Genomic DNA, 288,358 nt, shown 5'->3' with positions numbered 1-288,358 from the left:
GAGTGTTAGAACCGTTAAATTAATTTAGAGGACTACCCTAATAAAAATACACAACGTTGTATACAAAGTCAATATCAATTACTTTTAATTTTAGCAAATTATAATATTAATTTTCAATACTCGTAAATTATAAAATGAGATTTTATATATCGTTTGTTATTCTGTTTTTGTATTAAAAAGTGTAATGCTCACCTTGACTTTTCTGCATGTTATATAAAGTAAAGCAAAACTGTAAGAGACGACACAAACAGAAGAGAAAAGAGACAGATAAATAGTAGACAGAGAAGGAAAAATCGCTACAGAAAAATATATTGTTAAAAACGGCGTATGATAGAAAGATATTAAGGCTTTAATACATCAATTATATGAACTCTTTGGAGATGGAGATAATCCTTCTCAGAATCACAGAAGTCGTGAGATGTTCGCAAAAAATGCTATATAAGGCTATTACAGCAGTCAATTCTGATGCAGAGTTAAAAATAAAAAACAAAATCAGAAAGGCTCCTCCAATGCAAGGTTGAACCTTTTAAGTCCTCTCACGCTATTATGACCGAAGACGGCTCATTAACACTTATCTCTAAGAATGCTACAGCCGAAAAACCGCTTCTATCAAAAAAAAAAAAAAAAACAGTATAATATATCAAAGCGTGGATTACTTTCGCCAAAACACATGGAGGAAGTGATGAAAATTTTTGAAAAATAATATTAGGGAGCGCGGAAACAATGTACATCGTATTGGACCCTATGGTAAATTGTTTGTTTATCGAAAGGCTAATGCTTAAACCCAAGATACACAAAGAAAAAAAAAATGAATAAAACATGGTGGAGTAATGGCATGTTATGAGGTGCGTTTTTGTCTTATGGAGTAGAACCGTTGTTCAGAATTGATGGTCGAATTGATCAGTATTCCTATTTAAAGATGCTTAGACTCTCTCTTTGAATCAATGCCTATAAATTGCAAATTCATGCATGATAGTGTTCCGAATTATGCAGCGAGGGCAGTAAGGGATTGCTTATCAACCAGAAATACTGTTGTATTAGAATGGATAGCGCATGGACCCGATTTTAACCTGATAGAAAACCTCCGGAATGACTTAAAGTTAATATCAGGCAAAAAAAAATAAATGATTCCGATGATCCTTGGGCTGGTGGAGAGCTTACCTCGCACATGTCATGTGAGCTGCGGCCGAATATCGTGGAAAAGATGGGCCGAAGCCGAAAAAACCACGTCAAAGCGAGTCCAAAAATCAAGGTTATTTTGACAGTTTTCTAGGGTTATCGGTGTGGCGCACTACGAATCCCTTCGGACCGGCCAAACTCGCAACAGCAAATACTATTTGAGTGTCATGCGTCGTTTGCGCGAAACTAATCGTAAAAAGAGGCCGGAATTTTGAGCCATCGCATACTGCATTGATTCCTCTCGATTTTTCGCCAAATTTTCAACCCTACCGTGCCGCAAATACCGTTTTCGCCTGATTTAGCTCCATATGGCTTATGGTTATTCACCAAACGACCGTTCTGAGGACACCGGGTTGAAGACATTAATTTTGAAATTATGAACAAAGTCTTACTATTTTTTGCCCATTGTAGTATGTATTATGAAATTTACGAGTTACAATAATTAAAGACAACTAAATGGTGAATCACATATTTTTTTAATGAAGGTGAAATTAAAATTAACGACTGACGTGCTCTTGTAAACTCTGCTAAAATCGCGTGAGAGGTATCTACGCCAATAAAGAAGATGAAGAAATTAAAATTAAACATTTTCCAAATCATTTCTTTATGAAATGAGAAGTAATCGCTTAACATTTTTCATATTCGGCCCGTCTTATGTCTAGTGTCCGCGATGACCATGCAAACGGTTTCACCGAACTCAGCGAATGCCGTAGAAGGAAAAATAAAAAAAAAACAGAACAACACCAACAGACGGTACGAATTGATAAGCAGTTTCACCTTCCGTACCAACCATGAGAGTTCTGTTTTCGAATTCTACACATTTAAACTCGACCGGCCACTTCAAAATTTGCTGACTTCCGCTGAGTCGGCATAATGTTGAGCGACAGAACAATAAAAAGCTTGGCAAATAAAAAATGTTGATGAGAAAAAAACAAACAGTACCGTTATAACAGCAAAGCAAAATCAATGAAATAACTGGAAAAGAGCAAATATTTCAAATTGTTAAAGTTGGTGATCGGCAAATATAATCATTATTGCGTCGTATACATCTGTAAATATTGTTGTTTTAATGAACGGTAGATATTCCGAAACGTTATTCGAGTATTTCAGGTTTAACAGCGCAATGAAACATTTCGTCATAGAAGTGGTTCAGTTTATAGAACAAAGGTTATATTTTACGGCTAAGACGGTATAAGGCTCTGGGATCTGAAATATTTGCTATAAAGATTTGATTGATGAAAAATTTAGTTTTAGAAAATTTATTGAAAATAAAATGAAACAATTATGGCACTATCATCATGGGTTGCACGAAATTCACCACGAGTTTTGAGGTTAAACCCCTACTGCAGATCGTGCGAGGGTTCCAGCCGCTTTGGAGCTTTCAATGTATGCTATTTAGTACTTTCGTGGTTTAGAGTTCGAATGGTGGCCGAACTACTGTATACCGTTATTGAGAGGCTAGTTTTAGGGTAAAGATGAGCTTCAATTTTTAAAACAATGGCTAGTAGTTCCCAACCCATCATTGTTTGGTGATTCGAGAGCGAATCGAGACAAAACGAGAACACAAACAAAATGTCTTTGGATTCAAAATTGTGCACAGTCAATTTTCTGACAACATGACATGATTAGATAGTATCGATATATTTTCGAACCATTTGAAAAGTAATATCAGTATAGTACTTGCAATTTAAGGTCAAAATTTTCATGAACTACAAAGTTAGAGCAACGTTTCGTGTAGGAATACAAAGCGTTTTTAACGTTTTCGGAACGAAGCTAAGAATCTCGAGGTTTAATAGGTACCAAATTTACTAAACTTATTTTACGCTGATACTAACTGATCGCTGTATAGTGGCGACCCACGCACGCAGGATGGGGCTGACAGATCAAGAATACTGCAGGAAATGACTAGCGCAGGGCACCAGAGTAACCATCCCTTCAGGTGTCGAAAAACGTTGGCTTCTTAGTTTATTTTTTACGTATGGGAATAAAAAGAAATCCCTTGGTGCCAAGTCAGCACAATACGGTAGATGACTCTTCAAATCGATGTTTTCAGAGTTCAAAAATGCAGTTTTCTCAAAGAATATGTGAGAGTTCGCATGATCCGTCTTTGGTGGTAAGTTTTCCTGATTTCTTTAAAGACAACTGGCAAACAAATGATTGCAGAAGTGGTTTGTTGTATTGAATGTTTGCTAATCCTACTAATATATATAGATTTCTTAATCTCACGATAGGTAACATGACGATCTTGCGAACAGCATCACTAGTTTCCGGAACATCAATTGATTTTGAACGAACTTTAATTTAGGGGAGGATGGAGTCATGTGTAAAAATTCAATTAAGTGAGGAAAGTTCTCTGATCGTCACTCACTTGAGAGCGGCCTGAAATGATTCTTTTACATAGGACTTAAGCTGCTCACGACTTCCGGCTTAGACCAAGTATCCTCTGGGTAGCCAAAGAATATCCGTTTGAGGGCGAGCTAAGGTAAGAAAGCGAACCATGAATAAATATTTTAAGTTACTGTAAAAAAGACAAAAAGCGTTCATATATCAACACATACTGAGCTTCAAAAAAAGTTATGATCTGCCTGATTGAAATACTAGTGTTGCCAATTCTCGAAGCATAAGCAGTAACCTTCGTATGATATTCACATATCACATTTGGCCATTAACCAGTAAATAACTAGCAGAGACATTATCAATAACCAGCAGATACATTACACATTTCAACATCTGTCCTTAAAATTTAAATCTCTGTGATAGCTTGATATGGATTTCTAGCCAAGAATATAAACTGTACGGCCACATGAGTTCGTGATGATTTTTGAAGATTAAAACGTATCAGTCAGTGTGATGTACTCACTGACTGCTCTACTTGAAACTAGTCTCTCATACATATATATGTATGTATTTATGGGCGCCTAATATTTAGTTGCCTTGTGCAGAAAAAAATAATTGAAAGCAATACTCTTTAGACTAGAAATTCAAAGTCATCGTTTAAATACAAATTTATTTCAATTTTTCATTTAAAACTAATTTCCAGCGAAGCAAACTCTCCACTTATAAGCTGTCGCTAAGCAAAAGTTTTTGCTTTCGAATTCATTGGCCGAAGACCAAAGGCAAAGTCGGCGAAAATCAATTATTCATCAGCTCCAGCTGCTGACTCATAAACTGTGTCTAATGCGAACTTATTTCAAAAGAGACTTACATACAAACATACAAACATTTTAAGATTGCCCTGCTCATTGATTCGCATCTTTAACACGCAACTCACTTTGCATAATATTTGGCACAGATTTGGCAAATAAGGCAAAAAGGTCATTGAAATTTAATGAATTAATATTGCGGCGCCGCGGGAATATTACCGATGAACATATTTAAATTGGGTGTTTCTTTGAATGACTTATTGTTGTAGTAAAAAGAAGTTAGTAGATGACACAGGGCACACAATTAAGCGGGTTCGCCTTGATTGCCTTATGGATGTCTCTATATATTTCAGTACCTCTTGAACTGGCTTGGAACTCTCTGATGGGGAAGTGCAACTTTTTATTGAAATATCTAGTCTTGCTTTCCTCTGTACTTCAGTATTAAGCTCCTAGGCATATCGGAAAAAACTGAAGTCTGTACTTAAAAAAATGTTCTCTGAATCACTTCAGGTGTTTCTTAATAACAGAGTTCGTCAGACGACCATTTAGTGTTACTTAAAAGCATAAAATCTGATATCATGTTTTTTGTCGATAGTTTCAACTAGATATTTGGTGAAATATCTCTACGGATTTGTGGTAAACGCCATGAAAATAGTCAAAAGGCTAATTGATTTCATATCTTCTCTCGACGAACACAGTCCAAACTCCAAGGGTTAATCGTTATTCCCGTTTTGTTATATGGTACAGAAGCTTGGGTGATGACAACATCCGATGCGTCGACGTAACGAGATTCCGAAAGAAAGTTTCTGCGAATATCGCCTTCGATGGAACGATGAGCTGTACCAGATATACGACGACATTGACATAGTTCAGCGAATTAAAAGACAGCGACTACGCTGGCTAGGTCATGTCGTCCGAATGGATGAAAACACTCCAGCTCTGAAAGTATCCGACACAGTACACGCCGGGGAAAGCAGAGGAAAAGGAAGAGGAAGACATCCACTCCGTTGGAAAGACCAAATGCAGAAGTTACTGGACACGCTTGGAATCTCCAATTAGCGCCAAGCTACGAAAAAGTATAATGACCGGCACGCTGTTGTAAACTCGGCTATAATCGCGTAAGCAGTGCCTATGCCAATAAAGGGAAGAAAACATTTCATGAGATGTTTATTGGTGCCAGAAGCTAGCACGTAGAATTTCACATTGCCTGCGAAGGGTTGACAGAATTTAGACATAATTACTTGTTGTTGACAATGATCGCATCCGGAATATATGGGGATAGTGGTTATACGCAGCTCTAACCTACACCACATGAAGTCGGACATGTACATAACATAACCGAAAGAATTGAGGACAGAGAAGCTCAGAGTCAGAGTAAAGAATCAATGTTTTAATATAACAAAAACCAGCGTGACGAGCTGAATCGATTTAGTCGTTTCTTCTGTCATACTTAGTTTTTAAGGTATCGATCTGAAAATTTTCACACGTTCATTTCTCTACAATGAGCTGATCATTCTATACTGGCTCGTTATGAGATATACATAGCTATCACACAATTTGGTTGATCAAATTCAAGTCCTTGTGTGGAAAACTTTTTGATGTGATGAGATATCTTTACGAAATTTTGCGTGAATTATTGTCCAAGGCAACATTATAATATTGGAAGAAATTCTTCAGATAAGACCGCTAGAATATATAGCTGCCATGGAAACAGAAAATTTGTCATGGTAACGTGAAAACGGTGCAATCTCCGAGGGAATTGTTCAGATCTCAGATCGGATCACTACAGCATATTTCGATCATACTAATTGAACGATCAAAATCAAGTTGTTACAGGGAATATTTTGTATGCGTGTTGCAGAATACAGGATTTTTGTTAGCGGTGACTTGTAAGACTACTGACTTGGTGGAGGTGGCGTTCTATGGCATACAGACCTTGGAAAAATCATTTTTTTAGATGCAAACTCGGTAATTGTGTTATTATTTTTTACTACAAAAACAATTAGTTACGGTAATGGTAGGCTTACGTCAGTCATCTGTTATTTTTATATTTTTGCAACCTGTTATTTTAAGATGTTCTTCCTCATTGATGTTAAGCGAACAGTCTGTTAACATTTCGGGCACTTTAAGCAACCGCTGAGCGTGCTTTTTGTAGGATTGATATGAAAAAGACTTATAAAAGTGTCAACACTCATCCGGCTTTTAGCAAGAATAAGAAAAAATATAAAAAATATTTGCGAGAATAAACTTTTAATAGTCGACTTTACACGTGTATGTCCCACCCTTATTTGTTCAAATAATTTTAATGGTCTTAAATGTTTTTATTTACAAACAATTCATCATAAATTGCTCACTCGCGTTCAAGCGGCACTTTGACAATTGGCAAAAATTCCCATACAATTTTAGCAAATATTTAACTTAAAATACATCTATACGCTTACATACGCACATATGTGTGTACGTGCGTACATGAACAGCGACATTTTTATGTCGCAACATAAACGCTGATTCTCAGACCAAATCTAAGATGTACTTGTGGATTTGCGCACACTTTAGATAATTGCGCGCATAAAAAATCATACATTTATCTGGCTGGCTGGCTGTCTGCATGAGTCTTTGTGTGTGTGTCGCTGCCGTGAAAAATCGCCATTATGCGAAATTTGAATGTGCGAATGTGTCTTCAGGGCCTTTTCGCCAGAATATTTCAATGTTTCGGCGAGCCGTTGACTAGCAGCTAGCTGCCAGCTGCCTTTAGGCCATATTGTTGTTGCTTTTTTCGTGTTTCTGCACTCTTCGTCAGCGGCATTCAGCGTTATTGAGGTGTAATTTTTTTGTGGAGCCAGTGCGTGGCGCGCGCATGGAAATAGTTTTATGTGCAAATTCGCGAATTTCAAATAAAATATTCTATGCAAACATGCATATGTATACAGTTAGGCTTGTGTATGTGTATGTATGCTTATATTTACTCATATGTATATTTGTATTAAACTAAATGAAAGTGATTTTCGCTTGCAATTTTTTGCGTTTGCGCCACTTGAGTGCCTGCCCCAAGCGTATTATATTCGCTCGGCGTATAGCAAGCAAGTACATGTGTTATGCGCACTTTTGAAAGTAAATATTATTTATATATGCATTTATGAGCGTGTATGGCTACATATTAAACATGTGTATTTCGAAATTGTAGATTTTTAAATACTGAACAGGGCAGCGTAACGAGCTGAGTCGGTTAGCCAAGTCCGTTTTTTGACCATATATCTGTATGTAAGCGTGCTAGTCGCTCAGTTTTTGAGATATCGAGTTGAACTTTCGCAAACGTCCATTTCTTCCCAAGCAGTTGCTCATTTAGCGGAACCGCCGATATCGAATGACAATTGGGTATAGCTACCATAGAAACTGACCAATCAAAATCAAGTCTTCGTGTGGAAAACGCTTTGATTCGCTATTTTTCTTGCTCACCTTCTAACGGGGGATACTGAATTGAGTACTTTCAGAGCTGGAGTGCTCTCATCCAGCCAGACAACATGACCTTATCAGCTGTCTCTTAATACACCGGAACTATGTCAATATCACTGCTTGTCTTGTATTGCTCATAATTCTACCGAGTAGGGTATTCGCCATTGTCAAAGCACAATGCACGACAAATCTTCATCAAAACTTTTCTCTCAACACTTCTAACACCGTCTCATCAGTTGTTGTCATTGTCCATGCCTCCACACCATATAGCAGGGCGGGAATAATGAAGGACTTATAGAGTTTGTTCGTCGAGAGAGGTCTTTACTTTTCAATTGCCTACTCAGTCCGAAGTAGCACCTATTATCAGGAATTATTCTGCGTTGGATTTCCAGGCTGACATTGTTGGTGGTGTTAATACTGTTTCCAAAATAGACAAAATTAGCTACGACTTCAAAGTTATGACTGTCAACAGTGACGTGGGAGCCAAGTCGTGAGTACGACGATTGTTTGTTTGAAAACAGGAGATATTTCGTCTTGTTCTCGTTCACAACCAGACCCATTTGCTTCGCTTCTTTGTCCAAGCTGGAGCAATCTGAACCAACGGCGCGGTTTTTGAGGCCAATTATTTCAATATCATCGGCGTACGGCAGCAGCTGTACACTCTTATAAAAAATTGTGCTGTCTCGATTCAGCTCTGCTGCTCGAATTATTTTCTCCAGCAGCAAATTGAAGAAGTCGCACGATAGGGAGCCGCCTTGTCTAAAATCTCGTTTTTTATCGAATGGCCGGAGAGGACCTTCCCGATGCGGACGGAGCTTTTCGTATTGCTCAACGTCAGTTCACACAGTGGTATTAGTTTTGCGGGGATACAAAATTCACACATAGCGGCATAAAGGCAGCTCCTTTTCGTGCTGCCAATGGCAGTTTCTCATTTCACGGGCCTTTTCCAAGCTTTGGCGCATGGTAAATAACTGGTCAGTTGTTGATTTCCCATGTCTAAAGCCACAATCCACAGTCCGATCAGTTTTTTGTCGGTGGCCTTCTGTCTTTCACCCACCAATAGGACCTTACATGAGATATTAAGAAAGTTTGTGTGCAGTCCTTCTTTTTGTGGATTGAGTTTCATTCATCGAACCGACCATATACTCTAAAGAAGCGGATACATGCACCTTGTCACTTCTTTGTCGCCGTATTTGAAAAGCATGGGCCGTAATCCATCGGTTGTTACCGCTTTTTTGTTGTTTAGGCAGGTAATTTATGTACCAACGGCACCATAGTCGGGCAGTGGTACGTCTATTCTATCATCATCGATTTAAGAATCGGGTTCGTTAACTCCAGATGTTACACTTTCACTGCCATTCAGCAGGCTGGAGAAGTGTTCCCTCTATAACTTTAGTATGCACTGAACTTCAGTCACTGGATCACTACTTTAAGAGCTGCAAGATTATGCTCCCGTTTTGGAACCTCCGTTAATCTTCGAGCCTTTTCGCAAAATTTTCGAGCATTCCAGCTGTTGGCCAGTTCCTTAAGTTCTTCATACTCACGCATTTCGGCCTCTTTCTCTTTTTTTGTTGCATATGTGTCTCGCTTCCCGCTTTAACACTCGGTACCTATTCCACCACGCTCGTGTGTAATTGAATATCTATATATCTATATAATAAAAAACTCCCTCAAATGGTGTATTTCATATTTTCGCACCTCCGTGCAGCTTTAAGTTGCACAACTAATTAAAAAAATATCAATTTCTTAATTGCAGCGCGATGTAGCTGACCTAAGCTAACTTTAAAATGAAGCACACACACACATACATACGTGTAATTGAAGCATACGTGCATGCCTAATTGTGTGAGCGCTCTGCCTGCAAGCGCCGCTGATTGGGAAATATCCATGAATCAGTTCAATGGAAGCGTTAAAAATTATATAGTGCGCTCTATGCATGTGTATGTATGTATATATACATACATATGTGTTTATGTTGGTGCGTGTGCGCTTGCTTTATTATAGTTTAAGTTTTTTAAATATTTGCCTGCCATGTGTCAATACCATTCATGCACTCAACAAAAGGCAATGCTAAACATTTTGCACGCTCAGTGCACAAAGAGTATACGAGCACAAACAACAACAATCACTAAACTTGATGCAAATACCATAAAAAAGGCAAAAACATAAAAGTTGCGGAAAAAAATCCCAAAAGCTCCACATCTCGTCGCATGATGTTTCGTCTTGACCTTGAAATGCTTTCCATTCGCAGCGACAATGAGCTAAACGTTCGAATGCTCGCACATACATACATCCATACATACATAGGTGTGTATATGCGTTTGCTCGTGCGAATGTGGCGGCTTTTGTTGTGGGATTTAACGCCTTTATTAAGGCGGCGACGCGGACGCACGCAAGCACAAAGCACAAACGCACAAGCCGAGATGTAACTTCGAATATGTCCGTATATGCGTGTGTGTATGTTTGCATGCAAATATATGCACGTATGTGTTTATTATAAAGTTTATCTTCTCATTACTTGAAAAGCGCTTGAACTTACCTGTGGCTTTTCGGCATGGAAGAACAGCCAGTCACTCTTCTACGGTTTCAGTTTCGGATTACGAACAGTTAACTTTCAATTTTTACGCCACACTTCCTACCGTACACTTTGCAACACACAACAATTATTATCGTATATACGTATGTATGTGACCGCAGAATGCTGCTTTTGCAGAATTAAAAGGCAAAACGAGAATTGCGGAAAATATGAGCAATCGCCAAAGGCGTTGCGTTTCGGTGTGATGAATAAAAACGTAAACAACAAATAAAAGCTGTTTAATCACAATGTTTCTACTTTTGGCAATTCAATGTTTATTGTGGTTTACGATCTAAAAAAAAAATTGTTTTTTTTTATTAAACTTTATTAATTATTTAATTGAAATTATTATTATTAAAATAAATTGTTTTTAATTTAATTTTAAAATTTGAAAAGTTACGTAAGAATTACATTAAAAAGTTGTGATTTTAAAATTAAAAATATTTAAGTTTTTTAATTTTATTTCATTAATTATTTAATTACAATTTTTTAATTTAATTTTGAGACTTGAAATAGTTATTTTTCTAATTTAATTTACAAAGTTTATCTATAATCTATATGACAAAGTTTTAATTTTAAAATAAAAGAAAATTTATTTTAGATCTAATTTTATTAATTATTTGATTACAAATTTTTATTTAGTTTTAAAATTTGAAAAACTTATGTTACAATTATATTACAAAATTTAAATTTTAAAGTTAAAAATATTTAAAAAAAAATATTTAATAATACTAATAATACCAATTATTTCAATAAAACTTTTTGAATTTAATTTAAATCGTACAAAAGGCTTTTTTTAAAAACCAATATTTTTTTATTTAATTTTATTAATTATTTAATTAAACAATTTAATTTAATTTTAAAAATTAAAAAAGTTATACAACAATTAAATTGAAAAATTTGTTATTTAAAAATTAAAAACTAATAATTTTACTTTATTAATTTTATTTAATTAATTTAATTACTATTATTATTTTTGTTTAATTTTAAAATTTAAAAACTTATGTTACAATTATATTAAAAAATTGTGACTTTAAAGTTGAAAAAATTAATTTTTTTTTAATTATATTATTTGTTTATTTATAGTCATAGTTTTATTAATTATTCTTCTTAGTCTTATTAATTATTTAATTAGAAATGTTTAATTTAAGTATAAAATTTGAAAACAATACGTAACAATTATGAAAAGAAATATGATTTTAAAATTAAAAAATTAAAATTTCAATTCATAGCTTATTACAGTTCCCTTTTTTAATTAAATTATTGTTTTCAAAATAAATATCTTTATTTTAATAATTAGTAATTAGCTTAATTTCAATTGTTAACAATTTTAAAAGTACTTTTTTTTATTTTTTAAATAATGCAGACGACGTTTACTTTAATCGATTAATTAGTAACTGTTTTCAAAATAATTAAAAAATAAATATTTTTTATATAAAATTTAGATAATGTTTTCAGTTAATTTAATTTAATTTATTTTAATTAAATACAATTTTTATCTAATTAAAGTTTTTGGTTAAAAACACAAAGTTTTAAGTTATTTTTTATCTTAATTTTCAGCGCATTTATTTTGTTAATTTTTTCCGGAATTTTTTGGTTTAATCAATATTATAATTAACTTATTATTATATAATAATTTAATAACCTTTTTATTTTATTTTATTTTAGGTAATTTCTGATTTTTTCTGAATTAATCGGTTCAATTATTATTAATTATAATAATTTTATTAATTTAGTTAATTTTATTTAATTTAATTATTTTTTTTTAATATTTAGTTTTTAGTTTTTTTTAAATTTTTTAAAAATTTTCGTCTCAATATCTTCTCATATACACATAGCAACTATTAATTTTTTTTTTGAAAAATATTAATTTTTTAACTATATGCACATATATCTTAATTTTCATTGCATTTATTCTTTTAATTATTTTCCGAAATATGTCGCTTAAATTAATTTTAATTTCATTAAATTTAATTAATTAAATAATTTAGTAAATTTTACTTTATTCCATGTTTTCCTAATATTAATTATTTTTTCCGTAGTTAGTATTAACTCAAATAAATTTAATTAATTTAGTCATTTTTATAATTTAATTTTTTTGTTATTTTTATATTTTTTAATTTTTTTCTTTTTATTTTTTATTTTTTTTTTTAATTTCTTTCGACTCAATATATTGTATTTTGCTTTCATAATTTTTATTAGCAACTATAAGTTTTTGTTGAGAAATATACATATTTTTAAATCATTAATTATTAATTTTTTTCCGAATTATTGCTAATTTATGAAAAGTTACTAATTAATATTTCTAATTATTTTTTATTTTTTTTTTATTTTCATGAAACATTTTTATTAATTAAAAAAATTAACTAAAAATTTACTTCTTTTTATTAAATTTCCTCGGAATTTTTTCATTAACTAAAACTTTATAATTTTTTTTTGTTATTTTTTCTCGGAATTTTCGCTGATTTATTTCTATTTGATATTTAATACTTGTTTTTGTTTAAAATTTTTCCTTCAAATTTTGATTTTTTTTAGAATTTTACCTTTAAATGAACTCTCTATTTCACGAAATCACGCTGAGTTGCGCTTAAATCTTATGTATAAACAAGCACATACAAACATATGTACGTATGTACGTGTGCAGGTGCTTCCAAATATGTTTGTTAGCACATATGCGCACTGCTGGCTCAAAGAATCGTATCAACGAATAAACACGTCCGACTCGTTTTCAAACTGTTGCAATAATAGTGGCATCAACAAAGTGTGTACACACAGCTATATATAAACACAATCAATTTGTATATGCATGTATGTATGTGTGTATGGAAAACACCCAGAAGCATGAAATGAAAATGCGTCAGCTTGTTAGCAAAAGCGAAATATAAGCGCCGTTATGGCCAGCTATGAATTGTTGCAATAAATTGTATACACTTGCCACTTGCCACTTGTTTGCCGAAACAAAAACAAAAAGTATAAATTCTAATTCACAAACAAAAAATGTTCTCATACAATTTCGATTGCTTTGCACTTGCACCGTCGCTTTTTGTCGAGTTAAGTTGGAAAACGCGCGTGTTTCTGAACCGCTGTTCAATCGCAGACTGATCGCAACGCCTGAACGCTGAGCTCAGCACAGCAAAATTTACAAACTTGGCCAGTTCCAAAAGCAGAGACGCTGCTCGCATTGCTATTGTTGTTTTGTGTTTTTGTTTTTTTTTAGTTTGCTTTCCTCACTTTCAGCGCAAGTCGCGTCGCCCATGTAAGCCGCGATCTTTTGTATTTTCTTGGCTAATAGGCAGCTTGTCCATGCATGCGCTCGGTCTACACCAACACCAGCGAGCGTGTAGAAAACAAAAGATCGCCTTCAACTATTTTAAAGCGACAGCATCGTCACGCGTGCAAAGTGCTTTTCTCGACGCTGCTCTCAAAACCAGTTTGATTCTATAATACACTGTGAATGTAAATGAATACAGCTTTGGGTTGTTCTTGTAGGCAACTTGCGATCAGCACTTTTTCTTTTAAAGCTCTCATTGAGGTTTGAAACTTTAATATGAATATTACTTTGTGCGCTCTCATTGAGGTTTGAAACTTTGATATGAATATTACTTTGTGCGCGCGGTTGCTGTCTTCGCTTAAGCATGACTTCAATTCAACGAGTGCACCATAAGCTACGAATTTTCAAGCTTGATTGATGAAAGAGCTATCTTATATGAAGACCTCAGTAATATTGTTTGGTGTTAGGAAATTATTTTTTTTTGAAGCTGCGTCAAATTTTTATTTTATGTGAAAGATGGTACGTAAAGGAGGATGCTAATGGCAACCGGAATTAAGTAGATTAGATCTAAGTGCGGCCACGTGCGGTCTGGTGCAATCATCTAGAAACTGTAAGCTATGCCATCCATGCAAGCGGTTCTTCAGATATGGGCTTGAGAAAATAATTCCTCGTTTTAAGCAAAAGACGTAATAGATCGGATAAATATGAGACCCAGCGCCCATGCAGCCGATCGTTCAGATATGATACTTAGCTTTGCAGCTTCACCAGTTAAGCAGCTAGGAAGGCGAAATTTCGCTAACATTATACTTACCTCGAATAGAAAATTTATGGTGGTTATATGTATATATCCAGAGCTTGCCTGGCTTGAATTTCTTTTCTTTTAAAAATGCTCAAAATATTGCAGAATTATGAAGACCTCAACAAACTGGCGTGTTTTCCATTATTTTATATAAGTATATAATGCCACGAGCAACTCTGAGAGTAATCACCTTGGCCTCTATACACTTGTGTCAACATTTTTGGCAATCCTCGAAACAGTTGCTAAAGTCAATTTCCGGAATAGCCTTCAATGCGCAAAGAGATTAACGTTTAATGTCTTCAATTGACTGAAAACGGTTTAACCGGAGCGGTCGTTTGAATTTGGTGAATACGATGGTTGCGGCACGATATTTATTGGAAATTTGGCGAAAAACTCACGAGAAACCAACGCCGTATTCGACGATGTATTATCGTGGTGCAAAAACCAAGAGTTGTCGGCCTATAATTCCGGCCTCTTTATACAAATGGCTTGACGCAAACGACGCATAACACTCAAAAGGTATTCCCTGTTGACAGTTTGGCCGGTCGGAAAGAGTTCGGAATGCAACGTACCTCGATAATCGAAGAACTTTTGGACCAGCTTTGATGAGGTTTTTTGGGTTTCGGATCACCTTTGTCACGATATTCGGTCGATTGATCCGTGGGCTGATTCAGAAATAGTTTTTTGGGGGGAAATAAACATTTACTTGAAACATAAAGATTATTACATTAAATATCTTAGTCTTTGTACAGTTTAATATGATGGTGGAAAAATTTCAAATCGACCTTCTAATATCGCATTCTACTACATTGAAAAAACACATTATGAATAGTAGACGTGCCGGTGACATACTTTATTGCAATGTTTAATACTGTAGTCAGTTCGTGTATTGAATAGAAAAATCTCTCAAAGCAAAACTATGTGGGGCTAAGTTTTGAGAATCTTACGAGAACTTCTTCTGTAATGACTTCAATGTTATCTTGTGTGTGCTGCAACGCCAGATCGATCAATCTATCTTGAGCATGTTTGTCCTCAGCCACGTTTTCATGCGGCGAAGTGTCGAAAAAGAGCATTTAGAGCTCGCATTCGTCACAGGAAGTGTGCAGAATATAACAAGAATAACGGGGTATAGGTCTTCATCGCAGTTCTTCAACGTTTTCAATGCAATAGTCAGTAACTTGTTGCCTTTTGACTTTTGTTTCTGCCCCTAATGGCACTGCCAGTGATCAAGTTCACCTTAGAGCTTCAAACGTCGTACGAAGTTGTCATTATCCAAAAAGCCTCTGAATCTATCTATCAATAAGTCAATAAGATTTTCCATTTTTTTGGTTTTCAAAGCACATACCTTTTCTGGAAGCAGCCAACTGAGTTGAAATCCATCCAATACGTCCCTAGTAAAGTGCATCTTCAAATCTTCGCCGATTGTATCTAAAAGAGGAATGTACACTGAGACCCTGTAGTATTCTTTTTGGTTTTTGCGTTTTGTTTGTCGTTCCTTGTTTTCTTCGTCAACTTTCGGTTCTGCCGCTTTTTTTTTGTATCTGAATATCCCCCTCTAAAGTAAAGTCCTCTCTCGAAGAACAAAAGCCAAACTCTATAAGTCGTTCATAATTCCCGTCCTGCTATATGGTGCAGAGGCTTGGACGATGACAGCAACCGATGAGTCGACGTTACGAGTTTTCGAGAGAAAGGTTCTGCGAAAGATTTATGGTCACGGCGAATATCGCATTCGATGGAACGATGAGCTGTACGAGATATACGACGACATTGACATAGTTCAGCGAATTAAAAGACAGCGGCTACGCTGGCTAGGTCATGTTGTCCGGATGGATGAAAACACTGCAGCTCTGAAAGTATTCGACGCAGTACCCGCCGGGGGAAGCAGAGGAAGAGGAAGACCTCCACTCCGTTGGAAGGACCAAGTGGAGAAGGACCTGGCTTCGCTTGGAATATCCAATTGGCGCCACGTAGCGAAAAGAAGAAACGACTGGCGCGCTGTTGTTAACTCTGCTATAATCGCATAAGCGGTGTCTACGCCAATTAAGAAGAAGAAGAATATCCCCCTCTGAGTTCGCCGCTGATTCCCGCCTGTTCCGGGTCGTAAGCATAGATCCAAGACTCATAGCCAGTAATAATACGTTTCATGACATCCTGGTAGTCGGAAAGCATTGTTTCGCTGACGTTAGCGAGACGCAGTTTTCAAAAAAAAAAGTGATTTTGGAACTAATCGTGCCTTCACTTTGCTTAGGCCCAAATAATCTTTCGAAATGGTTTTCACCGATCCTCCCGATATTCCAACATTGGCAGTAAGATCTCTGACTGTTAATCGTCGATTCTCGAGCACCACTTTATTGACGTGCTGGTCATCAGTTGATATTGATGGCCGTCCTGGACATGGTTCGTCCTCAACACGTTCTCGACCCTCTTTGAGTAATTTGTACCAATCAAAAACCCTTGCTCGCGACAAAAAATTATCACCGAAAACCTTTTCCAACATTCTGAATGTTTATATTGGCGCAACCACCAAAGCGGCTTATTTTAATAATACCACAAACGCCTCAACTTAGTGAGAAGCCAATTGACTACCACCATTTCAATATATGTAGATATGTATATGCATACAAACAAACACATAAACACACCTGAGCCGTTAAACTCACCTTGACACTTGCCAATCCTGCGCGCCAACAGCATCAAAGAGCCTGAATGGAGGAGCAAGATGCTAGAAATTAGGTTAACGCAATCGCTCAGCGCATTACACATAAACACACATACATACACGCACACACATGGGGAGACATACAATAAATAACTGGCAAACAGTTTTATTAAAATCAGCTATAAATAACAAAAGAACTCGCTTATTGCAATTTTCTGCAAACGTGACGGTTTTGTTTTTGTTGTAGACTAAAAACAACATACAACAAGAACAACGAGAGAGCCAGCAGCAAATTCACACACTTTAGCAACAATAGAAATTTTCCAGCTGCACGCGTACGCCAGCGAAAAGCGCACGGGAGACGCGCCCCGAACGCCAAGTGGCCGCGCGCCGCAGAATCATTCGAACAAATGTTGCAGTTATAACGGAGAATCAGCCGTACGTATATGTGTGTGTGCGTGGATGCATGGTGGTCGGTGTGTTTGTCCCGCTTCTGCATTGAAAGTAGGTCATTTGTGCAAAAGCGAAAGAAAAACAACAAAAGCGGAATAAAGGAAGAACGAAAAAAGAACGAACGAACGAACGGGAGAATTAAAAAGAAACCACAAGTGAGAATTTATTTATTTAACTTAAACGAAAAAAATGTGCAACTTTTCTAATAATGAATTTCACTTTTCATGTTATAAGCCAGCACACACATACATACACACACACACACACATATGCATACATACAGTGGTAGTGTCATGCATGTGTGTAGTAGTATTTGTTTAAGTTTGCATGTGTGCGCAGAAGTTTTCGCTTGAATGCAGCCGCGTGCTTAACCCGCCGCCAACCTCATTTACTTTGCATGCTTCGAGATAAACTGTTGATGCCTTTATGATTCTTCTTCTGCTGCCATTCTTTTTGCTTTCAATAAGCAACCGTTGTACTTATACACATACATACAAACATAGTTACAAACTTATATACATATAATATATTTTATAATATAGATTCTTATACTTACATAAGTATATGCCTCTGCGTTGATATGCATGCGTTGCTGAGCGGAATTCCAAGGCTTGTTCGAGGCTTAGTGTGAGAAGCATATTTTGAAAGAAGATACGTTATAGAACTTACAAATATGCTTGCGAACCCACTGAGATGCTAAGCACTATGAAATATGCGGCTTTCTAAAGACCCAAAATTGACAAGTACAATATTTTGTGTGTTGATGGTGGTTTGATATTGATGTATGTATCTTCAGTTTACATCTACTCAGACTCTTCTCCTTGAGCAAGCTGATTTCGATGTATCGCTAGTTGATCAAAAGTATCGACAATATACTCTTCCCTTCATATTTATATATCATAAGAGAATCTGGTGCGTTAGACTTCCAGCTGAAGTACTAGACTTGAAAACTGAAACCTTTCATTCACAGAGTTTGCCTCTCTAAGGACAAGCTGGAAGCTTCAAATATATTGCGCCTTAAAGAAGCATCATATTCACATATAATATAAAGCTTTCTGAGGACAAAAATTAGACGGGTATAATTTTTTGTATTTTATGGTGGCCAAATCTTGGCACATGTTCAGCTTTCATCCTCCAAGACTTTTCTCAGTAGACAAAGTGATTTTAAAGTGGCACTTTAATAATCCCAAAGATATGAATAGTATAGTATTCTCTTCATATCCGTAGCCAAAAAAAAATGATGGGTTTATATGATTGTTTGAACCAACAGATTTCTAATTGATGTACTTGACTTTAGGTTTCAGTTAAAGCAAAAACTGAAACCTTACACATATAGAGTTTGCCGCACTAAGGATTATCTGGAACCTCTCAGTATATTTTGGCTTTAAGAAGCACCGCATTTAACTAATCGGGCGAACAAAGCGAATGTTCACATATCTTCTTCTTCTTTACTGACAAAGCATCGCTTAAGCGGTTATAGCCCAGTTTTCAACAACGCGCCAGTCGTTCTTCCTTTTCGCTATATGATGCCATTTTAAGATTCCAAGTGAAGCCAGGTTCTTCTCCACCTGGTCTTTCCAACGGAGTAGAGATCTTCCTCTTTCTCTGCTTCTCAACGGGTACTGCGTCGAATACTTTCAGAGCTGGAACGTTTTCATCCATTCGGACGACATGACTTAGCCAGCTCAGCCGCTGTCTATTAATTTGCTGAACTTGGCCTCGTTCACAACCAGACCCATTTGCTTCGCTTCTTTCTCCATTAAGCAAAAAGTGGAACTAACGGCGCGGTTATTGAGGCTAATGATTATAGAAGATAGTACCTGCTTTATTCAGCTCTGCAGCTCGATTTATTGTCTCCAGCAACAGATTGAAGAAGTCGCACGATATGGAGTCGTCTTGTCTAAAACGTCGTTTGGTATCGAACGGCTCGTAGAGGTCCTTCTCGATCCTGACGGAGCTTTGATGGAGGATGGAGTCATGTGTAGAAGTTCGCGCGAGACGGAAGACGGAATTGTAATCAGTTTCAAGCTATCTTCATAATATGGATTACTATAAAAGAAGTGCGCTCATTCTCCTATTTCAACCCTTGATCGGACGGTTAATATGTAGACTTTGCCATTGAAACTGTCGGCCACAGAACCATTGTTCCATTCTTCTCTACTAAAGAATGAAGACATTGTGTTTAACTTCTTATGGATCAAATTTTCTTGCTCGAATTGCCAGTGTAGTCCAAGTTCATTAACAAGGCCAAATATAATATCTTACCCGAAGTGACGTCGAGCCTGTCTCATTGCCTCATAATTGAAACGAATATATATAGACCGGCCATCGAGGATGACCAATACAGCCTCATAATTTTGTATTAAACTTCCAGATATATTTTCTGAAACTCCTTCAAAATACAAGCCGTGCTCAAAATAACCTCACCAATTAGCCAAGTAAAGTAATGTCCTCTTCCAACAATAGTTCTCACTTTAAGGACTTCTTCTAACACCCATTCAAGCCCAGAACTACAGCAGCCGTAACCAAACCATTGGGATATCTATCACATCAATAAAAATTTCCGGCCTCAAGCCCAGTTTCACCGTATGATTTTGGTTTGTCGAAGTGGTGCTGCTTCAATAGCCCGAAAATCCGCATTTGTTTACTCGTTATATTTGCAAGGCTTTGTCCTCTCGTCTTTATTATATAGAGACATTTCCGTTTGCCCTCAGAAAGCTCATTCTTAAACTTTTTGAATAAATAAAGAAGGCCCATACTATAATTAAGAGATATTCTGAGTTAAAACCTTCACAAACACCTTAGCATTATTTTACAGAATGTCACTTTGTTGTTCGTCACTGCTCAGTTTTGACTCTGCACTCTTATCCAAAAAATCTATTATAGAAAGCAACAATCTGGATAGCTTGAATTCATTACAAGAAAGTATGTGGTTAGCTCTTTAAAATTGTATGATCGCTTGCTAGTCTAAATTAAGTGGAGATTATGCTCGTCTTTGCGATTTACACCAGTTACCTTTTTCGAATCGCTAGTTACCAAGGTTTGACTATTCGACGACAACTGTGCCTTACCATAAAAACTCTCAATACCTTAAAAATGTGGTATGCTCACTTGGCATAAAAAGTAACAAATGCTAGAGGAAGAGCATAAAAATGGTCTTATATTAGGGTCTTTAAGATTATATATGGATTTCAAATCTCAAAAACTCGTTATTTCATACCCATTCACACATTTCCGAACAAATTCTCCGAAATTTATACTAACTCCACTGCTACACACAGGTTTAAAAATTTTATATATTTACTTCATATTATTATATATGTATTTATATGTGTCAAATGTGCATATGTTTGCTTGCATATTTATTAAGCCACTTGTGTGTGAATGTTTATAAACCGCTTTTTTTCAATTTGCCACATTTTTCATTTTCATATAAGCCGCGCCATCAAATCAGTGCCCATACTTGAATACCATTCGCTATACAATGTTCATATGCGTTTATGTAGATACTTGTACATATGTATGCATTTTGAAGTGTGTATATGTTGATGCTTTGAATGCAACGCTTGCATCTTCTTATCAAACCGCCGATGTTGCAAAGCTATCAAAACTAAAACCGGCGCACAATGATCAGCACAATATTCTATATGGAGCATAAATATGGAAGCGCTGGCCATTGAAATAAGAGCACTTATGGCGTTTTGTTTGTAGTTTAAGTTTGAAGTTATAAATTAAAGAAAAAATGTTTTGACAAGGATTTAAATTAAATAATCTATAACCAGATTTTGGTCAGAACAGCTTGTATGGCAGGTATAGGTCATGGTGATCCGATATGAACAATTTGATGATACCGTTACTTTTGGCAATAATCCATACCAAAATTCTTGAAGACACCTTTGTCAAACAAAAAAGTTCCGATACAAAAACAATTTTTTGAAAAGTCAGTTTCAAAGGCAGCAATCTGAATAGTTTGCTTCCACATTGCACCATTGCCTTGGACAATAGTTAATGCCAAGCTTCATGAATAAATCTTGTCAAATAAAAAACTTTCCTTACAAGAACTTAATTTCGATCGATCCGTTTGAATGACAGCTATATGTGGTTCCGACAGAAGCGTAGCTTCGTTAGGAGCAAAGAACGTGGTCAAAACTCAGATCGATGTCTTAAAAACTGAGGGACAAAGCCGCCTCTACTAATTATTTTATTATTGAAACTTTTCCGAAAAGTACGCTTCTCAGGAGAATTACAGAAACAGGTCTTTTCAAAAGCCTCCATCCTCACACATACATGGCGCTACTAGTATTAAATCTATCTAATACAATTGTCGGATTATTAGTTTACGCATTATACCATTTTGAATGCAGTAACATTTATTATAGTGAAAAAATTCATAAAATTTACTATCGCATGTTGATAAAATACTGCTTTTTGAAGAAACAATAAAACAGTTGAAGCAAAAACTCGGCTTCATCACGATTTTTACACTTGCCTCAGCTAAACCAACCCTCAAGAATTGATATGCTAAATTTAGACGTAGTGAAATGAGCGCCGAAGATGATGAATGATCAAAAAAATCCACAAATTAATTTTGGATAAGTTGAGTTAAGTTGTTCCAGATGGCAGACACTTCAAAGATATCAACTGAAACTTCTACATCATATTATTCACGATCATTTGGGTATAAGAGAGCTCTGTGAAAAGTGGGTGCTGCTCGAGATCACTTTTGACCAAAAACTACGACGAGCTGAAGATTCAAAGCAGTGTTTGGAGATATCCAAGCGTAATGAATCCAAGTTTTTGAGTCGATATGCGACAATGGCTGAATCATACTCCATCTTTTCACTCCACGGTCCAATCGACAATCATCCGATTGGACTACACACAATGAACTCGCTCAATATCTTGGGCTTGGAAAAATATTGTATAACAGAGGACTGACAAGGTTAATTGCTTCATATTTTGAGATGCGTATGGAAAGGTTTTTATTGTCTACGTTCAAAAAGGTAAGGACCATAAAGACCGCCTGTTACATGGCTTTAGTGAACCGTTTGAAGGGCGAAATAGCTTAAAATGACCGCATTTGAAGAAAAATTAAGATGCTGTTTGGCCAAGCCAGGGTACCGTGTCACAAGTTAGTAAAAACGATGGGAAAACGCCATGTCCTGGGCTTCGATTCGCTTTCACATCCATCGTATACTGCAGATCTCGTCCTCTGCGACTATTTTATATTCTCAGATCTGAAAAAAATGCTCCCTGGGACGAAATTTGCTACGAATGAAGATGTGAGCGCCGAAACTAAGCCCTATTTGAAGCAAAGGACAAATCTTACTTCAAAAATTTTATGGAAAATCACCCATGCAGGGAACTCAGTTAAAAACAAAAAAAAATGGTAGAAAAACGTATTTTACTATGGTCAGCCGGGACTTTTCAATTGACCTATTAACTATGCATGAAACACTTAGCAGAAGCTTTGATAAAGCGTTGCCTACCATTGGGCTCAAGATCTCAATTTATCGAAGTCACACACCATACACAGTGAGAAAAAGTAACAATAAATGTAGAAATATTAATGTATGAAATTCAAAACAAGATGTAAAATTTTGAAGAATTTAACATATGTATGTATTTTTTTCTGACAAATTAATTTAGTGCTCTATTTCTATGTTTTTTTTTTTTGTTTTGCAGATGAGAAGACGAAAAGTTCTTACCGCATCGTCATAGTGTCGTCACAGCAATGTCTCGAAGAAACTGTGAAGAAAAACATTCGTTGGATGCGTTTGACATTTATGTGGTTACTGATTGTAACTCAGGTACGATATTTTCTCAATTTAATATGTAGTTCATTGCAAATGGACATGCAAGGTGTATCTGTTGTTATAGATATACCGGGAACCCGACAAAGTTACTTTTTGTGTGCCCACTGAACACTGGCGATTGATACCGAAATGTCTTCCACTTCCCGCAGCTATCAATTCATTGGTCTCGGGGGCTATGGCTTTAAGTGACGTATTGCAAGGTTTTCTTCGACATATTACGGCGTTCAAAAGAGGTTTCTCATCCTAAGTCTGTCTAAAATGGATAAAGTTGGACGAAAACTTGACAGGGCCCTAATACAACTAATATTAGGATTTTACCTCAATGAAATCTATATAACTTAATATAAAGTTTTGCCAGCAGCTGAAGGAATTTCCCTGTCATTAAGTTTTGCAAGTTACAAAAATACCTTTAATGGCAAACCTTATTTGATTATCCGCGATTTAAGTCAACAAACCGACATGTGACGGCTTTTTTGGATACTTCAACCTTCACTTGCAATATGCGAAAGTTTACTTAACAGTAGAAATGAAACCCTTTTCAAACTCTGAATCAATATTTGACACCTTCCTTTCAATTTCCGATCAAATTTAACCTCACTTTACGCTATGTAACTTATAACACGAAGTTCCGCAAAGTCGTAAAGTTATTTTTATTACAAGAGATCGCAAACAAACGGATTGCATACGATACTATTTTATTGCCCAGCGCATGTACCGTTGTATGCGAAAGCACATTAGCTAAGGCATGCCACAAGCAAATCCGCAGCTAAAAGGGCGCTGCTTACCGCCCAACAGCTTTTAGTGTTCTTTCTGCACTGTGAGCGGTGCAAAGTGAATGAGTAAGTGCGCGGATTTAACGATTCGTTCGTTTAGAGAAATAAATCGCTGCCGTTGGCCCCAAAACAATGTATCGAACGCGAAGCGGCAACAGCGTTGCCATGACTTTGCTTTGGCTCGCTGCACTCAACGTTGCAGCCACACCAGCAGCAGCAGTGGCAATAACGACAAATGCCAGCGCGGCAATAACCAGTGCAACAACAACAATTGCTGTCACAACAACAACAATAACTGCCTCAAATCCGCAAATCCCATATACAGCAAATCGGAAAATAATTCCAAATACCCCACAATGGCTAAGAATGGCAACAGTTGCAGCGTCCGCGTCGCCATACGCGCCCGCGTCCGAACCAGCTGCTGGCTTACCGCGCACAACAGCATTGGCTCTAGCCTCAGCTTCAGCGCTAATATCCACGCTGCCGCCATTGAGTCAAAGCAATGCTGCAAATTACTTCACTTTAGTCGGCAAATTTAATCCGGTCGGTGAAGCGGCATGGTCGCGGGCAGCCGAGGCAGCAGCTGTAAATGCAGCTGTTGCTGCCACAACGTTTGACAGTAATCCTAATACCAACAGTGGAAATAACAAAAATAACACTACTTTCACCACACCGTTAAATGTTAGCCAACATCCTGGCGAGCTGTGCAATCGTCGTTGCATCGCGGGCGACAGTCGCATTTGCTATTTCAAATTTACGCTAGAACATTACCAGGTCATGGGGGTGTACGTAAGCCAAAACTCTTTCACAAACTCATACACTCACACATACATACAAACATAAATGTCATAAAAATAACCACAATGTTTGTGTGTTCATATTCATACTTGAATACTTGTATATTCTTCTGTGCGCTCGTATTTATAAATATGGTACGTGGACCCGTTGTAACCCCAGTTTTTAGCGCATACATTCGGCCAACACTCAGCGAAGCGGCGAGCGCACAATAAAATATTGATTGTCACAAAAATATTCTCGCGTAGAGCAGACCGACTGCTGGTTTCCGGCAGCCTGCAACTTGCAACCAACAACTTCCTGAGTCCTGTATCCTGTGCTCTGTGCGACCATCAGCCGTCAAAGCGCTTTGGCATGCTGGCATAAGCATATTAACGATTCGTTTTTTTTTCACCTCGTGTTTTCCACTTTTTCTTAATTCGCAATTTTTTCTTGTTTTGCTATTTTATTGCGTTTCCGCTTGCATATTTCGTTGCGTCTCTGTCGCCTTAGCACTTACGGTTGACGTTAGGCGCTAACTACTACTGCTCCAATGCTAGCACGCTGACTTAGACTCCGACAACTTCATCACAACTGTCCGCATGGTGGCGAGGTCTTTCGTAGCGCCCGTAGTGGAATGTAGCGGTTTCGTTCAATCGTCGTCGCACTGCTTTCCGCAATGTTGTACAACAAATTACAGAACTGAGGAAGTTACAAACGAGAACAGTTTGATACGTCAGTGATTCCCTGGAGGCAATTAGTGTCTTCGTAACTTGGTAAATTGACCATTTCACTAGTTTTCTTGTGCTTAGGTTGCTCAGGCGTCCTTAAAACGCCGTTCACTTTTTACCACACACTCGGGTTTGAGATCTCGTGTTAAGAAACAATATTTCATCCCTCTTGATTAGTTTAGATTAGGGTAGGTGAAGTCGTTGGATTGAACCTAAATGACATATCTCCATCTGGCAGATGTTCGTCCTTTACGTGACTCATAAACTATTCAAAAGGGACCACCAAATCCTGATAGATTGGCGAAGTGTTTTGGGTATATCACAAATTTATTAACTGCTTTATGAGGATCTAGTGATATCAATCCCAGCTACTTCGCAAGTTTGCTCAAGGTGTGTCTACCAACATATTTCCATCTCAGTGTGGCAAAAACCGGGTAATAGAGGAGAAAGTGACAAGATGACCCCATCTTGTCTTTATTTTTCTACAAATATTTTTCTTTCGCTTTGCGTATCGAAATAAGCCTGTACAATATAAATGAGACTGCTACGTCAGTCATCTGATGAAACAAAGAGGTCCAGATATCAGCTATTTATAAGTCACGAGTATATTAATACATTTTTGAAGGCATGTTTCAAGATCCAATACTTATTCGTTATATTGGAGAACCTTAAATCATTGCCTAGCCTTTTTTCTCGAGAGGGATATGCCAAGCATAAAGTAACTAAATTTTCACCTTCGAAACAGACGTTCCTCTTTCTATCTACATACTATCTTCTTTTTTTCTAACAAAAGCATAAAACCACCTTATCCAGTGTCAATACGTAATGAATTTAGATGGTCAACTTCATATTCGGGCTTTGAATGGAACACAGATTTCGTGCTAAGAATGATGTCTGAATGTTCGTCCAAGGAAAAGTACATAGATTTCCGCCTGGTGTGAGTTCGATCTACCTTTTTTCTAAGCCAATTACATATGTACCTACTTTAGGCGTTAGAAGGTACTTCTAGAGGTCACCTTCGGTTGTTTTTTGTTTTTCGAGGTCATCCAACGGTAGGCCCAGAAAACTTGCTATTTCAATGGGGTCCGACCACAGGGTGAAGGATGCCAGATGTGTAGGGTAGTTCCTGATGTAACAGTTATCTTGTCCCGGTTAGGATTGTAAGGTTCAGATAAGTTGTAATTAAGGTAATCCAATGGTAGGCCTAAGAAAGGGTCTGCTTCGACGGATTTGGACCATAAGGCGAAAGGAGTCAGGTGTGTAGGGTTAGCAGGACATACAAAGAGGTTGCTAGTGTCATGCGAGGACTCATTGCACGCTCGACATATATTTGATAAGTCAGAGTTGATTCTGGATAAGTAGGAGCTTAACCTGCTACGGTATCCAGAACGAAGTTGCGCAAGGGTTACTCTCGTTTCTCGCGACAACTCGAGCTCTTCGTCTGCAGTGGGTGGTGGTTTGACTCCAAATACGCCATTCACTGAGACGGAAGTCTGTGAAGGTGTTTATGGCAGCACTATAAATGGTGTTCAGTGAATGTCTGAAGTTTGTTGCGTCCAAAGTCTGGTCGGCTTATTGTTTAATGTCCTCGAAGTGGTTGAGGAAGGACCACTTGATGTTACAGGGAGGCGGTTCGACTACAAGCAGGTGAATGCAGGGATGATATCTACGAAAGCACTCCAGCAGAAAATGCTCGGAGAGAAGTTTATTATGCTCAGTAAGCTCACCTTCGGTGTAAAGGAACGCTTTATCTTCTTTTATGTAGAATTGATGTTGTTGGTATTTTTACTATTAATAAGCTCTTTGTATTCCGTCTGCACTTCTTCTTCATTTATGTAGAAGAATCGATGATTTTTTGTGTTGTTGTTTACTATTTAGAAACTGAAAAAGTAATTGACATTGCTTGCTAAAGAAACCTTAAACGGTAATTTATATAGCAAGATATTTACGAAGAGGTTGCATCGTTAAGTTTGAATCTCTTTACTGACTTGTTTAATTACCATAGCTTTGAGGGACTTCATACTTCGAAAGAGACTCCTGATAAATAACATTTTAGGGGGAACAATATTATATTCAGTTCACTGGCTTATCAACCGTGCCTGCATGCCTTCTGCCCTGCTGATCATAAACGCATTTTCGTTCCACTCATCAACAGCTTTCATTTCACCATTGCACCTCATAACATGCAATTCAACTGACGACATACCGACATTCTATTTAAGTCCGCTCCCCAGCACTTGTTTTACACCCTAAACATTCAACATTGGACTGTCCTACATTTAACATTTTCCATTTCAATCGCTTTTACTGCACCAACTGTCACCTCTATTCTCAGTCCAACAGTACACCCTACTTTACACTTTCATGACATAATAATTTTTTTGCATACACTCACTTGCTCCCTCCCACACTACTCCGCATCTTCTCTCGCACACACAGCGCTTGTGGCCGTTGCGCGCTCGGCATCATCGCCGATTGCTATACACCACAATGCATCTTGGCCGATGGTTATGAGAAGGGTGTAATGAGCATTAACCGGCAACTACCCGGTCCAGCCATTCAGGTGTGTCGCGGCGATTTGATTATAGTGGATGTGGCTAACCAAGCCCTTGGTACCGCAGCTGCTATACACTGGCATGGTCAGCATATGGTTGCGACCCCCTGGTCGGATGGTGTACCCTTTGTCACACAATGCCCCATACACTTTGCCAACTCGTTCCGTTACCATTTTTGGGCCACCGAAGCGGGTACGCATTTCTACCACTCGCACTCAGGTGAGTTTTTATTTCTTGTTTTCCCATTTTTTTTCTGCTTGAATGTAAAGTTTACTGTGCAGAAGCCAACGCTGCAGTTTTATCTTGCATCAACGCGGCAATTTTACACCATTACGTCCGGTTTTCATTTTGCAATTTTGATGCTTACAAACGGTAATACAAAAGGTGAATATGTCAGGCACATTTTGACATTTCGCAAGGGCGGAAAAATACTGGCAAATATTTGTTTTTTCCATCAACCTGTTATTATTTGTAGAAGGTATGAGAGGTTTAAAGAGTCAATGGAGATTTTTGATGGCGATCTTAAAGTAAGTCTCTATACTTTAAATTCTTATATGAAGAAGAGTAAAAAGTGCAGCCGTTTAGACCTTTGATACTGAAGCCTCAGAATAATGTGATGGTAAACACTAAAACCATTGTCAAAAGAACGTCGGATCGACTATAAAATCAACAAAATTTCTGAAAACTTTTATTGTACCTTTAACTGTTGACTTTTGTCTTACACGAAATCCCCAGAAAGTCGGTTTCTTCATATGACTTAAAACTTAGGCTTTCTTACATGTGAAGAAAAAAATTGTATGTTAAGAAGATGAAAGATCACGAATAACATTTCTGTCCGTTTTACGCTTGCGAAGACCCGGTCAATATATTTCTTTACTCGAACAAAAACTTGGATTCTCTCAGTTATTAAGAAGTATGTGCAGTTGTTCCATATCTCGAAGAGCTTATTTTCGAATTAAAAAAATATATTCAAACTACTCAAAATATACTCCTCAATTCCACATCAATTACTTAATGTTTTACTCTTTCTCCTTTTTCAGGTCACCACAAGGTCAATGGTCAGTATGGCGCCCTAATTGTGCGCGATGAGCCCGCTGCTATGCTCAGCAAAGACACCTATGACTTCGATTTACCTGAGCACTATATACTCATAGCCGACTGGATGCATACATATGGCGAACAATATTTTCCAGGAGAGCCTTCTTCAGCTGGCATATTTCCCGATTCTGTGCTGATCAATGGTCGTGGTATATATTATACCAAAGAGGGTGTACGTGTGCCAACTGTGGTGCCACCAATGATTTATTATGTTTTACCGGGAAAACGCTATCGTTTCAGACTTATAAATTCGATTAGTCACTCGTGTCCGTTTCAATTGCAGGTATTTAATAACTACTGTCGGTTTTGAGGCACTTGTTTAGAGGAAATTTCTTTTCTGCGGATTTTACAGAAGACGCTGGGCTGCCTGAAGCCCTTAAAAATAATCTCTTTAATACAGTGCTTTATAATATTTAATTGCATTCCATTACATTTCCAGATCGAACGTCACAACATGAGCATCATTGCTTCCGATTCTTACGATTTGAAGCCGTACCCATTCGATACAATCATCTCAAATGCCGGTGAGCGTTACGATTTCGTTGTATTCACTAATAATACTGAGGGTGATTACTGGATTCGTGTACGTGGTATGGGTGTTTGTGCCATTTTGCCAACCGAGTCCTTTGCTCTGCTACGCTATGTGAGTAATGAAGTTATTGTAGACTCTGTTGAGGAACGCCCATTACCACCGATGCCGCTATATAATGAAACCTACGTATCGGGGGTGGTGAGTAGACTTTTTTATATAGTCATATATAAGTAGAATTTTGAAAGATAGTCTTTTCACGGGTCTTTTCCAAGACTTGGCGCATGGTGAATATCTGGTCAATTGTGGATTTTCCAGGCTTAAGGCCACACCGTTAAGGTCCAATCATTTTGTTGACGATGGGATTTATTCTTTCATAAAATACGCTCAATAGAATCTTATATGCGATGTTGACGAGGCTTATCCCACAGTAGTTGGCGTTGATTGTGTGCTCTCCCTGTTTGTGGATTGGGCAGAGCACACATAAATTCCAATCGTTGGATATGCTTTCGTCCGACCATACTCTGCAAAGAAACTGATGCATGCTCCTTATCAGTTCTTCGCCGCCGTATTTGATTAGCTCGGCCGGCAAAGCGGCCTCCACCACCTTGTTGTCTTTAGGCAGGTAATTGCTATTCGAACTTCTTCGTGGTCGAGCAAGGAAACGTCTGCTCCATTGTCATCGATTGGGGAATCGGATTCACCTTCCCCTGGCGTTATACTTTCACTGAAATTGAGCAGGCTGGAGAAGTGTTATCTCCATTATTTTAGTATAGTCTGAGCATCAGTCAAGAGATCACCTCTACAAGAGTATGCTCCGGTCTTGAAACCTTCTATTAGTCGCAGCATCTTTTAATAGAATTTTCGAGGCCCTGTCGGCCAGCTGTTCAAGCTCTTCGTACTCACGCATTTCGGTCTCTCTCTTTTTTGTCTACAAATGCCTCTCGCTTCCCTCTCCAACTCTCGGTACCCATCCCATCTCGCACGAGTAGTGGTCAATTGCAACGTCGCGAGATATGCTGTCTATTTTTTCTCCACTGCGACACTGCACTCCTCGTCGTACCAGCTGTTCTTTTGCATTTTCCGAATTCCAATGATTTCGGTTGCAGCTGTACATATTGAAACACCGTCCCACAGTTCCCTTCCCTTTGTTAACGAGTCCTCTCATAGAGCAGGAGTGCAAGCCGAGTAGAAAATCGTTCAGTTGTTTGTTGTGATTGCAGCTTTCCGACGTCGAACCTTCCTTGTGTTTGTTGACGTGAGTTTTTTGCTGCACAGAGGCGGGTGCGTATCTTGGCTCCAACAAAATAGTAGTCCGAGACAATGTTAGAACCTCGGAGCGTACGCTCGTCTAAAACACTGGAGACGTGTCTTCCGGATATCACAACATGATCGATATGGTTGGAGGAGACAGCGAGGTAACTTAATGAATTTTTCTATGCTGTAATCTAGTACTACAGATAACCATATTTTGGGCCCCGAAGAAATTGATAAGTCTCAACCCATTTGGGTATTTATACCATGAAGGCTGAATTTACCGACTGTTGTGCCAAAAATGTTCTTTGCCCTTCGTACGTTAAAGTCGCCAAGCACGATTTTGGCATCAAAGCGGGAGCACCTCTCATTGGTGCGCTCCAAGCGCTCATAGAAAACATCTTTGGTGATGGGGAATGTGGCTAGACGTACATCCACCGGTGTGAATGTCAGTACATGGCGACGGAGACTCTCTCGAATCACATAGCAAGGGATGGTTCGCCTTGTCACTTTAGCTCGCCTTAAAGCGGATGTTCTTTGTACGTAGTCTAAGACCAGAAGTCGTGAGCTTCTTGAGCCAGATGTAAAAGAACCGTTTCTGGGCACTACCAAATGGATGGCGCTCAGAGCATTTTCCTTATTTGCGTGAACTTCCACACATGACACCGTGCTCCACTTCAATTTCAACTAATTGGATATTATATAACGCAATATATTAAAGGTTCTCAGAGGTTCAGCGAAATAATGACTAAAATCTTGCGCTCCCGAACTTCTTCTCCAGGAGTAAGGGAAAGATTATGAAACGAGGACAAGATACTTAGAATATGATATGCATGCGATGAGTATTCTTATTATTATCAGCGAAATTACTTGTATATTGAATGTGATCGAACCGAAGTCACGCGACCGCTTGAAGATTTACAAGTTTGATTTATAATCGATACATTCCCAAAAATACTGAATTAAACCCAATGAAACTCATGATCATGATATCTGCTATCAACAAAGTAGCTTATAAAGTTAAAAATCTTACCTAATCTTTGTGTTTCACTCCCCTTGTACTTATCTGCTGCTCACCAGTTCCTCAATCACCCCAATGGCAGCTGTGGCGCCAGTGACAATCACTGCATTAGCGAATTGGAGTCACTAGAACAGGACGAAATACTGCGCACTGCCACACCGGATCACCAACTTTTCCTTGCATTTCACAATTTTCCAGTGCCAAATAGTGAAATCTTCAAAAATGGCAACTACTATCATTTCGCGAGTATGTCCTTGCCCCAATCTCCCATTTCATATCGTTAATTCTAATCAACTTTTTTCAGATCTGCAGAACAATCTAACTATTGTGGGCGCTATCAACAATTTAAGTTTCGTCTTTCCAAGTTATCCACCGCTAACGCAACCCGAGGCTATGAACGATACACAATTTTGCACTGAACTTGAACGTCCGGCTCATTGTCGTGGTAATCGCCTGTGTCCGTGTGTGCATCGGCTACTCGTCCGGCACGGTAGTGTGGTCGAACTGATATTAGTCGATGAAACGGAATGTAAGTAACTGGGGACCAATACCTTCATATGTACTTACATGTAGTTATAACTGCAAAATAAGGTCAACGTATTTAATTTTCACTTTTAATTGCCCACTAAAGCTCAAAATGCAAAAGGGTAGGATGATAGTACATACATTTGTATGTGCTGTTGTAGTTGTTGTGTTACATTAACCATTTACTTTCCAAATATGTTCCTAATTTCTGTATTTTTGTTTTTGCACTATATTATTTTATATATATATATTTTTTTTTATTACATAGAAAGGGTGGTTCATATGGTGGAACACATTTTTTTTTAATTGAAATCTTTTGATACCTCATCGACTTCGTGTAGGATATGGTTCTCATTGAAGTATTCTATGCCCTCAGTCCAAGTTTCGAAATTTTTGTAGATATAAGTCCCAATATTTTTGTATCTCTCACTAGTACTCCAAGAAAGGATTAACCACATCAAATAAGAGCTTTAATGTAACTGACTGATATCACCAAGATAACGCGATTACCGAACATAGTGTTAAAATCTCGTTTTAAGTTCTAATACCACCACTTTTCATTCCGAGCACAAAACGTTGTTAATCACAGCTCTATAATTTTAACATCTGCCAAAGTGTTAAGAAATATTATAAATATTCAGATTTCCCCATTCCTTGTAATATTTCTATCATTATGAGGAAGATACTCGTTAGAAAAGCTTCTTTTTGTTCCAAAGTGAGAAGTGACACTGCAACGGACCATTCAAAACCATCAATCGGTGAGACTGTATAGGAGATTTTTGGTTCTCCTTTAGTCCATGGTTTGCCTGTGCTGGAACTCGGCCTTCGGCGGGGGTATGCTGCTTCAAAAGCTGAGTACGTTCTGAGTCTCTATCTGAAACTGTACTTATCGATTCGGACACTGAGAGTGTATCTCTGAAGCGGCCCAGTTGGTTCACATTTTTTTTCCAGTCTGTTTCGGAACTATTCTCATTTATCGGTAACTCTAGATCCCAAATATTAACTTTGAAGTCGATGTGCCTGTGGTCGGCGAAGGAGTGCTCTAAAGAGACCTGCCAATCCGATACTAGGCCTTCCGCACTTCTTTTGCATATGATTATTTCAAAGACTTTCCTTCTACTATTATATTATTAATAAACGGAGGAATTTTAGATAAGTTAAGATAAGTAGATAAGGATTGCACCGTGACCTAAGGTCTTTGGTGCCCCAGAATATTGATAAATTCCAATATACAGATAGTCAGTTGGCAGTTATTCTGGAGTTTCAGGCTCCTTGTCGCAGAACCTACAATTTTCACAAGAATATAAGCCCATATTATGTAAATGCTTCTTGAGCTTACAGAGGCCGGTGTAGAATGCGACAATTTGCCTGAGTTTTTCCCTGGGGAGGTTGTTAACATATTTAAACTTGCTGCAGTTGTAACCACACATCAGCATCTTGTGATGGCGCATTCTTTGAAGTTTTTGCCCATACCATGAAGGATTCATCATCAACCAGTTCATTCCCTGCGATACCTTTGAGACCGGACACCCAAATAAGGTGGACTTGATTACGTTCCGGTAGACTATTGAGCCATTCTCTACATTCATGCACCAGTAGCGCTTTGATCTCGTAGACTGAGATTGCTTAAGTGACACTTGACTATCGCTAAGTATAGTTATACGTTCTTTGTGTAAGTTACGTTGGAAGTTTACCTCTACGCACCAACAAGCAAAGATCTCTGCTTGAAACATACTTGAAAAATATTCCATATATATATAGAAACGTTGGTGCGTGGTCCTGCTACTTCAGCTCCGATTCCCTCTGACGTTTTCGAGCCGTCGGTGTACCACATAATTGTGGTTTCCCAAAGCAGTAGATAAAGAGTGGAATCATTTCATTCAGCCTTACGTGCTAAGTGGCGTTAACCATATATAGTGAGTAGGTTTTTGGATTTCGCGAACAGAGCCATGCCTTTAGTATTACTGTTCGATCTACTCTAGACTGTACGATGAGAATTAGCCTCTGCCCCAATAATGAGTGCTTTTCCCGATTTTTTCTGGGTACTCCGTGATCTTCCTAAATTTTTCATGGAAAAAGGAGGTGAGAAGTCAGAAAGCATTTCATGAGTCGGCCCTCCTGAGAAAGAGTCAGCCCTGCCCACCTGCCATTTCTCTCAATCAATCAATTATTTGACAATAATTATTTGTCCATCATTTCGTAATGTTGCTCTGCAACTCAGTCACTTGCATTCCGCTTATAATATTTGTCGCTGTTTCCTTTGGAGAAGCGCAATTTTCATACAAAAACATAAAAATAACAGACAAACCACAATATGGACCACCTTTAATAAACTAACACCGTTACCGTTGCTCAACTGTTTTGTAGTGGTCGGTCGCTTGCATCATCCATTTCATTTGCACGGCCATCGTTTTATCGTTACTGCCTTGGGACGTGATTCTACTGGAATGCCAATGTCTGTTTCAACTGCCAAACGATTGAAAGTCAACAACAATTTGTTGGCACACAACAGCAACAACACAAGGCCACCATTTAAGGATACCGTATCGATACCGAGTCGCGGATATGCAGTCGTACGCTTTCGAGCTGAAAATCCAGGTGAGCTTCAATATAACTGTACATAAGCTTGTTTGTTATGTTTGTTTGACTTTAAATCGAGAAATAACTTCATATCGGAGAGAGAGAGTGAGAAGTGTAAATAGTTGTTTCATATACATATATGTGGATCATGACAGTACCGGAAGCATCCATATATGTATGTATTTTAAAGAGTCTTATATAATATTTAGGAATATATTATGATTGATCTATGATATCGTCTTCTATAAACGAAGAGCTATTTAAGAGTTACACATTGTCTATGCGTTGCGCCGAGATGTTCTTTGAGCGGGGTGAAAAGTAGTATGTACTAACGGGTGATCCAAGAAGAGGTACCTTTTCAATAGCCTTTTTCCGACAGCTTATACGCAAGTTGTGTCCAGCTGTCATGTTATGTTTGTTCAGTGTTGTTTCTCATTTCGTCGTGGAAAAACTTACATCTGAACAACATTTACAAATCGCTCAACTTTATTACGAAAATTCGCGTTCTGTAAAGAATGTGTTACGCGCGCTTCTCTCAACTTTCAGTCAATATAAATGGCCTACTGAGCGTACTATTCGCAACACCATCACCGATCTTGAGACCTAGTATTCATTATTGGATAATATTCGGCTGAGTAGACCACGTCCAACACGTTGTGAAGAAAATATACACGAACCGTTCGATTCTGTACTGTGATACTGTCTCAAGTCTCTAACTTTGTGATTTTGAGTTAGAGAAAATTTTTGAGACTTGAGACGATTTTGCTATTCTGTAAGTGACAGTCACAAAATCTATTACATTTCATTATTCAGAGATGTTTTTAAACTTGAATGAAAATAAATATGTCGATAACAAATATTAATTTTTCTATAACATAGTCAAAAAACATAACTATCAATGAAAGTAAAAATATATGTTGACTTTGTTTCATAATACTTACGAAATTTATGTAAAATTGATTTATTTTTAACCTTTTCGCGTTCGAGTTGCTTACAAAATAGAAAATAACAACAATCGATTAATATCTGTCATGATCTCTGTTCAGTATATTCAAAATGGCAGACAAGAGTTCTTTTTGGTTTTGTGACCTGCTAATTACCAAGTCTCAAGTTTGAGTCAATATTTGAGACTAACACTAGAGACTATTTAGTGAATACTAACTAGTCACAAATTGAGATTTTACCCAAAAATGTCTCAAATAGAGACTAGGGACTGGTTACAGAATCCCTCTAGAAGACTGTTTAAAGTCGATACGGCACCGTTCGCAGAAACTCGGACTGACGTATGGATGGTGCATTTTACTTGTACGTCGACATCTTAAATTGTAAGCGTACAAAATACAGCTTGCGCAACAACTGAAGACTTTTTTCTGGGGGGATATGTAAAGTCTTCGATTAATGCCTTTGGAACAAAATATTACGGGTGTTATTCGCCAGTTACCAGTCAAAATGTTCGAATGAGTCATCCAAAATTGGACTCAACGGATGGACCATCTGGTCTACTATATGAGATAATCGCTCACCAAAAGTTATCTTCAAATAATTTCTTGTTTCGTTGGTTGTATAGAATTTAGCGTCGTTTTGTTGGAATCAAAGATCGTCGACAGCAACATCATGAATTATTGTTCTATATAGTCCATTAACTGTAAAATTATATCCGTCTCATATTTTAAAAATATGGACCAATGATTTCCCCTTTCCGTAGAGCTCACCAAGAAGGAAGTTTTCAATAATGTAACGGCCTCTCAATAATGTCTTGTGCCTTATCAGCATTCCAAATACGACTGCAAAATTTTCTTGTGAAAATCTGGATCTAAGATCTTTCGTTTTGGGTCCCTTTATCAAACGCGCGAACCGTTTGATGGTCGTTCGATTTCAATTCTTGCACGAGTTGGGTTTTGTAATTCCGCAAACCAACATATTTCTGCAAAATCTTCCATAAAATAGATGGGCATAGCTCCAATGGATGGACTCATCCTTTACAAGCATTCTCTTCGCGAGTTTATCTGGACGGAGAATGCTACTTAGTATAAGTTCCAGTTCACTTGCAGTCCACATCATTAGAAAGCACAGACATTATTCCGTTACTAGTAGCTTCCTATTTTGATCTGGAGTCCAGTTTTAATTGACGGATCTCTATGCCTTGCCTTCTAATCCTATCGACAGTATTTATACAGAACGAAATAATTCCTGTGTCAGAATTTCTACAGTTACCTGAAATATTCGCGTAAATACGGCTATGTGTGAAAGTGAAGCAAAAATCGTATATGTCTGAATCAACTTTGATCTTCGCCGTGTAAGTAAGGCTCAAGGGTTTAGGTTCGAGGTTGTATTCCAACCGACATTAAAAAGTTCTTTCTAATAGGGCAGTGCGTCTTCCTCGGCAGATAATTATAGAACTTACGCCACTTACTCTCCATTAATCGGTTGTTTGTAGGTGAGGAGATGAACTGGGCAAGAGGCTTTCTAACCTGAACCTACCTCCTTATATTCGGCTGAAATGTTTTCGAGACATGCCATGAACTCCGCTGAGCCACAAGATTTCGCAGCACAATCCATTACCCTAGTCGGCATAAAGTTTGTAGATCATTTCAAAATGCGCTCGGCTCGCCTTTGAGCTTCCACACTGCGGGTACTTTAAGTCAGCACTGTACCTCTGTCTAATTGGCTTGGGGTAATTTCCTGCTAATTTAGTAAAATGAATTAAATTACTTAGCTGGAACTCTAGAGTATTTTATTACTGTTACTGTCTGTTATTAATGTTTATTTAGCATATAAATACCAACACAAATGGACTCATCAATTGCGCCACTTTCGTAGCGTGGAAATAATGGACCTGTATCCATTAGTATTTTATTAGTCTCGGGAAAGTGCATTTCATTTTAATTGCCCAAACAATTTGATTTCGATATGCATACGCTTCTGTGTGTACATATGTATATGTATTGTTTTTGTACCCAAGCACACACATACATATACAACATTTTAGTCCACCTTGTGCTACATACATATATTGCACTATTGGGTATATGTGTGTGTATATATATGTATGTATGTGAAGCACAATGAAAATCAGCCAACGTCCGTAGGCTCCTTAGATTGAAGTGGAGTCAGAGTAGTTTGTTGGACGTGCTTAATATAATTTCAATTGAAACCAATTTTCCATGCCATTAACTCACAACGATAATAATCGTAAAACACTTGCGGCATACAACATAATCCTGCCACAATCGTTGAATAAAAAAGAAAGCATTTTTTTACGAAAAGCTTTATTGACAATATTTCTTACAAATATGTATTATACACAGATGCACAGACATAGCAGTTCACAGCGACAATAATTTTACCAGCGAAGGCATGACTATACAAGTGACCGCATGTGTAAAAGAAAACAAATGCAGTGGGAAAACAATTCGATGGACGGTGGGAGGAAGAAATAAACGGAGTGAAATTAAGTAAACCATATGGAATTTAAACTACTAAAAACTCAAAACAGATTAAAAAGGACGATAAGTCAATAACTAAATATGTCCAAAATGGCATGAGAGAGCTTAATACGAGCCGCTGTAAAAATTCAACGATGCCGTAGCACCGCCCACTTTTAGATGGAATCACATATCTCGGGACCACCGACCGATTTCGACTAAATTTAGTACCTGATAGTATTGTCACATTCCTAAGTCTCAGGGCGAAAATGGACGAAATCGAACTATAACCAATTCCACTTCCCAAATAGCAAAATTTTAAATTCCACTTGAAACGTTCAATGTTCAGCACACAAATTAAGAAGCAATTAACAGAACGAGATACAACTTTCCACTAATAACTCCTTTAAAGTATGCCACCTTATGACGCCAAATCCAACCAAAATTTTTCAAGCTTCAAGGTACCGAATATGTGGACCCCATTATCTTAAGTCGACTTTTGACCGAAATTATCATGTGTGGGATATACAATTTAAATACAGAGATGTTCCTTTCCTTTTAATAGTATCTCTGTGTATCAAAAATGAGTTTAATCGGGCCTGTTCATCCCTCAGGCTCCATATACCTAATATTAAGAATTTCAAAGCTTCGACCGACTTTATACCACTTATATCAGCCAATATGCGAATTGTCTCAATGAAATTGAAAGAGCGTATTATATTCATAACTTTGTATCAAAACTGGGTGAAAACTTGGCCTAGCCCCAATAAATAACTAATATCAGGATTTATCAGAAATATCCGGCCAACTTTGCTCCATATGATTGGTGATTGCATGTGAGGTACCTTAATGAAACCTAGTGAATATTTTTTTAGTATGTGGTGTAATAGTTCTTAGATAAAATCGGGTTAATACTAACCCAATCCCCATATACTACCTATAATGATTTTCGCTTTTGTAACAAATCTTGAGCGAATTCTAGTTACGCCTTCAAATTCTTTTTGCTGATGAAAGGCTTTCGATTTTGTGATGGTTGGAATAAGCATATTCTCCGATTTTCCGCTTAACTATTCGCTCAAAAACATTAATTTGAAGGCTCTGCTAAATAAATCGGACTGAAACAATCGCGTCTTTCTTATATTCTCTGATTATTTTAGTGTCTTCGCGAGCAGTGATTACATTTGGACGGCCTAATTTTGGCACATGCTCTTGTCCACCAATTTTCTAATAATTTGTTCATCAAATTTTAGATTGTGGCCTTGCTCCTGCATTATTTTTTGCGATTTTACCGCACCTCAGTCCATTTAAATAATTAATAAGATTTTCGCATTTCACTAATAAAATCGTATAAGTATTGAGTAAAATACCTTACTGAGATTAAAATGAAGAAACTGTACCTTTCTCAAGTTTATTTACAGATATTTATAAAAAGTTTTTACACACAGAAACACTAGCAACATATATTGCCTCGCAATAAATAGGTACTTTTGTGCAAAGCTCGAGTGATTATCAAAAAGTCTTTATGCTGCAAACGAAACAAAAGCTAACGGTAAGTATCATACCGTTATTCTTTGCTAACTTGCAGTATGTACTAATAGCATATGCACTTTTTGTTTAATTATTGAACACTTGAAAAAAAATATTCAATATGGTGGGGCACCCATAGTTTAGTCGGATGCTGGTTAAACTCGTATAGTATTACAAATTATATATTTCACCCCGACATATACTATAGACGACACAAATACCGAGCTCCATTATACTCGGTCGACATTGCTTTGCACGATGTTGTGCCATGGCTGGAGCGAACCCCACAATGAATTTGCTGTATGCACATTTTTGGACATCGAGAAGCCTTCGACATTGCGTCGCAGAGGACACTCGTGGTTGCTTTTTTTCTGCTCACATATCGACGAGCGGTATATGCATGGCGAGAAGTCGTGGGGAAGAGGCGCAATGAGATTTTTCACGAACGGGTCGAAGTTGGAACAATAGGTTGTAGGGGGAGTTTTCTGTAAAGAGCTCACAGTCAATCTTAGCTTCAGGCTACTAAATCACTGCAGTGTTTTTCAGGCAGAAGGTTGCGATAGACGTACTACTACGCCGTGCATCCTCTTTCAGAAAGATGATCATTTATCTCACGTTTGAGGAGAGGGACTAATGACTCCTGTGCGACTGCAATACCTTTTGGCCTAGAGTAGAATGCAGAAGATCATCCGAAGTACTTGTCCTTAGCAAGGTTCATCTTGCCACAATGAACTCTTATTTCTACTGGGCATTGTCGAATAGGCATGCTTGCTTTAAGGAGAAGAGGAGAAAAAAAAATTTTTGATTGAAGTGTTACACCCTAATGTTAAAATATACTCATATCATAAAGCCTAATTATTATGTATTGTTCATTTTAATAAAATTTTATAAATAGAAAATATTCATAATACAAATTCGTAACTCAGTTGATATGCCTCCATGTAAAATTCGTATTTAAATTGAAAATGCAAAATGTATTAGTTTAGCATTCGAGCTAATTACATTCTACTCAATATTTGGTGAACTCATTTTAATATTCACGTATGAGCCACTAATTAAAACAGTTATGTTTAACATTACGTTTGTTTCACTCCCCCTCACTCTATCTCTCCCTCAATGACTAACATTTGGTATTTTTCCACAGGATTCTGGCTAATGCACTGCCACTATGAATGGCATTTGTCCATCGGCATGGGCTTAATTCTGCAAGTGGGCAACACCAGCGAAATGGTGCCAACACCAAAAGCATTCCCCAGCTGTGGTAATTACCTACCCGAACTGAATGAGTTGCAAGCATTTCGCGCTAAAAAACTATATTTCATGTAAAATATGTAAAATGACTTATTATTATACATATGTAAAGTTTAGACATGTTATTCAAAATATTAAAAGCAAATACTATTTTCATACTATGGTTGGTAATTTTATTTGCACTCTAACCTATATTAGATAATAACAGTTTTGTTTGGCAAAAAAAATAAATTTGGAAAATATCAGCGTTGCAGAGTGTATGCTGTAGGCAATAAATAGTAAGACTTTTTAATTTCAATTTCGCACCAAATTCCATTCGTTGAAATATTTGTTTTCTATATTGTTATGGCTGTCAGTGACATCAGTGCCAAATGTCTTGTCTTTCTGAAGTGCATAAAGTGAATCCGGCGATGAGTAAAATTTGGCGAATCAAATTTCTTGTACCGAAACGTTTTAAGTCCTTCGATGATAATTTATTGTCTGGAGTAAGTGTTTTTGATTGGTAAAAATTATTCAAAGAGGGTCACGTTAACGACGGAACACGTACAGGACAGCCATCAACATCAACTGATGATCAACACGTCAAGAAAAAAAAGGATTTCGTACTTAAAAATCGATGAATGAAAATGTTACTGGCATCGTTGGAATATCTGAAAGATCAGAATACCATTTAGAAAGACAATTTGGGCCTAAAAAAGTGAGAGCACAATTGATTCCAAAATCACGCAATTTTTTCGAAAAACAGCGTAGCGATACGTCTGTGAAACAATGCTTTCCGACTACCAGGATGTCATGAAACGTACTACTACTAGTGATGAGCCTTGGATCTAAGCTTACGATCCAGAAACAGACCACCAATCGGCTGCATATCGTGACAAAGGTGAATAGAAGCCGAAGAAACCACTTAAAAAATTAAGGTTCTGTTAACAGTTTCGAGGTGTGGTAACCTCCGAATTCCTTCCAACATCCCGTTGGGAGTTAGAGGTGATGTGATGTTGACAACTCAACGGATTTGTGTAAAATTTTTTCAGTTTGTTGAGTAAGAATTAGATGAAATCGACACGGACGATCACTATTTTTAACAAGACAGTGCATTGCCTCATGACTTACGTCTATACCCCAGTCAAATAGCCGCCGATATCATGCAATTCAACGCGTCTGGATTATATGTATGCTCTGGAGTTATGTTCAATCAAACAGCAGTTCGAAGGCAACATTCAGCCTTCTTTAACCGGAATTGCAGCCGAAATGCTGGTCTGGGTCGTCGAAAATTGACATTATATGGTTGTTGTTGATAGACCTTTTAGGTGTGAAAAGATTAAGCGGAAGCAACTATGTATGCTTGTACACATTAGAAATAGGTGACAGTCATCGACATTGTGAAATTGACCAAAAAAAGGAAACAGTATTCAATTGTCCGGTTTTATAGACGGTACCGTGGCTTACCGTGATAGAGGAAAGTTTCAATGCTACTCTTTAGGGTACAAAAATTTCGTTAGTACTTGGTTCGAATAACGAAGGTGCTGTCAAACCAACTGACGTACGTGAGGTTATTGAGGAGTTTGCTTAAAATTGTTTGTTTTGAATACCCAGCGGTGGTTGAAAAATCGTTGAGAATGTTGCAGAAGTATTTTGCGGAGTCTACGTTATCACGAAACCAAGTGCCTATTTTCCAATAAGAGTGCTAGGATATCCTTAAAAAAACACCACTTGTTAAATAAATTCAAATGACTTTTATTTAATGTGAAGTACAATCATTATAATTAACTTCTCAATATAACATAATTCCAAGACTTATTTTGCAGAAACGAATTCGATGAACCCAATTTTCTAGTACCTTTTCCATTAAATCAAATCGTGTGTCATAATTAGCACGTTCAATATTAATTTCTAAATTTTGAAGAGAGTCTAGTTTATCGCTAAAGACCAATGACTTCAAATATCTCCAAAAGAAGTAGGCTCAATGTCACAATTTCTTGAAATAATCGAATCTCCGAACTTTTCTCGCAATAATTCGGTTTTCTCACGTGGTGTGTGCAACGTAGCCCCATCTTGTAGGAATCAGATGTTGTCAAGATCAACTTCTTCCTATTGTGGCCATAAAAAGTTTCGGAAAACATGGCGTAGCCAGCGTAACCGCTGTCCCTTAATTCGTTGAACTGTGTCAATGTTGTCGTATACCTCATACAACACATCGTTCCAACGAATGCGATATTCGCCGTGGTCAACGCGCAGAGAACCATAAATCTTTCGCAGAACCTTTCTTTTGAAAACTCGTAAGGTCGACTAATCAGATATTGTCATCGTCCTTGCCTCTGCACCATATAGCAGGACGGGAATAATGAGTGACTTGTAGAGTTTAGTTTTTGTTCATCGGGAGCGGACATTACTTAGCAATTGCCTGCTCACTCAAAAGTAGTCTCCGTTTACAAGAGCCTGCGTTGGATGTCATGCTGTCATCAACTTCATTTCCAAAGAAGTACGGACCGTTGATTCTAACAGATTAAAAATCACACCAAACTGTCAATTTAGGTTATTGTGATGGTTCTTCATAAATGATTTGTGCATTTTCTTCGCACCAAAAATATTGCTGGAAATACGTACCAAAAAAACAATGGAGCATCTCTTGTGCACTTTTCCTGCATTGCAAGACTACGATATAAGCATCTGGGGTCCACACATTATGATCCACTGGAGGAGGTATCGACGGTGAGGTTGCAGCTTCTGTTAACATTCGCGTCAAGCGCAAGCATGCTAAACGATGACTACTCCTCTTGGGCTCCATCTGGTATCGCAAAGGATCAAACTGGTCTATGCGTGGCTAACACAACGAACGTGGCCTCAAGCGTTAGTCCATCTCTTTTAATGACGATAGCATTCAAAAGATTATAGAAAAAGTACTTAAAAATCGCCGTGTTGGCTTTAGAGAGACATCTGAGGACCTCAACATTGTTTTAGTTTGATTAGTGCTTTGGGTATAAACGTTTCATTACTAAACTTTTAACAAAAGACCTGAATGGTTTGCGAAAACGGCGTCGATCAGAAGACGAAAAATAGATGCTTAACAACGTAGTAGAAGACCCTTCATCCTTCGAACGCATCTTTACAGGTAACGAGACGTGGTTTCATGAATATGTCGTCGAAACTGTCCATCAATCTAGCAAATGACGCTCTAAAATGAATCGAAACTGAACAAACAAATTTTCAGCGTAATTTGATAGAGCACTGAAGATTAACCCAGCCGCGGCTTCAATCAATTTTTAAATTGTATTAAGCGTTGACATGCTTGAATTGGGTTAGAAACCTATTTGGAAGGCGGTAATAAAGATTTGTATTAAAGTGCAAATGAAATGAATTTTATTACCAGTCCTTAGGCAATATTTTGTACGCTTCACCCTGTTATAAGTTTGTAACTCACCTTTCTTTTCTCGTTTTCCGTTATGTATTATGAATATTTTTATACTTTACACCATTTACCATAAGATAGTGGCAACCCTGGCAGTTAATGCATTTGTTCAGGTAAATTTTCGCAATTCTACCGAAATGACAAACGGTATTTATATTATCATTCTTAGTTATGCCTTTGTTGTTGTAAGTGACAACGAGTCAACATGTGGGCGATGATAATAAATGACCTCTCAGTTGCTTAATTAAAATTTCAGAGCTGCCTAAAACAACAATGCGTACGTACTTAAATAGATGTCTAAGCAAATATTACTCGCTACATATGCACAAATACTTACATACATACAAACATATTATTACATATTCTTATGCTTGGTCGGCCTTTACGATTGCATCGTCACTTAATATATTATTAATGAAGCTATTAATGCGGAATGTCCGCCATCAAAACGGACGATATCTAATATTGGCCACGACGTCGTCCACCCACTCTCCGTCTGTCTGTCTGTCTATCTATCTACACATATCTGTCCGCTATAACGACGTTAATATGCATGATAATAATAAAGATAATGCCAGGTTAAGCCAAGCGAAATGAAACGCTCTGCAAATAGTTGCTGCTGCTGCCGTTGTTGTTGTTTACGTTGTCGAGTTGGCAAAACAAATGTACTTACCATTTTTGGCTTGTCTACTGTCATATGTGATTATATGACAAAAGGTTTTTAAAATTATATATGTATACATACATATATACATATGTATGTATGTGTATATGTGTGTGTGTGTTTACTTGTGAGGTCCCAGGTGGAGCTTGCACGCACCTTTAAGTATACATGGAAACTAATTTGTTAACATGTGTAAATTTAGAAAATTGAACTTATACACAGTTGATGGTGTGTTTCTATGCAAAGGGTGATCCATTTCGAGATTATCTACTTTTTAAAGAAAAAAACACAGAAGCTTCAAAATTAATTAAATTATTAACATTCGAAAGAACATTCTTTCGCATTTATTTTTTGAAGACTTTCTCTTTCAAATGTTGGCCGCGGCCACGTCTCAGTTGGTCCAACCATTGAGTCTAATTTTCGATGATCGTTGGAGCATTCCCACTGATAACTGACGAATGACCCACGTGATGATTTGCTCCAAGGCCTGAATCGAAGCCGGATTGTCCGTATATGCTCTAGACTTATACAGGAAAAAGTCCAACGGTGTGATATTGTGATATCACACGATCTTGGTCGCCAATTGACCGGCCCAAAACTAAAAACAAAAGTTATCTGCTAACCGAACCCATTGATTGATGCGATGTATGGGAAGTGTTGATAAAACCAACTGTCGCCGAGATCATGGATAGTCGGTCATCTTGGCGCGATAACGGAAACCATTGACGGTTATGTTTTCAGCGGCATCATTTTTGAAGAAATATAGACCGATGATTCCACCGGCCCAAAAACCACACCAAGCCGGTGCTTTTTTTTTAGATGACAGCTGTTGAACCTCTGCAAGTTTCTCTTTGTACCAAATGCGGCAATTTTGCTTATTTACGTGCCTATTAAACCAAAACTGAGCCTCGTCTTTGAACAAAGTTTGGCTCATAAACGTCGGATCTTCTTGGAATTTTTCAAGAGCCCATAGAGCGTAGCGTTGTCGCTTGCTGAGATCGAACGGCTTCAGTTCTTGCACAAGCTGTATTTTGTACGCTTTCACTTTCCGATCGCGATGTAAAATGCGCCATATCGTTCCATACGTCAGTCCGGGTTGCTGCAATCGGCGCCGAATCGACTCATCACGATCTTCGTGTACACTCTCAGCTACTGGAGCTATATTTTCTTCACTGCTTGCTGGACGGGGTTTATTCCGTCGAATATTATCCAATAATGAATGCTGAGTCTCAAGATAGATGATGGTGTTGCGAAGAGTACGCTCAGCTGAACGAAACGCGCGAAATATATTCTTTACAGTACGTGAATTTTCGTAATAAAGTTGAACGATTTGTAAACGTTCTTGAGGCGTAAGTCTTTCCATGATGAAATGGCAAACAATGCTGAACCAAAATAACATGACAGCTTGTCACGACTCACGCGTGATCTGTCATAAAAAGGCTTTTAAAAAAATATATCTTCCTGGATCACTCATTATGTGTATCTAGGTAAGACTGAGCGGTTTTTATTTTCTTTGGCGTCGAATGACAGAAAAAGAAAGAGTTATGTCAAATTTTGTCAGAATCTTCACTAAGGTCTGTCGTTTCATCAAGTTACATTTCGCTTTTATACAGATTAATGGAGGAATGTTAAAACAATGGATTGCACTAATAAACTAGCAAGGCTCGGTTTTCAAGGATATTCAGAAACCAAGGTGGAAAAACAACCAAACTAAAAGTTGTAAGAAACAAGAAATCAGATACTCTAGAATACGAAGCAGTTCTATGGGAAAAAGTTCTTGGGGAAGAAGGAACGTGTGCAAGGTTTTAGATCGATATCTCAGACCTGGGTATTAGTTCGTGTATATACAGACAGGCAGATGGATATGATAAAATCGACTCAGCTCTCCTGATAATTTATATAAATATATACATGTATATATTATACGATCTCTGATGCATACTCTTAGGTGTTACAAACTTCGTGATATACTTAATGTACCCTGTTCAGAATATAACAAATGCCCGGCTGTCATGTCTAGCAAAAGTGGAAAGGTTTCTCTCTCACGAAGAGCTCAGTTAGTTCATCTTGAGCCTGCAACGTTGGAGCTAGTCAAATCTGAGTTTTTCAGATTTTCCTTGTTGACTTGGCTTCCGAGCTTGATGAAATCTTGACTTCATTTAAGGAACTTGAGTTTAGTTGGTTATATTTGATTGTTCCGTAAATGGGGTTCACCAAGCAAGCGCTTTAAGCGAAACTATTTGACTTGAGCAAACTTTAATTTTTTTACAACTTAAGTCGTATTTAGACGCCATAATCCCGTTTCCTTTTGCCACTTAAAAATAGTTTTCTTCTGTGTGCCTAACTTTCAAACTCTTGCCACCAAAACAAACTTCTCGGTTGATTACGTGATGCACATAACATAACATTACTTTGATTACCTGAATTATTAATTTGAAACTGGACATACTTGGATATTCATAAAGTGGCCTAACAAAAAAGATGATACTCCAATGTATTACCTTTCGTACACCAATTAAATCAAGCACCACTCAACACCATTTCCATCGCCAGCGCAATTTCTGCACTCACTCAACGGCCTTAGCTTTTGTAGGAGTCAACACAGCAGTTGCGTGTGGAAATTCCACTCCTTAGTAGTTTGTTAAATCACTACTATCTTATTCTAAAATCGTGCAGTAATAAGGCTTTATTTTACTTAGGGGAAAACATTTCTGGAAATACAGCAATTACCGTTATCCTGTTATAATGCCATTTGCATGCAAGTATGTGCCGACTGTGCATGTATACAAACATATATATACCATATATACATAAGTATATGTTGTACAACAACATGTTTTACTATTAATAAAAGACATATATGTAATTAACTGGACACCACGTGGTGTGTGATTAGGGAATATTGAATATTAGAAAAGCTACAGACGTGCCATAAATGTATATGTCCTTATGAGCATATCCCGCTGAGCCTACATATAAATTTCTGCTTGGAATGTGTTAGTTAATAAGCTGAAAGTCAAATAAAAACCAGAAAAAACGTTAACTTCGGTTGTACCGAAGATTATTATACCTCCACAAGTAAAACGGTTGCTTAAACAAGGATTTGATTTTGATCGTTCAGTGTGTATAACAGTTAAATGCTATAGTAGTCCCGACTGCGATGTTTGAGGAAAAAAGGACGTCTGAAATTCGCATATACATTATACAGACCGACGATGTTAAATCGTCGTTTTTTACTACTTTGATTCTAAAATTTGAGATAGTTGTTTCTAATTGCCTAGAAATAGTGGGATTCCTAAGAAACTGTCATATATGATTTATCACACTTGCTCTGCGAAATCGGCATCGCAAGTATAGATAAATTTATTTTGACATTTCTCTGCAGCAAGGTTTGCTATTTCATCATGGAAAGGCTTAAGATCCAACATTGAGACGAAGTAACTAAATTTACTACCGAAATTCGGAAACAGTGGCCTCAACTTTAAGATCGTATTTTTCAATAGCAGCGCTACAAAAGAATTTTTAAATAAAACAAAAACGGTTTGGGATATCATTAAAATCATTTATTCTTGTGAATGAACATTCATACGTACTACATGAGTCACCATTCCCGAAAAAATTGCGGTTTGGTGCGGTTCATGGGACGGCGGCGTCATTCCGCGATGATTAAGACCGGCACTATGAATGTGAATCGCTACCGCACAATGATAACCGAATATTTATGGCCGAATTTGATGATATGGACTTGAACTATATGTGGTTCCAATAGCCATCCTGCCACAAGCAACACAGCGAATGTTATATTCGATTTATTGAAAACCAAGTTGGATGAACGTGTTGTCTCATGAAATGGTCCAGTATTGGTCGCCTCGGTCGGACTAATTCCGGTGTGGCTACGTCAAGCCATAACTGAGAGTCTACACGAAGACCGTGAAGAGTCGGTTCGGCACCGTTCGCAACAACTCGGACAGACATATGAAATGACATGACTTATTTTGGGTCGAGATCTTAAATTAAAAGCGTACAAAATACAGCCCGTGCAAGATCTAAAGTCGCTCGACCTTCCCAAGCGACATCGCTTCGCTCTATGGTTTCTTGAAAAGTTCCAACAAGACACGACGTTTTTGAGCCAAATTTTGTTCAGTGATGTGGCCCATTCCTGGCTCAATGGATATGTAAACAAACAAAATTGTCGCATTTAGAACAAAGAGAGACGTGAACAGATTCAAGAACTGCCATTTCATCTCGAGAAAACAAAGGTTTGGTGTGGTTTGTGGGCCGATGAACTCATCAGTCAATATTTCTACAAAAGTGACGCCAGACGGATCGTAACCGTCAATAGCGACCGTTATCGAGCCATGATAACCGACTGTTTGATGACTGAAATTGAAGCTCCTGATCTCGGGGACAGTCGGTTTCAACAAGATGGTGCCACTACCCACACATCACATCAGTTAATGGATTTATTGAAAGAACACTTACATAGGTGAGCAGATAATTTCACGTTTCTGGCTGGTGACCAAGATCGTTTGATATTACACCTTTGGACTGTTTTTCCTGTGGGGATTTGATAAGTTTAGAGTCTATACGGACAATCCCGCTTCGATTTAGGTCTTGGAGCAAAACATCACTCATATCTTTCGCCAGTTACCAGTCGAAATGCTCGAACGATCATCGAAAATTGAATTCAACGGATGGACCATCTGAGACAAAGCCACGGCCAATATTTAATAAAGATAATCTTCAAAAAATAAATGCCAAAGAATGTTCCTTCGATTGATAATAAACATTCCATACTAGTTTTGAAGTTTCGCTGTTTTTTCTTCAAAAGAGTAGGGAATCTCGAAATGGATCACCCTTAAAAACACATGGGTATCGCATAGAAAACGTGCATGGATATGCTCACCATGTGTTTTGTTGACTTTGTAGAACAATGAATTCGTTTCTAAAAATGTCAAGGATGCTTTTGACTTATTCTAAGCATTAAGATTTCTCGTTGGTTTGATCCTATGAAGTCATACGTAAAGGTTTCAAAAGCTTTGACAGAGTTTAATATGATCTACAACAACAAGTTCGATATTGGGGATGGTTTTATTGGACGAAGATCTTGTTAGTGGAAGTGTGACGTATCTCTTCCAGTTAACCGTTTATTGATTGTTCATACCTACACTTGCAGACACCAAGGTTCTTGTGTATTACAATCGGATGATATCTGCATATTTTAAATCTTTTATTACCTTCAATGAAAGAAAGCTTAAAACGAAACAAACCAAAGCTTTTGTTTTAGTTTTTTTTAATAAAATACTGGGATAATGTTTTAAAATTTGTCCAGATAATCTTTAGATGAAATATGACCAGCACTGATTCATGTAAAATGCACGCAAATTGAAAGGGAAGACATATTTTCCTACAATGGTACAACTTTGTCAGATTCACAGGAAGTGAATATTTCATCGGACTATATTCAGTAGCAGTGAAGAGATCGTATTTGCTTGAATATGTGTATTGGGTTTCGTTTTAATCTCCTAAGTACACTAATAATATCTATATTTGACAGCTGTCATCATTTTTTTATCAAACTATTTTTTTGAAAGTTGGATATGTTCTAGACACCTTCAAAGTAACCTCAACGGTTGTCGAACCTCTTTAGAAATTATATATAATGTTCTGAAATAGTTCGGCAATGTGCAGAACCTTAAGAAAGGGTTAGGAAGTCGAAAAATATCTTTATAATGCTTAAGTTGAACTAAAAGTTGTTTGGTGCCGAGTGTTTAGGGTAACATTTATGCTCCCATTCCATTAGTCTAATGCCAGACGAATTTTCTGACGACCGTTTAACGCAGCCGGAAATTTAAGTTGTGTAGCTTTCGAGCTTCCCGTTAAAGGTGTCAGTCCACCAAACAGAACTTCAAACTTTTAGAAGTATGCACATGTGGGAGCTTAATGAAGGCATAGTGTGGGACAACCTTAAATGGGTAATTGACGATTTTTCCCAAAAAACGAAGGCGTTTTAACTCGTTTTGTTAGCAAGAAAGACTCAAAATAAGATCGCTGGACCAAATGACAAGTAATGGTTTACAGCTAATGAGAAATGAACCAAAGGAAGCTTACCTACCTTATTCTTTAACAAACATGCCTAACAAGTACTTCATTATGTTGCCGGAAGAAATCTATGCAAAGGCGGTTTACTTCCCAGCTCCAATGTAGAAGCAGTGCATCGACAACAACCAAGAATTCTGTAGATATTTGCAGAATCCAATTACTTATCAAATATTATTTGAGTGTGTTACAAAACTGCGCAAAAGCTTAACTGAATATTAGAAGCTTTTTTGTTTTCATACTTTGCACAAATACAATTTTATTTTTTCTTATGAACCAGCCATGGGTGCAAACGCACTGGAAGCTCACCCACTAAGCTGTTTACCTGACGTTCCAAGTAAACTTACTGCAAATATAATTATGTTTGAGCTGATGTGTGCTGTTGCGACAGCAAGCAACGGAGCAATCAACAAAATACTTATGACGCGCACACACACAAAAGCACATTTAGGCAAACACGTACGCTATGCCTGTATAGGCGCGTGTGTGTGTGTCTTTAAGATGGCTTAACAATCTTAAGTACATTATTATTAACTTACCTGCTGATGCCACGGTCGGACTTTGCTCAAACAATTTGCGCATTTTGCATGCGCCACTGGAGGCCGCTGGCAGCAGCGCTTATTTCTTTGTATGTGTGTGTGAGGGATATGGAAATTTACGCACGCGCTACAACTTAGTGTTGTCCTTGCATAAGAAATTCAGTTGGAGGCTCACATGGTGGGCACATATGTAAATACTTACTTTCTTCAGTATACTATACTTTCTTACATACTTGACGGCGGTATCGGGTGAATCGGTAGATGAAGGTAGGAGGTATAGTTTCGATTAAAGTTCCTCACTGAGATGTGGTTCAGGCTTTCATTGCTTCTTTATCGAAAAAGGGCGAACTGTAATAACCTTCACAAATAAAAAGTTGCCATACAAAAGCTTGATTTTGATCCTTCAGTTTGTATGGCAGCTATATCCTATAATAGTTCGTTCGGAACAATTTCTTCGCAGATGATATCATTGCTTTACAGAAAAATCTCTGCTAAATTTCGTCAGGTAAACAAGTTTTCCATACGAGAACTAGATTTTGATCGTTCGATTCATATGGCAGCTATATGCTATATTGGTCCGATCTCAACAATTTTTTCGGATATTATTTTTGCTGTCTTGGGCAACAATCCTTTTCAAATTTCATGTAGATATCTCGTCAAATCAAAAAGTTTTTCATACAAGAACTTTATTTTGATCGTTCAGTTTGTATGACAGCTATATGCAATAATAGTCCTATCGGAATCATTTCTTCACAGATTATAGCACTGCTTTCTTCAATAGTTTGTGTCAAATTTCTTGCAGATATCTCGTCAAATCAAAAAGTTTTTCATACAAGAACTTGATTTTGATCGTTCAGTTTGTATGACAGCTATATCCTACAGCGGTCCGATGACGGTAATTCCGACATATATACTACTACTTGAAGTGAAAAGGATGTGTGCAAAATTTCAAACCAATAACTCAACAGAGGACTAATTCACGTGTACCACGTTTCCTTCTGGCTGTTTGAAACGTAGTTGTTCAGGGTATAAACAAGTGTTCACACACTCACTTACTTTCATACTTACTGCTGATTGCAGGCATAATATTATTACCATATATCATTTATTCACAACTTGTCCGCATTTATTGCTTGAAATGAAACTTATTTACTTTAGAAAAGGTCAGCAGCATTTTCGTTTATTTCAAACTTTTTCATAAATTTTTAATTTCCCATACATTACACTGTGTTTTTCGATAAATTTGTATAACAGTACTCACTATGTACTATTTGTTTTTGTTTTTGTTTTTTTTTGTTGTTGCATAGGTTGTGTATGCATGTACGCTCGTTTATATTTAGTAGTTTTGTATGTACAATATTTATTTGCTTGTTCGCTTAGTACTCAAAAATATTAAATATTTAACTAAGATACATTTCGAAATTGCTAATAATTTCTTATTTATTTTATGCTCTTTGTCTGCATATTTTCATATTTTAAACTATTCCTCGTAATAATAATTAAGTTGATTTATTTTTAGAGACTTTTTTGTTTCTGTTTCTGTTTCTGTTTTTGCTTTTGTAAATTCTCAATTTCTATTTTATAACCTTAATTGTGTGTGTTCCTACAAATTTATATATACAAATAGGATTTGGCGGGAATTAGGTGATGTCGGCTGCACAAACAATTGATGTCATACACCTTAAAATACATACATACATACATATAAATGAGTGTGTGCGTGATTGCGAGTAAATAGACAGACATGTCATGCTGCCAGTTGCAATGAATTACTATTAACATACCAAGCATAAATAATTTGTTGAAATTCGATTCAATTAAATGTACGAAAAATCTAAATGGGATTCTGCATGACCCTGTAGGAAATGGTAAGCGTCAATAATTTTTTTTATATCTTAATTTTTTAGTTTTATTTAAGTATGATCCGTAAATAATTTTACAGACTGACTAGCAAGCTAAAGGAACTGGCTACTTAGTCCTTCGTGCCAAAGAAAAAAAACTATAATTTAAATATTAAATAAAATATTTAGTTGAAACTGTAGAATAATATGTTAATGATACATTATGCAAGCCATTTGTAATAAATTCATTAATTTCGGATTATATTTTCGCGGCATCCAAGAAAAACAAATTACAACTTTGCCTAATATATAAGAATGACGTGATTTTTACAGCTCGTGGCGGCCATATTTGTTTGCTAGGTTTGACATTTCATCATGTCTCGCTTCATCGAAGAAGCATCTACTTAGATGCGACCGATTTCTGGCTTAAGGTTGGTACGCAGCTCTCAAGTAATTGCTCAAGAAAAAAAATACATTATTTCTCAAGTAATTTTGACAGCTGGTTACGCATTATGAATGATCCACATTAGAAGAGCAAGAGAGAATAAACAAAGAAAACAAACTTTGTGCGTAATATGTATGTGTGTATGTGTATGGTAACATAAATATTTTCATTGAGATTTAAGAAATGTTGTTGATGATTGGTAGGTTTTATACAACATTTCAAAATGGAATATATTTGATAATAATGATTTCAACTAATTTAGGATGAATTTGACGATTACTTCGATTTTCCTTCAAGAAACAATTGTTGATTTGATGTTTCTTCGCAAAACCAGGTTTGCCATATTCACATTTTACTGAAAAAAATTATTAAAAATTAGTACTAGATTTCTTGAGAGCTACGTACTAGCACAAGTAAATTTATCGCAGGAAAGTTTCTTGACCGTTTCTTAAGCGTTTTTTATATGAAGTTTTTTACGTTTCTTGAGAGCTGCGTACTAAGCTTAAATGGCTTCGTCAACAGAACATCTTTTCAGTTGCAACCGATTTCTGACTAATGCTTCGTCTACAAACAAATTTGTCACTATTGGCGTGGGTAAATGCTCGTGTAGTTGGGGAAACATAATCATATCCACAAAAATTGTCCATTTCATGCAGTTTGTGGACACCAACCGACCTTTTTTAACTTTAACTTACGTCAACACATTTCTTCCATAATACATAAACGTTGACTCGCTATTTATGAAAAGACTTAATACTCGGTAGAGCTAAAATCCAAAATTTATAGAAAAACTGATTTGTTTGTGGGCTCTCAATTCAATAAATTTATCTCTTCGAGCATACTTCAGCTATGAGTGGCTACACATAAAGTTCCATGAACGTTTCTGTTGCGGACTGTAAGACCTTTTGAAATATATCATTCATACTAATCTTACTTAATAAAAGCTTGTTTAAACTGCTAGCTGTGTTTGAGCTTTGCGCTCTTTTTAGCAAGCTAAAATTGTTTTTTGAAAGCAACAACAGTTATATGTTTTCAAGAAGTATGCTGAGTACACTGCTAAAGTAGCTAATTGCTTGCTATAACATCTCAATTTAATTAGGCCAGCTCATGCTATTTATACCAGCTGTTTGTTCGAATCGCCACACTCCAAAATTGAAAGTCTCAAAAGTAGCTTTTATTTATATTAACTTATCTTGAATAAAAATGAATGGATCCTCTTTTATAGCTGAATGTACCATCTAAATATACATCCATTTAAAATTGTATACCATATCTAAACAATCGAGTCTATCGAACTCCCTACAGGGTATGGCAAAAAATCTGGTAAGCATGCTTGTATTCATGCAACATCTAAGTTATTTAAAATATTATTTAAACAAAAAGAAAGCAATTTTGTTGATGATGAGTATCTAGCAAAAAATTTAATAATAAATATATCTGTCACCGCTTGCATCGTAAACAAAATATTTGTTTTGAGTGGAATTTTATAGAATAAGAAAAGTAATAATAAATTTAATCAAAGTTGATTTGGTCAATTATATTATTTCGCAACTGCCGAAATGAAGGCATTCAGCAATGCTTTCTCAATTGAAATGCATGGTAGATTTCTCAAACGCAAATACTTTGTCTCAGCTTGTCGAATAAAATATGTAAATGAGATGGAGTTAAAATTCCGACGCAGTGCTTTAAGAGCTTTAAAGAAAATCATAAAGCAGTCTATTACTCAACATGTCAAGGAAACGAAGAGAGCGGCAATACCGACTCAATACGCCTTTGGACATAGACCGACAACTTACGTTATATTGGAAAAGCACCAGCGTTAGGTTCTGTTAAGAGTTCGCTCATAACTGGTATAACACTTGAACAGCTTAGAACGCCGATCCGTTGTGGTATCTAAGACTCTATATAATAGATAATAAGTCCCTTACGGTTCAACTAAGAGTTTTGAGCCTATCATAAATTTGTTGAGACGGCTGTCAGTTACAGCTAAGTCTTCTGGTTTGCGGAAGGTATATCAGCCGAAATGTTTCTGCTTCAGTCTTGCAAAGGCTGGACAATGAAAAAGAAAGTCTCTGGATATTTCCACTTCACCCTACTCCATATAATTTTGACAACTAGCGTCCTACAAGCACCTCAGTAAATACCTAAAATACTTATACATATATGAGCGCTTTGCTTTGCTGGCAAATTCGACTAGACTTCACTTATGATTGAAAGCCGTGGGTTCAGCGTCTGGACTTCTGCAAGCGTGCCCGCGGTGGCCATGCAAAAGAAATCGAATTTTATACATAATGGCATCGATTGTGCTTTCCAAGGGATAAAGAATTTCATTGATATTTTAATGATTAAATAAAGAATCCTAGAATCTTATTGGAAAGCTGTTAATGTACAAATAAAAAATGGTTTTAATGGATTTTACATCAAAGACATTTGTGAAATTCAAAAATTTTGGGTGAAATTAAGTCCATCCAAAACAACGCAAATTTGATTAAAATATAATAAAAATATTTTCCTATTCATTGCAATTTTGGGTGCCTAAAACCAAACTGAAAAAGACTGTCATTACGATTTTGAGAAGTGAAAAATAAATAACAAAACCACTGAATATCAAGTTAAATGGATTTCTCTTTTCAAGTCAAACATTTTAGTCACTACCTGGAGTTATTTGTAAATTGAAAAACAATTCAACTAAAATTTTCAATATTTTTGGGCACACACCTAACAGTGGATGCATCCCTGCAGCAGTGTGTCTTCAATTTTTGTGAAATTCAATCAATTGTTGCAAACAGAGTAACGAAACGAGCATACACACTGGCGTGCACAGACAAGAGCATTTCAACATCGGCCACACAAATACATGCAAACCAAAATAGAAATAGTTTCAGGTAAATAACGAAAAATTGCTCACCATTTCGAAAATACTTGATGGCTTAGTGTAAATTTTTCGAGACCAATTGAAATGTAAAAATTGAAAAATAATAAAAGATAAAATAAATAAATTCTACATTCTAAATAGTTGCACCGAAAAGACACACACTAATCCGTGTGTGAGTGCACACATGCAGTTTTGGGTATTGAAAAGAGTGATATGAGTATAAATATGCAATTTCCTATCCTTTGATCGTCTGTCAAAATAAACAATTTTATTGCGGGCAGCCAACAACGGCCAAATAGCATTTAATGTTTGAGGTGATAGTCACTTAACTTTTGATATGCAAATGTAGGCAGAGAGAGCGCTAGAATAGAGCGTATGATAGAACAACGAGAGGGGGTGGGGGTATTAAATAAAATGGTCATAAAAAACTCTTAGCAGGGGATAAAGCATCAAAAAGCATTTATGTTGAAAACATTGAAAGCATAGTTTTTAATATCTGAATGTTGAACTTAAACAAGTTATGTTTTAGATGAAAGAATTAAGGTTAGAGAGAGAAGAGAAAAGATGATTTAAAAAATTCCGTCAAGATTGAAGTAGTGATCTCCGAGATTTCTATTCCTATTTATTGAATTTAAGATAACTGAAGGCCATTTCCATCTTGTCTAACCCAAGCTATGTTCATCTCTTATTAATTTGTCAGTGAAAGGAGGAAGGGGATTAAAGAGATTCGACAATTTCCGTATCGTTTATGGAGTTCCGAAAAGAGAGAGCTCGAAAAACTTTGTTTTAGTGCAGTAGAATGGTGGACCAGCTTAAGGAGAGCTACCAATCGAATGCCGGAAAGGGAGCTTTTAGAACTACTCTAACGGTGGCTCTTAACTACTGCTAAATCTTCCATATATACATACATATCTTCGCTGTAAACTGTCCTGTAAAATCGGTGGTGGCGACTACTGACTGCAGAAGAATTTACATATAGAACCCTCGGGCACTCTTAGCTCAGTGGGTAATGACGGTTCAGCAAGCACCGACTATATGAATTAGGTATAGCGGCGCGCAATTCATGAAACATTTATGTGGTTAGCTTGAAAATGGGGGACAGTGTTAGTGCGGGAATACACTGTCCAGTGTTAGCTCTTTGCTATTGCGAAAGCCGAGAGGCTAGCCTCTAATGCATCAGCAAACAACTCTAGAGTGAACATCAACGTGGATAGCCTAGCAGCAATCAAGGCAGTCACCTCATATCGACTATTGGCCGGAAGTGTCTTGAAATTCTCAAGTTGAGAAGCAAAGCAGCAGTGATAAGTGTCGCCAGCAACATACATCAAACTACTGGATACCAGGCCACAAAGGCATCGATGACAAAGAGATAGTGTACGAGATTACCAAGGGTAAACCGAAAACGTGTTTACCATTGGGAAGCCCATGCATTATACGACGATCTGAACAGGGGCTAGGCAAGGAAAATCAAATTTCGATGGGAGTTTTATAACAAGAAGAATCGAAACGACCGAAGCAATTGAGATCAGATACAAGCTTGAGGCTCCAAATGCATTTGATAAATTTATAACGATATTTCACATCGATAAATTTATTCTTATGGATAAATTCCAATTGATATTTCTTTATCGATAATTGTCATGCAATGAACGATAATTTTCGTTCGTATATCGATAAAATTATGATGCTCCATATGTATTCGATAAATTTATAGCAATATTTCGCAATAATAAATTTACTTTTATCGATAAATTCAAGTCAGAATTTTTATATCAACAAATTCGAATTCTTTGCCCGAAAATTTTGGTTCCTCACCATTAGTTTTTATCGATTTTAGTGCTTCAAGTGGAATTATCTTTTGCTTAGTTGTTTTTTGCTTTCGAATTTCATCCGAAAAGCTTCTTTTAATCCGCGATGCGTTATTTTAAAATTCAAAGGAAAATGGTGAATATTATTGAATTATAAAAACAAGAAAAAATATTCCAAAACTCCACCAACCAAAAAAATTAGAGATGTGATCTAAGCTGCGACCAGTTTCAAAGAAATATCACACGGGTTCTCAATATTCCCTTGACACGTGAGATTTTGTGAGAAATCAAAGTTTTATGGAAGCAAATGGGAGAAATATCTGTGAATTAGCTAAAATTTAGGTCAAAAGGTCGAAAAGGTTGGCAAACATATGTATTCACATATTACTCGCGGCTTAAATCTTCGGGATAACAAACAGTTTTGCCGAAGATCCTTTTTTTTTAAGCAAATGGAAGCTTGGTTGACTTCAATGTTCTTCAAAAAAAATTTTATGAATTAGCTAAAACTTAGGCGGATCAAAAGCTCCAAACTCGAAGCAGAAATCTTCGTGATAACCAATAGTCTTGCCAATATTCTACATCATTTTAAAGAAGTTCAGTGTGAAGTCCTAAAGAAATCGTTGGGTTGTATTTTAACGGTATAATTAATGACTCTGACACATGCACCACCTGTATGTTTGATGTCAATCAGTTGTTTGTTGTTTGTGTGCCCCTTTGGATTATGTATTTAACAGCAGCTTAATTACTAATTATTTAGTTAAATATTAAAGTAAGTACATAGCTTTCGTTTAAGTAGTCCTGTAATCCTTTTAGTATATATATATATATTTATATATATTTACATATACTATATATATATTACTATGTACATATGTATATAACTATAATGCCTAGTACATACATATGTAATATCTAATCACTATTTATATATATAATATATACAGTTTTGTATATATAATTGTGGCCTCGAGATAATATTTACTAGCTATTTGAGCTTAACTGTACATAAGAATGGTATTTATATGTATTCAGTAATTATATATTATTTTATATATTACATATTTATCACTTTTGATTTATGCATACATATACATATGTATGTATATAAGTTTAAGCGCTCGACGCAAACGGTTTGGTTAAATTGTATTTTCTAATTTATTAATCACTAATTAGTCTTAAATGCTAATTTACCAACAATGTATACATATGTATGTACAATATACATGTATATATATACTAAATACATACGTATGTAAGCGCTTAATCTGCTTGCTCTTGTGGTTAAATTCATTTCCAGCAAATTTAGTATATTAATTGCAGTTGAGCGCAATAATTTTAGACGTGAAAGCGGGATAATTTGTCAAATATGGTAAGCAAAAACAACAAAAATAATATTAATGAAATACCATAATTTATTATACCGTTTATTAATGATTTTATACATATACATATATATATACATATAACATATGCATATGTATGCATGCTGTTACATCACCGCATGTGTCACCAAATATGACATTTGGCTTCATTATGAGCCGAAGAAATTTGACAAAATCAATAAAAATTAATTGACATATACATATTTAAGTATATTTACCAGCTTTTCTATTAATTTTCGGTTTTATATAACGTTAAAATTTAAGCAAAAATTTATTCAAAGAATATCTGTGGCATATTTGAATGTATTTATTAAAAATTGTGTGGTTGGTGCAGCAGTAGAAATAACATTATTAAAATAAGGTTAAATAGAAACCCAAAATAATTAATCGAAATTCTGGTTTTGTTTGTAAACAGCATCAAACTTTAATTGCTTTACTGAAATTTATGTTCACCAATAACGTGTGTTAAGTTTTTGAATATGACTTATCACATACTAACGTGGAATGTGGCGTCTATCGATTTTAATAAAATATTTTTCAGTGCAGATTTATTCAAAGTATCATTTTTTGATTAATTTGTTTCAGTAAATTCATATCGATAAAATTATATCGATATTTCATATCGATTGATTTTCATCAATAATTTTCATCGATATTTTAAAGTCGATAAATTTTTTAAATTTTTTTAAGAGGAAAATTTGAATCGATTTTAAACTTATGCTCATTATTCGATAAATTTTGCTCGTTCCTATTAGCTTTCATTTCGATCGATAATATTTTCTTGTTAAAAATGGCATCAACATATATACTTGTATTGATATTAGTATCGATTTAATTTGATCGATAAATTCAAACCATATTTTTGATTGCATATCATGCATTGCGCGATAATTTTTGTTCGTCCCTTTAGTTTTCTTTTATCGACAATATTTTAATGCAATAATGATACGCATTGTTTGATACTTTTCGAATAATTTTAAAATGAAATCCGCAAATGTATATCAATATTTTGAATCAATCGGTTTCTTTTTATAGATAAGTTCAAATCAATATTTTTATATCAATAAATTGCAATGCATTCTGCGATAATTTTCGATCATTCCATGAGATTTTATTTCTATCGATAATATCTTAAGACTCAAACTGCAATTGTTAAATTTATATCGATTAATTTTATTTATCGTTTAATTTAAATCGATATTTTTATATCGATAAACTGTCATTCATTTAACGATAATTCTCGTTCGTATATCGAAAAAATTATATTGCTCCAAATGTAATCGAGAAATTTATATCGATATTTCGTAATGATAAACTTAATTTTAGCGATAAATTTATATCAAAATTTTTGTGTCAATTAATTGGCATGCTTTGACCGATAACTTCAGTTCGTTCCAATTAGTTTTTATATTTATCGATAATATTTTAATGTTCCAAATGGAATAATCTTTTGTCTAGTTATTCTCTTTGTTCAAATTTATTCTGAAAAGCTTATTTTAATCCGTGTTGCCTTATTTTAGAATATTACACGTGCCCTTTTCCAACAAAGTTTCTTTTTTTTCAAAAATTCAGGCAGCCAGTGCGCTCTCTGCTGGAAAGATATTTTAAACTAAGGTACCATTTTTGCCATTGGTTGGAGACCTTTAACAAATTGTACCGATCGATTATTTTTATTATTTTCTGAATTTTATTCGAGAAGTAAAAAACTATCAGCGGAAGGGCAGCAAAACCATTAAACATTCTATATTTATCTCATCCTCTCTCTCTCCCTCTATTAACCATAGCAACCAGTAGCTGAAACTAGTCGAACACGACTTTACTTTTAATGCAACTTGCGTTTACTACTGTGATCAAATTGAAAGGTGAATTTTGTCCATTTCATCTCCTTCAATGTAATCCCCTCCCGCTACAATACACTTATGCCAACGAATTTTCCAGTCATCATAGCATAGCTGATTTGAAAAACACGCGAAGTATACATTAAAAATTCACTTTGATCACAATAGTTTATGCTTTTCGAATCGGTTAAGTTGCATATACCATCGAGTGAATACTAAACTTTTTCGATTTTAATCGGATTGACGAACAAACGACGATTCTAGTGGTCAAGCGGCTTCAGTACTTGAGTCAGTTTCATCTTGTAAGGATGTAAGCCAAGATCTCTTGAGAACGACATGTGAGAGACTCATTTCGGTCTTCCTCAATTAATGTGCTAGCGGCAGCAATATTCTCGACACTACAGGCACTTCATTGTCTCACTGGCACGGGTACATGTTGTATTTGTCCTGTGTACTCAAATTTTTCCACTACACGCTCAATTATTGATCTGACAAGGCGATTATGACAACCATAAATTGGCCGTAGCGCTCTTAAAGTTGAGGCCACTGATTCCGAATTTTGGTAGTAAATTTTAATAATTTCGACTCGTTGTTGGTTCGCATGTCTTTCCATTATGAAATGGCAAACCTTACTGAAGAGAAAAAATATGGCGTCATTTGCCGTCCCTATCGGTCTAGTTTTGTAGCATCCTTATCGAAAATCCCATTATATATTGAAATATTTGTATTTCTTATATTTACATTTACCACAAGTCTAAAAAAACTGAAATTTTCTTGTCTATCCGCTGATAATTTTTTCGACTTTATGCACTATCGATTACGCGAGATCTCACATATTCGATTTCAATTATCAAATTATTGTGCTTTTTTAATAATTATGCAAGTATATTATTGGAGGAACAAAATTTCTAACTTTCAATACTTATTCACGTGATGTCATAATCTGTCAAAACTAAAGCAAAGTAAATAACGTTTCGCCCAAATTAAATACCGTATTCTTTCATATACAAATATATTTACATTTCAAGCAATGCCCTTGCACCGTTATGCAATCCGTTACCATTACTAGCAGAAATTCGCAAAATTGTCGCACTTAATCTGTTTTCACGAAAGCTACTTAAGTATATATATGTACATACATATGTATATGTATATGTAATTAAAGTAATTTACATACAAATATTGAACTACAAGTAGTATGCATCTTTACGCATTCTTTTTTTAATCATAATATTTTTTTAAACATTACATTGATAAGGATTTTTTGAAAAAATATTTTTATTTAATTTTTTCTTATTTTTTTTATTTTTTTTTATATACAAACATACGAGTATACTTACACGCTTATTTTAGAACTACAATTTGTAATTTGTGCTCACCGTTATTAGTTTTCGTTTTTGCTTTTTGTGTAGTTTACTGCTATTTATATTTTTACTCGTAAACGTATTAATACTTCGTAGATATTTAATTCGTAATTCAACATTCGTACAATTTTTTATTTAAATTTTTTTATTTAGTGTTTTTGTTGGTTTTGTAAGTTTGTGTGCGCAGCGAAAGAAATACGAGTACATCGAATTTATGAAACTCGTTTGGTTTTACAATTTGTTGCCAACACATGCGGTTAACTTAATTAGTCATTACTTGTTTAAGTGGTCTTGTTGTGGCGCGTTATGCTCTCTTCCATTCTCCCACACTCTAGCATTCTCTCCTCCTCACTCTCCCATTCTTCAACTACGTATGGCCTTGGCTCTCTAACGCATTCTCTTAGGAAGGTAATCACGTTCGTGGTCCTTGATAACGGCAGTATGATCTTCCCATTATATCCTCGGGTGGTATCGTTTGATCGACAGGCGGAACTTTTTTCTGCTCCATGCGATCGCGTACCTTCAGTGAAATAGAAGATAAGAACCGAAACAAGATTATGATTATAGCTGACGTTTTATTCGACTGTGTGTGATGGTAATAAATCGTTTAATTTCAGTTATTATTATGATTGTTTTTTTTTGGTTATTTATATATAAACATCAAGATGTGCGCATTTGTTTGAATTGGTAATGATTTATATAACTACATATGCACATACATATATACATTTACATATACATATACATATACATATACATATGTATGTATATTTTGATAATGACTTTTTGTCTAGCTTGGCTTAACGCCATTTGTTCCTACGCCTTAGAATCTAACCGAAACTTTCAGTTTTCTTATTCTAAGTAATGGTATAAGACATATTCATAAAATTTAACATTATCAAATAATTTTTTTTACTAACAATTATGTTACTTAAACTATGAAATTTCTCCACATATTTGCCCTCAGCGAGATATTTGTCCGGACTTCTCCTCTTTTCCATGCAAATCCACTGTGTATGCATCTAGGTTTCTGATCATTTTTGTGTTGCTTCATTCTGTTTTCATCTTGTTTTGTTTGGTGAGCTACCTTCTCCGAGCCGTAACAGACTTTCAGTCACACTTACCGCTTATAATAGACTCCTCCATGTCTTTTATTGAGTTCTTTTATGTTCAGACTGGTTTGGGTGCCTGGCCACAGAGGTATTGCAGAAAACTGTAAGGCTGTTGAGCTTGCCAGGACAGGCACTTCAGTCTCAATAACAACGGAATGGGAACGGACTCGTCTGGTTTCCCATGGATCACCATTGAACTGTTGAGCTTCAGACCAAATCAGCAAGCGCTGGTCGACTATTAGCAGCTGTGCAGTCGCACGGTCCTTCTGGCTAGGGATAAATCGCAGAAGGTCCAGGGAACTCTTCGCTCTGAACGTGGCCACCTCATAATGGCTGTAGAGATTCTAACTAGACACTATCCGATCGGGATTCTTACTGTAAGATTAAACCGTTTTTCGTATGCCAGCTGCATCAGTAGTTTGGAAGAAGATGGGATTGAATCATCTCAACACTTGCTCCTCGAATGTCGCAGCTTTGCCAGATGAAGGCTAAAACATCTCGGATCTCATACTTTCAGACATCCAAGTAAAAGAATAGAAATAGAAATAAACCAGTAAGGAAGGGCTAAGTTCGGGTGCAACCGAACATTTTATCCTCTTGCAACTCGCAAGAATCAAGGTACTCTAAGGTGTAAAACCAATCGTATAGTGTAAAGTCAGTCGGATGTTCGAAAATCTTGATATTAGTTATAATGGTTCTCAGCCAAGTTTTCGCTCAAATTTATCTATTTTAGACACAAAGATATACTGTTATGAATAAAACACGCTCTCTTATTTCATTAGGATAACGCGCATATTGGCCGATATATGCGGTACAAAGTCAACCGGTAGTTCGAAAATCTTTATATTAAGTATATGGGGGCTAACGGAAGTGTTGGTCCGATTCAGCCCATTTTTGACATACAGACATACCGTTATAAGAGAAGAATTATCCTTTAATTTCAGTGATATATGTATATTATATCACACATTGAAGGACATTTTCGATCAAAAGTCAAATATAAGCATCGGAGTCTAAATATTCGGTACGACTTAAACAGTTTTTGTTTGATTTGAACAATTTTTGGTCATAAGGTGGCACACACGAAAGACATTATTCGTGCAAAGTGTTATCCCGTTAAATTAATTTTTATACTGGGAGCTGAAGGAATCAAATGGAATTTAAAATTGTGCTATATGGAAAGTAGGCGTAGCCGTTGTCCGATTTTATCCAATTTTCACAAGGTGGCATAAGAATACGAAAATAATGTCTCTTATTAGATTTTTTCGAAATCGGTTGGCCGAGTCCTGAGATATGGGATTTCACCAAAAAGTGGGCGGTGCCACGCCCATTGTCTATTTCGTCACACCAGCTTCCATAAAGCTCCCTCATACTATATGGGAGGTAAATTTTACCTGAAATGAAGACGTTGAAGATGACGAGAGCCCAGGACAGAAGTAAAAGCCAAGGTTACGAATGATCACCGCAACACAAACATCTAAGTTGAAGATTATATTGGCATAACGATTAGCACATGCCATAATTTTTTTTGATTTAGTAGGGTATGAAGCGTATAACCACAAAACTTATTAGAATTACAGAAACGTGGTTTTATGGATATGACATTGAAACTAAGGCTCCATCGTCTCAGTGAAAGCAGCCTGACTTGCCGAGCAAAAAGCGCGGCAAGTGCTTGGAAGGTGAAGGTATGCATACTATATTCTTCGACTTTAATGGCATAATGCTTCATGAATTGGTACTTTAACATCAAACGGTCTACAAGGAGTACTACCTACAAATTAAACGCCATTTGAGTGTAGTACTCCAAAAAAATTTAGAGCTTTTATATCAAGATAATGCACCCTGACTTCCATATTTGCCTAACGTAGTTCTGTATGACTTTTTCTTGTATCCAAAAATAAAGAGAAAAAATAAAGGGCCGGCAAGCATAAATGACATTAATAGCGCAACGCTGAAAGAGCTAAAAGTTATCTCACAAATCGGGTTAGAGAAGTGATTCCAAGATTGGCAAAAGCGCTGGCATAACTACATAATATCAAAGGTAGCTAATTTTGGTAGCGACAACATTATTGGAGACAAATGAGTAAATATTTTTGACAAAAAAGAAAATTGTCAATGTTTTTTGAACACATGTATGTACCTAGTATATTGCAAAGAGCATATATTGAAATTGGGAAGATCAATTGATTATTATATTAGTGACGATACTTATGATATATTTACCTAATAAATATTGGTTTATTCTGTAATATTTTTTACTTAACCGTTGCTAATATAACACTTATATATACTTATATAATAAAGATTGCCCCAAAATTAACGCCATTGGAAATACCAAACACACTGGTCGACCAAAAACTAGTCGTTCAAATGACAACATTGAAACAGTGCGTGAGAGTGTTGGGTACAAGCCAGGAATCTGAATTCAGCGGAATGAACAAGAGTTGCAAATTTCAAGAAGCTTTCTACAGAATATACTAAATAAAAATCTCTGGCTACATGTTTACAAAATTCAAATAACACATAACTGAAGCCGAATGTCCATATACACAGTGAAGAGAGTTTGTTGAATGAATTATTGAGCATCAACAAATGGGTTTATCAATCGCCAAAACTGCCGCTATTGGGGCTCTGAGAACACAAATATTATTGTCAAAAAAAATGTGCATTCACAACGAGTCACTGTTTGGTGTGGATTTTGGATTAGAGGTATAATTAGATCATGATTTTTTAAACATAAGCCTGATCAAGCAGTGACTATTATTGATGCTCGTTAGCGCGAGATAATAACTCAGTTCTTTTTGAATATATGATTTTAAATGATGCCACATGTCATACAGGCCGTGAAATACTTCAATTACTGCATGAGACATATCCAGGTCGTATCCACTCTCCAACTGTTCAGAATCGACCTCCTAGAGCGTGTAATTTAACACCATTAGATTTTTTTTTATTACTTTTTTTCTGTTTGGTTGGCAAGACATCTGTCAAACATATTCCATAAAATTACAGTTACTGAACAAACATCATATTTCGTCATTGTGTTGAAAAATCAAATTTTGATGATTTGTGGAAATCATTAATTTTTTGTTTTCATTTGAGGAAAACTCCTGCAGAGTCGCATCGACTGCTTATCGAGGCATATGGTGGGTACGCTCTATCAGAAGTAAGATTTGTATGATGTGTTGTTTCATAATAAATAGGATAATATGTACTTTATGCTACATAGAAAAGAAAGAATTACAGACGAAAGACTAAAAACTATTTTTTCTATTTGATTTGAATCTTGCGTTAATTTATTATATATAGTATATTGAGTCAATAAACCACCTGGAAATTAACTTAAATTCACCGAGTAAATGATATTTAAAAAAATATATTATATTTTGCTAAGTTAGTGGACTGTCTTTAGTACATATCAGTACACATCGATTTTTACAATGAATAATAATATCGAGCAAAGAATGTGTCTCAAACTTTGTATTTCTATCCAAATTTCGTGTGCGAAATCGTTGCGAATGTTTGTAAAGGCTTACGGTTATTCAGTTTTATCAAAAACACAAGCCTACGAGTGGCACAAAGCCTTCAGAGACGGTCGAGGGAGAGAGATCTTTAAAGACATGCTTCGTTCTGCACGACCTTCGACCGTTTCAACTGCTGAAGGATGTGGTGCTTGAAAACCGTCAGGCAAGTGTTAGAAAGATGGCAAGAGAGCTCAACATCTCTCACGAGTCCGACCGAATGATTTTGGTGGATATTTTTGGTATGAAATGCGTTCTTGCTCGACTCGTCCCGATAAAGCTAAATTTTTTCCAATTTTTTTTTTCTATATTCGTGGTTTGGTGCATTATGAATTTGGCGGTCTCTTAATAAGAAGCGGTCTTGAGGCGTTTTCGTGAGAACATCAGTAGAAAATGGCCGGAATTGTGGAAGAACTATTCTTGGATTTTACAAGATGATAATGTTCCATCACACCAGGTGTGGTGAGGACTATTTTTAAGGCGACAAAATAAATATTGATGAATAATTAAATATTTTGCGTTTTATTTACTATTTCCGGGTACTTTTTTGTCACAACACATTACAGTAGTTTATATTAAATCAAACCAATATAGCTTGATCGATTCCATTATACCTTTCCAATGTTACTTCATTGATTTCTATCACTTTAAGGTGAAGCTGTTACTTTTTATTGAAGTAATAATTTCAAAATACAATTTCGATTTGAAAGTTTAACACAAGTGAAGATTTGCAATTATATATAATTTTATATTAAATATTTTTTTGCTTTTTTTATGTTAAAGTAACCTACCCACCCACGTAAGTACAAATGTAAAGACATTTTTTAAGTGTATTGCGGAGTATATTATATTAAATGCATATATTTCATATTTGTTTGTGGTTAGTTTACAGATTATATACTTTTATATTTTATACTTGGATTATATATTTCAGAGATTATATTTTCGAAAACATTTACACTTACATTATACTATGACTAGATGATTGTGTGCATAACAGTTTGGCTACACTTTTTACCTAGCCTAGCCAGCACCAAGTTGGTAAATAATTAATATACAAGTATGTAGCATATTGCCAATAACAGTTAGTTTTCGAAAAAAAATTACTCACTTACACAGATTAGTTTCCTCAACATTTTTGTATACGCAATTGGAAACTTAAACTATTCTCTATCAAGCAAATATATTTGCAAGTTTTTCCGCTACGGTGAGCAATCGCTTTAGTATGTGGAGTAACTAGTTAAGTAACTGGTTTATTCGTTTTATTTTTTTAATAATTGTTAACCAAACATTTTATATGTATCTGTGAGTATTTGTTGTCGCGATGAAAGAAAGTTACATTTTTATAATTTTTTGTTTGGAAGCAAACGAAATTCGCTTTCCTTGCTTTAAATCCTTTTTTACAACAGCAGCAGCAGCCATCTTCAAGCCGTTGAGCTCAAAAATACAAAAGTTCAAAAAAAATAAATAAATACAATAAAATACTTAACGGTTATAGCAGCACAATATCGGCGATTCCGGCAAACGAACAGCTGCTTAAGTGGAAACGGAATTTTACAAAATTTCAGATCAAAACCTAAAACAATAAGGTAACTGGTTCGGGAATATACAGACGGACATGACTAAATAAACTTAACAACGCACGGTTTTCATTTATAAATATATTTTTTTGTTTCCTCCGATATTTTTTGCTGGGTGCTACAAGCTTCTTGGCAAAGTAAAACTTAATAGGTATAAAAGTACCTTTCTACACACAAGTTGCTAGACTCCTCAAGCAATAAACTTATATTCTTTGGTACTTTGGTGCTCTACGTTTGATAAGTGTGTGCGCACAACTAGCCACAAAGTTCCATTTTACCCACAGTTGAGTGTATTTCTCTAACACTTTAAATTTTCTACAACAAAAACATATTCTTACTCTTCACTTTATTTGCTGTTTGTTTTGAAGAAATCTTAGCTAAATATGTATTGAATAAAAGTAAATATATGCCGCTGAAGCAAGTATGTACTAAAGATGTATAGATACAGGGTGACACGAAAGAATAAAGCTTATGTGCTCACATACACTTTTGTTGAAACCAGAAAAACGCAAAATTTTCAGTGAAACAGTGTATAAGTAGCAATAAAATCTAGCACTTGCTATTGGCTTCAATATGTGTTTATTAAATCTGAGTTCAACATTCAAAAAAGGAGCACAGTTGCATTAGTTTATTGAACTACTCTATAAAGTAGATCTTTATGGACAGTCAAGTCATGGACTTCGTTACGTAAAAACGCAAGTAGATTAAGAAAAAAATATCTATAAGATAACTGACATACACTGTGACAAAAAAGTACCCGAAAATTTAACATAAAACGCAAAATATTCAATAATTCATCAATATTGATATTGTCGCCTTCAAAATAATCCCCTCCAGCTGTAATACACTTCTGGCAACGATTTGTTTAGTTCTCACAAAACTTTTCATAGGCACATTTTGGGATCGCTTCAGCTCTTTCAGCGAATTTTGTTTTTTGTTTGATCGACTGAAAACGGATTCCATGGAATGGTAGTTTCAGTTTGGGCAACAAGAAAAAATCACACAGAGCCAAAACTGGTGAAAACGGTGGTTAATCGATTGTACTGATTGCGTTCTTGACTTTAAATTCGGTCACAATCGTGGCTCAATGCGATGGTACGTCATCATCATGTAAAATTCATAAAATGCTCTTCCACAATTCCGGCCGTTTTCGACGGATATTCTCACGCAAATACCTCAATACGACCAAATAGAACTCCTTATTGCACATCTGTCTATCCGAAACAAATGCATGATGCACCAAATCAAGAATGTCGAAACAACAATGAGCACCACTTTAAATTCTGAGCGGCTTTGCCGTTGTTTTTTTGATTGCTTGCTAACCAGTCAAACTCATAAACTCATTTCTCATCGGCAGTTATAATGCACTCCATGAATGTGGGATCGGAATTCGCACGATCAAGCATGTCCAAAGAGGCCTGCTTACGACACACTTTTTGAAAACAATCAGCTTTATCGGTTCAAGTCGAGCAAGAATGCGTTTCTTCCATTTCTCTAACACTTGCCTAAAGCCTTTCAAGCACCATATCCTTCACTTTTTTATAATAGTCATCAGTTGAAGCGGTCGAAGATTGGCCAGAATGAGACGTTTCTTCAATGATCTTGCTCTCAACCATCTTTGAGGGCTTTGTGCCACTCGTAGGTGTGTGTTTTCGATAAAATTGAATCACCGTAAACCAATATTTTCCAATATTCTCAACGATTCCTCATACGAAGTTTGGTTAGAAATACAAAATTTGTAAAAATCGCAACTCATTACTGAGGTGTACCAACTTAAACAGCTGCTGTAAACAAAATGGTTAGCCGATCGCGCTCATATTTGGCATAGTAATTAAGGACACTCCTTAAACTTTTTGGAATATCATTTACCGGGTCCGGGTGCTTTTTTGTCACAATGTATTTGAGCCAGCCCTGAAGAGCCAAGCCAATTTTTTCAATGAAATAAAAATCTACATTACTGTTATTAACCTTGAAAAAATCATGCACTGCTTGAAAAAAGTAATGAACTTGGTTTCTGAAGTTACATATTCGTGGCCTGTTTCGACCTACAATATCTTACATATCGTCACCTGAAATGCAAAATAACGTAACATCACTTTTCGTAGGTTTACAGGAGAAGCAAAAAACTGTATAAAAAGAAAACCACTTGAGATATTGAAACAAAATTTTCAAATCTGAATTAACATGAACCTATAAGTATATTTTAGAAAAAAAATAATGAAAAAATTAAGCAAATTTTATAGTAGGTGTCTTACGTTATTTTGAATTTTCATTTCTGAAACAAAATAACGTATGATCAATCTAAATTTGTATAAAGATTAAAAATTTGAATATTAATACTTTTTTTTAATTTTAAATAAAAACAGTTGCAAGTTTTTTAATATTTCATGTTATTTTTATTATTATTATGTACATAAGTACCAGAAAAATTTAAATATTTCAAGCTAAAAAATGAGGATAATGTTTAATTATTATTTATTTAATAACTAATTATTCAAAAGGTATATTATCATAAAAGTAATAACAGTCTACTGAAATTAAAGCTTCTAGGTCCTGCAGATGTTGCCATTTCCTCTTAGTTATTGTTAAACTTTGCAATAGAATAGGCTGCTGAATTCCTAAAAAAGCACGGGTCTGATTACTTGGATCATGGAGTCCCTAAACCGAACTCTAGCGGCTCCTTCTCTACCCATATTCCGAGGGAGTTGTGAGTGGGAAGAAGCCGTTGGAGAAAAGTTACAGTGAGCTTCTTCATGGATGGGTCAAAGGTGGAGGGCTCTACTGTCAGGAGCTCTCTATCAACTCCAGTTTCTCCAACTTCCTGGTGATATTGCAGTGTCTTCCAGGCCGAGATTGGAGCCATTAAGGTAGCAGTAGATTTACTACTCCGGAGTGCACCCTCCTTCAGAGGAGTGACCATCGACTCCAGATAGCAGAGCGGCGATTCCAGCCTTGAACTCATTAACAATGAGAGAATTCAGAGCTGATCGAAGACCTAACCTCGCTATCAGTAGCATCGAGTGCCTTTGTGATAAGAATGATATGAGTGCCAGACCACAGCAGAATTGCAGGAAACATGAGCTAGCAAGAAGAGTCTTACCAGACGCCATCTGCAGAAGCTGTATGGAAAAAGATTAGGTGGAAAACAACTCAACGCTTCCTTCTTGGCTGTCTTGAGTTAGGGAAGGTCAGGACTTAATCACTTGGGGGCGCATACCTTTTCAGACATCCCACCGAACTGGCGGGAAGCGTTTTGTTAATTTATAAGTTCGAACACAGGAGTTATTCTTTTCTATGGTCTCACAAAGGATTACATATGCACATATATGTATATAGTAGTCCACGTTCGATCAACGATGTAGCCTAAACTTACCAAAGCACATTGAACTTAATCACTAAAAATAAACATAAACAATAAATTAAGGCTAACTTCGATATAAAACAAGAAAACACTCTGTTATATTTACATACTTTAGTGATGATACGTTATTTTGTTTAACGAAATCAAGCACTTGATGATACGTTTTTTTTTGAATTTTTAATATAGCTTGGGTATTTTTGATCGCAGAAGCTTAAAATTTGCGACACATATGTAATATGATGTGGTGAATCGTAATCAGTAAAAAACTCAATTTTGAATTTTTTGATGATACGTTATTTTGCATTTCAGGTGACGATATGTAGATACATCCATGCGAAGATCCATGCGAAGTGTAGTGTTTCCTACCGAAATAGATTATCATGTCAGGTTTATACTGTAATTATAGCGAAAACTGGAAAATATATATGTTTTGGCGGAATTCTTAATAACCCGAAAGTCTTCTGCTTTTCCAGCGATTCTTTCTAGATATCTCAACTACATCGATATATGCTGATAACATCGAATAAATGGTCTGACGAGCCAAAATCACGCAATTGTACTTCTGATGTCAGCTCAATGAACTTCAACTGTTCAGCTTTAGGATTTACGGCAGCCATTTATAGTTAGTTTAGAGCTGCACTTATTTTTGCAGGGAGATCGTTAGTAGAAGAAGAAGAGCTAAGACGTTTTGGGTTTCTAACAGCTTTTTGCAACAAAGAAGCTACCACAATATATCGCAGGCGGAAGCGGCAGTTGAGGAGAACATAAACAACGCATTTTCTTTCCTAAATAGTGCGAACAACTTCACAGAAAAAGTCGCAGTGTCTGTCAAGCAATCCGTTGCCGTTTTCGGTCAAGGACTGTTCCAAAAAGAATTTCCAAAATTGTTTGGAAAATATTTGCTGCCACCACAGGTTAAGTTAGATCAGGTCTATGGTTGGATACAGAACCGTTGAATCCCACCTGAACAGACTTCCGTTCTTTCTGTCCACTCTGGAAAGTGGATCACCAGATCTTCATATATCGAAGTATCGAAGTAACGTTTTGGGCTCACCATACTTAAATTTATTAAGCAATTCTAGTCACTACGCTAGATTCTCCAAATATGTGTCTATCGAGATACCTTAATCTCGGTCTGGCAAAAGCCTGGTAATGGACAGAATATTTAATATTCAGCCGTCCTGCATGTGCACGTATTGAACAGTCTACAATCGCACAAGTCCTGGGTTTTGAGCAGCGCTTACCGAGCTCACTGGAGTTCCATAAGTACAGCGATAGAGTGAAAAAAAAACATTGGAAAACTGACTCGCTTCCTCTCGGATGTAAAAGCGTCTGACAGAATATTTAGCTGCATCGGGTGCGAACCCATTGGACACTGTCAAGTCAGTAGACTAACAATTGTGGCTTGCCAGTACTTCGAGAGACTTCAAACGGTACACTCTGCGCCAGAAGGATAGAAAGATCTGACAGTCGCACAAGTTCTGCTTATTGACCAGCAGTTGCTGAGCTCTGTGAATGTCCTAAAGTCCGAAAGTCCCACGCCAAAACGCAAGAGGTCAACGGAAAAACGACTAGCTTTCAATCACTTGAAATTGCGACACTTTGGTTTTTCCGCTACAACAGCAACAACAAAAATTCGATGTATCGTTTGGCAAACAGTGGGCTAATCAACGGGTAATAAATATAATTTTTTATGGATTTAGCATCACTTCCTTCAACACTCACTAATTTTTAACGACAAAGCGCATTGAAAATTCACCACCTCTAACGCACAGATTGCAATTTAAGCGAAAGCACGCTATAAATATGAAATTTCGTCATTGCTTCCTGTCACCCTGTATAAAATTATGCTTGCGTGTGTGTATGTATGTATGTGTATGTATGTGAAAAAGGGTCAAACTTCCTGCCTTAAACCTCAGCAACTTCAACATGTCGGACCCTTGCCAGCAGCGCTTAGACACACACAAACATGTAGGTATATGTACAGCGCGCTCGTCAATGCCATTTGCCCATGTCCTGCTCTATGGCATTAGTTTTCTTCCAGCTACAAATTGTAATTGATGAGCAAAAACAAAAAAAGTAAAAAAAACAGGGACAGTGAAGTGCAGAAACTTGGCAGCAAAAGTAAAATAAAAAACGTAAACAAAACATTTTATCTCAGCTTACATTTTACTTTGGTTTTATGCTTTCCTCTCTCAACATTTCTTCTACCTGTTTGCATACTTAATATGTAATGGAAATAGAAGCAAAAACAAAAATAAGTAAAGCAATAACAACGACAACGAGCAATCATTGCAGCAGTGCAGGGTAAAAGTGCCGTTTGCTCGGCTTGCAACGGAAATATGCACGACATGGTGGAATCTTGCAGTTTTCAGACGGACTTAAATGACTTTCTTGCTTGCTGCTTCTATGTACAACCAATTATTCCACTTCAATTTAGTGCCGGCGCTGGCTTTTTTCTTTAACTTGGATTTTATTCTTATTTTTATTTTTTTTATATTTTATTTTTTGTTTCAATTTTTCATTGTTATTCTTGTTCTTGTCGCTTGCATGCTGATAACTGTTTTTTGCAATAAATTTTGCATCTGCACCGTTATTAGTTTTCCACTTGTTTTGGCATAATTAACGAAGTGTACACGACTACACACGCACACATACTAATTAACATATTGATTACGCTGAAATAACAGTTAGAGTTTTTGATTTATATTTCTTGGATTTGTTTTGCGTGGCAGCGTTGCTTTTGCGCTTTTACCGTAAACTTGATTAATTACTCTACGGTTGAATCTCGGATTTCTAAGTTTTCATTTTTTGCTACTTTTGCGTTTATTTCTGTTTTTCAAAGTGTTTGTTGTTCATTTTCTTAGTTTTTACTTTTGTTTTTTTTTCTAAGTATAATCTTGTTTACCAAGTTTCTCTCTTTTTACCAAGTTTCTCTTTTTTTCTAAGTTTTTCTTTTTTCTTCTAAGTTTCTCTTTTTTCTAGGTTTCTCTTTCTACCAAGTTTCTCTTTTTTCTTCCAAGTTTCTCTTTTTTTCTAAGTTTCTTTTTCTTCCAAGTTTCTCTTTTTCTTCCAAGTTGCTCTTTTTTTCTAGGTTTCTCTTTTTACCAAGTTTCTATTTTTTTTTTAATTTTCCATTTGTGTGTTTTCAAAGTTTTTATTCTAAGTTTTTGCCTTTTCCTGTTTTTCTAAGTTTTTTGCTTAGAATTCCTAATGTGCTTATTTGTGAATTAATTAACCGTTTGATTGCATGGCGTGGTCGGCACGGGTGGACTTATTTCAGTTTTAGCATCCTTCAACTGTTTACTTACCGCTTCGACTTCTTTGAATACGCGTATTAAGTTCTTCCCCGCCACTTTCGCTATATCCGCCTCGGTCCACTTATCGGACTCAAGCAGCGCGGCAAAAAGATGTGGATATTTCGAAACGTCCTCCAGTCCTTTGGGTACGCTGTGTTGCATCCGTAGGTACATATAAAGAGATTAGGCAAAAGAAATAAATATTTGAATATAAAATTTAATTTTTTTAACGTTATTATGATAATTCTTGTAGCGAATCAAATCAACATATTAATTATATACAACAGAAACTATTATCCAAAAAGCCCCGCCTCGCCCGGTCTAATTCGCAAAAGTTGCGGAGAGTGGGCGCACAACTGCTAAAATCCGTTGGAAGACCTGCTAAGTGTGCATTTTCCAGGCAGTAAGGACGAGGTAAGTCCTAGTTACGAAGGGAGTAATGCAGTAAACGTTCGTGAACACAAATTTACCGAGAATAAAGTAGAATAGGCAATTCGCTCATTCGACCCATACAAGTCTTCCGGTAGGGACGGAATCATTACAGCAATGCTACAGAATGCGCTCTGTCTACCCATGCCAAGGCTAAGGGCGATGTTTAAGGGAAGCTTGAAGTGCAGCTATGAGCCACACTTATGGGAAGAGGCTAGGGTAGTTTTCATACCGAAGGCAGGTAGGCACAATCCCACCTACTTAAAAGAGTTTAGAGCCTAGAATACACTGGTAATTAATATCGAAAGGGCTCTTTAATATAAGGAATACGCTTTTAAAGCATTTTTGGACATTTCTGGAACGTTCAACAACGTCCATATGGAATTTATTCTGAACAGTATCCAGTCAATACAGTCAATAGGTGTTGAATTTGCTATACAATGCTGGTTTAGAAGCCTGTTGAGTTCTAGACGGATAAAAGCAGAATGGAACAACGCTAAAATGACCAATGAAATCAATAGGTCTCCGCTTCTATTGACAGCTGCTAAAGAAGGCGAGGCCCCTAAGATAGTGCCATATGCGGACAACATTGCCATCTTAATAACGGGTAGGTGTCTATAGTACATTAACAGTATTATGACCACCACTCTCAATACAGTCCAGAATCCGGAGAAAACAGATCTGTTTGTGTTCACCAGAAAGCACAAAGTTTCTCTATGTAGGTTCTCTACGATAAATGGGCCACAACTCTCTCTCAAAGACCCCATAAAGTACCTTAGGAGTAGTCTTGGACAGCAAACTGCTGGGGAAGCACAACGTTGAAGAATAAGTAAGGAAAGCTAACAATGCTTTATATGCGTGTAGGCAGATGCTCGGCACAACCTGGGGGCTCCCTCGCGCTTTTATGTACAGGTTCTACATAGCTATTGTGAGACCAATTCTGCTCTACGATGCCGTAGTATTGTTAACTACGCGCAACATTCTAAATATCTACACGGATGGCTCGAGAATGGAGGATAGAGTTGGTGCAGGAATATACTGTCTAGAGTTAGACATTAAGTAACCTTTTAAGCGCCAAATCAATGCCACTAAGGCTTCGAGAGCAATGAAATAGTGGACGAGATTCCCAAGAAAGGTGAGCGGCTAACATCTGAAAACGTGATCAACATTAGGAAACCCATGACAATCTCCAAGAAAATCAAAACTCGATAGAACGAGCTACCTGAATAGCGGCAACCCTTGTGTATTATTGCTGGTCAGCGACGTCACGGCAAGCGGCAGGTTTACATCTTCGCATAAAATCTATCTAATAAAAGTGGCCTTACAGTTAAAAAGGAAACCCCAATTGTTCTCACGATCTCTGTTTGAATGACAGAAAGTCACTTGCTTGACCTCGAGTTGGTCATCAGAGTGGTCCAAAAAATTTGCAAGTAGTTATATAGTTTTTACAGCAGGTCGATTTTTTTTCCTGAAATCAAGTAGAGCATTTCGGGATGTTCCACGAACCATACTTACAAAGTTGTTTAGAATATACCGTATAACATTGAACGCATACGTGATTTTTCTGTTTTTTTTTCAGTTTCCCGTAAATCAATCCGCTCTAGCTATATTCATCATTTGCCTTAAGTCCTTAAAATACAAACTGATAATATGAATAACATGTGTCGAAAGGACTTCATGTAGTGCTCTTCAATTAAAGCTCTTAATGAAAATATTAGACGAGATGAAGACTTCATTTTGAAATGTGCTCATCCGATATGTAAGAATAACTCCTATCTATCTCTAGAGTTGCAACTGTATCTCATTTAAGCAGGTACTGTTAGGCTTTTCTTGACATAGAAGGGTTCTTCAAAAATATAGAAATAAGCACAATTCTTCTTTCTCTGTCATATGCCGGCATATACGACATGATTTGCAGATGGACACGATCGCGGCTTGTGAACTGAGTGATTATAGCAACGAATGGCTCAGCAACACGAAGAAGCCACGTAAGCAGAGGCGCTCATCAAAGAGGTGTTCCTTCCCGCTTAAATGGGTCTGGCAATGAACGAGGGCAAGACGAAATATCTCCTGTCATCAAAAAAACAGTCGTCGCACTCGCGACTTGGCACTCACGTCACTGTTGACAGTCATAACTTTGAAGTTGTAGATAATTTCGTCTATCTTGGAACCAGCGTAAACACCACCAACAATGTCAGCCTAGAAATCCAACGCAGGATAACTCTTGCCAACAGGTGCTACTTCGGACTGAGTAGGCAATGGAGAAGCAAAGTCCTATCTCGACGAACAAAAACCAAACTCTATAAGTCACTCATAATTCCCGTCCTGCTATACGGTGCAGAGGCTTGGACGATGTCAACAACTGATGAGTCGACGTTGCGAGTTTTCGAGAGAAAAGTTCTGCGAAAGATTTATGGTCCTTTGCGCGTTGGCCACGGCGAATATCGCATTCGATAGAACGATGAGCTGTACGAGATATACGACGACATTGACATAGTTCAGCGAATTCAAAGACAGCGGCTACGCTGGCTAGGTCATGTTGTCCGAATGGACGAAAACACTCCAGCTCTGAAAGTATTCAACGCAGTACCCGCCGAGGGAAGCAGAGGAAGAGGAAGACCTCCACTCCGTTGGAAGGACCAAGTGGAGAAGGACCTGGCTTCGCTTGGAATATCCAATTGGCGCCACGTAGCGAAAAGAAGAAACGACTGGCGCGCTGTTGTTAACTCGGCTATAATCGCTTAAGCGGTTTCTACGCCAATTAAGAAGAAGAAGAAGGTATTGAATGGAACACTCCTACAACTCATTGCAGGAAGAGTGAAAGCAATAGCAAATGTAGACGAAATAGTGATCATGATATCAGTACTGCTTCCTTCCACAATCAGTGAAATTACGGAAATTGCGCTACGAAGGTTACATTTATGGGCTGAGTACAGCGGAGTTGATGTTAACCATACTTAAACAAAACTAATGCTTTTCACACCATAATAGCTCGATTCAGTCTTCCCTCACTCCCTGGTTCAAGAATTCTTCTGACTCCTCACGGCATAGTACCCAGGAACTTAAATTGATTACAAACTGAAATGGAAACTATGATTAAATCCAGAGTAATCAGCAACTATAGAAGAGATTTCATAACTTAAGTTCCCGGTCACAGGAACATTTTCGGCAAACAAAATGCAGACGAGGCGAAGTCCACTGGCAACGATTGAATATTAAATAACTTCTAGAAGATACAGAAAGCAATATACACGGATATTCACGGCTTTACTTGCTTCTTGATACTACAGACTAATTCAAACTCAGTCAACAACTGCAGGAATGCTTTAAGCTCACTTGTCAACTCCACTTGTCCATAATTTGGGTTCGCGATCACAGGAATACTTTCGGCAACAAACTGGTGTGCGAGTTTCGCAAAGCAAGCATCTTCTTTAAACAAGTCTGAAGCGGAGCCACTACCCGCAAGGGACAATCAAAACAGAGCTTTTAAGAATTTTGAACAAAGCCCACAATGCAAATGGAGCAGAACAACAAACTGCCCAAATGTCACAGAAATAGAATCAATTACCTACTATTTACGTCCAGAAACATTATATATAGACTTACAGCTACTATGAAGTGGTACTGGCCTTTTGGAGAACATACGCTGTCTTATAACAAATCTCAAAATTAATCAGTATATAATGGAATTAAAAAAAGGGCAATAGTCTGAGCGAAATAAAATGATAATCACGACGTAGTTAATCACATTTAATCAAGCATATTTGAGCCAATCCAAATATATTTATATGGTAGCTACATAACGTTTGAGAGAAAACTAAAAAGCATATTGATCTTAAGGATCAATTATTTCTCACTGAGTCATTCCTATACTTTCATTAGTGAAAGTAATTTGTATAAACGAGTAAATGAGGAAATTATAGATTATATAAGAGATAGTAAAGCTAAGCCAAAAATCTATTTATATAATTCATGTTAATTGTAAAACTTCGTTTTAAGTTATTCCCTCATATTTACATCTTTAACAGTTAGCACTAATATAAATACATTAAAATACTTACAGATTAACACCATCGTAACCCGCACCAATGCCGACGTGATCCACACCGGCAACTTCTCTTATGTGATTTATGTGCACTGAAATCGAAATGATGCAACAACAGAAAAGAATTTTTATTATTAATGAAAAAATATTATGAGTTAAGGTTGAATCAGCTGAAGAAGAAAAATATTATTACAGTGGAGCCACAATCTATATGAAATATGAAAGCACACATTGATTACGTATACGCCATGTAGCCCCACATTTTAGTTGAATGCTAGACAGTCATTTTGCTTGGTAGCTATATACTATAGTGATCCGATCTGAACAACATATTCTGAGTTTGTAACATTGCTTTGGACAATAATCCATGCCAATTTCCTGAAGATATCTTGTCAAATAAGAAAGTTTTCCATACAAGCACTTGATTTATATCGATCAGTTTGTATGACAGCTATAAGCTATGGTGATTGAATCTGAACAGTATATTCAGAAAATGTAGCTCTTTCTTGGGCAACAACAGATGCCAAAATTTGTGAAGATGTCTCATACAATAATAAAGTTTTCCATACAAGTACTGAATTTGGACCGATCAATTTGTATGGGAGCTATATGCTATAATGGTCCGATCTAAACAATTTTTTTTGAAGATTATACCGCTGCTTTGGGCAATAACTCCTGTCGAATTTCTTGAAGATATCTCCTCAAATAAAAAAGCTTTCCATACAATATCTTAATTTTGAACGATCACTTTGTATAACTGCTACATGCCTTAATGGTTCGATATCGGTGATTCCGACAAATAAGCAGCTTCTTGTTAAGAAAAGGACATGTGAAAAATTTCTGATTGATAGCTCAAGATCTGATGGAATAGTTCGCATATATACAGACAGACCGACAGACAAACGGACATGGCGTAATCGACACAGCTCGTCGCGCAGATCATTGTATATATATATATACTTTAAAGGGTCCCAATTTCAAATTTAGTAATTAGTAAGCATTTTGTTTTGTGGACTACACTAATTTTGGTCTAATATCTCGAAACATAACATTTCCATAAGTTACTCATACGCTCCGTCCTGCTACCTTAAAACAGTCAAAAGTTTGTGGGGTGATTTAACAACTAATACATTTATGATAATCCTTAAAATTTTGCCATGTTTTTTTTTTTATAAATATAATGGAAATTAAAAGTAAATTTATTTAATTGCTCTGCTGGAAATTATGATTTATGCCAATAAATATTTGCTTAGACATAACAATGCTGGACGTTAGTCAAAAACATGTTTCATTTTTATTTACCATAAATTATGCACACAAATGCCATGAGTGTTTAATATTTGCTTAATTTAGACAAATACCGAAATGCTTAAAACCATTAAATAGACTGATTCACTAACCAAATTAGCTAATTTTCGCAATAAAATCGCAATGAAATTTATGTGCTTGTTACGTGCTCACGTGTTTTCTATGTTTTTATATAACTTTAGGGTGTGCTTTATTTCCCAAGCTAATTTTTTGTGTTGCAAACGCCAACTGAAGTTGCAGTTTTTGCCCCAAAAGGCATTGTTCAAAGTAAAAAAGTTCTTTATTTTTCCATTTGACCCGTGCCTAACATGCAATTCTTTGATCAAATGCAATAAATATTTAATCTCCAAAGCAAAAATACTTAAAATTTTGAAAAAAATTTAATTTTATACACAATTCTCCGCTCTTTAAGAAGGGCCTTCATAATTTTTTTTCTTGTAAAATCAACTTTTTACACGTTAAATTTATGCATCAAATGTCCTGTATGCATGTAGTACACCATGTAGTATGAGCAACTATATTCATATATAGTACACCATTTCGTATGAGTAGCTGCAGTCGTATGTACTTAGTACACCTTGACGTATGAGCAACTATATTCATATATAGTATGAGTAACTGCAGTGGTATGTATTTAGTACACCATGTCGTATGAGCAACTGTATTCATATATAGTACACTATTTCGTATGAAGAACCATAGTCATATGTATTTAGTAGGTACACCTTGACGCATGAGCAACGCATAATTTGTGAGGCACTCAATACATTTAAGATATGACTTCAACTGCGTATAACTTTTAAACTAGTAATGTTATGGAAAAAATCATTAAAACCTTTTTTGTGGAGCGACAAATTTTGCAGTCAAATATTATTTTCTGAAAGTTGTAAGTTGACTTTTTTAATGCAAAATATCAACAAATCTCATCGTATTTACGTGTGATATCTATATATCTCATTTAGTGAGTTTAGTAACTCGATCTGAAAAATTTCTTCAGAGATAGCACAGTTGCCTGAGATAATAACGCATGCGTAACTTCGTTAAGATAACTCCTAAAAAAATATTTCCATTCAAGCACTGCCAGCGTTCAGTTTGTATGGCTGTTGTATGCTATAGTGGTCCGATATGATCAATTTCTTGTATCGTAGTTTTAGAAAGCTAACACTACCAAATTTCGTGAAGATATCTTCCGAGCATACAGTTTGTACGACACTTGCATATGTATATGCCATAATGGTGCGATACCGGCCTTTACGTAAAGTGAGCAGCTTATTGATTGCAAAAAGACGTGTGCAAAATTTCAGATAGATAACTCAAAAACTGAGGGACTAGCTCCGTTATATACAGACGAACGGCTAAATTTACTCAGCTGGTCCTTTATATATACTTTATAGTGTCTCAAGCGTTTTCTTTTTGGTGTTACAATCACCGTGGCGAACTCAATAAACCCTGTTCAAGGTGTAAAAATCAGCTATATAAATAAAGAACACCCTAATGTATATACATTTCTGTGCTTTTGTTTGTGTGTGTTGTATGCCTGTTGTGCAAAACAATTTATGCGACATGCACAGCAATTTGTTGCTTATTAAAATTTTGCATAGCCAATAGATTGAGGTTTTGTACAAATTTTAGTTTTATTGCTGTTGTTGTTGCTGTTATTGTACTCCCACTGGATGTCGTTTTAATGCGATACAACATTTTTCTAATTTTCCCTTTACTATTTTTGTTGGCTTTTTGGCATGCATACACAGCCTCCTGTCGCTCTACAACAATGTCATTTGTGCGCGAAGTAAATACGTGTGTTTGTGTGTGTGTGCATGCAATGTGCGCTTGGCATATAACAACAGTTGCATCGATTTTGCATTTTATCTGAATATTAATATGATATTGACTTTGGTATTTTATTGCGTATCTGCTACAAAATATGCATAAATTTGTATGTGTGTGCGTTTGTACGGGCGTGTGTGTGTGTGTGTTAGCATATAAGATACTCATATTTACATACCAATAACATCCTCGAGTGTCGCCTGACTCGAGCAGCTAAGAAAATGTGGATAGAATGCGACCATCACCAGACCGCCGTTGACTGCCTGCAAGGATGCCAAACAAACCAAATGTGTGCATACATACAAATATAAGGCAACTAAAAGCATATATACAATATGTAAATATATATTTATTTAAAACACTTTATGTGATTGTGTTTTTAGGTTTGTGTATGTGTGTGTTGGAAATATGCAGCCTGCTGCAGTTGCCAGTACTTCCGAGCATTCCACGGCACAACAGAGTCATTTTGCGAGCCACGCACACACACTCACACAAATATCTTACTGTGTGTGTGTGTGCAAGGCAAACAGAGATAAGGGTAGATCAAATCGTCTGCACTGGTTAAGTGTGTCCTTCACAAAATTTAAGCGCTACGAATTTTTTAAAATACTCCTCTGAGGCAGCGACCAACATTTAACGTTCGCACATACATGAATATATGTGTATGCGTGGCATGCAACCAATGCACCTACAACGCTTTACGCTCACCATGCATCAGCCAAGCAGTCAACTAACTAACCAATTGATTGGGAAAGAGGACACTCGAGAGTAAAGTTGCGCGTTGCTCACTTTCCGCTGTGAAGTTGGTTGCATGAATGCAATATTTTACTGTTTTTTATACCGCAAACATACCTAGCTATGCACATGTTTGTATGGTGTGTGCTTATAGTACGCAAGGGTACAAGAGCAATTCGATAGGCCATTGAGTTTTTATACTTGCCGCGCTGCCATCTTAAATACAACACTGTGGTCCACTTAGATGGAACTTAGAGCCTTGAGCCCGCTTCTATAAATTGCTGGACAATCTAGAAATGCGGTGTTCTGGAGTTTCCTGTTCTATGTCGCAAAACCGACAGTTAGCGCAAGGGACTATGTATGTTTTGAACGAGAGATTCCAGAGACTGAAGTGGCCTTCACAGGGCGCGACAAGAAGACGAAATTCGTTTCGGGGGAGGTTTAGAATATCTTTAAACCTTGCAAGGTTCCAACCCCCGTTAGTAGCTTGGCGTAGCGCATTCCTGGTGCCAATGCTGTTCTCTCCCCACACTCTCCTCTATGCATGGCTGTGGTCCCATCATCTTAGAAGCTGCCGCAGAGCGTGCTAATTCTTCTGCCAGCTCATTGCCGGTTATCCCCTTATGCCCAGGCACCCAGATCAGGTGTACATGGTTGCAAGCTGATAGGCGGTTCAGCCTTTCTATATACTCCTTCACTAATAGCTATTTGACCTCATAAGCTGAGATCGCTTTTAGCGTCGCTTGACTATCGCAGAGTATAGCGATACGCGGGTTGCGATACTTTCGATGGAGATTTATTTCTACACACTGACTTATCTTTTTCTTGAAAGATGCTCGGAAAATTTCGCATTGGTATAGATATTTTGGTATGTGGTTTCGCAATACATGCTCCAATGCCTTCTGGTGCTTTCGAGTCGTCAGTGTGCCACTCAGTAGTACATCAAGCGGGAAGTCACTCCACCCCGCTTTACTGCGGAGACCAACTCTAAACTTCTTTGTAAAGTTTACCCTCTTCGTTACGCCATCCCTTGGAAAAAGGTCCAGTGATGTATCTGCTCTTAAGGCCTTCATATGTTGAGACGACATTATCTTCGCTTTGCCAAAGCTCTCAGCTGCCATGAGCAGCATGGTATATTTCGCAGTCTGTTTGATCACTAGATGCATGACCAAAGGCTGCGTTGCCCTCGATGCCAAAGTAACCGCTCCATAAGCGACAATGGGCCTTAAGATCATGGTACGAGTATATAGCCACCTGAAGATACCTGGCTTGAAGCACCAGGATCTGCCGGCTAGGCATCTGCATATGATGAGTGCCTTGGTGGCTCTTGACTGTGTTAATTCCATATTCCTATTTCGACCGTGAAGGTCAACTATATTGAGCCTAATATGAGGCTTAAACATTTGACCTCTTTAGGCACCTACAACTCCTAGCCACCAAGTGTAAGTGTCCATAAACTGGGAAGAGATCTTTGCATTGTAAAAGGGACGTTGGTTGTTTTTGACAGCTTGATTATGACATACACCTCGCTCCGAATCCCACTTAGGGAACTCATCTACTACTAAACTCCATTGTAGATAGAGAAGGACGAATCTTGCTCTCCCTCATAGTGGTTTCAGCTACCCGTTCGCAGTACAACCTCTATCCATCCGCATACTGGAGCCGTGTAAAAAGAGAATAGAAATAGATAAAGAATGGGTTTGTAAGGTAAGGTTAGGTCACGTTAGGTTCGACTTAACATTTCTCCTACTATCACTAACAGCTTGCTAGGAATATAGTACATGAATAGTACAACAGGTCTATACTGCCATGCCAGAGCCAATGGATTATACTTCGAAAATTTGATTTGTGCGCCAAAGGGTTCATCGATTTCATCGGTCTATAGGTTTTTTCTGTAGGCCAAACTTTCTAATCCATCTCAATGTGTATTATCAACATCAGCTCTTTGACAACATCACTCCCGCAGAACAAGGTGAATGGTTAAAAACACTCCAGTTCTGAGAGTATTCGACGCAGTACCCACCGTGGATAGCAGAGGAAGAGAAAGACCTCCACTCCGTTGGAAAGACCTGGTGGAGAAGGAACTGGCTACACTTGGAATCTTCAATTGGCGAAGGAGGAACGACTTTTTAAACTCGGCAATAATAGCGTGTGCAGTGTCTACAGCAATAAAGAAGAAGATGCATTTTCAATAACTATGCCGAAAAAACTCAGTGACTTTTCAGGCCACACTCGTACTTTCGCGCATCTCCTAAAAGTACATTTTTATTTAGATAAGTGTGTGCGCGGCCGCAAAATATTTTCCCTCTGCGGCTCAATCGAGAAGAACCCACCGGTGAGTAGTTATACTGGCGCAGTGCTCGTAACTTGCTCGCAAAATGAATTCAAATGCAATGGCATGAAAATGAAATGCCAAACTAGTAAAAGTAGTGAAAATTGCGAAAAACAAAAACAACACTAAGATATATGAGGAGTAATACTAAAAAAAAAACTAAAAAAAAAACAGCAACGACATGTAAAAACTTGTGTTAAATGGCGAAAATACAAGAATGGCAAAAACTTACAATTTTCTGCAGGACATGATCTGGCACATTGCGCGAACTGTTGCATATGGCATGCGCGGAGGAATGCGAGAATATCACAGGCGCCTTCGAGGTGCTCAACGCGTCCAACATTGTGGGCACCGAGACGTGCGACAGGTCGACAATCATGCCCAGTCGATTCATTTCATGCACCACCAACTAAGTTGCACCAACGAGTCGGCGAAAAATATGAAAAGAGACGAGAAATGTAAGCGAAAATATAAATCAGCGGAGCAAAAACAAAACAAACAAACACATAGAAAAAAATGCTATGCAGCGACAAAAATTGGTTTGCTGAGCTGGAAAAAACACGCTAGTGCAACTGTGTAAGAACGATCAGATAATGGAGGAAATTAATGGAAGGTGTGTGTGTGTGTGCTTAGCAATGAATTTTCAATGAATTATGTGATTTGTAAGTCGAATAAGAAACAAATATTGGCGCAGGCGGAAATAAATTTTAATGCATGAAAAATTTTATGTATAATACACTTCAATAAAATCAATATTATATAATTAATAAAAATTAATTAATTAAATTTGGTCACTTCGTTTTTCTAGACATGCCTAGAATTTGTTTAATTTTTAATTTTTTCATTTTCGAAAAATATTAAACCAATTTTCATCTAACTCATCTATCTCCCTCTAATTTAAAAAATTTTTATAGTTTCTTAAATTAACGGGAAAATATAATTTATTTTTATCTATTGCAAATTACAACAGTTTCCTGTTGCCAAATCAAAGGCAAAACCGAATATCCTAGACACCAAAGTATTGTATTTGATGGGTTCTGAAGGGTGTAAAAGCTACTATAAAATTATGCTGCCATTATTCCCGCAGAACTCCATACAAAAAAATCTAACTTCATTAAATAAATACCGAAAAGCTTGTGTGCACTCATCAGCCTGACTTCTGGATCGTAGAGTGTGGACGCTGAAATCGGAAAAATAGAGATATCACCCGAACACTAGCACCCATAAACAGTCCTGATAACTTTTCTTTGGAAAAAAAACTTTTGACTTTTCCATGCCTAACAATATTTTACATGTTTTCTAGTTTTGGGTTACTCTGATACTACTAAGAGCCAAACTTATTAAGACTTTGTTCATAGTTTTAAAACTCTAAATTTATTCTTCAAAATCTATATCGACTCACGAAGAATCAATGCGGTATGGGACAGTATATTATCGTGGTGCAAAAACCAAGAGTTGTCGGCCCATAAATCCGACCTCTTTCTAAGAATATCTTCATCTTGATTTTTTACCTGCTTTGAGGTGGGTCTTTCGTCATCTTTACTAAGATATTCGGCCGATTGATCGTCTGTGCCCGGATCATAAGCATAGATTCAAGACTCATCTCCAGTATTAGTAAATTTCATGATTTCCTGGTAGTCGGAAAGCATTGTTTCCTAGACGTTGATGCGACGCTTTTTTTCGAAAAAATTTAGTGAGGTTGGAAGCAATCGTGCTTTTACTTTTCTTAGACCCAAATGATCTTTTAAAATGGTTTTCACTGATTTCTCCGCCTAACCACACGGTGCTTTCTATTTCTAAAAGCACATAGATCAATACAATGCGTTGATCAGCGCCCCAAAGCATAAATGCATTCAGCACTCATACCTTGGTTCCAATTGGTTCAGGTGGATAGGGACACCTTAGCCGCCTTGGTCGGGTACGAGGTCGACCTAAAACCTCTGCCGTACTTTGGGTCCGGCACCTGGCCGCAATATGACTCCACATTGGACTGAAATTTTTCAACCCTGCCTGCATTCAAACCACAGCCATCACGAATCTCCACAAAGGGTCAAACCCAATGAGCAGATTGGAGTAAACTCCAATCATCAGTTGATGTTGATGGCCGTCCTGAACGTGCTTCGTCGTGAACGCGTTCTCGACCCTCGTTGAATATAACAGTTTCTCGCGACAAAGAATTATCAGCAAAAGCCTTCTACAACATTTTGAATATTTCGGCACCGCGAATTTGATTCCGCGTACAAAATTCAATGGGACTGCTTTGTTGAATAATTTCACTCATCGTTAAAACGCCGAATGCGCTTTGTGTACTTTAGAAAAACACGCGTATTCAAACTACTAATAGCTATTTTGATGTGACATTTGGTTGAGATGTCACTGGCGGTTATACCGATCTAGAAGAAAAAAATATTTCGTCGAATGAGTTTTCGCGCGGAATTTAAATTTAAAAGTCTTACTATTTTTTGCCCACAGTAATATAATTCAATATTTTCAGCAAAAATGTAAAAATTGTTGTTGAGTTAGTTAGTTAACTCTTAAGACCCTAACCGCAACAAATATTAATGATAACCTTTACATAGGAAAAAATTAAAAATTACCTTTTCTTAAAAACCTCTTCAAAATATTTTTCTCTGAAAGGTACCTGTCTCTCTTTTAATTTAACATTTTTTTAACCTTTATCCACGCTTATGAGGAATAACGCATAAGAACATGTATAAAGCAAGCTTTAAGTTGACACTGAACGTCTAAAGGAAATTTTTTCGGAGCTTCGACATTGACCAGCGAAGTGTAACCGCTATTAAAATAAACGTTTTTTACAACTTCTGACCTTATTTCGGCCGAGTTTTGAGGTACATATTAACCACCTCTTAGGAATAACCGTAAAGATCAAATGGCTGAAGTGAGCTGGGACTTGTATTTATTTATGCTAGAATTAAAATCTATATATTTGGCACGACTTGTTACCTATAATAATATATAATTCAGAAACACAAAGTTTCTAAAGACTTCATTTATAAGAATCCTAAAACTTGGAGACCTAAGCCATAAGTGATTATTTCGAAATTAGTGATTAACAATACCAATCCTTCTGAAGATGAAAAACTTGGCTCTGTGTTGTTCTACTGCATAGTAAATGGCTCACCAAGTAAAACCTTGGTTTTTCGGAAAGTATTATATTTATACATGATTCACAAAATGTCCAACCATGGTCATCTAGAAGGGTATTTACTGTAAAATTGAAAAATGAGGCATTTTGAGTATAATTTAAGTATAATAGTAAGGCTTTTCTATTTGAATTTCTTGTAAAGCCGTCTCAACTTAGCTGCTGGTTGGTCTTTGATAATAAGTTGTTATGTGCCACTTGGTCCGTCAGGTATTTATGGGAAGCTCTAATTTGTTTTCGACTAACTAAGTCGATTATAAAAATATTTTTCTATGCCGTCTTATTGGAAATTTAGAGTTTTGTAAAACACCGCTCACTCAATTGAATTCTAAATTTTCGCTATTGAGCTTATCACCGTAATATTAAGAAAATTGGTTTCATTTTAAGGTGGGAAAGGCGTTATATCGATAAGAATTAATCGCTACTAGTACGTTTTATTAGAGCAGCAAGGCTTCTAGATATAATACAGGCGTTTTTATTATGCTTCGCTATTAAACACTTGTAGCCAAGGAAGAAAGGTTGCGGCTGGCCTAGTGACTATAAGTCTTTTAGTGACTACTGAACTGTATTTCGGATTGTCAAACCAATAGAATTTTCACACAGACTTTACAATCAAAAGAAAAATTATTATTAAAAGAAAAAATATGCAAAACAATAAATTTATGAAGTTATTTCCACATTTCTGTAGAGTCTTATTAAAAATTAAAATTTGTTTTAACAAAATATTCCTTAGCATCTCTTCAATTTGATTACATTTCGTCATTCTGCCGTGAAATTAAAAATATATTTGTACTACATACAAAAAATACGAAAGCAAGTGTATTATATTATTCATGTTTGCCTTCCATTTCTTCAAAAAGCGCATAAATTAACACCGCATGCTTTCCACTTTACCGCGCAATAACTTACCTTGCCGAATTTGGAGAGTCCTCCAATATGTGGATATTTTCCCGGCTCGTCAACCTTACAGCAATCCGCCCTACAAAGGTAAAGCAATAAAAAATATATATATACAATGATTAACATATATTTGTATGTATGTATACATGTAGACGACAGCAAAAACGCCAAATGTGAAATACATTAATCCACATTAAAAACGCGCTGCAAGATGAACACTTCTTCACTTCTGGAAGTGGATTTCTCATCATCATAATTTGAGTGAGCGAGCGCCGGCACACATACACAAGCAACTTATATGCAAGGGAGTAAAGTGTTGCCTATCAGAAGAAGTGAAGAAATTTGTTTCAATTGAATGGTTTTGTTAACACTACATTTGAGACCACTCTCGCACTAGTTTATTGAGGATTATTTTTGCCGTTAAATTCTGACTTGGTATCGAGCAGCTTCTCTTAAAAAAAGATAAACTAAGAAATTAGCGTTTTTCGACACCTGAAGCTGGCGCGTTGAGAACGCATGTTTTGGAGATCCCTCAATCTTAGAGGCAAAAGTGCTTCGACAATTACTTCAAGGCCATACAAAAATGTATAGATCTTGATTGAATCTTGTTCTTGTTGTCTAATCTCGAAATATTGTGCTAATGCGAAAGCCGCGGAACTGACCTCTACAGGCAATTCCAGAGTCAACATCTACGTAGACAGCCAAACAGCAATCAAGGCAGTAACTTCGTATTACAAATCGGTTGGAATTGTCTTTTGGAAAGTGTGGCCAGAAGCAATCTTCAATCTTCCAACTTCACTTCTACTGGGCGCGTGGCCACAAAGGCAACAAGGACAATGAAAAAGTGTACGAGATTGCCAACAATGGTGTACGGCTAACATCCGAAAACGTGCCCAACATTGAGAAACCCACGCCTAAAATGAAAACCCGATGGAACGAGCTACCTGGGTGCAAAACTGCAAAATGCCGGTGCAAAACGGTAGTTCGGAAGTATGTACACAAAATTTCTATTGGCACTCGATAAAAGAAACCGTAAAATCATGATGTTAATACTAACTAGTCCCCGTCTGATGGCGACACACGCCCGCAAGATGGGGCTGACCGATCAAGAAGACTGCAGAAAATGCCTACAGCAGGGCACCAGGGAAACAGTGGCGCATATTTTAGGCACTTGTCCCGCATTGACAAAACTACGCTGTAAGCATCTAGAATCCACACAATATGGTACACTCTAGCAGGTATCGACAGAGAGTCCGCAGTCTGTTAAAATTCGCATCAAGTGCAGGCATCCTAAACGATGACTACTTGTGAACTCCTCTGGTAACGCAAAAGACCAAACTGGTCTATGCGTGGGTTATTGGCCTAACAGATCAATCTAACGTAACCTAATCCCGTAATATATGAGTCATCCTGGTAATAAACTCTGGGGCCTGCCTGCCCTTTTCATAGCTTCATGAACTCGACAATTTCTATAATCACACAACAAATATACTTATATTGAATTGCTTCTCATGCAGCTAAGTTGGTTTCCTTTAAGCAATATGACAGAGTCATTGTAACCGTTTCTTCACTGGGTTGCCTTTAAAAGACCTTTGGGTGTGCATGTGCGAGCATAATTTCATAGCAGATGAACTCATCAAAAAATTTTAAGTATCCACATGGATGCATGTGTCATTGAATAGGTTTATAGCATACGCCTGCCATATATTATTACGGATAATATTTATCACACACCCACAGACGTATACATATACATATATATATGCTACTATACTTACATATACGGGCTTAAATGCTTCCATTTGGCAAGCCGAAAAGAATTAAAGTTGTACTTTAAAAAGTATTAAAAGATTTGTAGTATCTCAAATCCATCCACCTGTGGCTTAATGGGTTCGCAAGGTAAGCGCCATATACTTATAAGTATGTATAAATACAAGTTTGTTACAGGAAACATTATAAGCAAGGTCGGCGGACACCACAGATATGAAAATGCGCACATTCCACATTCCTTTTTTAAACCGAAGTTAAGCTATATGCGGTGGGTAGCAGTGTGAGGCTTGGCCTCAGCAAATTGTGTTTAAAATATATTTTGAACGGTCATTAGACTCTCAATAGACAAGGTGAAATCAGACAACTGGAAATGAAAATACTGAAATCATTACCTTCACTGCCTAATATTTCTTCAGTTTGCTTTAATAATACAACAAGTCTCTATATAATATTTTTTTTAGGGATACATGAAGAAGAAGTAAAAGCTCTAAACTCTCTCATGAAAGCTACATTGTTGTCTGTCTTGACTTAAAGCTGCGTTAATGAAGTGGGGTTCTCTTAACGTAATGAAATCATTAACAATAAGACTCGACCCTCCGATTGACTTATTCGAACTTATGCTCCAGAAGTATAATAATGGATGATACAAATAGAGGTACTTTCTTTAATAACATGTGATGTTATCTTTGTTCCGTATTATTTGACATTTTATCTTGGAAAGACTTACGTCCAAACAACGTTTACAAACCGTTCAACTTTATTACGAAATTCACGTTTCTCATAAGTATAAACGGCCTACTGAGCATACTATTCGCAACACCATCACCCATCTTCAGACCCAGCATTCATTATTGGATAATATTCGACCGAATAGATCACGTCCAGCTTGCAGTGAAGAAAATACAGCAGCCGTAGCTGAGAGTGTACACAAAGACCGTGGAGAGTCAGTTCAGCACCGTTCTCAGCAACTCAAACTGACGTATAGGACGACTTGGCGCAGTTTACGTCGAGATCTTAAATTGAAAGTGTACAAAATTAAGTTCGTACAAGAACTCAAACCGGTCGACTTTCTCTAGCTACATCGCTTTAGTCTATGGGCTCCTTAAACGTTCCAAAAAGGCTTTTCATGCCAATTTTATTCAGCGATGAGGGCCATTGCTGACTAGATGGGTAGTTAAACAAGTAGAATTGCCGCATTTGAGACGAAGAGCAATCTGAGGAGATTCTAGAAATGATTTTTCGTCCAGAATAAAACACCGGTGTGTGCCGGTAGAGTCTTATTCGCCTTTACTCGCGTAGACACCGCTTACGCGGTTATCACCGTTAATCAACGGTCCATATTTTCTCAAAAATGCATGTCGGTGAGAACGTAACCGTCTATTTGTTACCTGAAATTGAAGCTCGTGATCTCGGCGAAGTTTGCTTTCAACAAGATGGTGCCACTTCCCACACATCACATCAATTAATGAATCTATTGAGAGAATACTTCGATGAGCAGATAGTTTTATGTTTTAGGCCGGTCCATTGGCCACCAATTGAAATCATACCGTTAGACTTTTTCCTGAGGGGATATATAATGTGTAAAGTCTATGCGAACAATCCCGCTTTGATTCAGGCCTTGGCGCAAAATATCACGCGTGTACGAAGATAGCTAAAACAGATGTATAAATGACTTTTATATATCTTTTGTTCGTCAGCCTATCCGAAACAAGAACTGCATACACGAAATACCATAAGCCAAAAATGTAAGAAATACATATTGCTGTTTCTTTGAGATAATTCTTTCGATAATGTTGTCGAGTACTATTCTCTGTACATTGAAACAGGGGATGAGTACCAAAGTAAGCCTTAAGACGAAATTTGAAATAACATACATGTGTACATATATCTTGTATATAGCGCGTAGTCTAACTGCGTCGGCTTTATATTGTGTTATTGACTAGCACAGTACATCCTTTTTATTTGATTTCCACTTTAAACTGAGCATTTATTTTTAGTATTTTTGCAGACTCTTATAACTTAAGCAAACTTCCTACTACCCGATAACAATTTGCAAGGTATCGTTGACGATATAATAGCAAAACTCAACTTTCTCCCCGCAGCCGGCATAGGGACAATATACTCCTTTGCTGCTAAACGAAAACAGAAAATGACGTTACAGCCATCAATTACCTCGCATTACAAACCAAAGCATCTGATTTGGTTTCATTGTTTGCTCAATGAGTTTAAATATTCGGTATATAACCGGTATATAACTAAGTTCGCGCAGTGTAATTTTTTTATTTTTTCATTTATTAAAGATAGCTATTCAAAATGGTAAATATTATTCAAAGTATTGCTGATCTGTAGCTATAACAGTTTTCCAACCTTCTGGCAATTTATTTATATAAGAAAGAACTGAGCCCTGAATACCCTGCATCATGAAACTGTCGTCATGGGTATTCAGCTTTTCGGTTGACATGGCTGTATAGCTAGGTTTCGCATATAATTTTTTACGTCTAGAAGTGTCGTAATGGGTTTACGCTTCGTTACCAGTCAAACTTCGTTGCAAAAACGACTTCTTTTTGTTCCGTTCAGGCTGCATTTCTGATATGCAACATCGTCCTTTCATTTCTCTTGGCTTCAATTCATATGGCACCAAAATCTTTCAGGCAATCGACCGGTCGGTTCTTAACTACGCAGCATCAATACGCTCGCCTGGATGCAGTGAAACACAGACGAGGAAGCTACAAAAATGTCCGAGCACTGCACTCCGAACACAATAAGATGCCTTTTGATGACTTCCATCGAACACCTGCTCGATGAGGCCCGCATGCTCCCAGTTAAGCAGGCTTAATGAACCCCTATCCAAGCAGTTTCTGCTGGAGTGCTTTGCAGAAATCTTGCTCTGCATTCAACTGCTTGGAGCATCAAGAGGTCCTTTCTCAACTACGTCAATGGCATAAAACAATACGTCGACCAGACTTCGGACGCAACAAACTTCAAATATGCACTGCCCGCTATTTACAGTGGAGGCATTAACACCTTTAACGACTTTAGTGAATGGCGTACTTGGGGTCAAACAACCATTGCAGACGAAGGGCTCGAGTTGCAGCGAGAATCGAGAGTGATCCTTGCGCAGCTGCGTTCGCGACGCTGTAACAGGTTAAATGTCTGCTTATCCAGAACATATCAAACATTAGTCCAGCGTGCAACGAGTCTCCGCATGACACTACCCACCTCTTTCCATGCCCTGCTAACCCTTCATATCTGGACCCTCCCACTATGGTCCGACCCAATCGAAAGCACTTTGCCTGGGCCTACCGTTGGATGACTGTGATGACAACTTATCTAATTCTAACTATCCTAATTGGGATTAGGTATCCAACAAAAACATTAGAATTTAAGTGTGTCCAATCCACAAGAAGGAATACCACAGAATCTGCGACAACTACCGTGGGATAAGTCTCCTCAACACCGCATATAAGGTTCTATCGAGCATCTTGTGTGAAAAATTAAAGTCCACCGTCAACAAACTGATTGGACCTTATGAGTGTGGCCTTAGGCCAGGAAAATCAACAACTAACCAGATATTCACCATGCGCCAAATCTCGGAAGAAACCCGTGAAAAAAAGATCGACAAACACAAGCTCATCTTCACTTTCAAATCTGCTTTTGGCCGCAGGATAAGTAGCTGCCTTTGTGCCGCTATGTCTGAATTTGGTATCCCCGCAAATACGGCATTAATACGGCTGTGCAAACTGACGTTGAGCAATACCGAAAGATCCGTCAGGATAGGGAAGGACTTCTCCGAGCTGTTCATTACCAAACGGAGTAAAGACGGCAGCTATGCCGACTAGGTTTCATGGATGAAAACACTACAGCTCTGAAAGTATTCGACGTAGAACCCGCTGGGGAAAGAAGAAGAGGAAGACCTCCACTCCGTTGAAAAGACCAGGTGGGGAAGGATCTGGCTATACTTAGAATCTGCTATAAACTCGGCTATAACCGGTGCCAACGCCAATAAAGATGAAGAAGAGTCATGTCGGTCTGCCTGTATTATATACGTGCGAACTGGTCGCTCAGCTTTTCAGATATCGATATGAAAGATCTCTGAATAAACTTTTCATATCGGACCACTATAGCATATAGCTATCATAGAAAATAGTCGATCGAAATCCACTTCTTGTAAGGAATCTTTTGTATTTGTGAAGAGTGCTAAACCTTCGGTGCGAACGAAGTCAATGTGTTTTCTTGTTTTTATTATTATTTTCCACAGCTCTGCTTTCCATATAGCCCCCACTCCTCTACGTGCTGACAAATTTGACTATTTATGCATTGAATTGGCGCTTCAAATCTAATACGCTTACACTTTCTTTTACAATTATAGTTTGTCATATTTTGCGACCCTTCTCAAACGAATGCACACACACACATACATACAAATACAAAATTGAAATGGGGAAAATTGCGAATATTTGTAGGTTGTGGGCAACCAAACATATAAAAAAAACGGTTTTGCGCATTGTGAAACCAGTTTGTATATTCATATACTTGTATGTATGTGTGCTTCCAACTGGCAACACCCACACACATACACACCTATAGACATGTAAACAAATATATTTTTTATGCATGCATAGATTTCTGAAATTCCCACAAAATACCCAACATATCTTTATTTACATATATAAAAACAAGCAAGCACATACACATATGTACAAATACATGCACACACACATGCTTACCATGGCGTATTGCAGGTGTGCGTCAGTGTCAAATAGCGCGCGCCAAGCTGATAGAACATACGTAAAACGCTGAGGCTGGTGCCAATCGAATGGCCACCCTCCACCCCAATCAGGCTGGCAATTTTTCCACTTTTGTGCACCTCTTCAATTCCTGAAAGTACAACACAAACAAAAAATATTCATAAAATGGTGGCAATACTTGGATTTGAAAGCGTGTCAAAAGAAATATTTAAATATACTTTAAGTGACAGTTAATGGTTACATATACGCACACAAACATACAAACATAATGCCCAGTAATAAATACTTAAGGGGTCAGTAGGGTAATCTTTTTCAAATTTTTTTTTTTTGCATTTTCTGTCCACTTATACCCTTAGAATTAATGTAGAAACCCACTTTCTCATTGGAAGGTTTCGAAAAAGGCCCAAAAATAATAATACCGCTCGACGTTCGGAGCGCTCGGAGTACTCACCTCAAACTTTAAACGCGTTTTTCTCAAAACACACTTTTTGAAACTGGCGGACATGATTCCGGGCGAACTACTCAATCGATTTACTTAATTTTTTTTTTTCAATGTTCACAAAACGCCTGGCTATCGCCACTATATTTTTTATAATTTATTGACAATGTTTTGACAAAATTTATGTAAAAAAACATGGGGAAAAATTAAATAAAAAAACGTTAATTACTTTTTTATTTATCAACATTTTTTCAAGATACTAGTAAGGACGATAACCATTCACGTACTTTTTAAGAATAAATTTGGTTTCTGTGTTTCAGATGAACCAAACATGAGAAATCGTGTCCGCGTGTCAGTGAAAAAACGCATCTCATTCACCCAGACATTTCTCCGACAGATGTTATCAAACAATTTCGAAATAATTTGTTTATACACTCCACAATATAATAGGTTGTCAAAAAAGTCTTGCGCTATTTTCGCTGGTTGGCGCTGAAAGCGCGTAGTTCTAGTTTTATTCGTCGCATCGATTCATGCTATACCTTTTTGGAAAGCTCATTTCACGCGCTGACATTACCTCATGACGTGTGATAAAAGTTCTATTGTAAAATAAAAATTTCTAAAAAAATTGTTAAAAAACAGGCCAGATTACCCTACTGACTTAAATGGTATTTCATGGGCACAGATGTACTTACTTTTACACCATTTTTTTATAATTTATTTTAAATCATAGTCTTTTTAAGCTTCCTTTTTACTCTATTTGAACCGCTAACAGCTTACTTAAGAAGCATTTACGCACATGTCAGTCACAGGAAAGGTTGACACGAGCACTATCAAAAATAGTTTTTCATTACTATCCTATTTTCCAACCCCAAAAAACGACATAACAACCTGATTCGCAAGCGCCGAAACAGTAAATAGTTTTGGCTGAATGTTTTTTAAAATGCACTACGTAACCTCATTTGTGTTATTTGAGCCGCTCAGTGCACACACCGATTAACACATAAAACGAAAAGTTGAGAAACACGATGATGTAATGCAAATTGTTTTTAAAAATTCCTCTAATAATATGCATGCAAATATGTAATGTGGAATGCATAACTGCAGATATAGCTTTCATCTAACGGTATATAAAACAAGTAAGGAAGGGCTAAGTTCGGGTGTCACCGAACATTTTATACTCTCGCATGATAAAGTGATAATCGAGATTTCATTATACGTAATTTACATATTTTTCAAATACCGTATTTTTGTAAAGTTTTATTCCGCTATCATCATTGGTTCCTAATGTATACTTATATTATACAGATAAGGCATCAGATGGAATTCAAAATAGCGTTATATTGGAAGAAGGCGTGGTTGTGAACCGATTTCACCCATATTTCGTACATGTCATCAGGGTGTTAAGAAAATATTATATACCGAATTTCATTGAAATCGGTGAAGTAGTTCCTGAGATATGGTTTTTGGTCCATAAGTGGGCGACGCCACGCCCATTTTCAATTTTTAAAAAAAGCCTGGGTGCAGCTTCCTTCTGCCATTTTTTCCGTAAAATTTAGTGTCTCTGATGTTTTTGTTAGTCGGTTAACGCACTTTTAGTGATTTTCAACATAACCTTTGTATGGGAGGTGGGCGTGGTCATTATCCGATTTCTTCCATTTTTAAACTGTATATGGAAATGCCTGAAAAAAACGACTCTGTAGAGTTTGGTTGACATAGCTATAGTAGTTTCCGAGATATGTACAAAAAACTTAGTAGGGGGCGGGGCCACGCCTACTTTTCCAAAACAATTGCGTCCAAATATGCCCCTCCCTAATGCGATCCGTTGTGCCAAATTTCACTTTAATTTCTTTATTTATGGCTTAGTTATGACACTTTATAGGTTTTCGGTTTCCGCCATTTTGTGGGCGTGGCAGTTGGCCGATTTTGCCCATCTTCGAACTTAACCTTCTTATGAAGCCAAGAAATACGTGTACCAAGTTCCATCATGATATCTCAATTTTTACTCAAGTTACAGCTTGCGCGGACGGACGGACAGACGGACGGAAAGACGGACGGACGGACAGGCGGACATCCGGATTTCAACTCTACTCGTCACCCTGATCACTTTGGTATATATAACCCTATATCTGACTCTTTTAGTTTTAGGACTTACAAACAACCGTTATGTGAACAAAACTATAATACTCTCGTTAGCAACATTCTCTATCACTCTCGCAACAATGTTGCTAAGGAGAGTATTATAGTTTTGTTCACATAACGGTTGTTTGTAAGTCCTAAAACTAAAAGAGTCAGATATAGGGTTATATATACCAAAGTGATCAGGGTGACGAGTAGAGTCGAAATCCGGATGTCTGTCCGTCCGTCTGTCCGTCCGTCCGTGCAAGCTGTAACTTGAGTAAAAATTGAGATATCATGATGAAACTTGGTACACGTATTCCTTTGGCTCCATAAGAAGGTTAAGTTCGAAGATGGGCAAATCGGCCCACTGCCACGCCCACAAAAATGGCGGAACCGAAAACCTATAAAGTGTCATAACTAAGCCATAAATAAAGATATTAAAATTGGCACAAAGGATCGCATTAGGGAGGGGCATATTTGGACGTAATTTTTTTGGAAAAGTGGGCGTGGCCCTGCCCCCTACTAAGTTTTTTGTACATATCTCGGAAACTACTATAGCTATGTCAACCAAACTCTATAGAGTCGTTTCCTTCAGGCATTTCCATGTACAGTTCAAAAATGGAAGAAATCGGATAATAACCACGCCCACCTCCCATACAAAGGTTATGTTGAAAATCACTAAAAGTGCGTTAACCGACTAACACAAAACGTCAGAAACACTAAATTTTACGGAAGAAATGGCAGAAGGAGGCTGGACCCAGGCGTTTTTAAAAATTGAAAATGGGCGTGGCGTCGCCCACTTATGGACCAAGAACCATATCTCAGGAGCTACTAGACCGATTTTAATGAAATTCGGTATATAATATTTTCTTAACACCCTGATGACATGTACGAAATATGGATGAAATCGGTTCACAACCACGCCTTCTTTCAATATAACGTTATTTTGAATTCCATCTGATGCCTTCTCTGTATAATACGAGTTTAAACATTAGGAACCAATGATGATAGCGGAATAAAACTTTACAAAAATACGGTATTTGAAAAATATTTAAATGACGGATAATGAAATTTCGATTATCACTTTACCATGCGAGAGTATAAAATGTTCGGTGACACCCGAACTTAGCCCTTCCTTACTTGTTATAGTATGTGACTGATGGAGTTAATCGATTTGGCAACTGAAAAAATTATTTTTCAAACTTTGCGGTCTACCGACTAAACATTCTCTTATATTAATGGCTTGAAATTCTGCATCATCATTATAGTCACATTTGAATTGTATGAGATAGGGTTTAGACCTTTCTAACTTTATCCAGCGTATTTTAAGCCAATTTACTGAAGGCCCTATGACGGTTACTTTTCTGTTAAAGGTTTTGCTGACAAAAAAGATTAGTGAGTCATTTGGATTAGATGGAACGATGCTTTTTCTTTAAATGTTTTGATTTTTTTTCACTCCTGACTCAATAATAGTAAAATCTGAGTCATTGTGCAAATAGCTGTCCACCTACGAAAAATTTCATGCCAATTGATTCAGCTCTGATTTCCGTGCTTTGAACAGGTTTCAATAAACTTAAGACGGTTTTAATATTTCTATTTTAACCGTTACACGAATACTAATATGTTAATATTATATTTTTTCGAAGTTTGCAGCGTAAGTCTTTATGGACTTTTTTAGACAAGATGAAATTTCTTAAGACCGACGAGATCCTTCAGTTTCTCGCCAAACAAACATGTGGCAAACATTTTATTGAATTCATGACATCCAAAATTATAAACATATAAATTTCGCTTATAATAAGCTAGGGATGTGATCAAATTGGGAAAAGCTAACGCTTTTTCCAAGTCAAAAGAAAGTACGAATAATTTTTCCGATGTTGCAATGTCCGCATAGACTTTAGACTTAACAAATCATCACAAGAAAAAGTCTAACGGTGTGATATCATCATTTTTGAAGAAATGTGGGCCACTGATTCAACCGTCGCACAAACCACACTAAACCGTTGTTTTTTCTGAATGGTAGCTCTTGTATCCCTTCAGGTGTCTCTTCGTCTCAAATGCGGTAATTATACTTCTTTTCAGAAATGTGCCTCAACACTGAACAAAGTTTGTCTCGAAATTGTTGGATCTTTTTGGAACGTTTCAGGAGCCCATAGAGTAAAGCGATGTCGCTTTGGAAGGCCGAACGGCTTCAGTTCTTGCACAAGCTCTATTCTGTAGGCTTTCAATTTTAGATCTCGACGTAAAATGCACCAAGTCATTCCAAACGTTAGTTCGACTTACTGCTAATGGCACCGATTCGACACTCTTCACGGTCTTCGTGAACACTCTTAGCTTCGTCTGCTTTATTCGATCGAATATTATTTAATAATGACGGTGGGTCTTAAGATGAGTTATGCTGTTGTTGTACGCTCAGTGTGCCGATTATATTGACGATAATATAGTTTACAGATTTGTTCAAGCGTCTCTCCATGATGAAATGCCAAGCAAAACTGAACAAAAATAACATGACAGCTTGACACGACTCACGCGAGATCTGTCAAAAAAAAGGATTACTAAAAAGCATTAAATAAAGAACCTTAATTACCGATATGTGAACAGCATAAAACCAGTCAAAGATAAATGTCCGAATATATGGTTATGAAAGATCAAAAGTTTTAGTTATTTATCTACTAAATCCCTGAACTCGAATTTACATTTATCGATTTTTGTTTGTTTAGCTAAAAGAACCAACTCTCACATCGTACAGATAATATTGTTGTTTGTTGTTACTACATATTTTCTATTTACATATAAACCTAAACTCTAAGCCTAATAACTATTAACTCAGTCGTCATCACTGTCGCTTTCCGACAGCGCTAGATCGTTGACCAAAATATCGCCTATGTATTCCTGTTTTGTGGGCGGAATCTCTTCATCTGTCGCTGTTGCTGCTTCATCGTCATTTACGTTTGGAACTCCATCAGGCTCCATTGTCACTACTGTGTCCGCAACATCGGTTTTGGTTTTGAGAAGCTGTTGCCTCAACTCATATTCCTTAGCTATTGCTTTTGCGAAAGATATCGCCATTTCCTTGGTACGTTTCCTATCGTAGAGCGTTACAAGCTCCTTGATATGCTCCAATTTATCGTGTAGATAGTCACAACGCATCTGACGCCGAAGCTGCTCCACGCTGTTGAGGATTTGAAATTTGGCCAGTATACGTTGATTTATGATCTCGTATTCCGGACAGTCTTTGGGCATATCAATTATCAGTGCACCGAGTTCGCGGAAACTGCTCCTTAGCTCTGTAGTCTGCTGATAGAGTGGCATATATTCTTCATAGTATCGATCAAATGCAGCTTTATATTGCTGCCGTTGTTCGTTGTTGGTGATTTCCGTATAATCGCTGAAGTCATAGACAGGGGGCTCGATGACATCTATGTTTGTTGTAGGCGATGGGGAGGTCGATCGTAGTGAGTGCCTGCAATTATCAACGGTGGAATGTTCCATGCGTATTCTCTTGGCCGGTTGTGGCTCATCGATGTCCGTAGTTGGCCGCTTTGATGTGCTGTCACCTTTTACGTGGTTATTTTCGACTAATTGTGGCGGGCTCGTACTATATGTTGATGACGGGCTTTCGTTGGATTCAGGTGTAAGTTCAATTGAGCTGTTTGGAACTCTCAAACCTTGATCTTTGCGTCTTTTCAGCTGTTGCAACTCCTTCTCATTGTAATAAGGCCAATTTTCGTCAACTTCTTTCCAGATATTCGGGCGCAAACTATATACGTTGCGACTTAGCTGTGCTACATCCTTAAGTACATACACGAGTGTTGGTCGTTCACAAGGACGTAATCCTTCCCTTTGTAAGATTGAGTTTATTTCTGGCCTGGTGTATGAGCTAAGAGCTAACAGGTGAACAAGCCGTTCGCGTAATTTACGTGTTGATATATCCGGCAATTTACCATTTTTAATTTCAGTCTTAACTTCGGGTTTAGTCGTTGCTCCAGTTTGTGGCTTTTCTTTTAGAAACAGCTCTGTCCCATTGCTACGAGAGATGTTAGATTGGTTCACATTCCAAGATGCTCCGAGTGGGTGTATCTTCCTCGTTTATTGCCTTCCGTTGTAAAGGCGCTTGAGGTGATTAGCGACGTTTTGAGATGCCATGTTATTTTATTGCTAATGGTTTAAAATATTACGTGTTGCTCGAATGAAATCCGTTGCGGTTTTGATATCTATTGCACTAAAAAATGTCCTTATATAAGAAGCAGGTAGAGAGTTCCGTGGCTTTTTGTTAAAATTTAGGTCACCATATTTCCTTCTCTGGTTTTCTACCTGTTCCCAGCTAACCTTCCGATGCTTTATATGAAATGTCGAAATTAGAAAATTCAGGTAGAAGTTCATTTATAGCAATATTATCTATTCGACTAATTTTGACCTCTCCACTGAAAGCAACTTTGACAATTACGAAGTAATCAAAATACTCCTCTATCTAGACTGTAGACTTTGTGAAATCCACTCTTTGTTATAGATATCAAAACATCTTAAACTATTTCAGTTATGCTAATATTGGGTAGTCGAAAAAGTCTTTTCGTATTTCTAATCAAACTTCAACTTCTTTTTGTTTACAGTTATAATGAACAGAAAAGTAACATTTTGGTCGACCACTTTTTGCCATTTTCTGCTAGAGACATTATTCCATCAGTATAAAGCTTTCACATCGGAAGCGAGCGAACCATTGTTCGAAACTTCTTAAAATATTTATATTCAACTAATAAGGAGCAAAAATATATAGTACAGGTAACCATTTACTTTCGGGTCACGCCCACCATTAAAACAAAATCAGGTAATTTTTTATTGTTGTTCCCTAAAAAGCCGACCGCATGTGCGCTGTCCTTGAAACGGTGCGGAATACGCTTTTAAAAATCACATTAATAGTTTATGTTTGTTTCAAAACCATAATGGTAATTTGGAACAAGGTTTCGTTGTGTTCTGGATCCTTCTTCTACACATCCTTTTGTGGAACAATAACACGTCAAAAGTTTTGTTTTCATTCCTTCGATATTTTCTTCCAAAGGTAAAAAAAAAGATTTTTAAACTTGTCGTGTTTTCCAAAGTATTAACAGATTTAAAAAACTATAACTAAACTATTTCGTACCTACTCTTCTCAACGACTTTCGGGCATAGTTTAGTCGGGGTTTGGTAAATAACATAGATTTGAGATAGAGCAAGTTCAAAGGCGCACTTAAAGAAGGTGCTTAGCGTAGGAGGATTGTTTTTTTTTCGGCGGAAGTTAAAATATCTATACAGGCTGATCAATATTGGAGTGGAGTCTATTGATCGGAGCTGGATCTCAGGCGACCTTTCAAGAGTTCGCAATGCTGCAGAATCATCTATACCAAAGTCTTTGCTTTTGCTGTCAGCAAATTGACTGAGATAGCTAACAACGCAGGAAACAGTATAAAGAAGATATATACGTAAGTATAACGTTGTATCTTTTCGCGTTATATCAGGGAATGTCCTTAGAAGCAGGGAGGCAATAGATATAGCGACTGACGGAAAGCGGATGCATATATACTGGGTTCAGGACCACAAAAAAATTCCCGGAAACGAAATAATTGATGATATTGCTAAAAGTGGCAGCCGTCTGGTTACCGAACCGGAATAGGAAATATAAAAGTCACTAAAAACGATATACACTGAAATTTTCGAAAGGCCTGAGAGCTAGATCAGAGTGAGATGGAATGTTTTAAAGACGTGCAGGATCGCCAAAATCATGTGTAAAATCCCCGAAGAGAGAGAACAGAATGCTTTTTACTCACACGATCTCGAAAAGGCTGCAGGAAAGTTGTTGGTCTATTATTAGTATTATTTTATTGAAAAGCATAATACAGTTACATCTCAACATTCTAAAATTTTACAGCATTAGCGACTCACACTTCTTTTAATGGCCACCCACGTAACAGATTTGTTCTCTGATGCATTCTTAGTGTCATGAGTATAACACTTAACAGCATCGCCAACGTGACGATGAAGAGTTGACAAAAAGATATTGATTTTATTCGATAGTCAATAATAATAACTGAATGAGCTACAACCGTGGAGAGAGAGAAGCGGTAATCCTATACGTATTCGATTTTGTTCTGATTTGATCTTGGTTGGCGAATTTTATGAAAAGATCTTGACCTACTTCCTCACAGAATCAAATTGACGCAAGAAATGAAGCCGCTTGGCCACCAGAATCGTCGTATGTTCGTGAATTGGACTGAGCAACAACTTGGAAATGACTAGAATTTTCATCGAAAAATCATCTTCAGCGACTCTGCTGCATGGACTAACTTATTATTTTCACTCAAATATCTCGAATCCTGTACATGAGAATGTGCTTATAAGGGAAGATCTTCTTGATTATTTTTATATAAAGAAAATCTCAACCAAAATCTAAATGGCGACCACACACGTGGCAATAATTTCCCATCACGACTACGCTCGGCTGTTTGAGACGAGTTGGAATCATCTCAGCACTTCATTCTTACTGTACCGCGGTTGTGAGATCAAGATTTAAACGCTTAATAGCTCACACTTTCAGATGTTCTACCGAACTGATGGAAATAGAAATTGAACGCCCGAGCAAATTTTTATTGGCCTCAAAGCGCTTTGCTTTTATGGCAGTACGAAGGAGTGCATATATTAGTGGGATCTTTGGATCTGCCAACAAAACTAACCTAACTTATAGCTTCAGATGAACAATAGTTTCATTAAACGTTAAAATTTTGAAAAGCGAATGTCGTTATAAACCCCATAGAACCCCCAACATTGCTGATTTCGCCTATGAACTGATTAATGTCATGCCGTATTTAAATACAAATCCCGTTTAACTTTTTCGTCATTTTTAATCTTTACATAAAATCAAAAATAGATCAAAGAGCAGTTTCGAAAGCAACGCCATCTGCCAGATTAGGTGAAAGCGCAACAACAAATATTTAGAAATATTTTTATTAAAGTCTGCTCGACTTCAAAGGATTTAAGTTTCATAAACTCTACGTAAACATATGTACACGACGAGCCAATTGGAAAGTCTCCGTCGTTACTAGAATTAAATCCATCTGATTTTTTGTTAGTTAAGTCATTTTGAATAAAGCAACTTTTGTATTTGGGAAAAAATGGATAAAAAATATTTCTCGGGTTGATTAAATATTGATTTTTAAAGGGAAAAATACAGACGAAGCAAAACCTTCGGTTGATGACGAATGTCCGCACACTACCGCTGAAAAATTAATCATAAAGGATTGGCATGCTAGGTTTAGACGTGGTTTAATGAAGAAGACGGTGAACGCAGTGGACGCCCAAAAGAGATTGTTACCGACGAAAACATGAAACCAGTTCATAAAATTATATTGGAAGACCGTAAAGTTAAGTGGTTCGAGATAGCAGACATTCTAAAGATATCAACTTAACGTGTACGTCATATGATTCATGAATATTTGGTTATGAGAAAGCTCAGTGCCCAATGGTATGAGAAAGCTTCGTGCACTTTTGACCAAAAAGACGATGATTTGATGATTCGTAGCAGTGTCTTGAGATATTCAAACATAATAAACCCGAGTTCTTGCATCGATATGTGCGAGTGGTTGAAACATGGATAGATCATTCCACTTCGAAATCCAATCGACGGTCATCCGAAGGGAATGTATACGATGCACCCGCTAAAAAGCTTGGAAAACACAACAGTCGACTCGACAAGGTTACGGCGTCAGTATTTTGGGATGCGTATTGAAAGATTTTTATTGTCTACCTTGAAAAAGAGAATGACCATTATCAGCGACTATTACATGGCGTTATTGGACCATTTCGAGGAAGAAATCGCCGAAAAATGTTCGCATTAGAAGAAACAGGAAGTCTTGATTCACCAAAATAATGCACTGTGTCACAAGTCTGTGAAAAAGATGGCAAGATCCCATGAATTGAGCTTCAAATTACTTCCACATCCGACATATTGTCCAGATCTGGCCCCCTAATGACTATTTTCTGTTCTCGGATCTCAAAATAATGCTCTTTGGGAAGAAACTTTCGTCGAATGAAGAAATTTTCGTCTATTTTGAAGCCTATGACAAATCCTAGTACAAAAATGGTATCGAAAAGATGGAGGTTCGCTATAGACACTGTGTCACCCTTGAAGGAAACTATGCTAAATGACAAAAAACACGAATTTTGTCAAAATAATGTGTTTTACTATGGTAGGCCGAGGACTTTTCAGTTGACCTGCTATAATACATATACATTCTTCCTGCAGAAAATTATTAGAAATTGATAATCTCCTCAGTGCAAGTCATTCGAAAATATGAAAAGCATATTTTATTATGCGTAACTGAATTCCTTTGTAGAATATTATTTTCATACATTTCATTTTGCACAATTTAAAGAATTTCCAAGAAAAGAATCAAAGTTATTTCACAAATGCAAGATGATGTGAGCTCATCGCTTGACTGCCGCACACAACCTTCCACACATACGTACTTATAACTAAATAACGGTATTATATAGAAAAACATTTGACTTGCTGCAGCTTACCTGAAGCATCTGTGACGAAAGTCATTTGATTTGGATACAAATTCACCAGACGTCGTATTAAGTCTATTTGCTCCAGCGTCAACTGCACGGCGTCCATATGCTGGGACGAGCACGGTACATATGCGGACCAAAACTGTTGTTGTTGGCGTCGTTGTAGTTGTTGTAGCATTAGATAAAGTGGAAGAAGAATGTAGAGAAATTTACAATGTAGGACCAACAAATAATATATTGCCTTTATGTGTGTGTGTGCATGTGCGCTTGGTAACCAATAGCCCGGCGAATGAAACAAAAGCCAAAAATGCATAAAAATATTTCACGAAAAACAAGAAAACGACTGGTTATCAGTCGATCAAGTAAATTTGTGCAACGCTGGCTCCTTGCTAGCGTTGTCTGTTAAGGCAAACTTATGAAATACCGAGCGAATTTTGCCAGGCTACCTGTTGAGCGCCGCAAACTATGCAACGGAATATGCGAAAAAAAGTGTGGAATGCCGGCAAGTCACTGCATGTGAGGCCCTGCATGTGTATGTGTGTGTGTGCGAATTGCATTTTTTTTTGCTGTCTATGTACATACCTGTGCCGACACCATGCCCTCTTTCAATCGCGGCAAATCGGTGTGACTCCAAGCGCTCGCCGACCATGGCAACACCTCACGCAAATCGCCGGCAAATGGGAAATCTTGCAGACGATTTTTCAAAAATTTCCGTATATTCCATGCCAAATCGTTGTGTCTGCGTTGCGGTGCGGTAGATAGGTTGTGATGGCGGCGGCATTGCAAATAGAAAAGCATAGAAAACAAAAGATATGTGCGGTTAGATTGGTGTGAAAATACATTGTTGTCTGGCAGCTGGGCGATTTCTTTTAACATGAGTAACTGTGTGTGTGCGTATAATAATAAAAGCTGTATGTTGCCTCGAATTGAATATAAATTTATGAGTGTAACTGCAAATTCATTTAGCTTGCTGAAAGCCTTCATTTGTATTAACTTTAGGTTAGATGAGGTTAGGGTACGTAGACTAAAGCACTGAGACATTCTAACAACACTAAGAAGCGTTTAAGGGCGTAGTAAGGGAAAAAAGTGTAGTTAGAGAAATGGGTCCTACTATAACACGCCTTATACCACCTCTTCGAATTGAAAAATAATGTTCATTAAATTCACGATCTCACCTTAAAAATATGTTTCTGAATGAGGACAGGCGCTACTAAATTTAGCATTTAAAAATTTTAATAATAGATAACAAGCAGAAAGGCGGGTAACTCATCCTATTTTCGTCTAAAAACCAAGCACTGAACTATTTTCATCACTCGCGTCTACATAAGTGGAGTAGTTTCAGGTTTGGTCCTCTCAAAACCTGTCAACTCTGTAGTATTCCTAAGAAACTTTTTTTTTTTTGCTGCAACAACAACAACAAGCAATCAGAGAGAGGATCGAAAAATATGTTAAATATAATTCAACACCATTTAAGTTAGTGACACAATAGGAGTTAAAGCAAATACTATATAAATATAAGTCCAGAGAGCCGTGGCTTCTGTGCCACGCTGCCGACCACACTTTCACCAGAAGTTGCTTGGTTTTTCAAAAGTTTCTAAAAACGCATTGCGTTTCAATTATAGATACATATATATACTTAAGATTATCGTAATTCACAAATTCTACGCACTAAAAAAGATTTTCTTTAGACGATTGAAAAGTTAATCTTGAAAGCAAAATTGGGTTAGGTTAGATGGGTGATCTATAGAGATCGCACATGGACTGGACTGCTTAAAGCATAGAAAAGAAGAACTCCTGTGTTCAAACTTATATTTTAGCAAACCGCTTAGTGATCAATAAGAATTTCTCGCGCGTTCAATTTCCATTCCCATCACTTCGCTGGGAAGTCTGACAATATGCATTCCAAAGTTTTTAAGCATTGACCTTTCAACAAACGGGAGACAGTCAAGAAAGAAGTGTTGAGTTTTTTTCACCACGTCTTCTTCCATATAGCTTTTTCATATAGCGTCTGGTAACATTCCCAGCCTTATAACATGGACGCCAATGGGGTAATGACCCACAACTGGGAAGAGGCTAGCCTTATTGATGGCAAAGTATCCCTAGATCTCTTGCGATCGATCTTGGGCTAAAAGGCTTTTGTGACAGCGCACGTACCGATGGTAGCCCAGCGTTGGCTTTCCCGTGAATCTCAGCTATCTAGTAGTAGTCTACTAGCAGTTATGGAATGCCTTTCCTTGATAGCTCATCTGCTTTACAATTGCGTGCGATTCGGCTGTAGCCTGACAACCATACCGGTCTTATCACAAACGGAAACTCGATGCACTCTTTGACCAGCCCTGAAGGCCCTGTTAATGAGTTCAACGCTAGTGTCGCCGCGCTGCTATCTGAGTAGGGAGTCACATCTCTGAATGAGGCTGCACGTCGGAGCAGTAAATGTACTGCTTCTTTAAACGCTTCAACCTCGGCTTGGAAAACACTGCATTATTCAGGAAGTCTGAAACTGGAATTGATAGAGAGCTCCTGACAGAAGACCCCTGCTCCACACTTCCTCCAAGCTTTGACCCATCCATTAACAAGCTCACTGACCCTCTCCTTCAAAGACAGAAAAGAAGCCGCCAGAGTTGGGTTTTGGCGACTCCATGATTCTAGTGACCCGTTATGAAGTCATAGACAGGATTTTCGAATGTTCCGACATGTTTTCATTTAGGAATCTAGATTCTCTGAGTCTGATAGCAACTTTCTTACCCATACACTTTCTGACGATGTCTACGGGCAACATGTGTAAAACGGCATGAAGTGCCGTGATTAGAGTGGATCTTAGTGCACAACACATGCTGATGAGCGCCACCCGTTAAACGCTCTCGAGTTTCCATGCAAGTGTTGTCTTTTCTAGAGCCATCCACCACATAAAGGCTCCACAGAACTTAATCAGATTGGGTATGGTGTCATAGAGCCAGAGGAACACTTTCGGTGAGGTACGCCACCTCTTTCTAATGGCTCCTCTATAACAATCAATGCCTTTTACACTCTCTTTTCGTTATTCGGCTTCCCTGAAAGCTTCCTATCCAGGATGAACCCTTTAATATTTCACTGTATGCTTCAGTTGCAGACGAATGCCTCCAATTTGCGGCTGCGGTGTCCCGAGATTTTGCATCTTCTAGTAAATAAAACCATCTCGGTTTCATTTTGGTTGATGGCGAGACCACAGAGCAAGTTTAGACAACCTCAAATTAATTAATGCGTTTTAGCTCTGTCTACCTTTTAAGTACTATCCCATCATAAAGGACAAATTTATATCAGTTTTGAAGAGTATAATATGCCAAAGAATTTAACTCCACTATATCAATAAAAATTGGCACGACGTAGTTCTCAGAATGACTAAGCATACTTCGACTTGAAACTATATTTCAGAACCCGAAGATTTCGGCTTTCTTCGTGGCTGAAACCTGAATAACTTCTCTACTAGAAAATATCCTCGGTTAATGGCTTATGGCCAAAAAAAAAATCAAAAATTGACAAAATTACTGCGTTTTTTAAATAAAGCTTGAATTTTACTCATATTTTATAACATTTTTGGCCTGGCGAAATTCGAGTTTTGAGTAGTTTTTAGATGTAGTTTTGAGAAAAATGCTTTTAAAGATACACTCATGAGAGTTGATAGAACTGAGATGCTTCACTTTAGAAGGCTGTAAATCAAATTGGTATGTCGATTTAAAATTTTAGTATGTTGCTTTTAAGTTTATAATCTATCGAAAAAGACTTCATACTAGATGTGTCCCTTAAGCCATTATAAAGCTTAGTATTGCAAATGAGCTGTTTAACCTACTACATTTCATTCTGCATTTTATCTCGCATTTGCAGCTTCCCCTTTTGCATCAAAAAATTACTAAATAGAGCGATTGATTGCATCCGCTGTGATATCCTCATTCGTTTTTATCATCGCAAGAAAAAAACTCCGTTATAAATTTTTATCGCTGCTGAATAAGCTGACTTCAAGGGCAATTGATATTTACTATGGTCAGCAATCAGAATCGCTAAAAAAAAAATTGGACAATTTTTTTCTCAATATCAATAAACGAGTATTTCATTCAAAAAGCTTTTCAATCATCTAGCATGAAGTGGAATTAAATTTTGCTACTCAACTTCGTAGGCACTAAAGGCTGCTTGATGGCTTCATTTTTTAAGTATACTATGAACACATACGGATCTCTGTTTGGTATTTCAGTATTGGAAGTTCTTCTCAATTTACAGTTTAGTAAGACAAAATAAGGAACTGTAGAGCTTGTAACAAGTTATGGTCAAGATGGTTAGGAGGTAGGGTTGATCCAAAAGTCGGTGGATCTCACATGGACTAATATTTATCCTTTGTGTTAGCCATAAACTCCATCAAGTGCATTATCCCATAAGTCGAACAAACGTTTTCGGTTCACCACAAATTTATTAAGTCAGCCAATATCAATCCCAGCCACTTCGTTAGGTTCTCCAAAGGCGTGTCTACCGAGATATTTCAATTTGAGTATGCAAAAGCCGGGCGATAGAGGATAAAATGATAAGATGATTACATCTCGCCTTCGTGCATAGTGAGCGTCTGAGAGAATATTTAATATTTAGCCCCACCGCGTGTGTACGTATTGTACAGTCTCCAGTCCGAACACCTACAAATGCGGCGATATTGACTTTGCTAACTACAAGTAGTTTGGAGGACCTCTTACAGCTCATTTTGAACCATAAAGAAGTCGCAGTCACACAAGTCCAGCAGCAGAGATCAAGAAGACATTGGAATGAAATTGGAGTAAAGGTGCAAGCTCATCGGCTCTGCAGTTTCCGTGAATACGTTGTGGCCCAGCAGCCATACAGTCTAATATGGAAAAAACTTTAAGCTATTACTAAAGAGGTCATGTAGTTCTTGACCCGTTTTGAGCGCAGGTTCAGCGAGCTCAAAGTCAATATAGCCGCTTGGTTATCTGTTAAATGCCCACAACTCTGAAGGAAACTGCACTTCGGAGCATTATATCTACCGCTAACTTGATGGCAGCCACCTCCTCATGAAAGATGCTACAATAGTATGGTAGCTAGAAGCCAGACTTAATAGAGAGCTGCCGACAGTACGCACATTCTTCGCAGGTAAGTGATCAGAAAAGGAACCGACGGTAAAACATTCGGCGATGAAGTAAGGAATGGCATCGAAATTTTAATGTATGTATTCCTGGCCGGAGCCCCTCATATACCCAGCTTCTCTCAGTCTTCATCTAAGCGCCCTTCGTCGTAAATCACATACCAGCTATCTATGCAGGGAGAATGGCATTCAGCGCCTTTGTTGGTGTTGTCCTTAATACACAACAAAATTCCGATGAAGGCCACTGCTTAACTAGTGCGGTTTTTCCGAGTGCCCCCACCAGACAACAACTCCCTAAAATATTACTGGCTTAACTGTGGTTTCACAGAACCTGAATACCACCTTTGGTAAGAGGCATACAAATACTCGTATAAAAAAAACAATGCCTTCCTCATGCTCCTCTCAATGCTTGGCACTCACGAAAGCTTTCTGTCACATAGATCAAGACAAGCGGTCAGCCAAATACCCCAGATTACATACTACAAACCCTGCACAACCTTTCGTTTGTGGATGTTTTTGGGATGTATTCTTCATATTGTTATCTAGAACTCTTGCTGTCCAGTATGCCCTTGATTCAGCCGAAGAACTCTAACAGCTTAATACTTTTAATTGGCCCTTCAGTGAATTCCTCTATCGATTATAAACTTTTTCTCCATGCTGACCAACTAGCCTGCCATCAAACCAACATGCCGTACATCCGTTCTAAGCTGACGTGCTCCTTCATGCCTTTTACATAATGTATTTTTAATTTTTTTTCTATTTCTATATTTTACATCTTTTTAACTAGCTGAAACTGAGCCAATTTTTTAATGGCCACATATTCTATGTCAAATTGGTCTTGTTGCCACTTGGCGCTAAATAAACTGAATATACTCGTGTGAACCGGAACAATTTTGTTTAGCCAATTTTCTGTCAATAAATGCATTTTTGACAATGTCAGTGTGGGCAGCTAATAAAAGCTCTATGTATGTATGAGCGTATACATACATATGTATGTATGTAAGGGAGATGCTAAGCGAATGTTAAACGTCAAGGCGACATTATGTTGGTTCGCTGCCAATTAGCCAATAGACAGTTGTGTAATATGTGTGGCGGAAACCAGAAGGAGCACAAGGATAACTAAATATTTAACTGACACTGACAAAAAGTTGAGGATTAGATTATTATGCAAGAGAGCTGATATATATATATACATATATATATATTATATATTATTCATACTTATATCTTTTTCTTCTTTACTGACATAGACATCGCTTACGCGGTTATAGCCGAGTGGAGATCTTCCCTTCCTCAGCTTCCCCGGCGGGTACTGCGTCGAACACTATGAACTATGTCAATGTCGTCGTATATCGTGTACAGCTCATCGTTCCATCAACTGCGGTATTCGTTTTTGCCGACCATAAATCTTGCGCAAAACCTTTCTCTCGAAAACTCGTAACGCCGACTCATCAGCTGATGTCATCGTTCATGCCTGGTCGCGAGTGCGAGTACTGTTTGCTGGATGACAAGAGATATTTCGTCTTGTCAGAACTAACTGCGTGGTTATTGAGGCCAATGATATCAATAACATCGGCATACGCCAGTAGCTGTACACTCTTATAGAAAATTGTACCTGCTCGTTTAAGTTCTGCAGCTTGAATTATTTTCTCCAGCAGCAGATTGAAAAAGTTGCACGATAGGGAGTCGCCTTGTCTGAAATCTTGTTTGGTATCGAACGACTCGGAGAGGTCTCTCCGATCCTGACGGGGGTTTTAGTATTTCTCAACGTCGCTATACGTCAGTGTGGGATACCAAATTCAGACATCGCGGCCTAAAGACAGCTCCTTTTCGTGTTGTCAAAAGCACTTTTAAAATCGACAAAGAAGTGGTGTATGGTGATCATCTTTCCACGTGTTTTTTCCAGGCGCATGGTGAATAACCGGTCAGTTGTTGGTTTTCCAGGCCTAAAGGCACATTGATAAGGTCCAATCAGTTTGTTGGCGGAGGACTTTAATCTTTCAAACAATAAGCTCGATAGAACCCTATATGCGATGTTGAGGAGGCTTATCCCCCGGTAGTTGGCGCAGGTTGTGGGGTCTCTTTTTTTGTGGACTGGGCGGAGCACACTTAAGCTTTCGTGTCTCCGAGGCAGTTGTTTCCCTTTTTTGAGGCGTTTTTTTTTTACATGGTCCGGAACTCAGCGCAAATACCCGGTAGGTATGGTTCGTCTTCAAGCGGATGTTCAATGAGTACCCATACAGATACTTGGTTAAGACCGGAAGTCGTGAGCTGCTTGATCCATATGTAACGAAATCGTTTCTGGCCACTCCCATGTGAATCGCGTTGGTGAACTTCTACACATGACTCCATCCTCCCAATTTGGTTATTTAGAGATCAAAAATACAGATGATGGATTTAACCAAACATGGTAAGATCGCAACTGTCTTTTGCTACCAAAGTATTTTATAACATAAATTAACGGGTGTGTTTGTGGATGTGTAAGAATACTTTTCTCGGAGTCATTTTGACAGCTGTCGCTTGATTTATACGTAGAATCGGTTTGGCCTCCTAAGGTACAGACTAATTCCAGAACAACGTTTGCAAATCGTGCAAATTTATTACCAAAATTATGGTTGTGTTCGTCCAATATACGCTCGACATAATCGCCGATCTTCTAATTCGAGCTACCATGGATCGGTTTACTCTAGGGAATAATACGCATCATGAGTACTGTGCGCTCCAAAAACGATATTACGCGGAGCAACGAAGAAAACCCGAATGAGTCCGCAGCAGAAAGCATCCCTGAAGTCTTTGTATTACTTCAGGGATGTTGTCGAGTAGACAGTCCTTATCCGTATAAAAATCCGTATTCCTTCCGATTACGTGAAAACAAATTTTCGAATATTTTCTGCCACTTTCTCAATGGATATACATGTAAAATATGGTAGAGTCCAGGAGGAATTAAAGCTACTTCGGAAAAATGTTCATTAAATTTTTTCAATATTTTTTTAAATTCACCAGATGTCAAACTTTTACCGCAAAACACTTAAATGACCCATAATCGTGCGAAAGCATGCCTCCCAAAGCCCAAAAAGCTTAATTGGCTTGTAGCGCTTTTTTAGCTCATAAGCTACTTATCAAAGCGTGTTAAACAGTTGCTCGTAAAGCTCTTATCCACCCCAAATCTAGGCTATAATTTTAAAGAGATATACTTGTACATAAATGTGATTACACTTAAGGATGTTTATCGCATGCAAAGCTAACGGTAAATATGAAAGCGAACGGATTTTTGCATTTGCACAGATCAGTTGGTTATGCCTGTACATATAACGTGACATGGCATATATTTTCATTTTGCATATTCATATGCGGTGAATGGCAGAATGTCATTACAGATACATGTATATATACACATACATATATATACATTTAAAGTATTTCCCACACTCCGCCGCTTATCAATTGTGATTGAGCTGCATAGTCGCTGCGCTTGCACGCTGGGATTTGCTTGGCAACCACGGCACCGTGGTCACTGATTCAAAAAGCTGCAAAAAGTTTGACATTTATTTTGGCTTTTCAAACACGTCAGCCGCGCCAGTGGTCAGGTGAAATGATAACATAAGGAAAAAAAATGTCAATTTATCTTTTTCGGTTGCAAGTTTCCAGGGGATTTCGACATTTATTGGGGATTTGCGGAAGACATCAAATGTGACGATGGCAGCGATGGCGGCAGCGCCACTTAAATTGCACCTCTGCTGTGCGGCACAAGCGTTGACAGTGGTACAGTGTTCGTTTTCTAATTTTAAGTTGGAATTTTTTATGTTCAAGATTAGAAAAATATCTTCAAAAATACTTGGCAGTACACGTTCTAACGAAAAGCGAATGACGGAACAAGCTCAAGCTGCGGTTTCTCACAACTAATGCGCATCCGAACGCAACCTTAGTCTTAACCTATTTATGCTGAAGCAGATATTATTTGGTGCTGTATTGAGCGGGAAATTATTATAGTACTCCGAAATTTCTGTCCCTAACTTTATGCGGACTTTAGAGTTTCAGTAACATGAAAAGTGAACAGACATTTCGGTCTCCAAACATCATTCTTAAAGCTACAGCCCTTTGACCTTCGCATCGCAGTATAGCTTCTCAGATTCAAACAGTTTTGTGTCACTTCCAAAAAGTAGACTCTTATACCTCATTATTGAGTAACGCAACGCTTTTCGAACCCAAAAAATTATGTAACTTTTTCGATGTGAAGCCGGAAAGACAACTCGAGGTGTAAATGGAGTTGGTTGTTACTCCGAGACCAACCATACTTGAGCTACCATACTCAATTTATATACATATATCTGCCAGTAATTTTGCGGTAAACAATCAGTGTGAAACTCAGAGTCACGGCTAAAAGCAAGGGAACCTTGGTAAGGTCACTCTGAGGTAATCGGTTCAAGATCTCAGCAAGACTATAGTGTCTGTCCAACAGGCGATTTGGCTGCCTTAGAACAAGCGGCTTGCTTTACAAATATGATCAATGAAACTTTCTTCCCAGCTGTGGTTGTGCTGCTAGGTATTTGTCTCACCACTTAAAAATGTAGTTCTAATTAAGAGAACACGAAAGCACCAGATATTGACCTCTCTAAACGTTGACGAACGCAGCAAACTCACAAAAGAATTACGATTTTTGGATACGCATCAAACATCGTAGGCCTCGACAACAGTACCGTCAGCGCAATCTTTTACATTCTAGAAAAAGCAGCGAAAGTGGTTGGTCTTGTGGTGTACGGTGACAAGACAAAGTACCTGGAGGCCACACACAAAAGATGCTTGGCGTCTTGGGAACTACGTCACTTTAGACAGCAGTGAATTTGAAGAGGTTAACGACTTTGCAAGTCTCGAAGACAGCATAAATTCCAGCAATAATCTAAGCCTGGAGTTCACGCGCAGAATAACACTTGCCAACAGCTGCTCATTTGGAAACAGTTGGGAATTAAGAAGTAGAGCTCTCAGGTTATGTCAGGTTAATCTGGTTGTCCAATAAGCCACGGATAGAACAGTTTGATCCTTTGCGTTACTAGATGGAGCTCAGTTGCTAGGTCCAAAGGGAATAATCATCCTTTAGTTTGCTTGCACTTGACGCGAATTTTAACAGAATCTGCAGCCTCATTATCGATACCTCCTCCAGTGTATCATACCGTGGGGAGAATGGATGCTTACAGTGTAGTTTTGCCAATGCAAGATAAGTGCACAAGAGATACTTCATTGTCTCCCTGGTGCCCTGCACTAGTAGAGCTCTCAATTTCCCGACAAGCACAAATTATGCTGCATTAGTACCTCAATATTCCCGTCCTATTATACGACGCAGAAACTTGGATAATGCCGAACCGAGATGGAAAACACTTAGAGAATTCAAGAAAATTGTACTTCGCAAGGTTCTTGGAGCCGTCCGCGTGAGCGATGAATATCGATAAGCGAAAAATACGGAACCAAGAATTTTATGAGCTCTACGGCAGTGAACCACGGAAGCAAAGAATGCAAGGATCAAGTGCATAGCGACCTGTCTGCGATGTACAATTAGTGTGACCTCTCAAAGGATATAGCGAACTGGCGAGGTTTTGTTTCTCGGCCTTAGATGAACACACGTTTGTACTGCCAACGCAGAAGAAGAAGAATACAACTAAAAAATATATTAATTTCTACAATCTCATACAAGTATTCAATGACAATTGAGGTGCGTAAAAAGGAAAGACAGGTCACAATACAGGAATGGTAAAATCGTTGGAAGACAGCAGTAAAGGGAAGATGGACGCAACGATTAATCGGAAATGTGGCAAGCCGAATAACACCTGATAATATAGCGCCGTATATGCTGCAGACAAGTATGGTCTACTAAGGAGAGGACGACAGCTCTGATACAGCAAGAGCTGAGAAGAGCCGAGCGACAAAGAAGCAGTGAAGCTAGAACCGCGATTAGCGAATTTCGTCAGCCAATAGATTATGCTGGCCCTGCGATGTGATGCTTAGCGGGGGTACCTTCGGAGACAAAAAAATTATACAAATATTTCAGACTCGCCTCCTTAACACGTAGGAATATGTATTTCAAGAACACCATTTTTTCTCAGTGAAAATCAACAAAGACACTTTTAGTTTGAAAAATAAGTTAGATATCTGTGATAAGTGTTAATCAGTTTCAAATATGTAGTTATACCAAATAATGTTAAAACTTGCTTTAAGAACCTAGATTTTCACCATATACTTATATAATCCACATACAGCATCTGGACACAACGTTTTGACCACTGTGCCCTGCACTTAGCTTGTCTGCCTGCCAAGAGAGCATTATCATTCAAACAATTTTTTTATATATACATGTATGTATATATGCATATATACATATGTAGCTATAGTAGTAGATATGTACAAAACTATGCTAAGGTACTTTGCTTCGGTAGCCTAAAAGCTATAAAATGTAGGTTGGGCTGCTTGTGCGCTGTGTGCGACATTGTTGCCATTGTTGTTGTTGTCAACCTCAATGTTGCCGTTAGCTGATGCAAGAAGTTGTGAAGTTGCACATCTGTAGAGATTTGTTTATTGATCGGTTTTTCATCCTTCATCATTCGGCTTTTAGTTTTTCTGCAACTATTTTGCACTTTTTTTTTGCTCTTTTTTGCCTTTTTTGAATTTTTTACCTTATTTTTTAGATAAATGTATTTTTGTTTTTATGTGCTTTACGAGCGCAATGCTTTTCTCAAAACTTTATTTTTTTTCAATTTTCATTTTTGCTACGCTGTATAAATGTTATGTTAAGGTAAACGAAGAGGCAGCGGGGGGACGGACTAAAAGTTTTTTTTACACTGAGTGCCATTTTGCATAAATATTTGGCATGCATGCGCTTTGCTGCACACAGAGTCCTTTGAATGCAAACACACATAACTACATGCACTCGAATGTGTATAGATGAGTGTACATATGTGCGCCTCTGTGTATGCTTGCGCCTCTGAGCACATTTTAACTTCGCTTTCAGCATTTTAAGGCATTTATAAACATACGTATGCCATTACAAGCACTTTTAACCAGACACATATACATATACACTCATGTGGCTGTATATGTTGCTCGAGCTGCCTGTTGCTTAAGTCTCCCCCATTTCTGTTCGTTTGAAGTATTGTCACCACGGCACTCCCGTCACAAGATGTTGGCTTTAAGAGTTAAAAGCTGCTCCGAACAACACCTTCATCAGCAGCATATTTCCACCAACGAACACAGCTAACCGCCCACATATTTGTACGTATGTATACAGCGACATAGCTGTATAAATTCTTACATTACCAAGCACATTGCTATGCTAAATACACAACAGCTATGCTTAATTGCCTTCTTGAGGCTGTGTCATTCGTTAATTACGCTTTTCAGTTTGCTTTTGTTGTGTCGCTTGGAGCAGCGTTATGGCGATGAGCAACGGTAAAATATGCAAAATGGGTTAATACTCGAGGAAAGCATATTCTATTATGCATTATATACATATATATAGAAATAGCTGAACGCACATTATGTGCAGCATAGCCTGCTGAGTTTGAGTATAGACAAGTATTTGCACAAGATTAAAACTACAGCTGCGTGCTGGAAGTGAGCAGTGATGAGAAATGGTAATTTAAAAGTCTAATAACACAAAAATACAGCTATGGTCTAAAGAGCGAATTAACCGAGCACTTGAAGCATGCCACATATCTTCTAAGGAGATCCTGATCTTGATCGATCAACTTGAATAGCAACTATTTGCTATAGTGGTCCGAAATTGCAGCATTATCGTTGCTATGGATTATTATCAAGTTTCGTAGACATGTCTTGTAATACCACAGCTATATCTTAAAGTGAACTATTATTTCAGAAATTTTTTTGAACAATACTGTTTGCCAAATTTCGTAAAGATATTTTTTCAAATAAAACAATCCCCACGCAACAACATGATTTTAATCGATCAGTTTGTATAACAACTATATGCTATAGTCCCCCGATCTGATAAAATTTTCGGATATTGTGGCGCTGTCTTGAACAATAATCCACGCCAAATATCGAGAAGATATCTTGTCCAATAAAAGTTTCCATATAAGGACTTGAATTTGTGCTTTCAGTTTGTACAGCAGCTTTATCCTATAGTAGTCCGATACTGGCAGTTCCGATCAATGAGCAGCTTCTTGCAGAGAACAAGACGTGTGCAAAATTTCAGATCTATAACTCAAAAATTAAGCGACCAGTTCGCGTATATATGACAGACTCCGAAGTTTATGCTGAGTGTTCTGAACTTCGTAGCAAACTTAATTTACACTATTCAAAGTACAAAAATCTGTCCAACTTATTAAATAATTGTTATTCAAGCTTGTCATTTGGTTGGGTTGTTAGCAGCAGCAAATTGATTTTATGGGGAAAGATCTAGTAGGTAAGATTGTGGTCTAATACATGGTCACTACATAACTGTAGTTTCAGTAGAGCAGTTTTATTGGATATCTTTTTCATTCAGTAAAGTTACCTTTTCAGGTGACATATAATTAAAAAGTTCTAAAGAGCTTTACGCGAAATGGTTGAGTAAACCCATAACACGATCGGTTCTTTTTATTGTGTGAAGTCATCGTGTTGTCGATTTTCCTGTGAGAAGCTCGGTATAAAAAGGTTCTGAACAAGGACACGCTGAAATTATCAGCACAACCCTACAATGGAGTTCTGGATGGGGAGAAGTCACTAGAGAAGAGTAAATGTGAACTTTTTTACGAATAAGTCGAAGCGAGGAAAGAAGGTTTAAGGAGGAATTTTCTGTAAGCAGCTTTACGTCAATCTTAGCTTTGGACTACCGGAGCACTATTGTATTTTCCAGGTAAAAGTGGCTGCCAACAGAGTAGCGGTAGAGATAGACTACGAAGTGCAGCTATTTTCTGGGAGATTAGCATTCACTCGGACAAGAGAGCGGCAAGACAAGCGTTGAACTCAATACCTGCGCGCTCAAAGCCAGTCAAGTGGTATCTGTCTTCACTAGAAATAACTCAAGCTATTTCTCAGACTCGTTTGGATGCCTGGTCATCTCTCAATCACTAGCAACTGCAAAGACGATGAGCTGGCCGGAGGGGGTTCCCATGTCCCACTAACATCGAAATGGGGCCGAGTTGGATCTTCATTGGCATCTGGCGTTCTAGCACTGGACCAATGGATCTTGCGAGCAGTTAAAAGGCGCTGGTAGACGACGATAAGCTCAAAGCGCTTTGTCGATTTGTAAAGATCTCTTGATCCAGTATTTAAAAGTTTATAAGTATCACAATGAACCGGCATTCTAAGCACTTCGAGTGAAATCTCCCTTAGGATCAACCTTCTCTTTCCATCGTCAAAAACTTACCACTCACCATATTATTGTATAATCTGTTTGGCAACTCAAAAGTTTAACTCAACCACAGTCAGACCAACAATAATTTGCTTCGTCAAGACCCAAAAGCCGATAGGCCATCATATCAATTTAAAAGTCAAGTTCGCTCTAAATCAGATCAGCAGCGAGGTCTCTCTTGCACCGATGTTTCTACTCCAAACTTGCTGTAGACGATTCAAAAGCAATTTTTCTTCATATCAATTATGAGAAAACGGACACCCCAATTACACATACTTTAATAATTCATTTGAGATTTTGTGAACTTTTTCATACGGTTCCAAGAAACGTGCTCCATCCACTACATAACTCAGTACAAATACTTAGTTCTATTATGTAGACTCTTATAAAGCGCCCCTGCTTATGTGTGACAAATTTACTGACAGGCACAATTTTTCTAGGGCAAACACTTGTAATTTTATGCTGAGCTTTCTAGTCTTGAGTGAAAAGTTACTTTTCTCAACACAACTGTACCATGCGGAACTTCTTTAAAATATTCATTCATTAGCAATCCTCTCCACCGCCAATTGACCTATTAATGACGGTCTTAGTAGCTTTAAGCGCCCATTGTTTCCCAGATACTACTCATGGCACTTGAAGATACACTCTTATTTGAAGATACTCATGCTTCATTGTGTGGGAGTACAATAGAGATAGATATACTACTGCATTTTCAGCTTGTCAAAGAGTACGTAAATTTAATCGCATTTAAAATGTTTTATCGCTTTTTATGGCACTTCGGTTACTTTTCACAAATCCATAAACTTTATCCCGGCGCCAATAAAAGGCGCAAATTAGTTAATTTTGGGCGTTTAAATGCCTTATTTTTATATATCGGCTATAAATGTGTGATTGTTTGAACAGATTTATGTGCAAACGGTGCTTTTAATTTCTCTTTTGTTTGCTCTTTTTTTTTATTTTAACGAGATGTTTCAGCAATAATGGTTTGCTCAAACAGCAGCGCGAACATAAAACTTTTATTGTACGACACATATTTGAATGTGTTTAAGCTTTTGTGTGGTTAGTCGCAGTTCTGTGAAGGAAGTTAGGACAGAAGTCGGGGGCATTAAACGAAGTAATGGATTCATAAAGCGAACTTTATTCTCTCAAAGCGTTAACGTTTTGTTGTCGAATACTTCAGATAAAATTAAACGGAACCTCCATCTGGCATTATTAAGGACCAGTAGGTCTATGTGTGGCGTAACAACGGGTCAGTATAACCTAAACTAATCATACTCATATCATATTGTCCAAAATATATATACGAAAAGAGACCAACTTTGCACAACTTCGCTTTATGAATACATTACTTCGTATAATGCCCCCCGACTTCTGTCCTAACTTCAAACACATTCAAATATGTGTCGTACAATAAAAGTTTTATGTTCGCGCTACGAGAGGGACCTGATTTCAAATTCTGTTACTTCGTCTAGTCCATTAAACTACCAAGTTAGTTAACTAAGCCTTAGACAATGCTGGACAATGCTTTTGTTCTTCGGGCCCTTGCACATGATCTTGGCAATCCTGCGTATCTTTGCACCATTCAATTGTATATCCTTTTTAGTGACTTATATATTTCCTGTTCCGGTTCGGTAGCCAGATTAATAAAATTGTTGGCAAACTTATCAACTATTTCGTTTCCTAAATTTTCTTGTTGCTTTGAACCCAATATATATGCATCCGCTATTTGTCGCATGGCTACCGACGTACATATTAATTTTTTTTTAAGTTGTTAGCTATCTCAGCCACATGCCTGGCCACATAAGCTTTCGCCAGGCTGATACTGCAGTATTTCAGAAGTTTGAAGGGTTATCTAAGATCGAACTCTGAGCAATATATTCCGGCTCCCACTCCATTTGCCATTTTTGATCCGATATTGTGAGTTTCCCCCGCGAGTCGCATGCATTAATTTAGAATGAAAACAAAACTTTTGATGTTCTATTGTTCTACAAAAGGCTGTGTAGAAGGAGGATCCACAATACAACAAAACATTGTTCCAAAAAAATTACCATTATGGTTTTGAAACAAACACAAATATTAACGACATTTCCCAGGACAATGTAGAACTAGCGGTCGGCTACTCAACGCCTTATTTCAACACAACGATAAAAAAGAGACTACCTGCTTTTGTTTTGGAGGTGGGCGTGAGCACTTTCATTCTATCATAGGTAGAAGTGATCCGAAAGTATCTTAACTACATATATTCTTTTGTTTTTTAATTAGTTGAACATAAATATTGTTAGAAGCTTTCTATTTTTCATTTTTGATTGGGTAGCCGAAAAAGTCCTGTCGTATTTCTAATCAAACTTCTTTTTAATTTATTTTTTTACAATTATAACAATAAATAAATAAACAAATGCACCATTTTGGTCGACCACCTTTTGCAATTTTTCCGCAACGACAGAAATTTCGAAATTGCCAGAACGGAAACGAGTGAACCATTGTTGTACTATGCGAACTGATACGAGTACAATAACAGCTCCGTAAACTTCACAAATTTCATTGGTGGAGATGTACTATATAACTGTAACGACATCTATTGACAAAATACATTTCAAACCATTTTTCTTATTCCTTGGAGAAATATTTCAATGGTCGATTTTGAAAGTGTGGGAAAACATTATATTAGCATAACCGAACTAGTTCGAGATGTTTTCATATCATATAAAGAAAGGGGATTTTACAATGTTTAAACAGCTAATGATGGATCTGGTATTTTGATTAATTCTCACTTGTCACAGGTGCTTTCAGTTGAGAGCTCCAAAAAAGACAGAGAGATGCTTTTCTATAAATGAGCTTTTCTTCTACCTGGCTTTTCGACATTCCATAGACAGTATGGGAAATTTACCAGGGAAACAGGTAGAAAACCAGAGAAGGAAATATGGGTACCTAAGTTTTTATAAAAAACCTAAGTCTCTACCTGCTTCCTATATAAGGACATTTTTTAATGCAACAGATATCAAAACCGCAGCGGATTTCATTCGAGCAACACGTAACATTTTAAACCATTAGCAATTAAACAACATGGCATCTCAAGGCGTCGCTAATCACCTCAAGCGCCTTTACAACGGAAGGCAACAAACAAGGAAGATGCATCCAATCAGTGCATCTTGTAATGTGAACCAATCTAACATCTCTCGTAGCAATGGGACAGAGCTGTTTCTAAAAGAAAAGCTACAAACTGGAGCAAAGACAAAACCCGAAGTTAAGACTGAAATTAAAAATGGTAAATTACCGGATATATCAACACGTAAATTACGCGAACGACTTGTCCACCTATTAGCTCTTAGCTCATACACCAGGCCAGAAATAAACTCAGTCTTCCAAAAGGAAGGATTACGTCCTTGTGAACGACCAACACTCGTGTATGTACTTAAGGCTGTAGCACAGTTAAGTCGCAACGTATATAGTTTGCGCCCGAATATCTGGAAAGAAGTTGACGAAAATTGGCCTTATTACAATGAGAAGGAGTTGCAACAGCTGAAAAGACGCAAAGAACAGGGTTTGAGAGCTCCAAATAGCTCAATTGAACTTACACCTGAATCCAACGAAAGCCCATCATCAACATATAGTATTAGCCCGCCACAATTAGTCGAAAATAACCACGTAAAAGGTGACAGCACATCAAAGAGGCCAACTACGGACATCGATGAGCCACAACCGGCGAAGAGAATACGCATGGAACATTCCATCGTTGATAATTGCAGGCACTCACTACGATCGACCTCCCCATCGCCTGCAACAAACATAGATGTCATCGAGGCCCCTGTCTATGACTTTAGCAATTATACGGAAATCACCAACAACGAACAACGGCAGCAATATAAAGCTGCATTTGATCGATACTATGAAGAATATATGCCACTCTATCAGCAGACCACAGAGCTAAGGAGCAGTTTCCGCGAACTCGGTGCACTGATTATTGATATGCCCAAAGACTGTCCGGAATACGAGATCATCAATCAACGTATATTGGCAAAATTTCAAATCCTCAACAGCATGGAGCAGCTTCGGCGTCAGATGCGTTGTGACTATCTACACGATAAATTGGAGCATATCAAGCAACTTGTAGCGCTCTACGATAGGAAACGTACGAAGGAAATGGCGATATCTTTCGCAAAAGCAATGGCTAAGGAATATGAGTTGAGACAACGGCTTCTCAAAACCAAAACCGATGTTGCGGAGACAGTAGTGACAATGGAGCCTGATGGAATTCCAAACGCAAATGCCGATGAAGCAGCAACGACAACTGATGAAGAGATTCCGCCCACAAAACAGGAATACATAGGCGACATTTTGGTCAACGATCTAGCGCTGTCGGATAGCGACAGTGATGATGACTGAGTTAATAGTTATTAGGCTTAGAGTTTAGGTTTATATGTAAATAAATAATATGTAGTAACAACAAACAACAATTTCTAATATTATCTGTACGATGTGAGAGTTAGGTTCTTTTAGTTAAATAAACAAAATTGATAAATGTAAATTCATAATTGTAGATTATAAGAGCAACCAGGTCTTTCTCCTTTTGATTTTAACAACGAAGTGGAGATCTTACGCTTCCTCTGCTTCATCCAGCGGGTAATTCATCGAATACTCTCACAGCTGGAGTGTTTTCATCCATTCGGGCGACATGTTCTAGCCAACGTAGCCGCTGTCTCTTTATTCACTGTACTATATCATTGTCGTCGTATATCTCGTACAGATTTTTCACACAAAGATATACTATTGTCAAAAAAAGATTATCTCTGAATTTCAATATAAATATGTATATCTCACACATGGATCGATTTTTTCGGTAAAAAATCAATTCAAACAAATTTTTGTTCAAAAGGTGGCATACTTCAAAGGTATTATTCATGCTAAATTCTTTCCCGTTTTATTAAGTGTTTCTTGATTTGTAAACTGGAAAGTTGTAGTCCACTTTCTCCCATTTTTACACTGTAAGAAAGGAATGTCACATACCAAATTTGGTAGAAATCTGTCAGGTTCCGCGATATGTGATTTCACCAAAAATTACATTTCGATTTTTCAAACTGACTCCCCTAAAGCCCTCTTACCATCTCGAGTGTAAAACTGTATGTCTCTGACATTCTTAGCATTTATCGCGCTCTTAGTATTTTTTAAGAGTACCGTTATATGGGGAGTGAAGATAACCTTATCTTCTAAATGCATCCATTTTTACAATGCCGGCAAGGAAGCTTTAGGGATTTTTCCCAAGTGAATTTAGTTATTATAGCTTGAGCGGTTTAGGAAGTACTTGCATTAAGCCAATTAGTGGATGGGGGTCAAACCATTTTCAAACCTCAGATGCCTCTTGCTACTATCATCCCTTATGCCAAATTACAGTTCTATATCTTAATTTAGTACTTGGTCATGGCACTTTATAGGCTTTCGCTTACTGACATTTTGTGGGCGTGGCAGTGGTTTAATAACACCGAAGAACTCTTATTTGCCAACTATCACGTGTACCAAGTTCATTGCCAAAGCTTGCCCAGACAAACGGACAGACGAGCTGAAAAACGGACATCCGGATTACAGCTAGTCTCGTCAAACAGATCTTTATACACATACATATATATATATATATAAGTCTATATCTATCTCGACTAGCTCTAGGTGATACATAGCATGATATTGCTTGGCAATCCTACAACTCAGTTACATTGTGGAATTACACCAGTAAGGGACCAACTAAGAGGATACATTCCATCAGAGCACATTAGAATATGAACAAATTTAGCATCTCTCGTAGCAATGGAGCAAACCTGTTCCTAAAATAAAGGTCCAAAAATGCGGTAAAGTCCAAACCTAAAGTTAAGACTAAAAATGAATGCGGTAAATTACCGAATACAACATTACGTAAATTTCGAGAACGACTGATCCACCTATTGGCTTTTAACTCATACACCAACAAAGAAATTTACTCAATCCTAATAAGGGAAGGATTAAGTAAATTTGAGCGAAAAGTAGCCATAGGTGTGCTTAAGGATGTATCAGAGAGAAGTCACAGAGTACGTTGTTTGCGCCTTAATATCTGGAAAGAAGTCGACCAAAATTGGACTTAATACAATGAGAAGGAGCTGCAGCAAGTGAAAAGACGCAAGGAACAGAGTTTAGGAGGTTTACAGATACAGAGTCTTACCCCTGTATCCGATGAAACATATCGTTTTCATTCCCAGATAGAAAACTGGGCAAATGGTTCTGTGATCGAGGTCCCAATGCCAAAATCTACACGGACGGATCAAAGGGTGAAACAGGAGCGGCCTCCTGCTGTAGTAATCTCTACATACACACTATTGAGAATTCAGCTTCAAACTAAATGACTACATTTCGGTATTCCAAGCAAAAACAAGTAAGGAAGGGCTAAGTTCGGATGTCACCGAACATTTTGTACTCTCGGATGATAAAGTGATAATCGAGATTTTACTATCCGTCATTTACATACATATTTTTCAAATACCGTATTTTTGTAAAGTTTTATTCCGCTATCATCATTGGTTCCTAATGTATATATTATACAGAGAAGGCATCAGATGGAATTCAAAATAGCGTTATATTGGAAGAAGGCGTGGTTGTGAACCGATTTCACCCATATTTCGTGCATGTCATCAGGGTGTTAAGAAAATATTATATACCGAATTTCATTGAAACCGGTCTAGTAGTTCCTGAGATATGGTTTTTGGTCCATAAGTGGGCGAGGCCACGCCCATTTTCAATTTTTAAAGAAAGCCTGGGTGCAGCTTCCTTCTGCCATTTTTTTCGTAAAATTTTGTGTATCTGATGTTTTTGTTAGTCGGTTAACGCACTTTTAGTGATTTTCAACATAACCTTTGTATGGGAGGTGGGCGTGGTCATTATCCGATTTCTTCCATTTTTGAACTGTATATGAAAATGCCTGAAGGAAACGACTCTATAGAGTTGGGTTGACATAGCTATAGTAGTTTCTGAGATATGTACAAAAAAACTTATAAGGGGCGGGGCCACTCCCACTTTTCCAAAAAAATTACGTCCAAATATGCCCCTCCCTAATGCGATCCTTTGTGCCAAATTTCACTTTAATATCTTTATTTATGGCTTGGTTATGACCCTTTATAGGTTTTCGGTTTCCGCCATTTTGTGGGCGTGGCAGTGGGCCGATTTTGCCCATCTTAGAACCTAACCTTCTTATGGAGCCAAGAAATACGCGTACCAAGTTTCATCATGATATCTTAATTTTTACTCAAGTTACAGCTTGCACGGACGGACGGACTGACAGACGGGCAGACAGACATCCGGATTTCAACTCTACTCGGCACCCTGATCACTTTGGTATATATAACCCTATATCTGACTCTTTTAGTTTTAAGACTTACAAACAACTGTTATGTGAACAAAACTATAATACTCTCCTTAGCAACTTTGTTGCGAGAGTATAAAAAGAAGGTGTCATAAACATTTTAGTTGACATTTAGCGGTAACTCAGGTCATCTGTAGCCAATACTAGGTGACTTTTAGTAGATAACTCAGTTAGTATCATCTCACCTGAGTACCCCGTCATCTAAGCATAGAAGGAAATGCAAGGCAGACAAACTGGTCCACTCGGGAACAGCTTAAGACACGACTCCCTTAAACTTCTTCACGCCTTTCAGCTAATTCAAAGGTTGCTTGAAGCAGTAGACTATAGAGGAACACCTCAAGTATTGGAAGAGCAACAAAGCGTAACTTTGTGGTAATGTTGATGGTGGACAAACCAAAAGAAGCTCCTACTCCTAGGCAAACGAGAGCAAAGTTATATTACGGCGGTCATCACAGTGCACCTACTCTTAAGATTGCTTCTTTTTTTCTTTCAGCAAATGGGAAAAGTTAATTTGGCGAAATGCACGGCTTGTGCAGAGCATAATAAAACCTTGGAGCATTATCTATACGAATGCATAGCCTTGAACTGGATTAAAACGAACATATTCCAGAGCTTCCAATATTCCAACTTAAACAACAATAGGCAGCTGGGGTGGCATTAACATGAGTTATTCACCTAATACTATGAATTCTAGTTTCTGGAAAACATAAATCGAAAGATTTTGACTTGCTAATTTTTTGTAAAAGGTAGTGAAGAAGAAGTATCTAGAACCCAGTCTTTAGTCTTAAAGTTGGACGTATCGTTACATATGTGTACACTTACATTCTTTCACATGTAGGCGTGACTGCAAATTAAACAGGTACCTGAATTTTTTATCCTCAACATCTCATATACGTCATTAAAAATTTACCTAGGAACAGGTAGAAAACCCGGAAAGGAAGTATGGCGACCTAACTTTTTACAAAAAGCGACAAACGGCCGGGGAATAGTCTCTACCTACTTCTTATATAAGAACAGCTTTAGTTGCAATACATATCAAAACCGCAACGGATTTCATTCGAGCAACACGTAATATTTTCAACCATTAGCAATTTAACAACATGGCATCTCATGGCGTCGCTAATCACCTTAAGCGCCTTTACAACGGAAGGCAACCAACAAGGAAGATACATCCAATCAGTGCATCTTGGAACGTGAACCAATCTAACATCTCCCGTAGCAATGGGACAGAGCTGTTTCTAAAAGAAAAGCCACAAACTGGAGCAAACACCAAACCCGAAGTTAAGACTGAAATTAAAACCGGTAAATTACCGCATATATCAACACGTAAATTACGCGAACGGCTTGTCCACCTGTTGGCCGTTAACTCATACACCAGGCAAGAAATAAACTCAGTCTTCCAAAAGGAAGGATTACGTCCTTGTGAACGACCAACACTCGTGTATGTACTTAAGGCTGTAGCTCAGCTAAGTCGCAACGTATATAGTTTGCGCCCTAATATCTGGAAAGAAGTCGACGAGAACTGGCCTTACTACAATGAGAAGGAGTTGCAACAGCTGAAAAGATGCAAAGAACAGAGTTTGAGAGGGCCAAACAGCTCAATTGAACTAACACCTGAATCCAACGAAAGTCAGTCGCTGGAAAGACGCAAAGAACAGAATTTGAGAGCTCCAAACAGCTCAATTGAACTTACGCCTGAATCCAACGAAAGCCGGTCATCAACAAATAGTACAATTCTACCCCATCCAGTCGAAAATAACTCACTAAAGAGAGAACACACATCAAAGCGAGCAAACTTCGATAACGTTGAGCCACAACCGGCGAAGAAAAGGCGCATTGAATCTATGCAATCTACCAGTTATAATCACATCACCTCCCAGCCGGCGAAAACTAAGGCCTCCACCAGCAGTAATTCAAATACCATCGAGCCACCTAAATATGACTTTGGCGATTATACGGAAATCACAAATTTCGAACAGCGGCAACGATATGCAACTGCGTTTGATCGATACCATGAGGAATATATGCCACTCTTTCAGCAGACCACAGAGCTAAGGAGCAGTTTCCGCGAGCTCGGTGCACAGATTCTTAACATGTCCGAAGACTGTCCGGAATACGAGAACATCAGTGAACGTATAGCGACTACATTTCTCACCCTTAACAGCGAAGATCATCTCCGTCGTGAGGAACGTGTCCGCTATTTACACGCCAAACTGGCACATATTAAGCGACTTATAACGCTCTTCGATAGCAAACATACAAAGGAAATAGCGATGGCTTTCGCAACGGCAATGGCTAAGAAATATGAGTTGAGACAAGATCGTTTTGAAGCCATAAACGATATTGAAGAGGTGGTGGGAACATCGAAACCAATCACAAGATGGCACAAAGATGGAGCGACAGCTACAACACATGATGGGTTGCCGCCTACAAAACAGGAATACATAAGCGATATTTTGGCTGAAGATCTTGCGCTTTCGGAAAGCGACAGTGACGATGACTGATGAATAGTTATTAGATTAAGATTTTATGTTTAAGTTTTTATGTAAATAGATAAATAAAAAATATAAAATAATTATTTATACTCGCTAAAACAAACTGATATTCTTTGTATAATAATACAAATTTGAGACCAATTATATAAATATTTTTTCCCTTTTTAGAAAAACGAAACTCATTTTTAGTATGGTATATAGAACTACAATTCCTACTAACAAATGAAACTATTTACACATTTGATGTAGATTGACTTAGGCATGTTGCATCCTTCACACAATATTTTTACAATTTAATTCAAACGAAAATTCTAGTTTCGAAGGTGAAGGTGAAACAGACTTCTCACAAGAAATCAGAATAATTAATAAAAATTTATATGTGACTATGTTATTAAATTTTGACGACAGTCATTGAACCGTCCACATTTTGGTGAAGAACATTATGTCGGGACTTGCTCGTCCTCTTCTCTTTAAATAAAGAAGCTGAGGTATAAACAAACAAAGCTTTTTGATAGAATTACTTCTTTAACGAAGTGTACATATTAGGGGGATGTAATAAGAACTATATATGGTTCTACTATGAAGCCATCTCTTCTTAATTCTTGATTTAAATGAAAGGGATTTTGCAATAGTGTCACACTGACAGTTAATTTTAGCACCAGACTCCCGATTTTACATACTTAAATTTTCATAATAAATATTGAAGGCGTCTATAATTCTGATTTGGCAATGAAATATCTTTTCATGGGAAAATATTATTTGTATTGTTGAATAAAATAAGTATAATTTCATTCAATTTAATTTTTTTAGGAGCTGAATGACTCTTTATAACCATAAAAAAATATTTCTTTATATGTGCTACAGATTTGTTCTAGAACAAACTGACTTCAGCAAGTAAGAAAGGGTCAAATTCGAATCTTCTTTCTAATCTCCCGCACTTTGACAAAGTTTTAGTAATTTGTTAAGAAAGTGAGTATGGTAGCTTAAAAAATTAATTTCACACTATATGACGTTTGAAGGAAACATTTGCACTAGATTCGATATAGCTTGCAAACCAAAAGCTAAACTCATTAATTAGTCAAAAATTTTTAGACAATTTTCGATTTGTTATGAGAAATCCAAATAAATCCCGGAGATTGTTACTAAGTTGAGTTACACAGAAACCCAGACATATGTCATTTGCTATACGAATGACTTTGGACCAAACTAAATATTCATAGAGCCATCCTACCTAGTACCGAACTGCTTGCGCCGAAGCCTCCAAATTGATCATAAAGTGAGGATTATTCTCCAGAACTTGCTCAAAGTCAGCACGATTAAGTATCTGCTGATAGAGACACAAGTTATGAACTATTAATTTCAAAAGAATCGCACTTAATAACCCAAAGTGATTTAAGCAAATTTTGAAAAAAACTGAACGATCTCAAAAATCTCGCCTGAAAAAACCCAAAACTATTTAGGAAACCATAAATCGTAAGACTTTTGACTTGGAAAAGATGTGAAGAGCAAGGCTCTAGAACAAAAAACTACCGTTATGGTTTTGAAACAATCATAAATTATTAACGTAACAGCGGTCGGCTTCTCATCGGCCATTTAGAAAACAATTAAAAAAGTTTGCATGCTATTGTTTTAAAAGTGGGCGTGTCCGGAAAGAAAAATTCGCTTTCTCCTCTACCTATATCGGAAGTTTACCTGGGATCAGGTAGAAAAACCCGTAAAAGAAATATGGCGACCTAACTTTTTACAAAAAGCCTAAGTCTCTACCTGCTTCTTATATAAGAACATCTTTTAGTGCAACACCTATCAAAACCGCAACTGATTTCATTCGAGCAACACATCATATTTTAAACCATTAGCAATAAAATAACATGGCATCTCAAAACGTCGCTAATCACCTCAAGCGCCTTTACAACGGAAGGCAACAAACGAGGAAGATGCATCCAATCAGTGCATCTTGGAATGTGAACCAATCTAACATCTCTCGTAGCAATGGGACAGAGCTGTTTCTAAAAGAAAAGCCACAAACTGGAGCAAACACCAAACCCGAAGTTAAGACTGAAATTAAAACCGGTAAATTACCGCATATATCAACACGTAAATTACGCGAACGGCTTGTCCACCTGTTGGCCGTTAACTCATACACCAGGCAAGAAATAAACTCAGTCTTCCAAAAGGAAGGATTACGTCCTTGTGAACGACCAACACTCGCGTATGTACTTAAGGCTGTAGCTCAGCTAAGTCGCAACGTATATAGTTTGCGGCCGAATATCTGGAAAGAAGTTGACGAAAATTGGCCTTATTACAATGAGAAGGAGTTGCAACAGCTGAAAAGACACAAAGAACAGAGTTTGATAGTTCCAAACAGCTCAATTGAACTTACACCTGAATCCAACGAAAGCCCGTCATCAACATATAGTACGAGCCCGCCACAATTAGTCGAATATAACCACGTAAAAGCTGACAGCACATCAAAGCGGACAACTACGAACATCGATGAGCCACAACCGACGAAGAGAATACGCATGGAACATTCCGCCGTTGATAATTGCAGGCACTCTCTACGATCGACCTCTCCATCGCCTGCAACTAAGATGGATAACATAGATGTCATCGAGCCACCTGTATATGACTTTAGCGATTATACGGAAATCACCAACAATGAGCAGCGGCAACAATATAAAACTGCATTTGAGCGATACTATGAAGAATATATGCCACTCTATCAGCAGACCACAGAGCTAAGGAGCAGTTTCCGCGAACTCGGTGCACTGATTATTGATATGCCCAAATACTGTCCGGAATACGAGATCATCAATCAACGTATATTGGCCAAATTTCAAATCCTCAACAGCGTGGAGCAGCTTCGGCGTCAGATACGTTGTGACTATCTACACGATAAATTGGAGCATATCAAGCAACTTGTAACGCTCTACGATAGGAAACGTACCAAGGAAATGGCGATATCTTTCGCAAAAGCAATGGCTAAGGAATATGAGTTGAGACAACAGCTTCTCAAAACCAAAACCGATGTTGCGGACACAGTAGTGACAATGGAGCCTGATGGAGTTCCAAACGCAAATGACGATGAAGCAGCAACAACGACAGATGAACAGATTCCGCCCACAAAACAGGAATACATAGGCGATATTTTGGTCAACGATCTAGCGCTGTCGGAGAGCGACAGTGATGATGACTGAGTTAATAGTTATTAGGCTTAGAGTTTAGGTTTAAATGTAAATAAATAATATGTAGTAACAACAAACAACAATTTCTAATATTATATATACGATGTGAGAGTTAGTTTCTTTTAGTTAAATAAACAAAATTGATAAATGTAATTTCGCATACTATTCGCAACATCAGCGTCATATTAGATAATATTTGATCGACTATAGCAGCCGAAGCTAAGAGCGTTCACGAAGACCGTGAAGAGTATCGATTCGGCGCCGTTAACAACAAGTCGGATTAACGTTCGGAATGACTTGGTGCATTTTACGTCGAGATCTAAAATTGAAAGCCTACAGAATAGAGCTTGTGCAAGAACTGAAGCTTCGACCTTCCAAAGCGACATCGCTGTGCTCTATGGGCTCTTGAAACGTTCCAAAAATATCCAACAATTTCGAGACAAACTTTGTTCAGTGTTGAGGCACATCTCTGAAAAGAAGCATAATTGCCGCACTTGGGACGAAGAGAAACCTGAAGGGATACAAGAGCTACCATACAGAAAAAACAACGGTTTAGTGTGGTTTGTGCGACGATTGAATCATTGGTCCACATTTCTTCAAAAATGATGATATCACACCGTTAGACTTTTTCCTGTTAGGATTTGTTAAGTCTAAAGTGTATAAAGCTGTGGCCAAGATTTGAAAGAGACAATCTTCTAAAAGTAAATGCCAAAGAATGTTCTTCAAAATTTAATTTGAAGTTCTTTTTTGTTAAAAAAATAGGGAACTCCGAAATGATACAATGGGTTTTTCGGCAAAATTCTGTTTCGATGGAATTTCCAGTGATCACGGATTTTGATTGTCCCACGTGTCGATTGTTATCTATGTCCTCACGACCACTTTGAAAACGTTGAAACCACTCGTGCACTCTTCTAAGGGATAGGCAATCGTCGCCATAAACTTGTTTCATCAATTGAAACTTTTCGGTAAAAGTTTTACCAACTTTAAAACAAAATTTAATGTTGGCTCTTTGTTCGAAGCTCACTTCCAATCTTTGAAATGTCATGAAATTCTCACTGTACAATCGATAAGGATAGCAGATCCTAACTCACAAGTCGGCATATAGATGGATTCCTGTTTACTTTGGAACGCATCTTGTATGTTACCTTCTTCGATTTACAGATGACACTATTGGTATGCACTTTTCATCATGTACCCAAACCATGTAGTATTGTTTGGTTCATCTATCTTTGTATCACTTCACAAATTGAGGTATTGTTCTTCTTTAAATTAAATTATATTACAGCTTAACTCCTCTCCTTCTTAATGAGGGACGTCCTCGGTCCTGGAGATACTATTAGTTGATCTCCAATGTTATTAAGAGAGTAGCAGCTCAATGTGATTAAGAAAACAGAATGTAGAGCGATAAAATAATCGTGCAGTAGTGCAAAATTGTTTGATTCATGCCGTATGATCTCTTAAGGAGCCAGCTTTAGAGGCTTAAAAAAATCGATTTTTTTGTGAGGGAAAGACATATTTGATTAACGCGAAATTTCTAGGATTTATAGTTATATATTTAAGCATCAACTGAAAATTTTTTGGATACGATTTCTTGGGTACTAAAATATCTACTAGTCAATCTAAACACCTACACATTGTAAGCATCAACAACTGTAATATTATAAATGTAAAAGAACTCAAAATTTTAAGCATAATATTTAGTCAGAATAGTTAGTATATGGAAATTTACACAATATATTTCATCACTTCAAAATAAACGTAATCAAATGCCTCAACAATAAACCAACAACACTCTCTCACATGTAAGTCTGATTATGGGTTTCCGATATACAGCAAAACTTCAAAAAGAAACTGGTCACAGATGGCGTCAGCATACCACAATGCAGCCCCACTTTCCATTTAAGCTTTCCGCCCTGCCCCTATAGTAAACATTCTAGCCGAAGCCGATATACCTACCTTAGAAAACAGATTACTTTACATCACCAAAAGCGTGATTACGAAATTGAACATTGCCAAAGGCTCTCCTGTTAAAGCCGCACGCCGAACAGGCTATACCGTAAAAGAAAAACCAGGAAAATCTCAGCCTTACAAACGCTGATCCATGCTGCAAAGGAAATGAATGGTATTTTAAATAGTCCAGTGATCGATCCCTTCGCGTTCCCCCTTGAGGTTTTATAAAAACGTGTTACACCACCACCTGGGGGTTAAATTAAAATACTTCTCAGAAACAATAAGTTCTCACAAAAATTAGTACACCCTCTACACAGTTGGATCAAAGGATTATAATAATGTGGCCTTCAGTGTCGTTAAGAAAAACTCTGTAATCATGTCATCTATATTACCTTTTTTTGCCTCAATTTTCACAGTAGAAGCAACAGCCATCCTTCCCGCTTGCCTAATAGCAAAAAAAAGTAGACATAAGCACCTCATCCTCAGTGATTCCTTATTATCCCTCAAAGTCATACTAAACGTCAATTATGCTGATCCAACTGTTTCTCAAATTAGAGATAAGCTCAAATTAAGCTATCATGAGTATACAAGTATGATTGCCCAATGTCCGAACATCACGGAGTCCGACCGCACCGGCAGCATTAACTTAACAAGAGCGTTATCTACACCTAGCCATGACAACATTACGCACGTATATAACTTCTTAAAACGCAATAATATTCTTAATCAAATTTAGCTTATTTATTCATCCTCCTTAGAACAGTACAGCATAACAGTATATATCTAATGTAATTAAAATTTTTATTTTCCGATATTACCGAGCTAAATGTTAACATTTTAGAACTAAAAGGACGACTGAAAGCCCAGTAGCTAGTGTCGCTTTTTAATTTATGCTGTTTCTTATTGTTATATAAATTGTTATAAATAAATAAAATAAATAGTATACAAGGAAATACTCTAGCCGACTCCCAAGCCAAACAAGAGCTCCTTTCAAACTTATAAATACCAACAATAAAAACGACATAAAAAATTTTGCTAAAAAGTCCTATCGTGAGGCCGAAAGGGAACGCTGGAGCCAATACTCCCACCACTACAAAATAATAAATCCTCAACGGAGATCGCCTCTTTTCCCTATAACCATATCCTGAAGGCATTGCATTGTATATACTTGTACTCGCTTTCGGTTGGGTCACACCAAACTAACACATATATGTATATAGGAAAACTCCCAAACACCAGTTTGTCCATATTCCAACACCGATAATCGCATAACTCAACATTTAATACAAAACAGCACATAATTGGAACACAACCGTCTCAACTTAAACTTAACAGAATTACTAACAAACGTAACACATACTAACATAAGAGAGTTTATAAAATTTATATGTGCATTAGATATCTATTTTGAAGTGTGAGTCGCTAATGCTGTAAAATTTTAGAATGTTAGGGTATAATTTACTATCATTTTCAATAAAATAATAATAACAATAGACCAACAACTTTCCTGTAGTCTTTTTGAGATTGTGTGAGTAAAACGCATTCGTTTCTCTTTCTTCGGGAATTTTACACATGATCTTGGCTATCCTGCACGTCTTGAAAACATTCCATCTCACTGTGGAATGACAATTCTTGGTTTTTACACCACGATAATACACCATCCTATACTGCCCTTAATTCGTGATCACTTCGCCAAAAACTCAACCCATATCGGTCCGCAACCACCGTATCCACCTGATCTGGCGCCGTGTGACTTCTGGCTGTCACCAAGCTCAAAAGACCGCTCCGGGACACCGTTTTTATACGATAGAGGAGATTCAAGCCGCAGCGAAGACGGAACTGAAGGCCATCCCGGAAAGTGACTACAACCAGTGTTTCGAAGATTGGAAAATCTGTTAGCGTTAGTGCCTTGCATCGGGAGGGGATTACTTTGAAGGGGATGAAATTGATTTGGAAGAATAAATAAAGAATTTTCAAAATAAATACAATGTCACCTTATTTTTTGGGCACAGTAGTATATCGTTTTTAGTGACTTTTATATTTCCTTTTCCGGTTCAGTAACCAGACGGCTGCCACTTTTGGCAATCTCATCAATTATTTTGTTTCCAGGAATTTTTTTTGGGCCCTGAATCCAGTATATATGCATCCGCTTTGTGTCAGTCGGTATATCTATTGTCTCCCTGCTTCTCTGATATAACGCGATAAGATGTAACGTTTTACCCCCGTATATATCTCCTTTATGCTGTTTCCTGCGTTGTTAGCTCTCTCAGTCAATTTCCTGACAGCAAAGACTTTTGAAAGTTCGCCTGAGATCCAACTCCGAGCATAGACTCCACTCTACTACTAAACTATGCACAAAATTCGTTGAGAAGAGTAGGTACGAAGTAGTTTAGTTATGGTTTTCAAATCTGTCAATAGCTAATACTTTGGAAAACACGACAAGTTTGTAAATCTTTTTTTTTACTTTAAATGAAAATATCGAAGTAAATAATGATTACAGGACTATTTATAAAACATTAATTTAGAATGAAAGCAAAACTTTTGACGTGTTATTGTTCTACAAAAGGATCTGTAGAAGAAGGATCCAGAACAACAAAACCTTGTTCCTAATTACCATTATGGTTTTGAAACAATCATAAACTATTAATGTGATTTTTAAAAGCGTATTCCGCACCGTTTCAAGGACAGCGCACATGCGGTCGGCTTTTTAGGGAACAACAATAAAAAAATTACCTGATTTTGTTTTAAAGGTGGGCGTGACCCGAAAGAAAATGGTTACCTGAACTATATATTTTTGCTCCTTTTTAGTTGAATATAAATATTTTAAGAAGTTTCGAACAATGGTTCGCTCGCTTCCGATGTGAAAGCTTTACACTGATGGAATAATGTCTCTAGCAGAAAATGGCAAAAAGTGGTCGACCAAAATGTTACTTTTCTGTTCATTATAACTATAAACAAAAAGAAGTTGAAGTTTGATTAGAAATACGAAAAGACTTTTTCGACTACCCAATATTAGCATAACTGAAATAGTTTAAGATGTTTTGATATCTATAACAAAGAGTGGATTTCACAAAGTCTACAGTCTGGATAAAAGAGTATTTTGATTACTTCGTAATTGTCACAGTTGCTTTCAGTGGAGAGGTCAAAATTAGTCGAATAGATAATATTGCTATAAATGAGCTTTTCTTCTACCTGAGTTTTCTAATTTCAACATTTCATATAGAGCATCGGAAGGTTAGCTGGGAACAGGTAGAAAACTAGAGAAGGAAATATGGGGACCTAAATTTTTAGAAAAAGCTTAGGTCTCTACCTGCTTCTTATATAAGGACATTTTTAGTGCAACAGATATCAAAACCGCAACGGATTTCATTCGAGTAACACGTAATTTTTAAACCATTAGCAATTAAAGAACATGGCATCTCAAGGCGTCTCTAATCACCTCAAGCGCCTTTACAACGGAAGGCAACAAACAAGGATGCTACATCCAATCAGTGCATCTTGGAATGTGAACCAATCTAACATCTCTCGTAGCAATGGGGCAGAGCTGTTTCTAAAAGAAAAGCCACAAACTGGAGCAAAGACCAAACCCGAAGTTAAGACTGAAATTAAAAACGGTAAATTACCGGATATATCAACACGTAAATTACGCGAACGACTTGTCCACCTGTTAGCTCTTAACTCATACACCAGGCCAGAAATAAACTCAATCTTACAAAGGGAAGGATTACGTCCTTGTGAACGACCAACACTCGTGTATGTACTTAAGGATGTAGCACAGCTAAGTCGCAACGTATATAGTTTGCGCCCTAATATCTGGAAAGAAGTTGACGAAAATTGGCCTTATTACAATGAGAAGGAGTTGCAACAGCTTAAAAGACACAAAGAACAAGGTTTGAGAGTTCCAAACAGCTCAATTGAACTTACACCTGAATCCAACGAAAGCCCGTCATCAACATATAGTACTAGCCCGCCACAATTAGTCGAAAATAACCACGTAAAAGCTGACAGCACATCAAAGCGGCCAACTACGGATATCGATGAGCCACAACCGGCGAAGAGAATACGCATGGAACATTCCATCGTTGATAATTGCAGGCACTCACTACGATCGACCTCTCCATCGCCTGCAACTAAGATGGATAACATAGATGTCATCGAGCCCCCTGTATATGACTTTAGCGATTACACGGAAATCACCAGTAACGAACAACGGCAGCAATATAAAGCTGCATTTCATCGATACTATGAAGAATATATGCCACTCTATCAGCAGACCACAGAGCTAAGGAGCAGTTTCCGCGAACTCGGTGCACTGATTATTGATATGCCCAAAGACTGTCCGGAATACGAGATCATCAATCAACGTATATTGGCCAAATTTCAAATCCTCAACAGCGTGGAGCAGCTTCGGCGTCAGATGCGTTGTGACTATCTACACGATAAATTGGAGCATATCAAGGAACTTGTAACACTCTACGATAGGAAACGTACGAAGGAAATGGCGATATCTTTCGCAAAAGCAATGGCTAAGGAATATGAGTTGAGGCAACAGCTTCTCAAAACCAAAACCGATGTTGCGGACACAATAGTGACAATGGGGCCTGATGGAGTTCCAAACGTAAATGACGATGAAGCAACAACGACAGATGAAGAGATCCCGAACACAAAACAGGAATACATAGGCGATATTTTGGTCAACGATCTAGCGCTGTCGGAGAGCGACAGTGATGATGACTGAGATAATAGTTATTAGGCTTAGAGTTTAGGTTTATATGTAAATAAATAATATGTAGTAACAACAAACAACAATTTCTAATATTATCGTACGATGTGAGAGTTAGGTTCTTTTAGTTAAATAAACAAAATCGATAAATATAAATTCATAATTGTAGATTAGAAGTGCAACCAGGTCTTTCTCGATCTGATCTTAACAACGAAGTGGAGTGGTTCCTCTGCTTCATCCAGCGGGTACTTCATCGAATACTCTCTCAGCTGGAGTGTTTTCATCCATTCGGGCGACATGTTCTAGCCAACGTAGCCGCTGTCTCTTTATTCCCTATACTATATCATTATCGTCGTATATCTCGTACAGGTTTTTCACACAAAGACATTCTATTATCAAAAAAAGATTATCTCTGAATTTCAATATACATGTATCTCACACATGGATCGATACTTTCGGTAAAAAATCAATTCAAACAAATTTTTGGTCACAAGGTGGCATACTTCAAAGGTATTATTAATGCTAAATTCTTTCCCGTTTTATTAAATGTTTCTTGATTTGTAAACTGGAAAGTTGTAGTCCACTTTCTCCCATTTTTACACTGTAAGAAAGGAATGTCACATACCAAATTTGGTAGAAATCTGTCAGGTTCCGCGATATGTGATTTCACCAAAAATTACATTTCGATTTTTTAAACTGACTCCCCTAAGCCCTCTTACTATCTCGAGTGTAAAACTGTATGTCTCTGACATTCTTAGCATTAATCGCGCTCTTTTTTAAGAGTACCGTTATATGGGGAGTGAAGATAACCTTATCTTCTAAATGCATCCATTTTTACAATGCCGGCAAGGAAGCGTTAGGGATTTATTCCAAGTGAATTTAGTTATTATAGCTTGAGCGGTTTAGGAAGTACTTGCATTAAGCCAATTAGTGGATGGGGGTCAAACCATTTTCAAACCTCAGATGCCTCTTGCTACTAGCATCCATTATGCCAAATTACAGTTCTATATCTTAATTTAGTACTTGGTCATGGCACTTTATAGGCTTTCGCTTACTGACATTTTGTGGGCGTGGCAGTGGTTTAATAACACCGAAGAACTCTTATTTGCCAACTATCACGTGTACCAAGTTCATTGCCAAAGCTTGCCCAGACAAACGGACAGACGAGCTGAAAAACGGACATCCGGATTACAGCTAGTCTCGTCAAACAGATCTTTATACACATACATATATATATATATAAGTCTATATCTATCTCGACTAGCTCTAGGTGATACATAGCATGATATTGCTTGGCAATCCTACAACTCAGTTACATTGTGGAATTACACCAGTAAGGGACCAACTAAGAGGATACATTCCATCAGAGCACATTGGAATATGAACAAATTTAGCATCTCTCGTAGCAATGGAGCAAACCTGTTCCTAAAATAAAGGTCCAAAAATGCGGTAAAGTCCAAACCTAAAGTTAAGACTGAAAATGAATGCGGTAAATTACCGAATACAACATTACGTAAATTTCGAGAACGACTGATCCACCTATTGGCTTTTAACTCATACACCAACAAAGAAATTTACTCATTCCTAATAAGGGAAGGATTAAGTAAATTTGGCGAAAAGTAGCCATGGGTGTGCTTAAGGATGTTTCAGAGAGAAGTCACAGAGTACGTTGAATGCGCCTTAATATCTGGAAAGAAGTCGACCAAAATTGGGCTTTATACAATGAGAAGGAGTTGCAGCAAGTGAAAAGACGCAAGGAACAGAGTTTAGGAGGTTTACAGATACAGAGTCTTACCCCTGTATCCGAAGAAACATATCGTTTTCATTCCCAGATAGAAAACTGGGCCAATGGTTCTGTGATCGAGGTCCCAATGCCAAAATCTACACGGACGGATCAAAGGGTGAAACAGGAGCGGCCTTCTGCTGTAGTAATCTCTACATACACACTATTCAGAATGCAGCTTCAAACAAAATTACTACATTTCGGTATTCCAAGCAAAAACAAGTAAGGAAGGGCTAAGTTCGGGTGTCACCGACCATTTTATACTCTAGCATGATAAAGTGATAATCGAGATTTCACTATCCGTCATTTACATATTCTTCAAATACCGTATTTGTGTAAAGTTTTATACCGCTATCATCATTAGTTCCTAATGTATACATTATACAGAGAAGGCATCAGATGGAATTCAAAATAGCGAAATATATTGGAAGAAGGCGTGGTTGTGAACCGATTTCACCCATATTTCGTACATGTCATCAGGGTGTTAAGAAAATCGTATATACCGATTTTCATTGAAATCGGTCTAGTAGTTCCTGAGATATGGTTTTTGGTCCATAAGTGGGCGACGCCACGCCCATTTTCAATTTTTAAAGAAAGCCTGGGTGCAGCTTCCTTCTGCCATTTTTTCCGTAAAATTTAGTGTCTCTGATGTTTTTGTTAGTCGGTTAACGCACTTTTAGTGATTTTCAACATAACCTTTGTATGGGAGGTGGCCGTGGTCATTATCCGATTTCTTCCATTTTTGAACTGTATATGAAAATGCCTGAAGAAAACGACTCTGTAGGGTTTGGTTGACATAGCTATAGTAGTTTCCGAGATATGTACAAAAAAACTTAGAAGGGGCGGGGCCACGCCCACTTTTCCAAAACAATTACGTCCAAATATGCCCCTTCCTAATGCGATCCTTTGTGCCAAATTTCACTTTAATATCTTTATTTATGGCTTAGTTATGACAGTTTATAGGTTTTCGGTTTTCGCCATATTGTGGGCGTGGCAGTGAACCGATTTTGCCCATCTTCGAACTTAAGCCAGAAAATACGTGTACCAAGTTTCATCATGATATCTGAATTTTTACTCAAGTTACAGCTTGCACGGACGGACGGACGGACAGACGGGCAGACAGACATCCGGATTTCAACTCTACTCGGCACCCTGATCACTTTGGTATATATAACCCTGTATCTGACTCTTTTAGTTCTAAGACTTACAAACAACTGTTATGTGAACAAAACTATAATACTCTCCTTAGCAACTTTGTTGCGAGAGTATAAAAAGAAGGTGTCATAAACATTTTAGTTGACATTTAGCGGTAACTCAGGTCATCTGTAGTCAATACTAGGTGACTTTTAGTAGATAACTCAGTTAGTATCATCTCACCTGAGTACCCCGTCATCTAAGCATAGAAGGAAATGCAAGGCAGACAAACTGGTTCACTCGGGAACAGCTTAAGACACGACTCCCTTAAACTTCTTCACGCCTTTCAGCTAATTCAAAGGTTGCTTGAAGCAGTAGACTATAGAGGAACACCTCAAGTATTGGAAGAGCAACAAAGCGTAACTTTGTGGTAATGTTGATGGTGGACAAACCAAAAGAAGCTCCTACTCCTAGGCAAAAGAGAGCAAAGTTATATTACGGCGGTCATCACAGTGCACCTACTCTGAAGATTGCTTCTTTTTTTCTTTCAGCAAATGGGAAAAGTTAATTTGGCGAAATGATGCACGGCTTGCGCAGAGCATAATAAAACCTTGGAGCATTATCTATACGAATGCACAGCCTTCAGCTGGATTAAAAGGTACATATTCCAGAGCTCCCAATATTCCAACTTAAACAACAATAGGCAGCTCGGGTGGCATTAACATGAGTTATTCACCTAATGCTATGAATTCTAGCTTCTGGAAACCATAAATCGAAAGATTTTGACTTGCTAATGTTTTGTAAAAGGTAGCGAAGAAGAAGTATCTAGAACCCAGTCTTTAGTCTTAAAGTTGGACGTATCGTTACATATGTGTACACTTACATTCTTTCACATGTAGGCGTGACTGCAAATTAAACAGGTACCTGAATTTTTTATCCTCAACATCTCATATACATTATTAAAAATTTACCTAGGAACAGGTAGAAAACCTTAAAAGGAAGTATGGGGACCTAACTTTTTACAAAAAGCGACAAACGGCCGGAGAATAGTCTCTACCTACTTCTTATATAAGAACAGCTTTAGTTGCAATTCATATCAAAACCGCAACGGATTTCATTCGAGCAACACGCAATATTTTAAACCATTAGCAATTTAACAACATGACATCTCATGGCGTCGCTAATCACCTTAAGCGCCTTTACAACGGAAGGCAACAAACAAGGAAGATACATCCAATCAGTGCATCTTGGAACGTGAACCAATCTAACATCTCTCGTAGCAATGGGACAGAGCTGTTTCTAAAAGAAAAGCCACAAACTGGAGCAAACACCAAACCCGAAGTTAAGACTGAAATTAAAAACGGTAAATTACCGCATATATCAACACGTAAATTACGCGAACGGCTTGTCCACCTGTTGGCCGTTAACTCATACACCAGGCAAGAAATAAACTCAGTCTTCCAAAAGGAAGGATTACGTCCTTGTGAACGACCAACACTCGCGTATGTACTTAAGGCTGTAGCTCAGCTAAGTCGCAACGTATATAGTTTGCGCCCTAATATCTGGAAAGAAGTCGACGAGAACTGGCCTTACTACAATGAGAAGGAGTTGCAACAGCTGAAAAGATGCAAAGAACAGAGTTTGAGAGGGCCAAACAGCTCAATTGAACTAACACCTGAATCCAACGAAAGTCAGTCGCTGAAAAGACGCAAAGAACAGAGTTTGGGAGCACCAAACAGCTCAATTGAACTTACGCCTGAATCCAACGAAAGTCAGTCACTGAAAAGACACAAAGAACAGAGTTTTAGAGCTCCAAACAGCTCAATTGAACTTACACCTGAATCCAACGAAAGTCAGTCGCTGAGAGAACACAAGGAACAGAGTTTGAGAGCTCCAAACAGCTCAATTGAACTTACACCTGAATCCAACGATAGCCAGTCGCAGGAAAGGCACAAAGAACAGAGTTTGGGAGCACCAGACAGCTCAATTAAACTTACACCTGAATCCAACGAAAGTCAGTCACTGAAAAGACACAAAAAACAGAGTTTTAGAGCTCCAAACAGCACAATTGAACTTACACCTGAATCCAACGAAAGTCAGTCATCAACAAATAGTACAATTCTACCCCATCCAGTCGAAAATAACTCACTAAAGAGAGAAAACACATCAAAGCGAGCAAACTTGGATAACGTTGAGCCACAACCGACAAAGAAAAGGCGCATTGAATCAGTGCAATCTACCAGTGATAATCACACCACCTCCCAGCCGGCGAAAACTAAGGCTTCCACCAGCAGTAATTCAAATACCATCGAGCCACCTAAATATGACTTTGGCGATTATACGGAAATCACAAATTTCGAACAGCGGCAACGATATGCAACTGCGTTTGATCGATACCATGAGGAATATATGCCACTCTTTCAGCAGACCACAGAGCTAAGGAGCAGTTTCCGCGAGCTCGGTGCACAGATTCTTAATATGTCCGAAGACTGTCCGGAATACGAGAACATCAGTGAACGTATAGCGACTACATTTCTCACCCTTAATAGCGAAGATCAGCTCCGTCGTGAGGAACGTGTCCGCTATTTACACGCTAAACTGGCACATATTAAGCGACTTATAACGCTCTTCGATAGCAAACATACAAAGGAAATAGCGATGGCTTTCGCAACGGCAATGGCTAAGAAATATGAGTTGAGACAAGATCGTTTTGAAGCCATAACCGATATTGAAGAGGTGGTGGGAACATCGAAACCAATCACAAGATGGCACAAAGATGGAGCGACAGCTACAACACATGATGGGTTGCCGCCTACAAAACAGGAATACATAAGCGATATTTTGGCTGAAGATCTTGCGCTTTCGGAAAGCGACAGTGACGATGACTGATGAATAGTTATTAGGTTAAGATTTTATGTTTAAGTTTTTATGTAAATAGATAAATAAAAAATATAAAATAATTATTTATACTTGCTAAAACAAACTGATATTCTTTGTATAATAATACAAATTTGAGACCAATTATATAAATATTTTTTAGTATGGTATATAGAACTACAATTCCGACTAACGAATCAAACTATTTACACAAGTTGATGTAGATTGACTTAGGCATGTTGCATCCTTCACACAATATTTTTACAATTTAATTCAAATGAAAATTCTAGTTTCGAAGGTGAAGATGAAACAGACTTCTCGCAAGAAATCAGAATAATTAATAAAAATTTATATGTGAGTATGTTATTAAATTTTGACGACAGTCATTGAACCGTCCACATTTTGGTGAAGAACATTATGTCGGGACTTGCTCGTCCTCTTCTCTTTAAATAAAGAAGCTGAGGTATAAACAAACAAAGCTTTTTGATAGAATTACTTCTTTAACGAAGTGTACATATTAGGGGGATGTAATAAGAACTATATATGGTTCTACTATGAAGCCATCTCTTCTTAATTCTTGATTTAAATGAAAGGGATTTTGCAATAGTGTCACACTGACAGTTAATTTTAGCACCAGACTCCCGATTTTATATACATACTTACATTTTCATAATAAATATTGAAGGCGTCTATAATTCTGATTTGGCAGTGAAATATCTTTTCATAGAAAAGTACTCGTATTATTTGTATTGTTGAATAAAATAAGTATAATTTCATTCAATTTAATTTTTTTAGGAGCTGAATCACTTTTTATGACCATAAACACATATATCTTTGTATAATATGCACTACAGATTCTTCTCGCATTTAAAATGTTTTATCGCTTTTTGGTATGGCACTTCGGTTACTTTTCACAAATCCATAAACTTTATCCCGGCGCCAATAAAAGGCGCAAATTAGTTAATTTTGGGCGTTAAAATACCTTTTTTTTATATATCGGCTATAAATGTGTAATTGTTTCAACAATGATATGAATATGATTAGTTTAGGTTATACTGGCCCGTTGTTACGCCACACATAGACCTACTGGTCCTTAAAAATTCCAGATGGAGGTTCCGTTTAATTTTATCTGAAGTATTCGACAACAGAACGTAAACGCCTTGAGCGAATTTTAAGAGGGACTTGATTTCAAATTCTGTTACTTCGTCTAGTCCATTAAGCTACCAAGTTGGTTATCTAAGCCTTAGACAATGCTGAACAGAAGCATAGGCGGTGTGCCAATGTCTCCCTCATGCCTACATCCCTGCATTTGCTGCATGAATCTTCGTTAGTTATGTCCATCCGGCTTACAAGTGATGCTTATGGATTGTCGTTAGTCCAACAACCATCTTGCAGTCTTTTCGTGAATGTGTGAGTAAAAAGCATAGCTTTTTTTCGGGCCCTTGCTCATGATCTTGTCGATTCTGCACGTATTTAGAAGTTTACATCTCACTCTGATCTAGCTGTCAAGCCTTTAGAAAATTGCAGTGTATATTCTATTTAGTGACTTATATATTTCCTGTTCCGGTTCGGTAGCCAGATTAATGAAATTTTTGGCAAACTTATCAACTTCTGCGTTATGCCCCTCTTCTTCACTATCCCAAATAAATCTTGAGGGTATGTACTCTATGACTATTTATAAATCATTAATCTGTATACATATATAAAAATGAAACCCGTTGTCACGACATAACATGGAAACGGCGCGACAGATTTGGCTGAAAATTGGTGGTGAGGTAGCTTATAACCAGGGTAAGGACATAGGATACCTTTTATCTCTTTATGTCAAAATTTAATACAACTCATAAATACAAAAATTATATTTTAAGTCATAAGCATTTGTTCAAAGTTCTTGTTTGTAGGAATCATTTGAATATATGCGTACAATTTTAAACAAAGTCTTCTCAAAAATAATACAATTGCTAAATATTTGGAATAGAAGAAAAGAACTGCAACCAAATGTGCAGTGAAATAGATTATAACTGGCTCAGTAATCAGTCGTTCAGTATGTATTATAGCAGTGCATCCCAAAATACTGATATCATAACCTTTCCAGCCGCCTTTTTCGTGTTTCCACGCCTGAGAACCGGTTCATCAGGTTCATCATGTGCAGTCCACTACAATGACTGTCGATTGGACTCCAGTGGGAAATGATGGAGCTATGTTTCTATGACTGGCGAAAAATTTCGGCTTTATTTCGATTAGAGTGCACTTAAACGCTTCTCAGAATCAGTTATTCGTTGTTTTTGTTGGATTATGAACTTGCGAGGCACCTACTTCTGCTCATTTCGCCTGTTTCCAGCTTAGCAAATATCCTTTCAACGATGGATTTCCCTGAGCCCAAATTCAACAGTATTTTCCCCAAAAAGCCAAATGCTTTATAAACATACGAAATGCCTTATGATCCATTTTTTTGCAAGTTTAGAATAAAAAGGCTGTGTAGAAGGAGGATCCAGAATACAACAAAACATTGTTCCAAAAAAATTACCATTATGGTTTTGAAACAAACACAAATATTAACGACACTTCCCAGCACAATGTAGAACTAGCGGTCGGCTACTCAACGCCTTTTTTAAACACTACGATAACGAAGAGACTACCTGCTTTTGTTTTGGAGGTGGGCGTGATCCGAAAGTATCCTAACTATATTCTTTTGTTTTTTAATTAGTTGTACATAAATATTTTTAGAAGCTTTCTATTTTTCATTTTTGATTGGGTAGCCGAAAAAGTCCTGTCGTATTTCTAATCAAACTTCTTTTTAATTTATTTTTTTACAATTATAATAATAAATAAATAAACAAATGCACCATTTTGGTCGACCACCTTTTGCAATTTTTCCGCAACGACAGAAATTTCGAAATTTCCTGAACGGAAACGAGTGAACCATTGTTGTACTATGTAAACTGATACGAGTATAATAACAGCTCCGGAAACTTCACAAATTTCATTGGTGGAAATATACTATATAACTGTAACGACATCTATTGACAAAATGCATTTCAAACCATTTTTCTTATTCCTTGGAGAAATATTTCAATGATCGATTTTGAAAGTGTGGGAAAACATTATATTAGCATAACCGAACTAATTTGAGATGTTTTGAGGTCATATAAAGAAAGGGGATTTTACAATGTTTAAACAGCTAATGATGGATCTGGTATTTTGATTAATTCTCACTTGTCAGAGGTGCTTTCAGTTGGGAGCTCCAAAAAAGACAGAGAGATGCTTTTCTATAAATCAGCTTTTCTTCTACCTGGCTTTTCGACATTCGCTAGACAGCATGGGAAATTTACCAGGGAAACAGGTAGAAAACCAGAGAAGGAAATATGGAATATAAGTTTTTACCAAAAGCCTAAGTCTCTACCTGCTTCCTATTTAAGTACAATTTTAGTGCAACAGATATCAAAACCGCAACGGATTTCATTCGAGCAACACGTAATATTTTTAAACCCTTAGCAATAAAACAACATGGCATCTCAAAACGTCGCTAATCACCTTAAGCGCCTTTACAACGGAAGGCAACAAACAAGGAAGATGCATCCAATCAGTGCATCTTGGAATGTGAACCAATCTAACATCTCTCGTAGCAATGGGACAGAGCTGTTTCTAAAAGAAAAGCCACAAACTGGAGCAAACACCAAACCCGAAGTTAAGACTGAAACTACAAACGGTAAATTGCCGGATATATCAACACGTAAATTACGCGAACGACTTGTGCATCTGTTAGCTCTTAGCTCATACACCAGGCCAGAAATAAACTCAATCTTACAAAAGGAAGGATTACGTCCTTGTGAACGACCAACACTCGTGTATGTACTTAAGGCTGTAGCACAGCTAAGTCGCAACGTATATAGTTTGCGCCCTAATATCTGGAAAGAAGTTGACGAAAATTGGCCTTATTACAATGAGAGGGAGTTGCAACAGCTGAAAAGACGCAAAGAACAAGGTTTGAGAGTTCCAAACAGCTCAATTGAACTTACACCTGAATCCAACGAAAGCCCGTCATCAGCATATAGTACTAGCCCGCCACAATTAGTCGAAAATAACCACGTAAAAGCTGACAGCACATCAAAGCGGCCAACTACGAACATCGATGAGCCACAACCGGCGAAGAGAATACGCATGGAACATTCCGCCGTTGATAATTGCAGGCACTCACTACGATCGACCTCCCCATCGCCTGCAACTAAGATAGATAACATAGATGTCATCGAGGCCCCTGTCTATGACTTTAGCGATTATACGGAAATCACCAACAACGAACAACGGCAACAATATAAAGCTGCATTTCATCGATACTATGAAGAATATATGCCACTCTATCAGCAGACCACAGAGCTAAGGAGCAGTTTCCGCGAACTCGGTGCACTGATTATTGATATGCCCAAAGACTGTCCGGAATACGAGATCATCAATCAACGTATATTGGCCAAATTTCAAATCCTCAACAGCGTGGAGCAGCTTCGGCGTCAGATGCGTTGTGACTATCTACACGATAAATTGGAGCATATCAAGCAACTTGTAACGCTCTACGATAGGAAACGTACCAAGGAAATGGCGATATCTTTCGCAAAAGCAATGGCTAAGGAATATGAGTTGAGACAACAGCTTCTCAAAACCAAAACCGATGTTGCGGACACAGTAGTGACAATGGAGCCTGATGGAGTTCCAAACGCAAATGACGATGAAGCAGCAACAACGACAGATGAAGAGATTCCGCCCACAAAACAGGAATACATAGGCGACATTTTGGTCAACGATCTAGCGCTGTCGGAGAGCGACAGTGATGATGATTGAGTTAATAGTTATTAGGCTTAGAGTTTAGGTTTATATGTAAATAAATAATATGTAGTAACAACAAACAACAATTTCTAATATTATCGTACGATGTGAGAGTTAGGTTCTTTTAGTTAAATAAACAAAATCGATAAATGTAAATTCATAATTGGAGATTATAAGTGTAACCAGGTCTTTCTCCTTCTGATCTTAACAACGAAGTGGAGATCTTACTCTTCCTCTGATTCATCCAGCTGGTACTTCATCGAATACCCTAAAACAGCTGGAGTGTTTTCATCCCGGGCGACATGTTCTAGCCAACGTAGCCGCTGTTTCTTTACTCACTGTACTATATCATTGTCGTCGTATATCTCGTACAGATTTTTCACACAAAGACATACTATTGTCAAAAAAAGATTATCTCTGAATTTCAATATACATACTTATATCTCACACATGGATCGATATTTTCGGTAAAAAATCAATTCCAACAAATTTTTGTTCAAAAGGTGGCATACTTCAAAGGTATTATTCATGCTAAATTCTTTCCCGTTTTATTAAGTGTTTCTTGATTTGTAAACTGGAAAGTTGTAGTCCACTTTCTCCCATTTTTATACTGTAAGAAAGGAATGTCACATACCAAATTTGGTAGAAATCTGTCAGGTTCCGCGATATGTGATTTCGCCAAAAATTACATTTCGATTTTTCAAACTGACTCCCCTAAAGCCCTCTTACCATCTCGAGTGTAAAACTGTATGTCTCTGACATTCTTAGCATTTAGTATTTTTTAAGAGTACCGTTATATGGGGAGTGAAGATAACCTTATCTTCTAAATGCATCCATTTTTACAATGCCGGCAAGGAAGCTTTAGGGATTTTTCCCAAGTGAATTTAGTTATTATAGCTTGAGCGGTTTAGGAAGTACTTGCATTAAGCCAATTAGTGGATGGGGGTCAAACCATTTTCAAACCTCAGATGCCTCTTGCTACTAGCATCCCTTATGCCAAATTACAGTTCTATATCTTAATTTGGTACTTGGTCATGGCACTTTATAGGTTTTCGCTTAATGACATTTTGTGGGCGTGGCAGTGGTTTAATAACACCGAAGAACTTTTATTTGCCAACTATCACGTGTACCAAGTTCATTGCTAAAGCTTGCCCAAACAAACGGACAGACGAACTGAAAAACGGACATCCGGATTACAGCTAGTCTCGTCAAACAGATCTTTATACACATACATATATATAAGTCTATATCTATCTCGAACAACCGATCAATAAGTAAGACTCAGATCATCACAAAACTCAACCCATATCGGTCCGCAACCACCGTATTCACCTGATCTGGCGCCGTACTTTTAATTCCTCCATTGCAATTCGTTCCTTCATTTTAAGCTCAATTCTCCGCACATTTGCTTTTTCCTTTTTCAAACAAGAATTTTAGGCATTTCGAATCGATTTCTTTTTCTACTAGCTCTCTATCTTTAAATTTTGTTTCTATCTCTTTCTTCTTACTGTTCTAAGCCTGAATGCATACTAAACACATCGGCAAGACCTGTCCGCAAATAAATAGGCTTGCAACAATTCTGGTGACAAACCAAGTTCTTGAAAAAAATCTAAAATGTCTGTGGTGGTCGTCGAGTTGTTTTCAGTACACTAATTTACTACGTTCAGCGTAGGGCTGCATTCAGAATCAATCTAATGGCGGAGAGGGAGACTTTTAAGAAGCCGGTGAAAAACAATATGTCGGGACCTGCTCGTTCTCTTTTCTTTAAATAAAGAAGTTGAGGTATGTAATGTAATAAGAACTATATGTGGTTCTACTATGAAGCCACCTTTTCATTGGTTAATGATTTAAATTAAAGGGCTTTTGCAACAGTGTCACACTGACAGCTAACGCTACGTCGGAGATCTATTTCGAGGAAGCGCATGTTAATTTTAGCACCAGATGACTGTTCCAGATTTTATATACTTACATTTTCATAATAACTATTGAAGGCGTGAAGGATTTGGCAATGAAATATCTCTTTATGGGAAATTACTGTTAGTATTGTTGAATAAAATAAGTATAATTTCATTCAATTTAAATTTTTTAGAAGCTGAAAGACTTTTTATGACCGTTAATAAATATTAATTTATGTGTATTACAGATTGGTTCTAGAAAAAACTGACTTCAGCAAGTAAGAAAAGGTCAAATTCGAATCTTCTTTCTAATCTCCCGCACTTTGACAGAATTTTAGTAATTTGTTAGGAAAGTGAGTATGGTAGGTGTACCTTGACGTCTACGGAGCGTTGATAAGGAGTTGAGTGGAATCGTATCATTGTCCGCAAAACGCCATTAATCGAAAGCATAGCGTGGCCCCGAGCTCTCTCTCCTAAACCATTTAAGCTATTATAACCAAACCCACACAGTGAAAATTTTATTAACATCCCTACCCACTTATGAAAATGGGTGAATTAGGTCTATAACCCCGGCCACTCCCTATATGACGGGTTTTGTTAAAAATTACTGGATGTGCGATAAATCTGTAGGAGCGGTACGACGGTAGTGACACCGTCCACCTTTAGGTTAACATCCATATTTCGGGATCTGCTCCACCGATTTCAACTACATTCTCCAGGCAATAGTTATTATCCTGACTTTCCCACTTTATGATGTGAAATCTGATAAAAACCAACTGATATCCATCGATCTGGTTCTTTCGCCTTTTAGTACCCAAATCAAGCCCTCTAAGCTATTACCGCTACGTTCTATCAATGCATTTTTAAACGCGCTTTTCTCGAACCAGCATTTTTCACAGTGGTTACTACGAGACAAATAATTCGATCACTCTAAAAATTTGTTTGCATGATCTGTATATAAAGGGGTTTTCATGTCAATCTAATCTTGCATCAATTTGATTCGCCATAACCACATGACAAAGATGCCCAACGCTTGAGAACGACGTGTGAGAGACTGACTGACTGGTCTTCCTCAATTGATGCGCTAGCGGCAGCATTATTCTCGACATTACGGCCTCTTCTTTGTCTCACTGGCACGGGAACATTTTGTACTGTGTCTGTGGATTAAAATTTTTCTACTAGATACTAAATTGTTGATCTGACAGGACGATTATGACGACCATAAATTGAACGTAGCGCTCTTAAACTTGAGATCACTGACACCGAATTTCGCTAGAAATTTTTAATAATTTCGACTCTTTGTTGGATCCTATATCTTTCAATGATGAAATATCAAACCTTACTGAAGAAAAATGTCAAAAGAGCGGGAAAAGTATGACGTCATTTGCTGTCCCTATTGGTCTACTTTTGTAGCGTCCCTATCGAAAAACCCTATAGCTTTTTCATGCTCTGCGGTTATGCAGTATATTTTTTTATCGTATTTCGTTACGGACAATATCTTTCAGAGAGAATTTTATTTCAGATTTGTTCCACGGAAAAGATGCAGTAGTGGACTTTTATTTAACGCGGTCGAAAATCAATTTTACGAAACAAACACGAACAAGATTGTGGATAATATTCGACTTTCATTTTAACAATTTTCGATTTTTTACGGTTATTGTACGGTCAATTTTTGTTAGTAAACATTTTTATATTGTTTTTAGGTTTCACCTACAGAGCAGGCCAAAATTAAAAAAAAAACAAGTAAGGAAGGGCTAAGTTCGGGTGTCACCGAACATTTTATACTCTCGCATGATAAAGTGATAATCGAGATTTCATTATACGTCATTTACATCCATTTTTCAAATACCGTATTTTTGTAGAGTTTTATTTCCGCTATCATCAGATGGAAATAGGCGTTAGGTGTTGAGGATAGACGTATTATAACCGATTTCACCATATTTCATACGTGTCATCAGGGTGTTAAGAAAAGAATATTATATACCGAATTTCATTGAAATCGGTCTAGTAGTTCCTGAGATATGGTTTTTGGTCCATAAGTGGGCGAGCGCCACGCCCATTTTCAATTTTGAAAAAAAGCCTGAGTGCAGCTTTCTTCTGCAATTTCTTCCGTAAAATTTAGTGTTTCTGACGTTTTTGTTAGTCGGTTAACGCACTTTTAGTGATTTTGAACATAACCTTTGTATGGGGAGGTGGGCGTGGTTATTATCCGATTTCTTCCATTTTTGAACTGTATATGGAAATACCTGAAGAAAACGACTCTGTAGACTTTGGTTGACATCGCTATAGTAGTTTCCGAGATATGTACAAAAAAATTAGTAGGGGGCGGGGCCACGCCCACTTTTCCAAAACAAATTGCGTCCAAATATGCAACTCCCTAATGCAATCCTTTGTGCCAAATTTCACTTTAATATCTTTATTTATGGCTTAGTTATGACACTTTATAGGTTTTCGGTTTCCGCCATTTTGTGGGCGTGGCAGTGGGCCGATTTTGCCCATCTTCGAACTTAACCTCGATATCTCAATTTTTACTCAAGTTACAACTTGCACGGACGGACGGAAAGACGGACGGACGGACGGACAGACAGAGATCCGGATTTCGACTCTACTCGTCACCCTGATCACTTTGGTATATATAACCATATATCTGACTCTTTTAGTTTTAGGACTTACAAACAACCGTTATGTGAACAAAACTATAATACTCTCCTTAGCAACATTGTTGCGAGAGTATAAAAATTCCTACCAAAATTTCACTAGCTTTCCTTAAATTTTTTTAACAATGGATAGAGTAGTTTTTTTTATTCGAAAAACCGCCTTTATTCGGCTGTCACACTTGATGTGCGTGTGTCAATTCATGTAATGAAGTGCCAACTAGCCCACTCTGACAAGTATATGTGAGCTCATTCAGCCGTTTGTAGCATCAACTAACATCGAACACTTTTTACTGGTGCCTCATCTGATCCACAAAACGCACGCGATGAGCCAAAAATTTAGTTCTGTGCAAACTTACACATGTTATGTAAACACATAATAAATGCAAAAAATTGTCGAGCGTTTTAATGCTGATATTTACATAATGCTTTTCGCCATAAATCTACTTAAAACTAATTAATGACGAAAGGAAAACTTTTACGCTGTTCAATAGTCATTTGGTATGCAGGTGTGTGCATGTATGTGTGTGTACAAGTTCTTTATTATTTTATTATATGTGTGTATGCGCATTGTATGTTTGCAGTTTTTCCCGTTAGTTTAACATACCCGAAAGCTGTTTCAACCGCAGCTGGTGCATCAATTTACGACTCCGAGCACCATTTATTTAACACACATACACATACATACAAAAACACTTAAGCACATGCTTACACCACGCCATATGCAACTACATACATGCTTGTATGTGAGTGTAAAGGTATGAGCAAGATATATCAGTGTGTATCTGTGTATGCGTGAGCTTGTAAAAACAACAAAAACTTAAAACGAACATGCTAGTGTACACACATTTTACTAATAACTCGTAATCTATTCCTGGCTGGGAAGCAAGCTAATGCCTGGCAGCCAAGCGACGGCAAAGCGGAACCGTACACACACACTCATAAACACGCACACTACCATACATTGCGCTAAGATAGGATTTCTCGTACTGCTTAAGTCACAGTTGGTGCGCGTCGGCAAATGAGAGATGCGCCCTGGTTCATTTGGTTTATTGCCATGGGTTGAGTGAAAAATCTATTCCATCACTTTTTTTGCTTGGTTGACATGCGAACATTAATTACAGACAAGTAATGCAAATATTTTTTGAAAGAAATTACAAGTTTTATACATACAGTCTGTGCTGTTTCGGTTGTTTACTCGCACATTTTATAAATACACATATACATATGTACGAGGAAGCGTCTCAAAGTTTGGAGGTTCGAAATGAACACTAAAACAGCTACACACATGTAAGAGTTTTCAATAGGGATGCTACAAAAGTAGATCGATAAGGAGAGCAAACGCCGACATATTTTTTCCGGCTCTTTTGACATTTCTCTTTAGTGATGTTTGTCATTTTATCATGGATGGATATACGATCCAACAATGAGTCGAAATTATTAAAATTTACTCTCCAAACTCGGAGTCAGTGGCCTCAACTTTAAGAGCGCTACGTCCAAGTTGTGTTGTAATAATCATCTTGTCAGATCAACAATTGAGTGTCTAGAGGAAAAATTTTAATCGACAGGCACAGTCAAAATGTTCCCGTGCCAGTGAGACAATGAAGTGCCCTTAGTGTCGAGAATATTGCTGCCGCTGGCGCATCAATTGAGGAAGACCCAAATCAGTCTCTTACACATTGTTCTCAAACGTTGGGCATCTCTATGACGTCGCTGTGGCGAATTTTGCGAAAAAGAACTTGGCATATATCATTACAAGATCAAATTGACGTAAGAACTGAAGCCGCTTGACTACCAGAATCGTCGTATAATCGTGAATTGGACTGAGCAACAACTTGAAAATGATCCGGTATTATTGGTTAGGCAGCAATCCACACGTGATCCATGAGTCAATATTTCATCTCGATAAAATTTCGGTTTAGTGCGGTTTATGGGCCGACGGCGTCACTGGGCCGTACTTCTCCCGTGCTGATCAAGACCGGCACGTTACTGTGAATGTAAATCGCTACCGTTCGATGATAATCGAATATTTCTGGTCCAAATTGGATGATATGGTTCCAACAGGACGGCGTCACAAGCCACACAGCGAATGTCAAATGTCTATGCCAGCAAGCCAACGACGATTGATGAACTTCGTACGAATATCGAACGTGAAATTGCAGCATTATCGGCCGATTTATCGAAAATCGGGTTCAGCGTCTGGACTTCAGCAAGCGTGCTCGTGGTGATCATGCAAAAGGAATCGAATTCCATACATAATGGCATCGAATGTACTTTTACATGAATAAAGAATTTCATTGTTAACCCAAGCCGGTTTTGTAGCGCTCTTATTTAAAAACCAGTTATTGGGAATTTACAGATTAGTTTGAAATGGATTATACTTCCCTTAACCCCCATAAACCTAATATAAAGATCTTCGAACATCCGGGCGACTTTATACCGCATATGTCGGACAATATATGAGTTATCTTAATAAAATTGAAAGAGCTTATTTTTTATAACGGTGCATATTAGTGCACAGAATAAAAGAAAATCTAGAGAAAACTCGCCGTTGACATCATATAACTAACAGGCCTTATGTACCTGAAGGTACTTTTAACCTTTGCAAGTTGCAAGAGTACGAAATGTTCGGTTATACCCGAACTTAGCCCTTCCATACATGTTCTTGTTTTTTTAGGTTTTGGACTAGAGATGATTTTAAACAGAAAAGAATTTCTCGGGGGTCCTTCGGGAGATCGGCTGCGTGATCAGGGGAATCCAAAATATAGACGCTGTTAAAAAGACTATGGAATAGTGTTGTTTAAAACAGGGCGTTGCAGAGAGAAAAAGTCCGATCCATAATCCTACAAAAGTACGGTACCGAAGGACATTATTCTTGAATGATTAATCAAATACTCTAATTTTACTTTCACAAGAATATTTTTCTCTATTTTACGGCTAACATTAAGTTAACAAAAATTTTCTGTAAAGTTAACAGGACTCATAAAGCATGCGCGTGAAACAGTGAGCTCTGAAATTGGTTTCAACAGATCATCCATACACGATTGGCTTCACGAGCTTGATTATAGTCGATTCCTGTTGATTCACAAAACAGTTGGTTCTCCGGATATGGAATTGACTCGAATTTCATTCAGCTAGAATTCCAAATTTTGACGATATATGCCTGTTTGCATTGGTAAGTTTTAAAAAATTGTTCTCACATTAGCCTTTGACTGAGATCGAAATGTTCTGCGTGAATTTATAGCGCGAATATACTAGTACTCTAGAATTTCATGACACTTTATGATTATGGGTCTCCAGAATTCGGTTTTGATATATTTTAAACCGATTTGAACTTACTTGATTACGGTACTTGATTTCTTTACTTCGCGCAACTCATTTAGTTTTCATTGCTTTAGATTTTACTCTGTTTTTCTAGACTTGAAAACATATACACAGTTATATGTTATAATCCATTACTGAAACACTATAACATACCCTCGTATATTTATTAACCCACTTACTACCCGCTGCTTGCAACAAATTGTCTTAATTCATACGCAAATAAAAATTTCCCTAGACAAATAACTGTATGTAAACATGTAGATATATAAATTAACGTAATTATATGAAGAACAAACCTACACTCAATCTCTCTCTCTCTCTACCTCTCTCTCTGTCAGATAAAAATCGATAGCATTAGTAGTAGAATGTGCAACATACCCATCAATGAGCGGCGACTCGCGCAACACATGTTTCGCACGCTGCAACCGATAATCGAAATCATTCGCCAGACGCGTTTGTTCCGGCATCGCCAGCATGAGTGGTAAATATAGGAAAATCAAAAAACTGAAGCCACACAACACGTAACAGCCGTCAAGTAGCTGCTTCAGCAAGTTCATTGCCTTGTATGTTGGATATTTTCGGACCGAGCGAAAGACGCTGCAAGCTCACACGCTCGCTATACACTCGACACACGTCGGCCAACGTCGTCTGTTAAACGGAGCCAACCGGCGTTATTCTTCACATGCAATATCTTTTGAAGCGCTTCTGACGTGTCGGCTGACTATTATTTTGACGACTGACTGACTCTTCCGGCTGGCTGACTGATGACTTTCGCTCACCAACTGACACACCAACCAAGTGGCTGAGTGCCTTGACTAACAGCTGGCTTGGCTGCTGGTTGGCGGCTCACTGACTGCTGCTTACTAGCTTGACTGCTCAGCTTAAGAACTACGTGCGCTTTGTCTTCTGGGTTTGTGTTGTTGGTGGTCTAAAGTGACTCGCTGTTTTATTGCCACGCTGGAGCGTTGTTGCTCCTCTTATCTCATTGCATTTCCCTTCGTCTTCTTTTTTTTTTTGTTGTTCCGTTTTTGTTTCCTTCCTTATTTTTGCACAGTTCTCCGAACTGTCATTTTATCTGCAAATAAATAAAATCGTAAGTAAGCATGGAGTCGAGGAGACACAACTTAAGAGTCGAGTAGCGACAAGTACACGATATAAAATGAAATGGCAACATTAAAATGTGAAAAAGGGAATTATCTTTCTGAACGCAGTAGCTAACAACTCGTAGATTTAATTCCCTTCATATATGTATGTACTGATAGCGTTTTGTTTGTAAGATATTACTTTCAGAGCATTTAGATGCGCATTCATTTGCAGTGAGAAAGAAAAATTGAGAGGAGAAACGGAATAATGAAAACAATAAAAGTTCTCTTGAAATGCAACACCCTAAAAAAAATAATAAAAGATCATCGCTAAGTGCAATCTTCTTCAATCTTGAGGAGTAAGTGAGAAATATAATCCCCGCGAAAAGCGAGAGCTCAGTGATTTGTTTTCTACTGCTGTTGGCGGTATTAATATCTCAAAATTAAATTTGTGCCACAATTTTCAGTGTGTCTTTAAATATACCAACCACTTAGTAGTTTCTAAGTAGACTTAGAATCTCGATTAAGAGCATTACTATGTTAGAACTAGAAATATGGTGAGAAACGAGATGACATCTGCTCTCGGGTCAGTCAAACCGACAAACGCAATATCGGTATACTGTTTGATCTTCAGGTAGTGTATTTAATTCCAAAATCACTGACTAAGAGGAAGGTGAATAGCTTTTTCTTCTCTTTACTAGCGCAGACACCGATTACGAGCAGAGCCGAGTTAACAACAGCGCGCCAGCCGTTTCTTCTTTTCGGTATTTGGCGCCAATTAGAGATTACAAGTGCAGCCAGATCCTTCTCCACCTGATCTCTCCAACGGAATTGACGTCTTCCTCCTCCTTTGCTTCCACCAGCGGGCACTGAATCGAAAACCTTCAAAGCTGGAGTGTTCTCTTCCGTCCGGACAGCGGCTAGCTCTTGATTCTCTGAACTATGTCAATGTCGCCGTATATCTCGTATAGCTCATCGTTTTATCAACTGTGTTACTAGTCGTTGCCAATGCCGTGGCGCAATGGACCATAAATATTTTACAAAACTTTTCTCTCGAACTCTCCTAAGGCCGACTTAACAAATGCTGTCACTGTCCATGCCTCCGCATCATATAGCAGGACGGGAATGATAAGGGACTTGTAAAGTTTGATCTTGGTTCATCGAGAGAGGACTTTACTTCTCAATTGCCTACTCAGTCCCAGCTGTTTTCATGAGTGATTCTGCGTTGGATTTCAAGGCTGCAAAGGCGAACAGCGTTTTCATAAATTATGGGTCACATAACCGGAACGGATCCGTATCCGTATAGGAATGATTACCTGGATACGCTTTGACACCGAAAAGTTTTTGATTGCAGTCTTTTGACTGCCAACTCAACACGGCATTTTATAGCTAACTAGCGACGGCAGTTGGCTGTCAAGTAGCAAGAAAAGGAAAAAATCCATTCCAAACTAACGTACCAAAATGTGGAAGATGTTAACCAGAACTCAGAAAAAAAACAGAAGTTAACCCGCTACTAAATAATGTTAATGTAAAATTAGTAAATTTATGCTAGAGAACGAGAGATCAGTTCTTCTCGTCTACAGCTCCGAAGGCAAATATTGGTAATAAGTCTTGCCTGTAGCAATTCTTTCATGCAGTATGTGATATGTACCAAACTTTTTGGAGCAATCTGGAAATGAAGGGCAGATGGGAAATGTGAGTGGATGAGAGAAAAAGAATAAACGCGAAAGTGTAAAGAGCTCTAGGCTGAACTAATTTTAATACCTCCCGCATGTAATGATTCTTTCAAATAGGATGTGATAGGTTAGGTTAGGTTACATAAACAGGCTGACTTTGCGTAAAGCCATGGAATAATCTCACTTAGACTGTTAGAGACTATTAACCGTTCTGATGCCCAGAACACCTAGGTATGGTTCAAAAATACAGTCGCATATCAACAAAACGCCTAGAGACAAGTTTTTTGAGGCGGCTAATGTCAATTTCAGCCAATTCGTTGGGTTCGTAAATATTACGACAATCGAGATGCTTCGACCTTAGTCTGTCGAAAGCCGAACAATGGAGGAGAAAGTGTCCACATATTTCCACTTCATCTTTCTCTTTGCAACTTTGATAACCTGCGTGCTACAAAATCCTTAGCTATACTGCGTTAGTGCCAATGGGACAGTTTCCGGTTAGGACGCCTATCAATCCAGCGTTGTGAGGCTTACTAAGAGCCAGCAGTTCAATGGACCTTTGCGTTCCACTATGACCCAGAAGACTTATACAACCCACAAGTTCTGGTAGCTCACCAACGCTTGTTAAGCTCGCGCGATACACATGAATCCATCGTCCGAGTGTATGAAGACAGTGGAACCCCTGCCACCACCATGCTAATGGAATTTGGGTATGTAAGCTCATTGACTTAATAATTTCCAACTATTCCTTTGTGGTTAAGCACCCAGACAAGTTTAATATGGATGCTACTGCTAGAGGTCATGCACTCCTTGACGAGTTTTGAGTTCACTGCAACTCCGCCGCACTCACATAGCTCTTGCCTGAATGTGCGGCAGAGAAGAAGGAGTAAGGTGCCGTTGCACAGTAGGCCACATTATCAGAGATGTAATCGAAATGAAACAGTATTTCAGAATGTCGGATGTGATATATTTACCAGCCTTCTTGAACCAATGTTATCAGTTACGCTGAACATAAAATAGTAAGACTTTTTAATTTTAATTTCGTGTGAAAACTCATTCGTCGAAATATTTCTTGTCTAGGTTAGTATAACTGTCAGTGACATCTGCGTCAAATGTCACAACAAAATAATAATTAAATTTAGTATACGCTTGTCCGAAAGGTTCAGTATGTTGGAAAAGGCCTTCGGTGATAATTGACTGGCGCGAGCAAGTGTTTTTGATTGGTACAAGTTATTCAAGGAGGATCGAGAACGTGTTGACGACGAAACGGCGTAGCGTTAGCGTCTGTGAAACAATGCTTTCCGACAACGAGGAAGACATTAAACATGTTATTACTAACGATGAATATTGGAGCTCTCTTAGGATCCGAACGCAGACGATCGATCGGCCGAATATCGTGGCAAGGGCGAAGCGAAGCCGAAAAAACCACATCAAATGAAGGCAAAAATCAAAATTACGTTGACAGTTTTCTTTGATAACCGAGGTTTGGTGTACACCAAATTCCTTCCAATCGGCCAAACTATCAACAAGAAATACTATTAGAGTGTTATGCGTCGCCTGCACGAAACTATTCGTAAAAAGAGGCCGGAATTATGGGCCGACAACTCTTGAATTTTGCACCACGATAACGCACCGTCGCATACTGCATTGATTCTTCGTGAGCTTTTCGCCAGATTTTCAACCAATATCAAGTTTCAACCACCATATTTGCCTGATTTAGCTCCGTGTGACTTCTGGCTTGCAGCAAACTCGAACGAGCGCTCCGGGGAAACCGTTTTGAGTCAATTGAAGTCATTACTCGTGAATCGTTACGCCCATTGAAGGCTATTCCGGAAATTGACTTTAGCAACTGTTGCGAGGATCGAAAGAAAACGTTGGCACAAGTGAGTTGGGGCCAAGAGGTATTACTTTGAGTGGGACGACATAAATTTTGAAGAATAAATCAAGAATTTTAAAATTATGAACACAGTCTTACGATTGCATAATGCCTGCAAATGCCCTATGCAATAGTAGTTCACAAAAATTTTGTTGTTGAGTCGGGACAAAAAACTTTAATTCTCAATATTTTTAGATCTTCAATGTGTTGGGACTCTATACTCATTTAAACTCTATATTTTTGAAGTTTGTATCCATTGATTGCTCATGAAATTGTCCATAAAGGAAGAGAAGATTCCTCGACAGAATTTGGCGTACATAACTACAGCGCTTACTATTTCGCACAAACTTCTGCAAGATTTCTTGCAATCAAATATGTAAGCGTTTATGCTCAGCATTTATTAAATTGCTTCTTCGCTCTACCTAACCTAACTTTTTCTACACAACTTAGCTGCAGAATTACTTTTCCCAGAACTTTCGTTTTTGTTACTCATCTAAATTAAACACACTTTTTGCTGCGAATCCGCCTCAGTAAATATTTACACACACAAGCTTATTTGGTAGCAAACACAAAAATATGCCACTCGCTGTTAGCTGTTGTTTTTGTATTCTCTCGATGCATTCGAATAAACTACTCCAGCGATGAACCGCATATCCTTTAATAGGATACACAGGCATACATACATATGCACATGTAGTCCAATGTATCAAATGGCCTTAAACAAATGCGCGCTGACAGTCTGCATGTGACACGCACACACACATACAAATACGGTGGCAACTAGCGCACTGCAGCAACTGCCACAGACAGTGTCATATCACAGCGCGTTGGCTGTCTCAGCGCTCAGAAGTCAACAGCTGACTGGCTGCCGCATGCAAACTGGACGTGGATGCGGGAGTTGGGAAGAGGTGGAGGGAGGTGAATGAAAGCTGCCGACTGAGCTGACTGTGCTAGAAGCTTGCCTAGCAAAAAAGGCAGTTGCTCGCTGCCTGGACGCGCCGCCGCCATCACTGCTCACTCGATTGCATTTGATATTCCAAATTACAAGCAACGAATTTGCGAAAGTATGCAGCGCGTAGATATACATATGTACACAAACACATATATGTATGTATGTGTAGAAGTTAATGCATATACATTCGAGTATATATATATAACCACATGCATGGGCTCTCATTTGTGTTTGTATGTTTCAGAGCGCCTGCATATTTACTTGACAGCAATTTACACATTTGACATACATACAACCACATATCGCTATGTATGTATATACATAAATGTAATAAAGTATATATGTATGTATGCTTGTGTATATACTCATATAAAATGTCTTTCGCCAACGATAAGCGTAATAGATTGGGGTGAAGTGCAACAAATGGGTGGCACGATAGATGGCGGTTACCAAAAATGTGCGGCAGCAGGCGGGCGGCATAAGTTAAAGCTGCTATTGCTGCTGCTGCTGGTGCTGGCATAACTGTGGCATTCAGCGTTAGTTGTGTCGGCGTACCACCAACCAATTTGACTATGCTTCGTATGTCCTCTGCGAAAAAGTTTGCCACAACTCGCTTGCGGCATTCTTAATTTCGCCCATTTCCCTATTTCAACTCGGCTGGCTCACTGGCTGCTTGGTCGCTTGGCTGCCTCTGACTGCTTGTTGGCTCCCTAACGCTGCTTGAGCACCAGCGCTTTGCTGTGCAACCTTTTTCGTTGTTGTTTTTCCGCTTTTTTTTTTTGCAGTGTCTTTAGCCTGCTTTCGGTGCGGCAGTCAACTACAGTTGCTATGAGTACTTCTATGACTTTGACTTGGACTCAAAATTTATTTTAGCGTTTTTAAAAATTTTTTTTTTGGGATTTTTCGCAAACTTTTTTTTGCGTAAATTTCTTTATTTTGATTACAATTTGCTCTCGTTGTTGGTGTTGTTGATTTTTTCGCAATATTTTTTTGATAACTGCTTTTGTGTTTCATACACGCACAACATTTTGCACTGGGTATAATAGTTTTGTACTCTTGCCGTTTGTTTATAAGAGCTTGAGGCTAGCTAAATAGTTTAGAATTATATCAGAGACCAAATGACTAAAGACCACAGCGGGAAGCAGAGGAAGAGAAAGACCTCCACTCCGTTTGAAAGACCAGGTGGAGAAGAACCTGACAGCATTTGGTATCTCGAATTATCGTCAAACAGCGTAAGGGAAAATCGATTGGTGCGCTGTTGTGAATTCGGCTATAACCTCGTAAGCGTCATTTACGCTAAAAAAGAAGAAGAAATTACTAAAGGTAGTGTTATACCGCATGCCTTTTCTGTTTTTTGTCTGATCGAAAGCGCATTCGTTCCCATGTATGTCATGTAAGAGATGTCTGACGACCCTCTTCCGTTGGTTGCTTCAAACGGGAGATGCATGAACGACATACGGTTGGCGGCCGCACTTAGGCCATCAATAAGCCTATTGTGTTCTCTGGTGGTAACCAAATAAAGCCCTATCCAGCAACTCAGTGGATTTGGTAAAAAAAAAACTTGATGTTTTTCTATTCCAGCTGGCCAATACCTCTTAAGTTGAATCATTGCGAGCCACGGAATATGTCCCGTCTCAACCGCCTGAAAGCTGGGCATTTCTATTTATAATGTTCCAGCGTCTCATGTATTCCACTGAGTCCACTTTACTCCATTTATTGAAGGTGGAATCTTATGTTAACCTTTACAATGTTTCCAACTTCTCTTTGGCCTAGAATTAAGAACTTTTTGCGGAAATTCTGCAGGCCAGCTCACCTGCTTTTTCATCTCTATTCCTATATAACTGATACCCAAATGACATTAGTCAAGGTATTTGCTGGAAGTATATCCTTTAAGAAGAAGATATCCCTTATTGTCGCTTGACTATCCACTAGAAGATTCATGGACTTGCTAGTTAGGGCAGAAGCCCACTTGGCACCATCTAATACAACCACTTCTTCGACCTTAAAAACTATTTTGTAGTTAGTTAGCTTAAAGCTACCTTCTGAATATTCCTATTTCACTCCTTAACTCGACGGTGTTCATGTAGATTTCGCCGTTGGACCTGTCGATTGTAGAGCCATTAGTTCATAATTTTTTTCTACCCAGCAAGCAGGCTTATTTCACCTATTCCAGCGGTTTACAGTGGGTCCGCGAAAATTAAGAAAAGCAGATAAATGTGTCATTGACACTTCCGATTTGGCGGAATCTTATAGTTTCTGTGCCTACATATTTTATAACGATAAATCATTGATATTAGTAAATAGATTTAAGATTTTATGAAACTGCTGCAAAGATGTTACAATACATTTTCGATACATCAAACATTCTACCAGTACCTTGTCCAGTCGACTTATGCGTCCATCAATATATTTAGTTCTTGCATATAAGATTTAGAAAGCTTCTTTTCTAGGACGCATAGCATTAATTCCTAGTTAAAAAAGTACCAAACTCAAACCTCAAACACATCATATTACCGAACAACACCAATTTGAATCCTATTTATTCATACGACGTACAAGTCATAGTATCGAAACATGGAGCATTGAAGACAAAATTAGTCTGAATTCGGAGAACGCTTCATTCATCAAACGCTTCATTACAGGTGACAAGAAATTGGTTTATGAATTTGACGTCGTAAATTTTCAACAATCTAAGGACGTCGCTCCCAAACTGAGACGAAATCGAAAAACCACAAGATAGTTGGTCAAAAGTTAAAGTCATGCTCATCATTTTCTTTAATAAACGTGGTGTGGCTCATCATGAATCCTTTCCATATCGTTGAACGGTTAGTAAAAGTACTCCTTGGCCGTTTTGAAGGGTCTACATAAAGCAATTCGTTGTATAGGACCATACTTTGGACAGAACATTTAAGGAATATTGAATTTTCTCTACTAAAATAATGTGTCTCCACATTTTAGCATGATTATTACAGATCTTTTTTAGATAAACACGAAATGACAGTAATTATTAAGCCACTGTATTCGCCGGATTTGGCACCCTGTAAGTTTTTTCTGTTTTCGAAACTGAAAATCCGCTTCTGGAACGCGCCATGTGACCATTGAAGCCATTTCGAAATATTCGTCGAAGGTGCTGAAGGTGAGGCTTACCTATAGCAAATTGATTTAAGCCTTGGCGTGATTGCATTAGCTCCAGAAGAGACTAATTTGAAGTTAATAATAAAGATTTGTTTTAAAATACATTGAAATTTACTCAAATGACACTTTGCTAAGCTAAAAACATGCTTGTGGTACCGATACTGAATCAAATATGACATCATCTAGCGTTCAAGCTGCCGATTATAAGGCACTCATTTCTTGCAGTGAACTTTGAACTCAATGTTTCGAGAAATAGTAAGCATATATTCATAAACTTGGCTGAAGATATCACAGTGGAACACATTTCCATTTTGTACCGAGAATGGCTGACACCGATTTACAAACTCCCCTGACTACCGAACAAAGTATATAAGGCATATATTTCTTGCGTTGGACTTTGAACCAAATATTAAGGTTCAATTTGTGAGATATCTTAACAAAATTCGACGAGCTTGTACAACTATGAATTATACAATTTGACAGTGAAAATAAGTAAAGTCGGATTTCAACTCGTTCTAACTAACGAAAATCGAATCTAAGTTACTGATTTCCTATAGTTCAACTTATAAAATATAAACGGACAGTAACAAGACTGGCTGTAAGTTACTCTTGTTATAAGCTGGGAAATATAGCCAGGTCTTCCCTTCACCTATCCCTCCATATTACAAATATCCGCAGTATTCCTTACCATAATTAATATTTGATTGTCAAAAAAGTCTTGCGGTATTTTCGCTAGTTCTAGTTTTATTCGTCGCATCGGGTCATGCTGTACCTTTTTGGAAAGCTCATTTCACGCGCTAACATGTGTTTGATTGATTGTCGTTTCTTTTAAGTCGTTGACAACCCATTATGTACAGATATCGCACTATATTTAATACCGCTTACTTACCTACCGCATATGAGAATGACTAACGATCGGTGCCGCCCGCAATTTGCCACACATTACAAATTTGTATTTCAACTTTTTCAACGTCTTTTTGCGAATTTTCTTTTTGAAATTTCTTCATTTTGATTACAACTTATTTTCCTTGTTGCTAGCGTTGTTGTTGTTGTTTTTTTGAAGTATTTTCATTATTTTGTTTGCAGACGAGCGAGTGTCTTGCCTGGCGTATAGCGACAGTGAGTTATCAAATTGTGTACATAACGACAGTGACAGCAGAAAATAAAAGTATAGATAATGGATTCGGGCAAAAATGACGAAAATAAAATAAAATATGAGTTTAAATACAAAATTAAAGAAAAAAGAATGGTAACAATGCCAAAAAAGCATGGCTGTCAAAGTTTAACCCAAATTTTTATTTGCAGAAAAATTGCTGCCACGTTTTCTTTTTCGGTCTTAATTTTCTTAATATTTTTGCTAAGCTAAGGCTGTGGATATATATGTACATATATTAGGGTGGGTGAAAAATCTGATATTTTTCTCTTGTTACTTCGAAAATTGTATTCTTAGACACCACTTAAAAAGTGGAGAATGCCACCAATGAAATTTGTGAACTTTACGAAGACCGAATGTTGTATCAGTTCGTGTACCACAACAATGGTTCGCTCGCTTCCGTTCTGGAAATTTCGATGTGAAAGATACACCCCGCTCTAGTCGAACTATCGTTGAAAAAGTCGATGAAATTATGGAAAAGATTGACCAGGACCGTCACATAAGCAGCCATGACATCGCTAAGGAACTTAAAAGTCATCATAAAACGGTTTAGGACCATCTAAAAAAAGCTGGCTGCAAAAAGAAGATCGATGTTTGGCTACCACATGAACTATCTGTGAAAAATTTAATGGAACGAATTAACATCTGCGATTCTTTGCTGAAACGAAATGAAATCGAACCATTTCTGAAGCAAATGGTAACAGGAGATGAAAAGTGGATCAAATATGACAATAATGTGCGAGAAAGATCATGGTCCAAGCGTGATGAAGCTCAACAAATGGTCACAAAGCCAGGATTGACGCCTCAAAAAGTTATGCTGAGTGTTTGGCGCGATTGGAAAGGAATCGTCCACTATGAGCTACTCCAGCCTGGTCAAACGATTGATTCTACAAATTACCGTCAGCAACTGATAAGATTGAAGCAAGCAATCGAAAAAACGGCCAGAACTGATCAACAGAAAGGGCTTCGTCTTCCATCGGGACAGCGCTAGACCACACACATCGTTGATGACTCGGCAAAAACTGGGAGAACTTGACTGGAAGAGGTTTTGATGCATCCACCATGTAGCCCTGACCTTGCACCATCGGACTACCATTTGTTTCGGTCAATGCAGAACTACCTAAATGGAGCAAAGTTGGCTTCAAGAGAAGTCTGTGAAAATTACTTGCCGCAGTTTTTCGCCGAGAAACCAGAAAATTTCTTCACTGATGGAACCATGTCTCTATTGGAAAAATGGCAAAAAGTGGTCGACCAAAATTATGTATACATATTTTGTTCATTAAAGTTCATTATAAATATAAAAGAAAATAAGTTGAAGTTTGATTAGAAATACGAAAAGACTTTTTCGACTACAGTATATCACACAATTTTTCGGACTACAAATATGATATTAACGATTTTTTTCACAAAACCACTTATTTAAGAGTTATACGCAGTAAAAGTTATGCCTCAAATGCACAGCATTGGTATAGTACACCATGTCGTATGAGCAACACACTATCAATAAATCACTTGCATGAATGCTCAGTACATTTGAGACAACATTTTAACCGAGTATAACTTTATACGAGTGATTTTATGGAAAAAATTATCTAAATCATTTTTGTAGAGCATGAAATTTTGTAAACAACTATCATCGTCTAAGCGTTGTAGCTTGACCTTTTTAATGCAAAATTACAAAAAAATTTCAGCGTATATAAATACATGGGAGAAGAAATACTATTTAGACAAGGCTTAAATCGAAAATAAAGAAACTGAAATAATATACACCCTAATGTACATACATATGTATATATAAAGTTGGTTTCTACGAACACTAATGCAAAACGCTTGCTAGCTCATCAGTCTGCCCAGCCTTTGCTGGCTACGAATTTCACTGTCACAAGCTTTTTTCGGTTTGCTTTTTAATTTTTTGCCCCATTATTATAATATTTGTTTTCATCTTATTCTATTTGCCAACCATTCGTCCTTTTAGCGCATATAATAATAATTCTTTGCATTCCTTATGAAATATTTAGCCACAAAAGGACACTGACACTCACTCGCACACACACACACACATACACTTGCTAACGCACAAACAAAAAAAGTGTATAGAAATCAACAAAAACAAAAACAACATACAGCAAACTAAGAAAAAAACACTAAGACAACGAACGAGCATAATAACGGTTAGCGGCAGTGGTGCTGCCAGCCGACGCAAAGGAGGAAGCAAACAAAACCTTTTATGTAATTTCCTTTTGGTTAAACTTTATCACAATAAAACTTCTACACTCAACGGCTGTGTGTATGTATGTATGTGCGTGCCGCTTCTCTGTATGAGCGTGTGTGTGTAGATGCTTACTCGCCGTAACTAAGCACCATGCTGTAGCGACTGGAAGTGCTAGAGGAAGCAATACAGCGCACACATGCAAGCGTACATATGTAAGATTACACACACACGCACACATATGAGCGCAGACACTTGCAAACAACGTGCAAACTTTGAAGTGGAATATTTTTGTTTACTCTTCTGCTGTCACCATAGCGCAAAAGCATATGCGTGTGTATGTGTTTGCGTTAATATGTGATTGTGTGCATGTGTGTGGCAGGCAGGCGGCCTCCTGCGCGTCGGTGGCCACTTTGTGGCGCTTGTGCGCCTTGCCGCAGCTTGCTGACTGACTGGCTGCCATTGCTATGTCACATGTGCGCTTGAGCGCCTATATCCGTTGTATGTGTGGGTGTGTGATTAAATTTATCAACTTCTTGTTGTTGTTACATAATGCATATAAAGCTATAGCTGCATATATGCAAGTCCATGAGGCGCTCTAGTCATACACGCGCCGCTTCGTACGCTCGCGCGACGCGCACCACCTTCGCCAGCGCCGCGCGCTATCCGCGCCCTGTCGCTCACCAACTCACGCTTGGCCCACATTTTATGCCAGACGAAATTGCGTATTCTGAATGAGCTCAGTAAGCGTTGTTTGTGCGCTGACGTATTGATTAGAATCCATTGATAAAGGTAGTACGCCCGCCCGCGCGCTCGCGACCTCTCTCTTTCCTTCGCCGCCTTTTGCTAAATATTGCTTATCTACACACACACACACATACAACGCAATGCAATTACTACATGTACACAAACAGACACAGTTTTGCTGGCATTACACGCTGCTCACACCCGGCCATATCGATTTGCTGCTCAAATTTAATGCCTCCACCGCTTGAACACACGCCCAGCTTTAGAAATTCCACTAGCTGTATTCGCTACAAACGCTTACTGTTGATCTGTTGGTTTGTTGTCTGTCGTTGTCGTTGTCGTTGTCGCTATGCTCTGCGCCATCGCATTTCGGCCGCCTACCCGCCCGGCTGGCCATTAAAGCCTGTTCGCCTACATTGACTAGCTTTTGTTGGCGCAACATGGCGTATGAGTAATTAACATTTGCTGCAGGCCATTGTGAAAATTTATGCTATTGTCCTAAAGAGCACACACACAAACGTAACTATAAAGGCGAATATGGCTGTCGCAAAGCCTAATGCATTTGCGTATGTATGTATGTGTGTATAATGTTTATATGTATGTGTGCAGTCACAACCATTTCTGCTATTGTTTATATGTATGGCCAGCAATTAATTTGTTTGTCTCCTCTTGTCTCTGTCTATGCTTATAAGCAGACAAATATGCAGTTGTATATGTGTAGTGTATGTGTGTGTGTTCGTTGGTGCACGCGCTCGTCTATTTGTGTGCATTGTCTGGGGCACATTGTTTGGTTAGTTGGTCAGGCGGTAAGTGCAGGTGCCACTCTCATGCATACGCACACACATGCCAACACACATATAGGTGCGCGTGTGTGTTGGTGAAATGTTGCCAAATGCCATAGCATGCAACACTCGCCTGCCAGCTGCGCAACAATGGCAATTTTAATTATTTTTGTCGCACTTATAATTATGAATTGCTGAGCAACTTTACCTGCATATCTACCACACATATACATACAATCTACATATGCATATGTGCACTTAGACTATATTTGCTTACATGTTTGCTTGTGCTCACCTTCGTAATCAGCAATTTGCCGTAAATTTGTCACGTGTGTTGCGCGTTTCCATAGATGCATTACCTTCATTGAGATTATAACTGTTTATTTACAATTACATGCATGTACCAACATTGGTATTAATATATGTATATATACATATATATATTATTTGTATATTTTAAGTGCTCAAGGCCGTATTGCCCGCGCGTAAATACATTTTCACTGTTAGTTATATTTTATTCTTATTTTCTTTTAATATTTTTCTGCTTTCATTCTTGGCAAAACATTCCCGTATTTGCATAGGCACACACACACATATTTGCATATACACATACAAGTTGTATATTTATATTTATTTGGCCTACTTCACCAGAATTTCCGTTCTGCACTGTGGATTCGCCCGTTGCGCGCACTCAAGTAACGCCTTGTACTCGCCAGCATCACTGCAATAAGTTAACGGTATACACTTTTACTTACATACATACAGCGAGTAGCGCACTCACACACACACATACACATAAATAACTTATATTTGTAGTCATTTATTGTATTTTGATATGATTTATTTAGCTTTTTGAAAATCCATATTTCTCATTATAAATCTGTCACGCACTATTCAATGGAAGATAAATAGATTTTAGCCACTGTGGACAGAGAAAAATGATGGCTGAACCACAATTTGGTGCAAATAAAAAATAACAAGAAGCGAACGAATTAAAATGTATGCGGAAAACTCTTCCTGAAAAAAAAATTAAGGAAAGTGGGAGCAATAAATATGGTAAATAAAAAGAGTTATAGAAATTGACGAAAATTCTAACATACGAAACAAATCAGCAGCACTTTGCAAAAATTTAAAAAAATTAAAAAAAAAAATTAAATAAAAATGAAAGAGTTTAATAAAAAAAAATACAAAAATAGTATATAAAAAAAATTTATAAACAATATTACTTAACAAAATGTAGCAACACAATGTTGTAATATAGCGAACAAAACGGATTATCCAAGTAGAGTTACTTTTTTCAAATATTCTTGCTTTGACAGATTGCCCGTGAGTTGTGTCAAGCTGTCATACTATGTTAGTTCAGTATTATTTGGCTTTTCATCGTGTAAAGAATTTACACTTCAGGTTCTGTAAAGAAAGTGTTTCGCGCGCTTCACTCTTCTTATGGTCAACATAAACGGCATACTGAACATACTACTCACAACACCATCAACCAACTTGAGACCTAACATTTATTATTAGATAATATTCGACCGAACAGACCACGTCCGGCACGCAATGAAGAAAGTATAGCAGCCGTAGCTGAGAGTGTACAAGAAGACCGTAGAAAATCGATTCGGCGCCATTCGCAACAATTCGGGCTAACGTATGGAACTACTTTTACGCATTTTACGTCGAGATCTTAAACTGGAAGCATACAAAATACAATTTATGCAAAAATTGAAGTCTCCCGACCTTCCCAACTGACATCGCCTCACTCTATAGGCTCTTGAAAGGTTTCAAGAAGATCCGTTTTTTCGAACCAAATTTTGTTCAGCGATGAATCTCAATCCTGGTTCAATTCACAAGAAAAATTTTCGCTTTGACTAAGAGAAACCTAAAGAGATTCAAGAGCTGCCATTTAATCAAGAAAAAACAACGTTTCGGTGTGGTTAGTGAACCTGTGGAGTCATCGGTTCTATAACCGACTATTTGCTGCCTGAAATTTAAGATCGTGATTTCGGCGACATTTGTTTTCAACAGGACGGCGCCACTTCCCACACAACGCATCAATCAATGGATTTAGTGAGAGAACACTTCTGTCAGTAGATAATTTCACGTTTCGACATGGTCGATTGGATCTTTGATATTACACAGTTAGACTTTTCCTGTGGTGTTATGTAAAGCATAAAGTCGATATGTTCGTATCCCGTTTCGATTCAGATCTTGGAGCAAAACATCACGAGTTTCATTCGCCAGTTACTAGTCGAAATGCTCGCACGACTCATCAAAAATTGGATAGAGATAATCTTAGTATTCAAAATTTTATAGAGATAATCTTCAAAAGATAAATGCCAAACAATGTTCTTTCGAATGATAATAAGTATTCTCCGTTAAATTTGAAGTCACTGTGCCGCAGAGCTCTGACTTGTCTATGAGAAAAGCTCTGGTAGAGACCAAAGCGAAGAAAAGCAGACGTAATGCCATTTCTAGGCACACCGTCGGGTGAAGATCGGCCACGAATGCAAGAAGTCAATCTCTTTTTGATTCTATATCTGCACGGAAAACTTTGATATTCGTAATTGGTGTAACTTCTCGACTTTTGTGACTGCTGACAGGACCTTGAAGTGACGCTAGCCTCTAAAGAAATTACTCCCTATGTTTCGGAATGGAGAGTTCTAGACAAACAATTCTTCTCGGATTATAGTAACATTAGTTTCAGCTTGAACTTCAGAAGTACCATTTAGAACCTTACGAGCACGCTATCCTATCACCGAGTACGATTGCTAAGCTCGCCGAGGGCTTCAGCTGTGTGTGTAGGACTACTATGAAAAGCTATTCTTCTCTGAAAACTTAGAGAGTTAAAGGGAAAGCGCTTTGGCGGACATTGAAACTAACGGCGTTCAGAACTTCGAGCAGAGCAGAGCTCCAACAAAGCCCGTTGAAATGGGTTTGGCGACGATTAGTTGCTGCATAACGCTGAACGGGATATCCACAAGAGTACTAGAAAGTTAAGAGAGCATCATGGAGAGCCTTTGCGGAATTGTAAAGGGCTGTTATGAGATCCCATTCTTGAAAAACATCCTAAAAATTATTCTACTATTTTTACTCCACACAATCAACTGAAAAACTAATTTACAAGTTATATCTTCGAAAAAAACAAGAAGGTTCCAGAAATAACAATGGAATCAACAATTTTTCGACATTTTCTATTTAACACAAGAAATAAATATATTTTTTCCACAAAAAAATTACTAAATCCTGTTAACAAACAATCAAGATGATATAAAAAATACAAACAACCTGCCACAGAACTAACATAGAGTGTCCCAAAATATTAGAAAATTTGGCACAGAAAATCTTAAAATTACATATTGGTACATTTTCTCTAGAAAATATTGGATTTCGAAAATATTTTTAAGTGCTATTTTATTAGTTAAGTATTTAATTTCATATATATTTCGTAAATCATAGAGTTACTTTTACAAAAAAATTCTGACCATAAACAAGTTTAACAGTGAATTTTCATCAATTGAATAACTGACAGAATTCCTTAGCTGTATGAATTCAATCTCTGCTCATTTCTTATTGTATGGCATGCATCATTAACGTGTCATTCACTTGACTATTTATGTTCATTAACTTTGATTAATCAGCCGCCACAATGCTTGACAGTAGGCTCATTTTTATGGCATTCATACTTATTTCGACTGACTGCCCCGACTAATCGGACTCATTGTTGACTTGTCTAACAGTTTGACGACTTCTTCCACTAACTAACAGCTCTGAAAAGAAACGTCGCTAAATTACACTTTGGGAAAGCTTATGCGCTTGATTTGCGCTAACTTGTCCATTAGAAATCCTTTTGGCTTTTTCGGCATCTTTTCATTTTTCTTTTGATCATAAGTGAAATATAGATAATACAAAAATATGTCTTTAAAACCAAAAAATTGATGATCGACTTCTTGAGTGCCCAAAATCCAATTGAAACTTTCGATGTATGGACCAGGATCCAAAATATAATGGTACTGCTAGTGAAATTTAAGAACAGAGAAAAACTGAGTTGACGAATTATATAGTAAGACATATGCCATGCCATTTCAATTCAAGTCGAGATCGTGAAGTCATCGAAGACTTGTCTCATGCGAGTCAAAAATATATTTAAAAACGATCGCAACGAAAATATGCGAAAAATGCTTGAAAAACATCGTGTTGACATCAAAGGGATTGCAAAGTATTACAACACCTTTTATAAATCGACTCAACCATTTTGGTTAACATTTTGGTTAACATTTTGATTAGTATTTTGGGTAGGTAGCAACTAATACTGAAAACGAATCTCTTCCAAATGCGATGCCGAGTAGTCGCAAAAGATATGCTCGTTGTCAAGCTGAGAACCCTACGTTCAACAAGCATTACTGATGACGTCAGCTTATGAATTTAAGGTCGAAACTGTCCAACAATATAGCGAAGACCGCTCCACAAACTAGCCGGAATCCAAACGAGACTTATAACAAGGAAGGTATGGAATTTGGTTAAGCCTTGGCTTGCTTATTTTAAAAGTGATATCAAATATTTTTAATAAAGTATGTGAAAGTATTCCTTTTTTGTTTTTTTTTTTTACTTCAGTCCGGTTCAATTTTGATCAGATGTTATCTGTGAATTTTTCTTAAATACATCAATTGTCTTATTTCTTATTGAATTGAACTGATTTTATTAAAATATGTGAAAATTTTATTTTTTTACTTCAGTCCGGTTCAGTTTTGATCAGATGTTATCTAGGAACTTTTCTTTATGTATATTTCAATTGACTTATTTCTTGTTTAATTAAACTGTCATATTTCTGTGCTCCGCAACAGATGCCTTCATTTTCATAACACTTTAATATTCAATTAAACGAAAACCATTATTAATTAGTAAATAGCAGGCAAGGCCAAAACTTTGAGTGCATTTATGGCCTTGAGAGGCTTCTCCTATCCGTAGTTCAGAAGTCGACGTTTAGAAACTTGCAGTATTTCATATTTGTTGGATAAACGTAAAGCGCTTAGACCAACAAGCTGCTGAAGCTCTAGTAAATATTTATCAAAGTTAGAGTCATTCTCTGAAAACATTCGCTTACACTGTGACCTTACATTAAGAACTTTTGAGTAAAACACTTTACTTTTCGATTAATTTGCATTCACGTTCCGTCATTAACCCCTTACGCCGCCAACTTCGCTTCTAATTAACAGCGTAGACTATAAAAAACCGCATGTACTTTAGGGGGTGTATGCCTCCTTGACGCGAAACTATCACAAACCTTCAACAAAGTGTCTAACTGCCAACCGGCTGTAGCATTATTCGTCTTATTTCAACTGCTCCTCTGCTGCTTTCATACTTTTACAAAGTCATGCGTTCCGGTCTGCTTGCGTCTTATCAAATAACCAACTTAGATGGCTCTCTCTTTCATCTAGTCTGGCAGGAGCATATATTTTTCGCCTCTGCTTTAATTTGCTTTAATTTGATTTGCTTTGCTATTTTTCGTTTTAGATTTTATTTCGTGCTTTATTTTTAATTTTCTTATTTTTTTTTTTGTTTTTATTTTTTTTAATACCCTGTACAGGGTAATAAGTTTGTTATGAAGTTTGTAATACACAGAAGGAAACGTTGGAGATCCTATAAAATATATAATGATACATATACATGTATAGATGATAAGCGTGACGAGCTGAGTCGATTTAGTCATATCCTTCTGACTGTATATAACCGAACTAGTTCCTCAGTTTTTAGAGATATCGCTCTGAAATTTTGCACACGTTCTCTCTCACCAAGAAGCTGCTCATCAAGTTCTTTTTTTATTTGAAGAGATATCTTCACAAATTTTGACATGGATTATAGCCCAAGGCAACGGTACAATCGCAGAAAAATATTTTCAGATCAGACGACTATAGCTTATAGCTACCTTATAAACTGATCAATCAAAAGAAGGTCCTTATAAGGAAAACTTTTTTACTTGTCAAGATATCTTTATGAAATTTAGCACAAATTGTTTTCTATAGTAAAGCTATAATTTTCGTGCAATTGGCTTAGATCGGAACACTATAGCCTATAGCTGCCATACAAACTGTTCAATCAAAATCAGGTCCTTATAAGAAAAACTTTTTTACTTGACAAGATATATTCACGAAATTAGGCCAAAATTATTGTCCATAGTAGCGCTATAATATCCGAGCAAATCTTTCAGATCGATCTGCTATAACTTATAGCTGCCATATAAACTGCACGATCAAAATCAAGTTCTTGTATAGAAAAGTTTTTTATTTGACCAGATATCTACACGAAACTTGGCAAAGATTATTCTCCAAGATAGCGCTATAATCTCCGAGTAAATCGTTCAGATCGGTCTACTATAGCATATAGCCGCCATACAAACTGAACGATCACAATAAAGTGCTTGTAAGAAAAAAATTTTTCCATGACAATATATATTCACGAAATTCGCCACAGCTTATTGTCCAAGCCATTGCTATAATATATGAGCCAATCATTCAGATCGGTTTACTATAGCCTATAGCTGTCTTAAAAACTGTATAATTTAAATCAAGTTCTTGTATGGAAAACTTTTTTTTTATTATGAAGCTTTAAGCCTTTTCTGGCGTTTTTTTGTTTATTATTTTCTTCTTTTCATTTTTATTATATATATATATACATATATATGTATGTATATATTTATTTTCCTTTAAATTTTTAGATTTCTTCATTTTTATATTCCTACATTTCCCGCTACTGCCAGCCAACTCCCATTGTGCCACCACACCGAAGATACTAAAAAAGTAGTTCACTGCCTTGGATTGCCCGTTAGTCGTCTGTTTGTCTGGCAGCCGCACTATTTGGTGTTACAATTCACACCCACATACAACCGCGCGCACGGACAGACACTCGCAACAAATCAGCTTTAGATACAAATGCCCTGATAGTGATGCCTAACCCATATACAAACATACATACATACATAGAAACATATATGTATGTGTGTATCGTAACGCTAACAGGGCGGATAGTATTCAATCTCGACATCAACTACAGCATCTTTAGCGGCCGCGTTGCTGTGCTAAATCGCTTGGTTTTTGTTGTTTTGTGTAGGGCGGCACGGTGTTAAGTTTATTTCTCATTTTATTAGTCTACTTATAGGCGTTTAACTGCCTGTGATTCTAACACTTCGCTTTTATATATTTACAGTTTCACACACACATACACACACATCTATAAACTCACACATTTATAATTTGAAACTAAATATGCTGCCATGCCGTGGCATTTAGTATGCATGTATGTCGCTGGCCATCCGCGCGTAAATTACACATTAATGAGAGATATTATCTAACTACAATTAATTAGGTTAAACGTTTCGAAAGCAGTACAATTGTACGACTATTCTTGGTTGAACGAACAGGCGAATACGCGAAGTGCTCGTATCGTGTGTCCATATGTTTTTTTTTTTTTGCTACTGCTGCTTCCTCACATTCGCGTCACGGTCGTATTTGGTGCGTTTTTCTTTTTCTTTTTTTGTTTTGTTCGTTTTCGTTTTTTCAATTATATATGCTTATCCGACGTATTTTTTATTCGCACGAAATCGGCCTGCTTGTACTCGTTTTATGTCGCCACAACGATTTTGCCGCGTATGCAACAGCGCCGTTCCATGTTTCAAAACCTACTAAACACTTGTGAGCCGTCGCTGACCGAGCCGACGCTAGCGAGGATGATGTTGGCGACGACGACAACGACGACGACGACGACTAGGACGCCGAGGACGCCGAGGACGCTGAGTACGACGCCGACAACAGGATAAGAGCCAGTCATACAGGCATTTCCCCATAATGTACACACACGTATGTATGCGTGTGTGTGTCAGTACACTCAACAACAAACGAATCATAGAAGCGTGAAAGCACAATGGACTGTTAACTCATGAAAGCTCAACAGCGCGCCGACAGGCGACAAAAACAATACCAAGTAGATTGAGTGCGCCTTCATAAAAAAGCTTGAGCGCATAAAGTGGCGCACAGGTTTGCAAGGCAAACAACAATGTAGTGCCAACACGACATACCTAGTGTATAAGCCAAAGCAAAGCGGAGCACGTGAGAGCGCTTTGGAGAGTGACCCGTAGGTATTAGCGTATATTGACAAGCAATGAAATTAATTAGAAAATCTTGTTGTGGCAGGTTGCAATGTTTTTGTTCTGGCGTAAACAAACAAATCGCGTAAAAGGTGGTCCAATGCTCCAAGCACACACACTCACACACATACAGTTATACAACAATTGTATATTGCACCATAATGAGTAGAGTGCGAATGTGAGAGCGCAATTGCTGCGCTCATTTGTTGTGAGGGCCGTTGCTAGAGCTTCCAGCAAGTGGCAGTGTGAACGACTGTTGCTTTGGGAAATTGTTGAGAAAGGTAGGAAATACGGATAATTCATATAAATGCGCACATATTATATGTACATTATGGGTGTGTACAGTGGGTCACAGACTGATTAAGCGCTGGTGAAGGCACACTTACCGTAGTCGGTTTTTGACGAGAAACATAAATGAAACAACTTTTTTCGGACCAACCTTTAGAGCCTAACAGAAATTTGATTCAACAGCAGTTACCGAGTTGAAAAGAACTTTATACTCAGGCCATAAACAGTCACATTTGAAGTTCATAAAATTCATAGATATTTTTGCAACGCAGTCGCTAAGAGTCATAAAGGGGGATCCATTTCGAGAATCCTCACTTTTTTTTAAGAAAAAACACATAAACTTCAAATTTAATGGGAAATTTTAATTATCGTTCGAAGGAACATTCTTCTTCATTTATTTTTTGAAGATTATCTCTTTCTAATGTTGGCAGCGGCTCCGCCTCGGAAGGTACACCCGTTAAGTCTAATTGTCTAAAACCCGTTCGAGCATTCGACTGGTAACTGGCGAATGAGACTTTAGTGTAAAGACCGCATAGGAAAAAGTCTAGCGGTATTCTCTCAATAAATCCATTATCTACTGATTGATGCGATGTGTGAAGTGGTGGTCTTGTTGAAACCAAACGTCGCCGAGATCACGAGCTTCAATTTCATTCATCAAATAGTCGGTTACAATGGCGCTATAACGGTTACGTTCTCACCCGCATCATTTTCGAAGAAATATTAACCGATAATTCCACCGACCCACAAACCACATTAAACTGTTATTTCCGGATAAAATGGCAGCTCTTGAATCTTTTCTTCGTCCCAAATGCGACAATTTTGCTTGTTTACATACACTGAGTCAGAAATGGTCCTCATCGCTGAACAAAATTCGGCTCGAAAACGTCGGATCTTTTTTAACTTTTCAGGAGCCCATAAAGCAAACCGATATTACTTGGGAAGGTCGAGCGGGTTCAGTTCTTGTACAAGCTATATCTTGTAGGCTTTCAATTTAAGACCTCGACATAAAATGCGCCAAGCCGTTCCATAAGTTAGACCGAGTCGAGTATTAGGAAACGGTGGGGTTTCTCACCAAGGGTTGTGATTTAGTTTTACGAGACCGTGGTTAATCCAACACTGTTCTATGGTGTATTCGTTGGGTAGAAGACGCTCGATAAAGCCATACTTGCAAAACAGCTAAAACGTATTCTATGAGCGGTTCTTCTCAATTCAATGATGGCAGTTAATTCCATTCTACACACAGCACCCATGTACAAGGTGTTTGCAAAGTAAACCGCACTTTTTGAATCTAGCTCCCCTGCATTTTGAAAGAACATTTGGACTTACGAAAGTTGTGTGTGTACGGTTTGTTCCACACAAATCGACTGACGACCAAAAATTGCTCAGAATCCAACATTCGAAGGACGACTATTTGACCAAAAATCACATTTTAACCATTAACAACTCCCCGTATTCATCTGATATGGCACCGTGCGACTTCTTTCTTTTCGGAAAAATGCATTTGCCCATGAAAGGAAAGCGTTATGCAGACATAGAGGCCATTCAAAAGGCTGGCACCGGCATACTGGCGGCCATACCGGCCAACGAGCTAAAACACTCGTTCGATATGCTTTTGGACCGTGCAAAAGCTGTATTGAAGCAGAAGGAGGCTTTTTTGAATAACATAAATTGATTTTGCCGAAAATATCATTTGTTCTGTTTTTTAAAGTCCTGTTTACCTTTTACATAGTCGGCAGTCTCCGGGAAACTGGACACATTAAGGTACCCAGAGTGAGATATTCCAAAATCCACGAAGACTACTCCGACGCGGGTCTTACTCCTAGCAGAATCTACTCCACGCACATACTTCGTTGTAAATGATGCGCAGTAAGCTTTTTCATGGATGAATCCAAGCGCAAGGGGAAGGTTGGAGGGGTAGTCTTCGGAGCTCTGAATCAACTTTTGTTTCAGATTCCCAAACAACTGTAGTATTTTTCTTGCAGCATGGCTGTTATACAGGACTTGGATTCAATGGCACTGAACTCAAAGCTAGCAAGGAGTGCAAAACTTCAGTAGCATTAACATTAAACTTCCATATTCAACTAGTCTGAGTGCCTGGCCACAACGGAATCGTTGGAAATTATAAAGCCGATGAGCACCCAAGAAAAGGCACCCAGATCCTAATATCATCAGAATGGGATCGAGCAATAGTTCCCCTGTCTTCGTGCATTAGGTCACTGGATCTATTGACTATGCGCGAGCTCAGCAAACATTGGTCAGCAGCCAGTACTTGTAGTGTTACGGGAGTGTTCTGGCTCAGAACGGAGCGTAATAGAGTCATTGAAATGTTTGCTCTTAGCAAGTTACACACGCAATGATAGGCGTCCCAATTAAACACTGTTCCATTGGCACTCACGCTAAAGATTTTTGTTTACACAAGTTGTAAAAGTTCCAATGAGGACGATAAGGTTGAAACGTCTAGCCACTTTCTCCTCCACTGTCCAGCTTTCGGCAGACTAACATTGAAGCATGTCGGTTAACATGCTTTTACCCTGCGAATTAAATGGAATGGAATTTTATCGATATAAGAAGGTCTTTAACAAAGGACAAGCTTCTGAAATAGTCCAAGTGGGATTACTCGACAAATCAGCCTATTTACCTAAAACAACCACGGACACATTGCGAAGCTTGCTTAACTTTTTGAAGCTTTGCTTAAACTTCGAGCATGATAATGTTCAGGCTAAGAACAGCTCATATACCATAACTCTCAAAATAGGTATGGATAGTTTAACATTCAGAAAGTTTGATACATTGATTCAAAATCTCTAACCCATATAAAGGTTATTTCGTAGTAGGATATGCTGAGACGAAAGGAATTTCATACTCGAGAAAGGTGATATAATCGGTATGATACTTTTTGGTCTATATTTTGATTTTGTTTTTGGATTACTGGAAAAAAATCTATGATCGGTATTTTAACTTTCGGTCGTTGATTGTATAAATATTTTTCTTTACTATTTCGTAGTTCTACCTTACTGCTGAAGCCATCTTTTATAAATATTTTAAATACTTGTTTTTATATCCTTTGGCGCCTTTAAATCTGTGACTTTTCACCCATTTCAAATTGAATTAACTTATCGCATACGTGAAGGTGCTATGCCAGGAGCAATGTTTGAGCTTTACAGCTTTCATTTAAAGCTTAGCGGACCTAGTTCCATCACTAAAAATTTGCCTTTTATAACAATTGTGAATCTTATATCTCTTTATACACGTATTTTCTGGTCTTTTAACACAGTTCATTGATGATTAATGTGTGATTTTCAATGAAGTAGATGGAGCTTTCACCACTTTTTCATCGAACAGACATTGTACATAAAATTCGGCCATCAAAGTATAAATTTTAACCATATTTGAGCGGAAATCTTTATGAGAAGTAATTAAAAATAGTAAGAGAGTGAAATAGCCATTAGAAAATGGCAGTTTGACACGAGCAGCCATGTATTAAGGGGAACACCTAGTGTCAAAGCCTAAAAAGGGCGGGTTCTGGGAATTTAAATCTATCTATGTAGTATCAATACTTCAAAAATAAACAGTCAATTTTTTTAAGAAAACAACTAAATATTTTTACTGTTGTCCACTGCCTGAGTGATTCCGGCTCTTTCTTCATGGAAGAAGCAAACTCCATACAAGCGGGCGGACTTTTCATAAATTTCTCCATGGAAGAAGCAAACTCCATACAAGCGGGCGGACTTTTCATAAATTTCTCCATGGAAGAAGCAAACTCCGTACAAGCGGGCGGAGTTTTCATAAAAAAGTTATTTTAACCAAAATTTGCTCGGTTTGATCTATGAAAACTCGATATTGATCAGATCAATAGGTTATTATATGGAGAACTACCTAGTATGTAGTGATCAGATTGTTAATCTCCAAGTAATCACTCAAGCAAATTTGAAAAATGTAATCTTGCGAAAAATGCGCTAAAAGATAAAATGATGGAGCTGATTGAACTGAGCGGTTCCACTTTGAGGGACTATTACTCGGAAAACATTTTAAATACTTATTTAAAATTTTAATATGCTATTTTTGAGGATGTATTTTGTGTTATTTACAAAAGTATTGCCAAATAGTTGAAAACCATGATCGTGCGACCGATTATTACATATGGAGCGGTGGTTTGGGCCTCGAAAGCATGCGCGCATGTCCGATGGCGGCACTTGAAGCCATGCTGGATCACACACCGCTTCAGCTAGTTGTTCAGGTAGCCAAATACACTACTCCAAATGACAGCAGAAGGGTTTGGTAGAGGTACGGTAATTTCTTCCCAGCGCATAAAGAACTTAAGTGGCGAAATACCAAGGGATAGCATTCCTAAAAGTGTTAACTGCATTAAGAAGTTCAAGGTCACCCTCAGCAATAAGGCTGAATAGAATGATTCCGCTCTCGAGCTACTACTTAACGATAGTACACTCAAGTGGTACACCGGCGACTCGAAAATATCGGAGGGATTTGATGCATAAGTCGCAGGACCACGCACCAAACTCTCCATACCTATGGAAAGTCTATGGGAAGTTTTGTGAGCATCTTCCAAGCAGAGGTCTTTGCTATTAGTTGATGGGTAGAGATTAACCTCCAACGCAACTATCGTTATGAATATATGTGACCTGGTCTACGAAAAGGGAGCTAACGTGCGAAAACTAGTTTTCTGGGAAAAGCTGTTAAAAATAATCGTCAGTTTCTCGTTATCTCATTAATTGTTCTCCTTTTTTTTGACACCTAAGCCCCCTTTCCGTAGACCAGGTCACATATAGTTATATTCGGCGACAGTCAAGCGGCACTGAAAGCGATCTCTGCGTACGAGATCAAATCGTCATTGGTGCAGGAGTATATAGAACGGATGAAGAGTCTATCAAATCGTAAAAAAGTGCCGGGTCACAAAGGTATAGATGGGAACGAGCAGGTTGATGAGCTCGCCCACTCTTCAGCATTCACCAACATGGCAGGATTCGAATCTGTCATTGCAGTTAGTCCCCATTACATAAATGAGCTGCTCCGTTAGGATGAAGGAGTGAGCAGCATGCCAAGTTGCTAAATATGTAATCAACATCCCAAGGGTCAAACTCAATCTACTAGTCGCCTTCTACCATGGCCATTGTAAACTCAAGAGCCACTTATATAACATCGGCCTAACTTCTTGTGCGAATTGCCGATTCTGCTATATATAATACACTATATATGCCCCTTAAGCTCAGCTATACGGTAACCTCTGAAGACATGTATCAAGATTTATTCGGGAGAAATGGGGCTGACATCTGGTTTATTACTGTTGGGTTAAATAGTAACGCAATTGTTATTTCGTTTGTATATTTTAGACCGAAAGTAAAATTTTTCACTGTTCTATCTAACGGAAAATAAATAAATAATTAGAATAACCATTCAACTTCATTTAGCTCTCTAAAAGGAGTGCTTAAAAAGAACGTGATGCCACTTAAATGGTGTAAAAACCAACGAGGAGTTAACCAACAGAAACATTAGAGCTTAAGTACATTTTCAATTGACACACAGCTCCATAAGTATAACAATAGAAAGTCGTACAAATCGACGCTCATGCTTGCCTAAATTGTTTTCTTATTTACTCAAAATCATTAACTCGCCCGCCAGAGCTTTAGAGCTTTCACGCTGAGCGCAAACCTGCGCAATGTGCGCGCTCAACAGCTGACTATGCATATTTGCTCTCTCGCTCTTTCACTCTCACGCACGCTAAAGCGTCATTTTGCGCGCTCTCAACGGCATCCGGAGAATAGTGGTAAATTTCTTTTTGATTGAAATCATTTAAATTGCATATTTTCATACTTAACATTCCTCGAAGAGACTCCTCGTGCCCATTCAAGTGGGTTAACTATTTGAGTATACACGTGAATGGGTGTGTGTGTTTGTGTCGCCAGCATACGGTGAATGAATGCCTCACGGCCTTTAAATAGTGGTAAATCAGCATTTCACACCATTGAAAGTGTGGCAATGTCGTTGCCGTTGCCGTTGCCGCTGCTACCACTGCTGCCACCACTTCAGCTGCTGCAACACACTTTTACAGCGCAAAACAAAGTTTCGTTTTTCCACTTTTTTTGGTTAGGTGGCAGCTGAGGCCAATGTTACAGTTTCAATTAATTAAAGCATTTTCATTTTTTTGGTATTGTTATTATTATTGTTGTTGCTGTTATTTTTGTGTTGTTTGGTTCATTCTCCGCGGCTTTGGCACTTGTAGTCGCGCGAAGCATGGGCAAGACAATGGGCACCTCAACAACGCCCAGCGCACGGCTAAGGGCAAGGATATGAGGGTCGGGTTTGCGCGCGTCATTGTAACCATGCGCTGGATTAGATGTTAATGTTACTAGCACTGCTACCGTTGTTGTTGTTGTTGTGTTTCTAGCGTTTTTATTGTTGCTGCTGGTGTTCAGTGACACTTCGTCAAAGAAAAGTTTTTGCTTGGCCCCTGTTCAACCTCCCCGCTTTTCCTCTTTGGCAATGCATAATTAGTTATGTATGTTAAGGTAATTTATGTTGCTCAACGCAGTGCCTTATTAATTCATACAATAATTATTATGTTTGAAAACTTTTGCACTACTTAATTGCGCACTTTAAAAAGTGCTTCAAGCAGAGAGTTCATCCTCGTCGAAACCCTTCTCAATCTTTGCTTGAATTAAATGCAAAGATTTACATTACCGTTATAAACAAGTAAGGTGGGTAAGGTAGATGAGCTATTGAATACTTTGAACTTTGCTGGCGCCTGAAGCGTGCAACACATCCTGTAACTTATCTAAACTAAGTTGCAATGTTTACTAACTTAAGATGAAGATTATTTAATACAACAAAAAAAAGTTTGTAAATTTCTTGTTAAGTGAATACAAATGCAACACTGCTTTTACTATCTTCTTCTACTTCTTAGTATCTGTTTTAAAAACGTCTATTAGATTTTAGCCCGAGTCTACGAAAGCTCGAAAATCTCTAGTTTCCTTCGCAAATTTGAAACATTTTAGTACAAAATACCAGGCGCCACGTAGCGAAAAGAAGCTCGCCTATAATCGCGTAAGCGGCGTCTACGCCAGTAAAGAAGAAGTACAACCAGGTCCTTCTCCACCTGTATTCTCCAACGGAGTGGAGGAGCTCCTCTATCTCTGCTACCCCGGGCGGGTACTGCGTCGAATACTTTCAGAGCTGGAGTGTTTCTATCGACACGTACGACATGACCCAGCCAGCGTAGCCGCCGTCTTTTAATTAGCTGAACTATGCCAATGTCATCGTATATGTCATACAGCTCATCGTTCCGTCGATTGCGTTATTCGTTTTTGCCAATACGCAAAGAACCATAAATATTCCACATAACTTTTCTCTCGAAAACTCGTAACGTCGACTCATCAGATGTTGTCATCGTCCATGCCTCCCCACCATATAGCAGGGCGGAAATAATGAGTAACTTATAGAGTTTTGTCTCTATTCGTCGAGAGAGGACTTTACTACTCAATTGCCTACACAGTCCGATGTAGCACCTGTTAGCAAGAGTTTGATTTCTAGGCAGACATTGTTGTTGGTGTTAATATAGGTTCCAAAATAGACGAAATTATCTAAGACTTCGAAGTTATGACTGTCAACAGTGACGTGGGGCCAAGTTGCGAGTGCGACGACTGTTTGTTTGATGACAGGAGATATTTCGCTTTGCCCTCGTTCACTACCACTACCGACCCATTTGCTTCGCTTCCATATCCTGTCTGGAGAAAGCAGAACTAACGGCGCGGTTGTTGGGGCCAATGCAATCATCATCGGCGTGCGCCAGCAGCTGTACACTCTTATAAAAGATTGTACCTTCTCGTTTCAGCTCTGCAGCTCGGATTATTTTCACCAAGAATATATTGAAGAAATCGCACGATAGAGAGTAACCTTGCCACAAACCTCGTTTGGTATCGAATGGCTCGGAAAGGTCCTGCAAAACTTCAGCTTACGCAATCAGGATACCAAACTCAGAAATAGCTGCGCAAAGTTCATCCTCGATTCCCGCGGTAACTCGAGCTCTTCGTATGCAATGGGTGGGGGTTTGACTCCAAGTACGCCATTCACTGGGAGGATGTCTGTGAAGGTGTCGATGGCTTTACTGTGAATGGCGGTCAGTGCAAATTTGAGGTTTGTTGCGACCGAAGATTGGTCTGCATATTGTTCTATGCCATCAACGTAGTTGAGAAAGGACCTTTCGATGTTCCTAGGGGGCAGTTCCGCTAAAGCAGGTGACTGCAGAGATGACTTCTGCAAAAACACCCTATCATAAACTTCTTGGAGCCTTGGGCCTCTCTTTGCTGGCGTTCAACGAGAGACATCAAGAGGCATTCTGTTATAGTCCGGAGTGCAGTGTTCTGACATGTCTGTAGCTTCCTCATCTGCGTTCCACTGCATCCATGCGACCATATTAGTGCAGCGGACGGGCCAACCGATTGCATTGTATGTTGCCCACAACGCATCTTTGTCTTTTTGTGCTCATATGCTGCCGACTTCTGACTTGAGGATTTTGTTGCGCCTCTAACATCGTTTTGATCAATAAGTTTCACTTGAATTCCAATCGTCGGGCATACTTTCGTCCGACCATATTCTACAAAGAAGCTGATGCATACTCATTATCAGTTTTTCGCCACCGTTTTTCGGCCGACAATCCATCAGCTTTGGAGACATACTATTTATATATCTGTAAATATATTTGTTTAAATTAGTGTTATGGGCATTGAAATATCTGCGAGACGGACCAATCGGCTTAAAATTTTTTACACGAGCTTGTTAGATATAAAGGGTCAAAATGAAATAAAGCACTCAAATTTGGTCAAAATGGTTTCTTTTTTATGCAACTACGTTTATGCCTTTTATGATTCGAACAAAATGCCGGCCAAATGGTCACCACTGCTCCGTTTGCACATATTTATCCGTTTTCTCCAATTTTCGATGACCCGGTGCAGCATTTCGGCTATAGTGCGTTGAATGTTGTACTCGAGCTCCTCCAGCGTTGCTGGTTGATTGACGTAAACTTTTGATTTAAAATAACCCTCCGAGATAATAATCTAGTAGTAAAATTGCAAGATCTTGGCAGCCATTTGGCTGTTAGTTTTCTCCAAATTAACACCTAATTTTGCATTACGTGTTCGTGTTTAGACGTAATATATATGACGGCGCACAGTCTTGTTGGTCATCGACATCGTCCGCATCGATTTCATCAAACTCCGGAAAAAAAGTCGGTCAACAACGAGTTATATTGCAGTTGCCGTTCCTGAACCACCCGAGGGTTTGACTCACCCCAATAGCGACTATTTTGTTTGTTGACGAAGCTATTTATTAAGCCATAAATGATCTCATTTGAGAAGATGGTTTTTCGGTGAAAGTCGTCGTTGGCTTTCAACATTTCCAAAATCAGCGAAAAGGTCTTAAATGGCCCGTCAGCTTGATCGTCACGAGCTATCAAAATCACGTTATTCTATTGATAAACGCTGTGTTGCACAGGTAACGATCGTAAGAATAAGATTTTGACAATAATTTAGATTTGAAAAGAAAATTGTTACACAAAAATAGACCAATGTCGTTTTAAAATTTCACCATCATGATGGTCAAAAGTGAAAACTTACAAAATGTAGTAGTAATAAGTTTTCCAATTGTAAAGCAGGTGAAGTAAGTTTGTCTAACTGCAAGAAAAAAACAGGATCTTGGCCTTTATTCCAGACATTGACCTCTTGCCAATATCTTACAGAACTAACTTGAACCCTTGGTTTCCCATATTCATCGCTCTTTGTCCTCAAACTGGATTGGTAAACCTGTAGTCTATTTAACTATGAATCTATAGATCAAAATGATGTTCAAAACGGCTTAAGGAAATATTTCAATCTAGAAATAAAACAAAAAATCGTGTTTCCAAAGTTTAATCATTCAAAAATATGTCTACAAGAGGATTTTTCAAAATTCAAGTTATTTGCGTGTATTTTACTATCCCGGCTAAGTTTCGGATGGAACTAAAATTTTAAACGAATTTTTTCGAAACTGTCTTTCTCACAACAATGCCAACAATTTCTCAGGTTCTACTGGATCGACTTACCTGAAACTTTCAGAGAGTTTCTTTTATATTCTTGCCTATTTCTGGGACTATCCATATACCCAAATTTCAAATTTTACTTTAAAAAATCGATACTGTCAAAAAACTGGTAAAAAAGTTGTCTTTTTAAGGCAAATACAACTTATTTCTTATCGAAAGTTCAGCGTTTTAAAAATATTAGTATTTATGAAATAGTTCGCGGATTTTCGATTCAGCGAATCGAAGTATTTGCGTGAGTCGTGATCAAATATTTTTATGGGGACTGTTTATAAGAATGAATGACGCAAAGTTTAAATGTGCTAAATTAACAAAGTTAATACAAAATCTCGTCTCAAGTACTATGAAGTACTTATCTCAAACGAGTTAATTTCCGTCCTCATAACAATAAACTTATTTAAATTCCGATAGAGTTTATTGCTTACAAACTTTCCAAGAGCATATGAAGTTTTTCCCAATGACTAACTGCCGTCTAAAATTTTTACCTTCAAGAGAGGTTTAAATGAGGTCCACACCAAAGCAGACTTGCAATACTAGCTTTGAGTGCGCCTACTGCTAAAAGTCATTTAATGAGTGTCTGACCTCACTATCAATAACATCATAGTATTTTAATATCAGACTAGTCTTCGAGCTTGATCATAGGCGAGTCTATGGAAATTACGGTGAGCTCGACACCCTTGTTTCGATTACATCGGATTGGGAAAAAGGTGAGTCTCCATTGTGCTCTTACGCACTAGAGCTGGCCCTCTGGACTTTGCGTGAGTTTAGCAGGCACAACTAGCTCCTCTACGAATGCAACAGAAGATCTACTCGCCCACAATAAGATTCATATTGCCGCAATCGTAGGAGTTATTACTGGACATTGTCTAATAAGTGTACATGCGGCAAGGCTGAAAGTTTTCGGACGGAGGAAGGTGAAGGGGAAACATCCAGATACTTTCCCTCCAATGTCAAGCTTTTACAAGACTGAGATTAAAACATCTCGGCAAACATATCTTTGGCGATTCCGACGAAAGAACTAGTATTAATATCAGCCGTCTCAACAAATTTTTAGCTGGCTCAAAACGCTTTGTCGATTTTGGAGAGCTTTTTCGATCAATAATTAAGAGTGTTTAGATATTATAAAGGACCGACATCCGACTTCAGCCATCCAAGTGGAATCTGTAATTATTTCTTAACATAGTCTTCTTTAAGCTCTTCACCCAGGGACGCTACAAACTCTTTAACCCATTTAAAAATACACTTTCTGGAAGCGTGTAAAGAAGGTGTGTTGTTGCCGTTTTTACTTCTCCAGATACTCAAGGAAGATCCCACCTTTTCCATGGCCGAAAACGATGGCGAACAGACTCCTGGGTGATAAGACAGCCTTTACCTTCTACGGTGCAGGTTTACTGGTGAAGTCCACGGTTTCTACTGTACCTTAGTTTCTAGTGCGTTTATTATCAGTGGATCCATGTTTGGTCGAAGAATGCAAAACGACGTAAAAAATCCTTCGGATTGCGTTTAACAACAAAGTTACTTCTATGAAGTGGACTCGCGGTTTTACTTGTTTTCTAGAGCGATCTAACGCCGCACAGATTTTTTAAAAGTGGACGCACCTGTTAAAAGTGGACATCCCTATTAGACCTAAAGCAACAAAACTTTCTGAGAAGATGCGTCTTTATCAATTCTTAATACACCGTGAAAACGAGTATAATCAGAAAACAAACACGACCACTCTGCGTATAACGATTATGTCGAAAACTGCAAAAAGTGCGATAACTAACTGAATCAATCTGCTACAAGCGAGATGGTAGGGAAAGGCTTACCAGAAGAAGATGACAAAATTGGGCAGGGAGAGTGGCACCGCCTACCTTTGGAATCCCATATCACAAGAACAGCCCGACCAAGTGAGACAAAATTTTGTATGTGAGTTAATACTATTATACATAATGAAACTGGAAAGTTTTATACTTTGCACAAATGGTGCTCTCAAGGTCTTTCAGCGTTACGTTCAAAAATTGTCGAAATCAGATTATAACTTTTCAAGAACCCAGACACCAAATATGTGAACCAGAGTGCATATGGCTGATCTTTTACCGAACATATCCATAAATCTGCTTGGCCTAGTGGTGAGATTCGGGGAGAATATTTTTGTGATGAGAAATATTTTCCCGGCTTTGATCCGAGCACGTTTCGAATGTATAGAATTTCCGGTTACAAGCCAACTTAGCATTTCATCATTTCTTTTAATTCAAATTTATTTTTTACATAACTTTATTTATCAAGTAATGCTATTAATATGAGCACGACTGTATTAAACTCTAAAGCAGCCAAACTAAGCTTCGCATATTGAGTTAAGGATAAGTCCAAGTTGCTTGTAAAATTAGAGCGCTTGGAGTGCTTTTCATGGTTACAGACAATCTTGCAAGAGATAAACACTGCAGCTTGCGATTGAACGAAGCGAAAGGAGTGAGAATTGCTTAATACATAAACTGGTTTCCAAGCCAGAAACTACACACACCAATCGAACGACACCTCAGTCAAAAATCGTACTGCATTTGTGGCGAAATAATACACTCAAGGATTGATAGAACAGACTCCACTCACCTACATGCAAGCACCTAAAAAGTATATATAAATCTGTGTGTTTGTCAAAGCATGAAACCTCTCGGGCGCTCTCCACATTGACTGCGCAAACCTTTATCTTGCTTTGAGACGCGCATCTGTGCTCTTTCGACCAAACGATCACCTTCGACTTTCCATTAAATTCCTTCATTCCATGCACTAATTGAATATGTGTCGGAACTACATTCGGATACAGACATACCGGCATACATACATACATATACATAGATATACATAAGTGTCAATAAGTGAACTCTATCGATGGGAGCTTTTGTCAAACACTAAGCGCACCAATTCGAACAGTTCATTTCCATTCGTCTTGGCGCGCACTTCGAAGTCTAAGCGACAGATATTACGGAATATCACGATCGGTCTAACCGTTTACCAAAAAAAAAAAACAAAGAACTATACATGAAGAATTAGAAATAATATTGTAATTTAGTTCAAAAGAAATTGTAGTAATTGATGTATGTAAATGTCAATAGCGTTGTAATTATCACTCACTTAACGTCAGCGCGGCGTTCTTATTCCGCCGTTGACATTACTCAATAGCGAGGTCAAGCGCTTAATTGAATTATTACCTCGCACAGTGACAAACAGAAGCGAAGAAACGCCACACTAAAATAAGAAATAAAGGCAAAAAAGTAAAACGCTCACTACACAACCGTAGAAGCCAGACAGCATCAGCTTATGACAGCCGGCGGTTCGTCAGCTGTTGATGCATTAAGTGCTGCCGGCAGTGGCAATCATCCGTTCGTCAACCAACGGGCAATGGCATACCAAGTGAATTTACCGGCAACCCTCCGCTGCGGCTCCTTGTTTGCGCTGCTTTTGGCGCTCCTCCTGCAGGCGTTAATCCCGCGCAGCGCTGGCGCCCTTGCCAACGCCGACACGCTGAATGCCGACGATGTTGGGAACCCACTCGCGTTCACAAGTAATACACCGCCGGAACCGTCACAGCCGCCGCGCACCTGTAACTCTATTGAGGTGCGCACTAGAAAGGATTTTGAATTGCTAAAGAATTGCACACGTGTGCACGGGCATGTTTGGTTGGCGCTTTTGCAGCTGACACCGAACGATGTCGGTGCGCTGAAATATCTTACTGAGGTGGAGGAGATTACCGATTACCTGCTGGTGCATCGCGTACATGGTCTACCATCGTTGCATCATATATTTCCACATTTGCGCATCATACGCGGTCGTCGTTTGCTCTTCGACGAGTTTGCATTGGTCATATATGAGAATCGCGATTTACGCTATTTGGGTCTTGGCTCGCTGCTGCGCATACAGGCCGGTAATATTAGGATCGAAACGAATCCATCACTTTGCTATGTGGATACGGTGAATTGGGTGCAGTTGCTGGGCAATAGTTCACAGCAGCATTTCTGGCATAAGGTTTGACTAAATAGCTCCAATTTGGGTTCAGCTAAACATTGTGTCTTTATATTGGTTTTATTTGGTTTTTATTGTAGAATAATAAGTTGTTCGATCATTGTACGCAATGCGAGCGCACCAGGAATCAAATTCTCGTCGAAGAAGACCTGCCGAATAGATTGCGTAAGCATTGCTGGGGCTACGATATACCACAAGAGCGACCGGTTACGAATAATGTTGTCAATTGTCGCGCAGAATGCGGCGTACGTGGTTGTGATGACAATGGTAGTTGTTGTGATCGTAACTGCTTGACCGATTGCGATGGCAAGCGTTGCAGCTTGTGCGCGAATCTGAATCTGGAGCGCCAATGTGTCGACGAGTGTCCACAGAACTATTATCAGGTAGGCGGAAAAATTTCTAATCTTTAAATTTTTGTTTTTTATGATCTTATCTTATTCTGTGACTGTAAACTGGATTGACTTCTAAGTTCACAACTCTTTTTGAATCTGCTCAACCTAAATCGCAGTTAGACCGCGTAATTAAAGTGTGAAGTCGTGTCACTGATAGAGCTACTGTGACCGTTAGCAGGTTCTAACAGTGCTCCATTTGTTTAGCGGTTATTTTATCAACCAGAACCAAATTTAGTCATATTAACGCCCTGTTAAGAATTACTAGTTCAAAACTTGAGTATGATATTCGCTTCGACCATATTTAGAAGCTTCTTTCCAAACAGTACAGTCACCTCATGTCCTATATAGGACTAAAGAGCATTCAACAGTCGACAGTTCGGACATGCACGATCTGTGTAATAGCTGTGCCAGCATGAACCAAACATTCCCCATTTGAAAACCCAAATTACCCCTTCCAACTCTGTAGAATAAGAGTTAGACTTTTTAGAACGTCCGAAATCATGTTGCCTTTAATGTTATTGTTGTTGTATTCTTGCTGTAATTTCGAGGCACGGTGCCCAGTTGACAGTCCTTGGCCTCATAAATATCCGGGGACCGTCCGAAGTCGTGGTGCCACTGCTGTTGTTTTTGTTGTAACGGCCGAAAGCATTCCTGATGTAATTTCGAGACCAGGTGCCGAGTTGACAGCCTTTGGCCGAATAAAAATCCGGGTCAGTTGCGGTTACTTAAACCCGACTGTCGCGGTAACTGCCATGCCATTGAGCCTTTAGTACGCTTAAGTATTATTTATTAAAATATAGTTGTTGCTAGGTATCTCTTTGCCGGTTCATTCCGCGGATAGGCTTATCCTTGGTATTTTTACTGTCAAAAATATACATATACATAAATCTATAGTAGATATATATCAAAATCTTTTCAGCATCAAGATCGCGATTGCATCAGCGCATCCAAATGCCGACAATTGGGTTCAATACCGTTAGCGCGAATTTGTATGGAGAAATGTCCTAAAAATTATTTGAGCACAGTCGATGCAGACGGAAACAAAATGTGTAAATTGCAATGTACTGGAACATATACCATACACACAACAGCTGATGCGGAGAGCTTACAAGGCTGTAGTAAGATAAATGGCTCACTCATCATCGAACTGACCGATATAAAGAGTAAGTTGGAATGAAAAAGTGGAGTTTGGCAATAATAAACGAAAAACTTTAACTCATTGCATTTCTTGCAGCCAAAATCACCGACTTGGACAACGCGTTTGCAAACATCACCGAGATCACTGGCTATTTGAAGGTGGTCAATTCACCACAGTTGCTCACGCTACACTTCCTACGCAATTTAGTCACCATACGCGGCGATGAGCTCGTAAATGATTTGTAAGCAAATTATAATCAATATTTTTTATACCCTGAACAGGGTATATTAGAACTAAAAGGAAACTTCGGAAGACTTATATCTAGATGATCAACGTGACGAGTCCGTCTATCCGTATGTCTGTATACAAGCGAACTAGTCTCTCCGTTTTTGAGTTATCGATTTGAAATTTTACCCATTCCTTTTCTCCTTAAAAAGCTGCTCATTCGTCGGAACTGCCGAAATTGGATCTTCTTCTTTGCTGACATAGGAACTGCTTACGTGGTTATAGCTGAGTTCACAACAGCGCACCAGTCGTTTCTTTTTTCGCTATTTGGCGCCAACTTGAGATACCAAGTGCAGCCAAACTTCCGCAAACCTTTCTCTCAAACACTCCTAAGGCCCAATCATCAGATGATGCCATTGTCCGTGCCTCCCACCATACTATGGCAGGATGGGAATAATGAGGGACTTATAGCGTTTGATTTGTATTCGTCGAGAAAGGACTTTACTTCTCAATTGCCTACTGAGTCCAAAGAAGCACCTGTTGACAATAGTGATTTTGCGTTGGATTCAAGGCTGATATTGTTATTGGTGTTGATACTGGTCTCAAGATAACCGAAATTATCTACGGTTTTGGTATTTATACTGCCTACAAGAAAAACTCAGTCATCTACGACTTCAAAATTATGATGTCTGTCAATGGTAACGTGTGAGCCAAGTCGCGAATGCGATGACTGTTTGTTTGATTTCGTCTTGTCCTCGTTCACAACCAGACCTGTACGCTTCGCTTTCTTAGCCGTCTGGAGAAAGCAGAGCTAACGGCGAGGTTGTTGTGGCCAATTATATCAATAATCATCGGCGTACGCCAGCAGATGTACACTCTTATAGAAGGTTGTACCTTCTCTAAAGCCTCTGTTGCTCGTAATATTTTCTCCAGCAATAGATTGAAGAAGTCACGCTATAGGGAGCCTCCTGCTCTGAAACATTGCTTGGTATCGAAAGCCTCGAAGAGGTCCTTCCTGATTTTTACGGAGCTTTTGGTGTTGTCAGTTTACACAGCCGTATCTGTTTTTTGGGGACAGGCAGCTCCTTTTCGTGCAGTCAAAGACAGCTTTAAAATCGACGAAGAGGTGGGTCATCTTTTTACGGGTATTTTCTGAGATTTGACGCGTGGTTAAAATCTCGTTAACAGATAAGATCCAGTCAGTATACTGACAGCGGGCTTCAATCTTTCACACGCTATGCCCGACAACACCTTTAATGCGATATTAAGGAGGCTTATCCCACAGCAATTAGCCGACATTGTGGGGTCCCCCTTTTTGTAGGTGTGGCAGATCACACTTAGATTTCAATCGTCGGGCATGCTTTCATCCGTCCATATCTTGCAAAGAAGCTAAGCCGGAATACTTCGGTCGATAATGCATCGGCCACTGCCGAGTTGCTTGTTCTTCAGGTGGCAGGCGGCAGGTGGCAGGCGGGTAAAATCGGTCCGCTATCGAATCACTATAGCGGATAGCTGCTATAAAAACTTGCCGATCAAAATCAAAATCAAGGGCATTCTAGTTTCTTTGCAACCGATGCTAACGTATTTTTCTAGTTTTTGTTTTTGTATTTTTATTTTATTTTATTTTTAACACTTTCCTTCTACTTTCTGAAGATACGCGCTTGTTGCAGTCGATAATTATCACTTGTCGGAAATTTGGGCACCAAATCAGAATGTTGCCATACTTAAAGGCAGCATTTACTTCCATCTAAATCCACGCTTGTGCTTGTCTAAAATACGTGAACTGCAAAAGTCCTTAAAAAGCGCCGCACCCATTACTACGGTGAATGCATCGCCACACTCAAATGGCGAGCGTGTGATTTGTAAGTATATATTTTTATTTTTTCCTTATTATTTCAACTATTTAATGTTTTTTTTCATTTGCAGGCAACAGTCCCATAACTAATTTAACAGTTACACTTGAAGATTACAATTCTACAGCTGCGCGCCTGAAAGTAGATACATTCACACTGAATAATATACAAATTATACTTGGCTATGTGTATTACTATAAGGAAACGCCAGTGCAAAATGTGACACTCTACGACGGAAGGCATGGTTGCGGTCATGATAGGTTCGTATATGCTTTTGAAGAATATGCATTCACATCTTTAGAAATTTTATGTATGAAAATTATTTAAAAATAATATTTATTAAGTTTCTCTCGTTGCTTTCAAACTACTTATAATTTTTTTTATATATAAACAATTTCCAACATAACCTCACTTTTCCGCAGCTGGCACATGAAAGTGAACCCCACAAAAAACATCCGTTACATCATTACTAATTTGAAACCATACACACAATACGCTTACTTCGTCAAAACGCTCACGATGACCGATTATCACATACGCATGGATGCATATTCGAAAATACAATACTTCCGTACACTACCGAGTAAACCGGGGCCGGTGAAGAGAATCTATTACACAGCGATTACTATGGAGAAAATAGTATGTAGATTAAAGAAGGGCATAACACTCGTAACTTGTAATGAATTTTTTAATTTAATATTTTATAAAGGTTTTACACTGGTGGCCACCACGCAATCCAAATGGCATTATCGAAAAGTACATAATTAATTTAACTAATTATGAAAAGTCAAAGATCGCGAAAGATAGTAAAGCACTTTTTCTTATAAATAACTCACTTTTGTTTAATATTTTACTTCCATTTACAGATGTGACACTAGATAAGTATCCGGAGTTGCGTAAATATTCTCAGTCCTGTGATTGTGTCTTTGAAAATCCTGAGGATAGCGGACCTCTACCATCGGATGAAAACTATTATCGTAAGGAACAAATCATTTATGAAGAAACTTTGCCTAATTTGATTTTTGTGTCGTAAGTAGCAGGAAAAAGTCTATAATTTCGGTTGATTTCATATTTTTTTCTTTCCTTTCATTTCTACCTTTTAGTCGTAGGATAGACAATGTTCGTGTACGCCGTAATGCTGACACTAACCGCTTGAATGGAAATACAAATTGTTTTGACAGGGAATCGTTAGTCACACCAAATACGATCAATTCTTTTCTGGATAACGCATCTAAACATATACGCATAACACGGAAAATAGCAGATAGTGAGGCCAAATCCAAGGATAATAATAATAATAAATTGGAAGAACAAATGAAAAAAGATGACCACGATCTTGAAGAAGAACAGCGAAAACGTGGTGAAGCCAGCCTTCTTTGGATAATTCAGCAACAGGAAGAACAAGCACGCAAGTTGCAGGATACGGGCCCAGGTGATTTTCCAATTATCAAGCGTCGACCAGTGTGTCCGATACCAGATGTATCGACGCAATATCAATTGCAAAACAATTGCCGGCCACTGGAAATATATAAAGGTATCGTAACACCGGGTAACATGCACTCATACACATTAACTGATCTTGATCCCGAGCAAACATATCGCATAACAATACGCGCTTGTGTCGCCAATTTAACGAATGGTTGTGGCGAAGAAACAAGTATTTTTGCAGAGACGGTTAGCAAGAGCATGGAAAAGTTCATGGAGGGTTTAATTACTATTTGATTAATATTAGCTTCAAACAATTGTAGTTGTATTATTGTGGTGATTAATAAATTGAAATTTTATATAATTGTTTATACTTTGCCTTTAATGGTTTGAATTTCTCAAATAATAAATAATTTCCGCCAGTGCGTCGATAATGCCGTGTGTAAAAGCTGTATATGATGCCACCTTAGCTTTTTCGCAGTTTTCAAAATAAATAATATCCCGAAAAACAGAAAGACAGAGCAAGCAAACGAAATAATATATAAAGTATTAAAACAAAGACTAAAATTTGGAAAATTGTTTCTTAACAGAGTGTTCTAAATGAAAAACGGGCATTATAAGAAAACAAGAAAATGTTTACGAAATACATATATAAAGTAGATAAAGCAGTGTCTGCTGTTATTTGTTGTGTGGCAAGATTCGTATGTGACCGCGTTGGCAACCCTACAATTGGCAATTTTTCAGTAGCAGAAAAAGTGTCAAAGTGAGTGCAAGTGTATAAATTTTATTTGCTACATAATTGATTTTTCTTTACAAATACTGCGTTCAATTATAAAGTTAAACTTTTTTGTGTTGCTAAATTGTTATTGAGTATTAATTTTGCAAAATTATGCCATCTTACAATAAATTAAAACACAAACGTGTGTATTATGTGCAATATATACTTAGTTAGTACGTCATCAGTGACGCTGGCAAACGTCAATGAAGTTGAAGCCCATTTGCGCAGGACCGCCTTGTCCAATTAAGCATATGTGTATCTGTTTTTTTTTCACAAAATTCACAAGATATGTACTTATGTGTAACAAAGTGTTATAAGAATTTGTTAGTTTGAATGCCTGGTTGTTTATTGTTTAAGAATGAAAATGTAATCATAATGTAAATAAGTTCAAAAATAGCACAGCCAAATAAGTGGAGAATATCGAAATTCGCAACCAAAGCGCACAACGTTTAATTTACTGCTTAGAAATTTATTAATATTAATTAAATAAATTACCAGTATGCAAAGCAAAATTAATAATAGCGAGAGAAAAAGAAAATAACAAGATCAATCGTAAAATTCGTTATGCAAAATTGAACTGTATGCTTGTTAAATGCTGTTGGTATACAATATAATTGGAACATTTTTTTTTAACAAAACAAATATTGTATTATGAAACTGTTTACACAAAGTACATAGTGCTGTGGATATCCCACGTATACCCATTTTTTATTGCAAGTGTCTTGCCTAGGGTATACTACATATGTTTGTATTAATTTGCTTAGCACTTATTGTTAAAAGACGATTTTTTAGAACAATGGAATTATAAAATTAGCAGAGTCCATTTTAAAGTAAACTAACTTAAAGTCGTAGGTCGTTTTATCCATACAGCTCCTAATGACTGAACTACTAAAAATTATGTTAGGAAACCTTATTTCTTCTTTTCGGTATTTTATTTTCAATAAGAAAATTAAGACCCACAATACAAAGAAATAAAAATTAAACCGACCTGTGGATGGAACCTTAATGTAAATTATTATTTTAACTAACTCCGCCAACAACATACATATTTCAGACAATCAAATTTACATCAACATATGTAGATACACAATTTCTTATGTGATAAAAAATTATTTTCAAAACAATGACTTATAAAAGCTCTTAAAGTAAAAAATACTAAAATATACTTAAAAAGAAAAAGCTACGCATCAATTTTATTTATATGTTTTTTATCATAAAGCACGTTTATTATATTCAATGCGGAAAACATAATATTTACGCAATTTTTGCTTATCAAGTGTAAGTGTTGCCCAAAATGCCAAACAACATATCATCAAAAATTTCGTTTTTGAGTTTGTTATTGATAATGGTTTACTATATCGTATTAAATAAATATGTTTATGTACAAAATTTCTGTTATCAGATTAAGATATAAGAAAAATTCAACTTTTGTTTCGATATAATTAGTTTATATTTGATATCGTTTTTTTCTTTCTCCTCTAAACTTATGAAAACTGATGTTATGATATTTTACATTTTTAAAGATGATTTGTATGTACTCGTATTCATAAGCTTTCGCTTTTGCAAACATGCATACTTATACATATACATATTTAATATATAAAAAATGATGTTATGATGAAACCAGCACCACATGCTAAAAATAATTGACAATTCAATACAACCTTAATAGTTTCTAATTATTGTCATATAAAATCATCTTTTCGTTGTAAAATAGAGTTTGTAATTAAGGGGTGTGAATATAAAAAAAATCGATTCGATCGTTTATTCGAAAATTTGAAATCGATATTTCAAATAATTTGTGGGTTACAACCATTTAAATGGTAGCGCTCAGTTCAATCAGTTGCATACCTTTATTTTTAAAGTCATTTTTCTCGAAACAGCATTTTTTAATTTGCTGCAGTAATAACTCGAAGACAAATTGTGTATAATTTTACGTATAATGACCTATCGATTTTTTCATCTGATCAAAAATCAAATTTTAGCACGCCAAAAAACAACAAAATTTTAAGAAAAAATCAACTTATTTTGAAAAACGCCGGCATTTGTCAATTTTTGAAATTTTTTTGTCGTAGACATTGTACGGATAATATCTTTTAGTTAAACGAAAATTTCTAGTATTTAAATTTCATCCACGGAGAATCACATTTAAATATATGCTGAAGCTTTCAAAAAAATCGATACAGTAGATTTTTTTAATTCCAAAAATCGATGTTTTTTCAGGCTGTCACAAAGTTTTTCCCCTTAAAATAATGATTATGGGATATAGTCGAAACTAACTTAGTACTATAATCTAATATTTAAATTACTAATGACTTTAAGACAAAAAGTTGAATTAGTTATCGAAATATGTATATTAACTGCCGCCGAAACAGTTTAAAAAATTTATATTTTTAGGACAAAACAAAATATAGAAGCGATAACTTAACGACCAAGTATAAGTAGCAAGCAAATTAGAAAATGTATCACCGATAGGACTAAGCAAAATGCCACGTCATTTTAGAAGGGCCCTTAATGCGTTTTGTATAAATAAATTTAGAAAAAATAACAGATTTTATCTTGACGTGTTTGTAGTTGTGCTGCAATTAAACGCTTTAGAAACCTGTTTTTAGCAAATTTACTTTTCTATGTATTGAAATTGTTGTTGTTTTGTGTTTAGTCAGCCGGTGCTTAACTTGTTTTGCACATATTCGTGAGACTAAATGAGTTTATTTCCCAACTTAAAATGTTTTTTATGAATATGTACATATGTGCAGGCAATGTCCCTGACTTTAATTTATATGTACATTATTTGTGTTCATTTAATTGCGTGCTATTACAATTTCGATATCACATTGAATTGCGATAAGAGAAAATCATTGCACTAATGCACGGATTTCTATACAATAAATAATATAAGGCATGTGTCACGGTCAACGATTGCAGTCAAATAGTCTGCCGAATTGCGTGGCAGCGACCTTTTAGGAACAAATACACAACCGTGGGTTCTAAGTAACCGGAATGAACCCGGAATATTAACCGAAACTGTCAACTCGACACCATGCCTCGAAATTGCTTCAGGAATGTTTTCTACCACTACAAGAAAAACAACAAATACACAAAGCGTGTCACGCGAGCACGAGTAGTACGCTCTCTTCGTCTTTTCTCGTTGTCCCTTTGCCTACGTAAACCTGTTTAAGCGACAAAAGTGTCCTCCTGTGAAAACAGTCTTAGCAGACATATACAGCATGCAAGATTGCGTGCCAACCAACTGAAATATACACATATTCAGCTCTACAAAATAAATAAATGAGTAGATATTATAAAAATATCATTGTTTAACTTGTAGCGACGTGACCGCCTCCTTCTTATGGTGCCATAACATTGTCAGCACATGGCCAAAACGCCTGGTAACTCATGCATAAATTATCACAATAAAGAAGTTATCTTCTGATGCTATCACGGCAGACGTTATCATGTCAAGTCTATGCTTATCTTCAGTTTTAACTTATACATATGTATATTAAATACGCAAAACACAATATGTTTTCTTTTAACGATACCAAATACTAATATGCGCTTGTAACCTTTTTTCATTTCGTTACAGTTGCTCGCCGCAATTAGACTTATAACGCGAAGCAGTGCTTCATCATAGTACAGAAAATCTTAGCAAATTTGTTTGTGAACTGTGATATAACACGTGGAAAGAGTATTACGCCTCTACAATACACACACCCACATTTATCTAACCCCGAAACTGATAAAAACAAACACGCCAAAATATGTCGCAGAATCAGTCATATTTTTGGCAAACCACCAAACATAATGTCTTTCTTAAACGTTCGGCCAGATTACAAATGCTAATAGCGCTTATGGCCGTGCTAACGTTCTCCACCATATGTCAGGCAGAAGTGGCACGTAAAGAGATTGACGACAATGTTGCCACATTAAGTGCACCAAGCGCTTTCCCAGATGACAGACAGTACGTAAAAGATGCCATGAATGGAAATGCAGCAAATGATTTGAATGAAGCGGACGCCACCAAAGAGCCAAAAACGAACTCCGGCTTTATCGATGCGTTCTCAGCATCGATATCAGTGATATTATTTACTGAATTAGGTGATAAGACTTTCTTCATAGCTGCCATCATGGCGATGCGTCATCCGCGCTTAATCGTCTTTGCTGGCGCCATATCAGCGCTGGCGCTGATGACCGTACTCTCGGTGGTGTTTGGCATGGCAGCTACCATTATTCCTAAGGTTTATACATATTATATCTCAACGGCGTTGTTTGCCATATTCGGTTTGAAAATGATCTACGAAGGTTACTTCATGAAGGACAGCGATGCGCAGGAGGAGTTGGAAGAGGTGCAATCGACTTTGCGTAAACGTGAGGACGAGGTAAGTCCGTTAATTCAAACAACAAATGCAATTAGCAATATAGCTGTACAAATATATATATTTTTTTTGCATATCCTCAATATTTGTTAAACGTGTAGTTACAACACCTTTGAATTTGATATTTATTTTAGCTGGCTTCTGAGCTTTATCATTTCTCTTTTATAAATCCCTTTAGTTACTTATGCACTGCTTCAACTGTCTACTTTTTATTACACTTTTCTTTCTTTTTTTAATATTTACTTTCAAAACAAATTCTATGTATTTTTCTTATGATTTATGTAGTAACAGTTGAAAATGCAAACCAAAAGAAAAATTACAAAATAAAAAGTAAAAATTACACTATTAAAGCGCAAAATCTATGCGAGTTTACGAAACTGCGATCACTTCATCTTACAGCGCATAAATATCCCACACTCATGCACGCCATTCATTTTAAAACCGGAACAATACACACACACATGCATATACATATATGTATCTTGTATATACTATATACATATTTCTGGCATATAATAGGAATGTTGCAAAATTGGGTACAATTAATTGTATCATTTATCCCATAGAATTTAAGTTAATATTATCGTGGTGCACTCTAATCATGGGCCTCAAAACTATTTAAACAATTAAAATTATTATCACTCACTTTGTGGACGCGCGCTGATTAGCTTTCATACTGCAAACATACATATACACTATATAAACATAATCTGGTAGGTTTTGTAAATAATTCGCTCAAATTTACAATTTATTTATAATTATATAAAATTTACAGCGCATTACAAACTGTATTCGCTTTAGTTAATGAACTAAGATGTTATTTTTTCATTTTTTTTTTGGCTAAACGATGCCTGCCTTACAATGCAGTATTACTTTTTTTATTAATTTTTTAGACCAAAAATTAGATTTTTTAAATGTATTGATTACCAAAGCAAAGACAGGCTTTTAAAGTGGCAAAAAGCGCCTCTCTAGCTCAAAAAATACTGAAATACTCAAAGAAAATTATTAAAATAAAATGTTTTAAAGGCAATCCTTATTCAAAACAAGCAAAACAAATTGAATACCCTTTACAATTACAATACGTACAAAAAGTTAATTTTGATTGGTTCTCTTGTATGACAACTATGCGCTATAGTTGTCCGATTTGAACAATTTATTCGGAGATTATAGCGATGTCTTGCCTCATAATATATACCAAATTTCGTGAACTTATCTTATCAAATAAAAAAGATTTCCATACTAAGACTAAATTTTGATCGAACAGTTTATATAGGAGCTATATGCTATAATGGTCCGATCTGAGCAATTTCTTAGAAGATAGTGCCGCTGCCTCAAAGAAAAATATAAAGAAAATTTCGTGAAGATATCTCGTCAAATAAAAAAGTTTCCCATACAATCTTGATTCCGATCGTTCGGTTTGTATGCACCAATATGCTTTAATGGTTTGATCTGAACAATTTGTTCGGATATTGTGGCTCTGTCTTAGACAATAGTCCATGCCAAATTTCGTGAAGATATCTCGTCAAATAAAAAAGTTTCCCATACATGGTCTTGATTCCGTTCGTTCGGTTTGAATGGCGGCTATATGCTATAGTGCTGTTATTTCGGCGGTTTCGATATATGAGCAGGCTCTTGAGGAGATAAGCACGTGAACAAAATTTCAGCTCAAAATCTCAAAAACTAAGCGACTAATTCGCGTATGTACAGACGTTTGCTACCAGGGTTCTTTTTTAAGAAATATATGTTATTTAATGCAATAAATATATATGTGCCTGCTCTTGAGATGGATCGCCAGTAAAAAATTTGGAAAATCCAACAGGTTTAGAAAGTATTTTTTTGGAATTGAAAAAGTCCCTAAAGAACGAGATATACAGACCAAGACTTAGAAATAATGTCAGAATAATTGTGGATTTAAATACGTGCGCAGTTAGCTGCACATACATATACATATATATACTTCCATACATATGTACATATATATTGCTGTTACGCCTTTGCTAATTGTTCAACCAAGCTTTGCCTTCCTTTTTGTGCAACGCGTTTTGATTTTACAGACCAAATGATAAATCCTTTAAATTTAAACCCTCTCCAAAACACAGTTCAGTTTCTATAAGAAGCTCCTTAGGCGAAAGATGCACTCGGAGAGACATTTTTATTTTTTGCATGGTTTTAGAGGTTATAACAGCCGGTGTTTGTGCCCTTTTAGTAAAGCGCCGTAAATTATCAAAACAAACATTCGAAAGCAGAAAATATAATTTAAGCACACATTCACTCGTTGTTTACATTCGTGTGGTATATAAAACAATCTGCGTATAGTTCTTCAAACGATTTCTTGGCACTCACTGCGCACCTAAAAGAAAAACACACGTTTATGGTAGATGTTTCTATAAATATCTTGTGATATTACGCTTTATGGCAGACATTTCCTCCTAAAATATTCTTATGGATTCCACTATAATATACATATGTACATACATATATTGTTTATTTTTACCTTTCCGATATACTGAACTTTATTAAATGGTATTGAAAATTATGTATTCTTTGTTTAATAAATACTTGGAAAGTCATTTCCAAGTTCGCTCACACAAAAAAAGTGAAATTTCAAAGTTTTTTATTCCAAATATTACTTTTTTATATACAGTTTTTGTGTAAAAAGAATATTTTTTTTATATTTCATTACATAAAATGTTTTATTTGTATAAAAAGTTTCTAAAAATTAATTTTTTTATAAAAATTTTTTTTTAAATACTAAAATTTTTGTTTTATTTTATTTAAGTAGTAAATACTACTATTATTATTTATTCAAAATATTAGGTTTTGTATCAAATTTTTGTGTAAAAATATTTATTTTTATAATTTTTTATTTTATATTTTATTATATTTATGTATTTTATTTAATAATTTTATATACATTTTTTATTTTTATATTTTATTATATACAAATTTTTGCTTTTTACATATTCAAAATAATTTTTTTATATCAAATATTTGTGTAAAAAGAATATATTTGTTTTTTAATTTTTATTTTTTTAAGTTACATATTTGTTTCTAATTTTTATTTAAAATTTTAAATTTTTATATTTATGCATATGTATACAGATATAACATTTTTATTGTTATGTATGAAAATTTTTAATATATTAATTATTTTTTATAAAATACTAAAGGATTTTTGCAAGTTTCGTATATATCTTATATAGTAAATTTTTTGATAACATTTTTCAGTGGTATGCTCTCATGATACGGTCTACAACTCTTTGTTGTTTTTTTGTGTTTATCCTTCCACACGGCTTTCTTGTTGTCCAACGGTTTTCAATAGGATTTAGGCCAGTGGAAGCTGGCCTACCCATGACCTTCCATTGACCCAAAACCACTTTTTTTCTATAATTATCCTGCTTTCTCAAAATGGTATCATAATTTGCATTATATCCACGTATGTATCGGTCCATTATGCCAGTAATCTTTGAATTGGGACTACATAAAAAATTTTTCATATTTCAAACCGCCATGCTTCAAATGAATATATTTTTAGATACTGACGGGACCCTTTACCGCCGTATAAAATAACTTTCGACACGTCTGTCCACAAGATGTTATTTTAAACTATGGATTTTTAATCAAAATTTTTGGTTTTATACTCCCAAAGTACATACTTAAATATATATATTTTTTTTATTTTAAACTATATATTTTTATTCAAAGTAGCTTGTTTTATATACAAAGTTTTTCCTTTTATATACAAAAATAAATTATTTTATATAACATTTTTGTTGTAAAATTTTGATTTTTTTATAAAAATTCTCTGTTTGTAATCAGCTTTTTATTTTATAATTTTTATATTTTAATATACAATTCAGAGAATTTTATTTTGGCAATATATAAACAAAATTTAAAGCAAAACTCTCTTGACCATTTATTTCAATGCTCGCAACTTTACATATGTATATAAATTAATTATTTAATATATTTTTTATATACTAAAGTTTTTTTTTATCTGCAACTTTCTTTTGTTTTATAAAATTTTATTTTTTGATTTTAATTTTTATTAAACTATTTTTCTATATATGTAACATTTTTTTTTTATATCATTTTGTATATACAAATTTTTTTATAAAAAAACTTTCTTTATGTTATACATATGTATAATTTTATTGTTTTTTTAATGTTTTAAAAATTAATTTCTTTAACAAAATTTTTTTATGTACTAAAATGTAGTTTTTTTTATTTTCAATTTTCTTTCGTTTTATAAAATTTAATTTTTTACCTTTTTATACAAAATAAACTTTTTTTTTAAATTTTATCAAAAGTTATTGTTTTTTAAATAGTTTTATTCAACTTTTATAAAAAATTAATTTTTTAGCAATTTTTTTGGAACTAAAGTTGTATCTTTGTTTCCACAATTTTCTTTGTTTGTATACAAATTTTTATGCTATTACTTAAGCCACTTGCTTTTCTCCTGTTGATAAAAATAAGACTTCATTCCACTGTTCTATTAAAATACTTCGTTCACACATAATTCTGGCATTCATACAGCTGCTTTTTAAGACGCGGTTATGTCTCACTGCATAAGTAAATAAATAACTTTTGTGACTAATCGCACGTACGTTTAGCTTCAATTAGCGCGCGCAAAGCTGCAGAGGTGTTACACATTGTAACGGCATTATTTATAATTACATATGTGTATGTATATTATACTCCTTATGTTCAATTTTACTCTAATCTTTAACTTGATTTTGCAGGCGTTAGTAAATAGCAAATATATTCACTTATATGCAAATTTTAGCAAAAAAAAAGCAAAAAAAATTCTACAACTAACGAACCTTTAGGCCTAACAAACATTTTATTAAAAAAATCTTATGTAGAAAAAACTCAAAGTTGCCATAAGTGAAGGATTATTTTAATATGTGTTCTTTTAATATTTTTCTCTCTCTTTTTACGATTCGGATGCATACTCTTGCACGATTTGCCTAATAACAATAATAAATTATAAAAACAAATATGAAATACGCATAACTTTTAAAATTTAACAAAACAAAAACGAAAAAACGACGTAATTGAATGCCTTTGCAAAATTGTTGCAAACATAAAATTCCCCCCATTCGAATTATTATCACTTATTATGCGGCACAGTTAATGCGTAAGCGCAGCAAATACGACGATGCTGATGCCAAGCGCAAGAACAGCAACTCGGACAAGGAGGATGAGTGTTTGGAGCGTGGCGCTGGCGTCACTGCAAACAACTCCATTGACAACGACAGCAACATCACTACCACCGTCATTGTTGCGCATAGCAAAAATCCCGATATGTCGCATAGACAACGCAAACACAACAACCACAACAATAATAATAATATTAATAATCAAAAAATTGGCTGTGATGTAAGCAAGGATGCCGCTGATTCGGACAACAGCAGCTGCCATGAAAACGATATCTTCCTAAAAGGTGTGAATGGTGTTAGTGGTGTTGGTGTCGGTGTTGCCGCTGTTGACAACATGAAAACAACGAACTTCCACAGCAGTCCCGCACTGTCAGCATCCGTGCTTTCGAATCAAACTGAACAAACAAATTGTGATGAATTTACTAATAGTCCAAATAAGCTTAATTTTAAGTCGAATAATGATAGCGGCGACGATGATGGCATTGATGATCATCATAATATTGAGATAATAGATGGTGGTGATGATGATAACGCAACTGTGGATAGTGGTCATGGTGGTACACCGATACATGGTAAACGCGCTAAACAAACGAAAACAGGTAGTGTTAAACAAGCAACGGTTATGGTGCATTCAGCATCTACCTCAGCTATCGTTATGTTGCATAACAACAACAATAAGCATGACATCATTACAGGCACCAGTAATAGTATAACTAGTTTAAATAGCCTGAATCTCAACGCGAAGATCGGTGTAGGCGCTGGCGAAACGAATGGGGAGCTGAAACAACTCGGTGGCAGCAAGAAGCGGGTTAGAATCCTTAACAATGTCATTACTAAAAAAAAAAAACAAAAACAAAAATATCAAAAACACGTTGCCATACAATATCCATATGAATTAATTACACGCACAACAATCACAAATGCTCATTTCACACATTTACTTAATTATTCGGAAAAATCACCAACATTTTATCGTCACGAATTTCATTGTTGTGGTTATTTTATTATTTTATGTACTTTACAAACGTCATCCACCAGTTTATGTATGCCATATTGCACTGTTTTGATTTGATGGTTTGTAACCATCAACCACATTCCCCTCGTTGCACACTGGTTATAAATATTTTCTGTAAATAATTTTTCTTACAAAGTTATTTGTTCAATTTTTTTTCTTTATGTTATCTGCAATTATATGTGATTGTATAACTATTTTATGGCGTAAGGACAAAGGGATCAAATAATATATTCTGTGTTGGTGCCAAATATAAAAACTAACCTCTTGAAATGGAAGTATCTTACGATTGGCAAACTACTGCAAGCGATATTAACACTCAAGTACTGATAAATACAACAAAAAAGTTAATTATAGCAACTTTTAACATTTTTGATACCAAAATTTGGTAGAGTTCATATATTGCTAATAAACGCAGACATAAAAATGTTTCTGTGCAATTTTGTTAAGCGAAGCCACACTTTCGGTTAGTTATAAATGCTTCATACATACATAACTAAATGACACTTTTGGGCGTTTATAAAGGCTATATATGAGTATATCGTCACCTAATATGCAAAATAACGCAATATTACTTTTTATAAGTTAACAGGCGAAGGAAAAACGGTATACTAGAAAGCACTCTGAAAAAAATTGAGTTTTGGTTATAAAATGGTTATATATTGGTTATGTTGTAGTGAATCGTAAGCAATAAAAAACTCAATTTCGATTTTTTTGATGATAAGTTATTTTGAATTTTAGGTGACGATGTGTATATGATTATACATATTTTATTTTAATCATTGTTTTTTTTTAATTTATTTTTCGCGTCAAATTGATGCTATTACTCTCTCAAAGCGTCGCTAACATGACGTCATGAAAACTTTTCACATGTTCAATATTGTATTTGTTATTGGAACTTTATAAGTTTACCAGCAAAGCATTGCATTTACTTTACTTTTGGCATTATAATTAATTAGTTACAGTAAAAATAACAAAAAATACAAAATTTTAGTATTAAAAGTTAATAACAAATTTAATTAAAAAATATTAAATAAATACATACATATATGTATATATTTGATAAAATGTATTAATTTACTTTAACACGCATATAATTCGCCTTGGGGTATCATTAAATTAATTTTTGAAGCAAACATGCATGTTATGGGTCAAGAAAATGCATTTTTACCTAACTTAAACATTTGGGCTGGAAATATGTAAATGGCATTTTGTTAAAAAAAACGTCAAAAAAATATTGCTAAAACCATTCCACATACACAGACACCCACACACACACACTGTATGATTGCTAACTCTTATAAATTTAATAATTTTGTCCATAATTTGATGTTCTTCTCAATGCCACCTAACACGTCGCCGTATCAAAAACAAAAAAAAAAAGAAAAGCGATTCTAAAACACCGTTTGTTTACTTAAATATTGTGCGTTTCTCCTGTTATGTACTGCATTAGTTACTCGGTAACTTGTCGGCCGTTGCTCGTTACATGCATTTAACGACGCGTCTGCGCTTTAAGTTGTTTATGAAGTGATCGTTTTCGGCTTTTTAGGTGCATTTATTGTTTCTGTTTTTATTTTATTCGATATTTATATGATTTTTTTTGTTGTTTCTTTCAATGTTGTTATTGCTACTCGTTGTACTTACTTTATTTAGGAGTCGTTTAAAAATACCTGATAGAATTGCAAGTGTTTTTTTTGCAGGAAAACGAAAGTGCTTGCAAGAGAATTATTTAAATGCAAAAATTTAGCGTAAAGATTTCAATACATTTTTTTAAAAGCAAAAATATAGCGTTAACTTATTAGTATTTCATTGTTCTTGTAATTTACGCTTGTTTGTTAAAAATTAAAATCAACAAAAAATATATTATCGTGTCTTAAGCTTGCTGTTGTGTCATAATATTTGCCAAAATTCAGCATTTTAAGCGAATCGCTACTACATATTCCGCAGCTACCGAAATCTTTCCAATAATAATTAAATATAACCCTTTTAAAACTTACTAATTTATTTATAATTTTTTAATAGCAGAAAAAAACTGCATATAAATCTGTTCCAAATTTATCCAAAATTAGCCTTAGATTGAAACATATCTCTACAAGTTTGTTATTATTACATAACCTAACTTATTCCCAATATGCTCCACTCTCATTCGCAACTATCCAAACATAGGGTAAAAATAATTACTGGCCTAGCAATGTTAAATATTATAGCATAAAATTTACTTGCTATATCATTACAAAAAAAAAAACGTTTTTGAAAAGTTTTCAAAGTCGGTGTTGTCTACTTAGGCGAAACAAATCAGATTTTATCCACATCATTCTTTGACAAATTCCAAGCAGATAGTTTAGATATATGTAAATACATATTATCACTACCTAAGTAAAGTCTAAAAGCACTTCTGCTTTTCTAAGTTGTATGAGCATTAAATGCAGTTTCAGGTGACAGTTAATCTAAACATTTTTCAAAACACAAGAAAACTGAGAAGTTTCAAAAAAATTAATTTATAACTCGTCCAACCAGAAATGTAAAATATCTACAACAAAAATTGCACAAAAAAAATGTAAAAAAAAAAATAATTTTTTTTTTTGGGTTTTTCAATAAAATTTTAAATTTTCGAAATTTCTCAGTTAAATAATTATGTTGTATATATTCAGAAACTATAATATACCAATCATTGTAATGCAAGCGGCTATACAAATAACTTTGGCAGGAGAATTTCAGTAAGTAACCGGGTAAATGAGAATTTGTCAAAAATAGCTTGAAAAGTAGGGTTATAATGAGCGCCTGAAATTTTCTCTTAACATTTAATATACAGGTTATTAACTCTGTAAATATGTAGATACTTATTTTTACTTAAATTTTTAATATCTGTACTACAATTACCCTCAAAAAACGCTGAACTTTCGTTTTCACTGCAAACCATATAACTGTATTTACGATTTGTATAGTTTTTAAATACCCTTTTGTTTATATTATTTCCAGTTATCATGCTTTATATTCCATACAAACCATTAAAATCTATCCTTTTTCCATCACACAACCATTTCGTTACTCCTAACCTCAAAACAAAAAAAACAACTTTCAGCTTCAACCTTTCTTCCCACACCCATGTACCGCAGTTATTTTGTCCCTTGTATCGTCCACCACAACTAAAATAAAATAATATTTATTCTACAACACGCACTGCAGCCGAGTTGATGTTTATCTCATTACCATTTTTTTTACCGTTTAATTTTTGCCTTGGCCAGCTGGAACGTTCGGCCAGCTTAGTGCAGGATCCGGAAAGTGGTGTTGTGCGCAAAAATGCAAAGAAGAGCGCCACGCACATCACAATGCGCATACTGATGCAGGCCTTCACGATGACTTTCCTAGCCGAATGGGGCGATCGCTCGCAACTCACCACCATTATTTTGGCCGCTAGCAAGGTATGTACATTTTGCTTCACTTGTTGAACTAGACTATGATAATTTATTTTTCGCTTTGCGCATTGCAGAATGTCTACGGCGTCATTACCGGCGGTATTATTGGCCACTCCATCTGCACCGGCTTGGCTGTGATCGGTGGACGCATGGTGGCCGCTAAAATTTCTGTACGCACTGTTACCATAATTGGCGGCATTGTATTTGTTGGATTTGCTGTGTACGCTTTGATTGTGAAACCAGACGATATTTAAAGTGCAACTTAAGCAAATTGAAACGAAAGGAAAATCAGACAATGGACGACGTTTAATGGAAGAATGATGGCAACATAGCAAATAATTTACAGTTATTTCACATTTAGAAACTAAAAAGCAGTATACACAAAAATAATGATATATTTTTTACAAAGTGCTCAAAAGGAATTTACAAATTTTTGCTCTTTTTTATACTTAAATATATATTTTGTTCTTACACAACTTTCATATTTTCACAACTAAAGTGCCTTTAATGCTATTTTGCGATTTTGTAAGTTTTTGTATATGCAAATATGCGTTCACAAATGAAAAGAAATACAAAAGCAATAAGCAAACATGACATTTTTAGTTGTTTTCAATAAAACGTTTTCAATTTTTTGTGCATTAGCTAATATTTCGCTTCAAACTAACCACACTTTTTAGAAAAATTCTTGTAAATTAGTTTATGTTGCACTTAATATAACTAAATTTTTGCCAAATTACTTAAAGAACGCTGTTGTTTATTTTATATACACATGTAAAGCCAAGCAGGGAAGCATATTAATGTGGGGCAGCAAGAAAAAACAGAGCATAATAAATAATATGATATTCATCTTTGGAGACATTACCACGGTTTTTATTAGAGTAAATTTTTATTTAGTAACGGTACAGCCCGTACAAGCTGTTTCAAAAACACCTAACCTCAAAAATATTTTTGAAAAACCTTTAAACTGTAACAATAGTTAGAAAATAATTATCTCCTCTCATATTTATGAATACAGCTTATTTTTTGTAATTTTTTTTATAAAACTTTTTTTTAAATTAAAAAATTTTTTTAATTAAATAATTTTTTTATACAAACTTTTTTAAATTAAATATTTTTTTTATAAAACTAAATAATTTTTTTTTATAAATATATAAAAATACTACTAACAAATATTTTGTAAAAAATGTCTATTATTTCAAAAATGTATTGAGGCATTTTTCTTGTTGGCCCACATTATGCTATACATTAAGTTCACTGCGCTTAACGAAAATTAGTAAAATAGTTTAATTAAAATATTAAATAATTTGTAAAGCAGCGCTAATACCAAACGACAATGCATATACAGATTATTGTGCGTAATTGAAGACCAAGTGCGTGAAAAAAATATTAAAAACATCCAACCAAAACGCTAACTTGTTATTTATGAATGTATTATGTAAAAAAAAAAACAAAAAAACAAAAATAAATAAATATATAGAAAGAATAAAAATGAAATAAATAATAAATAAATAAAAAGTGCGATAAATAGCTGAGTAAAATAAAATCGGAAATTTTAAGCAAACAAGAAAATGAAAAAACTTATTTTATTTTAATTTTTTTTTTGTATTTTTTATTTTAATTTTTGATTTTTATACATTTTTTTATTATTATTTACACAACAATTTTTCTTTTTTTTCGCAACATATAAATTAGACGAAAGACATATTTTAGATGCATATACATTATTAAGATATTAAATATTTTGTTTTGTTTTGCATTATTTTAATTGTAGTTTGTTAAAAAAAAATAGTATTATTTCGAACTTCGAAATTCGTGCACACTTCTTCACTTCTGTGTCATCGGATCGCGATAGATGCCGGTAAATAATATCGCCTTGGCAGTGTAATCATAAATGAGAAAGAGGAATGGATGATTGCATTCGAATTTGGTTGGCTCAAGCGGGCGTGCCGAGCGGAAGCTGAAGAGCACCGTAGCCGCCGAGGCAGTGCTACCTTCCTCGTCAACATTTATCTTAGCCACATGCTTGGCATCGCCGAAACGCAAATTGTTGGCGAAAAATTCGCTAAGATCACAATCCTCTGCGAAGAGCGAATTAATGCCAATGTCACGCAGTACCTGTGGAGAGAGGAAAGGAAATTGTTAAATCACAAGCTTGAGCAGAAAAAGCGTTTAACCCGGTTGCTCTGAAACTATAATAATATATTTCACAATTACAAAATACTCCTTACAAGCACTTGGTTTTTATCGGTCAGTTTATATGACAGCTAAATGCTATAGTGGTCCGATATGAACAATTTCTTCGAAGATTATACCGTTGTCTTGAATAATAATCTATGCCAAATTTCGTGAAGACATCTTTTCAAATAAGAAAGTTTTCTATACAAGGACCTAAATTTGATCTTTCAGTGTGTACGGCAGCTATAGCATATAGTGGTCCGATATCGGTTTCAACAAAAGAGCAACTTCTTGGATGAAAAATGATGTGTGCAAAATTTCAGATCGATATCTCAAAAAATGAAGAACTAGTTCAGTTCGAATATATGTATTCAGACGGACAGACGCACATAGCTAAATCGACTCAGCTCGTCTTGCTGGTAATTTATATCTAAATAACGCTACAAAAGTATACCGATAGGGACAGCAAACGATATCATATTTTTTCTCGTTCTTTTGGCATTTCTCTTCAGTAAGGTTTGCCATTTCATCCTGGAAAGATATACGATCCAACAACGAGTCGAAACTATTAAAATTTACTACCGAAATTCGAAGGTAGTGACCGCAACTTTGAGAGTGCTACGTCCAATTTCTGGTCGTCATAATCGTCCTGTCAGATCAACAATTGAGCGTCTAGTGGAAAAATTTGAATCCACAGAACTGGAGCCGCTTAACCAGCAGAATCGTTGTATGTTTGTGAATTGGGCTGAGCAACAACTTGAAAGTGATCCGAATTTTTTCATCGAGGCTCATTTCTGGCTGAGTGGCTTCGTCAATAAGCAAAATATGCGTTATTGGTCAGGTAGCAATCCACACGTACACCATGACCGATTTATTGAAAACCAAGTTTGGTGAAAGTGTTATCTCAATTGCCCGCCTCGGTCGTACGATTTGACGCCGTTAGACTATCTGCTGTGGGGCTGCGTCAATTTTATGGTCTATGCCAACAAGCCAGCGACGATTGCTCAACTTACTACGAATTTCGAACGTGAAATTGCAGCAGTATCGGCCGATTTACATATGTTTGTAACCTATCGAAAATTGGGTTCAGTGTCTGGAACCAAGAGGCAGGAAAAATGATTATAATCCAGGTCCGTTCCGGTTACGTAACCAAGACTGTCCTGAGAATCGAAGTACGGAGTTTGTATATTGGGAACGAATAAGTAACTAATTCAGCAACTTAGCTATGCCTGGAGCGATAAATTTATTAATACAACCGCTGAATCCATCAATTTACAAGTGACCGTAACGGAAGTACCCTTTAGACAACTATATTGAGCGTGTAACTTGTAAGTTCAATAGTAAGAACGAATATATTCAAGTATGCGAGTCTGATCTCATTCCATAAAAGTTCTCATAGAAATCTGTTAAATGTCCACAGGAGTTTTAACTCAGGATCTGTTAGCCGAATAATACTAAGACCTCCATCATAATATCGACTAATCAGCTGGTTATATATCTACCATTTGCACCCAATTCTTGAAACTCGGCTCTCTTATCTTAACTTTGTATCTACATAACGATATTTGACAGACAGAATGTTAGCCTTATTCAAAACCATGGTCTAAGGCAAAGGCTAGCTTCACACTTTAGGAAATATCACTGTCAAAACTTTAAATTATGTTTTATACTTAAATAAAGTTATAAGTTAAGTGCCACTTACCGGTACCAATTCTAAGTTTTGTTCAAAAGCGAATTTCGGCAGTGACACATCGACCTCGCGAGCCATACCCTCTTTCAGCGCATCGTCCAATGTGTCCGGTGTCAATTTAGCCAAAACGCCATCCAAATTGTGGAAGGGTGGCAAAATAATGACCATTGAGATATCCGATTCTTTCTCATTGTCATTGGAAGTGACATAGGGCATTTCCAGCACGTAGGCACCCAAGTTTTCGTCCAAAGCTAAATTGTAGGTGCCACGCTTGTGCATCATATCGACAAATGATTGTTTACTCTCTGATGTATAGAAGATGTCCTTCTTGGTATCTTTAGGATCAAATTTGTTCGACCACTGTCCCTTGAAGTAGGCGGCATTTGCCAGCACTAATTTTGTTTGTGCGTCGACCTCTCCCATCTTCAACATGTCGGATATTTCATTCCTTGTTACATTACTAATCCAATTATTGATTTCAACGCGGCACTCTTCTGACTTGGTTTGGAAATCGAGCGGAGCCAACTCCTGGTGGAATACATCCTTCACACATTGTGTTAGAACTTCATCTTTATCGAAGAATATGCGATCGGCTGCGGAAAATTGCAGTGGCGTGTTCTTCGAACGCGACAAACGACTGCTACGCTCCAAAGTGTAACCCTTAAGCACGTGATTCTTATTCTCTGCCCACTCCAGCGATAGCGCCTTCGTCAATTCGGTTTGGGTTTGGCCGCGTGAGCCGAAATAGGCCAAAAGTAGTGCATGATATGTGCTGTACGGTGAAAAGAAGACATTCTCATTGGGTGTGGCCTTATTGATGGCTTGCAGCATAGACAAAGTGAAGTTCTGCTGGCCGCGATACAGATCGGAACGTACGGTGCGCGGCACATTGCTGTCATCCGGTCTAATTTGGCAGGGTTGCTGTGCAAAGACGACACCCGCCAGACAGCACACGAACAATGTTAGAATTTGTAAACTTAAACGCGACATTGTGACTTCACCAACGGAGTATCTGCAATGAAATGGCAAATTTTGTTGTAGTGCGTCGAAATATATGCAAGCAAAATTAATTATTTAGAATTTGGAACTTAAATAAATCCAAATTGTGAACAAAGCGTAAATCGTTAAAATCAATGAGTGACTAGATTTGGATTACTGAAGTCTTTGCCCCACAACGCTTGGTGAAAAAAAAACCCACAACAAGTAAACGCTTTTAGCACAAACGACCTTGCTGTTGAGCCATCGAGCCGCATTTCAAATCGGTGAGACATCACCTTTGGCATGAAACAAAAGCGACCAAATCACTTTGTCACACGCTTGCTGGGGGGCTGAGTGCCACCATTCGCATTAGCGTATTTGCATAGCTAATATTTATTCCATATTTTTCCAATTCATTTCGTCATTTAAGCAAATTAGCATGGCGGCGACACCTCAAATCAGCTGGCTTGCAAGCTAACAAAACGTGACCCGAATGCTAGGTGATTGGCCGCTCTTCAACTTGACTCATTTGGCTCAAAATTCCGCAGCTGTGATTCTGTATAGGCTGTGATCAAGCACGATTTACAAGCGAAACATGCACAGGGGTGTACTACACCCGTTGTGCTTTGTAGAAACAAAGAAGGCATACAATTTCGTTAACTATACTTTCCTGAAGTTGCTCCCTCATGTCTACAAGAGGTACTGTAAGCTTTTTTCGAGAAATCTAGGTTACTTAGCACATTATACAGTGGCTAGTATAAGTTATGAAGGCTAGATGTTGTTGAAAACCTTTAGAAAGGCTCTGAGTTCTAATACTGAAGGAAATTATTCCTTAAATAATTCGGTTGAGTAAATAGTCCTTGACATAAATTCACATCCATTATATAGATTTCACTGTCATTTGAAAGGCATGTACTCCGAAATTATTTTAGACATCGAAGTAATTTTATAAATGTGGATTTGTTAGATGGGTCTACAGAAGTATTCAACAAGTTCTGTTAAAATTTAACTCTGAACAACCTTCAGATGATCTTTTTGTCCTCAGTAAGGCTAGCCTCTCCCTAGTTGTGGGCTTTTAACGGCCATTGTCCTACTGACGTCCACGCAGTAAGGCTGGGAAACCTGCCAGACGGCTACTGCAGAAGCTGTATGGAAGACGATGAGGTGGAAGCAACTCAGTACTTCCTTCTTGACTGTCCCACGTTTGAGAGGTCAAGACTTCAACACTTGGAGGCACATACTTTCAGACATCCCATGCAGAAGCTGTGTGGAAGACGATGAGGTGGAAGCAACTCAACACTTCCTTCTTGACTGTCCCACGTTTGAGAGGTCAAGACTTAAATACTTGGAGGCACATACTTTCAGACATCCCACCGAGCTGGCGGGAATGGAAAATAAACGCCTGTGTAAATTTTGTATTGACTACTAAGTGTTTTGCTAATTTATAGTTCGAACACTTGAGTTCTTCGTTTCTATGGCATCACAAAGGACTACATATAGTAGTTCACGAGCGATATTTGATCAGCCATCTAACCTAACCTAACCTTCACATGTTCGTTTCTCAGTAGCGGTGGAATTAAGATTATTAAATTAGAATGAAAATTTTAAAAAATGTGGGCTTAACAAAGATTTCTAACAATAAAATAATTAGTTTCTTTATCGACGAAACAAAAGCCCGAACGTGGTTAGCTGAGCTCATATATGAGCACGCTACCATTTACGGTCAACCGTGAAGGTTAGACGTCTTGCTTACCGACCGGATTTACCAGCCCAGACATATCCTTTACTACTCACTATGAAAACAATTATATTTTCCTTAAATTAAGGAGATAATGAGAGATCCGTCGATCAAAGAAAAAATTTGTATTAAAGTTATTGTCCCCAAATCTTAAGAATTAAAGAATAGAGAATAGTGAAAATAAGAAAAAGAAGACTAAAACAAGAAACCTTTGATCAGTCAACGTGACTTTGTTTTGTTTATGAACGTTCTATATTGATAGCCTAAAATTCGTGGCCGTGACATGTGTCAAATCCGCTCCTGTATTCATAAAAAACGTATTTTCGCTTAAACGTTTGTATGTGTGTAGAAAAATATGCAATAGAAAACAAAAAGTAAATAAAAAAATGTCAGTGTGACCAGCTGGTGAACACGCACCCACAATCCAATTAGCGTGTGGGTTTTCATATTTTGTAAATTGCGCTGGAAGTAAACGCAAAATATTTTTTTTTTTTGCAATATCGGCATTTTGTCAACCTTGTCTTTCAGTAAATCTGCAATAAATCGTTTTTTATCTTTACGAGCAAGGAGAAATAGTTGACAATCGCAAAACCTTCAAAAGTATTGTAAGCTTTGGTCGGCTTAATTTGTTAGTGTAATTGAAAAATTGATTTATTGAACTTACTATGTGACTTAATTAACCTAATCATTCGTATCCGATAATTACTGAACGAGCATTCGCACTCTAAAGATATCTACTGAAGGGGTACATCATATCATTCACAAATATTTGGGTATGAGAGAGCTCTGTGTGAAGTGACTATTCGAGCTTTTGCATCGAATGTAATAATATTGTGGTAGCCAAGATACGCACCCGCCTCTGTGCAGCAAAAAACCCACGTCAACAGTTCAAGCTTCTGACGAAGAGCTGCAAACGAAACCAATAGTTTTCGGAAAAGCATAAGAACAGCCGGTACGATGAGGAGTGCCGTGTCACAGTGGAAGAAAACAGACTGCGTACCTCGCAACGTTAGAATCAAATACAACATGTACGGGATGAGATAGATACCGAGAATTGAAGACAGAAGCGAGACGCATTTGCAGACAAAAAAAGAGAGAGGCCGAAATGCGTGGTTACGAAGAGCTTGACAAGCTGGCCGGCAGGGATAAAGCTCGCAAAAACTACGAAAATATGCGGCGACTAACGGAATGTTTCAAAACCGGAGCATTCTCACGTAGAACCCACAGAGGTGATCTAGTGACTGATGTCCAGAGCATACTAAAATTATGGAGGGAACACTTCTTCAGCCTGCTGAATGGCAGTGAAAGTATAACTCCAGAAGAAGACGAACCCGATTCCCCAATCGATGATGATGGAGCGGACATTCCATTGCGCGGCCATGAAGAAGTTCGAATAACAATTACCTAAAGAACAACAAATCGGCGGGGGACGTTCGATTGCCGGTCGAGCTATTCAAACACGGATAAGGAGCAATGCATCAGTTTCTTCGTAGAATATGGTCAGACGAAAGCATGTCCGACGATTGGAGTTTAAGTGTGCTCTGCCCAATTCACAAAAAGTGAGACCACACAATCAGCGCCTACTACCGTGGGATAAGCCTCCTCAACATCGCATTTAACGTTCCAACGAGCGTATTGTGTGAAAAATTAAAGCCCACAGTCAGGCTTTAGGCCTGAAATTCAGCAACCGACCAGACATTCACCATGCGCCAAATCTGGGAAAAGACCCGTGAAAAGTACATCGACACACACCACCTTTTCTTCAATTTTAAGCTGCTTTTGACAGCACGGAAAAAAGCTGCTCTATGATGCTATGTCTGAATTTTACCAAAATCTTACTCAGGATCGGGAAAACCCTCTCCGAGCCGTTCGACAAGGCGACTCTGCGGGATGTTCGATACCAGACGAGGTTTTAGACAGGATAGTTTGCTATAGTGCGCCTTCTTCTAGATAATGCTGGACAAAAGGTAAGGACTACTGTGGTTCGCAGATGATATTGACGTCGTAGACCTTAACAACAGAGCCGTGAGCGCAAGTTTTTCCAACCTAGAAAAAAAGGGAAAGAGGATGATCTTGTCGAGAACAGGTGTAAAACGAAGTGTCTGAAGATCACACACGCAAAGAATCCTCGTGTCTTGGAAATTACGTTGCAGTTGGCGGCTATAAATTTGAAGGGAAGGACTTTGTCTATCTCGGAACTAGCATAAACTCCACCAAACAATCTAAGCCTGGAGATCAAGCGCAGAATAACTATTGCCAAAAGGTGATACTTTGGGATCAGTAGACAATTTAGAAAAAGCTTCCTCTCTCGACGACCAAAAATTACGCTTTATATATCTCTTATTATTCGCGGTCGCGGTCTTTGGAGCTGTCCGCCTGAGAGATGAGAACGGGACTAGATAGAACCACTAATTGTATGAGCTCTACAGCGACATGAATATAGTTAAACGCATAAAAATCCAACGAATGTGCTGGTGAGGTTATGTCGGACGCATGAAAGACGATACTCCTGCGAAAAGTTATTCGATTCGAACAAATGGGTGGATAAGGGAAGTGCTTCCAATGCAAATACCAAGTGCTTAGGAATCTAGCTGCACTTAGGATATACAATTAGCGTGACTTCGCAATGAATAGAGACAACTGGCAACGTTTTATGTTCTCAGCTCAGACCGATGATGTAGAAGAACCTAGTCTCGGAAATTATAAAACTAAATGCAGAGATGCGAGACAAAAACTTGGCAAACGTGTAATTATTACGTCCCATTTTCTTAATGAGCCGCTGTGACTAATTTGGGTAACTGTCATTAGATATTTGAAAAGAGTGATTCATACGAAAGAAACTGGAATAAATTTAGCAATGACTTAGTACTTGTATCTCGCAAAAAGTTTACGAATCCACTTCAGGTCAGCTACGTAACGGCATTAAAGTGTTGCAATTACAAAAATTATTACAAATAAAACAACAACAATAAAAAGTGAAAGTTTCACAACGCCAATAATATAATGTTGTTGTGAAAATATAAACAATCACATATGACTTTAGTATTTAAGTGAAGTATTTCTCGTGCGATAATCATTAAAAAAGTATCAGCAACAACCCAGCAAGCAAAGAGCTGGGATACGGGAAATTTTATCGCTGCTTTAGTGATAGTATGGTAGAAACATTCCCCAAATAGTTTTGAGGTAGGCTGCCCGGTTGACAATCCCTGGCCGAAAAAATTCGAGCCTTTTCAAGTTACGTAGACTTGACTGTCATGGAATACAAAATATAATGAGTATTAATTTCCCACATAAGCAAGGTTTTTAACAGATCGCTGGAAATTAGCAACTTAAAGCTCTGCATAGCGAGATGGCATAATTCAAAATAAGAAATTGTTACGGAGCCCAAGGTAAAATTGGGAAAAGAGTTTTTTTTGGAAGTTGACGTCATTAAACTGGAGTTGTCGACGGTGTGTCGCAGTTATCATACAAGGCCTCGATATTCTCCCTTTTAAAAAGTGCATACAGCACGTATTGCCATTTAAATAAATATAGCCGACCTTTGTTTATGGTTTCGTGAGTAAAAAAAAATATTAAAACAGTCGTTAACTGGTTCACAATAAAAAGTAAGTGACGTCACAGTTGTAAGTAAAAGTAGCCACGGTAAAACGGGTTGTGACTACTTGGACAAACAATGATTCACGAGTTGTGTATATTCGTAGTATGTTTACTATAATGGGCATAATAAGTATGTATGTATGTATATATACTTACATATACACTCTCCGTATAATCTCCAGCGCTCTACAAAGAGTATCGGTCATAAACGTTGTCGATGCGCAAATCTTGTGCAACATCAGGCATGACAAATACCTTTATTTATACATGAAAATATGTATGTATGAAGGCCTATAGTACTATGGCCGAAGGAAGACAACAATCTGCACTGTGATTAAGCGCCCAAAGCAGTTTCAACATGCGCGTACATTTCATAATGAGTTGGACTAATTGGATTGCCAAAGAAAGTCAAAGAAAAGCTGTGTTGCCATTTTGGCATTTCTGTTCGAGTCGAAAACGAGTCCAAATAAATAAGATTTCAAGTAATTGCAGCAGTACTCGAACATACCCTGTAAGAAAAATTATTGAAAGCTAAGTTGTAGGTCTTCGGAGTGGTGGTCTGATCACTCCCAATATAGTCCAGAATTGGGCATTGCAAGCGGGTCTGTATTTGAAGCCACGACAGGCCGGTTTGGCAAGCACCGACTACATGATCCTCCATTCAGTGGGAAAAAGGTTCAGAGTAACCATAGAAAAAGATGGTTGGCGCAAAGTTATATTAGCTGTGCGCAATACATTGGAAAACTCATGCATTGTCTATACGATGATCTGGACAGAAGCATGGTAAGAAGAATGATCGGAAATATTCAAAGTTCCTACTCTCTCGATCAAAGGATTGTAGTAACATGATTGAAATACTCACTAGTCGCAATCTGATGCAGCGAACGCCTGCAGAATGGGGCTGACAGATCGAGAATACTGCAGGAAATGTCAAGAGTAAAACATCATCGAAACAATCTAGCATCTCTTTTGCATTTATCTTACATTGGCAGGCGTTTGGGGCCACACAGTATGAATCACTGGAAGATGTGACGTAAGTGAGGACGCGGAGTCTGTTGAAGCGTAGGCAGCCCAAAAAATAAGAACTCCTCATGGACTTTATAACAGAACTCCATATGGTATTACAAAGGACCAAAACTGGTCCCTGGTCCATGCGTGGCTCAGCCTACCAGACTAACCGAACCTAAGCTATAGGTCTAGCAAGTGTTTTGAAAATGCCGCTGAAGCTAAAAACTCATCAGTCATTAGACCAACGATCTCCTGTGACTGTGACAATAACGTGATTATTATCTTTATTCTATACTTCTATCACTCTTTTGTTGCCTAATGGATGTCGTTGCAGTCGGGGAAGTTGAAAAAAAGTCACAGCTGTTCAAAAATAAGTGAAAATAATGAAGAAATTCGCTATATTTTGATATTTTTGTATAAAAAAGGGAAGAATGCCACGCAAGCCACCAATGAAATTTGTGAAGTTGACGGAGACGATGCTGTATCAGTTCGTGTAGCACAACAATGATTCGCTCGTTTCCGTTCTGAAAATTTCGAAATGAAAGATGAACCTCGCTCTAGTAGACCTATCGTTGAAGAAGTCGATGAAGTTATGGAAAAGATTGACCAGGACCGTCACATAAGCAGCCATGACATGGCTAAGGAACTTAACATTCAGCATCAAACGGTTTTGAACCATTTAAAAAAGGCTGGCTACAAAAAGAGGCTCGATGTTAGGGTACCAGATGAATTGTCTGTGAAAAATTTAATGGACCGAATTAACATCTGCGATTCTTTGCTGAAACGAAATGAAATCGAATCATTTCTGAAGCGAAAGGTAACAGGAGGCGAAAAGTGGATCAAATACGACAATAATGTGTGAAAAAGATCATGGTCCAACAAATGGTCGCAAAGCCAGGATAGATGCCTCGAAAGGTTATGCTGAGTATTTGGTGGGATTGGAAAGGAATCATCCACTATAAGCTGCTCCAGCCTAGTCGAACGATTGATTCTACATTTTACCTTCAACAACTGATGAGATTGAAGCAAGCAATCGAAAAAAACGGCCAGAACTGATCAACAGAAAGGGCTTCGTCTTCCATCAGGACAACGCTAGACCACACACATCTTTGATGACTCGGCAAAAACTGGGAGAACTTGACTGGGAAGTTTTGATGCATCCACCATATAGAAGACTTTATTCAATAGAACTCCCTTAATGGAATAAAGTTGGCTTCAAGAGAAGTCTGTGAAAATTACTTGTCCCGAGAAACCAGAAAAGTTTTACACTGATGGAATAATAATAGGCGGGAAAATGGCAAAAAGTTGTCGACCAAATTGGTACATATTTGGTTCATTAAAGTTCATTACAAATATAAAAAAATTAAGTTGAAGTTTGATTAAAAATACAGTAGCAGTTTTCGAAGAAGGTATAACTAACTGCCGTAAAGCTCTTACGAATGTGTTAATCGATGTTATATGATATAAATCGGTTTGAATTTCTGCATGATACTTAAGAATGTCAACATCTTAAATGCTATAATTCGATCGCGAGCTAGACCGAAAGTCGCAACAACTCCTTTGCTATGCCAAATGGGAACAAAAGTTTCATAAGAATAAGTAACTGGAGATCTGCTGTATTTAAAAAACAAGTTCTCAGCTTCATGTCAATTTAATGTTAAACCAATTGTTTAAACACTCTGTATAGAGAATTAATTTATTTGTACGTGAACTATTTATGTTAACGAAGTGCACTTAATGTCGCAGATAGCCTTTCAATGTGACCACACTTGGGAAATCCCGAAGTATTTAAGAAGTTTATAATTGGTTTCCTACGTGTTTTCTTAATGATGGGGAAATCCTCAATTATTAGTCGTGCCTTTAGCTATTAAATTCATAAATATAAATATTATATTGGCAGAATATTAGAAGGTTCGCACCTGCGTAAGCGACTATTTAAATATATTTTATGAATGTGCAGACATACTGACACCGGTTTTTACGCTCAAGCTTTTTACGATCTAGAGCCAGTTAGTAATATATTAAAGTAGCTTAAGTCGCTTTAAATTAATGGAAAAACTAAAGTCGATTTAAGCTATTTTACATTACATTCACCTAAATTAGCAGTTTTGTGTGGTTTTTGGCCTGGTGGAATCATCGGTGGTTTCAAGAATTTGTGAAATTGAGTGGCCTCCAAAAAACTGTGATTTGACACTTTTAGACTACTTCTTGTGGCGTTATTTGAAGTCATCGGACTTCATCAATAAACCAGACCTACTTCAAGCTTTAGAAGAATATTGAAAGTGCTATTCGTCACACACGACTTGATTTAGTAGAAAAGGTTCTCAAAAATTTGGGTCATCGTATTCGTTCCTGCAAAAGAAGTCGTGAAACCATTTGAATGATATTATATTCAGAACTTAATTGTAACGATTTTACTTCGCAATAAATAAAAAACATTTGAATTTCCTTAACAATTAGTGTATTTTTTTTTAAGAAATCATATCAAACTTATTGGAAAACCCTATATGACTTTAAAGTTTAAATATTAAAATTCTCATTATTTTTTTTAACACACCTCGTATTGGTATATCTACCAGAGGTCTCCTTACAGTGAATAATTTCTCATTTTCTACAAACATGCTAGCGACCGTAGAGAAGAGAGCTAAAACCCTGGTCAGGCGGGATGCAATAGGTTTGAGATGCGAGTAATAGGTTTAAAATAATAACTGAGGGCTGATTAGTAAGAGGCGAAGCTGCTTGCATCATTTTTATGACAAATTATACATATATCGATTATAATGATCTTCTTGTCGATACTTGACTTGTCGATACTATTGTTGTAGTACGATCAGCCTCCTCCTTCTTTGAAATAGGCTTGAGGTCCTAAAATTCACTTTATAGGTAATAAAGAAAATGACAAAATATCGGTACTCGATAGTGGGAAACATTTGGCGTATCATGTGCTTGAATCTCTAAGCCAAACAGTCTGGTGAGTCTATGAGGTATAATATGCTTGTCGGTCATGTCCGCTTAAACAATATCTTATGAGCTAGCTTTATGATCTCAAGCGTTCATATATAAAAAATTAATCAGAATTTGCATGAAATAAAAGCAGTCTACATAAGATTCACAATAATGATAAAAGATCGAGTTTTTACCATAATTAATCGTATATATACGTATGTATGTATGCAAATACGAATTTTCTTGAAAAAGAGATAAGGGATTTTATGTTTAATATGAATTGCTTATGTCCCTTACATACATATTTCCACTTAAAGAGCTCTTTCGCACTTCGAAAGTTTTATTTATTACAAAGTAAACCAACAACAAAAGCATTTATCAAAACCTCAAAGTTAACAGAGTTCACATTCTACATATAATTTCATGGTAGATTACCCAGGGTTATCTTTCCTTGTTGTTGTTTAATTCAAAATGGCAAGTATTAACAAGTAAGGAAGGGCTAAGTTCGGGTGTCACCGAACATTTTATACTCTCGCATGATAAAGTGATAATCGAGATTTCATTATCCGTCATTTACATATTTTTCAAATACCGTATTTGTGTAAAGTTTTATTCCGCTATCATCATTGGTTCCTAATGTACATATTATACAGAGAAGGCATCAGATGGAATACATAATAGCGTTATATTGGAAGAAGGCGTGGCAGCGAACCGATTTCACCCGTATTTCGTACATGTCATCAGGGTGTTAAGAAAATGTTATATACCGAATTTCATTGAAATCGGTCTAGTAGTTCCCGAGATATGGTTTCTGGTCCATAAGTGGGCGACGCCACGCCACAATTTTTAAAAAAAGCCTGGGTGCGGCTTTCTTCTGCCATTTATTTCGTAAAATTTTTTAGTGATTTTCAACATAACCTTTGTATGGGAGGTGGGCGTGGCTATTATCCGATTTCTTCCATTTTTGAACTGTATATGGAAATGCCTGAAGGAATCGACTCTATAGAGTTTGGTTGAAATAGCTGCAGTAGTTTCCGAGATATGTACAAAAAACTTAGTAGGGGGCGGTGCCACGCCCACTTTTCCAAAAAAATTAAGTCCAAATATGCCCCTCCCTAATGCGATCCTTTGTGCCAAATTTCACCTTAATATCTTTATTTATGGCTTAGTTATGACACTTTATAGGTTTTCGGTTTTCGCCATTTTGTGGGCGTGGCAGTGGGCCGATTTTGCCCATCTTCGAACTTAATCTTCTTATGGAGCCAAGGAATACGTGTACCAAGTTTCATCATGATATCTCAATTTTTACTCAAGTTACAGCTTGCACGGACGGACAGACGGACGGACAGACGGACGGACAGACGGACGGACAGACAGACATCCGGATTTCGACTCTACTCGTCACCCTGATCACTTTGGTATATATAACCCTGTATCTGACTCTTTTAGTTCTAAGACTTACAAACAACTGTTATGTGAACAAAACTATAATACTCACCTTAGCAACTTTGTTGCGAGAGTATAAAAAGCTTATGCATTTGTTCAGTATTATGTGCTTCACAGGGTTCACCTAACGGTTGTTTATAATGATGTATACCCCAAATTTCTATAGTAGAGGATTTTAATCAAAGCTTGAAGCTATATTTGCAATCAGTATAAATTTTTGACCCGGAAAATTGTTTAATGACAAGTGATTCCCGTTCGATGCCTTAGTAAACTTGGCTTCTCCTTTAAAAAATGTTATTATAAGTCCAAAAACTCCAGCGGACTCCATGGACATTTGGTTTAAACAAGACGGGTCCATTTCTCACACATAGCATTAATGAATAGATTTATTGAGAGAAGACTTCGGTGAGCAGATAAGTTCCCGTTTTGGGCCGGCCGATTAGTCACCAATATCGTGTGATATCACACCGTTAGACTTTTTTCTGTGGGTATATGTAAAGTTTAAAGTCTATGCAGACAATCTTGGATGAAAACATCAGGTTTGTCATTCGTCAGTTACCAGTCGAAATAATCGAACGAGTCATCGACCACTAGACTGAACGAATGGATCATCTGAGACGTAGCCGCGGCCAACATTTGAAAGATAATCTTCAAAAAATAAATGCCAAAGAATGTTCTTTAGACTGATAAAAAACATTCCCCAATAAATTTGAAGTATCTGTGTTAGTGAACTTCGTATATATCATATACAAGTACAAGTAACGAAGAACAGAGAACATTATTCCTTTTCTCAACTCATTTCTACAAGGTTTTCTATTGTAGTTCCGCTTTTTAACCAAATTGACTTCTAGCCAGTAAATATGCTTTGAAATAACTTTTTGAATAATAAAAAAGCAAATATTAAATATATTTAACCCTTTGTGGGTGCCACTGGGTCTTTGAGACCTTTGCTTATATTTCTGTTATATTTTTCAAAATAAGGAAATAATTAGTCTAACAGCCGGTCTGACGAAAGTAATTTGTATAAATTTGTGATTTTAAATATAATTAATAATATTTAAAAAGTGGGTTAGTAGAAAAAAATTATTCCAACTGTTATTGAAAGTACTAAGTACTTTTGTTAATAAAAAGAACACAAGAACTATATAAAAATTTAATTTTTCTTTACGAGTTCCAACAACTACAAAGTGTATCCATATGACCCAATCCGGCTCGCGGCGGGTTAAGCTGGATGCATTTGGTGCTAATTTTTGTGTCAACAAATTGTGAGTACATACCTACATAATGTATATTTATTTATCCATACAGCTTTTCGCGTTTTATTTTGTGCAAACTCACGTATTTACATACAAATGGTTGGTCTTGTCTTGCACGGTTGCTGCAAAACAATTGAAATAACATTTTACGGTACGCGTAACCTCCAAAAACACATGAATAAAGTCAATTCATAGGCAGCTACAACTCGAAGCCGGATCTGCGGCTGGTGAGCAGATGCGCACAGAGAGGTTTTGTTTTTATAAATACAAGTATACATACATATGTACCAATGTGTGAAGAAAGGAAGTGAAACCCGGAAAATAGCAAAAAATGCATTTTTGAATGTTGCAAAGTGAAATTTTGTACATTCGTATTAACATATGTACTGGTATTAACAAGTATATGCATGAATGTTGTATGTATATTAGGGTGGGTCAAAAAAGCGCATATTATTTTTCGCTTGGTACTCTGAAAATTGCTTGATAGAAACCTCCAAAACAGGCGCTCCAAGTATGAACTCTCAATTGATACGGAGAGGACCTCCGCCTAACGGTTTTCTATTTTTTCTTACTCACAGTTAGAAAAATTTGTATCTTGCTTCCAACTAATTAAAAAAAAATTCGTTTTATAGATTTTATAGGAAAATTAAATGCTTTTCAAAAAAGATCTTAAACGACTTAAGCGTTTAAGAGATCGATTATTTTTAAAGAAAATGTTTTTCTTACAATTTTTATAATTCAGCGAAAAAAAGTTATTATAAATTTTAAATCTTCTGACTTTGCAGGAAATTTACTGTGAAAAACATTAGATTTTTTTTACCCACCCTAATGTATATGCAATATTAAGTTGCATATTGCATTTATTTTTAGGTAAAACCAGTGAGTAATATTGAAGTTTTACAGCTATATTAGTACACATTTATATTTACATCGTCTTAACCTTTCAGCGAAAGCATAAGCTGATAAAACGAGGGACTTATGTGCCTAAAATATAATATTAACCGACTTTGCTGTGGTTTTTGAGCGTTTACAATTAAATAAATTCTAAGAAATTTGAAGTGAAGTTTTTACAAAAAAAAAAATATATTTTCATAAGTTAAAGAAACTTTTCAGAGTGGTCGACCACTCATCGAGTAGCGTCCCTTTGCTTCCTAAAAGGAAAAAATAATACAAAAGGATAAACAAATGACTTTGAAATTCAAAACTGGACGAAAGATCCGTCTCTCAGTGACCTCTGCATTTACAGAAAGTTTCAAGGGTATTCCTCTTTATATGATCGTGTATAGTAACAATAAAAAGCGATCTAGTGGGGATACACCGAAGCTCTGCCATGCGCTTGTCTGAGGTTTTGTTCTTTTTCCCCCTCCTTTTGACCCAAATACATTACTAGGCGACCATTATTAGACAAAACTATACTTTTTTTTACTGAACATAACGTAGTTGAGATTTATTGGAGAGGCCAATAACCCTACTGAGTATACTAGCGGTGGTAATAATCATACGAGTATTAACCTCTTACCTATTACCAATAGACAACGAAATTAATTTTAGATTTTGCATATAATGTTTTTATAATAAACTGTGTTTAAACTGAAATCAACGGATCAACTTTTGCATTTCTTTCCAAAATGGGACATTAAGAGACGGATCGAACGCGCAATACTCCACAAAGTGTTGAAAAACCTTTACTCAGTTGAAAAAAAAAAATACAATTTATCACTCTTCTTGGACTCTTTCAAGCTAATGAGAGTCCTAATTATACAATAATTCTAAGAATTTAACTTTTTGCCATACCAATTCCAGTTCTATGGACTTTCAGCAATCATTCAGCTTAACAGAATGCTAGCTGAACATTTTTTTTTGGTATTAATAAATAATTAGAAGTCAATATAAACTTCCCCCTAACTGTTGGTAAATTTTTAGGAAAGATGTTTTCGGGTCAAAACATATATTTTTTTAATATGAAATTCCCACCAGAAAATCAATTTGTTGAGTTTCGAAGTCGCAACTCACAGGCTGGAATACTCGCATCCAATATGCTGAGTTTCTGGAATACAACTCTATACAAAGCTTTAGAGCCGCTTCGGCATTCTGAATCGTAGAACTTTGTAGCGACTTAGAAAGGCATGAAAGTGTCCAATCGATTTGCCATTTCATTGCTGTTTACATGTATAGGGTATCGTTTGCATTTCCTGAGAAAATTTACCACAGTAATGTGTATATTGTTTATACCATAAGAAAGTAGATCAACGAGCATAAAGCTTGCTTTTAAAAAAATATAATATTTTGCGTCGAAATTTTTAAATGAAAATTGCAAAAACTTTTTTGATAGAAGGTCCAACATAAGGAGAAAAATAAATATTAAAAAAAATATGCAGTGTCTTTGGAACATAAGAAGCTAGGTTTACAACCAATTTCGTGAGAGGAAAATTTTTTACTAAATATTAAAAAATCCAAAACTTGGATATTTGAATTTTTCAAATATATTTTCAGGTTATGTGAAAAAGTTTATACTATATACGAAAGTTATAGAATTTTTCACTACCTACAATATTGTTTTTTTTTCTATAAGACTCGTAGGTTTGCCGGAAATCGAGGTATACTGTTTTTAGCCCTTAAAAATTCAACCACGACCCTTCCGGAAATCCAGGTATACTGTTTTTAAACCTTAAAAATCCAAGCAGGACCCTCCCATTCCGTTTCTCGATTGCAGTTCCACCGTAAACTATTTTTCTTTAATATTTGACATTTAACTTTATGGGTTTCTTATCATTTTCAAAGGCTTCTGCACTAATCTATTAGATAGCTTTCTATAGTAACTTTTATACCCTGAACAGAGAATATTAAATTTGGCACAAACCCTACAATGTATTTATTGTATTGAAATTATCAGCGTGAGTCGATATAGCCATGTCAGTCGGTCAGTCTGTCTGTTTATAAATACACAAACTAGTCCACAGTATTTGAGTTACCGATCAGAAATTTTGCAGACGTCTTTTTCTCCCCAAGAAGCATCATCCTTAATGTATTATTAGTGGTGTAACTAACCCGGGTTTAGTTCATTTAAATAGATTGTGTACTCGAAATTCAATGATTTCTAATAAATTAAGTGAGTCAAAGATGTTGATAGGTCGTGAATGGCACTCAGATCACCAAATATTTGTTATTAACCTTAAAGTTCAGGCCAAGCTCAACTGAATTATAAGATTCAGACAAATGAAATAAATTAAAATGTTCAGATTGAATTATTTTCAGATTGCAACCAGTGATTTCATATTTTATAGCCACCTTTCTCGCCTATATTGACACACGGTGTAGAAACGTTTCGAGATAGCGCCACTTTGAATACAAAAGCGGCTTGAAGAGAGCCAGCTTTTAAAGCATTTTTAATGCTAATGTGGGGAAATGCCAGCCATGAAAACTGCACACACAAGACTGACAACAAAGAAACATTAAAAAAATTACATAAAATAGGTGTACAAGGCATTAAAAAAATCATTTCAAATATGATACACTCATTATCGTTACAAATATGGCAGCCAGCGGGTTTTAAAGTGAAGCGGCTTGTAAAGCGTACGTTGAACAAATAGTTTGTACATACATACATACATATGTATACATACACTTGTATATATTATATATATGTATGTATATATGAGTACCCGTACTTATATTAAGTAATTTGAGGTTTTTCCCCAAAAACGCCTAAATCAATGCAAATTCCCGACCGTCTCGGAGCGACGCGCGGCCACACCAGCGCAAGGTGATTGCGTGGGCGCGGCGGAGAGCGTAAAGTAGATAAATAAATAAATTTATTTGTTTGCATTTTTGTTGCGCTTAATGCGAATTATTGCCAATTACTGCTTCCAAATAGCAAGGCTATTTATTTATCTTTTTTTTTTTTTTGCGTGGAAAAATTAAGTGCACGAACTGCATGGAAATTATTGAAAAATACAATTTCATACAATAATTTTGAAATAATTTCAAAATAGATTTCAACTGCAGCTGATTTATGGCTGCATGCATAGCTTATTCATTATCTGTCTGCTGATTTTGGATTTCTCACTTTGGTTTGTTTGCCTCTCTTGCTTGGCTGTGTGATGATATAAGTGACCCGTTGAACCGGTCAGTCGTTCTCCTCTCGTCTTTTCTACAATATAAATCTTATGGCGAAAACACTTGTAACAACTCTGTGTTGCAGAAGCTAAACCAATTTCTTTTATTTTCTATATTTATTCTTATTAATATTTTTTGTTTGCACGTCAAGCTCGGCTTTAATCACCTTTTTTTTAACTACAATCAATTGCTTATATTTGTATATTTCCACTTTCACTTTCTTATTGCATAAAACACGTCGCAATTCCACTGACGCTCAAGTCGGACTGAAAGTTTACAATTACGAACGCCAAATGCACAGCTCACTTTGGTGCGTTTGCTTTAGATTTTAATATTGCGCTTACTGAGTCGAGCTTAGAGCTTTCAATGGCGAGCAATACAACTACATATCGTCAACTAAAATGCAAAATAACGTAATATCACTTTTGATAAGTTGACAGGCGAAGGTAAAACGATATAATAGAAAACACTCACATTGAAAAAAATTGAGTTTTGGTTATAAAATGGTTATATATTGGTTATATCCGACAGCGGTTGCTGAAAATTGTATGCTACATACATATACGAGTATGTACATATACATATAATATGAATAATGAATTGTAAACTATAAAAAACTCAATTTCGACTTTTTTGATGATACGTTGTTCTGCATTTTAGTCGACGATATAGTAGTTATTGAATATGGCAGCCGGTGCCCCGGCGCTTAGACAACATATTACACAGCTGTAAGCTCAAAATCAACTATTGTTAAAAATGATTATAAATTGTTATGATTTAGTTTAAAAAAAAATAAATAAAAACAAGACAAAACTTTAACTTCGAGTACACTGAAGCTATAATACCCTTTACAGACGCATTTCGTATAGCTTATATTATAGTTGTCTGATATGAACAATTTCTTCCGAGATAATACATTACTTTTGACAAAAATGCCACGGTTCATGAGGATATCACGTTATTTCTTCGAATTGAAAAGTTTTGCAAAAACAGATACTTAATCATTCAGTTTGTATGGCAGATATATGCTATCGTGGTCCGATATTGGCGGTGCCCCTCATCAAATTAGCTGCTTCTTGAGCAGAAACGGACGGGGGCAAAATTTTACATCGATGTCTCAAAAACTGAGGTACTAGTCCGCATATATACAGACCGGCGCGCATCAAGCAGATCATTTATATATCGGGTTTTTCAGTAGGAACCATACAAAGGTAGACCGATAGGGACAGCAAACGACGCCATATATTTTCCCACTCCTTTGACATTTCTCTTCAGTAAGGTTTGCCATTTCATCATGGAAGGAATATACGATCCAACAGCGAGTCGAAATTATTAAAATTTACTACCGAAATTCTGAGTTAGTGACCTCAACTTTAAGAGCGCTACGCATCGTCCTATCAGATCAACAATGGAGCGTTTAGTAAAAAATTTGAATCCGCACGCATAGTACAAAATGTTCCCGTGCCAGTGAGACAAAGAAGCGCCCGTAGTATCGAGAATATTGCTACCGCTAGCGCATGAATTTAGGAAGACCCAAATCAGTCTCTCACAAGTTGTTCTCAAGCGGTGAATATCTCCATGACTTTGTTGTGGCGAATCTTCGTATATTCATGAATTGGGCTGAGCAACAACTTAAAAATTATCCGAATTTTTATAGAAAAACCATCTTCAGCTATGAAGCTCATTATTGGTCAGGCAGCAATCCACATGTACTCCATGAGTCACCATTGCATCCCTAAAAAATTACGGTTTGCTGCGGTTTATGGGCCGGCTTCGTCATTGGGCCGTACTTCTTCCGTGATGATCAAAACCGGCACGTTACTGTGAGTGGGCATCGCCACCGCTCTATGATAACTGAAGAATTTTGGCCCGAATAGGATGATATGGACTTGGAATATGTGGTTCCAACAGGACGGCGCCAGCAGCCACACCGCGAATGTCACAACGAAGTTTGGTGAACGTGTTATTTCACGAAATGGCCCAGTCAATTGGCCGCCTCGATGGTGTGATTTGACGCCGTTAGACTATTTCCTGTGGGGTTACGAAAAGTCTATAATCTATGCCAACTAGCGAGCGACGATTGATGAACTTCGTACGAATATCGAACGTGAAATTGCAACAGTATCGACCGATTTATGCCTGAAAACCGTCGAAAATTAAGTACAGCATCTGGACTTCTGCAAGCGTTCCAATGGTGGCCATGTAAAAGAAGTCGAGTTCCATACATAATGGCATCGAATGTACTTTCACAGAAATAAAGTTTCATTGATATCCCAAAACGTTTTTGTTTTAATAAAAAAAAACTTTCGTAGCGGTCTTATTTAAAAACCCGTTACATATCTGTGTATATACTTTATAGGGTCTCCTATTGTTAGCTATTGGACAAGGGTTCTGTTGTATGAAAAGCTTGTATATTAATCAAAATTTACGACCGAAATCTCCTCTGGTTGGAGTTTCCAATCGTTCCAAGCCCATGTCTTGAGGGGTTATATCCACTTTCAAGTCTGCAAAACACGCACTTTCTTGTGAATCCATTTCGAAGAGACATCTTATTTTACAAGCAAATAAAAATAACGTACATTTACAGAATTTAATATAATTTAATAATCGGCGTTTCATTTCGAAAAATTCTGGTTTCCCTTGATCCGGTAGCCCATCTCCAGGACGATCTATTAAAAAAGTTGTCTGGAGCGTGAGAAAATTGTTTTGCTTAAAATCATATTAAATTCAAAAACAAAAAAGAAATATTATTTTACAAAGGATGAATACATGTAATAATCGAAGTAACATCTGTATTTCATTTTTTATAAAAGGTTGACATCCCAAAAAAAGGATTTCTTATATTTAATTTACAATTCAAAGTGGCTTAAGAAGTTCCATGAGTTTCTCGGCTTCAAAACGATTTTTTGTTTTATTGAATTCTAAAACATCTCTAGAATATTGCCCTACTATAAATGCAGAAGTTTACTCGAGTAATAGTTTTAGAGATACAGCCTTGAAAAAATGCGTGCTCGAGTTCAGCAATACAGTCACTTAAAACTTTAAACGGGTTTTTTCGAACTGTTGGTCGGTTGTCAACATTTCTCAAGAACTACTTAAGTGATCTTAATGTCTTCGATGTATAATTCACAAGGTCTTGAGCGAAGAATTTTTTTTGTTTAATTACAACTAATTAAAAAAAAACTTCGACAAATTTTCTCCAAAATTTGCATTTCTTTGTAAAAGAGTCTGCTACATTTCATTTTTCGTTTTTTCCTTCGTCCAAAGCGTATTTTTATGGTCTTTATTAAAAACAGTATTTCTGTCGTTTTACCCCGGATGATCCTATAAGTTCTGCTGTCGACGCGGAGGCGCTTTTTTTCTGAGAAATGTATGTTAATTTCGTATATTAAAAAGCTTTAATATTAAAATAGGTGTTCGAAGAAACTCATGTCTCACAACAACTCACAAAAATTTTATTATTTCGATCTTTCCTCAAACCAAAGTCTCGAAATAGTCGCATTTTTAGTGCAGATTCTTTGAATCGAACCCAACTTTGCAGGTCGGTATGTTGTTCATAATTTTTTTTATCCTAGTATAAAATAACTGCAAATAACATGTGGAGTAGGGTTAATAACTGTGTTCCTGAATAATATTACTCAAGTTTTAAATTAAAAAAATTATGCGATTATTGTGTGTGAAGTCATGCAATTTGTGGTTTATGTGAAGTTATAATTTCATAATTGTGATTAACTTGGAAAAACAAGAATATTGATACCAAGCAATGTAAAATGAAATACTCATTTGTTGATTACAAACTTTTTGCCCAATTTGTTTACCCAGCCAAGTCATTCATCATAAAAGTGTCGATATTTAGATTTTCCTCAATATCCGATCAAGCAAATTCTCGGTGAAATATTTCAATTTGCATATCAATATGGTTATACCGAAGCCCATATTAATTAACGAACAGGGGAATCACATTCGAGCATAGTTCAGTTGACGTCAATTATGGCCAGAATTTACACACTTACATTGTGACAAAAGAGTACCCGGAAATTGTTGTTTAAATTTTTCTAAGTTGGTAGGACTGTCCTTAGTTACTATGCCAAATATACACGCTATCTGTCAACCAGTTTCTTTACAGCAGCTTCTGAAGTCGATACATCTTATGGTACGTTGCGATTTTTACAATAAATAAAAATATCGCACACAGAATGTGTCTCAAATTTTGAATTTCTAACCAAATTTCGTGTACGGAATCGTTACGAATGTTGGAAAAGCCTGCTGAGACGGTCGAGAGATCGTTGAAGAAATGCCTTGTTCTGGACGAGCTTCGAACTCTTGAAGTGATGGTAATATTAAAAAAGTGAAAGTTATGGTGCTTGAAAATCGTCAGGCAAGTGTTAAAGAGAAGGCAAGACAGCTCGTCATCTCTAGCGAGTCCATTCGAAAGATTTTGGTCGATATTTTTCAAAAAGATTACCGTAAATACGTCTCTTTGGACATGCTTTATCGTGCGAATTCCGATACCACATTCATGGAGAGCATTACTGCCAATAAGACATTGGTTTATGAGTTTGATATTCAAACATCGGAATGGAGAGAAAAAAACGATCCGAAACCAAAAAAAAAACCACTCAAAGCCGCTCAGAAATCACCATGGTTGTTTTTTTATTATTCGTGGTTTGGTGCATCATGAATTTGTACCGGATGGATAGAAGATCAATAAGGAGTTCTATTGAGGCGTTTGGGTGAGAACATCCGTCGAAAAAGGCCGGAATTGTGGAAGAACAATTCATGGATTTTACACGATAATAATGAACCATCGCATTGAGCCACCATTTGTGACCAAATTTTAAAGGCAAAAACGCAATGAATACCACCGTATTCACAATATTATGGCTACGTGTGATTTTTTCTTGTTCCCCAAACTAAAATTGCCGCTCCGTGGAACCTGTTTTCAATCGATCGAAGAGAACAAAATAAAAATGACATTTACCATCCCAACGGGGATTGAATTTCCGTTAAAACAACAACAACAACAATAAACAAAATTCGCTGAAAGAGGTCATCCAAAAAGCGCTTATGAAGAGTATTTCAAAGACTGGAAAAATCGTTGGCATAAGTGTATTACATCTGTTCAGTACTGTCCATGAACGACCTCTTACATTACAAACACGGCGACGACTACAAGTCGACAGACCGACGCCAAGCACTACTCATACACTTTCAGACCATTTGTGGTTGATTTCTGGGGTGACTAAATTATTATACTTGAGATCTCAAATGTGGATAAAGATTTTACTAAAACCACTAAGGGTTAGTGAATCAGTGTCAAGCCTATTCGATTATACTTGCCTGACCTCTATAACAGGATTTTGCTTTGTAAACGGCTACTGCAGCAAGTATACTTAAAAACGCAGCTAACAGGCCTAAGTTTACATTTCTGTGAACCACTGTTTAAAATGTTGGGAAGGATTGCTCAAATTGGTGGCAAAAACTGTAAAATTAATAATAAGTAAATGAAGAACAACAGGTTCATTCTAATTTAAAATCTTTAAAACGTTTCTGGATTTTGACATTTCTACATACTATGGTATAGCAATCGGCTATGGCGACTACCGACTTAGGTTCCTGTGGTAGCCGATAGCAAATCGTAATTTATATTTTGGTATACGATTAGCGAATGGGAACTATATTCTTGCTATTATAGAAGTCTATTATAAAAAATTACTCTAAATAAACTAAAAAAAAAAAAAATTGTAACAAAATGTAGTCATCAAAAAAAAAAAAATATGTGAAGACTGATGATATATGCATGTTCAACATACTAGTATTGGAATAAAAGCATATACATACCATCAGATTGCAGAAGCTTGTACCGCCAAAAGTTATCTTGACCTTAACGATATGAAATGATTCAAACGCGTCCCAGTATCCAGTCAGGCGATTTAATAAAGAGATTCAACCTTGTGACTTTTGTTCTTGTCCAACCATGTCTTGTAACAAGCAAAATATGAGTGAATTCCATTTACTTCATCGTCTATGGTTATAGAAAACAATATATTCAGATAGTTGCAAATTCAAAATGAGCAATTTCATGAAATTTACAATAACAGCGGAGAAACAACTTATGATTTCTACTGTCAGCTATTTCTGTAATAGCAACAACTGTTCCACAACCCCACATACTATGAGAATTAAGCAATACATTTTTCAAAGAGAAACATACAAAATTAAAAACTTTAGTTATATTAATATTTGAAAATGTACATTTCAATGGCAAACAATGCAAAATGGCAAGAATTGGCAATGCCGCTGGTGTTATATTGAAATACCCATATGCAATCGCAGCTAAGTTCACAAAGTAAAAATCTGTGAAGCTGAAAACTGTGCAAAAAGTGTGTAGCTCTGCTAATTGGTATAAAAAATGCAGTAAAAAGTGTAAATTAAGAACGGAAACAATATAAAAATGGCGATCCAAAAGCCAGGCGAGTGGGCGAACTCACTTTTAGCCCGTTTCGAAGACCAGGTGAGCGTAAAAGTTGAATTTTCACTCGGTTTCGCCCAGGGGCTCCTGTATAGCTATGCAAAAAAGCTGTCAGAAAATGTCCCTATCGATTGAAAAATTTCCCACTGTGCGAATGCAATAGCAAGAGTGTGCGAATGAAATAGTTGACGTTTGTTATTGTTTTGGGAAATTCATTTGTTTACGTTTTGTTTACACCGGCTAGCGTAGTGGTTGGGGGAGATTATGAATGAGATTGGATTATACACACAAAGTTTATGAATGAATTGCAATTGGTAATGTAAATGAAAAGTGAAAGTAGGGAAATTTTATCGTAACGCCACTAGTTGCAGCGCATGAATGACAGAACAAATGAATGATTTTACGTTACACTGAACTAGTGAGTTAGGGAATGCGTACGCAAATTGTGGGAAATTTGGTAGTGTATTGGATTGTTATTTATTTTGGTTTTCAATAATTTCATAGGTATCTGTTTTATTATCGTTATATCAATGAAATTTTAATATGTAAATAAATATTCAGTTATTAGATAATTATCATAGTTACTTTTTTCATATAATTCCTTAATATAGCTGCCCAATAAAATTGGTTTGCATGGCACCCAAGCGCGCTTGAGTCAGGATCAGCTGACGGCCTGTCTCATACAAATTTCGCGTTATCGCTTCTCACTAGTTATATCTGGACTCACCAAAATGCTGCAACGAGTTAATGAAGCGGTAAATTTCCTAATATTTAATATTTTAACTTTAATTGTAACCATTTTTCTTAAATTTCTTTTACAGTCTATGCAAAACCGTCACGACGCTGAGCGTTGTTATTTTGAATCACTAGTCATTATATTAACAACTCTGGAACGTTGTTTGGCTAATCAGACAAAGGATACGGCACGTTTTGAGGAAGCAATGAATGTTAAACTACTTTTACGCGAAATTTCGCAATTCATCGATGTACAGAGTGATAATAATCCAAATGCAGCGCAGCTGAAAGCTATTGCGTCAAGAGTGCTTTTCGGACTTTCACAAAATCATTTTTCAGCTGTATTTAATCGCATATCAGCGCGCATACAAGAGTTGATCACATGCTCAGATGAGAATCCCGACTGTTGTGACATTGAATTAATACAACATATTGACATGGACATAAATAAATTAACCAAACTTTTGCAAGGTGAAAAATAATTTGCTAATTATGACGTCTCACTTTACTTCTTAAACTATTTTTTTTAACAATTAGTGACCAAGTCAAGATCGAAGAAAGCGCCGCCTTTGATTTTGCTGCATTCGCTAGAGAAAGCCATTTGGAACTGGATTGAATACCATCCACATGAATTTCAGGATTTGCAACGCGGCATTGCCACCAAAGATATTTCAAGGTACAAAAATGTCATATTTAAGACTTTATAACGTGAACAGAGTTCATTATGTACGCCATGAGTAACTTGAAAGTGGTATTATAGCTTCGGTGGAGCCGAAGTTAACATTTTTTCTTGTTTCCACTTAACCTTTTGTTATATTTTCAGCTGCTGGGAAACATTGCTGGAATTTGTTGAAGCATATAAAGCAGAAAATAAGAAGAACAAGACAACCGTCTGGCCATTACAAATGCTATTGCTTATACTAAATCCCGTAAGTTCGCATTTTCTGTCAGCATTTAAGAACAAAAACTAATTTTTTCCCAATATAGAGCTGCTTAGAAGCCACCGTCAATGAATTACAACAATCTGAAAAGGAGAAGGATAAAGAAAAATACAGAGATAAAGATAAAACGTCATTAACGCAAAACTCTGCGCAAACTGCACGTGACAAAGAGCAATCTGCTAAGCAGTTTATTGAGGGTATTAAACGTGGCTTGGGGCCACACTCACCCTCAAAGCAGGTCACTGAGTATGCTGCTATTGCTTGTGTAAAACTATGCAAAGCCTCAACATATGTCAATAACAACGATTCGAATAATGTGCTCTTCAAATTAGTGCAATATGTCATTAATGATTTGAAAGCTTTGCTTTTTAATCCGGTCAAGCCATTTTCGCGTGGCCAGGCGTACAACTATGCTGATATTGAGCTTATGATCGACTGTTGGGTTTCACTATTTCGCATAAATCCCCATAATATCGACACATTGAAGGTCTGCCTCAATTTGTCTTCACCGCAGGCGTATCATTTTGTAATTGTCTGCTCTTTGCTGAGGTAAATAATAATATACTCAAGAAATAAAAAAATATGTGTTTTTTTTTTGGTTTCACCCTAATACACATATTTTATAAACTTACTATAATTTCTTGTTTTCTACAGATTAACACACATACACGTGGATTTTCGTCTACAAAATAAAAACTGTTTCCGCACCATCCATCAGCCAATACTATCTTGGTGGGCCAAAACCAATGTTGTACACTATCGTTCTGCAGAATTGCGCGCACTCTTCACCGATACCTTGAATAAAGCCACTCAGGGTTATATTGCGCATACGCCACTGCGTATGATAACATCGCTGACGCTGAAATCGAAAGATACGCAGAAAGGCTTGACGCGTTCCGAAGAGGGACCTGCACACAAAATGTTGCTGCTCCTCTTGGTTCGGCTTATACACGCTGACCCGATGTTACTTTTAAATGTAGTTGCAAACGTATTTTTTTTTTTAGAATTTTTTTATTATATAAATTTCTCGCTACTTCTAGACACAAGGCAAAGTGGCACATGAAATGCAAAGTTCCTCGCTCGAGCTCATCAATGGTCTGGTGAGTCTCGTGCACCAACCCACCATGCCCGATGTGGCGCAGGAAGCTATGGAGGCATTACTAGCTTTACACTCATACGATAAAATCGAATTGTGGAATCCACAGGCGCCAATGAATTGTTTTTGGGATGTCAGTTCGCAAGTGCTGTTTTCGATTTCGCAAAAACTAATACAACACCAGATTGCCAACTATACGGATGTGCTGAAATGGATGCGTGGCATACTGAGTTGTCGCAATGACTATCTGCAGCGGCACAAGAAGTACGCACTGGTCGGTCATGAGCTGCAGATCTGCCGTCAGGCGCGCATTAAACTGGAAGTGGTGTTCTTCATGTATCTGTGGTCAGTCGATTTGGATGCAGTGCTCACGTCCCTCTCCTGCTTTGGTCTCTTATGCCAAGAGTCGGATATTTTGTTGACAGCAGATGATTCGGCGACTGTGCTACCTGTTGCGAATTATCAAATATATCAGGAGCTGACGCAATTGGCAAGCTGTGAGTGTTGCAATAATATTTTTATAAATAAGTACAAATGAAAATAAATTATTTCTGCTTATTACAGCGGACACGCGCATATGTTTTTATGAAACTAATCATGGCAATGCTTACAGTGAGTGCACTAGTGCAATATATTTTAAAGACCTTTTGATTTTATTTAAATTTTTTTGTAATGATTCTAGACCGTCTGGCTCTACAACGACGTATGATGAATTTGTTGCGCAAAATCGAGCACTGTGTTGATGGCGTACAAACAGCGTGGGAGGAAACCTTTAGGTATTATAGCATTTTTGTATTTTAAAGATATTTAAATTCTTATTTTTTTAAGTTAAATTTTTAACTAACTTTTTTGGTAAAAATAAATAATTTTATTTTAAATTAGTAGTTTTTTATACAAATATCATACTTTTTTTATACAAATATCATATTTTTTTTATTTTTACAATTTTTTTTTTATTCCTACCAGTTTTTTTTTAATCCTTACTATTTTTTTACTATTTATTTTATAATTTTTTAATGGATTTTGTTTTCTAAAATAGTATTTTTTTGTCGAAACCACAAGTTACTACAAATAAATTATTTTATTTTAAAATACAAAACTCTTTAAATGATAAATTTGAGTAATAATTTGCCTTAGATAAATATTATTTATGTGTCAAAAAAATTTTTAATTAATTTTTTAAATTAAATTTTATTTCCAAAAAAAATTTTAATGTTTTTTTTAAATTTTCAACTTTTTTTTAATTTTTAATATTTTTTTAATTTTTAATATTTTTTTAATTTTAATATTTTTTTAATTTTTAATATTTTTTTTTAATTTTAATATATTTTTTTTAATTTTAATATTTTTTTTTTTAATTTTTAATATTTTCATTTTAATTTTTTTTTTTTTTTTAATTTTTTTTTTTTAATTTTATATTTTTATTTTTTTTAATTTTGTTTTTTTTTCAAAAAAATTGTAATGGATTTTTTATATACATACATATATACATACATATGTACATACATATGCATGTAGCTGTTATATTGCTTTCAAAACATCTAACAATTTGCTTTATATAAATGTTCTTTACTTAATTTTAAATCAAAAGTTATTTCAAAATAATTCTCTTTCGAAAAATACTGATTCTTTTTAAATATTTCTAATTTTAAATAACATTTTTGGACTAAAAAACCTACTTTATTTGCAATTTTAAATTTTTTAATAGTCTTTATTCATTTATATAGGTATTTATTATTTTTTTACAAAATATAAATATTTTTTTTAGAAAATTCACAATTTTTAAAATAATTTCATAAAATTCAAATAATTTTAATTTTTCTTACAAAATGCATATCTACATACATACATACATATACATACATATATTTTTTGTTTTCACAAAAGTCAAATATATTTTTTGCGAAATTCAAATATTTTTTGTTTGACAAAAATTTTAAATATGTTTTTTTTTTTTACAAAATTTCAAATATTTTTCTTTTTTACAAAATTCACATATTTTTAAATTTTGTTTTACAAAATTCACTTTTTTTCAAATATTTTTATTTTTACAAAATTCATATATTTTTAATTTTTTATTTTTTATTTTCACAAAAATTAAATAATTTGTTTATTAAATTCCAATTTATTTTTTTACAAAAAAATTGTAAAAATAAATTAAAATTGAATATTTGTATAAAAAAATACTACTCTAAAATAAAATAGTTTATTTTTACCAAAAAAGTTAGTTAAAAATTTAATTTAAAAAAGTAAGAATTTAAATATCTTACTTTTAAATATTTTTTTACAGATTTCGATTTTTTTAAGGCAAATATTTTTTTGCACAAATTTGAAAATTTTTTACAAAAATTTGAATATTTTTTATTACAAAATTCAAATATTTTTTTGATTTACGAAATTTTTAATATTTTTTTTTACAAAATTCACATACATACATACATACATATGTATGTATTTTTAAATGTTCTTTGACAAGATTCAAATATTTTAAATTTTTTTTGCACAATTTAAATTTTTTTTCAAAATCTAAATATTTTCAAAATTTCAAATAAATTTTGTTTTCTCAAAATTAAAGCTTTTTTCCAAAGCGCAAATATATTTTTTTTACAAAATTTCAATATTATTGTTTTTGTTTTTATTTAAATATTTTTGGTTACAAAATTCAAATATTCGAATTTATTGATATTTAATAAATTTATTGTTAATAATTTTAATGTTAATTAATCAATAATTCGAATAAATATTATGCATACATACATATGTATGTATGTATGTTATTTAAATAGTTTTCGAAGAACCCATTTGTCTACTTTATCGATTCTTTCATTTTCACTGCAGAAATTGGGAACTCACCAGCAAAGTATTACAAACATATCCCAAATATAAAAGTGACGATGTGCAAGCAGAGCTCTTCCATCGTGGCGTTGGCAAGCGTCGCGCAAGTCATCAAAGTTCGGAACATGATTTAGAGGAACACATCACCGAATGGGCCAACATGACATGGTTTCTGCTAACACTTGGCGGCGTGTGTCTGCAAAAGCGTTTGTCTTCGCGTTGGAAGCAAATGCAATTACAAAATAATACCGCAACTGCTGGTTCCAGTAGCGGTATGCCTGCGACGAGCAATCTCCTGCAGTCGCACAACAGTTTGGCACAATCGCAGAACACCTTAGCAGCGTCCGGCAGTTTGACTTCGATCTCCACAATACCAGCTGTCTCGCTGTATTCGCTCTACTCATGCTCCACAAGTTCCGGACGTGGTTCTCTACTGCATCCCAGCACCATATCATTGACTACGATAGTGCCGGTGCCGCAGCAAGATTTGCAATACTGTCCGGTGTCACAGTGAGTATTCGTTGTTGAACAAATTCGTATAAAACAATTATTTAATTATTTTTAATCGCTTTTCCTTACCGCAACACACACAGATTCATCGGTCAGTTGTTACGCTTGTTGGTGTGCAATAACGAAAAAATCGGTTCGAATATACAGAAGAATGTGAAAGATTTAATTTCGGAAGAAATGACACCACAACTCTATCCCATAGTTTTCGATCAAATACGTTCGATAGTTGAGAAATTTTTCGATCAACAGGGGCAAGTGAACGTCTCCGAAATCAATACCGCCTTCATCGACCACATTATACACATAATGATTTCGATATTGAGCCCACGACCCGTGAAAGATCCGAATAATGAGCAAGTCGCTGCTTCCGAGTACCTGAGCGTGACGAGCATTGAAGGCATGATGCTGGGCATTGTGCGTTATATGCGTCATCGCGAAATGACTGTATCAGGGATACGCGCCAAAGTGCGCGTTTGTAATTTGGTAGAGATAATGATAAAACGTCGCGACGATTTAGCTTTTCGGCAAGAAATGAAATTTCGCAACAAATTAGTGGAATACTTAAGCGATTGGGTTATGGGCACCTCACACCAAATAGTACCGACAGCCAACGAACCGCCGCCAGCAAAGTGAGTAGCATAAATTTATTTTGAGACTTAAATTCAGCAAACACAAGGCATAATAGAGTGCCGAATTTCGTAAAGATATCTCGTCGTATAAAAAAGTTTTCCATAATAAGATTAAATTTTCATCGACCAGTTTGTGTGGGAGCTATAGACTACAGTGTTCCGATCTGAGCAATTTCTTCGGAGATTATATAGTTGTCTTGGACAATAATTCTTGATGAATTTCGTAAAGATATCTCGTCAAACAAAAAAGTTTCCCATACTAGGACTGCATTTGGATCGATCAGTTTGCTTGAGAGCTATTTGCTAGGGTTGACCGATCAAACCAATTTCTTCGGAGATTGTACCGTTGCTTTGGGCAATAATTCATGCCGAATTTCGTAAAGATATCTCGTTCGGTGCAGTGGACTCTTGCTAGCTTGAAAATTGTAAGGATTCAAGTGAACTTTAGAGCAAATACCTAGACGCCAGATTAACTGACAACTTGAACTCATACGATTTTTTTACTACAAGCAAAAAAAATACGCTTTTATTTCTGGTTACATATTTCTTCTTCCTAATTTTTTAGTCCCGCTGAAATATTCCGTGAACTCGATATAGCTTGCATGGAAGCTGTCGCCGCTTTGCTACGTGGACTACCTTTGCAACCCGAGGAATCCGATCGTGGCGATTTGATGGACGCGAAGAGCGCATTATTCCTCAAGTATAATACAAACACACAGAATCCACATTGCCTTCAAACATTTACACAACTTGTTTTTGTTTTTTACATATTTCAGATACTTCACGCTTTTCATGAATCTCCTAAACGACTGCATTGATAGCACTGAGGCAGAAAAAGAGCTAAGTAATCCACCACTACTCCCACCGCATCCGGCTGTTAATGGCCGATTGGGCATGTTACGCTTTAACACCATACAGGCGATGTCAAACTTGCTCGGCGCCAACATCGACTCGGGTCTGACGCATTCCATCGATCTTGGCTACAATCCCGATTTACAAACACGCGCCTCCTTTATGGAAGTGCTTACGCGCATCTTGAAGCAAGGCACCGAATTCGATACGCTCGCCGAGACTGTGCTGGCCGATCGATTTGAGCAGCTGGTCCAATTAGTTACAATGATTAGCGATAAGGGTGAGCTGCCTATAGCGATGGCATTGGCTAATGTAGTGACCACTTCACAAATGGATGAATTGGCACGTGTGCTGGTAACACTATTCGATGCCAAGCATCTGCTCTCACCGCTCTTGTGGAACATGTTCTATCGCGAAGTCGAAATATCCGAATGCATGTCGACACTCTTTCGCGGCAATTCGCTTGGTAGTAAAATAATGGCATTTTGCTTTAAAATTTACGGTGCAAGCTATTTGCAAAACTTGTTGGAGCCGCTAATACGACCGTTACTCGATGATCAGACCACTAGCTATGAGGTGGATCCGGCTAGGTGAGTAATATTGTTGAAGTTAGTAAATATTTTGATTGCCTGCAAATTTATTCCCACAGACTCGAGCCCGGTGAAGACTTGGAACGCAATAAAGAGAACCTAATATCGCTCACCAGAGTCTTCTTTGAAGCGATACTCAATTCAGTGGATCGTTTTCCCTCACAGCTGCGCTCAATGTGTCACTGCCTCTATCAGGTGTTGAGCAAACGCTTTCCCACTGTCTTGCAAACCAATATTGGCGCAGTGGGCACTGTGATCTTTCTACGCTTTATAAATCCAGCTATTGGTGAGTATTTTTAAACAAAAAGAAGAAAGTACAAATACTTACACGCTGCTTTCCAGTATCACCCCAAGAACTCGGCATTGTTAATCGCCAAGTACCCGCTTCGGTGAAGCGTGGTCTAATGTTGATGTCGAAAATCTTACAAAACATCGCCAATCACATTGAGTTCTCTAAGGAACAGCATATGGTGTCATTCAATGATTTTCTACGCGCACGATTTGAACAAGGTCGTCACTTTTTCGTACAAATCGCCTCAGATTGCGAGACGGTGGACCAGGCTTCGCACAGCATGAGCTTCATCTCAGATGCCAATGTTTTGGCATTGCATCGCTTGCTGTGGACGCATCAGGAGCGCATTGGCGATTATCTCTCCAGCAGTCGTGATCACAAAGCTGTAGGCAGACGTCCTTTCGACAAAATGGCCACATTGCTAGCTTATTTGGGGCCGCCAGAACATAAACCAGTGGACTCACAGTAAATAATTAAATACGATTAAAAAAAAACATCGAAGAATTCTTTTTTATTATCCATTTTAGTTCGGTGCACTGCAGCATGATGTTCTCATCGTATGCGCGTTGGAGCTCCATTGACATGTCATCGAATTACTTCGAAGATGTTATGGTGAAACATCAAATGCACGAAAAGGAGGAATTCAAAAGCATAAAATCCATGAATATCTTCTATCAAGCCGGCGCAAGTAAAGCGGGATTACCAGTGTTCTACTACATTGCCAGGCGTTACAAGTGAGTAGTGTGCGCTTGCACTGCAAGTTAAACAAGGAATATAGTGAGTTGCATGCTGAGTTAACAGTCATTGCTAGGGTATTTATGCGGGTTGGTCACGGTGTCATGCGTCTATACGGGAGCTTAACTTCCGACAAGCACTGACCGCCATTTACAGTGGACCCATCAATACCTTCACCGTCTGCTTCTCAGTGAATGGTGTACTTGGAGTCAAATCACCACCCATTGCACACGAAGAGCTTGAATTGCCGCGAGAAATGAGAGTGACCATTGCGCAACTTCGTTCTGGATACTGTAGCAGTTTAACTCCTACTTATCCAGAATAGACCCCGACATATCTAATATGACACTAGCCACCTCTTTTCATGAACCACTAACCCTACTCAGCTGACACCCATCTCCTTTGGTGCGATTCCGGTCGAAACAGCACGTTTTTGGGTCTACCGTTTGATGACGTCGACGACAATTTATCTAATCCTTACCAACCTAACGGAAATTAGGTACCCGTTACAACAAGAACGATAACTTGATTTCGATCGGCCGGTTTGTATGGCAGCTATATGCCATAGTGGTCCAATCTGTATAATTGCGTCGGAGATTGCCGTTGACAATAATCCATGCAAAACTTGGTGTAGATATCTTGTCAAATAAAAAAATCGTGTTTCCAACAAATGACCCTTCTATGCTTTCGCAGAAGAATCTTAATGAAACTCTTATTTATTTCCGACTAGTATATAGCAAGTCCTAACTCTCACAACACTCAAGTGCCGCTGGAGCCAGCCAATTGCACTTAGTAAGCAATAGGAAGAGCTGATTGAAGCTTCGTGCAGTACAGATCCCTATCCGTGTTTCTGAAACTCCTAAAATGTTTACTAGACACACTACCAAGAAGGAGTGGTAATATAGAACTCTCCAGTTCTTTTGAGGCCAAGGTGTGGTGGAGGACTTCTTCCCTGCCCACAGTTACAAAAGTGTGGTATTTTCTTATATTACAAATGAAAAGATCTTCGCTGCAAATAAAATCAAAAAGTAACTCACCTCTAGCATTTATGTTTGAGATGCCACATACCGGGTGCCTCTTGTTTGCGTCCGAGCCAATTTCACGTCCGCTCCTCTTTGCCTAGCCTCTGCCAGAGCTCCTCTTAGCAACTTAGGAGGTGATCCCACCTCGTCGACATGAGTCATGTAGGCGGATATCATCAACCCGAGCTCTCCGGCACCATTTTCTAGTCTGGCGGTGCCGACATCTTCGTTGCTGAAATGTGGCGGAAGAAAAGCTTTAAGTTAGTTTCGGATCAGCAAACAGGCTCTGGTTCTACCTGTGTTATTGGCCAGCAGCTCGTGGCTTTTTGTGTTTAACCCAGAGATGCCGTTGCTACTCAGCTACAATCTCTTCCCAGACGAAACAAGAGATTGACGGAAGCATCTATTGCGGAGATTAATTTGTAGTACATTCATTCTCCAAGGTTTCTCCAGAAGTAGTGCGAGGTCCGCACTATCATCCATACCGCCACTGTCTTCGAACAGCCGCAGTAACAGCCGGTTTTGCGATACCAGAATCGATTTCCAAATCCATTTGACCATCGTTTCCCCTCTCCGCCGTTAGTCATGAAGTCTGTAGCAGATGAAGTCTGAAGTCGTTTCCACGACAGTCGGGTCTAAGTAACCGAAAAGGACCCGGATTTTTATCCGGCCCAGAACTGTCAACTCGATACCATGCCTCGAAATTACTTAAAGAATGCTTTCTGCTGCTACAACAACAGCAAGTCTGTAGGTCATCCGCTCTGGCGCCTTTTAGGAGGATCCGTAGAACCACCGTTAGGAAAGCTGAAATCCTTTTCTCTAATTTTTTATGTATCTCTCCACGTTCGAAGGAACGGAGTCGATTTCCATGTCCGTTTGGGCATCGTTTCCCCCCTCCACCGTTAGTCCTGAAGCCTGTAAGTCATCCGCTTTGGCTTCTTTTGAGAGGATCCGTTTTTTCTAATTTTTTATTTCGACTAATTAAGTTTACATTTTCTCCTTTGTTACTTTCAGAATCGGCGAAACGAATGGCGACTTACTGCTCTATCATGTAATACTCACGCTGAAAGCATTCTGCCACTCACCTTTCGAATTGCTCATAGACTTCACGCACACTTGCTCGGATAATCGCTTTCGTACAGAGTTCTTGCAGAAATGGTTTTGTGTGCTGCCAACCGTTACCTATGACAATTTATACACCATTTACATTTACAACTGTAATTCGTGGGTGCGTGAATATACAAAATTCCATGAACGCATACTAGCGCCGATAAAGGTAAAATTTGCAAAAACATAAAAACTGGTTTTATAACTATTATTATAACTAATCCACAGAGCGATCGCAAACTAGTCTTCATCGATTCGTCCAATAAACTCAATGAATACATCGACACTGAACAACAGAAACTGCCAGGCGCCACATTATCGCTAGACGAAGATCTCAAGGTATTCAATAATGCGCTCAAGCTTAGCCATAAAGATACCAAAGTTGCTATAAAAGTCGGACCCACTGCATTGCAAGTGACAGCAGTGGAGAAAACCAAAGTGCTGGGTCACTCAGTACTGCTGAACGATGTCTATTATGCCTCCGAAATTGAGGAAGTTTGTCTGGTGGATGATAATCAATTTACGCTCTCCATAACAAATGAAAGCGGTCAGCTTAGCTTTATACACAATGATTGTGATACCATTGTACAGGCCATTATACATATACGCAATCGTTGGGAGTTAAGTCAACCAGAATCGGTGACGGTGCACCAAAAAATACGTCCCAAAGATGTGCCCGGTACACTTTTGAATATGGCATTACTTAATCTAGGCACCTCAGATCCCACCTTGCGTTTAGCTGCCTATAATTTACTCTGCTCGCTCACCTGCTCCTTTGATTTGAAAATCGAAGGTCAACTATTGGAGGCACACGGTTTGTGTATACCATCGAACAACACAATTTTCATTAAATCCATCAGCGAGAAATTAGCCACCAACGAGCCACATTTAACGCTCGAATTTCTAGAGGAATGCATACAGGGTTTCCAGCGTAGCACAATTGAATTGAAGCATTTATGCTTGGAATATATGACACCGTGGCTGAATAATCTATTGAAATTTTGCAAATCGAACGATGATGCCAAAAAGCTAAAGGTCGCACAGATTTTAGACAAATTGATTTGTCTTACAATCGAACAGAAGGAGATGTACCCATCGGTGCAGGCGAAAATTTGGGGCTCTATTGGTCGCATACCCGATCTTATCGATATGGTGTTGGATAATTTCCTACACAAATCGATTACTTACGGTTTGGGTTCGCCGCATGTGGAGATTATGGCCGACACGGCTGTGGCGCTCGCCTCTGCCAATGTGCTGTTGGTGTCGAAGAAGATAATAACGCGCATGTGCCGCGTCTTGGATAAGACCTGCACCAATCCAACACAGTTTCTGGAGCAGCATATGATGTGGGATGATATTGCAATATTGACGCGTTTTCTGCTCATGTTGTCCTTCAATAACTGCCTTGATGTCGTAACACATTTGCCATATCTATTTCATATTATCACGTTTTTGGTGAGTACTTAATTCCAGCGTTACATAATTCTATTTTATATTGATTTTTCGAATTATTATTGTTTGTTTTTGTTGTTGTAAGTGAATTATTTGTAAAATTATGAAATTATTGGGGATGATTCATTTGTTTCTAGTGTAAAATGAATGATTTTACGAATCTTCTGCAGTAGGTGGATCATTTACTGCAAGATCATTGATGTATATAAAGTGAGGTTAGAGAATTTTAGATCTAACCCACGGCACTTAACCTAGAACTCACCGATCTAAACAGCGTTAGATCGCCAAAATAACCGTCCGGGTCAATTCCGATAACGCAGAACCAACTGTTTTTTTAGAGTTCGTGGCCATTGACTAGCAGATCTAACCACTGCCCATTACAGGCAAAGAGCCCGAGTTAACCCGAGAATCTGGAGGGACCATTGCGCAAATTCGTTCTGGGTACTGTAGCAGGTTAAACTTCTACTTACCCAAAATCAACTCCGACATGCCTAACCACCACCGCCGAACCTCACTCATCTAAAAACGTTCCCGCGACAGTCAGGTCTAAGTAACCGGAACGGATCCGGAATTGTCAACTCGGCACCATTCCTCGAAATTTTTTCAGGAATGCTTTCTGCCACTATCCCCATCGTCCGACCCCGTCGAAATAGCATATCTCCTGGTATTGGATCCGTCAAATTATTTCGATGGCAACCTAACGTTCATTAAAACTTTAATGATTTATATTTTCACCTTGAACAATTGTGTTTACAATATAACCTAATTTTCAATTTTAAAACGTTTGTATCATACTTAAACTTTTTCACTTAAGCTTATGTGTACGTATTATTATTTAGAACTTTATTCAGTGGCGTAGCTAGGGGGGGCAAAGGGGGCCGTCGCCGCGGGCGCAACGTCTTGGGGGCGGCAAAACAAAACAGAACAGAAAAATACTTCAACCAAAATTTCCAAATTTCCAAAAATGGTATTTAAAAACTCCAATTCGGGCAAAAATTCCTGCAAATTGTGTCAAAAGTGTACAAGATATAGGGCGAAAATGGGTTTTTTCTATGGCTTCTAATAAGATGTCTTGTAAATTTACTGTCAATTTCCTCAAAAACCGTATTGTGAGAATTTTGGAACTTCAGAATTTGCGTGGCTTCTAGTTCCGAAATTTTATATTCTTAATATCGAAGATATTTATTAAAAATTCACTTTTGTTCGAACCACCTCACTTGTAGGTAGGTAGATAAAGGGGGGCGGCAGAACATCCTTGGCCCCGGGTGCCCGAAGTTGTAGTTATGCCACTGACTTTAATTAACTAACACTCCACTCTTTCCCACCTTATTAGATCTGCTCCGGTTCGGTAACGATGCGCGCCTCCATACACGGTCTCGTCGTCAACATCATACACTCGCTGACTACTTGCACTAAACCGACTTTCTCAGACAACGCAAAGCGCGTGTTGCGCCTGGCACTCGAGGAATTCTCACTATACAAATTCTATGCGCTCTTCGGTATCAGCAAAGTCAAATCGGCCGCTGTAACAGCCTTCCGCTCGAGCTATCGACATCCATCCGACAGATGGTTGGGCAATGAGCGCGTCTGTCAAATGTTACCAGCCGATGTGGAGCGAATCACATTGCCCTCATTGGAAGAGGTGGTCGATTCGCTGTCGGAGATCATGTCGGTTTGCATGCCCGATGTGCCGGATTGCCAATGGTTGGAAACATGGACGACGTTGTCGCGCAGTTTCGCCTTCTGTTACAACCCTGCGTTGGAACCACGTGCGCTCATAGTTTACGGTTGCATTAGTAAAAGCATAACCGATCAGGAAGTGAAACAACTTTTGCGCATTTTAGTAAAAGCACTGGAATCGTTCAACGACATCACATTAATCGAGGCGATCGTATTGTGTTTGACGCGCATACAACCCCTACTGAGACCTGTAAGTTAATAATAATAATTTTATTTTTTAACCTCAAAGATGAAAATATTTTCTATTTTTGGTGTGCAGGAATCGCCCATACATCGCGCCCTCTTTTGGGTTGCTATCTCGGTACTGCAGCTAGACGAAGTATCGTTGTATGACGCCGGTTTGGCATTTCTCGAACAAAATCTGCATACACTGGAACGTCAGGGTTGCTTCGATCACGAGAGCATAGCCGATGTCATGATGCGTACACGCGAAAAACTTGAGTGGCACTTCAAGCAACTCGATCATGCAGTTGGCTTATCGTTTCGCAGCAATTTCCACTTTGCACTCGTCGGTCACTTGCTAAAAGTATGACTTATTTGTTGTGCTTTGGTATGTGACACTATTTTATTAAATTTTTTCCACTTTCTAGGGCTTTCGTCATCCCACACCTTCAACTGTCTTTCGCACATCGCGCATACTCGGCACGCTGCTGAGTCTCGTCGCCAAACCTTTTCATCGCGACAAATTCGAAGTGACACCTGACAGTGTTGCCTATTTGACGGCTCTGGTAGCCGTTTCCGAGGAAGTTCGCTCACGCTGCCACGTCAAGCATGCCATACCGCGATGGACCACCGATTTGAGCATTATGGAAAATGGCGAAACGATCTTCTATGGCAATCAGAATGTAAATGTCGCGCACTAATTGTTTAAATTTAATAAAATACCGTTATATGTATTTTGCAGGCGCTCGGCATGTCACTGCCACGTCGGCAAAAGTCCTGGGATATGCTCGATCAGTCAGCTTTACAGTTTGCGCGTCATCACAAAGGACCCGCACATCAGGTAAGCAACTATTGTATGTTATGTGTGTATATTAGCTTCTATTTTCAACAGTTCTTATTTATTCAATCTAAGTATAATATGTTTTAATCTAATACTAACTCTACTACTCTAATATTATAAATAATTTTTTTTTTTTTGAATCAGTGGTCGGCATATCTTGACAATTCTGCCAGTTCAATGCTGTTGTTGTTGTATCGACAGTCAGTCCTTGGCCGGATAAAAATCCGGGTCCTTTCCGGTTACGTAGACCCGACTGTCGTGGGAACGGCATGCTCCATCGAGTCGGTGCGAACTAATATTACCCATGCCTAAATTCACAGAGTTCTCGAAAGAGCTAGAGTTCGAGCACTAAGCAATAATGCCGACCACTGTTTTTAATGCAAGATGAACGCGAATCACTTTTAGTTCTGTTCACTTTTCAGAAGTTTAGTAGAATACATCATCCTTTTTCGGTTCGAAAAAAGTTACGTTCATGAATGTGCAAAAATAAGACAATATTTTCCGGTACATTAAGTCAAGCAGTTTTGTAAACTTCAGGAGAGAGAAGTCTCTGACCATCATGCTGTCGCCACAACTAATCTAAGACACTATGTTGAGGGCGCCGGTGTTAGAATTTGACCTGACTACGGTTATGGATTATGAAATATCCATGGATTCGTAGTAAATCTACCAGCATCATCATTATTTCAAGTTTTCTTCAAAATATAAAATATATAGACCTTTTCTATTTCGATATCTGACCGACACTATAATCGTCCTTGAGCGGATAAAATCCGTATCTATTGCGGTAACGTCTTGTCTATCGGTCTGTTTATACGAGAGTAAGTTCCCTCAGTTTTTAAGGTATCGCTTTGCAACTTTGCACACATACTTTCCTTTCCTAGAAGCTGTTCATTTGTCGGTGCCACCGATATTGGACTAATATAGCATATAGCTGTCATACAAACTGAACGACCGGAATCAAGTGCTTGTATGGAAAACGTTTTAATTTGACAAGTTGTCTTCACGCAACTTCGCACAGATTGTTGTCCAACCCATTGCTATAATTTCCGAACAAATTGTTCAGATCGGACCACTGTAGCTTATAACTGCCATACAAACTGAACGATCCGAATCAAATGCTTGTATGAACAACTTTTTAATTTGTCAAGATATCTTCACGATATTTGGCACAGCTTATTATCCGAGGCAGCACTACAATTTCCGAACAAATTGTTCAGATCGGACCCCTAAAGCATATAGCTGCCATACAAATTGGTTGCTCAAAATTCGAAAGATACCTTTTTTTTGTATCTTTTTATGCTAAAAATTCAGCTTTAGGATTATTAAAGCTTCGTCGCGGCCGAATTTCAAGTATTTTCTGGTTTTTTTTTTTTGAATCCACTTAAGCGCCAGCGTTCATCCTGCTTATTATTCCGTTTTGTAGACGTAAAAGTAATAAAATTTTCTGTATTTATTGCATTAAAGCAAGTATAAATCACGTAAAGTAATTGATTGAAATCTATTTTCTATATTTTCTCTATTTTTATGTTGACAAATATATATGCGTTACGTAATCGATACCAAAAACTACATGTTAAATTATTGCCTGCTAATAATTTGGTGCTTGCATTACATAATCGTAATAAATCGTGTACTCAAAACATATTGCTGATATGTTCAACGTGTTGTTACTTATGATTTGAACAAAAATCAATTTAATTTCGTTAATTTAAATTTAAAAAAAATATATCCTGATAACAATTTGCTACCAAATATATTAATTATCTTTTGTTTCTTTGTTTTGACTAACTTTGAAATTGCTGTTTTAAACCAACACACCGACAACAACCAATCAACTGCATGCAACTCCCTTTCTTTCTCACACAACCGCCCTCCACCCAATTGACGATGGGCATTTGAACTTGCTATTGGAATTTATTTGTGGTTGATGATTTATGATTTCTATTCGTAACTTTATGGTGGCTGCCTGTATTTGGGTTATACACGTTTTTTTATTTTATTTGGAAAACTATCATGCATATGGATTTGAAAATTTATCAATACAAAAAACAAAAATCATCTAGATGAATGCCAAAGTTTTGTTTAAAACACAGCGCTCTTTTTCGGTGCCAACAACAAAAGAACCGAATAATACGAGCACTATCGAAGAACGCCAGGTATTAGCTATTGTGCTCTCTTCTCTTACTTACTACTAGCTCTATTAGCCATTGCTCGTCCTCCTTTTCTTATACTCTCATGAGACCTGCTCTTCTAGCTCTTTTTTAGTTGTAATTAACTGTTTCCTTGTACAAAATATTCATATTTTCCATAAATGTTAATGAATGTTTGAGCAGCACAACACAACAAACACTCTTTGTACCGCACTTGACTTGATTTCGTGTTAAACACCACTCTCCTACATAACTATGCATATACACACACAATAAATATTTGGCCTGAGAAAGAAAACTGTAAAAGTACTAAAATATGCGACAACACAAAATTACTTTTTATTTCCAAAAGCGCACAGTTGTCCAAACAAGCACCTCTTTGTCGTTTGCTTGGCACCCTCAAAGATATTTATTAGAAATATCAGTGTTTTAGTTATTAATAAGTTTTTTTGTGTGTTTTAAATTCATGTGTCTTAAGATATGCATTATTAGAGTTATTTATTTCGATATTTTTATAGTAAAAACGTTTGCTTCTGGTTTAAGTTGCTTAATACTTGGAAGTAGTAGAAATTTGTTGCGTTCGTAATTAATGTATTTTTGTTGCACTATTTTTATTTATGATTTGATAGAAAAAAAATAATTTTACTTAATTTTTAATTGTAGTTGTATAAATAAAATAAATTAATTTGTGTTTCTTTAATATTAATTTTAGTTAGAGGTTTCAAATTTATTTAAGTGTTCGATCAAAATCAAATTATTGTATAGAAAACTTTTTTATTTGACCAGATAACTTCACAAAATTTGGCATACATTATTGTCCAAGCCATTGCTAGAAACTCAGAACCCAATTGTTTAAAGCAAAATCAAATTATTGTATAGAAAACTTTTTTATTTGACCAGATAACTTCACAAAATTTGGCATACATTATTGTCCAAGCCATTGCTAGAAACTCGGAACCCAATTGTTTAAATCGGGCCACTATAGCATATACAACAGCTGTCATACAAACTGGCCAATGAACTGAAAACTGGTCTAAATTAAACTTTTTTATTTATTTTTTTTTTTTTTTTTTTTTTATTTTTTTTTTTTATTTTTTATAACTTTTAATAATTTTTGTACATACTTTTTCATTTTCTAAAATTTTTTCATCTTGATTTCATCTTATAACCTTTCCTTTTTAGATTAAATCAGCTGTCTCTATTATATAAATTGTGAATTATTTCAATTGCTTGTTTTGACCGTTGCTTGACACGAACCTAATTGTTTGCTTCGCATGTCTATATAACTAAGTATGCACTCTAATTACCCAAAATTTTCAACTAATATCTTGAAAAACCATAATTAATTATTTACAAAAAAAACTTCCACAACTAACAAATGACAATATAAAACTATATACTTTCTACAGGAGCGTGGCTCGCGTTCATCTGTTTCCAATGAGTCTAATGTGCTATTGGATCCCGAAGTGCTCTCCGATTTGTCCACGCAAGCGCTGGTATTAACGGTTTTGGCCACATTGGTGAAATACTCGACAGAGGAGAATGAGACGCGCGTGCTCTATCAGTACCTGGCCGAGGGTTCGGTTGTATTTCCCAAGGTGTTTCCAGTCATGTAAGAGGCGTTGCAAACAAATTCCAATATTTAAGTGTTAATGTTTGTTTTCTACCATTTTTTTACTTTAACAGACACTCGCTGCTGGACCAGAAGATTAACAATATACTCTCAGTGTCACACGACCAAGTCGTGCTGAATTCAGTACAAAGCATCATACAAAATATGCTCGCCAGCGAGGATCCTTCACAACAGCAACTGCATTTCCTGCAAAGTTGCGGCTTTGGTGGTCTCTGGCGGTTCGCTGGTCCCTTTACGAAGGTACAGACGCACATTTTATTTATTTAGTAGCAAAGTTTTATAAAAAAAACTACTTTTACCACCCACTAGTACACCATGATGGGCGAATCTTCGGAATTATTTGTGAACTGTTTGGAGGCCATGGTTGAGACATGCCTGCCAGGTGATGAGACTGTACCGGTGCCGCCATCACCACGTCCATACAATTTGAGTTCGAGCCTCAGCAGTCTTACTCTAGGTTCACCAACTGATAAAGGTAAATGCCACACGACAACATCTCAAAGACTTCCCAAATAATTTATTGCAATTTCGCATATAGTCAGCACATGACACATAGTTTTTCATATAAATATTTTGCTCTATTCTCCGTTGCGTAACTTAGTTGAGTTCTGTTAGCGACTAACGCCATAGTAATGGTGCACATAGTTATAAAGCTTTTTCTAACACTAAAGTATTGTATGCGCCGTAGACACACTGCATTGCGCGGCAAATATTTAGTAGTTGAGCGACTTGTTTTTTTTTTCAACTGTACACACACACACACACGCATAAAAATATACACAATATAACAAAATGGCGACTTTTTTTAGCCAAAAATAGAAAAGGCATATATTTAAATAACATACATAACCTTAAAAGTGTTGAGTATTTAATAATACATCAACATTTCAAACTTAACCTCACATTAAACGAATATTTTTTTTTTGTATAACCATGTTCATATATTTTTTTTGAATACTTTCATAATTGCATGCATTTTTTTTTAATTCACTCACATTTGTTTCACCTGAGACACCAGTACGTACATACCACTGTGATCAAATTGAAAGGTGAATCTTTAATTTATACTTCGCTGCACCTTTCAATTTGATCACAATAGTATGTTTATATTTAACAATTTTTTAACGAATTTCTGTTTATATACTGGCTGAAAAATCTTACACCTAACCTAAATATCACACAAAAAATAAAAAATCTCTATCCTTGCCCTAGAGTACTAACCTTAATTAGAATGTTGTCAAAATGTCATGGCATTTCAATCAATTGTGCTTATTAAGTTCTGGGTCTGAAACTGATGCTCATCTCTGCGCTCTGCAGTTATTTGAAGGAATGCTGCCGAGTTGACAATGCTTGGCCGCATAAAAATTCGGGTCCTTTTCGGTTAAGTAGACTCGTCTGTTGTAAGATAAGTCTTTGTGCTATGGGCAGTGTGCTAAAAGAAATCTAAGCTGCTTAGCAAACCACCAGCATGGCTTTCGAAAAGTGCACAACACCACCACAGCGTTAAGCGTCATAAAGGCCCAGATAGTTCACGGCCTTAACCAAAAACCTGCCTGAGGACGATCCTCGTATCGTTGGACTTGTCAAAAGCCTACGACACAGTCAATCACACAACGCTACTTGAGGACATCGAAAAATCGACGATCACTGCAGAACTGAAATACCTGAGCGGTTGTCAATCATCCGTTCCATTTTGAAGTAAAAACTTCAAACAGAAGAATTAAAGAGGAGGCTCCTCGGGGTGGTGTCCCCCACCCCGTCACTGTTTAATTTCTACATCTCGAAACTCCTGCAGCCACCAGAGGAATTTCTATCACCTCGTACGCTGAAGGCTGCTCGATAGTGACGTCGGATAATGGAATCGATGGCATGTGCTCAAACGAAAACGGCTATCTCTCCGACCTTTCTCGCACCTTCGCTGCACAGAACCTAACCCTCTCTCCCACTAAAATCACAGTGACTATATTCACAAACTGGACGAATGAGTACAGACTTGATATTGATATTGCAGTCAATGGCGTTAAGATCCGACTGTCAATGACCCTAAGATTTTAGGTGTGACTTTCGACAGCCTATGCTACTTCACTTCTCTCACGACTGCGATTATTGGCAAAGTACTGAGCCGCAACAAAATCCTCAAGTCGCTAGCCGGCAACACATGGGGAAAAGACAAAGACTTTGTTGGCAACATGCAAGGCAATCGACCGGCCGGTCCTTAATTACGCCGCACCATTATGGTGGCCTGGACGCAGTGAAACGCAGACGACGGAGCTACAAACATATCAAACACTGCACTCGGGATTACGACAGGACTACTAATTAAGGAGCATAATGAACTCCTCTCCAAGCAGTTTCTGTTGGGGTGCTTTCGCAGAAATAATTCCTGCAGTCACCTGTTTAAAGCGGAACCGCGGACGAAGACATAAAGCAATACACCAACCAAACTCCTGCAGATCGGAACTATCGGACGCAACAAACATCAGACATGCACTGACCGCCATTCACAGTTAAGCCATTAACACCTACACCGACTCCCTCTCAGTTAAAGGCGTACTTGGTTTCAAATCACCACCCATTGCAGACGAAGAGCTCGAGTTGCCGCGAGAAACGAGAGTGACCCTTGCGCAGCACCGTTCTGGATACTGTAGCAGATTAAACTCCTACTTATCCACAATAGATCCTGACATATCAAACATATGTCTAGCGTGCAATGAGTGCCCGCATGACAGTACCAACCTCTTCATATGCCCTGCTAACCCTACACATCTGACACCCTTCTCTCTTTGGTCCGACCCTGTCGAAACAGAAAATTGCCTAGGCCTACCGCTGGATGACGTCGATGACAACTTATCTAATCCTTACCATCCTAACGGGTATTAGGTACCTGTTACAACAACAGTCGCCCAAAAAATTTGTAGCCAGTATTTTTTTGAATAGGTCCAAAAAGCTCCTACTATTAGTATGGTTTGGGTTTTGAGTTCTCTACAGAAAGTAATTTACAATACGGAGCAAAAATAATCGGCTATATCAATCTGCTATTTATGGTTTTGTTATAGAGTTTTTTTTTAATAGGACTTCATCGTGAAAATTGTTCCCTCTAATTCTCTCTCTCTAGGTATATCATAATATAGGCGCCAAATTTGAAAGTTATTACCCACCACGGTCGCACTTTAGATGAATTTCGTGAAGACCTCAGCATAGTCCTGTGAACTGAAGAAGCCGTTGAATGAGTGCTGGTAATGCTTGTTCCCTGATACATATGGTAGGAAGTGCTAGTAATCCTTAGCCAAAAATAAATAAACTGGTGGAAATCTCTTTGCATTAAATGAAAGTACCTTCATTTGATGTTGCGAATAGAGTTTTGCAAAATATTCACATTTCTTTGTTACTAGAAAGCTCAATTATTAAAATATCCAAACAAATTGTTTAGTTCGGACCACTATAGCATATAGCTGCCATACAAACTGACAGATCAAAATCAAGTTCTTGTATAGACAACTTTTTTATTTGTGCAAAAATCTTCACGAAATTCGGAATGGATTATTGTCCAAGCCATTGCTGAAATCTCCGAAGAAATTGTTCAGATCGGACCACTATAGCATATAGCTGCCATACAAACTGACAGATCAAAATCAAGTTCTTGTATAGAAATCTTCTTTATTTGACCAGAAATCTTCATGAAATTTGGCACAGCTTATTGTCCAAGCCATTGCCACAAACTCCGATCAAATTGTTCAAATCGGACCACTATAGCATATAGCTGTCATACAAAATGAACGACCAAAATCAAGTTCTTGTATAGACAACTTTTTTATTTGTGCAAATATCTTCATGAAATTTGGCATGGATTATTGTTCAAGCCATTGCCACAAACTCCGAACAAATTGTTCAAATCGGACCACTATAGCATATGGCTGCCATACAAACTGACGGAGCAAAATCAGGTTCTTGCATAGAAACTTTCGGCGCATCTTAAGTTAGTCTTCTTGTTTTCTTTTTATTTATTCATCGAACTGAACAATTCTCATTTCGTGCTCTGAAAATAGTATATATGTACTTACATCCACATTTCTGATAATCTGACTGTTACAGATAAAAATCCATACGTTCACTCTCACGTCACATTATCACACTTATAAGCTCATATATTTACATATATTATATACTACATAAGAGAGTAAAAAAAATTGTGTTGCAATTGCTTATGAATTTTTCCCCTCCAATATTTTTCTTTCAATATCCGTAGCATTCTCATCGGAATCATTAGATCATGATACTTTTGGCGGCAGTGTTAGTTCTCTGCGCCGCGCTTCATGCAGCAAAGCACGCGTTAAACATCGAATTACCGATAGCCCAGCACATTAGTTATTGTAAAAACCAAAAACAAAAAAATCAGCACCAGTTAGGCAAAACCAAAGAAAAAAATAACAAAATTCAAATACCAAAAAAAAAAACAAACAAATAATATATTTCCACTCAAAAGCTACGCACATTTAAAAGCATTAAACTGCATGTAATATTAAATATTTCATAAAAATCTAAACTTAACCTAAAAAATTAAATTTTTGGGAATTTTGCGCTGCAAATGTTGAAAATCTGCAGCCAAACTACATTAATTTATAATATGAAAAAGTTGTAGGCAAATTCAACTAACGCCAACTTTTAATTTGCCAACAAATTGTCATAAGCTTCACTTTTTTTATTTAATATTAGCACATACTTACATAAATAACGGTATTTTATAGGTTGCATAGTTAGCAAAGCTAAGAAAAATTTAAAAAAAATACACAAACTTCCCTCACACACATGAGACGCTCACGCCTTGCATTCATTTTGCAATTAAAAAGTTCAAATTTGTAGTCGATAATTGCTTTGCTATCGCCAAATGGCATATACATACATATATATTTAGCAAAATAATTGTAATAATTAACTAAATAATTGTTGAAGTTGAAATTAATAATTGCTAGGAGACAACTGTGCAAAGACCATTGCTGTAATAGTGTATAATTGAAGCTCCAGCGAATGCAGTGAGCGGCAAAAGTACACGCGCTTAAGTGAGAAATAAAAAATCTTCAAATTAGAAACCCAACAATTATCAAAAAATATTTACAATACAAATAGAACCCTTTAATAAAGATTTACTTGTGACAAAAAGTACCCGGAAATTGTAAATAAAATTCAAAATATTTAATTATTCTTCAATATTTATTTTGTCGCCTTCTAAGTAATCTCCATCAGATGTAATACACTTATTTTTTTTTTATTTACTTTATTTACAATCTATCTACATTAAGATATTCAGTAAATTAGATCTAGTAGGTAATTCCAGTCCTTGAAACACTTTTCATAAGCGCTTTTTAGTGATGGAATTTTGTTTTAACTCTTCAAACGACTGAAATCTGATTCCAGGGAGCGGCAATTTCAGTTTGGGAACAACAAAACATCACACGGCGCCAAATCTGGTGGAAACGGTGATATTCATAGCGTTTTTGACTTTAAATTCCGTCACAATGGTGGCTCGATGCGATTGTCCATTATCATTGTGGAAAATCCATGAATTGTTTTCTACAATTCCGACCGTTATTGACGGATGTTCTCACGCAAACGCCTCAATACAGTCAAATAGAACTCCTTATTGATCGTCTGTCCATCCAAAACAGATTCATGATGCACCAAACTACGAATACCGAAAAAAACAATGAGCATCACTTTGATTTTTGAACGGCTTTGGCGTAGTTTTTTTGGGTGTCGGCTCGTTTTTCCCCTTCAATCCGATGTTTGCATCTCAAACTCTTAAACCCATAACCCATCGGCGGTTATAACGCGCTCCATGAATGTGAGATCGCACACGCATGACAAAGCATGTCCAAAGAGACCTGTTTACGATTTTCTTTTTGAAAAAAGAATCAGCTTTATCGGAAGGAGTCGTGTAATAACGTGTTTCATACCCAAAATATCCACCAAAATCATTCGAACGGACTCGCGAGAGATGCCGAGCTTTCTTTTCATCATCTCTCTAACACTTATCTGACGAATTTCCAGCACCATATCCTTCACTTTTTTAATATTTTCATCAGTTGAAGGGATCGTAGGTCGTCCAGAACTAGACATGTCTTCAACAATGTCTCTCTCGCCCGTCTTTGAAGGCTTTGTACCACTTATAAGCTTGTGCTTTTGATAAAACTGTATCACCGTAAGCCTTTTCCAATATTAGCAACGATTCCGCACACGAAACTTTTTATCCATTGTAAAAATCGCAACTCACTGCTGAGATGTACCGACTTAAGCAGCTGCTGAAAACAAACTGGTTGGCAGATCGCGCTTTTATTTGGCATAGTAATTAAAGATATTCCTATCATTTACCAGAAGAATTTTATTACAATTTTCGGGTGCTTTTTGTCTTAATGTATACCCCCACGCAAGTCAGAAAATATGTTTTTTTTTAAATAGGTATTATGCTTAATAAATATAGAAAAGTACACATAAGTACAAAGTAATAATAATCGGTTAATTTTTAAAAACTTGGAATTCCCTTGTTACCATAGGCGATTTCCAAGAAAACTTCCGAAAAATCCAAACGTCAAACAAAAAATAGATGAATACAGATAATGTTGAAAGGACTAGTAAAAATGTTAATTTTTAACAAAGTGGCGGCTTCCAAAAAAAAAATATTTTTTTTTGTAAAAACATATACACTTCAGAGTGGCTTAAAAAATCTAAATAATTAAGAAAAATCTAATTCTTCGATCCTCTGATCGGTCCTGACGTTTCGGAGAAAATTTCCTAACCGACTTTCTTAAAAACGGATTAAAAGTTCAAAGCTCCGAAACTACTTGTCGGATCAATCTAAAGTTGAACTCACTTACCGACTCGATAAATAACATTCCGTGGCCAATAAGTGCCGTTCATTTCGAAATTGAAACCGCAAATCTATCGGTTGATGAGTAAGTGAGAAAAAATTGCCAAGAACGCAGTAAAATATGTTAAAATGTGCATTTTAGAGACAAGTGTCGAAAACACGCTATCAAAATTCAATTTGAAGTACATTTTTAAGGCAGGTGCAGTTTTGAACGGGTTTTAAGTTTGCGATTCAAACCAAATTTCTGGAACAGGGGAGATCAATTAATGCAAACTATTCCCAAACCCAAATACGATTTAATCATCATATTTAAGGCCTAAACAAGCAATGGAAACTAATGCAGATACTGATATACTATGAGCAAAAAATAGTAAGACTTTGTTCATAATTTTAAAATCCTTAATTTATGCTACAAAATCTCTGTCGTTCCCCTTAATGTATTCCCTTTTGACCACAATATACTTGTGCCTACGTTTTTTTCCACTCCTCGCAACAGTTGTTAAAGTAAATTTCCGGAATAGCCTTCACTGCGCATAGCTATTCACGTTTAATGTCTTCAGTTGACTCAAAACGGTTTCCCCGGAGCGGTCGTTTGAGTTATCTGAATAGCCAGAAGTCACACGGAGCTAATTCAGGCAAATACGTGGGTTGCAGCACGATATTGCTTGAAAATTTTGCGCAAAACTCACGAAGAATCAATGCAGTCCGCATGCCGGCCCATAATTCAGACCTGTTTTTTCCAATATCTACGCGCAAACGACGCATAACTCTCGAAAGGAATTTGGAGTGCACCACACCTCAATAGTCGAAGAAAACTGTCAACATAACCTTGACTTTTGACCTGCTTTGACGTGGTTTTCGGCTTCGGCTCAGCTTTGCCACAATATTCGATTGATTGTCTGAATCCGGGTCGTAAACACAGATTTAAGACTCATCTCCAGTATTAGTACATTTCATGACATTCTGGTAGTCGGAAAGCATTGTTTCACAGCCCGCTATTTTTCGAAAAAATTTAGTGATTTTGAAACCAGTCGTGCTTTCATTTATCTTAGGCTCGAATGATCAAATGGTTTTCACTGATCAGTTCATTTATTTTATTGACGTGTTGATCAGCAGTTGATGTTGATGGCCGTCCTGGACGTGGTCCATGGTAAACGCGCTTTCGACCCTCTTTGAATACTTTTCACCTACAAGTATAAAAAACACTTACTTTTGTAGGAAATTAAATGCTCTATAAAATAGGTCTCTCACGATTTTTTCGTAAACCTCACCGTTTCCAAGATATTAAAAAGTTACATGGGTTTCCTCGGGTAAAAACAGCCTTTTTCAACAATTTTTTCTCACATAAAAATTAAATATTTTATTAGAATTTTTTTATATTGTTACAAACATACACGATTAACAAAGAAATTGTGACATTTTTGGAAAAATATATTTTAAACTCAGCCATTGCGACGCCGTTTCCGGTGATACTTCGAAAAAAAGATGCGCACGCGTTGGCAGCATAATTCCTTACAGGATCATCCAAAGTGAAAAAATACATGTTTTAGTTAAAACCTTAACTTAGAACTTAAACGATGGAAAAATACTGAAAATTTAATTTTTGGCAGACATTTTGAATTTTGAATGATTTCGGAAAATTTTTCTTTAAGTTGTAATCGAAAAAAAATCCTTCCTCCAAGCCTTTAAGAGTTGTATCTCAAAGACCTGTGTAAAATTTCATGAAGATCGGTTGAGTAGCTCTCGAGAAATCTGACCAACCGACTTCAAAAACACAGTTTCGAGAAAAGCGAGTTTAAGGGGCTATAAAAGTGTAACGTATGAAAAATTAAGCGACTTTCGCGAATTTTTTCAAGAGAAAGTACGCAATTGAATGTTTGGAACTTCTTTGAACGTAATAAGATATATTTTAAGCTATATTTTAAGATTTTTTTTTTACAAAAATTTTGAAAAATAACGGAGTTATGGGCTGTCTCCGGAGGTGTCAAAAAAAGTGCCCTAACTGCTGACCATATTCCAGCCGAATGAGCACCTAAAACAATAAGAATTCAAAAACCTTATTAAACTGAAGGATATTTCCTATACAATGATCTACGAGCTTTGAAAAATATCAAAAATTAACAAAATGGCGTAATTTGGAAAAAAAAATTTCGTTTTTTTTAGGTAAAAAAGAGCCGTTTTTTTATTTTAATTGACAATTTTCAACCAATCAAAAAGCTCGTAGCTCATTGTATAGTAAATGTAACCCAAAATACTCAGTTTTAATTTGAAGACGATCGGTAAATTTCACGTTGAGTTATGATGTCAGAAATTTTGAAAAATGTCGTTTCGAGAAAAACGCATTTAACATTCCACTCATATATATAGTCTGGAAACTCTACAGGACTGTTAAAAAGAACAACAAAAAATTAATATTTTTCAAAAGTTATATTTTTTTATTCAAAGCAGTTTCTTTGTGCTTCGACACAGCGTTTAGCCCGGTCAATTAGCATTTCAAATGAGTGTTTAAGGTCATTTTTCGGAATGCTCTTGAGAATATCGGTCGTCGCCTTTTGGATAGCTGAAATGTGCTGAAACCTGTGTCCTTTCATGGGCAAATGACGTTTTCCAAATAGGTAAAAATCACAGGGTGCCAGATCAGGTGAGTAGGGTGAGTGATTAATGATTAATATGGAGTTTTTTGTCAAAAAATCCGTGACAAGCGTCGACCGATGACACGGCGCATTATCGTGCAACAGGCGCCAGGACCCTGCCTCACGGTATTGTGGTTGAGCACGACGAATGCGTGACAAAAGACGCTTCATAACACCAAGGTAAAACACACCATTAATCGTTTGGCCAGGTGGGACGAACTCTCGGTGTACAATACCCTCGGAATCGTAAAAACAACTCAGTATTGTCTTTATTTTCGACTTCTGAAGACGACCGACTTCTGATCGTCACAGAGGTCCTCACGACCTTCTTGGAATCGCTTAAACCACTCATGCACATTACTACGGGATAGGCACTGATCACCATAATGTTTTTTCATCATTTTAAATGTTTCAGTAAACGTTTTCCCAAGTTTAAAACAAAATTTAATATTTACTCTTTGTATTTTACGACCGATGACCAAAAGCTGCTGTCACTTTTTGATCGATAACATCGATTGTAGTTATCCAATTATCTTAAAATTTTTACGAAATGTCAACAAGAGATCAAACTTTTTATTTCATATACCCACCAATAGGTGGCGCCACCAGAAACAGTTATATTTAAAAAGTTCTGTTTCTTTTGCGACAGACCTTGTATGATTATACCTGCGACCGGTCGCGCTTTAGAACACTGACATCCAAAAACTATTAAAGACACGACCTTGCCGATTTCACAGAATATTTTAGGATATATAAACTATCGAAAAAGCAAATATTTTTTTTTTTTCGAATTTTCACATTGGTATAGCCCCTTAAAGACGACGCACTTAGCCCAGCTAGCCTCGAGTGCATAAGTTCTCAAGGCTGTATCTCCGAAACTATTACTCGGGTAAATTTCAAAATTTAGAAAAAGAGTTTAGAGGTGTTGTAGAATATACGACAATAAAAAATTGTTTTTTTTTTTTTTTTTTTTGAAACCCGTAAACCCATGTAACCCCTTAACGATTGAAGTATGGTTATATTTAGGCAAATTTTCTTGAATTTATTAAGCAATTTTTAGCGGCAAATATAAAGCTTTAACATTATCGTTATTTGGTTAAAAAAGTTCTAAATTTCTTAGCATTTATATTAAGAATTTAGCATGTAGTTAAGTTGAAATTTTAAGTCCATATTGAGGCCAGTCGCGACTATACTACGTGCATAAAGACTTTTTCAAATATTTGCTTTCAAATTGAATTGATACACTGCAAGGCTCGCCAAAATATAAAATAGCTGATGCAAAAGTACAATAGAACTAAGACATTTTATAATTAGAAGCACACACGCACGCGTTCACCCAATCAACTAAAAAGAGAGAGAGAGAGTGAGGCTGTGATAGCGGGGGCGCTAAGTTTGGTAAGCGGCACCAAATATATAATGCAATTTATTCAAGTGTTTCTTCAGTACCTCTGTACTATAAAGGTTTCTTACTTTTTTCTTCTAAATATTTGTGCTTCTTTTGCCTTGCACTGCAACTATGACTCTACAAAAAGACTTATGTACATCTATACTCATACAATGCTTTATCTCTTTCTTTTAATATTCGGTAGCAATTCAAAAAACTCTTTTTGGTTTTGTTTTTATGCTAAGTGTGTCTATTGAGTTGTTGAGCTACTTTCTGCATGCAGTGTTGCATTTGTTGTAGTTTTTGTAAAATTATTTTATTTTTCTCAGCATCCACCTCTTTTTTAATCTATAAGGTTTTCTTTTTCGTAATTCTGCATGCGCCTGGAAATAAAAATATACCATATATATATGTAGACATAAGTATATAATAGTATTTTGTATGCTTTGCCAATAATTATCAAAAATGTGTTATATAAGATTGTCAAATATCTCCCTTCCGCTTTTTTGCTCTTTATTCAATGCTTTATAAAAAGTGTTACAGTGATCGGATCTAGTTCAATTATGCGCCGTTTCGTTCGATAATATGTTTCCAACTAGACGGCAACTTCATAATACCCCCCTCGTAGAAGCCCCCTCCTTATTTGCGAAGCACTTTTCACAAGCCTCGTTTGAGTTCAACTTTACACCAACAAGGGCGTTCGCCATGGACAGGTACAGGTTTTAATCACTTGGCGCTATGTCCGGGCTATATGGTGGATGCGATAAAACCTCCCATCCGAGCTCCCGTAGCTTCTGACGAGTCATCAACGAAGTGTGTGGTCTGGCGTTGTCCTGGTGGAACACTACACCTTTCCTCTTGGCCAATTCTGGTTGCTTCTGGTCGATCGCCTGCTTCAAGCGGTCCAGTTGTTGGCAGTAGATGATAGAATTAAGCGCCTGGCCATAGGGGAGCAACTCATAGTGGATGATTCCCTTACAATCCCACCAAACACACACCAAAACCTTCCTTTACGTCAATCTCGGCTTGGCCACTGTTTGGGACGATTCACCGGCCTTCGACCACGATCGTTTTCGCTTGATATTGTCGTATGTGATCCATTTTTCGTCGCCAGTCACCATCCGCTTCAAAAATGGGTCGAGTTCGTTCCGTTTCAGCAGCATATCGCAGTCGTTGATTCGGTATAGAAGGTTTTTTTGCTTCAAATCAAGCGACAGCCAAACATCAAGCTTTTTTGTGTATCCAGCCTTCTGCAGATGGTTTAAAATGCTTTGGTGACTAATTCCCATCTTCTGAGCGATCTCACGAGATGCCACATGCCGGTCTAACTCGATGTTTTTCATGATTTGATCGGTATTAGTCGTCACAAATCTTCCGCCGGCTGGCTTAACCATGGTGTCGTTTTCACCCACTCTGAATCGTCGAAACTATTCCTCCGCGATTCGAAGTGATAGAGTACGATCCCCCAAAACACCATTAATCTCACGGAGCGTCTCTCCAGCGGATTTGCATTTAACGGAGAAAAACTTAAAAAAAGCGCGAATTTCGGCGTTTCAAAGATGTTTAGTATTGCCAGATACGAGCTCTGTAGCGCTTTATACATAGCCGCGAAATTCAAAAGACAAAAAGCGGGAGATATTTGACAACCTAATATATATTGGGTCTAAAACCTATAAGGTTGCCTGTGTGTTCAGTATGGTTTGGCATTTCATCATGTCACCATTCCCTTTGGTAAAGCGCTTGGAGATTATCCAAAACTATTACGAAAATACAGGTTCATCGAAAAATTTTCTTCTCAGATAAGGTCCATTTCGTAAAAATTGTCGCTATTGGCTGGAGTCAAATCTTCGTGTGGTTCGGGAAGCGTAATTACATCACCAAAAATATACCGTTGGGTGCGGATTGTGGTATCAGACCGTATTTCTTTCGAAATGAGACAGGAAATGCCGTTACCATCAATATTGAAGCTTATAACACGATGCGGACTGACTTTTTTTTCCAAAATTTGATGAAATCAACGCGAACGATCTATACTTCCGACAAAATGGTGCGCCTTGTCATCTTTTACGTCTAAACATGTTCATATTGCATGCAAAGCTAAGCGACTCGTTAATTTCGAGCAAATGACCTAGTCAAATAGCCGTCAAAATGATCTGGTCGTTTTAGGTTTAGGCCAATTAAGCAGCAACACCTAAAGAGCTCGAAGACAATCTTCAGCGCACTATATCCGAAATTCTGCACCGTCTTTACTTTTCTTTTCTATTGCCCATCTGAAGCTATAACATTATCCATCTTTCTGTTGATTTGCGGTTTCCATGCCAAAAGAACTATGGCGGCCAAGCCATTCGGAGGATGACTCATCAAATCGATGTTTTGTGTGCTCAAAAATGAAGATTTTTCAGTCAATCTGTGGGAGCTCGCTATGTCGTGTTGAACGACATCTCCTGTCAGGATGTCATAGACGTGTTTCGAAGCATCGCTATCGTATTTTTTTAACATTTCACTCGACCACTCTTTTTGAGCGATTGAAAAATCTTGTAGGATCTAACGTGAACAAATTTTTTTACAGTCATTCAATATTGAATGTATGCTGGTCCGATTAATGTCTATAGTTGTCCCTATCTCATGTTAGGTCGCATGTCGCTCTTGCAATATCAATTTGCGCACAGCATCATAATTTTCCGGCACAACAACTGATTTTTGAGTCTTCCCGAAATTCGTCTTGGAGTGATCTACGATCTCGATTGAATTTATCATACCATCGATAAACACCGGTCCTTGATGGAGGTTTAATTAATTTCATTGTGCAAGTTTTAAAAAATAATCGCGCGAAAATATTCGCGATTTAATTAAATTTTTTGACCGTGATGAATATTTTAAGTTACTGTAAACAACACAAGTAGCGTCGCTTGTCAAAACGTTCTAAGGTTCCTTACTTTTATGAAGAAAAAACACAGAAACTTCAAATTTAATGGCGAATGTTTATTATCATTCGAAAGAGTTTTCTTTGGCCTTTATTTTTTGAAGATTATCGCTTTCAAATGTTGGTTGCGGATACGTCTCAGTAGGTCCATAAGTAGAGTCCAATTTTCGATGACTCGTTCGAGCATTTCGACTGGTAACTGGGGAATAACACGCATGATGTTTTGCTCCAAGACCTAAATCTAAGCGGGATTGTCGGCATAGACATTAGTCTTTACATATTCCTCCAGGAAAAAAGTCTAACGGTGTGAATTCGTACGATCTTGGTGGCCAAACGACCGATTCAAAACGTGAAATTATCTGCTCACTGAAGTGTTCTTTCCATAAATCCATTGATTGATACGATGTGTGGAAAGTGGCGCCGTCTTGTTGAAATCAAATATCGCCGAGATCACGAGCTTCAATTTCAGGCATCAAATAGCCGATTATCATGTTAACGGTCGCCATTGACGGTTCCGTTCTCACCGGCAATATTTTTGAAGAAACATGGACCGATATTTCCACCGGCCTATAAACCACATCAAACCGTTCTTTTTTTCTGTATGAAATTGCAGCTCTTCGTCCCAAATGCGGCAATTTTGCTTGTTTACATATCCATTGAGCCAGAAAAAGACCTCATCGCTTATCAAAATTTGGCTAAAAAACGTCGGATCTTGCAACTTTCCAAGATTTCATAGAGCGAACCGATGTCGCTTAAGTAGATCTAACGGTTTCAGTTCTTGCACAAGCTGAATTTTGTACATTTTCAATTTAAGATCTCGTCGTAGAATGCGCCAAGTCGTTCCATACGTCAGTCCGAGTTGCTGCGAACGGCGCCGAGTCTTCACGGTCTTCGTGTACACTCTCATCTACGCCAGATATATTTTCTTCACTATGTGCTGGACGTGATCTTTTCGGTCGAATATTATAATAATGAATGCTGGATGGCAAGATGGGTGATGGTGTTGCGAATAGTACGCTCAGTAGGCCGATTATATCGACCAGAAGTTGAGCGAAGCGCGCGAAACAATAGTGATTTCTATAGTATTTTCGTTTATAGTTTTTATAAAAATTAAGTCCACTATTTGTAATCCAATTTCATAAAATAATATTATATAAGGTGGCAACGGCTCAATTTACAAATTTGTTTTAAGTTATTCCTCTCAATAGTTTTTCATTTTCAATGTGTATGCTTTCAAGCGTTTGAAAAATGTTTCTCGTCTCCATATGTGTTTATATGTGTTGCTTGCCGTGTATATAAAATGCTATGTATTTTAAGCTTTAAGTCCAAAATTTAAGTTTTCTTCCTCTATATTAATCATTAACTCTTCTCGCTCCTCTTTTCAGCTGCATGAATAACAACCAGCCAACGCGGCCGACATCCGACATTATTCGCGCGAGTCTTTCGTTTTCTAAATTTCTTCAAAAAATGTTTTTAAAACCTGAAAAGTTTTACCACACACTAAAGGGAGGAACCTAAGCAGCCCAAACAAATGTAAAAAAAGGGGGCGTACAAAGTAAGTCCAGATATCTTAATTTTATGAACAAGTGAACGGAGGAAAAAAGAAGATGTAGAAGACATTAATGAAGAATTCTACAAAACTATGTACTGCAGGGATTGAGACAAGTATGAGTGTGCCAAGGACAAGGACACACAGTGACATTTACGTCAGATATATGTATATGTATGTGCGTCACTGTGTTAAAAGTTTGATTTCCGCTTAAATGTAAGGTTAGAGTAGAAGGATTTTGACCGGCAAACGAAAAAATTGAACAACTTAACCACCAGCATCGAATTTAGCTGTAATAAAACAACAAAAGTAAAAGCAAAAACAAATTAAAAGTAAAAGTAAGAAAAGTAAGAGTAAAAAACCAAAAACCAACAAAAATAATAATAATAATACAAGCATACATGCATAACACTCACCAGCAAATGTGAATGTGTGTGGCTGTGGGTGTGTGTGAGAAGAATAACTAACCAAAAATAATTAAAAAAAAGGAAGAAAATCATATTTTAATGTGTGCCTGTGTGTGTAGTAAGTGCGCTTGTATGTGTGCGTCGTCATGTGTCATGCTTTGAATGTATCAAACGCTATGTTTTTGTTTTTGTTATACATTTAACTTGTAAGCTTTTAAAGTTACTAATTGAAATTACTTAAGTGTAAAAACTCATCCATGTGGTCTTACTAATGCACACTAACCTAACACATATAAGCACAACTAGACGCCAACAATTTATCGCGTTTTATAGGAAATTAAATAGAAAAAAAGTAAACAAAAAATTAAAAAACAAAATCCAACTGGAAGTATTGTAAATCTGGAAGCATGTTTGTAACATTTATGGGTTTTGAGGTGACAGTTGAAGAACTAAGAGCCAAAGAGTGAGAAGTGGGACCCAAAATTTTAGAAATTTGCAGAGCACCGGGTCCAACTGAAAACTAAAAGTTCGAGAGAAATAGTCCACACAACCATCTGCTCTCCTTTACCAGATACTAGCAGTGTTTGGCAAGCCCACAAGTTAATATTGTCGAAAGATTTCCGGCTAAAAGTTCCGGTCCTCAGGCTGGTCGCGTTTTAAAGGGTGATCCATTTCAAGGTTTCCTACTTTTTATTACTATTATACGAAAGAATATTCTTTGGCATTTATTTTTTGAAAATTTTTGCTGCGACCGCCGCCTCGCGACTCTCCACGGGGTTCGTTTACACTCCTAGCTACGGCTATATTTTCTTCACTGCGTGCTGGACGTGGTCTCTTTGGTCGAATATTATCATACTGAAAAAACTACCCGTACTTGGATCACCTGTTAATAGCGATAGTCCACTGGACCGTGATTCAGCCCCAAAAAATGTTCAAGCAAAGAAAGCTATAATGCGTGCTTTTGTTGTACTCCGCTTTGACTTCATTCTCAAACTTTTAACCATCCTAATTTCATGCTGGCTGGTAGCTGTTCGCTAACCTTTGACCAACAGTGTTTCTCTATATTTGTTTTTTTAACTGTCGCACTGACTAACCATGTTGTTGTAGCGGCTATCTTCCACCCATTTTAGGAAAATAAATTCTCTGGACATGCCGGAGGGGTATCACACTGTTAAGCGTGGTTTTGTGGGCGTTTAGTGTGTTCAATATCCAGAACGAAGTTGCGAAAGCTTCACGCTAAATTTTCGAGCAAACTCTCGAGCCCACCGGCTGTAGGTAGTAATTTCTACAAAAACATTGTAGCAGCAACTTGGAACTTTGGAAAGGAAGAAGTTCAATATGTTACTGAACTGCATACTCCAGAACATCAGCATACTTCTGCTCTCCTCAGTCCAATCTTTATAACTACTAGTAAAATGATTCTGGTAGCATTCATAAGTTGTGAAAGCACTGCGTAGTTTTGTAAAAATAAATTAGGAATATAATAAAAAAAAGCAAAATCTATATCTATAGATTTATCGATAATAATCTGTCCACCAGTTCAGGCTTTGACCGCAGGTAGCTGCAACTTCCAGTTGAAAACTCATATTCATTAATATATCTGCATTAATTTTCTTTAGCTGCATGTGCTTACACTATGTAACAAATCTAAAAGAAATATTAGCACAATTTGCATTAAAAAAATTTTAACTCGCGTCACAAATTTTACTAAGTCCTTAAGTTCCTGCACCATATCTACTTACACATACTCGTATTACTTGTACCTATTTATAACGATTAGTACTAAAACTGAAAAGCTTCTCTAGCTAAAAACTATATTACTTATTATTATAATTCTTCTGCGATAATTTTTTTACGAATCGTGCAATATGATTGTATACGTTTTTATATATTTTATTTATTAAAATTTCTATATGTGACCTGGTCTACGAAAAGGAAGCTAACGTGCGAAAACTAGTTTTCTGGGAAAAGCTGTTAAAAATAATCGTCAGTTCTCGTTATCTCATTAATTGTTCTTCTTTTTTTTTGACACCTAAGCCCCTTTCCGTAGACCAGGTCACATATGCTTTATATTTTGTTGTGATTTCTATCAAAATTTACGGGGTTCTAATCTTGCATCACAAAAAAATGTTTTTTTCGAAACTTTTTCTAAGAAATATTGTTGAAAGTAATTGGAAAATAAAAAGGTTTAAGTCATTCACAACTAGATAGACTATACATACATACTTATATACTTATGGTATATGCTTTCGGAAAAATTTGAAGATAACTCTTCTTTACTGCCTGGCATTTGCATTACAAATTGGCAGTGTGGCATGGACACTCTAACCACCTTGGTAAGGTTCGAGGCCCATCTAAAACCTCTGCCGTACTTTGGGTCCGGCACCCGCTTGCAATGCAACTCGACATTCAACTGATAAAGTGTCAGTTCTTCTCGCATTCGGGTTTTAAATCAAAACCGCCATGATACTCCCCGAGGGGCAAACTTGGAGCAAACTCTAAAGGTTCCTGCTCTCCGTAGTACCAGAATTAAGTCTCCGGTCAGACCTCGTAGCCTAAACTACTACCGGTGGTGAGCTTCCATAATGCTCTGAACTGGTGACCAGGGATTGGATCCCATACGCACTTTACACGCACACCCCATTCACACAAGAAACTACCAAAGCCTTAATTTTCTGTTAAAAGCCTTCACCAAACGACCCTAATTGTTCGGCATTCCGACTAGTGGAGATCAGAACGCTAATATCTAAACGTCCATCAGTCCAGCTAATCCCCATACCACCCGGATCCCTAATGTCCTTACATGCACCCAATGCTCTATCCCCGCCCCACAATAACAACCTATCAGAGAAGTGCCTCTGATGCAAAAGTGCATTCTAAAGTCTGGGTTACCCTCGACAAACCCAATGTCCCGAATGTACTCATAAGTCACTCGACCGTTAGGACTATTGCCACCTACGGTCAGGTGTAGAAGCCTCCTGCTCCCTAGATATCTCTCTATCTCCACGTCATTATCGGTAATCCATACATTTCGCAGCAATGACACACTCAAGCACCTTCTTAATATGAATGCAACAGCACGCTGTATGGCAATCAGGTCAAAAAGGAGTACACCTAACAGAATCTGCATAGCACCGTTGAGACGGTGCGACATACAGGCAAGCGTCATACATTACAACGTTGTATTGAGAGGAGTTTTCGCGACCCACACAGCCCACAAACAAGCCCGATATATGGTGCGAACAGAACGACGTCTGAGATCTCAATCACTCTACAAAATACGTCGTATTTTGCATACCCTGCCTGCAGTCGCTCCTTCACATTCACCAAGTGTGGAGTCAAACACATTCTTTCACTCACGGTCAGCTCCAGGTATTTGACTTGCGTCACATACTTGATGGACTCCCGGACAATCGGTGAACGAACCGGCGATAATCTAAACCCCAATTATTTACAATCTTTAAAAGTTGTCCTCCCGCCCGCTCTAACCTAGACCGCAAGCAACCTTCGACCTAGAAGGGGGGGTCGTCAGCACACGCACAATACTTACAGAGTAAAGTAACTCAGCCAAGCCAAAGAGTAATTTTCGGACAGCCAAGTTCCTCCAGTCATTGCACCACTAGATCCCAGCTTAGATAGTCAAACGCCAAGTTGAATTCAACAAATATGCCAAGAACATAATTCCGGACATGAAACAATGCATCCTCTTTACTGCGTCCTTTCCAGAACCCATACTGCCTAGTTTTTCCACCTGAACTTTCTCCAGCACTTTCCAAGAAGTGGAAGTAGACTGATGCTCCTGGAATGCTCTCTTCCATCCGGACAACATGACCTAGCCAGCATAGCCACTGTCTTTTAATTCGTTGAACTATGTCAATGTCGTCGTATATCTCGTACAACTCTTCATTCCATCGACTGCGGTATTCGCCATTGCCAATGCGAATAGGGACCATAAATCTTCTGCAGAACTTTTCTCTCGAAAACTCGTAACGCCGACTCATCAGATGTTGTCATTGTCCATGCCTCTGCAGCAAATAACCTCAAAAGGAGTATTTCATCTGAGGCTGCTTTGATCCTTTCATTGGGGTTGTTTTTTGCGAGGTGAGTCCCACACACAGCGCACAACCCTGGGGAGGAACGATTCGCCTTCGCACTTTAGCTCGCCTTCAAACAAATGTTTTTCGGCTAACCAGAGAATACTTAGTCTAAAACCGGAAGTCGTGAGCTGCTTGAGCCATATGTAAAAGAATCGTTTCTGGCCACTTCCAAGTGAATGGCGATCAGAGAACTTTCCTCACTTGCGTGAAGTTCTTCAGAAGAAGTCCTTCCTTACTTGTTTGAATTAAAGAAAGGATGGGAGTGTGTGATGCTAGATTCAGCAGCCCCGAAAAACCAAAGTTTATAGACTATGTTATTGATGCATTTCATATATATTATTATTATTTATTACTATTTTATTATTATTATTTTTTATTTATTATTATTATTTTTTATTTATTATTATTATTATTTTTTACTCGACACTCATTGCGGCCTGGATTTAAAATTTTAGTCAAACTAATTTAGTATTTAACAGCTATTTATTTGAACAAAATTATTTATGCATTTATTTTGAATTAATATTTATATACAAATATACATAATATTTTTGATTGTTTTTGTAAATTTATTGCATGTCTTCCTCTGTGTTTGTTGTATATAAATTATTGTAATATTAAGAAAATATAAGTTGAATTTATTGAAATTTTTAAAATGTTAACGCTGTACTTAAAACAAAAAATATATTTGAAAATAATTAAAAAACAGCGTTTTTTAACAACTTACGTAAGTGAAAATACTACGCAAAATCTAACTAGGCAATCGTTTGCTTTTACTTACATAGCTTTTTTGTTGTTTTTTTTTTGGTTTTTTTTATAACAGCATATAGGCAAAATGACAAAGTTAGAGAAGTGTAGCACTAAGCGTAAAATGGAATTAAAGAAATTCACAAAAACTCTTTAAGTGAAAACACCAAAACACCAAATTCAATTGTAATAATTACAAGCGACTAAATTATATGAAATTATTATTGTGAAATATTAATTAAAACAAAAACAATGAAACATTTTGTCCACTTTTACATAAAATTAGCATAAGTCAAAAATGAAAACTTGTAAAAAATCTTAGCATAAATTGTTGAAAAATTATTGAGAGCATTATATAGTTTATAAATGTATGTATGTATTATTGAAAATATTAAATTTAAATGTATATGTGTGTAAAAGTTTTATTTAGTAGCTACGTACAATTAAAAAAGTTAAACTAAAAAATTACAAAATGAAACTGAAAAAATTAAAACTAAAAAATTACAAAATAAAACTGAAAAAATTACAATTAAAAAAATTTTTAAAATAAAACTGAAAAACTTAAATACCAAAACTAAAAAAAAATTACAAAATAAAACAAAGCAAGCAAAATATAAAACGAACCATTTCTGTAAATGAAACCACAATGTTAAGCTAACAGCTCACAAGAAAATCCAAAATCAAAACCAAGCAAAATGAAAGCAGGAATTTCAGTAATTTATAAAAAAAATGTTTATATATAAAAAAGCAAGAATAAATACAAAACTCAATAACAATTTGCATCAAAAATTATTATTTGGGTGTGCGCAAAAATACTGTTATAAAAATAATCTGTTGTTTTGTTTTTATTTTGTATATGTGTGTAATATGCATATTCTAAATGAAAAGTGGGTTATTTTTGAAATTTAAATTTATATATGTGTCGTTTTTTGTTTTTGCTATGACATAATATTTTTTATGACTGAATTTTTTACTATTTTTTATTTTATTTTATTTTTTTATTAATTACTTTAATAATCTATCGAATCATTGCAAATAATGCATTAAAAAATAATTTAATTAAGACTTTAATTTAATATTTTTTGTGATCCCAACTACCGGACCGAAAAATAAAAAAGTAGAAATAATTATAATCTTGTATTTTTTGTTTTCTTTCTTAATTTTTTTAAATTTTTGTATTATATATTTAATAGTTTTTTCCAGGATTGCAAATAATACATTAAAAATAATTGAATTAACTTTTTTTTCGTAATACAAAAAAAAATTGTTATAATTTTGTATTTGTTGATTTTTTTTGGTTTACTATTTAATGTAAATGTTTTATTACTATAATTTTCAACTACTTTTTATTTTTCGTTTTTTTATTTTTTAAATTATTTTATTAATTAATGCATTAAAAAAATAATTTAATTAGCATTTTAATTAAATATTTTTTGTAATACCAACGACCGTCCTGAAAAATAATAATAATTTTGTTTTTGTTTTTATTTCTGCTATTACATGTTGCAAATAATGCATTAAAAGACAATTTAATTAACATTTTTATAATTTTTTTTTTTGTAATCTCAACTACCGGATTTTCAACTATTTTTTATTTTAGTTTTTTTTTAATTTTTTTATTAATTAATTTAATAGTCTATTCCATATATGCATAATGCATCCATCAAAAAATAATTGAATTAACATTTGAATTAAATTTTTTTGTAATCCGAACAACGAAAAATTAAAAAATTTGTATTTGCGTCGTTTTCTGTTTTTTTTTTGTCATTACATGAAATTGTTTTACTACGGTGATTTTCTACTATTTTTTGTTTTTTGTTTTTTTTTATTTTTGCTTTTTATTTTTTTTATTAATTAATTTAACAATCTATTCCAGGGTTGTGAATTGTGCATTAAATAAGAATTTGAGTCATTACAAATTTAACATTTGGATTTTTTATTGTAATTTTTAAAAATTAATATTTTAATCGTTTCTGTTTTTTGTCATTAAATTGTTTCTAGATGATTTTCATACTATTTTTGGTTTTAGTTTTTACTTTTTTACTTTTTTTTATTTTTTATTTGTTTATTTTTTTAATTTATTTTTTATTTTGCTGTTTTTATTAATTAATTTAACAATCTATTCAAGCGTTGTGAATTGTGCATTAAAAAATTTGATCATATTTAGTGTATAATTAACATTTGAATTAAATTTTTTTGTAATCCGAACAACGAAAAATTAAAAAAATTGTATTTTTGTCGTTTTCTGTTTTTTTTTGTCATTACATGAAATTGTTTTACTACGGTGATTTTATACTATTTTTTTGGTTTTTTTGTTTTTTACTTTTTTTTACTTTTTTATTTTTATTTGTTTTTTATTTTTTTTATTTTTTTTTATTTTTGCTTTTTATTTTTTACATTAATTAATTTAACAATCTATTCAAGCGTTGTGAATTGTGCATTAAAAAAGAATTTAATTAATATTTTAATTATAAATTAACATTTGAATTAAATTTTTTTGTAATCCCAATTACCAGAGTGAAAAAAGCAAAATTTTAGTCCAAGGCATATAATTAAGAATTAATAAAAAAAACTATTTGTTTTAAAATTAGCATTTTTTCGCGTTTGTGTGCTTTATTCAAATCAAACAAAAACATTTTAAACTTTTAATACGAAACATTATTTCCTAGCTTATTTATAACTTTTTCATTTATTTTCTATGTTCCTTTATTTATTCTAATGTTTTTATACTTTTTATTTTAGTTTTATATATTTTTTTATTTTTATAATTTTTTTTATTTTATTTTCATTATATTTTTTTGTTACCGGTTTTCTGATTTGAATGAACAAATGTATTCGAATTTTAATGAAAAATATAAATTATTATTTTTTATTTTATGTGGAAACTATGGAAATTGGCAGTATCTTCTATTCTCTTCTCATTGTTGTTGCTATTTCTTGACATCACTTTTTTATTATTAATTTGAATACATTTTTATTACATCAGTTTTTTTTCTAGTTTTACTAAATATTTTTGTGAATGTTTTACTGTTTTGTTTTAATTTTATATATTATATGTACATTTTTGTGTATAATTTGTGTAGCAGAAAACGTTTTTTTATTTATAATTTTTTTTATGATCATCATTTTTTTATATTTGTAATTATGTTTATGATCATACAAATTTTTTATGAATGTTCTTTTCTCTTAAATTTGGTTATGTAAGTTTTTGTTACTTTTTTAAATATTTTTTTCCAAAAAATTACTCAAAGTTTTTATATGCATACCTCAAGATCAAATTTGACTCGGACACTCAATATCTGAGATCAAACATGAAAAGATGGTACCAATCAGGAAAAAAGAGTACCGACTCTGTTTGCACGCGCTATTGATATAGCTCAGTTCCGATCAAATTCGATTTTGAGTTCATATATAGTATAGTACATATTGATTTCTTATTTGCATACTATTACTTATTTATTTTATGTTTTGTCAACAAATGTATCTGTTCGTTTTTTTTTTTTTTGAGAATTATTCCTTCTTTCGTGTAATTTTATTATTTAATTGCACGAATGACGGTCATT

General features: G+C 37.0%; 7 protein-coding genes across 18 annotated transcripts in view; 4 read left to right on the top strand and 3 right to left on the bottom strand.

The window, feature by feature from the left end:
• Positions 1–13,457, bottom strand: part of LOC120768989 (ABC transporter G family member 20) — a 175,894-nt gene extending 162,437 nt beyond the window's left edge. For both annotated transcript variants that reach the window (XM_040095826.1, XM_040095834.1), the window contains exons 1-2: positions 12,894–13,457; positions 10,315–10,642 (exon numbers count right to left, since the gene is read on the bottom strand). The gene's annotated coding sequence lies outside the window, so the exon portion shown is untranslated. The remainder of the gene's footprint in view (positions 1–10,314; positions 10,643–12,893) is intronic.
• A 10,726-nt stretch (positions 13,458–24,183) lies between these two features.
• On the top strand, positions 24,184–41,466 carry LOC120782539 (laccase-2-like). The gene is given in 9 exon segments (XM_040114869.1): positions 24,184–24,249; positions 24,251–24,906; positions 28,066–28,400; positions 29,222–29,562; positions 29,719–30,009; positions 32,143–32,329; positions 32,388–32,612; positions 34,976–35,206; positions 41,285–41,466. Coding segments are annotated over 9 exon segments (2,514 nt in total).
• Positions 41,467–63,592: 22,126 nt separating this feature from the next.
• On the bottom strand, positions 63,593–182,817 carry LOC120778857 (dipeptidase 1). 4 transcript variants are annotated; one of them, XM_040110897.1, is made up of 12 exons: positions 182,398–182,817; positions 175,442–175,885; positions 161,934–162,630; positions 109,463–109,619; positions 108,890–109,022; positions 97,762–97,912; positions 91,274–91,343; positions 87,434–87,610; positions 84,313–84,397; positions 81,016–81,091; positions 76,538–76,676; positions 63,593–64,172 (listed from the first exon to the last, which is right to left on the bottom strand). In XM_040110897.1, the coding sequence occupies exons 3-12, from the start codon at positions 162,110–162,112 to the stop codon at positions 64,065–64,067; spliced, it is 1,275 nt and encodes a 424-aa protein (XP_039966831.1). In that variant the 5' UTR covers positions 162,113–162,630; positions 175,442–175,885; positions 182,398–182,817; the 3' UTR covers positions 63,593–64,064. The 4 variants fall into 4 exon arrangements, with proteins under 4 accessions (XP_039966831.1, XP_039966822.1, XP_039966838.1 ...); XM_040110888.1 differs by having other exon boundaries at positions 175,460–175,885; positions 182,400–182,817; XM_040110904.1 differs by lacking the exon at positions 175,442–175,885.
• Positions 182,818–196,573: 13,756 nt separating this feature from the next.
• Positions 196,574–203,064, top strand: LOC120777566 (insulin receptor). Its single transcript, XM_040108969.1, has 10 exons — positions 196,574–197,672; positions 197,750–198,052; positions 198,981–199,224; positions 199,296–199,440; positions 201,078–201,286; positions 201,351–201,537; positions 201,700–201,916; positions 201,987–202,083; positions 202,144–202,306; positions 202,381–203,064. The coding sequence occupies exons 1-10, from the start codon at positions 196,968–196,970 to the stop codon at positions 202,997–202,999; spliced, it is 2,889 nt and encodes a 962-aa protein (XP_039964903.1). The 5' UTR covers positions 196,574–196,967; the 3' UTR covers positions 203,000–203,064.
• Positions 203,065–203,401: 337 nt separating this feature from the next.
• LOC120773014 (transmembrane protein 165) lies at positions 203,402–218,040 on the top strand. Of its 6 annotated transcripts, XM_040101968.1 has the most exons (6): positions 203,402–203,465; positions 207,067–207,859; positions 212,990–213,617; positions 213,714–213,826; positions 217,276–217,452; positions 217,521–217,700. In XM_040101968.1, exons 2-6 carry the CDS (start codon positions 207,242–207,244, stop codon positions 217,698–217,700), a joined length of 1,716 nt encoding a protein of 571 aa, XP_039957902.1. In that variant the 5' UTR covers positions 203,402–203,465; positions 207,067–207,241. The 6 variants fall into 6 exon arrangements, with proteins under 6 accessions (XP_039957902.1, XP_039957874.1, XP_039957908.1 ...); XM_040101940.1 differs by having other exon boundaries at positions 212,990–213,826; XM_040101956.1 differs by lacking the exon at positions 203,402–203,465 and adding an exon at positions 204,715–204,758 and having other exon boundaries at positions 212,990–213,826.
• A 1,073-nt stretch (positions 218,041–219,113) lies between these two features.
• Positions 219,114–238,673, bottom strand: LOC120781488 (serine protease inhibitor 88Ea). 2 transcript variants are annotated; one of them, XM_040113715.1, is made up of 3 exons: positions 238,347–238,673; positions 221,324–222,323; positions 219,114–219,561 (listed from the first exon to the last, which is right to left on the bottom strand). In XM_040113715.1, exons 2-3 carry the CDS (start codon positions 222,299–222,301, stop codon positions 219,271–219,273), a joined length of 1,269 nt encoding a protein of 422 aa, XP_039969649.1. In that variant the 5' UTR covers positions 222,302–222,323; positions 238,347–238,673; the 3' UTR covers positions 219,114–219,270. The 2 variants fall into 2 exon arrangements, with proteins under 2 accessions (XP_039969649.1, XP_039969654.1); XM_040113720.1 differs by having other exon boundaries at positions 238,563–238,671.
• A 6,110-nt stretch (positions 238,674–244,783) lies between these two features.
• LOC120775465 (neurofibromin) lies at positions 244,784–281,874 on the top strand. Of its 2 annotated transcripts, none has more exons than XM_040105667.1 (28): positions 244,784–244,910; positions 245,480–245,623; positions 245,690–246,074; positions 246,141–246,279; positions 246,427–246,532; positions 246,591–247,093; positions 247,199–247,520; positions 247,585–248,137; positions 248,205–248,252; positions 248,323–248,416; positions 250,479–250,985; positions 251,069–251,614; positions 252,180–252,314; positions 252,391–253,056; positions 253,116–253,342; positions 253,399–253,813; positions 253,876–254,082; positions 256,120–256,381; positions 256,441–257,667; positions 258,998–259,594; positions 259,664–259,930; positions 259,995–260,249; positions 260,309–260,407; positions 262,474–262,566; positions 263,970–264,172; positions 264,247–264,433; positions 264,503–264,668; positions 279,381–281,874. In XM_040105667.1, the coding sequence occupies exons 1-28, from the start codon at positions 244,851–244,853 to the stop codon at positions 279,386–279,388; spliced, it is 8,421 nt and encodes a 2,806-aa protein (XP_039961601.1). In that variant the 5' UTR covers positions 244,784–244,850; the 3' UTR covers positions 279,389–281,874. The 2 variants fall into 2 exon arrangements, with proteins under 2 accessions (XP_039961601.1, XP_039961593.1); XM_040105659.1 differs by lacking the exon at positions 279,381–281,874 and adding an exon at positions 268,440–268,558.
• Positions 281,875–288,358: the final 6,484 nt, after the last annotated feature.

Source organism: Bactrocera tryoni, chromosome 1 (genome assembly GCF_016617805.1).
Source record: "Bactrocera tryoni isolate S06 chromosome 1, CSIRO_BtryS06_freeze2, whole genome shotgun sequence".
Classification (NCBI taxonomy): Eukaryota; Metazoa; Arthropoda; class Insecta; order Diptera; family Tephritidae; genus Bactrocera; species Bactrocera tryoni.
This window is presented reverse-complemented; position numbering and strand designations above follow the sequence as displayed.

Bases quoted from the DNA above. Each gene is read 5' to 3' on its own strand.
- LOC120781488 (XM_040113715.1), bottom strand. From the start codon at position 222,301: ATGTCGCGTTTAAGTTTACAAATTCTAACATTGTTCGTGTGCTGTCTG. The intron at 219,562-221,323 runs GTAAGTGGCACT...CTCTCTCCACAG, and splicing joins AAAACTTAGAATTGGTACCG to GTACTGCGTGACATTGGCAT.
- LOC120775465 (XM_040105659.1), top strand. From the start codon at position 244,851: ATGGCGATCCAAAAGCCAGGCGAGTGGGCGAACTCACTTTTAGCCCGT. The intron at 256,382-256,440 runs GTAAAATTTGCA...ACTAATCCACAG, and splicing joins GCATACTAGCGCCGATAAAG to AGCGATCGCAAACTAGTCTT. The intron at 264,173-264,246 runs GTAAGAGGCGTT...TTACTTTAACAG, and splicing joins CCCAAGGTGTTTCCAGTCAT to ACACTCGCTGCTGGACCAGA.
- LOC120778857 (XM_040110897.1), bottom strand. From the start codon at position 162,112: ATGAACTTGCTGAAGCAGCTACTTGACGGCTGTTACGTGTTGTGTGGC. The intron at 97,913-108,889 runs GTAAGCTGCAGC...TTGTACTTTCAG, and splicing joins TTTCGTCACAGATGCTTCAG to GAATTGAAGAGGTGCACAAA. The intron at 84,398-87,433 runs GTAAGTTTTTGC...GCATCCTTGCAG, and splicing joins ATCATGTCCTGCAGAAAATT to GCAGTCAACGGCGGTCTGGT.
- LOC120777566 (XM_040108969.1), top strand. From the start codon at position 196,968: ATGACAGCCGGCGGTTCGTCAGCTGTTGATGCATTAAGTGCTGCCGGC. The intron at 201,287-201,350 runs GTAAGTATATAT...TTTCATTTGCAG, and splicing joins AAATGGCGAGCGTGTGATTT to GCAACAGTCCCATAACTAAT. The intron at 201,538-201,699 runs GTTCGTATATGC...ACTTTTCCGCAG, and splicing joins CATGGTTGCGGTCATGATAG to CTGGCACATGAAAGTGAACC.
- LOC120773014 (XM_040101963.1), top strand. From the start codon at position 207,242: ATGTCGCAGAATCAGTCATATTTTTGGCAAACCACCAAACATAATGTC. The intron at 213,827-217,275 runs GTTAGAATCCTT...TGCCTTGGCCAG, and splicing joins TCGGTGGCAGCAAGAAGCGG to CTGGAACGTTCGGCCAGCTT. The intron at 217,453-217,520 runs GTATGTACATTT...TGCGCATTGCAG, and splicing joins TTATTTTGGCCGCTAGCAAG to AATGTCTACGGCGTCATTAC.